At 29.9% G+C, this 221,745-nt stretch overlaps 16 protein-coding genes, 5 long non-coding RNA genes and 2 pseudogenes across 40 annotated transcripts; 6 read left to right on the top strand and 17 right to left on the bottom strand.

The window, feature by feature from the left end:
- The first annotated feature begins 5,547 nt into the window (after positions 1–5,547).
- On the top strand, positions 5,548–23,320 carry LOC145195664 (uncharacterized). Of its 2 annotated transcripts, none has more exons than XR_016449706.1 (18): positions 5,548–5,822; positions 9,128–9,368; positions 9,561–9,657; positions 10,318–10,485; positions 10,638–10,728; positions 13,383–14,263; positions 15,596–15,799; positions 16,163–16,301; positions 17,472–17,614; positions 18,228–18,445; positions 18,581–18,799; positions 18,902–19,135; positions 21,270–21,515; positions 21,594–21,759; positions 21,969–22,159; positions 22,467–22,596; positions 22,776–23,025; positions 23,099–23,320. XR_016449706.1 is itself a non-coding variant. In XM_090078203.1 (18 exons), the coding sequence occupies exons 1-18, from the start codon at positions 5,573–5,575 to the stop codon at positions 23,148–23,150; spliced, it is 3,903 nt and encodes a 1,300-aa protein (XP_089934329.1). In that variant the 5' UTR covers positions 5,548–5,572; the 3' UTR covers positions 23,151–23,320. The 2 variants fall into 2 exon arrangements, 1 of the variants encoding a protein (XP_089934329.1); XM_090078203.1 differs by having other exon boundaries at positions 21,611–21,759.
- Positions 23,321–24,507: 1,187 nt separating this feature from the next.
- On the bottom strand, positions 24,508–40,140 carry LOC145195700 (uncharacterized). Of its 4 annotated transcripts, none has more exons than XM_090078806.1 (16): positions 39,862–40,140; positions 33,731–33,902; positions 32,731–32,903; positions 31,862–31,988; positions 31,484–31,774; positions 31,077–31,261; positions 30,694–30,814; positions 30,300–30,533; positions 29,143–29,405; positions 28,832–28,929; positions 28,600–28,756; positions 28,416–28,485; positions 28,000–28,274; positions 27,715–27,886; positions 25,522–25,650; positions 24,508–24,980 (listed from the first exon to the last, which is right to left on the bottom strand). In XM_090078806.1, exons 1-16 carry the CDS (start codon positions 39,889–39,891, stop codon positions 24,790–24,792), a joined length of 2,688 nt encoding a protein of 895 aa, XP_089934932.1. In that variant the 5' UTR covers positions 39,892–40,140; the 3' UTR covers positions 24,508–24,789. The 4 variants fall into 4 exon arrangements, with proteins under 4 accessions (XP_089934932.1, XP_089934934.1, XP_089934933.1 ...); XM_090078808.1 differs by lacking the exon at positions 39,862–40,140 and adding an exon at positions 36,572–36,787; XM_090078807.1 differs by lacking the exon at positions 39,862–40,140 and adding an exon at positions 34,463–34,579.
- A 6,440-nt stretch (positions 40,141–46,580) lies between these two features.
- LOC145182824 (uncharacterized) lies at positions 46,581–51,309 on the top strand. 3 transcript variants are annotated; one of them, XM_080058085.2, is made up of 10 exons: positions 46,581–46,713; positions 46,836–46,915; positions 47,024–47,299; positions 47,760–48,122; positions 48,584–48,802; positions 48,907–49,016; positions 49,120–49,178; positions 50,004–50,069; positions 50,154–50,293; positions 50,458–51,309. In XM_080058085.2, the coding sequence occupies exons 2-10, from the start codon at positions 46,837–46,839 to the stop codon at positions 51,231–51,233; spliced, it is 2,088 nt and encodes a 695-aa protein (XP_079914211.2). In that variant the 5' UTR covers positions 46,581–46,713; position 46,836; the 3' UTR covers positions 51,234–51,309. The 3 variants fall into 3 exon arrangements, with proteins under 3 accessions (XP_079914211.2, XP_079914203.2, XP_079914219.2); XM_080058077.2 differs by having other exon boundaries at positions 47,757–48,122; XM_080058093.2 differs by lacking the exon at positions 47,760–48,122.
- A 1,469-nt stretch (positions 51,310–52,778) lies between these two features.
- On the bottom strand, positions 52,779–67,791 carry LOC145202568 (DNA-directed RNA polymerase III subunit RPC1-like). 6 transcript variants are annotated; one of them, XR_016450141.1, is made up of 33 exons: positions 67,424–67,791; positions 66,759–66,894; positions 66,002–66,151; positions 65,277–65,436; positions 64,521–64,729; positions 63,606–64,185; positions 63,371–63,522; positions 62,220–62,391; positions 61,750–61,916; positions 61,357–61,492; positions 61,102–61,214; positions 60,750–60,801; positions 60,348–60,432; positions 59,501–59,588; positions 58,899–59,010; positions 58,686–58,799; positions 58,392–58,549; positions 57,710–57,865; positions 57,460–57,581; positions 57,235–57,282; positions 55,884–55,903; positions 55,602–55,781; positions 55,058–55,209; positions 54,715–54,801; positions 54,565–54,633; positions 54,354–54,470; positions 54,157–54,274; positions 53,991–54,063; positions 53,796–53,911; positions 53,627–53,695; positions 53,325–53,388; positions 53,077–53,146; positions 52,779–52,961 (listed from the first exon to the last, which is right to left on the bottom strand). XR_016450141.1 is itself a non-coding variant. In XM_090079868.1 (33 exons), the coding sequence occupies exons 1-33, from the start codon at positions 67,465–67,467 to the stop codon at positions 52,883–52,885; spliced, it is 4,152 nt and encodes a 1,383-aa protein (XP_089935994.1). In that variant the 5' UTR covers positions 67,468–67,791; the 3' UTR covers positions 52,779–52,882. The 6 variants fall into 6 exon arrangements, 3 of the variants coding, with proteins under 3 accessions (XP_089935994.1, XP_089935995.1, XP_089935996.1); XM_090079868.1 differs by having other exon boundaries at positions 53,796–53,895; XR_016450143.1 differs by lacking the exon at positions 55,884–55,903 and having other exon boundaries at positions 55,602–55,800.
- Positions 67,792–67,800: 9 nt separating this feature from the next.
- Positions 67,801–71,851, top strand: LOC149891476 (uncharacterized). The gene is made up of 2 exons (XM_090079871.1): positions 67,801–68,244; positions 70,084–71,851. The coding sequence occupies exon 2, from the start codon at positions 70,125–70,127 to the stop codon at positions 70,590–70,592; it is 468 nt and encodes a 155-aa protein (XP_089935997.1). The 5' UTR covers positions 67,801–68,244; positions 70,084–70,124; the 3' UTR covers positions 70,593–71,851.
- Positions 71,852–72,862: 1,011 nt separating this feature from the next.
- Positions 72,863–73,600, bottom strand: LOC149891475 (uncharacterized). The gene is made up of 3 exons (XR_016450357.1): positions 73,436–73,600; positions 73,256–73,352; positions 72,863–73,155 (listed from the first exon to the last, which is right to left on the bottom strand). It is a non-coding gene; the product is annotated as an uncharacterized LOC149891475 (long non-coding RNA).
- A 7,128-nt stretch (positions 73,601–80,728) lies between these two features.
- LOC149891474 (zinc finger MYM-type protein 1-like) lies at positions 80,729–81,637 on the bottom strand. The gene has a single exon (XM_090077094.1). It carries the CDS (start codon positions 81,635–81,637, stop codon positions 80,729–80,731), a length of 909 nt encoding a protein of 302 aa, XP_089933220.1.
- Positions 81,638–81,703: 66 nt separating this feature from the next.
- LOC149891473 (zinc finger MYM-type protein 1-like) lies at positions 81,704–83,152 on the bottom strand. The gene has a single exon (XM_090077093.1). It carries the CDS (start codon positions 83,150–83,152, stop codon positions 81,704–81,706), a length of 1,449 nt encoding a protein of 482 aa, XP_089933219.1.
- A 2,134-nt stretch (positions 83,153–85,286) lies between these two features.
- Positions 85,287–87,341, bottom strand: LOC149891472 (uncharacterized; annotated as a pseudogene). The gene is made up of 2 exons (XR_016450077.1): positions 86,781–87,341; positions 85,287–86,525 (listed from the first exon to the last, which is right to left on the bottom strand). The product of XR_016450077.1 is annotated as an uncharacterized LOC149891472 (transcript).
- A 4,965-nt stretch (positions 87,342–92,306) lies between these two features.
- LOC149891470 (uncharacterized) lies at positions 92,307–96,142 on the bottom strand. The gene is made up of 2 exons (XR_016450203.1): positions 94,443–96,142; positions 92,307–93,768 (listed from the first exon to the last, which is right to left on the bottom strand). It is a non-coding gene; the product is annotated as an uncharacterized LOC149891470 (long non-coding RNA).
- LOC149891471 (uncharacterized) lies at positions 92,505–93,795 on the top strand. Its single transcript, XM_090080236.1, has 2 exons — positions 92,505–92,790; positions 92,963–93,795. The coding sequence occupies exons 1-2, from the start codon at positions 92,505–92,507 to the stop codon at positions 93,451–93,453; spliced, it is 777 nt and encodes a 258-aa protein (XP_089936362.1). The 3' UTR covers positions 93,454–93,795.
- Positions 96,143–97,747: 1,605 nt separating the features above from the next.
- On the bottom strand, positions 97,748–99,293 carry LOC149891469 (uncharacterized). Its single transcript, XM_090080384.1, has 2 exons — positions 98,753–99,293; positions 97,748–98,580 (listed from the first exon to the last, which is right to left on the bottom strand). Exons 1-2 carry the CDS (start codon positions 99,036–99,038, stop codon positions 98,090–98,092), a joined length of 777 nt encoding a protein of 258 aa, XP_089936510.1. The 5' UTR covers positions 99,039–99,293; the 3' UTR covers positions 97,748–98,089.
- A 7,344-nt stretch (positions 99,294–106,637) lies between these two features.
- Positions 106,638–120,660, top strand: LOC145202559 (cytoplasmic aconitate hydratase-like). Its single transcript, XM_090080577.1, has 20 exons — positions 106,638–106,853; positions 107,501–107,593; positions 108,344–108,512; positions 109,103–109,240; positions 109,377–109,446; positions 109,635–109,697; positions 110,684–110,804; positions 114,570–114,709; positions 114,795–114,966; positions 115,090–115,190; positions 115,285–115,492; positions 115,585–115,789; positions 115,873–115,948; positions 116,859–117,015; positions 117,235–117,299; positions 118,702–118,866; positions 119,040–119,330; positions 119,763–119,885; positions 119,984–120,169; positions 120,363–120,660. The coding sequence occupies exons 1-20, from the start codon at positions 106,841–106,843 to the stop codon at positions 120,477–120,479; spliced, it is 2,673 nt and encodes an 890-aa protein (XP_089936703.1). The 5' UTR covers positions 106,638–106,840; the 3' UTR covers positions 120,480–120,660.
- A 5,684-nt stretch (positions 120,661–126,344) lies between these two features.
- Positions 126,345–139,370, bottom strand: LOC145189000 (uncharacterized). The gene is made up of 12 exons (XM_090080576.1): positions 139,215–139,370; positions 138,618–138,814; positions 138,330–138,413; positions 138,122–138,172; positions 136,173–136,219; positions 136,011–136,083; positions 132,898–132,979; positions 132,672–132,788; positions 127,945–129,756; positions 127,756–127,796; positions 127,530–127,670; positions 126,345–127,089 (listed from the first exon to the last, which is right to left on the bottom strand). The coding sequence occupies exons 2-12, from the start codon at positions 138,801–138,803 to the stop codon at positions 126,778–126,780; spliced, it is 2,946 nt and encodes a 981-aa protein (XP_089936702.1). The 5' UTR covers positions 138,804–138,814; positions 139,215–139,370; the 3' UTR covers positions 126,345–126,777.
- A 6,882-nt stretch (positions 139,371–146,252) lies between these two features.
- Positions 146,253–147,730, bottom strand: LOC149891468 (uncharacterized). The gene is made up of 5 exons (XR_016449953.1): positions 147,489–147,730; positions 147,116–147,151; positions 146,858–146,892; positions 146,598–146,673; positions 146,253–146,487 (listed from the first exon to the last, which is right to left on the bottom strand). It is a non-coding gene; the product is annotated as an uncharacterized LOC149891468 (long non-coding RNA).
- Positions 147,731–160,580: 12,850 nt separating this feature from the next.
- On the bottom strand, positions 160,581–168,644 carry LOC145190338 (26S proteasome non-ATPase regulatory subunit 9-like). The gene is made up of 7 exons (XM_090078579.1): positions 168,490–168,644; positions 168,271–168,370; positions 168,044–168,172; positions 163,015–163,073; positions 162,599–162,700; positions 161,873–161,961; positions 160,581–160,926 (listed from the first exon to the last, which is right to left on the bottom strand). Exons 1-7 carry the CDS (start codon positions 168,568–168,570, stop codon positions 160,899–160,901), a joined length of 588 nt encoding a protein of 195 aa, XP_089934705.1. The 5' UTR covers positions 168,571–168,644; the 3' UTR covers positions 160,581–160,898.
- Positions 168,645–170,622: 1,978 nt separating this feature from the next.
- LOC145184178 (uncharacterized) lies at positions 170,623–172,046 on the bottom strand. Its single transcript, XM_080059798.2, has one exon. The coding sequence runs from the start codon at positions 171,780–171,782 to the stop codon at positions 170,928–170,930; it is 855 nt and encodes a 284-aa protein (XP_079915924.2). The 5' UTR covers positions 171,783–172,046; the 3' UTR covers positions 170,623–170,927.
- Positions 172,047–172,446: 400 nt separating this feature from the next.
- LOC149891466 (uncharacterized) lies at positions 172,447–178,403 on the top strand. The gene is made up of 2 exons (XR_016449776.1): positions 172,447–173,018; positions 173,161–178,403. It is a non-coding gene; the product is annotated as an uncharacterized LOC149891466 (long non-coding RNA).
- LOC149891467 (uncharacterized) lies at positions 172,864–173,622 on the bottom strand. Its single transcript, XR_016449777.1, has 2 exons — positions 173,591–173,622; positions 172,864–173,291 (listed from the first exon to the last, which is right to left on the bottom strand). It is a non-coding gene; the product is annotated as an uncharacterized LOC149891467 (long non-coding RNA).
- A 1,944-nt stretch (positions 178,404–180,347) lies between the features above and the next one.
- Positions 180,348–198,921, bottom strand: LOC145189231 (protein cereblon-like). 3 transcript variants are annotated; one of them, XR_016449816.1, is made up of 12 exons: positions 198,813–198,921; positions 198,568–198,704; positions 196,081–196,221; positions 195,849–195,910; positions 195,093–195,257; positions 192,388–192,586; positions 184,170–184,226; positions 183,099–183,179; positions 181,298–181,413; positions 181,148–181,218; positions 180,816–180,947; positions 180,348–180,691 (listed from the first exon to the last, which is right to left on the bottom strand). XR_016449816.1 is itself a non-coding variant. In XM_090078788.1 (12 exons), exons 1-12 carry the CDS (start codon positions 198,871–198,873, stop codon positions 180,463–180,465), a joined length of 1,455 nt encoding a protein of 484 aa, XP_089934914.1. In that variant the 5' UTR covers positions 198,874–198,921; the 3' UTR covers positions 180,348–180,462. The 3 variants fall into 3 exon arrangements, 2 of the variants coding, with proteins under 2 accessions (XP_089934914.1, XP_089934915.1); XM_090078788.1 differs by having other exon boundaries at positions 183,095–183,179; XM_090078789.1 differs by lacking the exons at positions 180,348–180,691; positions 180,816–180,947; positions 181,148–181,218 and adding an exon at positions 181,525–181,594.
- On the bottom strand, positions 187,029–189,595 carry LOC145202025 (uncharacterized; annotated as a pseudogene). The gene is made up of 2 exons (XR_016449815.1): positions 189,101–189,595; positions 187,029–188,990 (listed from the first exon to the last, which is right to left on the bottom strand). The product of XR_016449815.1 is annotated as an uncharacterized LOC145202025 (transcript).
- Positions 198,922–201,675: 2,754 nt separating the features above from the next.
- LOC149891465 (uncharacterized) lies at positions 201,676–204,088 on the bottom strand. Of its 2 annotated transcripts, none has more exons than XM_090079173.1 (2): positions 204,011–204,088; positions 201,676–203,344 (listed from the first exon to the last, which is right to left on the bottom strand). In XM_090079173.1, exon 2 carries the CDS (start codon positions 203,325–203,327, stop codon positions 202,776–202,778), a length of 552 nt encoding a protein of 183 aa, XP_089935299.1. In that variant the 5' UTR covers positions 203,328–203,344; positions 204,011–204,088; the 3' UTR covers positions 201,676–202,775. The 2 variants fall into 2 exon arrangements, with proteins under 2 accessions (XP_089935299.1, XP_089935298.1); XM_090079172.1 differs by having other exon boundaries at positions 203,949–204,069.
- Positions 204,089–210,992: 6,904 nt separating this feature from the next.
- On the bottom strand, positions 210,993–218,949 carry LOC145185600 (putative methyltransferase-like protein 25). 4 transcript variants are annotated; one of them, XR_016449928.1, is made up of 12 exons: positions 218,073–218,937; positions 217,217–217,474; positions 216,914–217,049; positions 216,578–216,651; positions 216,313–216,342; positions 216,189–216,227; positions 215,195–215,291; positions 215,018–215,046; positions 214,797–214,873; positions 211,571–211,645; positions 211,353–211,424; positions 210,993–211,153 (listed from the first exon to the last, which is right to left on the bottom strand). XR_016449928.1 is itself a non-coding variant. In XM_080061555.2 (11 exons), the coding sequence occupies exons 1-11, from the start codon at positions 218,478–218,480 to the stop codon at positions 211,076–211,078; spliced, it is 1,311 nt and encodes a 436-aa protein (XP_079917681.2). In that variant the 5' UTR covers positions 218,481–218,937; the 3' UTR covers positions 210,993–211,075. The 4 variants fall into 4 exon arrangements, 1 of the variants encoding a protein (XP_079917681.2); XR_016449927.1 differs by having other exon boundaries at positions 214,797–214,908; positions 218,073–218,879; XR_016449926.1 differs by lacking the exon at positions 215,195–215,291 and having other exon boundaries at positions 218,073–218,949.
- Between the last annotated feature and the right edge of the window lie 2,796 nt (positions 218,950–221,745).

Raw genomic sequence — 221,745 nt, 5'->3', positions numbered from 1 at the left:
TTTCCTTAAAAATATTATGTCGATGAAATTGAATTTATTATTTCAATGAAGTTGAAACGTTCAACCTGTATTTTGATTCTGGCACCAGTTAAAAAAATTCAGCTATAGCAAAAGAACCCACACGGAACCCTTCAAAAAGCTGCATACGGCTCGAAGAGCCGCATTTGGGCCGCGTTGATATATAGCAAGTAGGAATTAAATATAGGGGAACCTGTTGCACCATTGACCACGTTGTACCTTTAGTCACTTCGTTCTGTTGCCCCACTAATATCATTTTGAAAAAACATAAAGTGCTATTTGAAATATTAGTCTATGACGACGGCACAAAGTCTCTTTATAATACATTGCAAAACTATAATATGTTAAATAAATCCAAACAATCCATGATTGTTTAGTAATAACATAATGGCAAAAGGAACAACATGCCTCGGTCAAATGCACAACGTCCATGTTGTACAATTGACCATTTATCAATTTTTTTAAAACGCTAAAAAATGATACTTTTTGGTCAAATGAAAAAAGTCAAAAGTATAATTTTTGCACAAAATATGAAAGAGTAACACAAACTTTGAATGGTTTAAAATGATTCAATAGTATTAACAAAAAACACCCGAAAGCAAAAAGTGGTCAGAGGTACAACAGGTTCCCTACACCATCTATCAGGCTATAAAAATTTTATACACGATTATTGAATAATACATAATTACTGAATAATCATACATAAAATTTTACTAAGCAAGATAAGTTATTCAAACGAAAATTATGTAAATTAATCTTAATTTAGAACCGATATTATTTTAATTATTGTTTCTTTTTTAGGATCAATTTATACTATTATATTTTAGAAGTTTTTACGACTTTATTAACAAAATTATCTGTATCAAAGTCCACTATTAATAGTGGAATAAAAATCGAATATTATACAAAATGAATTCTGTATAATAAGGATATTCGGCATTTTTCTTGATGATTGGATCAACTTTGGCTACTACTGATTGGCTATTACTGACTGGATCAACTGTGAAATATTCTCCCTTTAAAAACAACAAAATTAGCATTTTTTTCTTCAACATACAAAGGTGCTATTTGGAACATTTCAGACTGAAAGCCTTTAGACGGTCAGTAAAAAGAAACTTTTTGGTTCTTGCCATTTAGATCTGGCACCAGGATCTGGCAACAGTGAGAAACATTGTCTTTTTGACAACCCTTCTTAATGTTGCTTTAGACACATTCAATTCTTTTGCCATTTTTCTTATTGATCTGATGGGGTTCTTGTCAATCTGACTTGTACTCTTTGGCCTGGGTGTAAACAACTGAAGGCTTCCCCCGGATCCTAGTTTGACATGTTTTTGTTCTTTAAAATTATTTTTGACTCTATAAATTGTACTCAGAGATGTTCCAATTTCTTTAAATTCTAGAGGGCATATGTTATCAATGGCCTCTATAAGTGGAAATATTTCAACTGTTAATCAAAATATCACCGCTTATAGAGACTCCTGATGATTGTGCCACTAGAATTTTCCAGACTTCGAGACAGGCCAGCACACTACTTTGTCAATTGTATAACAAAAAAGTTTACATCAAATTCTTCTTGAAATATATATTTACTTCTAAATTTACAGCTCAGATTTTCTGATGAAGCCTTGATCTCTTTTTATCCCTTGAACTCTTTTTAGATTAACGTGCCTGTACCTAGGAATTTATTAAACGAAGGCACAGTTAATAGCATCGATAATTGATATATTGAATTATGTGATATGACTGACCAACATGGACAATGATGAGAACGTCCAAATAATAAAACTTTTTCAGATTTTTAGTTTTGAGACATAAAATGGAAAGACGTTCTTAAGAATCAATAATACGTATAAGACTGCGCGCTTGAAGCATACAAGCAACGTGATATTAAAGTCTTTTTTACAATTAAATGTAATTTGCTATTACTTTGCACATTTTTTTGCCAGGAGTTGTTTCTGGAGAAAAGCTTTAAATAGACTTAGAGCTTGTTACAGTCAACAATTTGGCAAGAAGAATTGGACAAGAAAAATTGGACAAGAACGCTTAAATGATCAAGCCTTAATCTATATCAACAGAGGTTAAAAGATTTATTTTTCTTTACAAAGATTAAATTGTTATTAAATTGTAGTTTTATGATACTTTGTTCTTTTACAAAGACCTGGATCTGCCACCTGTTATTAACTTAAATTTTCAGGGAAACTTCTATTCCTCTGAGCTCTTTTATAAAAATGAATGTTTTATTGTTTTTTAAAAAACCAATGCATTTTCTATGAATATAAATATTGTGAGGTTGATATTACTTGTCATTGTTCAATTTGGGTTTTCTATAAAACATAAATTCAGTGTCGACGCAACTTTCCTCCGTGTATATGGTTGTTGTTTGTATTGTATATATTTATAGTTTGGTATAATTTACTAGCAAACTCTCATGTAAGAAAATCTGTGTACGGTTCATGTAATTGCTGTCATGTAATTGCTGTCATGTAATTGCTGTCATGTAATTGCTGTCATGTAATTGCTGTCATGTAATTGCTGTCATGTAATTGCTGTCATGTAATTGCTGTCATGTAATTGCTGTCATGTAATTGCTGTCATGTAATTGCTGTCATGTAATTGCTGTCATGTCATGTAATGATATAATATAATTGCAGTCTTGCAAACTTCTAAAATTTTAGATTAGGGTAAAATTAAGGGTAAATATAGGGTAAAATGAGGGTAAAAAAAGGGTAAAATGTATACAAAAAGTTCTTAATTGATTCCCTTCTCCTTTTACATTGCTCAATAAATATTTCATTTCTTTTACTCATTTTTTAAATACTTTTACCATAATGGTAGTGCACAATTAATATCTATTAAAAAATCTTATTTCAACATCTTCGGAAATCTTGCCCAAAATGTCTATTTATATTAGAAACTATTTCCAGAAAAGAAAAAAAAACGCTCTTTATCTCTCTATTTCTAAAAAAAACTCAAACCCTTTTTTACACTCGCAGATGTTTCTAAATTCAGGTGTTCTTCAAGGTTCTCTTAACAGGTTTTCCCTGTTATCTTTTGATCTATTTGAGAGTATATGTCTGTGATTTCTTTTTGTTAGTAAAAGTAAAAGTCGTAATTAGTGCAAGAATTGTAAATAATGGTCAAATCATCATAATTATGTAAGCCCTGAAGCAGATATATAGTACCTCGATTATCAGGAGCGTTTAACAAAACTTAATTCGCTTATATGTAGTTTTTGTACTCATAATTTTTGACAAGCTTTTGTGTCTGCTCCTATTTAATTAATGTTAAGTAGTGCAAAATGGTTTTAAGTTTGACAAATAAAACAGCATTCATAAATGTGATTCATTCATTGACAATTGTAATAGTTTTGTTATTTTTGCTAAAACCTTTTTTTGTTAGAAGGATTTCAACCACACGCATGGTTAAGAAGCTAAAACTAATCAGCTAATCTTCAGATAAAATTTAGTCGTCAAAATTGAGGTCATTTGCCCTCCAATGATAATCAGCAAAATGTGTCCTTTTTTAAATTTTAGTTAACCAAGTTTTTATCAAAACTTAGTAAATACCAAAAAAACATAGAAATTCATGCTAATTTTTCCATAAATCTGAAATAGAAGTCATTATTTTTCTCACAACCATTATTAATTTTATCCTATCTCATGTTATGATGACCAATGCAGCTCCCCCTTTTAGTTGGTATTTTTTAAAGTTCCCTTTTTGGTGGAGAAGAGATTTATGATTGCGACTAAACAAAGCTGCGTCAGTTTAATCGAGGAAAATTTTCCGAAAATCGAATAAATTTTTCAATCCCTTTTCGAAGCGTCAAACGGGAGGCATCAAAGAAGAAGTCTACGCCATGGAAAACCTGTTTGACCAACAGTTTAAAGGTTCATTTCTAAAAAGAGCAAAATTCCAGAAACAACATGAAAACTGGGGCTTGATCATCAGCAGGAAAAGGATGCATTAGTGAAAAAGATCAATGAAGTACGCATATCAACAAAAGCTTACAATGATCGCCTTGACAACAACAAGAGCGTCGCTAATGTTGAGCTACAAAACCCAGAAAAGGACATTAATGAAAGAATGTACTTGGATGAAATGGCTTTCCCGACTGGACCTGAAGATGAGGATCACGAAGAGAAAGGAAACACTGAGGTCTCAGATTAAAAGGAAGAGACAGATGATGAAAGTAGTAAAGAAGATATTGCTTCTTAAAACATCTCTCAGTCTCAGTTCTCAGCAACAGTGGAGCATGTCAGGACATCAGCAAGGAAGCAACTGAGAAGCCAAGACTGTCAAATGACAAGTTGTGAATATCGTTAGAAGACACACGTACAAAATAGTTTGAAATTTTTTACATAGTTTAAAATTCTAAACATTTTTGTGACAATTGCAATAAAAGTGAAAACTGTTCTAATGTATAAGTAATTTTATGAAAATTTAACGGATCAAAAGATCGAAATAAATTCAATCATGGTTAATTGAACCAATTACTCGTCGAATTTCAATGTTACAATTTTATTGATAACATTAATTGTTGGGTTAGTTTAATTTTATACGAATACATGTAATTTTAATTCTTTAATTGCCACGTTCGCAAAAACTTCGTCTTTTCTCCACTTTTTGGTTTTGCCTGCCTTTCAACGGTTTTTTAATAACAAAACGTTAACTCTTGATATTTAAAAATAACGGTTGGTGCACCTTTATTATTTTTCGGAAAAATGGCTTTATTTTCATTGGAAAAGCAAAAACTTTTATCAGGGCAAAATAAGTCGTTTATTGGATTATTCCGACATAATGATTCCCTTTAAATCACGAATTTATACAAAATACGAACTATTAGAATGCGTATGGTATTAAGGTAATAAAAATAAAGTATATTAGATACCTAGCACCTCTGACATAAGAAAGCTCTAGACAATGGAAGGTTTATCTAATCTATAAACTAATAATATATGCTATACTAATGATATAAACTAAGAAAAAATTATACAAATTTTCTTATATTTGATAATATAATAATATAACTTATATTTGATAATATAACAAATATATAATAAGTAGTATTTTATAAAATACTAATATTATTTAACAAAATAACGTTTCTACCTAAAAAGTTATATTCTTTACCTCTATAACATTTTTCTTTGTATATATGTACATATTAAAATTCTTTATTTGCATATATGTGCATGTATATGTAAATAGATTATATTAGTTGTTTGACCTATTATTTATCTCTTTTAAGTCTTTTTCTTGGTGTTATAAGTTTTTGTGAAATTCTTTTTTTATTATGTGAATAATTTATTTTTATTAATAATGTTTTATCCTTTCTTTATCTTGTTTAGTTTATTCAGTTTTAATAGTGAATTACTGTCTAATAAACTACCAAAGTGTGTGTGTATATGTGTATATGCATGTGTGTGTGTGTGTGTGTGTGTGTGTGTGTGTGTGTGTGTGTGTGTGTGTGTGTGTGTGTGTGTGATTAGCAGATGATAGTTTGATTGTTGTTATATACTTTATTATATTTAGATAACACATTATATAATTAAAGATGTCATCAATGATGTGGCAAGATTATGATAACCAAAATCAACAAATGGTGGATAAGTTTATAAAACTTGGAGTTATTTCTTTGAAAGATGTAGAAAATGCTTTTCGATGTGTTAATCGGGCTGCATTTGTCTCAAAGAGCTTACTAGGAGATGCATTTAATGATGCTCCTATTAGAGGATCATCTCATATTCACATGTCAGCTCCACTTATGTATGCTGCAATTTTGGAAGATCTAGAATTGGAACCAGGTTTTTTTGCTTAATTTTCAAAACTCTTAAAAGATCTTTTACATTTCTTTTAGTCATAAATGTATCTAAGAATGAGAAAATAAATTAGTTTTTATAGACAACAAAAAGATTTTAAAAAAAAAAAAAGCACTAAAATGATCACAATATTTTTCATCAAGGAGAAAATGTTGAATAAAAAAAAAAAGTGTTAAAACTAGTTTTCTTATAGTACTAGGTTTATGATTGTAGTAGTTTTAATTTTGTTAAGATAAATTTTATGAATCATTAAAAGATTAATTTCTGAAGAATTCATCTTTAAAAAATATTTTCTTACATTTTTATACTTAGTTAATAAAAACAATACATAAGTTTAGAAGCATCCAATTTATTTGTTCTGTTTTTCAGATGTTACTTATATATTAGATTATTTAAAATATAGCTACTAAAGGATATTATGCCCACACAAGTTTTTTATGGAATAAACTTTTAGCCAAATATGAAATTCCTTCAAAAGTTATTTCTTTCAAAAAAAAAAAAATTTTTTTAAATGCAGGTTTATAAGCAACAGATGTGATATTATCCAGGGCATACAAACCAAAGTGTCAGATTTTGCTGATTTTTCTCCCAAGATATCTAAGCTATTTAAGAATATTGGTCTCTCTGTATTACATAATACTCTAATTTTGAATTTAGCTAAAAAATATATAACTGCAATCTTTTTATTAGGAGAAATTTAAAAGTTTTTAAATTTATTTCCTCCAAAAAGTATATATTTGACAAAAATTATAAATTACAGAAAATTTAAATTTGCATGAGTAATTAAATGTGTGCTATCTAAACATAAAAGTTATGCACTAGAAGTCATGGAAATCATGTACATAGGTGTTAAAATTATATTTGTTTTTGAAATCACATATATTTTGTTACTTCTTTTTTAGTTTAATGTAATCAATAGAATTGGAGTAAAGTTAAATTTGTTTAATAAAATGGGGTCTTGTGGAATTGGAAAAGCTTTAGATGATAACTATCATTTAAACAGCTTCTGCACAGAAATAAGATTTAAAAGATTTTAGCAAGCTGGAGAAATATTTATAAAACATCAATATTTGGAGATCTGTCTTGTTTGAGGTTGTATCTGTCTTGCTTGAGGTTGTATCTGTCTTGTTTGAGGTTGTATCTGTCTTGTTTGAGGTTGTATCTGTCTTGTTTGAGGTTGTATCAAACAAAGACATTAAGGCTAATTACTATCATCATGAGCATGTGTTTCAACTTTTATTTATATTTATATTATTTGTATTATTTATATTATAATATTTACAATATTTATTTATATTAAAGAGCGATAAATGTTGTGAAGAGACAATAAAAGTGGATTAAAGTTTAATATTTCTTATCTAAAATTTGAACAATACAAAGTATAAATGGTATATGAATGACTTTTATAGTAGTTGAGAAGGATTATATAAAAAAAAATGTACTTCATTTAATATGTTTCAATATCTAAACAGAGTACAATGTTTAATTGAACACCCATTGGTTCTCTTTTATGTCAAATATCTACATCTTCTGAAAATACAAACAATAAAACAGAATGGGAATTTTATTGCTCTGTGTTCAGTGTCTGTCAAAATGGAAGCTTTTGACATTGAAATGGAGGTTGAAGTTGTTGGCTCTCTAATTTATAATGAAGGAGGATCTTCTAAACAAAAAACATTAGCAATCATGAAAACTTCATTGAACTGCACAGCATCACCAAGTAGCAACAGCAAAAAGAAAATAAAGGAGATAATAAAAATGAGAGAAAGAGTAGCAAGTGTAAGTATTCTTGGTGACAACCCATCAACTTCATCATGTTATTCATCCAATAAAAGAAATGCAAACATTTTTGGTTAATAAGAAGATTTAATGAAAGAAAAATTTAAAAAGTTAAAACATCAAAAGTCAAATTCAAATACTAACCCTTATACCTGAATCTTGGTCTTAAAAATATGCAGAATACTTCAAAGTTCCTAAACACCTTTTAAATTGTACCTGGTAAAATTAAAAGTAAAAATGGGTTTTCTTGTGATACCTGATAATAAATCCAGCAGAAAAACCCCCTGATTTTGTTATTGCTTTAGTTCAAAATTTTCTTCCAAGATAAGGAGTTTTTTCAAATAATAAAAGATTTTGTAGTGTTAAAGTTGTTTCTTCAACACAAAAATGATTATTGCAATGCAACCTTTATAAAAATTTAATATATAATGAAATGCAAAAGATTGCATCCTGTCATTTATTTGATTATATTGTTGTTCAGTTTTTAAAGTGATCACAGTAACCTTGATACATTCTGTATTTATAAATCACAAAAGAAAATTGTGGATTATCTAAAAGGAAACTGACCAGATATCAATAAAATATGTTGTTTCTTTGATGGAAAAAATAATTATACAAAAATTACAAATGTATGGTACCTTAAAAAAGATTTGAACAAGTCGTAGCGAGCCTCCTTGTAAAAGAACAAGTGGTATACTTAAAAAAAAAAACATGAATCAGTTTATAAAGACCATTGGACCAGCAGTTATTTACTGTTAATGCCATGCTTGATTTTTATATTGGTAAAATAAATACAGTTATATTACATAAGATGACTGAAGGCAGAGAAATTTTAATTCAATAACAACTGAAGAATAGTTTGATATGAGTAAAACTGTTTCAGACACAAGAAGTTATCATTACAAACCCATTTCAACTTTTAACATGTTTCAAACAAACAAGTGAGTATGATTTTATTGACAGGTTCATAATGTCTAAAGTAGCGGCAGTTGCAAAAATCCAATTTAATCTTTAGAACTGCTTAGAGTTTTAATAGGATTCATAATTTATAGGAATCTTCAAATAACACAAAAATCAGAAAAATCCGAGATTTAATTAAATGTAAAAGTTATTTAATAAATTGTTTGATATTGTATGTGTCTTAATATTTCATAATAGATTTTGTGCTTTCAAATCAAATGTTCTGTAACAAAATGTGTAGTTTGTTATTGTTTATGCATAACCTTTGTAAATAAAACAATAATAAAAAATCAAAAAGTGAAAAAGAATACTAAAAATAAGTATTTTAAATACAACTTAAATATAAAAAATCTAAAAAAATTCAAACAGAAGTAAAAATCCGTCATACAAATAATTCAAATTGAACCACCTAGAGTTTACTATGCATTAAAAGATTGATTAAAGGCTTGCAGTAGAAGAGCCAGTGCTTCAAAATCTTTATATAATAACTATAATTTTAACTATCCAAATTTTGTTTGCTTAGAATTTTTTTTTTTTTTTTTTCATTTTAGGAATGACATTTTTGAATATTGGTAGTGGCACAGGTTACTTTTCAACATTAGCTGGGTTTATGATAAAGCCTCATGGTGTGAACCATGGAATTGAAATTCACGAAACTCTAGTAGAGTTTGCACGAGAAAGAGTAAATGACTTTTTCAGACATAGAGTATTAGTTGCAAAAGAAATTTGTCCTCCAACATTCATAACAGGAAACTGTTTTTTATTAGACCCTTCTCAAATGAAATACGATAGGTTACTATTTAAAAGCTTTGCAACTATTTTCTATCTTTCAAGGATTTTTTTTTTTTTAATATATTTCTACTGTACTTAATCTTAGACACACTATAAATATTAAAAAGTTATAGAACTGCTTTATTATCAGAAGTTGGTTTTCTATAATTCTGAAAATGTAGAGAAAACAGTTTTTTAATTTTACATTTTCAGATTATACTGCGGTGGTTCATGTTCTCCTTCAAATATTACTTTTTTCCTTGAATTTTTAAAAGTTGGTGGTTTTTTAATAGCACCTCTGGGAAATAAGGTTTGTTCCTCTTTTATCTTAGCTTACAATTTTTTTTGGTTTTTAACATGACAACTATTGGAATTATTTAATTATATTATAAGAAATTAATTTATATAATAAGAGATTGTTAATGTAGGAAGTTGAAAGAAGTTATATCAAAATACTTTTTAATTGCAATTCGGAAAAATTAGTTCTATGTTTGACTTTTAAATCTGATAATCAAAAAATTTTCCAAATGGTAATTGCTACAAGCATTTGAAGATATTGCATTAGGAGGTCTAGCACTCAATGCCAAAATAACATGAAGAGTAATTCTATAATTAGCAAGAATCTTTTTCTTATATGCATGCTCAATCTTGTATAATCCTAAATACCATTTTACCTTAAGCAACAGTTTGAAAACCGTTGACTAGAATGCTGCTTCTAACACAACATTTCAACTTCAAATAGTTTGAATGCCAGGTAGACTTAAGCGTGGCTAAAGCAACCTTAAAATACCATAGTTATAGTAATTTATTTATAATATTTCCATTATGACCAAGTTCTGTCTGTAACAGAAATATTTTTTACTTTTAAGTACAATAAGTTACTCTTCATGTTTAATCTACTTTTATTTTAATTTCTTAAAACAAGTTATTATTCATTTTTGTCATGTATAATCTAAATAATTTTTTCTAGTTAATAAAATTGGAACGTGTTTCTTACAAGGAAGGTGTCAAAACTGTTTTAAGTGATGTGTGCTTTGCCCCATTAACACGTCTTGACTCAAAAGATCTTGCAAAGAAGCGTGATGGACTTTTGCCTCTCCTACAATTTCCTCCTTGTAGTAAAAGAGAAAAGCCTAAAGTACTTTTTCTGTTTTTTTTTATAGAGTAAGGTTTTTGATAAGTTTACAATCTTTGCATCATAAGAATATAAGTTTACACCTTGGTTTATTTTTTTTTTTAAATAAAGTACATTTTGTTAAAGTTCTAATTAAAAAAGGATATTTTTCTTAGAAAACAATCTTCATTGATGCTAATTTTCCAGTTTGCAAAAGTGTTGCTCGAAAGAAACTAGCAAGGCTTCGAGCTGTGCAAGATGCTCTTGGTAATTTTTCTAAGGGCGCAACAAAAATAAAATTCATTTCAGTGTGAATAATGTATTGCAAAGATCTTTTAAAAGATCAGTTCTTAGGTATATGCTCAAAAAGCTACTAAATTTCCAAAATATTCTGAAAAGAACATCAGTTTCTCATCTTTATTTTTAAAATCTTTAATTTGTTTTTCAGCACAAATCAGTTTAAATTTTCTCATTTAAATTTTTTTATGCTGAAGTTAAAACTTTTAAGTTCAACTACATGCATATATAAAAAACTGTCTGCATAGAGATGCACTCTTTTATTCTGTTTACTACAAAACCAAGTCAAACCTTTCTTAACCACTATTTAGTTTATTTCTTTTTGTTCTTTACAGTTTACAGTTTAAACTTTAAAAGAATATTAAAATAAAAAAAAGAAAATTTTGTTAAACATTGTTTTTTTTTTTTTCTTCTTGGAACAAAAAGTACTGGTACCAAAGTAGCCAAAAGTCTTAAATTTGATTATTTTGATATGGTTTCCACAGTCATAATCTTCCTAAGTAAAGCAATCGATTCATATAAGTCAAGAAAAAAAAATACATTTACAACAAATACATTCTCCTACTAAAAAATTTGTTTCTATTGAAGTTATCAACATTGACCCATTTTTCAATGTCTCCATAAGAACTAAACTGCTTATTTAAAAGGCTATGCTAGATTGATCAAAATAAATAGTAGTCTGATGAGGCAATGTCCAGTGAATATGATCAGGTGAGGTGACACATCCCACAAAAGTAGTTGTAGCTGTTCTTTATCCGCTTTAGTAATGTATCATCTAGCCATGTCTATTGACATTTTTCTTCAGGGCATTTTTGTTTCAATACTTGGTTTAAATTGACTAATTGTTCTTGATAATAAACAGCAGTGATATTTCATTACATTTAAGTAGTTCATAATGTATCACTCCTTTTTGATCCCACCATATATACATTATTCATGTTATCAAAACAAATCCATTTCTCATTTACTATTCTGTTCAAACAGGACTTCATTTTCCTTTGAAACAACAGTTTACACATTAATGTATGTAAACAAACTTCTCAAACAGTTTTTGCATTGATATGAGAGTCTTAGAACAAAACAGTTTCATTCAAAATTGTGATTTTTAACTTGTCCAAATGCCACTCTGACCTCTTAAAGTCAAATTTAATTTCTAGGTATAAATTCTTTCATTAAAGTACACCAGTAGTAGAGGGTTATATTTCTGTTTCTTTTGGAATAAGTTCTTTCATTTTTTCCACTTCATTTTCAGTTCCAGTTTGTAGTGTATCAGACTCAAACAGTTATTAAACAGGTTATGTTTCCTTTGTTGTTGTTGGGAAAAGTTTATTTTCTGACATCTCTTAGCATCTTCTTTTATAGAATTGTCTTTCATTGAGTAGTGACTCTGCTCAGGTTTTCAGTTATGAGATGCTTCTATTTCTTTTCTATTGATTGTTAATTACAAAAAAAAGAAAAAAGTTAACTACTTAATTTACTAACTAAAGAGTTTAATACTAACTAAAGAGTTTAATGACATCCATAATTGTGAACCCATTCCTAAATTAAATGAATAAATAAAAAATAAATGAAATGTTAGATACTCTTTAATCCTTTTTATTAAATTTATAAAGTTTTAAAAACTCTAGTTGTTCTAATATTTAAAAATCCATTATGAACAATGGCTCAACTTGGATTTGGAGGCCCCTGGGCAATTTATGAATGGGGCCTTACTCCTGAATACAAAATATATATGCAATTTTAATTTGTAATATTTTTATTTGTGAGCTGTTCTAATTAATTATAGCTAGCATTCACTCTCATATTTTTTAAACCATTATTTGTCTTTGTTAATGTATAAATTAAAATACTATGGCGAATCTTGCTATCAAATATTTATACAAGTATCCAAATTCCATGTAACAATATTTTTTTTTAAAAAAATAAGCTTAAACTCTTATGATCACATTTCTAATGATGTTTTGCTCAGTTTTGCCCACAATCATCTATGTTAACTGGTAAATCAATGAGAATCAATGTTATGAAGAAGGTCACTGATCTAAAGTATGTGAAAGATAAAAAAAAAATGGACTTAAAGATCATTTAGAAGATTTTACAACTTTCTGTTGCATTTAATGCAAAAAATTTTCATTATAAGCAATGAAACTTACTGTCGGGTTGATCCATCTCAGGTATTAGGTAGTGAATACTATAAAACGATTGAACAAGAAATGTGACACAGTTTTCAAATTTTAGAACACATTGAAAAAAATTTCAAACAGTGTTATTACTTCTTGTAGTTCTGATTTTATTTACTTTTGAACATAACAATTAAAACCTTGGCTACACTTTAAGACAAGTATGAGTTACTTGAGAAAAATTGCACTTAAGTACAAGTATTTTACCAAAGAAAATGTGTTTAAGCTCCAAAAGTACTGAGTGTGGCACCAAATTTTTAATATTATCACTGAAAGAAAAGATATGATATTAAGAATTAGAAAAAAGATGGTTGTAACATTTAAAATGATCTCTAAATGTTAATAATTGATATTTGTTGGGCCCTTTTTTGTATTAAAATTTTCTGATTTTCTGTTTTTTGTCAGAGAAAATACAATAATACACACTTTATTTTTTGTTTTTTCTAGATTGTTTACAGAAAAATTCTTCAGTACCCAAACCCTTTTGTTACTCACCTAACTTAGACCAAATAAATGCTTACAACCATTATAGAAAAATCTGTGATTCCAAGTTAAATGGACAATTGTTTAAAGCTAGCAGACCATTAAATCAATCAAAAAGATCTGAGTCATTAAATAATACATTGACTTCTTTTGTACCTGTTCAAGTTAATCAAAATAGACAATTGACAACATTTCAAGCTTCCGATAATCAGCCAGTTGTTGTGTTACAAAATAGTGCAACTACTAACTCTGACAATTATGCTAAGTCGGATCTAATTCCATCTGGTGAAAAAGATCCTTCAAATCACTTTTGTAATGACTCACTTGATATCTGGAATCATTTGTACTCAGATAAACTTTGGGAAAATGTAGTTGATTACTATTATTCAGTATGCTCCACAAGCAATGATAGAAAAGATCGATGCTTTCATCATAAGGGTATTATTAATACAAATTCTATGCGTGTGCAGAGAAAGTCTTTTAAAAACCCTTTATCGTGTTTTCCTTTACCGCCAAAAGAAAATGGCACCTCAGAATTGCAAATTAATGCAAAGGAAGATAAATTTATTATTGATATAAAAAAGACTTTAGAAAATGTTTTGCTAAAAGTCTGTAATTCACAAGATATCACACATAAATGTATATCTGGTGCAAACAAAGAAGATAGCAAGCAACTATCAGATATAGACAACAACAAAATAGAAAAATATTTTAACATTGAAATAGATAGTGAAATTTCATCAAATCTTTCAAGAGTGCTTCATTGTGATTGGTCTCACAAACACGATGTTGAGCTAATATCATTTTTAGTGGAAAATAAGAAAGAAAGTGAGAGTTTGATGTTGGTATGTAGTTTTCTGCTGTTTTCATTCTCAGTTAAAAAAATATTGCTAATTGTAAATTTATTAAGAGATAGACCTTCTAAAATTGAAAATTTAAACTGGATTTTTGTATATGTTTATTTGTTTACTAAATTTTTAATTTAAACATATTATTTCTTTGAGTGATTTTAAGTTTCTTTGATATCTTTGATATCTTATATTTCTTATATTTCTTATATATCTTATATTTCTTTGATATCTCTTTGATTTGGTTGTGAAGGTATAATTTTTTCAGTTGAAATTTTTTTTAGGTAAGTGTTCTTTGTCATTAAAAATACAAAGCCAGTCAGTTTTTAGTCAAAGATATTCATAGCTTCAAAACTTGCTCCATTATAATAAAAAAAAAAGTTTATCATAATGAAGTAAGTTTATTGTCGCCATCGTTAATCCCTATCATCATCATTCAAACAAACCTTGTTTCTATTAGTTTTGACTTTTCATTTTGTTATTTAACTTTCACCTTCAGTTTCTTAGAGAAGCATGCTTGAACAAAAATTGACTCAATATAGCAAAATTATTTAACAATTTCAAAAATGGAACCTCTTAAAAATGAGATCTTAAACATATGTATTCAAATGTTAGAAAGTTCAACAACTGATCATTTCAATTCATATGTGATATGACTGGATATATCATATGACAGTGAAAGAACTATAACATACTATATGTCCCTTCACTTCATGTCACTGAGCTGTATTTTGACTATTGAACCTTTTCATCCTCTACTTTGCATAAAGGAACTCTTACTCTTGTTATTATCATTATTCTTGTTGTTGTTGCTACAATCATTGTTGTTTTCATTATTATTGTTGTTATTATTATTATTACTTTTCAATTTTTATTGGTCATTACCATTTCCAAATTACTAAAATTCAAGAATCAAATTAATTACAATTACCCTGATTCTTAGAGAGCAACTGTTTTGCTTTAACCAACACCTTTAAACACCTTCCTATCATGAAAAATCATTTGAACTTCTTGAACAATCCACCAATGCTTTTATAAACGTTCTCTTAGTCCTTCTCTTAAATTCTTAATTAAATAATAAAAATAAAATAAAACTCTTAATTCTTCTTTTTCTTGTTGTGCTTGCTGCACTATCAATATTGAACTTATAAATTTATTCAGATAATATTTTGAACTTTTTTATTTTATTTATACTACATTTATAAAATGCTTTTTTTTAACAGTTCTTTAACTATTTGAAACTTTTTAAAAGTAATTTTGAATAAGCTTTGTTTTAATATTTTGAGTTTTTCATTCTGAACTTTGTAATTTTTTGATTGTTTGTCTCAGAAAGAAAATTTACCAAAAGTATTTCGGTCTGACATATTCGAAAGAAGCAGTTTTTTAAAATATCCTCTTCTCTCAAATGTAAATGCTACGTTGCTGACTTACAGAAGTATATCCTTGATAAGAATTGTGAGAATTATTGACTCAGTGCTTGATATTCTTGTTGGTCCATCATTAAAGCATGACCAGTTTCACAACCCATTTCAGGTATAAGCTGGTTAATTAAATTAAGAAAAGAAAATCTTAATTTCAGCTCTGCTGGCTTAACATAATTTATGGGTGAGTTTCTCACTTTAAGTTAACTGCTGTATAGCTGGGTGTTAAAAATTCACAGTTGACTAGGTCTTCAAAAATGTGCTGTCTTCTTAACAAGAAGCCCTAGTTGTTAAGCTAAAAGTAGAGCTTAACATAGCATTGGAGATTTTCACCACTGTAGTAATTTAGTTTTTTCTGTTATTTTTATTCTCACAACAACAAAAATTATCATTTTGTAATTATTATAGTTTTAATGTTAATGTTCTAAAGAATTGCAAATGTGTGCTATTAGTTTAAAACATGATTTCATGTTAGGAGAAATACCCTTTAGTTTCATTTACTGAAGATTCATTTAAATTATCTGGAAAAAGCTGCTACAAGTCACAGTTAAGCCAGACTTTTGAGTTAACTGAAAAAAATGTTTATAAAGATGCAAATACAGCTGAAGAAAAAGGTATTTTTATAATATAAAAATTTTTTCATAAATTTTAATTATTATGGTTTTTTTTAACTATTTTTTTTATGTAAAATATATATATATAATTGATTGCCATTTTCAAAAAACTTTAGATAAATATGTAGAGAAAAATAATTCTAGGATATCAGTTCTATATTAAGAAAAGTATTAAACGTAAAATCCTTTATTAAGAAAAGTATTAAAAGTAAAATCCTTTACAAAATCTTGTTTTTTCTGCTTAATTTAAGTTGATATGTTTAAATTTTATGGTGTTAAAGAGATATGATATTTAAATAAAATGGTGTTTTAATATGGCTGATCTTTTAAATATGGCTGTCTCTTAATCATTTAACTATTATTATCATTTATTGTAATTAAAGTTCACTTGAATTTTTCATAATTTCATAAAGCTTTATAGATTTTAGTTTAAAAAAGCAATAGATAAATAAATAAAATAAATGTTAATAAAAGAGAAAATGGAAAACCGTTAAAAAATAATGATCAACTGATAAAAAAGTAGCCACTTTATAAGCAATTGATAAAAAGTTCACGAACAAACAATGCTCCAAAATGCTTTCTTTATAAATAAAAGTATTGCTGTCATGAGTAATAAGTCTTTTTTTAAAATTTTTTGAGAAAGAAGAGAAAGAAGTGGAGAGAAGTTTTATGTCAGTTGTCGATTCAGAGAAACTAAAAATGAAATCAATAATGATACACAAATTTTGCTCAAATCATAACTTTTTTTGATAAGTTGAACTTTGAGTGTTCAAATTTGAAAAATCAGTTTTACCTATTCTTACTGAAGATGAAGCTGGTTACTAACAACGTTATAAAAGTTTCTATACAAAACAGGAGTTCAAAGTAAGTGGTTCTTAGTTAGTGAGAAAGTCTGTAAAAAGGTAGAAGGTTTTTTCTGGTAAAAACTTTTTTTTTTTCCTAGTTTTGAATAGATAGAACAATAGAGCGAACAATAGAACAAACAATAGAGCAAACAATAGATAGAACAAAACAAAAGTTTTAAAATTTTAAGTAGTTTTTTTTTTAAAATATTGAAAAAAACATTTCTGAGGTAAAAAATGCAAAAAAAAAGTATTAGTATGCTTTTTTATATAATTTTAAAATATTTGTTTTTAAAAAAATTGTCATTTTCTTTGTTGAATTTTCTAGAGCTGTTAAAGGAAGTAACTTCAATGATCTCTTGCGAAATTGAAAATGTGGAACAGCAGCAAATAATCTTAGGAAGAAAACTCGAACTGATTGATAGCATAGATGAACAATATAAAGAACAGATAAAACTTCTAAACCAACAGGTTCTTTTTTAATTATATAAAGTCTAATTTAACAAACACATCATTTACATTTCCCTATTTTAGTATTTGGTTGCATTGTATCAAAAAGTTACAATTAAAGTTATAGTTACAATAATCCCCGCATAAAGCTCTATGAACCCAAGTTTAATGAATTTATTTTCATAAATAGATTTCCTAAGTTTTATTTTTTTTAAATTATTTTCTATAAAGCATCTGTTAATAAGAGAACCAGTGATGAAAAGATGATTTTTGCTGTTAGAAATAAAAGTGCTATTGTCAACATTGTTGTTACTAATGCAACTTCCAAGTCTTTACTTATAAATGGCAAAGCATGCAAAGTACTCATTAAAAGATATTAAGAAAAGAAGAAATAGTTTATGCCTTTCTTAACCAAATTATGGCAAACATTTGATTTGACACTTCATAGCAAATGGCTCTGTTAAAAATGAAAATGGAAAAACTTTTGCTAAGTGTGTTCATTATCTTATGTTGGTGCAAACTCCTTCATGTTACAAGTAAAAGTCTCTAAAGCAAAACCTTCTACAGCTTCTTTTATGAAGTTTTGTGAATGTAAAGAATTTTTTTTTATTTTTTAATTATTAATCATTTATAGGTTGAACTGATTGAAGAACAGCAACATCTACTTGCAGATGTTTCTTTAGAAGATTCTCTGCAAGATTCAACATCACAGAATTTAATTGCAGATAAAAAGCAGCAGCGACAATCTCTCTTAGATAAACGAGATAAAATCAGTGCCAATCGAGTTTTTCAGAATTTTGAAAGAAAAGAATTGCTATCCATGCTAGAACAGCTTTTGTCTCTTAAAACCAAGTAAGTTTAATTCTGTATCTTTTTTAAAGTTTAGTCTTGTTTATTTAGAATAAAATGAGTTGATAAACTTAATAAAATCAGTAGGTTATTATTTAGTTATTATCAATCATATTTGTCAGATTTATTTCTCTCTAGACTTCATAGGGAGATGTCTTTATTAAAACTGAAAGGAATGGGGTATTTGCATGCTCAAGACTGTGGTTTGTCTAATTTTTCTCAATTTGTTCATAAAGCTGAAGAACTCATATCAAAACTTCGATCCAGTTCTTCTAAATTCACAGAGTTTGTTGAAAATAAGAAAGTATTTCACTTCAACTCTGAGAGTACAAATGATAACACGAGCACCAAGTTTCGGTAGGTTTAGAATTTATCTAATTCTATTGTGATTTAAATGTGGAAAAATGACCCTAACTTTAAAAAGTCATATGAGATTTACAAAAAATCTTTTGTTTGCAGTTATCAGCCAAATACTATTCTCCCTCGCTGTCGATTTCTTTTACCTCTTTCTAAAAAAAGACATACATTCATCAAAGAAATGCTCAGAAGCAGTGAAAGATCTGCACCTCAACAAATACCAGTAATCTCTGTTGACCGCAACATTCCTCTCTCTCAGAGAAAAACTGAAGGAGATTATTGTACAGTGTTTATGCAAGTATATCATGGAATACTGCATAAGGAGTTAAATTACAGGTTATACTAAATATATAATAAATTATGCATAATAAATATAAAAGCTAAATAGTTACATATATGGTGTATGTTCTGTTATGTTAATTTATATAAGACTTGTGGGAAAGAACTCATGTTTATATATTATGATGTTGAATTTGTATTAAGAAAAGGGGGGAAAAGGGTAATACGGGTTTAATTGATCAGTTATCATTATTGTAAGAATTTTTGAAAACACAAACTCCAATAGCTATTAAAATACTTTGCTATATTTATAAATAAGCTAAAGACCCTTTAAGAATGTATAGCTTTTATACGAAATGGAGGATCACTAAATGTACACTGCAGACCAAAAGTTTCCAGACACGTCTAATTTTTTAATTAAAACTCCCATAATTATTTCAAAAAAATTCAAATATCATCTTTATTTTGTAAAAGATACATATAGCTACTATTTAAAAAAAAAAAAAGACAAAAAATGAAATAAAAAAAATACTAACAACACTATTATTATTAAACCGTCTTTTCATCAAAAAATAACCCATGAGTTTTTATCACTTTTTTTGCGATCCTTGTCATCCTATTTATTAATTTATTTATTATTTCGGGTACAATTGGTAAACAGGATTCTTCTAATATCTGCCACAGGTGCTCTTTGGATGTTGGGCATTTTTGTCTGACCTTTCTGTCCAATTCTTCCTACAGTAACTCTATTGGGTTCATATCTGGTGATTGGGCCGGCCAGGTCATGTTTTTGAGGACATGATTATCCTCTTGTTCCTTTATATAGTTCTTACATAATTTTGAGGTGTGTTTAGAGTCATTGTCCTGCATAAAAACAAAACCATGGCCAATAGTTCTTAAGCCAGAAGGTATAGGATTGTTTTCTAGAATTGTTTTATATTGTTCTTTTTTCATAATACCCTCAGTTTTAAATAGGTCACCTACACCAGCTGAAGAAAAACATCCCCATTCCATAACTGACCCACCACCATGCTTGATTGTCGGCACTAAACACTCTGGGATCATTTTTTCTTTTGTTGTTCTTCTGATGTAAATTCTACGTCTTTGCCCAAACAGTTCAAATTTGGACTCATTGGTCCATAGTACTTTTCCCCAGTCTTCTTCTGTCTAATATTGGTGGTCTATAGCTCATTGTAACCTTTTCTTTTTATTCCCAATCCGTAGTAACCGTTTACTGATCGCTATATGGCCAGAAAGTCCTGCTTGTCTAAGACGTCGTTTCGTAGTAGTTAATGAAATAGATTTTGAATAACTCCTATTAAAGCCTGAAGTTATTTCCGGGGCTGTAAGTCTTCGATTTCTTTTACTCATCAATATTATACTATTATCTTCTGCTTTTGTTGTCTTCCGTGGTCTACCAGATCTTTTTTTGTCTTCAAAAATACCTGTTTTTTTCCATCGTTTGATGGTATCTTGTACAGTACTTCTAGCAATTTTTAATTTTTTGCAAAATTTAAGAACTGAATAACTTTCTTTATGTAATGTAATCATTTCAGAACGTTTTGCAACCATATTTTTAATGAAATAATCGAATTATGAAATTTTTAATTTTTTTTCAAGATTTTTTAATGCAACTAATTAATACCAAATGAAAACTAAACAAAACTAAATATTCTTAATCATTTTAGTCGGCTATCATTATATTATAAATATTTCCTTCATGTTTCAACAAATAAATAACTTTAACAAGACCAAACTCTTAAGAGTAATGAAACGCTATATATCAAGTTAAAACAAGCAATTAAAAAAACAAACTTATTTATGTAAGTTTGAGGCCAGTAATACCTAATTACTGACTTCAAACTTACAAAACACTTAAAATTAGTAAGTTTAAGTATTATAAATTAACATTATTGATTAATTTAATGATACAGGATAGATTTTAGCTTTTAAAATAAAAATATCAAGTGTCCAGAAACTTTTGGCCTGCAGTGTATGCATGCATGTATGTATGTATGTATGTATGTATGTATGTATGTATGTATGTATGTATGTATGTATGTATGTATGTATGTATGTATGTAATGGTAATTTTTTTTAATTCTTGACTATAAATTTTACTTGAAATATTTTAAACTAACACCTAGAGTTTTAAATATATAAACTTTAGTTTATATATTTAAAAATCTAGGTGGAATAAGAAATCTTTTGAACAATGGTGGGAGGTGAAGTTTACTGGAGAAGGTATTATTGATCAAGGAGGTGGCTTTAGAGATAGTCTTGCAGAGATATCTGAAGAACTCTGTCCACCTGATCCTGAAGTTCATTCTCCTCTTCCTTTTTTTATAAAAACCCCAAACCAAAAGTCTGGGTGTGGAAATCATTTGGACTGTTTTACACTAAATCCATCATGTGATGACTTCCCACTATTCTATTGGTGAGATTATATTTTTATATGAAATCAGATTTTCTGATTATTTGTTTATTTGCTTTATAACTTAAAATGAGTTTATAGATTGGTTTTAATTCTAGGATAGGGCAGTTAATGGGTGCATGTTTTCGAACTGATGAAACGCTACCTCTTCCACTTGCTCCTTACATTTGGAAAATTCTTGTTGGTGAGCAAGTTACATGGGAAAAAGATTATGTGACAGTCGATGAAGCTGCAGTTCGAAATATGGGTAAAATATTGTTGTGCGTTTTTACATTCTGCAAAAATATATTTGTTTTAATAAAATATATAAATTTTTAGAAAGAAAAAACATTTAGCCGTATTTTTTTTTTTTTTTTTTTTTTTTAAATATAAAAAAAGATATTTAGTTAAACATTTTATTTGATGTTCTTATTTATTTTAATGCTATAAAACAGTTTTTTTCTAAATTTTTATAAGAATGGCTTGAAGATTTTGATGAAGATGCTTATGCAGGACTACAAACTGAAGAAACTTTTACTACGCATCTAAGTAATCAAGTAGAGGTTGAACTTTGTCCAAATGGTTCGAACAAAGTTGTAAAGTGGAACGAGAGAAAAGAATTTTCGATGTTGGTTCGAAAGGCTCGCATGTTAGAAAACGTAAACCAGGTAATCGAGTAAACTCTACGGTTTACCTTGACTACTAGATGCTGTCAAAACATAGGCTCTCAAAATTGTATTAAAGAACTCTTCTCGTTTTAATGACAATCTGTCATTAAAACGAGAAGAGTTCTTATAAATCAATAAAAAAGTATCTAACTTAAACTTTATTGCGAAAATTAGAAGAAATCTAATTTTCGCAATAAAGTTTAAGTTAGATACTTTTTTATTGGTAAACTTTCCCTCGGGAGTCTTTTAATCCATAGCTTCCTTTTTACCTTATTTTTCTTAAAAGGGTTTTGTTTTTTTTTTTTAGTTAAAAGCATTACGCAGTGGTTTGACATCTGTTGTTCCTGAAGGAGTGCTATCGTGTTTAACATGGCAGAACTTAGAAAGAGGAGTGTGCGGTGATCCTTGCATATCGCTAGCTGATTTAAAAGCGAACTGTATGTGTGCTGTTTATCTTATTTTTCTTGTTTTTTTACGTAAAAGCTTGGGGGTGGTTGGGGGTGGGTGTAAGAAAGACAAGTTATTCTTATAAATTATTTCCTTCGCAAAAAGTTTTTTTTTTCTCAAAGTTTAAAATTTCTGTTTTCTTCATTACGACTCCATAATTTATGTACAGGTCGTTTTGGAGACGATTTAAAGGCAACCAGTCAAAGTATAATGTGTATGTGGAGTGCTCTGCAAAGTTTTACAGACTTAGAAAGAAGCCGTTTTATTCGGTTTATAACCGGTAGAAAGCGACTTCCAAGTCCTTTTATTGTTTCTCGCTCTTCCATGAGCATTGACAATTTACCGAGCGCTAGCACTTGTGGAAGTAACCTGTTTCTACCCGATTATTCGAACGCTGCTATTTGCACTGAAAAACTGAGGTAATTGTTATTCACAAGATTTCCAACATGGTTGCTGTAACGTTGTGATTGTGCGATGTTTTAATTTTTTTAGGTATGCAATATATAACTGTGTTGCTATTGATACTGACACAAGCCCGTGGTGAAGGCGTCTTTTCATTTTGAACGAGTAAATTTCATATTACTGGGACACGTTTATTAGATAATAGAAATCTGTATACAGTAATTTCTTTGTTTATTTTTATATTGCATTATTTGGACAATAGAGTGTAAAGGATTTCATATCGAAAAAAAATTAAATTTCAATAGTCGCCAAGATGAATTTTTTTTTTTTTTTTATTCTTGTGCAAAAAAAAAAAAAAGTATTAACAATAATTTATGCATGTTTGCATAAATTATTTGGGTGATTCCATATACAACGAAAGTGATATCTCTCTATTTTACTTTTAAAATTTTATATTTAATATCGTGTCCCATTGAATATGAAAATAAAAAAACAAAAAAAAAAAAAAAAAAAAAGTAAGCTACATAGACTCATTCCATTTAAAATGGTACAGGACAAGCAACCTACAGAGATGTCTAAATTTGAACTACTTTTTAAATGGGCACACAAATATTATAAGTTAAATGGCACATAAATGTAAGTTTTCAAAGCTTGAGCTTCTCGTAATGTTCTCAGCATCTCAACAAAAAGTTTTTTTTGGGAAGAAATTCAAAAATCGAACTTAAATTTTTCTTATATTGCAAGTTGATATAACTATCCTAAGTTATTTCAAAAGGGCGTATCTTTGGCGACCCATCTGGAAGGCGAGGTGTATATGAACGGTTAGATAAAAATACATTTCAAATAACTATAAAGTAACTCACTTCAGTCTTATTCTCTTTCATTTGTTTCAGATAACTATTTTAAGTTCATTATTTTTAAATGATTTTTTTTTACACTTGAACTTCTTCAGTTGGAAGTGTGGCGCTGTCCTTAATCAAAAAGTCGTACATTAAACTTTGGAACTCATGATTGATATCAGTTTAATATTCTTTAAAAATGAGGCTGGTTTGTTTGCTTTTCTTAGTGTTGTGTCGGTGAAAATGTTTGGTTAAAAATTGGAATCAATTTGAACATTTTCGCTGATTAAAAAAACTCTATATCTGTTTTCTTAAATATCTACCTTTAGCGTATATATGGATGTATATATACAAACACACGCATATGCAACATGTTTCATATTCATGAATATTATACCTTTCAGCTATTGAATGAATTAAAATAAAATTTGATTGGTTTATTAAATAAAAATTGATTGGTTAATTGGTTTCAGCTATTGAATGACTTAAAATGAAATTTAATTGTTAAAAATATCGTTCATAGGCCTTCCTTACGTCTCCAAAGCTTGTTTCGAGTGTCAAATAATGGAAGGAAAAAAATTCACATTAAGAAATACTTTTTGCAATACTTATAAATATATATATAAATACTTATAAATACTTATAAATAAAAACAAATAGTAAACACAAGAATAACATTTAAAATAAAAAATTTTGTTGACAAAATGAAAGTGAAAAATTTTAAAATTACTTCGTTTAAAATGCGTAGATTTTGGCATCTTTTAAGCTGAATATTTACAAGCAGCGTTATTTTTGAATTGCTATTATTGAGTTCATAAGGTTCGTTAGTTGTAAAAAATACTGATAAATAGTTTACCACAACTTGATATTCAAATGTGTTTTTGAGTTGTTTCAAATTAAGGGAAATATATTTCTTTTCATAAACGCAGAAAAAATGGCGAATTATAAAATGTCATAATTTTTGTGATGAAGAACTCGTGCTCCTTCTCGCAGTTTCGTCCACGAGTTGGGTTCTTTAGCTATCGAATCGGTTAAATCGAGGCACATCATTTCTTGATATTTCATTTGCTTTTTAAGAACCTCTTCGTCTACTGTTAGGTAACGTACCCAACTGTACAAGCCCAGCGAATAACCTAAAAATAAAAACATTCTTTTTTGCAAACATTTCGGCTGAAATAAATCTGTCGAATTTCTATCTTGTCTGCACACTGTTTTCACGCGTTAGCAAACTGTAAAATTAAAAACAAAATACTGGTTGATTATGGTTTTAAGAAACAAACGTCCGAATCTGTAGAAAAAAATACTAAACCGTTCACATAGGTTATTATTCTTATTGTAAATTTATTTACTTGGTACAAAACAATAGATGTTTTAAAAATGCTAAATTAAGTTTAGCTTGGTTAAAATATGAAATCTGGAATTACCTGTTTGTTATCTATAGAATAAATAAACAATACGAGTTGTTTCTTAAAAAAACATCTGTGCTACTTTGTTTTTATTAAAAGTTTTTCGAAAATTTACGCTGGCCCTTTGACATTACTTTTGAGCGTTTTTTAATTAGCACGCATGACCATGGATGGAGCCCTATGGAAAACATGCTGTTGCCGTAACCTTATAACAAGTTACAAATAAATTTTCATCAAAATAAGTAAATTTTCAGCTCATTTTCCTCACCTTTTCTTCGAAAGAATTCACTGATCTCATCCTCATCTTTCTGAATATGTAACTCAATATTAAGTCGTAGATAGTCACAAAATTTACGGACCATTTTCGACAACTTAATTTCCAGCGCTTCTTTTGCATCTATATTAAAATTTTTGCTATTAAACTTTATTACTAAATGTGTTTTAAAATATTTCAAGAGAGAAAAATTTGAAAACAAAGACTCTTAATAGATAAAGATTCCTTTGTGGTCTCGGAAAAAACTGTTGTCATAAAAAATACAGTTAGAGGTCGCCAAGCTTGATTTTACTTACTAAATGCACTAAGAGTTTATTTCAAACTATATAAAATTTGAGCGCTTTTTACCGGGAAATTTTTTAAATAAAAATCAGTCTAAAATTTCAGTTTATGTCTTAAATTAAAGCTGTGTCTCATTTACTAACTATATAACAAAAAATTACAATTGGAGGTTTCCTCGAAGGTATGCACGAATCTTTGTCTTGGTATTGCTCATCATCTTGCGCACAACAGATTCTGGAACTTTTTTACACTCTTTCTCCCATGTTTCAACATAGTTTTAATTCCCTGTGACTTCTTAGACATGTATCCCTTGATAATCGCCCAGAAATTCTCGATCGGTTGCCATTGAGGTGTAGTTTGGAGGATTCAGCTCTTTCAGGACAAAAAATAATTCTTTGGCATTCATCCAATCAATCGTGTGTTTGGCGTAATGACATAAAGCGAGGTCAGAAAGTAGTGGGACCATTAGGGAGTTGATAAAAGATAGCAGACATTTTTTGCAAGCGACGTAAAGTTACTTGGTAATTGTCTGAGAAGTGACAAACGCCTTTGACTTACGGCCACAGCTGCACATCGCTGGCCACATCATGAACTTTTTACAGAACTTGTTGCACTTTTGAAACTTAAACTTGTCGTGAAGACCAAATCGTTTGTTTGAAACATAAAATTGGTGACCTGGGGTTTGTTTTAAGTCAGTTTTGACATAAGTTTCATCGTCGATGATAAGGCAGCCATTTTGATTTATCATCACCGAATCAAATAATTTTCTAGCTTGCATTTCGGTAGCCAAATTCTGTTTCATATTGCGATTAGGTACTTTCATGACTTTAAAAGATTTCAAATTAAAAAATTTATGCGCTTTCATCACAGATGATCTTGAAGTTCCGTATCGTTGAGCTCGAATTCTGTCCAATAGGCTGGGATTTTGCTTGAATGATCGCTTTAAGTTTTCAACTAATTTCTTATCGAGGAATTCTTGTTTTCTTTCTGAACCTTTCTTCCGTTGAATAGTTCCAGACTTCCGAAATCTAGAAATCACGTGTTGATTAAGGTAAATCACTAATGATTGAGGTACTTTAGTTGCCTTTGCGATTGAAGAATGTGAAGCGCTTGAAATCGAAATATGTGCACAACTCATACGTAATATTTGACAAATTTTTGCATGAAACTTAATGCTAAATTAACACCACCTCTTTCAAAGTAAACACCAATTAATGCTTCAACAGAATCAGCTATTGACTTATCCTGTACACTTTGATAGGTGGTTTGCTTCATGAAACTTTGTCAAACTTTTTCGTGAACTTTTTCTTGTTTCGACAGCATTTTAAAAAATATGAAAAAATTTCTTTTACAATGTTTTATTTTTTCAATAACTAAGACACATAGCTTTAATTTAAGACATAAACCGAAATGTTAGACTGATGTTTTATTTTAAAAATTTCTTGTTAAAAAGTGCTCAAATATTACGTATCCGGTCTTTATTGTGATTTTAGATGAATTGGATAAATTAAATGAGATTGTCTCATCAACAGTTCCAAGAATGATTGTTGACTTGTGTTTGCTTCGTCCAGTACTGCAGAAACATTTGGAGTGATGACATGAAAACATTTTTACACATCACTGAGCTGATCACTTCTTTTTTGGCCTTAAGCTTTCTGTCAACTGAAACTATTGATCGAATGCATGTTGTTTTTTGCATTATGATACTGATAGCACAGAATGCCAGAGATTTGAACACTTTAGCAGCAATTTGAATTTAAAAAAAAAATTCTTGGATGAGATCAAATAATCAATTACAGTTAACATTCTTGGTAGACCTCTAATCCTTTTTATTGAATTTTAAACTTTTTTTCTTTGACATGATAAAAGGAAAAAAAAAAAAAAAGCTAAAATAAAAATATTTACTATATGGCTGCAGTTTCTGTTTTTTTGATCTTAAAATCCCAAACTCAACAACAAGTCCTATAACTATTGCACTTAATATGATGATAGATCCATACAATAATATTGCCCTAGAAATTTTTGATTTAGGGTCAATCAATCCAGTGTCAAGAACAGAGAGCACTTCTGCTTGTACCTAAATTTTAAACAATATCTGAAAATGTTAATTAGCATTTTAAGAATGTTAATTAGTATTTGAAACTAACAAATATACAAAAAAGTAGATAAAATAGAAAATCATAGAAAAACCTCTGGGATCATCTCAGTGAGATTATCAACAATTTTCTTTATATTCTCTGATTGTGCAAACACATAAGATCGTATGTCATTTTCCAGTTTAATCATATCAGAAGCAAGTATAACCCCCCAGCCATACTCCTCTGGTATTATCTTGGAAATCTTGAGCTTCCGTCTAGAAAAGTCGCTAGCCACAGAAGCAGCCTTTAGTGAATCTAATAGGATACCATCCAAAATCTTTTTTTCAAGTGCATCCAACAACTCTTCTACTTTAGAAAACGTCAAACCTATAACAAATTAGTTGTAAGGAATTAAAAAATATGTAAATCTAGTAACCCAAAATTTTATTCAGTTTAACAGAAACCTATTGCATTATTCTATAAACGGTTAGTAGATTGGTGTTTTTAAATTAATTAACTATTATTTACCTGAAGGGTTCATTACAGCATTTCTTCTTACGCCTAGAGCATACTCAAATGATTTATCAATAGCCCCTACCTAAAAAAACTTTTTTTCATTAAAAAACTGAAATCATTGAGGATTTAAGATGCAAGAGATGTTTAAAATTTTTTATAGAATAAAAAAAAGGAACAAAAAACGGGAATTAACCACCTTGCTACCATAGAGAATCGGATCCGGACTCAATTTTACAGAAGTTAAATTTGTTGTTATGGTACCAATAACGATAGCATTTGTGATGGGACCTGTTATCAACCAGATAACAGCAGCAATTTTCGCTGGAGTACTTCGAGGAGTTTTGTCACCATACCTAAGTTTAAATAACTCTCAAACCACTATTTTTGTATAAACATTTAATTATTCATCATAGAAATACTCTACCTACCCTATTGTAGTCATGCTGACAAATGCCCAATACATCCCATGGTAAACACCACGAAGAAAGCTTTCATTTGGAAACTCTAATTTATTAGCATTGCGATCCTAAAAAAGCAAAGTCTTGTATTTTCTGAAATAAAACTCCAACTCTTTAAAAATTAACACAAATTAATCTTACCAGAACCCACATAAACATTCCGCTGAAATAAAACTCCAACTCTTTAAAAATTAACACAAATTAATCTTATCAGAACCCACATAAACATTCCGCTAAAATAAAACTCCAACTCTTTAAAAATTAACACAAACTAATCTTACCAGAACCCACATAAACATTCCGCTGACAATAGAGAAAAGAAATATTATTATAACAGCAGGCCAACATTTGAAAATAGCATCTGCAACTGCTTGGGATTTGTTAAAGTCTGCTGATGCATCTCTGACAATGAATGCAATTCCAGGAGTAGACATGATAGTTACATATTTGAATTCTGATTGGAAAGTTTCAATTGATTTCCTACCACTAACCGGTAAGTGAAAATGCACGTTGTTTGCAACTTGTAATTTCAGATCATTTTCATCTAAATAATGAGTAATAAACTCTAAAGAAAATTAGTAATGGAAGAAATGACGCATGATAAGCTTTGTATATTAGAATCAGTCACAGAAATGTTAACAACTTTTAAGATGTTTTTTTTATTTTTATGTTAATCAGTTTTTCTAAAAATATCAAAACACAAAAAAGTAAAAGAAATGTTTTGCACAGCTACACAAAATGTCTTGAATTAATAGCACAAAAGCTTGCAAATTTAAGTGGTTGTAAAAAGAGAAATGTCTTGCATTTAGACCTAATTTAAATGTTACAGAAACTAGAAGCAATAAGTATAATTATCAGCTAGAACCATGGCAGGAGCAGAAAGACCCATCATGGTGGGAGCAGAAAGCCCTGGAAAACAATCCCAACAAGTTTAAGATTTTAATTAAGAAATTAAGCTCTAGCTGACAAAATATTTTTGATTGGACAAAAAAAATAAAATAATGTTAAAACGTTTAAATTGCAGTCACAAATTTTAATGTATGAAACCTTGTATATTTCTTGGTGTTGCAAAACTAAGTAATAATATTTTACACTTCATGTTCTTTGGATTAACTAAAAGACTTTATTGCTTTTTTACATCATTATCAAATAATTGCTTTTTTAAAACAATAACTTTTTTTTTTCTGATTTAAAGAAAGAAGGATAAAAAGAATCATTGTTTGAATCAAACTCAATGTTACAGGATAAAATTTGGTAACTACATACTTTTTTACATGCCATATTTATATATTTGGAAGATTTCATTTTACTCATAAAGCTGTAATATCTTACAAACCCCAGTAAGTTACTGTTACTTATGTTGTGCTGGTTGTTAAATGACTAATGGATTTTAAGTATTATCTATAAAATTTTCATTTAAAATTTTCAAACCACCCACCTGATCGCATTTGAGAATGGCCATCTTTTGTTCTATCCCAATAAAGAGTACTTGTTCTGTTCCCTTGTTTTAGGCCAGGACATTGAGAACATATTGTATCTATCATTTGTTGTAAAAAATCAAAAAATAATCCTCCGGTAGCTGTAGTATATCCATAAGCTCCTTTTGTGCCATAGATTAATTTTCCAGATTCATACCATGCAGTGTAAATATTAGTAGGACATTTGCATGACTCTAAATGTTTTAAAAACATTTTAGAAGAATTCAACATCAACAAAAAGACAACTCAAAATCTTTTACTTGAAAAAAAACTTTTTTTTAATTTCAAATATTAAACAAACACTTAAAAGAATAGTAATAGATTTTGAACTAATACTTGAAAACAAACAAATACCAATATATATTGAATTACTCTTGTTGCCTAAACCAATGATAGTTTCACCAGCAATGTATACTGTCAATTCTATATCAGTTGGCAAACTTTTTATGACAGCTCTGGTGGTATATTGGTCAACCTTGATATTGTGAAAAAATGAAAAACACAGAATTAGGCTACCACTGCAGGGCTTTAATCGTTTGAAAATGAGAATGTATCTAACATGTATTTTCAAAAAAATTTCTCAAATAAAGATTTCTATATTCATATTACTTCACTACTGATATTTTAGTAAAATTTCAGGAACATTTTTCAATGAAAAGTTAGCATTGAACTAAGTAATGTTGATACATTATTTTGAGAGAATGGTAAGCAGCTATAAAAATGTAATTAGTACATACCTTAAAAACTTTCATCTCAGGAGGTAGAGACTTCTTTCCTTCTCGAGATATTCCATAAAAAATATTGTAATATAACAGTTTTCCATTAGTACAATTATCAGGTATAGGGCTCCAGGTAATAATTGCCTCAGTTGGACGATATTGATCAAGTTCCCAATCTGTTATAAAAGGACCAACTGATGGAACTAAAAATTAACCACTTTATAGCAACAAAGATGAAAGAAATGAAAGACAGCTGCCAATAAACATGGCTGATATAAAAATGTGACATAAGGAACAATATATTTATAATAACTTTTATAAATCCTTGACAAAACTTGATAGCTTAACCTTGAGAAACTATATTCTTCTGTATATATAGTTTTTGTTCAAAATTTTAAACCATATTCATAAATAAAAAAAATTACCTCCTTCTGAGGTTTTAAACACACACCAGGCTTGAGGTCCTGATCCAGCACTGGTGTCGGCAGTAAAATATAACTCATATCTTGTGTTGGGTTTCAAATCAGAAATACTCCCTGATACTACAGTAGGATTAAAGGTCACTGTAGTGAAGTTTTCATTTGCAGTAAAAATTTTGTAAGTTGCAGTATAACTTTTTTTAAATCCTCTCCATTCCATAACTCGAGTCCAATACAGAAGAACACTTCTTGCTGAATCAACATTACAGACTAGATTTTTGGGTTCTTCAGGGGGGGCTAAATTAAAGATTACTGTCTATACAAACATTTCCTTGTAATAAAAAAAATTCAAATTAATTTGTAATAAAATTCTAAACTACTAACTGCCTTCAAATGTTTTGGCCACAGAATCTTGTGAAGAAATTCCATTTCCCATTGAATGAAAAGCTAGAACTCTTAATATATAAGTGGTATATGGCTCCAACCTTTCAATAACCAGAAATGATGTGTTCTAAGGTAAACAAGATGAGTGGAAATAAACAGGCGTTTTTAAAACTTTATTTCAAACTTTATTTCAAATTGTTTTAGACTTTTTTTTAAAAAAATTTTTATGGATTTTTGTATATCACCTCCATTTATTCAGAACTTCTCTTTTAGATTGCTGATCTAAGTAATCATGTTAGGATCTGGGTTTTGTGATGGTCACACCAACATACCATATAGTTTTTAGACTGATTTTATAGTTCATTTTTAGACAAATTGGTAAAATTTTTCAAACTTTAAGGTTTTAAAGGCAACTTAAAATATAAAACTAATTTAGTATTTTTTATCCAGTGATTTGTTCTTTATTTTAAAAAATCAGGATTCTATGTTAAAACACCATAATCATTGAACTAAAACCATAATGTTTTCAAAATGTTTTCAAAATTTTAACTTTAATTTTATATTACGGAAATTGCAGTTCCTAACAACTTTAAACTATAAATCTGATGGCAAATGTCCTTATGGCTGAATTATGTAAAGCTAAAAGAAGACTGAAATTTCATAGATATTTAAATAACAGTCATATGCAATTCAAGCATATCTACAATACACAATTTTTTGATGATTCTTAGATTCTGAAAGGTTGTATTCTGGCTTATTCTGATGAAAGATGTATGTAACTGTTTGTTTATAATTATTAGGCAGGTAACAAGAGACTTCTAAGTAAAAAAAATTAACAGAAAAAAAGTTGCTGAAGTAGATGTATTTACCTGACATGAAACCCATTCCCATTGAGAATTTGCATTTTGATATTTTCTGTAAAAAACTGTGTATCCCTCTACTGTCAGGTTTCCATCAATTGTGACATTTACAGGACTCCAGGTTGTATTTATTGAAGTAGGTGAAATTGCTGTTGCATTAAAATCAAATGGAGCAGGTGGAACTTAAATTTAATGAAAATATAAAAGTCAATTTTAATTTAAAGTTACTCTTTTAGAAACAAAATATTAAAACTGTTAAAGTATAATAATAATAATAATAATAATAATAATAATAATAATAATAATAATAATAATAATAATAATAATAATAATAATAATAATAATAATAATGATAATAATAATAACAATAACAATAATAATAATAATAATAATAATAATAATAATAATAATAATAATAATAATAATAATAATAATAATAATAATAATAATAATAATAATGATAATAATAATAACAATAACAATAATAATAATAATAATAATAATAATAATAATAATAATAATAATAATAATAATAATAATAATAATAATAATAATAATAATAGCAATAATAATAATAGCAATAATAATAATAATAATAATAATAATAACAATAATAATAATAATAATAATAATAATAATAATAATAATAATAATAATAATAATAATAATAATAATAACAATAATAATAATAATAATAATAATAATAATAATAATAATAATAATAATAATAATAATAATAATAATAATAATAATAATAATAATAATAATAATAATAATAGTAGAAGTAGTAGTAGTGGTAGTGGTAGTAATAATAATCTAAAAAAGAAATTTGTAATAAAAAATAAATATTATAATAATTACAGTTATGTTAACAATATTAATAATTGCAATAAACTATATCATAAAATAAAAATAATAACAATAATATTACATTTCAGAAGTGTATGATGTTTTTCTAAGATATTTAATATACGTATTAAAAACTTCTAAAACCAATATTAAATATTACCATCATTGGAAGTGATATTGAATGGTCCCACTGGCATGTCATAAATTTTTTGATCTTCTTGGATAGCATTTTGTAAAATTACTATCTCATCGGTGGCAACATAATCGTAAGTGATTGTCATATTGACCCAAGTGATCGAAAAACATGGTTGAAATATTAATTCCAATATTATCTAAAATTGTAACAATTACTCTAAATACAAATGCAGCTTTTGAGATAAAGTATATATACATATATATATATATATATATATATATATATATATATATATATATATATATATATATATATATATATATATATATATATATATATATATATATATATATATATATATATATATATATATATATATATATATATATATATTAGAGAGAGAAGGCCTTTTTTCATTATGACAGTTTTCAATAAATACATTAAAAAAATAAATTTTCAATAAATTCAATAAATACATTATTTTTATCTGGGTGATTTAAATCTGCAAAGTACAGGCTAGGATTGGTAATAAACAAATTCAAGTCTATAGACAGGGTCATCAAAGCCAATTTTGAAGTGAAGGGGCACTTTAGTCGTGGACAATGATCAGTGCCGCAGAAATAGCATTTTAGTTGTTTTTATGGGTGGAATTCTTTGATTAGTAGATAGGATGTTATGTTTTTTCTGATAATTAGTCATGAGATTAGCCCTAGGACAAGGAAACCACCGTATTAAATTTATAAGTAGAGAGCTTACGATATGAAAACTGCAACGGCAACGGAGACGACAAAGGTCTGGATCGAGCGGTTGCGACTTGCAGTTGCGGTATTCCAATAAAATTAGTTAAGAATTTCCGCTTCAAAAAAAAGAAAACACTTGAAATAAATAGAAAAAATTTAAAAATGGCTCCTTTAAGAAATGCTAGAAATGGTTTATTACTTGCATTAGAATCAAATATCATAGACGACGAAAAGTTTTTACAACTGTACAAATGAAATTTGCCTAAGAATCCAGATTTACCGTTTCGGAGTTAAGCAATTTTGTTTAGAAATCATGTCTGATGATGAATGCAAAAGTGAATTTAGATTTCTACGTAGTGATTTATATCGCTAACTCAATGTACTTCAACTACCTCAAGAGTTTGTATGTTATAACGGGTTAAAAGTTACTCCGGTGGAAGCATTGTATATTTTTTTAAAACGGTTTTCCTACCCATGAAGACTACTCGATATGATACTCGATATATATATATATATATATATATATATATATATATATATATATATATATACATATTCATATATATATATATATATATATATATATATATATATTTATACTTATGTATATATTCTAAATTTGTATCAGAAATTAAATAATTACTTTGTTACACTTTAAGAGCAAGTACTACTTTGATCTATTTATAAGCCGTTTTCAGAAAACGCGAATTTCAACGTTTTGACGTTCCGTAAAAAGTTTTAAAACGGCATTTCAGGGAATCCCATCCATTGCGCATGCCTAGTGTCAAATATTTATCATAAATTGTAGAAGTTGCCGTTGCAGTTTTCTTATCGTAAGCTCTCAAGTACCTTGCAAAATTCGGCACACCAACCCCAACCCCAATCCCCCCAACCCCCCCAACCCCCCTCAACCTAATTTTATTGCAGGATTATCAAAGGTTGTCGTCCAAAAATAAGAAAACATATAAGAAACAGTACTCTTAAAACGACTTAAACTTAATCTGAAAAAATTAAAAACTCATACGAAAAACTTATACGAAAACGCTAATTTTCGCCATTTTTTCAACGCGATGATTAATTTTAAAAAAACAACAAATATTACATTTATAGACCTGGTTTTTATGTTAAATAGCTCCCAAAATCCTCTTTATGAGTGTATGTAAGAGTTTTTATTTATTTGGTATTTTTACTTTCCTATACTGTTTTTTTCTCTTATCCCAGTAGCAATCATGTCCGTGGACTTCAACAATGACATCACCTAATAATAATAGTTTAATCATGCCTTCTAGTCAATCTTTCAAACATGCCTTTCCAGTACTCTCACAATCGTTACGGACTTCGTCCACAAGTCTGTTGCGAAGAGAAAAACATTTTGTAGCAGCAGTTCTCAAATAACAAGCCTTAGTTTAATTGTTTATTTAAGCAAAAAAAAAAATTTTATTTACGCCACTTTAATGCAGGATAAACCAAGGTCTGTTATACGCAGGACAGGCCCGTTGAGATGAATGAGGCCAAGGCCAACTTACTCTGATCGACTTCTTGAGCCCAGGAACTGGTGCAAGGGAAGGGAAGAGATTTTTCTAGGCCTAATTTTGTTTTTGCGTGTGGCTAAGAAAATGTTTAGAAAAATTTTTTTTCCAATTTAAATAAATTTATGGAAATTGAACTGTTTTGGAAGAAGATACTTTCTTATTGCAATTTAAGAAAATTGTTTAAGTTTTAGGACCAATCACAATGCAATAAAAAATTCCGAACGTGACCATGTCTTTTTGTCTGACATACCGCATTTGTTTGCAGCTAATTATCTACAATTCAACACTTATAAATAGTAGAACATCAATGCAAAAAACTTTTGTGCTGGTAATTTATGGATTTTATTTTACTTCTAGACATCAAGAAATATGCAGGTAGCAAATTGCCATCACTAAGTTACACTGAAGAGGGGAAGTTCAGAGTTACTTAATGATGCCAATTCCCATTCCATTTTAATAGATTGCCTCTGTTTTTTAATACTCTCTACAATAGTTAGCAATAGTTCTTTTGAGTAAATTCTAAATTGTATGATTGAACAACTAATGACCAATATACAAACTTTTTGTTAAATAAAAAATAGCTTCAGTCTTACGAGTCGTTGGTTGCTAATGAGAATAAATCCCCTATCCTTTGGTTGCCCCTCATTACTTCATAGCCTGGATCTGCTACTGGTAACAAATAATTTCCTATCAGTAGTGAGTCCATGAATTGTCATAAATTCTTTTAAATTATCATAATCCTTGAAAAAGGTTTCCATATTGTCTGTGCATGTTGAGGATATTATCAGAATTATATTTTGGTGCAGTTGCTGGTAAAAAAAAAAAAAAAAAAAAAAAATTCCTTTTACGCATCAGCGTTTCATTTATTCGTTAATAACGAATAATAACGAATAATAACGAATTATTAAGAAACTCTTTTACCAGTCTTTTATGTAAAAGGAGTGTGCTATCAACTTTTAAAACCTTAAAGTTTGTTTGCAGAAATCCTATCTTCTTTAAAAACATAATTTGAGAAATAAAGAAAAACTAATGCAGAATATTAATAATAAAATGTAACAATTAACAATATTTTTCGTTTTCAACCGAAATGTACTTACAGTTAGAGAGATAAGTATCTTAACAATAAATTTTATTGTGAAAAATAAAATTTGATGAGTTATTTTAGAAAAAAAATAAGTTTTTGATGAAAGCTTTTTTTGATTATTATGAAAGCAAATTTAATTATGATTTCAGGTAACAAAAAAAATCATGTTAATAAATTTTCTTTGCTCAAAACTAAACAAAACATTTAATAAATTTACAACGGTAAATAAAAAATTTTCAACGGTAATTAAAAATCTGAACAAAGTTTTTAAGATCAAAATTTTTTTCCAATTTACTTTTGCAACTTTTTAGCGTTGAGTTAGGTCACCATTCGCTTTAATGTATTCTGCAAGTCGGTTTTGCATTAATTTAACTCACTTCTTTGTTGCATCTGAATCAATTTGAGACTAAGCTTCTTGGAGCGAGATCTTCAACTCTTCTTTTTTTGAGACATCGTGCACCAGCTTTTTGATCCAGAGTAGCTCACAGGTATCCAATTGGATTGAAATCTGGACTATGATCATTCAAAAAATTCAACTGCTTCTGGATCAAAAATTCTTTTGCTATCTTTGACCCATGCTTGGGGTCACTGTCACTTGATGGAAGATAAATTTTTTCCTATTTGCAGCTTTTGAGTTGAGGTCAGAAGAGTTTTATTGAGAAAGTTCACATAAACCTTAAGTCCTTAATCCCATCAATAAACCTTAATTCCATCAACAAACTCCAGCTTTCCTGTTCCATCCCAAGTCATCATTCCTCACACCGTAGCATTGATTCCACTAAAGTTCGCTGTTGCTCGAATGCAACAGAGTTTGAATGTTTTGTCTTCCTTTCTCCGTACTTTTTGAGCTCCGTCAGACTTCACAAAATTAAATGTTGACTCGTTAGTCCATAAAACTTTATTCCAGAATGATAACGGCATGTTTACATATTTCTTAGCATATGCGAGTCTTTGCTTTCGATGGGTTTTTGAAAGGAATGGCTTCTTGAGTGGAACTCTTGCTTTAAATCCATTCTCTTTCAACCAATTTCAAATAGTAAACGGGTTGACTTGAGTTCCAAGTTCTTTTTCAAGAACGTTTGATGCTTTTTGTGATGTAAAAGTATTGATTTTCCTGTACTATCTTAACAACTTGTCGATCAATTCTGAGTGTTATATATCGCTTTGCTTCTGATTTTTCTGAATTTTCACATATATCTAAAACTTTTGTACTTTTTAATCAAGTCGCTGATGATTACTAGTGCCGTTCCAGTCGCTCTAGTATCAATCTGAATCTTTTACCTTGTTTGAACAAGTCAATAACTAAGTTGCGCTGAACTTGCGACTATTCCTTGGTGAGTTAAAACCAAGAAATGGGAGTTAAACAGTTTTTGGTGATTTCAATGACAAATCAAATAGCGTTGAAAAGTATCAGTCGGTTATTAGTGGTTATTCATTATTTGTTAAATAAATACCTTGATTTATTGTTTAAATACCTTGAATTATTGCTTAAAAGCTTTTTTTTTTTAATTATCACTGTAAAAACTTTGCTTATGTTTGGATAATTTTCTTTGGTCGAGATTTCAACACTGGTTTTGAGTAAAGAAAGTTAATTAACGTAACTTTTTTTTTTATTTTATGAAATATTGATTAAATTTGCTTTCAGAATAATTAAAAAAAAATTTTATCTGAACTTTTTTTTTTTTTCATGAAAAAGCTCACTGAAGTTTTTTTTTTCACAAAATTTCTTGTTCAGATTTTCTCTCTAACTGTATGTTAAACTATTTCTTTTGTGTAAGAATTAAGTCTTGTTTAAAAGGTTCTTAGTTTTGTTATTTGAAATAAGTTTGTTACCATTTACTACTTAAAACCGTAGACCACGTCAATGTCAAGTAGTTTAGAAGTTCGTTCGGCATATTATTTGCAGGTGAGTACTTAAAAAATGAAAAAGATACAGGTAAGTACTCAAATTTTAAATGATCTATCGGTTCAAGACTTCATTTTTTAGCAACAAGTTTATTTTAGGGATCAACACAAAAGATATGTATTATAATTTGCATAATTGGTTTTATAAATCAAACTCTGATGCTCATCGTTCAGTAATATTGGTTCATGGCAGTAATATTAATTTCGGTTCATAGCAGTAACATTAATTTTGAGTTCGTTAATAAATAATAATAAAAATACAGTTCTATATGCATATTAACACAAGGTCCATGTAACCAAGGGAAAGATTTTCAGCAACGTTAATGTGACCCGTAATATTTATCATGCCAAAAAAATCAAAGTGATTTTTTTTAGAAAAGAGCTAAAACTAAAAAAAAAAAACTAAAAAACCAAAAAAGTTTTCTTGAATAATTTTCTTCTCTTTTAAGAAAAAAGGGGGAAAAAAATCTTAAAATAACCTCTCTCACAAAAGTGGATAAAAGAAATGACGTTACTCGAACGATAAAAAAAAAATCTCAAGCATCGACATTGCATCAACATGGACTATGATAATCCTTAAACATGGTTCTGATGCAAAATGTTTATTGATCAGAAGCTTCCGTAAATAAGATTGAACTTGTAAAGAAAGTTAACGTTTTTGTTGGTCAAAAGCATTTGAGCTATCTTTATATTACTAAAACACAACAATATTGTCATCGTGACCTCATAGCATATATATCAGAGATTTTAATTTCATGGTTTTAAGAGCATTAATTGTTTGTGATAAAGATTATTGTTAAATCGATAAAATATGACACCGATGACACTTAAAATATTTCATTAAGAATCTTCTAAATGACATGGAATGAACTTGCATTTAAAAATAAAACTCACCAGCACTTTGCATGGATCCATCGTTCGCATTTCTACTTTGTAAACTTTTGTTGATTGTTAATATTTAAAATTATGTAATTTTGTATCTAAAGCGTCAGGGGGTTGATAGAGCTACCCAAGTATCCAAAATGTTAGGGGGGTCAATAAAACATTACTAGTTACTAAAGATTATCATCTCACGGGGTTTCATAAAACTGTTTGAAAGCATATTAAACCTGCATTTGTTGTCTAAATAAAACTCATCTTTTCTTCTATTTTCTTTCAAATTCAACTTTAGGAATCCTAAAGATTCAACGTTAAAAAGCTTAAATTGCATACATGTTGCTGTTGCTAATGCTCCACGTTCATTTATTATTTAAGTAAAAATGTATTTACCGTTTATCTTACGAAGCTGCAATAAATATTTAATAGGCAATAAAAAATTTATATCACTAATGTGAAATAAAACATCAAATTTATATGAAATATGTAAAACAACTTTTACACTTAAAATAAGTTAATGAGTTAAAATGGATCCATTTAAAGAAAAGCGTGAAAAAAAAAATCCTTTTGAATAAAAAAGATGAATTGAGGGTTTTTTTTTATTAAAACAAAAAGCGTTTTGAAAAATATTTTGTTAAATAATGTAAATGCCGCGACGGTTTTTTTAGACTTTTTTTGGAAACCAAATTACTAATAAATAATTTTGGAATTTCTAATGAATAATTCCAACATAACATACAAATAACTGGATTTCAGTTGCTTTAAAAAATATTAGCAACCTGATGAATTTTGGTTTTTTATTCTAAAACCACTTATAGAATAAATAGATGAAAAAACCAAATTATTCAACTACTTTTTGTTGTTATTTTTCTTACTCTTCTGTCGAACAGCAAAAAGTGAAATCTAAAAGAACTTTACTTAAGGTTATAGAATATTTACAAAGCAAGACATTAAAAACACAATTTTGCTTTCATTTTACTTTCATCGACATTGCTGAAAGTGATGGGTCTAAATTTTTTAAAAAAAATTTTTGAATAAAGAAATATCGTTCCAGATCGTTCAAATATTGTTCCAGATCGTTCAAATCTCGTTCTAGAATAAAATATTGTTCCAAAAGTTTTTCATCTGAAGTAAAATGCTCTCTGTTGAGTTTTTATGGGAAACTTCGGCGCTCGTAAATTTGAAAGTTTATATCAAAAAGAATGGGAAACAAATTCTAAAGCTCAAATCAGTTTTTCACTTATGGCTGTTATTGAAGCCTCCCCGCTGTTCAGTACAATAAGACCTATAAAAAGGTGAGGGGGAAAACCTTCAATAAGACCTACATGGGTGAGGGAAAAACCTCCAATAAGACCTACATGGGTGAGGGGCAAACAAAAAAGAACTATTTTACTGTCTACATAGTCTACATAGTCTACATAGTCTACATAGTCTACATAGTCTACATAGTCTACATAGTCTACATAGTCTACATAGTCTACATAGTCTACATAGTCTACATAGTCTACATAGTCTACATAGTCTACATAGTCTACATAGTCTACATAGTCTACATAGTCTACATAGTCTACATAGTCTACATAGTCTACATAGTCTACATAGTCTACATAGTCTACATAGTCTACATAGTCTACATAGTCTACATAGTCTACATAGTCTACATAGTCTACATAGTCTACATAGTCTACATAGTCTACATAGTCTACATAGTCTACATAGTCTACATAGTCTACATAGTCTACATAGTCTACATAGTCTACATAGTCTACATAGTCTACATAGTCTACATAGTCTACATAGTCTACATAGTCTACATAGTCTACATAGTCTACTAGTCTACATAGTCTACATAGTCTACATAGTCTACATAGTCTACATAGTCTACATAGTCTACATAGTCTAGTAGCTGAGAGGTCTTTTTTAAAGTAATCAAAAAAAAGGTTGACTGCTTTTCAAATCTCGTAGATGATTTTGCCAAGTTAATCTTAATATCAAGGTTTTTTTTATTTCTCACTTTAATAGTTAACTTTGCTGATGAGTCTTCTAAACCTTTTCGATAAAAAAGGTTTAGAAAACTCTTTACATAACAATCAACTGCCTCCAAGTCATTAAATGCCTCAGAGGTATTTGATTAGTTCGGAATATACTGAATAATGATCTTCCTTTCTCACGACCTTTCTTTTATTAAAAAGATTTCTTATCAATTTTTATACATATTTTAAGTATTTGAATTCAACTAATCCTATTTTTTTTCGCTCTTAAAAAAATTATTCATGACTCTTTTAATCTTGTTCTGGTCACACTTCCTTTGAAAAATCTTTTTACCATAATTCTTTGAAATTTACCATAATTTCAACCATGATCGTCAGAAACATCTCATAAATTTTTTTTTATTTCATGTTCGGCCACAATTACTAATCCAAATAAAAAGAGGTTGTTCGTCGTTTATTAAGAGGTTGTTAATACGAAAACTAAAGCTGAATTACTATATGATGAAATCATATATAACCAAATCCAGTTGTTTGTGCAGTTGAAATGAAAAAAAAATTTCAGAAAGAAGCATTGGTTTCAGGCAAAAACAACAAAGTCTTGAACAACATCTTCTTCTACTTCATCCAGCTTCGCCCTTTTTTGTTGCCAGTTGTGCCAATGGTGTTTTTTCATTTGGTAGCGTTTTTTTTTCTAACTAACATTTTTTGATTGAATCGGCTCTTTTCTTCCGGTAATCCAATTTTTTGAGCTTGGCATCATGTCGTTCACACGTTAACAACACATTTTCAAGCGATATCAAAACAGTGCACATCATCTGCTTTCTACCGTAATTTTTTGCTGGTGTTCCATCTTCAGCGGCCCGACTGATTTCAATGCATCACCTAGAGATGATGTTGAAGTGGCTAAATTCAGCATGCTACCCAATCTACTGGGTAATACAGATGACTCAGAGGTGGTAACTTCTTTATGCGCAGCAGTTGAGCTCACTATGATCACGTGATCTGTTAAAACAACAATACGGCGCTGGTCTTCTGGATCATCGTCTTTATTGCCAAATAGATTTTCGCCTTTAAATTCGTCAGCTACATAATCACTTTCGGAAAAAATATTTGAATTAAATGCTTAATAATACTCTTTGCTTGTTTGGGCATTTTTGTCCCATGAAGGTAAATATTTGATGCCAATCTTTATATCATATTTACATACCAAGACAATGAGTTCTTTAATGCTTAAATCATAATAAAGAGAGCTGGTACAAAGGTGGTTTTTCACCATTTCCTTTTCTCATTGAGTATTCAAAATCTGATTCACAAACATAAACAAAAAGAAATTAGCATTTCATATAAAGAACACTTAAAACAAGAAAAAGAATGAAAATATTGAAAAGAAATCAAAACTTAATGGTTTTGGACCGATCGCAGAAAAAGCAAGCAAAATAATCTTCACCTCAATATCAGTTTCTTTTGAAACATCAACATTTGCTTCGTCGATTTTACCAATATAGCGTCTCAATGTGGTTTCCTGAATTCCATTTGTTTTAGAAACAGACGCCTTGGAATTGCCATGAATTTTCACCATTTTAATTACCTCCAACATTTTGTCGAAGTCAATTGTTTTTTCTAATTTTGCTTTATGTGAAGACATCTAAAAAATTGATAGGAAAAAAACTAAAAAAATCTGCGAAAAAATCAATGCAAATGCCACAGAATATTTCATTTGCTAATGAGAAATACACTGCTGTACAAAAAAAAGATCCGCCACCATATCTTACAAAAATTCCGCCATCATACCTTACTAGTGTTGGAAACATGATGATGTCACTATCATGCTGTGAGAATTGAGAAAAATTTAAAATAACCAAAAAGGTTGAAGAAGGCCTAAATAATACTTTTCATACATTTACTTGACTTAATTTTTACAAAATCTTCACATTGGCACTGCAAACGTAGATGTCCAATAAAACTTTTTTGTTGTTTTTCTTCCACTACTTTTTATTCAAAATCACAAAAAATCGCAACGCACACATCCGCTGGGTACGGCCGCTGCATGTAAAATGTCAGCATAATTAAAGACATCAGCCATGAAGATATGGCGTGTCACAGCTGTCGTTATATGTGAGATTTAACAAGTCCGCCATACCTTACACGCCACCATGCCTTCATTCCTCTACATAAAAATGAATACATGAAGTTTTTTGTTTTGTTTTTTTAATTTGTTTTTTGTATTAGGGATAAAAAGTAAAACAGTGATTTGTGAAATTGAAAAAAAAAAAAATGTTGTTAAAAAAATTGTTAATTTATTTCGTATCACACATAAGTTACTAATTAACGTTCAAAAAACATGAAAAATTACTACAGTTCCTTAAAAAGTAAAACTTCAACGAGTTTGTTTTATATAATAATTTCTTAATTATTCTAGCTTTTAATAACAGAATTCTACCTTTTATGTTAATTTATTCGAAGATTCGGTTTTTTATACTTTTTGTAAGAATTCCCAAACAAACCTTCGAAGTATTACTTCTACCAATGCTTGCTAGATAGAAGCTTTAAGTCCTTAATTGTATCATGTTGTCAGGAACGTTAATAGACAGTTTGTGCCAATGTTCTCCATAAAATTTCAATGGATTTTATCTTGGATAAACATGCTAGGGAATCCAAAACTCATACTTTTTTCTTGGGACAATTGTTTTACACTTTAAGCCGCATCATTTTGTTGGCAAATCCATATCTCAGTAGGTAAACCATCATTAAACTCGATTAAAATGTTTTAGGATGTTTTTTCTAAAAGAACTTTTCAGTTTCTTGAAATCATTTTTGTTTTAAAAAAAGCACATCTGAGTTTATCCATGGAAACAAAATGTACCCCAAACAACCCGAAGTTACGTCTCATTGCGATGGCATCTTTTTTTCTAATAAAAATTTTTTTCTATAAAAATTTTTAACCATTAGGACAATCAAAAATAAACTTTTTCTGTTTTAAAAAATAACGCTTTCCTATTCTGCATCCTATGTCACGTGGTCCTTGGCCAACTTATATCTTTTGTCAATGTTGATTTTGTGATCATTTTTTTCCAATGGAACTGTCTAAATTCTAACAAAACTTGGTCTTATCATTCTCGCTGTTCTTACTCCTAACAATACCTAATGCAAATTAATTCTTAACTTGTTACCTGTAGTTGGGAAAGTAAAACCTTTTCGTTTGCATGAAAACGAGAGCCAACTGCCCAATTTCAATGTTATATATTTGAATTTAAAATTCATCAAAAAATGACGCATTTCAATGTTTTATTGTCATCGTAATTCAATTAAACGTTCTAAAATCATGACTTTATGCGATCATAAAAACAAAGGTCAGAGAGAAGTTGTTAAAATATGTGGAGTTACGTGGTCTACCGTTAACAAAACTGATCGAGCAAGAGATGATTGCTTTCTACTGCAAAAGAGGTTCAGCGATCTCAAGAAAACAAGTATGCAGTTAAAATGTGATCTTGCTATACATCAGGTTGCTGTGAGCTCGAGGACGTTTAGACAACGCCTGCTCGACGCTGGAAGGCTAACCAAAAAGCCACTAAACAAGCAGTTGTGAAGAAGAAACGTTTTAGGCTTAACAACACAGACACAAACTTTTCTTTCCAGTTAAAGCCTGATCTGCAGATCAGATGGTATTTTCGATAGCCTTTGTCTTTTTAAGATCTTCTAAGTTATCAATAAAAAGCTTTCCTCTAGTACACAGAGAAAAACATTCCGTTTTTATATTTTTTTTATAAAGTTTACACTCATGGAAATGTTTATCAAGCGTGATAATACAGTGTTGAAATGATCGGGCCGGAAATCTGGAGTTTTTCCAAAACGGCTGAGTTTTGGAAAAATCCCACCACTTACCAGATGAATTGTGTGGCAATAAAAAACTTTCAGGGGATTTAGTAATAAGATTTGACACATTTTGTTACGTTTTATCTAATAAAAAAAAGGCTTTAGTAACATTTGATAATTAGCATATCAAATTCAAAAAACTTAAGATGTTAGTGAGAACTTAAGTTGAGTTTTAATATAACGTTAATGCAATGTTGCGTTTTAATATAACGTTAATGTAATGTTGCGTTTTAATTTAACGTTAATGTTGCGTTGATGTAAAACCAACAATTTGTTATTTATGCGGGAAAAGTTTTAAAACTCAGGATTTTAATATAAGACTACAAGTCTTTAATTGTGGAACTAATTAGTAAATCTAAAATTTTACACGATTAAAAACTAAATCGTGATTTTATCCTGTATTCCACATCCCTGCCATTATGCTGCATGGTTGATGCGATGCTTCTTGTAATTATTCGTATAAATAAAGTAATAAATCACTGTCAGCAATCTGTAGCTTATGAAAACAACTTGACCTAATCTTATCTTGGTTCATTAGTATTTTTAATTAATTTTTGGATTCGGCCATGAATAGATTTTGACTGAAATGTCTTTTTGTTTAATAACCTTTTTTTGAAAGTAGGAGTAATTTTCAATGGCATTACTGCCTCTTTTCCAGTCTTTTGTTGATGACTTGAGTTTCACTCTGAGTTTTGAAATTATAGCTCTCTCAGGCTGCAAGGACATTAAAACAGCCGTCGATTCGTTTAGTCCTGTGGTTATATTGTTTTTGCTCACCTAAGTAAGTTTGCATATAAAAAATTAGACGCACAATGCGCACAATTACAGAAATTTGCGGCGCGTTTAAGTAATGAAAAGGCAGCTTGTTCATTTATTATTCATAAAACGGCGTTCTATGCGCTTCCAAGCAGAAACTAACCGTAAATAATTTAATTAAACATCCGCACTACGAATTTCTAACTGAAATTATAAGCTGTGAAATATCTCTCGGAAGATTTTACCTAAGGTAAGTATTTTCTTATGATTTCAATTTTTAAATAGAAAATTTAAATTCAATATTTTATATATACCTTTTTCTAAGTTTAAAAATATCGCAAAGAAGCATTTTTCAGTTTTTCGGTCGTTTAGAATGAAGATTAATTGTTGTTTTGTCGCCTTGGTTTGCTTAGGGATAGTTTGCACCAAACCATTAGATGATGACAACCAAGGTGTGTCAATTTTGTCAATTATGACAAGTTATAAAAATTAAAAACACATACAAATAGAGAAACCTAAGTTTACCCATACTTCTTTCATCCAATCATTTTTTTTTTTAGCGCAAGAAGGTGATGACAAGAGAGATACAATAAGAAAATTACCGGACGATAATAAAGCCAACAATACTGTTGGTTCAGAAGAAATAGCTGGATCCAATAATGTAGATATAGCTGCAGATGCGGGTGAATCATCTCCAGATCAAAAATCAAGCATTGGTTACAGCGCTACGGAAACGACACTTTTATCTTCGCCGGCTTCTCCTACTGCTGCCCCACCCACGGAAACACCTTCCACAATTGCACCATTAACTACTTTGCCTACAAATGTCCCTAAAGGTAACTTTAATTTTAGTTCTAGTAGAATGGGAACTAGTTTTGAAAAGTAACTAGTTTAATAAGAACGGAAGATTTTTTAGAGAAATATTTTTTACATAAAATTGATAGTTACAATATGCTTCTACAATACATACAATATACTTACATCCTTCAAAATTATTCATACACCTTGGAACTAATGGTTTTCAGAGGATGGTATGTATCTCAAAAGCAGAGTATTTTATCTAAAAAGCACATTTCCAGGTTTATAACCCTTATATCTTTGGAATCCTTATATTTGGAATCATTATCTTTGGAAAATACACTCAGATAAATTCCTTCATTTTTCCGAATAATGTATAAAAGAAAAAATTCAACGCGCGTATCGAAACACTTAAAACACACCGCGTATCGCAACACTTACAACACACAATCTATTGATATGTTGACTATTTTTAAAGACGTTCTTTGTATTAAGTAGGATCAACAGTTGCTGGTACGGTGGCCCATGTAACCGTACCAGCAACTACCACGTTCAGTCAAATCGTTGACCTTGAAAACGAAGATGGAAAAATCACAAATCTTATTTCTTCAAGAGATCATCCCATAACTGCAAAATACGTGAAAAGTGAAGATACCCTGCTTACTACTATTCGTCCAATATCAACCAATCGCGTTACTACAACAAGCCATATATCAACAATATCCACTCGTAAATCAACAACTATTCGTTTAACAACACCGAAGAAAACAACGCATTCTCCCACCAAAGCTCATCAAACTTCTTCGTCAACCAGACAATCAACCTCCACTCACTCAAGTAAAACAATAATCGAAAAGAAAGGTAACATCGGAACTCTGTTCAAGTATTGTTGATCCTATAGTTTTTTGGCGTATTTTTTTTTAGCTCTTTCACTTTGCATTTTCTATCGTCTATTCTAAGATTATATCAGCTAAAAATTCGCGAAAAAAAATATATTTATGTAAGTGAAGAAAAAGTAAAACATTTTTTTTTTATGTTTCTAAAAATTTAAGCTCCAAATAACGTTTCCATCGGATTTTTTAAGCTACAAAAAAAAAAAAAAAAAGAAAAAAATCAAGTGACATTTTCTTTCTCACACAAAAGTTTTTCTCGGAAAGATATTTTTTTTTTGAGCTCGTGGTTTTCATGGTTGCAATTATTTATTTCGACCATCGAGCACTAAAGGGGTAATTAGAGAATTCATGAAAAAGAGGATTTAAAAAGCTGGTGTTAATTACATCATAAAAGCTTAAATTGTTTTTTGTTTTTTTTTAATTGATTAGTGGTGACAACAGCTAAACTTACTATTCCACCAGCCACTACAAAGATGCAAACTACAAAGATGCATACTACAAAGCTGCAAACTACAAAAGCCCAAACGCCTGCTCCGACAACGCGGCCAGTAGTTTCGACAACACATCCTGTAGCAACAACCCCAAAAACTACACCTTCAACGTCGCAAACAGTTGAAAATTCGAAAAACAACACATACACGATGAGTGGTGAGATCTATAGTTTGTTCTATATTTGTTAAAATCTCAATAATCACATTGTCTCTTAACAAAAAGCAATGTATAAATCCTTTAAATTTATTTGTATATACAAGCAACGACTTTTCACGTTGCGGTCCGCCTTCTTGGAGAAAAATATGTGGAAGATTTTGGTTTTGTTACTAGCCCGGTTTACCAAAGTTTGAAGAAACATTTTATGCAAACGGTATGGACTTGATAAATAAAAACGTAATTTTACAACAACAAATTATCCCCCTTATTTCAGTCGTTTTTCCCTTAGAAAATGAAATAACATATTTTAATTTCAGGTTGCGGCAGTTTACTCCAATTATCCTGAATTTAAACAAGTTGTAGTGATCAAATTCTCGTAAGTTGGCATCTTGATAAACTGTATTACGAAAAAAAGTTTTTTTTATTTTTAGCTCTGATAACTATTAAGTTGCATGATGTTTTTTGATGTATAAAGCATATTACTAGGACTTTAATTTCTAATTTTACTTTGCGACCATAAACTTTCATCGTCCTATTTTTTAAATTGAAATACGCGTTGGCTGTGTGTTAAGCACTCAGTTTTAACAGTGAAGATAAAAACTAACATTTGCTTATCATTATCGGCGATATTTACCCATTTCTATTATATACGAAACAGACATCTGTCCTGACATTTTTAGACAAATTTTAGACATGTTTAAAAAAAAAACAATAAAATGTCATAAAAAATTGACAACTTTAAAAATAATGAAAAATTTTATATTTTTTGTTTTATGTTTAAATATCAAGTACATTTTGTGTAAAACTTATAACCCCCTCCTCTTCTCCCTTTAAAAAGACTAGTTAGGCCCCTTATTATATTACGTACTTGAAAACATAATTTAAAACAGATTTATTTAAATCAATAAGTATTCTTTATATTCACACGTATAAGTGTTCATTAAAGTCCCATTCAACATCCTATTTTTAAATCACTGCGACTGTGAGAACCATGTCAGTCTGTAATATTTTGCTTAAGTAACAAAACTAACCTTGAAAATGGCGACCGTCACCATTTTCGTAGGCTTTTTACATTTCTTCAATTTTGAAATAAATGAACTTTGAAATGAAACAATTTTCTTTTGTAACGATCAAGATTCTCTAGAATAAAGAAAAAATTTGGCGAAAAATAAATTTTTTCTAGTTTTCATATTTTTTACAGAAACTCTAAAGGTTCAGCTATAACTGCCGCTCTAACACGTGATTTGAATGACGACAAAAGAGATACGTAAGATCAAAGATTTTTCTTGTTAAAATCATAAAGTAAAAATGTATAAAGTGAAAATGTTTTACGGCGAGATTTTTCTTTTAGTGTTAGTCAACCCGAAGGAGTTATTTGCGACTTTTATCTCCGCTTCTACTCATCTGGGAGACATTTAATACCTCTAACAAAACAAGTTGTTAATGGGAAAATTGGCACTGTTCCTGTTTCCCCACAGTTTGTCCGTGCCTGTAAGTATAGTTGTTTAAAATTATATTGATCTTACCCTGGTGTCCACTCAGTAAAACGTACTTAAGCTGGATTATACAAGTTTGTTTTGGCTGAAAAAAAAGCAATAAAATGTAATTTTACTTTAATGAAACTCGATTTCTTTACATGTATATATACTGTTTAGATTCGGCGGAACCCAAAGGCCGTGTTTGTACTCCCGATTGCAGGATACAATGCTATTCGTACTGCGACTCTGGATGTTGCCACATTAATGTTGTCCAACACCTTGAACCTCCAACTCAATCCCCAGTTGACGCTTTAATTCTACAACAACATGATGAGTTACGAAATCCTCAACAGCTTCTTTGCCAAGGACAATCTTGCGACACTCAACTTTTGCAGCAACCCTGTCAGGGCCAGTTGTGCGTAAACTCTTTACCTCAACCGTGTCAAGGTCCAACCTGCACCTCTCCAATAGCATCTCAACAGCCTTGTCAAGGTCAATCGTGCGCCCCTGTAATGCCAATGCAGCAACCTTGTCAAGGTCAAAGTTGCATGCCATTGATGAGTATGCCCCAACCATGCCTAGGTCAAACATGTCAACCATCTCCAATTCAGCAGCAGCCTTGTCAAGGTCAATTTTGTGGTCAATCAATGCCAATGCAACAACCTTGTCAAGGGCAAAGCTGTGGACAGGTATTGCAAAACCCATGCATTGGAGCACAATGCTCTAATCCTGTGCCCCCTTGCCAAGGCTCAACTTGCAGTCAATCTCCCCAATTTCAAATGCCACCTCAATTCGTAAATCAATTTTTTGGATTACCTCAAATGAATCCTTCTTCGTGTCCGCCGTTATGTTCTCAAACATGTGGGCCTATGTGCCCTACTCAGTGCTGCAGTAATAGACAGCAGCAAATGCCCATATTTCCTCAGCTGAGATGTGGTCCCCAAGGGTGCTAAATTTCTCTTTAATTATACACAAAACTTACATTGTATATAAAAATCATTCTGTATACATAATATATCTAAAAACAAATTTAATAAGCTCGTTAAATATTTTACTCAAAATAAACATGATAAGCTTATGTACAACCATCGCACTTCCTTAAACAGATAATCGCTAAGCGATAAGTTGTTGAATATTCATGCTCGCATGGAGCTTCTAATTACCAGAGAATTGACAAACAGGGCCTGAGAAGAGTTTTTTTAAAATTTAAAAAGCAACACTTTTCTTTGCTAAGCAACAAGTTACTTATTGGGAAAATATTAAATATTTGCAAACATTTCCTATAAATAATTTGAGAAGTTCTTAAATTTTATCCTTAATCTGTAGATCAAAACGGATATGGCATATTGATATATGCATTATTCAAGATTGTATTGACATTAAAAAGGTAGTCGCTAATATTGTGGCAAGTTTTTTTCATGACAATTTATTTTACATAGCTATTTAAATTAAGTTTTTCTTTCTTTTTTTAAAAGCAAACATTTTAATTTGATTTGATTACTATACACAACTTTGAGAGAAAAATTTCATAGAGGAGTTGACTGAGTTTTTAACGTTACGATAGAGACTTCTTTCAAAGATTGATATCTCTACTATAGAGAGGGATGCCTGCAACATGTAATTCATCATCACGCTTGCGAAAGAAATAAACTGATTCTCGTCGCAAACAAACCTTTCCACTGTAAAAGGAATTGTAAAAATGATAAACGTAAAGCAATGCAATACTCCAAAAAAATTTAGGTTTTCAAGAGGCTGCACCTCACTTTGAATACTGCAATCTTCTGATTGTTCAAGTTGTTTGCGAATCGATTTTACAGTTGTTCTTAAAATAAATGCGTAAGTAAAAACGATTAAAACGCAGCTGAAGATAAATACAACACACATTATCTTTATCAACACAAACGGCAGAGTAACGAAATAGCAAAGAAACGAGCAAAGGATGGTAGAAATCCAAATGACAAGGACATAAAATAAGCTCTCGTCTTTAGATGGGTGTACGCCATATGCTTTTTCAAAATCATTGATCATAATGACAAAAATATGCAGCATGTTGTTAAAGATTGATATCGAAAGTAAATATGTCTCTAAAACTGTCAGATAAACGGTGCGAAAGTCTTTCTCCACAAAGAAAGTGAACGTTCCAGATGTAAGAAAGCAGATACCAGGGAGTAAATGCGATAAACAATGGCTGGTATTAAATATTCCACCACTTCTTGCATTCACTTTAAATATCAACCATGTATTTATGTGCTTGTACAACCAAACGATGGTGATAATAATATCTAAAGTACTGAGAACCAGTTGCAAGACGATCCACTCAGGTGTCATTTTCACAATTATCGGTGATGAATGGTTTTTTCACTTTTATGAGCATTCACTTAAAATTATAGAGAAAATGCAGAGCAAAACTTTTGTCTGCGTATGAAACTATTTTTGCATTAAAAAAAAAAAAAACGCGCAAAGGATTCACAGCAGATGGCTCACAAAATAACAAAACGTTTCAAACGAGAACAGTATTCTAAACGTGTTTTTATATTTCAAAGAAAAATATGTCGCTAAAAAGTTCTATTCTATTTTCTCAACATCGTCAATACTACAGTTGTCAACGCGTCTCAGCGAGATGAAACTCTGGAACGTCAAATATAAGCGGCCTAGGAGTAGCGAGCACATCGTGTTGATGCGTGAACAAACAAATGTTAATGGAAAATATTGCGAATAAAACTATAAATTCATAAACTTTCTTTCTATTGGTTTAATATATGCCTACTCATTAAATATTTAACATTGAAAAGATATTGTTGAATCAACTTAAACATGCCAGTGCCCAGGTTCATCGGTATTCCCATTATTATACATTCGCTTACACCTAAGTAAATTTTATCAATCTTAAAAAAATGCAAAAAAAAAATTTTTCCATAAATACTTAAGCCCTTAAATATCTAGCTCAATGGTTCGAATTCCGGTTATAAAGTAAAATAAACATATTGAACCCATTTTTTATGTTAACAATTATAAACTTTAGTATTACTTAACATGTCACTTACCGTTAATGGCATCTTTCTTTCCATAATACGAAGCATCAAATAAATGATCCGCTGTTCTTTCAAACTATGACAAAAAGCGTCAAAAAGCTTTTGGAAAAAGATTACACAGGAATTTTTTAAGTTTGCAATTTAAAATACGTGATTTGATTTTTTCTAAACCAAAAACTATTTTCCATTAAATAATCAATTATATATATATATATATATATATATATATATATATATATATATATATATATATATATATATATATATATATATATATATATATATATATATATATATATATATAAAGTTCTTACCGAGGCTAGCATCAGCACACTTTCTTTCATTTTCGCAAGTCCAAATCGTGTTATACCGAGAACTTCACCCTAAAAAAACAGAAATTAAAAACAATCCCTAAAAATAAGAGAAAAGAAAAAAAAACTGAAACATTCCAGAAAAAAAAAGTTGAACAATAAAATTAAAAACCCTAAACGTCATAAGATCTGCGAGTAACATGACGTGTCGGCTATCGATACTCATCCCGTGACTTTTCATTGTATATGTAATCTCGTCCATAATGGTGACTCTATTGAAAGATTCAACTGATACAATAAATAAACTAATAAATAAATAAAAACAAAAACAATTTAAAAAAACACAAATAAAATGCAACTAAAAAACCTGGCAGCTTCAATGCCCAATGTTTTTTCAACTTCGATTGTATTATTTGAAGTACACTCAGTGGCTTTTACACCTGGAAAATATAGTTGTGGTAACTTGACAATATTACTTAAGAATTAGATATCAGCATATTCATGGATATCATACTATTTAAGAGTTAATTTACCTCTAGTAGCCATTACAGATCTCAAATCATCACCTTCAACCAATAGCTTATAGCTACTTTTTGTATTTTTCTTCTCTTCGTCGAGGTGGATTATTGCACGAGTGACGGTAGGATAACCCTGTTAGAAACAATAATGCATCTGATTTTTGCACAAAAAAAACACACAAAAAAAAGTCATAAAAATCAAAAGAAAATACTTTAACAAGAACATGCTGAAGTTGACATTTAAGATTTTGCATAATGTAATACATTGAACTCTTGGCGGTTTCTTGGGGATGTACCGTTAAAACACTTTTACCGTGGATAGAAACGTGCTGAAAATAATTTCAATATAAAATTAAATCAACTTTACAGTATTAAAAGACGTTTAGAAAGATTTTTACACCATCTTTTTAATCTATAACTTACTTGTGGCTTTAACTTGAGTTTAGGTGCAATGCATAGCGCATACTTAATTGAATTAGCGTCAATTTCTAACTACAACAGGAATAAAAATATTAAGAAATTCATTTCGTATTTAATTCAAAAAATTTCTATTTTGTGAATTAAAATCCCAACCTTTAACAAGTTAATTCTGTGAGAATCTATCTTAATCAGAAGGTAGCATGCATCTGGAGTAAAAACCTCTTCTATATACTCACAAATCTACAAGATGATACATAAACACTTCATATGATACTGGACAAAAAATACATGATGTTGAATATAATTATTGTTGTAATGCTAAAGTGTTAATAAAGAAACTGTGTTTAAAAATGTTTGAAGAAGCAAACCAAAAAATGTTTGAAGAAGCTAACTAAAAAATGTTTGAAAAACCAGGCCAAAATGTTTGACAAACCCAAAGAAAACTCTTTTTATAGTATAAAGAATAGCATAAAAAAGTTGCAACATTATGAATGACCTCTCCTAATGTTGTTTTTTCCACACGGCCTTTCACTCTGCGAGCATACTCAATATCGTTATCAATCTCGAGGGGAGCTGATATGATTGGCGTACTTATTTTTTTTGAAGCATTTATTATTTCTTTGATACGCGGAACCCCAAGTGTAATATCTCATAAAGAGTTAAGGAAGATAATTTCGATTTCTAATAAAATATTATTTAACTAACTTATGATAAAAAATTTTTAACTGACATTTTTGTTGCGCTTTGATATGATCTTTTGTTGTGCTTTGATATGATCACTCATCTTTAGAGAATATCTAATATACTATGATATCTAATATATATATCTAATATATAATATCTAATATATATAGAGAATATCTAATATACTACTTTGTTTCAATTTCAATTTCTGCAATATTTTTTGAAATTTTTTATAGTATAAACCTGAAGTGAAAAAATTAAGCATATTATGATAGCTATGATTAAAATTGTAATTATTCTGCAATCAAAATTTTGCTTATTATACAATTCTGCAATTAAAAATAGGAAAAAGATACTCATGGTAGCTACTCCAGCAAAATGAAAAGTTTTCAAAGTCATCTGTGTACCTGGTTCACCAATACTCTGAGCACACAAAGCACCTACAGCAGTACCTGGTTCACACTTAGCATGCAAATACCGCCTTGCACATTCATTAATTGTGCTTATAACATGTGTTGCTGCTACATGGGATGTTCCTGAACATGTAGATTTATGCTATTAGTACATCCAAACACAAAGATAAATATACACTCCATAGGCTCATATACACTACATATAAATATTCAACATAAGCATACCTTTGACATTTGATAGCAACCTAAACAAGCCAAAAAAACAGAATTAAGAGAATTATGAGAAATATATAAAATATAAAAATGTTTGGAATATAAAAAAGTAGATTTAATAAAAATTAACCTTAAAAACGCCTTCCCTCCTAATATTGGTTGAACACAATGAAATTCAGCCACCCTTTAATTGTTAACTACTCAAAAATTTAACAGGTTTTTCTAATTTTTTTGCAGAAGGAAGCTAACTAAATTATTTATTAATTTCAATCATTTTTTACATTTTTAATTGGACGCTTACATAGAAACCAAATACTTTTGTAAGTACTTGATGTCATTTCCTGGATCTTGCTTTGAGTTACTTTTTGAAGTTGCTGCCCACTTTATCTTTTTGCTAACCACTTCTGCTTTTAATAGGATTTCTTTTATAATTGACCAATAACTTTCAATAACTTGCTGCTCAGGACAATTTGGAGGATGTTCTTCCTTAGGTACCAATTTGACACCATTTTGTTCATACCATTGTAGAGACTTAGGCCAAAAATTTGTAAGCATATCATTTTTAATGAATGACAAAAGGCGTTTCTTTAAGCATTCTTCTATATACAAATTCGAGCTCAAAGTCTTACAAGGAATGTACGATGTACTTTTCAAACCAGTGGAGCAGATTGCTTGCCATACAAGGAACTTGGAAGTAAATTTTTCAGTTTGAAGATACATGAACTTGTTGGCAACATATCTACTTTTTGACTGATAAAAAAAATTGCTGGGCTGGCAATTGTGAAAAGGTCTTTTCTTGCAATAGGTTTCATAATCTTTAATTATGCACAAGCTTTCTAGGCTTAAAAGTTTATACAGCCTGTTTGAACAATGAATTGCTTTAATTTCTCCATCAATGTATTGCTTTGGTGTTATATTCTTCAGATTTATGTACTTTTCCTATCAGAGCTTGGCTGCATTTAAATTTTCTAGCAAATAAATCTCTACGATTGACATAAATTTGCCTTTATGGAGAGAATGATTTTATTTTTATGTTTAAATCCTTTCTTTTTTCCACTTCCTACTACAACAAAGGATTTTGAAGAAAATATTCTCTCAATAAAAAACTTTTTCTCAATTTAACATTTATTTACTCATTCTAACCCAACAACAATGATAAGCAACACTTAACACCAATAGAATCTTATTCAAAAAATATTATACAATATTTATACAAAAAAATTAGAAAAATGTGTTAAGTAGTGTTTAAATAAATAGTGATTAAAGGTTGCTGAATTTCATCATGTTCAACTAATAAAATGATAAAACAACAATAAAATAAAAATCCAGGTATGTAACTTACAACAAAACAAACTTAACTTACAGAGTTTCTGAAATTTTTAAGTTCTTCACAAGTCTTTTAAAGAACTCCCTTAGAACAAGTAAAATATTTTAAAAAAAAGGGCTTTAAACTGAAACTTGATAATATTTTGCATAAAAAATTTAAATAATTTGAAAACATAAAAAACATTTAGAGAATTTAAACACATGTTTACGGAAAAGAGGTTGACTGTTGCTGGTGGTAACCAACAAGAAATATAAATTTTACCTTAAGTCATTTATTAACAATTCACCACATTTTTTCACACATTCTGACTCATAAGTTTTTTCAGATAGTTGAATTATTTCTGCTGAGCTTAATGACTTTTCATTGTTACAAGGAGATGCACACTAAAACATGATAAAGTAGAACTGACATTATTTTGACCTATTAAAGATTATCATTTATTCAATCTCAAATACTTAACTCAATATTTAAAAACAGCAAAAAGGATACAAAAAGAAAAATATTGCTTTACTCTTAAATAATGGAACAATCGCTCAATATCTAATGGTTTTTCTTTTCCTTCCATGCAAGCAGGATCAAGACCATCTTCCCCATAAGTAAACTGCACAACATCATTCATGGATGAACGAACAGTATAATCATACTGTAATGATAAATCCTCCAGTGACTAAACCAAAAACAAAGCAACACTTCAATTTGTTTCTATCATGAAAAATTGTTTTGGTAAAACTTTGTAATAAACTATCATTTCATATTATAGATCAATAATATATGAATAATAAATTTCTATATAACATAAATAAACAAAATGTTTCAACGGCAAAGAAGCTTTTTTATTTCCATTACAGAGAAAGATGAGTTTAAAACTTCTCATTGATAAATCAATGAGTTATCCAGCCATTTCTATTGTAGTCAATGTTATATTGTTATTCATAATCATTATTTAATTTACTTGGAGAAGTGGCCACATGTGCTCTTGGCCAATATAGTACTGGTTATATTGCAAACTCAACTTGGAAACAAAATTTGTAAATACATCGAATGTTTCTTAAAAACAAACAAATAATGAGATGGCTTAAAATTTATGCAATAATGTGAAATCATATTTGTTAGATAAACAACTTTGTTATTATTTTTCTAACAGAGTTGATTATCAAAAAAAGAGAAAACTTTTCTGGGGAAAAAAAAAATACCTTAACAAGCCTACGTTGCATGTAGCCTGTTTCAGCAGTTTTAACAGCAGTATCCACTAAGCCTTCACGGCCAGCCATGGTGTGGAAAAAAAATTCTGTTGGAGTCATACCAGAGAAGAAGCTATTACCAACAAAACCTTTTGCAGCAGGTATCTTTGCTAAAAATTAAAAAGTGAAACTAACATCATTTTACCTTTGTCATCACAATCATAATGTCATCATGATTACATTAAAATAACTTCTATTAGCAATTTGAAAGTTAAAGATAAAAGTCTAAAAACTGTGTTTTTTTACAGTGCTTTTTAAAGTGAGGTAACGATCTTCCTTCAAACCCATCAGGTGTTCGATGTCCAGAGATAGCTTGTTGGCCGACACAAGCAATCATTTGAGAGATGTTGATAAAAGAACCTTAAAATGTTTAAAAAAAACCACTCAACAAAATAAAATAAAAAGAAAAAAAGAAAAAGGAATAATAGAAATAATTAGCATGACAAAGCAACAATTTACCTTTGGACCCACATAAAGCCATGATAAGAGGACTATTACTCCTGTGAAGTTCTTGCAGACAAGCTTTACCACAATGCTCTCTGATCACTGATAACTCTCTCAGAATAATAGCCTAAATATGAAATTATAACAAAGATTGTGCAATAAGAAACTTTAAAAGTGAAAAATTAAGAATCACAATTATAACTTGGAGGGGAATTTAGAAATTTTTCTACTTTCATTCATTTTATGATAAATAAAAGACTTCATTTATGATTTTTAAAAAAAGAATCAAATTCTTTTTAAAAATCATAAATGTAATGTGTTAACAAGTTTTACTATCTATGAGATAATCAAAGATATAATAGATAAAAAAAGCTGAGTGATCAAGAATAAGAGCAGCAATTTTTAAAGAAGATGAGGAATTTCTAATTTTTTGAACACACTGATGAGTGTCTTTGAGATGAACAAGCTACAGTGGCTTTTTTTATTGAAAGGATGAGTAAAACTAACGCATGAGAGGGATGATGAAAGTAGATTTAAAAAAAAATTGATGAAATGATAATTAAGGTTTGTAATAATAAAAACAACTACTTTTAGAACTTTTTATGCAATATTTTAACCTCCAGTGTCTCTTCAGGTGAGCAACCAGGTTGAGTCTGTAACATGCCATTCTGATATTCTTCAATGAACTTGTCACATTTATTGTATCTATAGTAAAAAAATATTTCAAATCATTCAGTCTGTCTAAATTAATTAATTTATCTAAGTAAGTGATATTCAACCTCTTTTAGTTGCAGTTCACAAACATATTTTTGCTGGATCATAATGAACAATTCTTTGGTAATGAAACATTTTTATACCAAAGAGGTATGCCTAATGTATTAATATTTCTCAATATATTATTTTTATAAAAAGAAAACACCAGGAATTTTTATGGAATCAGAAATTTTTAACTTTCTGCAGAGTTCCAAAAGGCATAATTTGTTATTATTATTTTTTTACCAAATTTTGCAACAAAGTTAATATATTTCATATTAACTTACAAAACTATCCTGTTTGCATGATGATGTCATCATGCAGATGGCCAGAAGAATTTATTATTAGGTACTCAATTATGAAAGGAGTATTTTTCTTAAGCACTGGACTTACTTTGCTATATAACTACTACTGTGGGCTTTGTTGGCCAAGAGTTATTCTTTGGATTATGTCAGTAATTACCAAAAGGGCATTGTTCCCTATAGGATTAATTTTTCAAAATTTCTAAGTTCTCTTTCTTCAAACCTTCATTTTGAGAATATTTTAAAACAACTGATAAAAAAAACAACCATATTTTACAATAAATTAAACTTGCCACAGACTTTTTTCCATCTACTTAAAGCTTAGCAACACATAAGCAGGTCACAGGTTGAATATTGCTGATGTAAGTTTATATTAGACTTCTAACATAAATTACAAATATCTTTTTACCCAGCCTTTAACAAGGTTTCTTTTGCAGTAATCAATCCTTGTCCTGGTGTAACATCACCAATACCAATAGAGAAACCAAAATTGGCTAATCAACCATAAAACACATTTGAAAACAAAAAGCATAAAAATTAGAATGGAAAAATAATGCAAAACATAAAATTAAAATTAAATAAAAGAACATTAATACAAAAATACAAAACATAGATAAAACAAATGCTTATCCTCGAATAAAATAATAAAAATGTATTTATAAAACTAACAACTTAAATTTTGAAATACTTCTTAAAACATTTTTTAAAGGATTATGTTGTATTGTTTTATTTTCATCACTATTTTTACTTTTTTACTTGACTTAAAATAAACTTTAGATTAGTTATAAAAATCCAAAAATTCTTAACATACTTAAAAACCATGGTGTAATTCTTGCAAGCCTCCACATAGAATCAGCAGCAGCCTGATAAAATTTAAAATACAAAAACTAAAAATATTATCCAGAGAATAACATCACAAATAAGATTTATCATCATTTTCTGTTATTTCTTAAAAGATACTTGATTACTTACAGCAAGATTACTAGCATTCAACCAACTAACTATTGCAGGAACATTTTATCAATCATATATTTGCTTATTCAGATATGTCATACATGTAAGAGTTAAATATGTTAAAGAAGCCAATCTTCAACTTTTTTGGTTACTTAAAAAAATATTGTTTAAAGTAAACTTTTAAAAAATTATTTTAAAAATCATTTTACTTGTTCACCAAAGTCTCGCAACAAGACATAAAAAATGGTATCTTTTGAGCCTGATCCAATGATATTTTTATCTAATGTACCTGCTAGCAAATCACTGTTATGTATCACTACATCTAAACATAAATAGATATATAGCTAGGATAACATTTTATGTTACTGAAAATATAAATCAATGATTGTTTGTTCTGGATTAAACAAATGTAAATTTAAAAAAAGTATTAAGTTTTATTATCAGCAACAAAGAAAAACTCTTACAAGAATCATTAATACACAATTCTTCATCTTTAGAATAGTTCTTTCCTTTAGTTCTTAAGTTAACAAGTGTTGAAGAAGACTTGTTTGGCCGAAGCATAACACTTATTACTTGCTTTCCAGTCCATAATGCTACAGGCTAAAGAAAGCAAAGAGAATCTTTTAAACGTGTATTATATAAAACATCTCAAGTGGTGAATCACAATACAAAAATTCTGTAATATCAGTACCATATATTACCAGTGTATAAGAAGAACTCAATGTATACACCATTATTTAGTTTCTAATTATACTTTTTAATTAAAAACAACATAATAAAATTAATCAAAGATTAATACTACTACATTATTTTTAACTAAAAAGTATTATTATTTATTACATTATTCAGATTAATACCTTCAGAATGGCAGGACGAGGAATATCGATTTTCATATTGACATCTTTACCCGCAAGTATCATGGAAGTTAGCTGACAAAATTGAAATCTGTTGAAAAAAATATCTTTTTGAGATACAAGATAGCCACCAGTTATAAAATCTTGAGTCGCAGCAATCAGTGGTTCCCCTGAACAAAACAGTATTTAGATTAAATTTTATTAGAATTCTGCAAAAATATGACTTTTTTAACTTATAAACAGATTATTAATGAACTAGATCTGTCTGGTTTCATAATCCTTGATTAATAACAAAATATAATTCTTGATTAACATTCAATTGTTTTCAACAAGTATAAACAAAAAGGACTGTTAGTAGTTCTACAACTTTACTTCTTAACATTAGTTACCATGTCCTCAATACCTTAACTTCATTTCAAACAAATTATTATTTTTTTAACCATTTTTTGAAAGTTAAACTTTGTACCACCAACCATTTCTTGGAGTTATTAGATTTGATTTTGTTCCCATCAATGTAAGTGCTTCTGCTTTTGCTTCTTCTGTTTGTGGAAGATGCAAGTTCATTTCATCTCCATCAAAATCAGCATTGTATGGTGTGCATACACACTCATTGAATCTAAATGTACGATGAGGACGCACAGTTGCCTAAGGTTTATTAGAGAAAAAAATGCATTATTTGATAGTGTATGGAAAGTCCATTTAAAAGCAAAAGGACCTATTTAAAATCTTCCATAGCATATTGAATTGCAAATAAATAAAATTAAGTCCCAAGTGAAACAGTCTGGTGCTCTATTACTTTTTTGAAGAGAAGTTCAGAAAAAATTTTATTGTGTGTGAAAAAAATTATTCTTGCAAAAAATGCAAGGAAAGTTCATAACCTCATAACCAGCGATGATCATAAAACTCAGACTTCCTGTACAATTTGCAATGCCACTTTAATGCAAAAAACGCATTAGATTACAGTAATAATTTATGCTATGGAAGATAACTAATTGTGAGCAAAAAGGGTTCTATTAAAAGTAAAGGAGTCTGTTTATAACCACAGAGATCCATACAACCAAAATTCAGAAATGGCTTTAAATTGGAGAAGAAAAGGAGATAATTTGCTGTTTTTGTGGATTCCAAATGTTATTTAAACACCCTTTTGAAGATCAAGAAAAAAGATGATAAATTACAAGGAAAATCCAAATACCAAAATGGTATGTATAAATCTACTTATTTCCCAAGGGTAGAAAATGTTAGTACCGAAAATCTATGTAGCAATTTACAGGGGAGGAAAACATAAGAACCTTAATTTGTTGTATATGCTAATGAGATTGTGAAAAATATTTAACTTTTCCATACTTTTGTGATTCACCCATGAGGACTCAAATTTGATTTTTCCATTTTTTGCAGTACTAATGATTTCAAACTTGCATTTTGAGTGGTGTTGATTATTTTACCAAAAAATTTACAAATAATTTAAAAATGGTTACTGGATACTTTTAATATAGATTGTTATTAAGAAATATTTGCAACATTTATGTTATGTTTTTATTAAAAGATAATCAGTAAATAAATTGGGCTAATCCTACCCCAAAACCCCCTTTTTAAAAGAAAGAAAAAAGTTTAAGGTTAATCATACATAGTGAGCCATAATGCTGAGCCTGTGTAAAGATGGCTGACGATTAAAAAGTACAACATCATTATCCATTAAATGACGTTCAACAATATCTCCAAACCGCAGCTCATTTGCAATCAATGCACGGTTACCATATTTCAAGTATCTTTTAATGCCTTAAAAATAAAAAAAAAAAGAGAAATGAAAAATTAAAAAATGAAGCTACTTTTTGTAGAAAAAACCTACAAAAAAAAACTACCTGTGTTTTTACTAATAACAAAATTGGCTCCAGGATGAATATCAGATCCATTTTTCACAAGCTCTTTCATTAGTTTTATGTTGAATTTATTTACCGGTTCAGGAAAAGTCAATATTTTAGCCACATGAATGGGTACTGCAACTTGATCAATTCTCAAGTTAGGATCTGGTGAAATTACAGTTCTACCAGAAAAATCAACACGTTTTCCTGATAAGTTTCCACGAAAACGTCCTTGTTTACCATTTAGTCTTTGAACAAAGCCTCGAGTTGCTTTTTTTGGTTGCATATTCATCGGGATACCAGACATCTCTCCATTAATATAAAGAGCACATTGCAATTGCAAAAAGTCCCAATCTTCCATTATTATTTGCACTTTGGCACCTGTAGATCTATGTTTACGAATAACATCATTTAAAAAAATCATTTCTGTTAGCTTCATAGTAAGATCATCTTCATTACTACCAGCTTGAAGTTCAGAGATAACAGATGGTCGTATACATGCTGGCGGTACAGGAATTCTAGTAATAATTAGATCTTCAGGTCGACCATTAGCAGGAACCATTCCAAGTAAACAGCAATCCTAAACCATAACAGTTTAAATAAACTTGAAATGAAGATAAAAATTCCAAGATTTGCTCTTCAAAGTTCTTAAACCTACAAATCTTATTTTTATTATTCAAGAAAATTTACATTAGCTTATGCTAATATGATAAAATTCATGTTAAATAATAAAGTTTTTTTTATTGCTAAACCACCTAAATTTCAAAAAACATAAATATTAGTATGTAACATATAAAGTTACATTAATTAAATATTTTTAAAAACTAATAACATGCTCCCAATCCCTTAACTTAATTAACCTCTCAAAAATTGGGGAACCTTAAATTGTGGAATAACTTAATAAAAATAACTTGCCTCATCAGAAATATTTTGGAATATTTGAAACACTTGGAGTGGATTTAGTACAAGATTTGTTTTAGAAGTGATTCCGCCAAGCTCTTTGTTGTATAATATTGCCTCATTGAAAGAATTTTTAAAATCTGTAATAACATCATCATCAACCTTTCGAATACTTTTGTATTTTTCGTGTAGGATCTTCATCATTCCAAGCTTTTTAACATTACCTAAAGATTTAAAACGAAAAACTTCTTTAAAAATTTGTCAGCTAAAATGTCATTTTTTGAAATTAAGTTTAATTTTGCTTCTTGATAACATATCCTTAACATTATAATTAAACACAGAATCGATGCCTGTGTTCATTCATTCTTTAAAAAATTAAAAAATATTATTATCTGAATTATAAATTTACAAATGATGTATTTAGTTGATAAATATCTAGATTTGAACGTACAGTTCCATAAAAAGTACACATGAAGTTCAATGATCTAATGTAGTTTTATATTTTAATTAATAATTAGAGTTGCTTTATAGAACCATAATTAATTTCTTAAGAGAAAATCCATCAACAGAAGTCCTTTTTGTTTTAATTTTATTGTCATTAAGAATAAGTTAAAATAGCAGTTGATTAATCAATTATATTGTTGATTTAAAAAAATCAAACAACAAATGTTATTTTTTATTTGGTTATTTGAAAGACTATCAATCTGTGTGCCTAAAATGATTCTAGACTGAATATGAGATTAATGAAATGAAGACATTTTTAAAACTTACCATTCCTGTCATTACAATAGAAACAAGTTGACACTTTCTTGCATTTCATAATAATCTTTTTATGGAGAGTTTTTCTTTGAAGGCTTGTAAGCCCCGGACGTCTCAGAGCTTTAATGTATAATAACCTGTCTTCTTCAGAGAGTAAAACACGACTGCAATTCTAGATATAAACAGACTACATCTTTGAAAAGCAGCAGTGAAACTTTATAACTTATTTGAACTTAGAAACAACTACAGAAAGCTTGTAAAACTTTATAAAAGATGCTACTACAATTTAAACAATATGAAAGTTAGAATGCAGATGTGTTCCCAATAGTTTTGATTATGCAGACTCCCAGCCAAAGGCTAAACATTTAGTTTAAAGAACTAACTTACAAAATAATTCTTAGTTACATAATCTTTTTGTTTCATACTTTAAATATTTCTTTACTTTATGAAATAAAAATATATATATACTTTACAAAGATGGTTTTAAAATTAAAAATCAATTTATAGAATCTAATTCTTTTTTACCCTTTTTCTGCAAAATTTTAAAAGGAACTAAAACATTATTTCAAAACTTTGATTAAATGCCAATGCCATTCTTTTTGTGAAAAAAATGTATTTCTCAGGTGTTGTGTATTCATACCAACTTAATATAATTTTGTTTGTAAAAAAAAGACTTTGTTATCATCCTAAGATTAATCAAAGTCAAAATATAGCATCTTCCACTTTAAAATTATTACTTTACAAATCTGTTGAAGGATAACAATTGTGGAGCGAAAATAACCAATATGGAAGACAGGGAGTTCCAAATCAATATAACCATAATGACCAACACAATCAACAAGAGTTTTTCCACAAGTATCGCAAGTTTTATCTTTACCACTGATACCCTAAAAGTAAATTTTTACATCTTGTTTTACAAATTTTAAATTTTCACAACCTGCACTATTTTTAAAATAATAATAAAAATATTTTTGCAAATTAAAAGTAAAAATGAGATTACTTTTTCAACTATTATAATTAAAATGCTTTGTTTAGAACCACCTTGGATTGAAAAAAAGAATATAAATTGCATCTTGAATACCTTAAAACAGTCAAATACTACAAAGTAATTTAACTGCTACAAATGTCAGAGAGTTGAGTTATCAGGCTTTAACTTTCACATAGCTTAGAGAAATTAAATAATTTAGTAATTTAACCCTGGTACAGCATAAATGTATTTTCAAAAGACTGTAAATAAATGTTAGACAACTTAACTTTTAAGCATTATAACTCAGGAAAGTAACATCTTCTTTTTCTCTAAATTCCATGCCCTGTCCCTTTTTATTATAACAATGACCAAAACTTTTGATGAAGCTTATAATTTTATAAAATATATATTCAAAATATAAATTTAAAATTTGCAAATGAGTGGGAATTATTTCAGTGTCTTAATGAAACAATTGGTAAAAAAAAAAAAAGATGTTTTAAAAGAGATGTAGAAAAAACAAGACTTACAAGTTTCTTATCAAGGACACCAAAAGGAACTGGTGTTCTTGCAGCATCTTGAGAATAAAGTGTTTTCGTAACGCATTGCACAGTTGATAACTGTTGAATTTGATTAGCAGAGAACAAACCAAAACTGATGCTACCTCTAAAAAAAAGTATTTATGTTTATAACAGAAGCTTTATAAATATTTATTAATTCAATAATAAAAAAAACCATGTTGGCTGTTTTAAAATATCCAAATGCAATGAATGCACCAAAAGAGCCAGTGCTTAGAAGATCTTTTTAAAGAATGCTAAAAAGTTGAATACCTCAAAAATCTTTTTAGCTCACTTTTTACAAAAATATGTCAAGTTGGTGTAAATATACAACATCTGAGCAATATGTTTTTTCACAAATAGAATAAAAAATATTTTAATTAAAATAATGCTTTAATTTTTTCTAAAATTTGCAGAAAAATGTCAAAAAAGAAAATTAAAATCTATAAATTGATGTACAACCTTTAAATTTAATGCTCTCAAGGAGCTTTTAAAATATATATTATGTAAAGATGGTTAAAATTAGATTAGGTAACCAGCAAACATTTTGTAAATTAGTTTTTTAATTATACTTTAACCTCCATAATTTCTTTGACTATTTTAGCAACTTTTTGTGTGATCAAAATAGACATACATACATTGTTTTACCAACAGCTGCCTCTCTATACTGTTCTTTTACCATGACGCAATATGTAGCATCTTCACACCATGTACAAGTACAAAACTAAATCTATTTATATAAGTTCAAAAGATGTCTGTTGTTTATGTTTACAGGTTTTTTATCTTTGTCAATGTGATTAAATTTTGATATTTGAGATCGCCGAATACAACTTGATGGATAAAATTCCTAGAATTTGGGTCAGAAAAGGTTAACTTTTTCTGAAGAAGAAAATTAAAGAGCATGTGAACCAAGAAATATTTAACACGATGTTACTATAAAGAGTAACAACCTCGAGAAAACCACGGAGGTTTGAAACGGTGACCTCGAGAACACTCGGAAGACTATAAGAAAACCCTTTTCTGTTCGCTTTTCATGTTTAAAAGGACGTTTTTGTAACTTTAAAAAAACTTACTTGAAAAGTATCTTAATAAATGAATATCGTCATCAAATATTTCTGATTTAATACTGATGGAAAAAATATTTCTATTATTTTTAGTTTTTCTATAACGTGATGCTGGTCCAACAAACATCGATTTAGACTTTGCTTTACATCCCATGAAAGATTTTTAGAATCAATACGCAGTGGTTGAATCGAGGGAGAGGGAAGGCTGGGCTTTCCACCCATATATTGAAGAAAAAGAGAAAATTGTAATAACCTAATCAAGAGGTTTTTCTCAGAAAGACTCGTTCAACCCTCCGATCTTCCCAAATTACTTTGTTTTTAATGTAGAAACCTTTCGAGCTTTGAGAATGAACATTCTTACAGCTTCATATTCATAGTCCGACTTAATTATGATAGTAAGTAATTCAGAATAAGTTTTTTTAATTATCAATATACATTAGTGTTTTTTTTTTTTTTGAATGATATATAATTTTTAATGATATAAGGCCTGAACACCAGAGCTACTTGTGGTGAAAGATTTTAATGCTTCTTTGTGCAAATGTGTCCAATTTGTATAGATGAGTGGATTTAAAATTTTCTTGTCTTTGCAAAGCTTTGGTTCATGAATGAAAGCTGTGTAACTAAAAGCCTATTTGTTACACAATGTGTTTCATATATGATCAAGTACACAATAATAAACAAATGCCAAAGATCAAAATAAACAACATGGGAACGATAAATAATTTCAAATAAACGGCGATGAATTTTTTTCAAAAAACAGCAAATATATAATTTAAATTGATATTTGGAATGTAGATATGGTCAACTTCCCTAATCAAAAAGTAGGTTATATGGGGGAGGAAATGAGATCTTCAGCGATGTTCTAGGAAACAACGATAAGAAATCTAGTCAAATAATCTGAACCAATTCCTACACACCTTATGTACTAATATACATACCTACCTTAGGTACTAAATGTTTACATGTTAAGTGGAATTCAAATACACAAGTTTTACATTTTTGAAACTTGTCTTATTTTGAAAATACAATCAAAACATTTTAAACTTGTAGAATGTTTTGTAAGCATCAAGTCAAGGCATCAAGTCATACAAGTCATGTAAGCATACCAAAATGCAATCGTCTGAAATGGTACAAATTGAGCATCTTCCCGGTTTTTAATTTAGTCAATATATCAATAAAACAGTGCAAAACGCATGAGTATTTAACAAAATATGACATTTTTGAGCGTTATAAAATTAATTGTGATTTTGCAGAATTTCAAAGAAGAACATTTATAATAGTTGTTAAATAAAACTTTATTTAGTGGTTCAATAGTAAATCTAAGTTTTTCATCCTTGTTGACAGTAGCTATAAGCCAGGGGTAAATGTTGATTAGTTTTGCATACCTGCATAATTAAACAGACCTGAAAATTTTTAAGTACCATCAGTAGCTATCCTAAAGGGAATTTATTTTCGCGGCAAATTTTTCTGTTGAATTTATTTTCTCGATTAAGACTCGCAAAAGTCACTTTTTCAAAAATTGATAAATATACAAAAATCACAAAAAAAAATCTTTAGGTAAAAAAAAAAAAAAAAAAAAAAAAAAACTTCCTTGAGTTTTTCACATTTATTTAAAAAAAAAATCGTCTTCAAAAAGAGTTTAACACTAGAACTACTGATGGAATCATTTTGACTCCTTTCGTTTTTTATTTCTCTTCTGTGACTACATTTTTCAGAATTCCGGCTTGAAACTCGGTGACTTTTCCTCAAATGTGAAAAAAGATTTTGTGAGAATAAATAATTTTGGTGAAAAATTTGCGCGTTTTTTTCAAAATTTACCAAGAACTACTGAAGGGAGTCATTTTGACTCCCTACTATATTTTGAGTTCCTTTTGTCACTAAATGTTGCTATAAAATTTTGTGCATAATTTTTTCACTCTGTCTTATTTACCCTGATGTTCTTATAGATGTAGTTCAATTTACATGCCAACTTTTCACATTTTCCTTGTGTTTTACCTGCTTATATTACTGTGTAATGCTGAACAATTCAGCATCACCGCTCCGTCCCAGACAGCGGCTCCAGCCCGGGGTTCGGAGCGGAGCTTCAGATGTCAAACTCCGCTCTGTACCTGAGCGGGCAGGTACGGGCCGGATTGTGGTGAGAATATCCGTTCGGATATTCCGCCGCTAATCCAGCCAGTGTGCACGGACCCTTACAAAACAAAAATTCTAAATATTTATCAAATTTTTTCCAGATATTCCAAGCACATCAACTGGGGATCGGGCTCATGCAGTTATGTTGCCTCGTGACCATCCTCCTGGTCGTGGACATAAAAAATCAGCAAAACGTCCCAGAAATGAAAGAACAACAGATAACGATGGCGGCGAAGGTAATGCAACAACAAACACCAGAGAAGGCGAATCTGAAGGAATACTAGTTTCAGCGAATGGTATTCAATGGAAACCTGTTGAAATTGGAGAACACTTGCCTGGTAGGCGTGACAGCCAAAATATTCTTCGAGAAGCACCTGGCCCTACAGGATACGCCAGAAGAATTATCATTATCGATAGTCCTTTGAGCGAATGGCGTTTATTTTTTGATTCATATATATTGACATATATAAAGAAATGTACGCTTGCAGAAGCATGCAGGAACAATAACTTACAGTTTACTCTATCTGATGAGGAGCTAGATGCATTCATTGCGATATTCTATGCTCGTGGAATATCTGGCACGAACCGTCACTCAATTAGCAGTATTTAGTGTAATGACTGGGGAATACCGTTTTGCAAAGCAACAATGTCTAGGGACCGCTTTGTTGAAATAATGAGGTTTCTCAGATTTGATGAGAAATCTACTCGATCGGAGAGACTGCAAACGGACAAGTTTGCTCTATTTTCTACTGTGTGGGACAGGCTTTTGCTTTTCCCAAGCAAAACTAGGTGTCCATTCACGCAGTACATGCCTTCCAAACCAGATAAATATGGCCACAAATATTGGCTATCTGTTGATTAGGATAGCAAATATCTGGCAAATGGCTTCCCTTATCTAGGCAAAGATGACACACGCCGTGCTGAGGACCGTTTAGCTGACCATGTGGTAATGAAGTTATTGGACCCGTTTTTGAAAAAAGGTTGCAATGTTACAACCGATAATTATTTTACTTCAGTAAAATTAGCTAAACAGCTAAAAAGCAAAGGAACAACCATCGTGGGAACACTGAAGAAGATAAGGCGAGAAGTGCCTAAAGAAATAAAATCCATGAAAGAGGAATTGTACAACACTAAAGTGTTTAGAAATGAAGACAATTTTACACTTACAGTATATCAAGGAAAGGTCAACAAAAATGTTGTCATTTTGAGTTCCGTCCATCCAGATGTTGTTGTTGCGTCTGATTCCGCTAAAAAAACTCCAGAAACGGTAAAGTTTTACAATGAAACAAAATATGGAGTTGATGTAGTGGATCAGATGGTACGAAAATATACCACACGAATATGCACAAGGAGATGGCCTGTTCATGGATTTTAAAATGCCTTAGACTTTGCGGTATAAATGCATGGATAATATTCAAGGAGATTACTCACAAAAAAATGTCACGCAAGGCATTTTTGCAAACGCTTGTGAGAGAGTTGAGTGGTCCTTATGTCACAGATAGGGAAAAGGGTTTCACGTCCCAAGTTTTTACATGCTCAGAAGTGATGGTTCAAACAAAATTTTGCCAAATCAAAGAAAAGTGCAAGAAAAATAGATCTGTCGGAAATTATAAGACTTGTGGTAAGTCTTTGTGTGGGCAATGTACTGCCATAAATCAAAGGCAATGCCTAAAATGCGAAACACCAATGTTTAGAAGGTGAATTCTGCGCCATATTTTCATTTTTATGCTCCTCCACCTATATTTTCTCTGCTTTTTGTTCTTCAGTTCTGGTTTATATGTGTGCACTTGAATAAAAAAAAATGTTTGAAAAACGTCAATTATAATTATTGTTATTTTCTGTAGAAAAATAAGAAAAGCATAAAAAAAACAATCAAAAGCATTACTGTTGTATCTCACAATAATAATACATTACAAAAAAAAATAATTATTAATAAATAACCACAAATGAAACTCTAAAAATAAACGAAAACAAGCAAGGAGTCAAAATGACTCCTTTCAGTAGTTCTAGGCGGGGTCACGAGTCCAGTAGTCCTAGTGTTAAATGGAGTATAAAGATATATAACAGCAAATCAGTATTAAAATGTGATTTTAAATCACATTATAATACTGATTGGAGAGGGGAAAAACAATGCAGTTGGAGGGGGAAAAAACAATGCAGCTGGAGGGGGGAAAAACAACTAAAAGCTCTCCGAGATTTAGTTTCCGAGATTCGGAAATAAAATCGAAATATTTCAGTAAAATCGAGGATTCATTACAACACAAAACAAAAATTACTTAAAATAATATATTACAAGAAAACTGCGTATTCGCTGCACATGCATCGTTAAATATGACTCACATCTTCAGCTTTTAGATTTGACAAATCTGCAAATTCATTAATCAAAAAAAAAGTTCACCAAATAGTAAAGCGGGCAAAACCACAAATGGGTTTAGAGATGGGTGTTGTACTCGTTGATATTGAAATATAAAAACTAACATATCAATTCTTAAACCTCTGCTTGTGAAATCTTTTATTGATTTTTTTATAACCAATGACAAGAAGTCATTAACAACAGAAACTTGCCGGCTTAAAAAAATGCTGTAATTTAGGGTGTTAATGATTCCAATCACTCAGGCAACTATGTTTATATTTCTTTTCTCTTTGCGTTTCATGGCTTTGCATCAATAATTGTGATTTTGGACGCTTCTTTTTTTATTGAGCGCGAAAATTTATTCCACGCAAATGTCTTATTTATAGTTAAATTCCGCTAAGAACTTTATAAAGGCGACATTTTAGCTCCAAGATATATTTTTCTGATGTGTTTATAGCGAAAAAGAAAAAAAAAAAGGAAGCTAAGTATTTAAATCAGAATGTTGCTTTTAAAATGAAAACAAATAATTCGCGATTAAGGACCATGTTTATAAAACTCAATAAAATAATGAAAGAAAAAAATTCTACGTAAAATATTATTATACAAATGAAATGGTTCGTAGCAATATTAGCCATTGTTTACACAAAATCATCATAGTCATCGTAATCTAAATCCTTTGTGCGTTTCCTCAAGGCTCGTTTTCGACCACTATCCCCTTGGCAAAATATTGGCTCAATAACGCCAGCATTGCACACTACGCATTTGGTACCAGACGTGTCGTACTTTACAATACCAACACCTGTGTCCCGTAAAAATCTTCCTACATGTAAAAAAAAACAAAAAAAAAAAAACTATGTTTAAAAAAACCGTTTAAACTAACTGATGCGGAAACATTTTGCAAAAGAAAATAGACAAATTACCATAAGAAGACGCAGCTGAACAATCGCGCCCTGCTATAGCGGAACTTGTGAAGCTCAAAACAAGAGCCAGGATAAAAATAGTATGTCGCTTCATGATCTAATTAAATACAGAATAGTTCATAATCTTGTGTTAACAAGTAAAAAAAAATTACTAAAAGATTAAAGTTTGTAAAAAAAAACCTGGATTCGCTGAACCCTATCTTTTAAAATGCTGTATATACTTGCGTAAGTACAGTGTGAGTGGGATGACCTATATAAGCTGTGTTCTTATAGAGGTTTTCACCGGATGCTTGTTAGCACATTTTCAATGGCTCATAACAACCAAATTGCTCATCCAATTTGAACATTTTCAATCTATTTCATATTTTGTCATTGTTAGGATTTGATTTTAACATTTAATTATAAAAAGTCAAAAAGGTATTGAAATACTTCGTGGCAAACAAAATAGATTTTATTGAAAACTTGCTACACCAATATAAAGAAAAAAATAAAAACACAAAATAAAAAATCTTTACCAATGAAATACATCAATTGAATGATATCAATAAAATATATTGATAAAATTAAAATTACATTTTTCTCGAAAAGGAGTTTCATAAATATCAAATCAGCAAACAGCTTTTTTCATTTTTTCATTTTTTTTTTTTTTTTTTTAATTTGATTAGTGCGAACATCTATTATTATTAAAATTTGTTGAAGGTGCTATTTATTTATTAATTTTTTTTTTTAATTATTAATTTTATTTTTGAAAAGGTTTCTCTTTTTTTCATTTTTTTATTTTTTCTTCTTTTTTTTTTTAGATTTTTTTTTCTCATTTAAATTATACATGAAGTGGTAAACACTTAATCAGCAAACTTTTATTCGACACGTAACATTTATTCGACGCGTAACTTTTGGTTAGGTGTAACTTTACGATTGAGCAGCGTTCGCAAATTTACGGTTTAAACCGGTTTAAAAATTTAACTTGGGTAAACAGGTTTTGAGTACGTTAATGCAACGCATTTTAAAAAATTGATTTGTTTACCTTAAAGTCAGCCGAATTTACAATTTAGAAGACTTTAGTATTAACAGGTTTTATCAGGGAACTTTTTTTTAAAAAGAGCGAGTGAGTAGAGAAGGCACACCAAAAAAGGTTTCTTAAAACAAGTTGGGTATATAAATGATAAAACAGACAAAAAGGTTCTTGCAAATATATTCAAATTGGCAACGTGATTTCAATTTAAGAAAAATCGTTCAATAGTCTTTTAGGATTCTTAAATTTAAAAATAAATCTTCATAAAAGTTTGAAATGCTGCACGGACGTAAAAGTAAAAACCGGACCGTAAATGACCGTCTTTAAGGTGGTACCAGGGTAAAAAAATAGGTATTTTTGATAAAGTTTTGAAAAATACCAATATTAATGTTTTGAATTGTTACATTTACCTATTTTAATGTGCGTTTTGCAAAAAGTCAAAAATCTTCTTAATTTTAATCAAATTTGCCCTTTTTTTAAAGAGCAGTTTGGTTCTTGCTTCATAGCAACGACCTTAGCAACGCTTTTTCTCCAACATCTCCTTAACCAAAAAACCAAATAACTTTAAATTTTTGCTAAACAATGCTCAAGACGTTTGGCTTCTCCTTAAATATTATTTAAAGCTTTAAGCTGTACGTTGAAACTACTAAAATTGTTCTCAAAGTAGAGCTCCTGAAGGACGGTAGTTACTTTTTTGTCAGTCTTCCTTCAGTTTAAATTGAGTTATAATTAAAGATTTTTTAGTGTTTTTATTTAAAAATGGGTTCTGTAAGCAGATATAAGTCCTCTAAAGGTAAAAAAAGAAAAATTTTTAGAGGAAAAGTTACAAGAAATAACGGTAATACAGCATTGAATACAGCACTGAGGGAAGTCAAAATAAAGATATTGATCGTGTTAAACAATCGGACCATATTACAGAAGACTGTGTTAAGACGTAAAAAGCTCAGAGCCATGAGAAAAGGGTATAATGATAAAGATAAATTAGAAGAGGGAGAGACATATGGTTATGGTCATTATTAAATAGTTTGTGTTACTATATAATTAGAATAAATAACTTTTTAAAACTTATTTTAGCTTTTCTGCGACTTTTTTTCTCTCGCAAAATCTCAATTTTTCAGAGAAAAAAACTTTTTATAGAAAATAGATAATGGGCTGAAAATGTGCAGGTTTAAAGATGAACATATTAGGAATGTTGTCTGTGAAGCAAAATTTTTTTATTTTTTTTTTAAAACTCATTTTTATCATGCTTTGGGTCCCAAACTTCCCTTAATTTTTACATTTTAAGGTGGTAGGCCTATGAAAAAATTTTTTCAAGTATTAAAGATATATTTACAATAAAACTAATCAGTTGTTAACAATAATTATGAAATTAAACATAAAATCAATAAAATATATAAAAAAGTGCCTCGCTTGCCTCGAAATTATATTAAAAAGTGTGAAAAAAACGAAAACTTCAAAACACAATTTCTCAAAAACGACAATAAATCAAAACTTCAAATTTGGTATGGTAGTTCTACATATGTATAAAATTCATTTGTCATAGGATTTTTAAATTTACCTTCCTAGTTCAGATTATATTGACTTTTAAACTTGAATATATATTTTTATAAAAAAACTCTGGCAGATAAAACCACATTGTAGCGCCCCAAAAAAAGAAATTTTAAAAATCTTATGACAAATGAATTCTACATGTATGAAGAACATATCCTGAAAATTTCAGCTTAATTGCTTACTTTAAACTGGAGATATCATGTTTTAAAATTTAAAAAAAAACTAAAAATCTCAAAATGAGAAAAATTGAGTCAAAAATTTAAAATCAAAAAATTACGTCTAAAAACACTCCTTAAAAGCTACCAGTGCTATATGAATCAGTTTTTTCAGTATCTAAGTATCCTTTATGAAGAGATCTAAGTTTTTTTCTTTGCCTTTTGCATATTGAAGTTGATTTACGACGCTTGTTTACAATTCGCTTTTGGTCCTTTAAAATCAGTTTTGGAATAGTCAATGATCCTAACAATCCGAAGTGACTTAAAACAGATTTTACCCCATCTCCACCGTCATTATAATGAACTATTGCAGAGTTTATACAAAGTTCAAATGTTCTTCTACTTACAAAAATGTTTTTAGGACATCGAGTCCATAAAATTGAATGAAATGCTTCATTTGAATTTTGGGTTTGACCATGTAAACATTTACTTAGCAAATCGTCATCAGATAAATCTTTAAAAATAGGTTTTATTATATTATGAATAAAGATAGGCAAGTTAATTTTGTTTGTGTGAGTACTTGTACCTTTAAGCTTATCTAGTTGCCACTTGCACCATGAATATTCATCCCTAGGACACATAGAATGACGAATGCTATTATGCTATTATTACTGCTCTTGCATTTGCTTCGTAGATTTTAGGACCTTGACCATGGTTTTGTTTAATGCATTCTTTTGATGTATAAACAGATTTAAACCATTCGCATGACTCACATAACAGTTCTAAATTATGGGCAAATCCCTTTCTCTTCTTTCTGTTATCAATGAGAGTTATTTTTTTATGGCCACATTCAGGACATACTAACAAAGGTTGAAATAAACTCTTAAGTATAGAGAAATTAACAAATAAAAAGTAATCATCTTCCTGCCTTATTACTTCAATCTTGGTATTGAGATTAGTTTGATCTATAATTAGCCTCTTTTTACTTATGCAAGATGAAACTTTTTCTGATGAAATATTTGAAAGATTTATTCTTGAATATTTGCTTAAAGGAGGCTTTTTCTTTCTTTTTCGTGAAAAATTTTGCTTGTTGCTTTTTCCAGAAGACATTACAATTATACACCAGTACAACTTGTTTGATTTAAATCAAGAGTTGAAAAATTCATAAATAATGATTTTATTCCACAACCAATATACAGTTCAATACGACAATTATTATAAAATGTGATTTTAAAGCATGACCAAAAACAGCGCAGATCTATATTAAATTGGAAAAAGAAGCTTCACAAGATTTGTCATTTTGACCATCAAATTTGGGTAAAATAAAGGTTTTAATCTTTCGTTGCTATGGCGTTGCTAAGGTAAATAAACAAACTAGCTGATAATATAAGTTATTTTAAACCCTTTTAGTTTGATCAAACCTAAACAAGTTATATATCAGAAGATAGAGGATAAATTTTTACATAAATACAATATATTACCTACTTTTTCAATTTTTGATCAAAAATCTCTATTTTTCATAGGCCTACCACCTTAAAGTTCAAATGTCAACCTGGTAAAATTAAAAATGTTTTAAAAAATTCTATTTCATAGACAAATTATAAGTATATTAAAGAATTCATGTTCAAAATTTCAAACAGTTTTGACACTTTTTGAGTTTGTTATATTAGATGAAAGAATAGGCAGTTTTGGGGGTAAAAATAACACTAATTATGCGCATAATTAATGGCGTCATCACAAAAAATTTTTTTTTGGTACTGTTTCAATTTTTTTTTTGATTATTAATAGAAAAAAGCTAAAGCCTATTAATAGTTTTCAATTTTTTGTTAAAAAGTTGCCTTTACCCTGGAACAACCTTAAGAAAAGTGTTATTAAAAACTTTTGCATCGAAAATTTTTGGACCGAAAATTTTTTTGCTTCAGTTTTGGCAGTTAAAATTTACGTACGTCAGGAGAAGGGGTTAAGGGGGTGGGAGCCTGGGGTCAGGGGTCGGAGGTTGGAGGTCGGGGTGGGGGGTTGTTTGAAGAAGTGTAAAACATGAAAAATACGTGAAGCTGCCTTAACTAAAGACGTTTTTGAAAAAGAAAATGTTTTAATGATAAAAAATACAAAAGTTTTTTATAACACTTTTCTCTATGACGGTCATTTACGGTCCAGTTTTTACTTTTAAACAACTGGAAATGGATTATATTATGACATTTTCGTAAAATTAGGTTAGACACAGCTGGATATCATTAGATAAGTTGCTAAAAACGGCTTATTTTCATGATAACAATGTGCTTGTTTGAAGTAACGTTTTTGTCAGTTACATAAATTTAGTTACCAAAAACTCAAAAAACTGTTATATACTGCAATCATTTTCCAACTATACTGAGCATATTTTTTATCAATACATCATGCATATTTTTTTTAGAAAATAGACGAAAATTTAGGGAAATTTTGAGCTTTTTCAATTTCATAAATAATCTTGATATTAAAATATATTTGGGCCTTGCAAATGTGTATGTAATAATCTTGATATTAAAATATAATTGGGCCCTGCAAATGTGCATGCATCCTTAAAAATTTTATCATATAAAGGTCAATTTACAAAGATTAAGCATGATCGAGTAAGATATTTAAAAAATTTATCTTTTATCTGATTGGCTGTATTTTTGTAAAAAATCGTTGTTGTTTTTTTTTGCTATCCCGACGTGCGTATGCTGTTTAAAAAATTTGTTAATTAGTAAAACTTCGTAAAAGTTGACCATCCTTAAGAAAAATATATTTACAGAGAGGCAAAGGTAAATCAGTAAGAACTTTGTTATCTAATATATTAAGTATATTGAGATCTGTATGTAACATGGATTAAATACATATTACATTTTAAATCTACACGCTGTGCGAACGAAAATCAATTTAATACAAGCATCGATTAGAATAACCGTCTAAATTAAGCGAACGGGACATCCTTTAATACTTAAAATAATTCTAAACAAGGAGGCTTCTAAGTACAGTAGCCGAAAATAAAAAAAAATTACAAAACAGGTTTGAAAGATACGAAATGTTTTGTTGTGTCTCTTTAGCTGGCCTTGCTTTACATAAAGTTTAAGTAAAGCAAGGCCAGCTAAAAAGCTGATATGATAAACTAATTTTTGAAAAAAATATTTCAAAGTGAGCGCTTTTTCTTGCCATTTTAAAGTTAAAAGACCCTTTGATCACCATTAGCAGCTATTTCTGATGTTGTTAAATACAAAAAGATATAGAATATATATACATATATTCTGCTGTATATTCTGTTTATACTAGGGGAGACCGGGGCTAGTTGGCTACAGTTTTAAACTTTGAGCTCTTTGCATTTCTGGGTGACATTTTTTGAGGATATCAAATTGCACTTCAAAAGAATATGAACTTGGCCAACATCTTCAAGTGTCAAACATTAAAAAAAAAAAGTTGGTGTCCAAAAAAGAAAAGCATATGTGCCAACATACCCCGGCCCAGGGTAAGTTGCCTATACACTCATTGTAAGCACCATACAAAAAAAGACAAGTTTAGCCGCATTAAGCATCAATTTCAAGCGCATCTTGTTTATGAAAACTCTTGATAACTTTAATCCAAAAATATTTTCTGATATTAACTTTAATTGCGCTTAAGTCGATCGAATAGACTTTTCTTCATGTGAGTTTTGGGAACTTCTGGTGCAAAATTCCAAAGCTGAACGCAGTGTATCATCTTACCCCTGTAGCCAACTAGCCCTAGTCTCCCTTACTACATAAACGGTTTCATTACATTATACTACTTTTTACACTAATACATTACATTTATACCACTATATATTTTAAATGACGACATCTTGTATGAGAGTTGAATAAATTTAATATATGAACTTCAATAAATACGAATTCTCTCAATACTAATTTTTTATTTTATCTAAGAAATTTTCGCTAGATTATTGATACTAGCATCTTCAGCTTTAATTACAAATATTTATTAAATTAAATTACAAACAAACATTAACGGTAATGTCACTTTTTAATGGCTTCTTTAAACTTCGCTTTAGTTGGGCTTCTTTAATATTTCGTAGGTATAAAAAGTATGGCGTCCAGAATTGCGTTTTTACATATTGACCGTCATCTAAATTCATACCTCCATTTTTAGGTCCGCATTTGTTGAACTGAATTTCGATTGCCTCTCGAACTTTTCTTTCAAATTTTTTGGGTTCTACTTTAAGCGTCTTTACTTGATCCCATTTTATATTACCTGAACATTTAATTTTATGATGGCCAATTGCATATTGTTCTAATTTTTCTTCAAAAACATTTTTTTGGTGTTGTCATCTAAATTTACCACTATACCACTATATATATATATATATATATATATATATATATATATATATATATATATATATATATATATATATATATATAGTGGTATAGTGGCACTAATAACAATATAAATAAACCACTATATATATATATATATATATATATATATATATATATATATATATATATATATATATATATATATATATATATATGTATGTATGTATATATATGTATGTATATATATATTTATTTATATATAAAACGAAGAAACAACAACTATGTATGGTACTTAAAGTCAGGGCCGGATTAGGACATTTTTAGGCCTGGGGCTGTAAGTATAGGAGGGCCTAATGTGGCGGTAAGGTAGTATAAAAAAAACAATAAATATAAATTGTAGCATAATTTATGTACTATTTAGTTAATCAATTAACTTTAAAATAGTTTTTTATATATTGACTTTTCTGGCCTTTTTTGAAGCAAACTTCTTGATCACTACTGTGAAATCTCTTGATCTAACTATGTCACTTTCAATGCACAATAAAGCCAAATCATTTAAGCGAGGTTGTCCCATTGTTGATCTAAGTTCATTCTTAACTCTTTTAAGGACTGAAAAAGATCTTTCTCCAGTACAGTTTGTGACCATAAGAGACAAATAAATTCTCAACACAGTGTAGACATTCACAAAGGTATCAGTCAAACTATTCTTAACTAGAAAGGTGTACATTTGCAGTTCAACACAATCAATTTCATTGGGCGGTGACAATTTGGCAAACAGAGAAGTGAAGTGAATAAATTCACCATGACAGTTAGGTTCAACCTCTTCAAAATATGTTTCACATACAAATGAAACATGATCTCTCATACCATCATTGGACAAAGATTGTAGATTTTTAAGAAAACCAAACCTTTTGCTGACTGTATCATATGCATTAGCCCTCTGTTTAAGAGCAACTAACAATTGATCAACTATAGGCAAAAAACACTGAACTTTAAACTTATCAGAAGGGGATAACTCTAGATCTTCTGAGTCACCATAATCCCATCCTTGGTTCCTCTTGCGCTTTCGCCTTGATTCACCTTTGTTCGAATTGGTAACCAGATCCTTTCCATCCTTTTCAAATGCTGTGAACTGGCTCCGAAGAGAATGAACAAAATCACCCAAAGAACGAAGCAGTTCCGTAGCGGTGTTGAGATCCATGTCTGCCCCTTGTAAGTAATTGCTAGTGAAATTGAACCTATTCAGAATTTTTGACCACAATTGAACTAGGATACCTGTTTCATGATGACTCATTATATCTTTCAATCCTGCGGCTTCAAGTCGTGTTTCTGGCTTTTGGGACATATCTTGACACATGATATCCAGTGTAGACTTCACTTGCGTATAGCCAACCTGGAGGAAGTGTACAGCATCATAATGTGCTTACCATCTGGTATCAGATAACCTTTTTAAGGTAGGCATATTAAGTGGCTTTAAAACTGTCATCAAACGATTCCAACGAGAGGTGGAGGCAGAAAAAAATACAAACAGCTTATTTACAAAGTCAAAAAACGTTACAGCCTCAGAACAACATCCTACAGCATTTTGACCAACAAGGTTAAGCGAATGAGCACAACATGGTATATATTCAGCTAAGTTATTATGTTCTTTTATTTTTGCTTGCATGCCATTGAAACGGCCACTCATGTTGGCAGCATTATCGTAGGATTGACCTCGGGAGTCTTTAATTGAAATGCCAGTATTTTCCATAAAATCAAGTAACTTTGTTGCTAATCCTTCCCCAGTGTGCTCTTCTATAGGGATAAATGTCACAAAACGTTCAACTGGTCCTTTAGAAGTCATGTAACGGAATATAATGGTAAGCTGATCTACATGTGAAATATCTGGTGTTGAGTCAACACTAACTGCAAAGTATTTTGCTTCTTTAATCTCAGTTAAAATGTGGTCCAAAACGTCACGACTTAACACATGAATAAATTCATCACATATAGTTGATGACAGATATGACACATGACCTCGGCCTTTGTTCGCTCTTTTCTGAATATGTTCTGCAAGCAATGGGTCAAACTCAGCCACTAGCTCTAAGCAACCTAAATAATTGCCATTGTGGACAGAACCCACAATTTCGTTACTGCCACGGAATGACAACCCACGCGATGCTAACATTTTGATTACGGTAAGAATACGCAACAGTATGTCATTCCAGTACTTTTTCTCTGATTCAAATTGCTCTGTGAGCCTCTTACTAATGTGCTCTGCAGCTTTCCTACGTGTTAAAAGGGTTTCAATTGATTGAATGTGGGTTTCACTTGTTTCATGGCGAGCTAAGTCTCTTGCAGCGTGTTTCCAATCATCATATCCTGATGACATCAAAGCAGATGCTCCAATTCCACATTTTGAATTAAATAATTTACAATGGGCGCAGAAAACCTTACCAGTTGATGGGGAATAGCAAATCCAGTCTCTCTTAATTTTCTCACCATTCACTTTTTCCCGGAAAAAAAGGGACTTTGTACACTGTCGTTTAAACTTAAAAGTGTCACCAGGCAGTACTTTAGTAGATAATTTAAAATCGCTATCCATATGTTGGCATGATAAAAACCCATCTGCACTTTTGCTGAAATACTCACGCAGGTCGTCGGTTATAATCCACTCAGCCACATCGGTGTTGACAGTGTGGGTCGTCAGAGCCAGGGGTAACACTGCTGAGATAGTTGAGACGCTTGAACTTGCTGTAGCTGAGTCTGCAGGGACACTATTAGCACTACCTGGAACTGGTGCTGACATTATTGACATAGTTAGTGAATTTGAACTCGCTCTCGCTGTAGCTGATACCGAGACACTACTTGCAGTATTACAAAACTCAGTCATTTTTTTATTTTTGTTCAATAATTCATTTAATTGAATCTCATTCTTCTTCTTTTTTTGCATTTTGTCCCAACCGCTCAGGCCGCTCCTTTTCATTTTTTATTTTAATTTTGTAAACGAATGAGCAATGCTGTAATTTTCTGCGGTAACGGAAGTGATCATAAAATAAAATAAAATAAATTTTTTTTTGATGTTTTAATGTTTGAGAACATTCAAGTTTATTTATGTTTCCATCTATGTCCGCACAACTATTAGTTTTTTAAATACACGCTAAAAAATTAACTTCGTGACATAAATTTCCTAATCAAATAGGTTTTATAAGAGAGTGCTTTAAAATCATTCACTAATATAATTGTTTTTCCTTTAAAAGGTTTTTACATCAACGAATGTTTTAAAAGCATTCTCTTATAAAACCTATTTAATTAAAAAATTTATGTCACGAAGTTAATTTTTTTAGCGTGTTTTTTAAAAACTGATAGTTGTGCGGACATAGATGGAAACATAAATAACTTGAATGTTCTCAAAACATCTTTATGCGGAAAGATAATTTAAAAAATATTTGCGAATACCAAAATTCCGCCAAATATACGAAGATAGAGATATAGGATATCTCTATTCATTTATTTATTCACAACGCCTCCGCAGCTCCCAATAAATTGATTTAAAAAAACTGAGAAACATAGGAATATTTATCTGGTTTCCTATAAAAAAAAAAAAAAAAAAAGTAAAAAAAAAAAAAAAAAGTCACGGGCCTTAGGGCCTATTTTTTTTATAAGGGCCTGGGGCTGCAGCCCCATCCGCCCCCGCCTTAATACGGCCATGCTTAAAGTTTCATGCCTAGCGGCAATCATCAGCCATGAAATACAAATCAAAAATCTATAAAAACCGTTACAAATTGCAAAAATTACTGTATCGTGTGCTCTGACGTCATATTAGGAAAAAGAGGAGGAAAAGAAAGAAAGAAAGAAAGAAAGCAATAAAGAAGTAAAGAAATGAAAGAAAGCAATAGAGAAATAAAGAAATAAAGAAAAGAAAAGAAAGAAAAGAAAAGAAAAGAAAAGAAAAGAAAAGAAAAGAAAAGAAAAGAAAAGAAAAGAAAAGAAAAGAAAAGAAAAGAAAAGAAAAGAATAGAAAAGAAAGGAAGAAAGAAAGAAAGAAAGAAAGAAAAGAAAGAAAGAAAGAAAAGAAAGAAAAGAAAGGAAAGAAAGAAAAGAAAGGAAAGAAAGAAAAGAACGAAAAGAAAGAAAAGAAAAGAAAAGAAAAGAAAAGAAAAGAAAAGAAAAGAAAAGAAAAGAAAAGAAAGAAAAGAAAATAAAGAAATAATATAGGCCTAGTCACCAGTATCAAATTTCGAAAGAAGAAATTTATTTCTATGCCTGCATTTTGAAACCAATTCGTTCTTCTTATTCAATAAGGTACCTTCATTAAACATAATAATCATGTACTTCTCATGCAGGCATAGCATGCAACATTTTGTGGCCGGGTTGTACGATTTGCAATGTTTGATTATCTTCCACTTAACAATAGGTGTGAAATTTTCTTCTTTCATTTTCCATATTTCCTTCGATAGTTCTGTGTCGTTCTTATATTTTTCAATGTTAAAGGATTTTTGGTGGTTTGCATACCTTAGTTTGAAAGGTGTTTCGCTGATGCCGTAATATATTTTTTCTTTCATTATTGGGTTGCTGGAAGAGATGGTGGCTTGGTAGACTATGTTTTTTGTAAGACAATTTTGATGTAAAGGACACTTAGTTTTATTGATGCAATTACAGGTTTTTTCTGTAATGTTATATATATATATATATATATATGTTAGAGATAAAACAATCGAGGTCGATGTGTTTCGAAGTCGAAGTCGAAGCTTCGACGTCGCAAAAAGTCGTGTGTGAACGTGTTTCGAAATCGTTAAAAGTTGTATGAAATTTATTTAAACGGTTTATTCAAAATCGTATTACTTCAAATAAAATATATTTTCGCGGTTTTCAAAACCGTAAAAAGTTGTATAAAATTTAATTTGACGGTTTTCAAAATCGTATTAGTTCAAATAAAGTATATTTTCGCGGTTTTTAAAATCGTAAAAAGTTGTGTAAATTCGAAAATGGCGTGTTTTAAAACTGTATAAAATTTCTAACGGCTTTCAAATTCACTTCCAAAAATTTAACTGTCTTCGAAATCGTTTAAGTAAACGAAACGAGTGCATACAAAAAGTAAACAAACGAACGTCGCGTGACTTCGTTCAGGTTTTAAGCTCAATGACTTCAAGTTCAAGTTTAATGACTTCAACTTCAAGGTCTATTAGCAAAAATTTTAAAGTGAAGTGAACTGATAAGCCATATTTTAAGCTGAACTTGTATGTGGCTGTACTAGTACTGTTATGCTCTTCCCTTCTATTCTCCTAGACTCCTACTCTATCCCTTAGATTTGGAAAAAATCACAATCGATGAGAAGCTAACTATGTTCAGGTTCAAAGACATCGGTATAAAGTAAAGTGAAGTGATAACTGGTTTGGTATATGCTAGCAATCTCTGCCCTTCTATTTCTTAATAATAAAAATTTGAAGTATACACTACAGTAACATTACAGAAATACAGAATATACAAAAGATATGCTAAAACCCTTTCATTTAATAATCATTCTAGATTTCATAAATCCAATTTCTTAAACATGTGAAAAAATTATTTGCATATTATCGATTACTTAATCTAAAATAATCCTAGCATGCTTCCCTAGTAAAGAATATTTAGTTGTCCGCTTCCAGTCTTTCATTCTCATTTTTTTTGTGCAAGTTCCTGGCCTTGGGAGCCTAAATGATGTCTGTCTCACCTTTCCAGTTCAACAATACTGGAGTTTACATTTTTTTATCATCATCATCATCATCATCATCATCATCATCATCATCATCATCATCATCATCATCATCATCATCATCATCATCATCATCATCATCATCATCATCATCATCATCATCATCGTCATCATCATCATTTTGATTTCTGTCTGGAGCAGATCTTGCTGCCATTTGCTCTTCCATGGAGTGGTATTCCCAAATTGGTACAAAGGAGTTTAAGAGATCGAAGTTCTCGTTGATGAAGACCAACTTCTCAGTGGTTTTTGGAGACAACCTGCATCTCTTTTCGTGGACCACCTGTCCAGCTTAACTAAAGGCCCGCTCACTTGAGGCACTTGAGGCTGGCAGGCAATATTACTCCCGTGCAAGTCCTGCCAAGATGGGCATCTCTTTGCGATGTGTCCTCCACCAGTCAAGGACATTAACCTTCGAATCTATCACAGTTGTTTCTCTGAATTTTGCCCACTCAACGGAAATCGGAGGACCCTCAGCTGTAGCATTTGTCTGCCTGAATTGGCTGGACACAGTCTAAAAGAAAGGAAGGAAGTTAAACGTTTAGTAAACTTCGTATAACTTTGCTTTCTTTAATCTAAAATTGTTTAAATTCAAATAATTTTTAAAAAGTTCGTTTAACTTTGAACCGCCCCCCCTCTCCCCCGTATGGCATCTATCCTCAAATTAAAATTTTTATGACTTTGTTTGTTCGATTGCATTAAGATTAGTAGATGTATATTTAACTAGTTTTAAAGAAATTTATTTTATATTATACTTAATAGCTATTACCTTTGCTGCTGCCTTCCAGAATTCAGTCTCACCATCATCTTCAAGAAACTCATCGGTGATCTCATCTGAGACATTGATTGTACCTTGCAGGTTTGACACCCAGTCTGCTGTTGTAGGATAACTGGTTTTCAACTTGTCAAAAATCTCATCCTTGACACCATAAGCGTGCAGTTGTTGGCCTTTCAAGAAGGGGTGCAACAGGCAGCCTACAGCATAAGGCATGATGTCACATCCTCCTCTTGGGAATCGTTTCTCAAGTTCTACAATGAGCTCAACCATGAAAGGACCTACTCCAGTGACACTGTTCTTTCTTATTTCTTTGACCCTCAGAGAAGCACACCTATCCACAAGATGAACAATGGCTGTCAGTGCTCTATCCATTATAATTTTCTTATCACTCGGCATTGACTCAGAGATGACTCGGCATGTGGTCAGGAGTGGCAGAATGATTGCAATCAGCTCAAATTGTTCATCCATAGGAATGGGTGTGGTCCATTCCTTTTTGTCAGCCCGGAGAGCACACAGCACACTTTGAAGATGGTTGATGTCTAGGAGCATCATCTGGACAGAGTTCCATCTGGTTGCACAAGAAGCAGTGATCTTTCTGTAGGGTACTGAAACAAAAACTAAAATAAAATTTCGCAAAAAACTTCGCATGAAATCGTAAACTCTTAGAAAACTTTGTTTGAAACTAAAAAATATTTGTAAAAATTTGACATTAAGTTGTAAAACTTCGTATTCGTATCTACTTAAAAAGTTAAAAATATTACCATTCATCTCGAGGCACTTCTTTTTCAACACCCCTTCAGCAAGAGGAGAGTGATGAACTCGGGCGGAGATTGTCCTGCATGCATCGATAGCAGCCTTGATATCAGGCTGTTTGTTGACAGTCCTTTCCAGGGCCATGTTAAGCTTGTGGTCAATGCACGTGATTGAACCACTTTCAAGATCAGCAGTAGTCTCTGACTTCCTCAGTGCAGCTTTTATATTTGAAGCTTGATCACACACAACAACCCGCTTCTTGACCATTTTGAGTGACTCAAAACGTTTAACCAAGTTGTCCAACTGAGTAGCAATGTTCTGACCAGTTTGCTACCTGGGAATGGAACAACTCCAACAGTTACCTTTCGTAGAACAAACTCTTTGGTGATGAAATGAAGAGTCACCGCCATGAATGGGTCGTTGTTGCGTGAGGTCCAGATGTCAGTGCTGATTGCAACTCGGTCGCAATGAGGAAGCTCCTTGTCAAACATGCTCTTCATGGTCATCTGCAGATTCCTATAGAGGAGAGGTAACTTGAAGCGAGCCATGTAGGCACCACTTTTAACCTTAAACCTTGAGTCAAAGTGGGCAAGCAGTCTTTGGAACGGGATAGAGTCACATATGGAGAAAGGCTGATTGTCAGTTGCAAGGTAAATCATGAGCTCCATGTCACCACGAAGTTGAGTGGTGCTCTGTGTTGGATAGCACAGATTCTTTCTGGCTTTTAGAACCCTTTTTCTTTTCCTGTGACCTAAAAAAAATTGTATACATTTGTTAACATTGAATTAACCCCGGATTTCGTTGTTTACATAAAAAAAAAGTTGTATAACTTCGCTACATCGCATCGTAAGATCCATTATGTAACATAAACTTACCAGTGCCAACTGTTTCCATTTCATCTTCTACCTCTTCAATTTTGTCCTCCTTGGCAGCTTCTGCCTCATTCTGTATCTTTTGATTCTGACACATTTCGATGTACTCATCCTTATGGTAGGTCCTTCTTGCAGATATTGCACACACCATAGGCCTTATCTCCTCTGTATTCCTTCAGGAAGTACTGCCAAACCAACGAGCGATGGGTCTTTGGCATATTTGTTTAATGTTTTACAATGTTTAAATCTTGTTAAATAACATAAACAAAGTTATAAGGTTTTCAAATTCGTTAAATATAATGTAAACAAATTTATACGATTTTCATAACGGTAAAATTTTGATTTACAACATTTTGCGGCCTCTCAACATCGTTTTAATTAAGTTTTAACAACTTTTAAAGGTTTTCAAAGTCAATTAAATTTAAAGTTACGGCTTGTAAACGGCTTTCAACATCGCACAGTGGTCCAGAATTGTCACATTAGAGGCAAAAATCATATCTTCACCATTTTTGAAGCTAAAACGCTAAAATTTTTGGTGAATATTCATTATACCCTGACCCACAAAAGCAGCTATTATAATGTCCCTCATCATACCTCTGAAGGACACGCCAACGACACGAAGCCAAGGACAAATGACACAACGAACAATAAACATGTGACACATATTTCATACTTAATTTTCAATGAACTATTGACTATAAATTAATAGAACATTGAATTGATTCTATTGATTAGTAACCGGCATGTATGATAAGTTTTTGCTCGATTGGATAAATATCATACAAGTGCAGAACACCAAGAACACATAACATAAAACTTACATTTAACAGACTTATTTTAACACTTATTTTACGGAAGAACTTTTAACTTAATATTCTCTGGAGAACATGTTTCATTTCAACATAGTGGTAGATTTAGTGTATAGCATAAATAAATTCTAAAATACCACACCAAGGACACATGACATAACATGTGACATGCTTTTTGTAATTACACCTATATTTTTAGATCTATAAGTTAAATTTTATTTCCATAACACATTTGACTTCCTGGTCGATTAAACAACAAAATCTTCAAGGAGACTAGACCAAGCACACATATTTTATAATTACCTAGACATGAATATTCTGTGCATATGGTTGCACAGCAAGAACATACGACAATTTAAAAAGTTTGTGTAATGTTGGTTTTATTCCAAGATTATAAATAACAATAAAGTTTCTTAAATATTTCTATATTTAAACCATTTTTACTAAACTGAGCTAAAAAATGTAATTATAAAGGTTTTGAGTTTTTAAAAAATAGCAATTAAACATGTGTCACATCCCTACTGTAAAAAAAAAGTACATATACCCCTATTTTAAGCATGCAGCTTTTTACAGATTTCTTCAAATAAAGTAAATAGGACCCATACTATCAATACATCAATTAGATATGAAGAATATAATATTTTTATGAAAATTACAAAAGAAGGTCTAAACATTCTTCTGGAAGAGCAAGCTCCTTCTTTGATTCAGAACTTCCCCTCATAGAAGTGATAAAGGGGTCTGATGAGTAGAGCAATCTTCTCATTACATCTTCATTTGTAACTTTTCGAGAATATTTTCTTGTAAAATGTTTCGAAAGTTTTTAACATCTTTATTTTTACTTTCCTGAGCTTCTTCAGATAAGAGTCCAATTGGAACCGGCTTGTCTCTTACAACCTGATGTGAATGTACAATCATCTTGTGAACTCCAGCAGGCATAGGATACCATTTAAAATGTGTTACATATGTTTTAAATGTATATTTGCAATATATTTCAAGTTTATCTGGGTCAATTGGGTGCTTACAGGACAGCACACAAAGGATAATAAAGAATCTTTTAACAAGACCTTTATCAACTCCAAGTATTTCAGCAAAGGTTTCATGGCTTCTAAATGCCCTTCTTGCTGTGTTTCCATCGGTTTGTGCTTCCTTACTAATTAAACTTACATATTTATTCTCACATTTTCCTTTAAACAAGTAATCAAAAATGTCTTTGTTCTTCATATAAAAACTTGGTTTCACCACTTATTAGTTACTTGATTTTTTGTGAATGTTATTTGTTTTGATTGTTTTGTTTATCCGTTTTTTCCGCTTTTATTTTGGAATATTCCGCTATTCGTTTTCACGGTTGAAACTAGAAAAAACAATATTTCAAAACATTGGGAGTCAGAGGGGAGATGCATTTTAGTCTAAATACATCATGTTTGGACTAACCCTACAGGTACAAAAGCAAACAAAAGCAGCCAAAACTTTTTCTGCATTTTTCTAAACACGCTATTTTTTCAAAAGCAAAAAATTTCAAAGTGGGCAAACCTGGGCGAAAATTTTCCTGGTCGATCAAAGTTTTATTTTTTAACAATTTATTTTAAAAAGTGTTTAACAAGCGGTAAATTGTATCTTTTGTAAGCTTTTTTACATTTCTAAATTATTTTATTTTGACCTTCTACATTTCCTAAGAATATTCAAAACAATTTTCATAGCTTTGATATCTGTAGGAGTCAGCATGTATAAAAGTTTGTAGACAGATTTTTGCCCGAAAAAATGTAATTTTCTTCAGTCTTTGAACTTCAAACCCTCCTTAAGCTTGGTTTCCAATAGTTGTAGGAATGTCGTACAACAGTTGCACAACAACTTTGTTTTATAATGGAAACATTTTCTAGTGTAAGTTGCACAACTTAAAGTCGGTTGTACAACAAATTTTATGTTGTACAACTGCGGTTGTGAGTTTTGAAAAAAATCTATTTCTGCAACAGTTTTTTGTTTTTTGTGCAAAACGCGCAGCTTATTTTTTTAATGGAAACCACACAAAAACTGTTGTACAACAATAAAGTTTACAAAACATCGCCATTGTGAGGAATTATTTTAACCTTCCCTGAGACACTAATGAGTCATTGCTTTCTTTATGAACTTGACAATATTTTTCCCATCTAACTGTGAATCATACAATTTACAAACTCAACTCCCCTTTTGCACAGCAGTACAACCGCCTCATTTTAACACATTGAATGCATTAAGACAAATTTGAAAATCCGATTAATGACAAAAGGTGTTCAAGTCTGTCAGGAGACATTCTTAAGTATCGATAAAAAAAAATTCCCTATCAAATAGCATCATTTCTTGCACCAAAGAACTAAACGCACCTTGCTTAACGACTTTTTAAAATAGTTCTCTGACCCAAAACATATGCTTTCTTTTCTTTACGCTTTTTCGACGTCTTAAAATTAAAAGTGTAACAAAAAGTCGATAATTTAGAGTGATATTTTTTTTTATGACGGCCATTTTTTGTTTGTTTACACTTTTTTTTTGAAAGATTTTTGCGCTAATTCAATCTAATGGAAACATTGCGTTGCACAACAATTTACCGCACAACTGATCAAACGAACGTTGCACGATTTTGGTACGACATTTCTACAACCATTGGAAACCAAGCTTTAGACAAATTTTTAAAAAAATTACGGACCTTAAAAATTGAAATATGGTCTTCACATAACATATATAATTCAATTTTAAGATAGTTTTTATTATAAAACAATATATATTTTTTTATTTATGGCATGGTCCTGGACCACTGTGCATCGTTTTAACCCTGTTTAGTCTTGCCGAGCGTTAAACATTCACTGCAACAAATAATGCTCACTGAAATCGTTTAGAACAGAAATTCCATTTCGCAACCTTAGTGCACAGTTAATCGTAGTCGATATGCTTTTTAAGAGAACTAGGAAGGAGAGTGAAATTAATGAAATATACGGAAAATTCCAGAGCGTTGTTGAAAAGAGCCGTAGAAAGTTCTGTTTTATTTTTTTTTTTTTACGCGTAATTATATAGCTGTTGGAAAACAACGAAGGAGAGAAAGTCTAGAAAGATAAGGAGATCTCTAGATGATTTTTTTGTAAACAACAGAAAGTTCTTTTTTCTTTTACAAAAACTAAATAAAAACACCGACGCAATTCGACGATGCAGAAATAAAGTTCAATCAGAAAGTCTGCTCGATCAGAGTCTGTCTTGCAAAGCATTTTGCTAGAAGTTAGTTTGCTCTAATTGTACGTTACGACAAACCGATAAGAATGTCACTGTGGCACATACCTGTTCACGAATTAGTACCAAGAGATCCGTTCTTGAACGATATGCTGGAAGTCACCTTTCCTCCCTTGAGATATTATCCTCTGCTCGATGATAGATCGAGTGCTCGAGGGATCAGCAGAGAGTTGGATCGATTATACAAAGACGTGCTGGAGCCTCTCTCATACATATCTCGTCTGAAGGGGAACACTGCTGCTAAACAAGAAGGCTTCGTTGTCAATCTTGATGTTAAACATTACAAACCAGAAGAGGTCTCTCTAAAAGTTGAAGGTATGCTTTGATGTTGAGTTTCTGTTAGGTTTGAGTTTCTGTTAAGTTTAACTTTGATGTTGAGTTTCCCTTTGATGTTGAGTTTCCCTTTGATGTTGAGTTTCCCTTTGATGTTGAGTTTCTCTTAAGACTGTACGCTTGCTAAAACTATGTGATTTTTTTGACTTTTTAGGTCATGTTCTTGAGGTGAGCGGCAAACATCGTAACGAAAACGAGAACGGTTTTGAGTCGAGCGAGTTTAATCGAAAGTACACAATTCCAGACGACGTAGATCCGACAGCCCTTACTTCAAACATCAGCCAAGACGGTGTTTTGCATATTGAAGCTCCTAAGAAGCGTCCCTTAAACTCAGCTTCTGAAGGAGAGTCGAGCAAGGACACTTTTAAGTACACTTTAGATGTACAAGGTTTTAAACCAGAAGAGATTTCGATTCAAGTAAAGGGTAGAGACTTGATAATTCACGGTCAAACAAAAAGCGAAAACAAAGGTGAGCACGGATCGAGTTTACACCAGAAGCAGTTTACAAGAAACATTGTCTTACCTGATGACGTCGATCCATCTCAGCTGAGCTCTCGTTATACCAAAGACTCAAAGTTATCTGTTGAAGCTCCTCGCGCTCTTCCTCAAGCTCCATTCAATCTTGAAATCAAGATGGAGGAATAAAGACAGAACTTTAAAAAACGGCTTTATTTATTGTAATTATGCATATACACATATATATTTATATATCCATCTATCCAATATTTTATAAAAAATGAAAAGAAAACTAGTTTATTTTTTCACCGTGTTTGGAAATATGGTTTCAGGGCTCAGTGCTCTTCTCTTAGTACTTGTTTTTTAATCAGCTTTTAAATGTTCAGCGTATTTGGTTTTTTTCTTTTGCAAAGCTATTATGTTTTCGAAATTTTTGTTTATGTCTTTATCTGTGCTTGCATCTTCACTTTTGTAATGTTTTGAGTATCTTTTGATTGTATATAGCTTAAAAAGAAAAGTTTCTTAAACAAATATATTGTCGTTTGTAAGCTACTTCCCCAATACCCAAAAGTAAAGAACAGACTTTATATCATAAATATCGTTAGGCACTTTTGGGCAAATGCAAAATATTTATTTAATCTTACTTCTACTATAACAGACCGCATTAAATGATTGATTAGGACAATTTCTAAACTGAAATCCTAGAAATGGCGTTCAAATTATCCCTAATTCTTTAAAGCCTATGGAAGCGGTTGTTTGTTATTATTCTTACATCAATTTTAATCTTATGGTAACAAATAAACTCTGGTAAAATTCATGTTGCCGTTGCTTTCTTTTTAGTAAATTTTTTAATAAATATATCACCAAAAATGTATATTTCATTTTTAAGTTTTAGGCTAATTAGTTACGGTGAGTTAGTTGATGCATCAGTTTATTATTCACCATAGTCATAGCTTTAACAGAAATTATTCTTATTACGATATATTGCATTTTCCATTTTGAAACAAGATGGCATTGAAACGCTTAAGTATCATGTTACGTGATTTCAATAGATAAAAATGGAAGGTGGATGGGGTTTAAAGAAATGCCTTCTAGTGCTTCTCTTTATCTTTATCAGGTCCTGTATAGATGTTGAATATGTTATAAAAAGCCTTTATACTTTTATTTAAAAAACTTACCTGACGGGGAAGTAAACCTGATCAACATGGGGCTAGCCTGCCATAATAGGTCTTCAGGTTACTGAACCGGACGACGGTGGGTCTTTGTCTACTTCCCGAAGGGGTAGCAAACTCTGGGACGACGCTCACAGAGTCTCCTTTGGACGGAGTAGGCATGTGTCTGCAAGGCAACTAGCCGGAGGACATAAAACTATAATACGTGATTTATTTAAAAAAAGTTTGTTACTTTGTATCTTGTGCATCAATTCTTATCATCACTGTGCTTATGGTGATACTCTTATCGTTGCTGTGTTTATTTTTACTTTTTATCGAATTTATTTCTCTTCAGTTTTGTTTTTATTTTTATAAGTTTTTATTTTTGCGTTTTTTTTTTTGTTGTCTAAAAAAAATCATTCCCTTTGTTAACCAGAATAATCCAAACCATGGCATACTTTATAACAGAGGTATTAACCATTTCGATGACGTCATAAACGGGAGGCGAGCTTTTTATCCTAGGCATCAGAGAAAAATATCTTTTTCTTGACTGGCCTTTATTATTAAATACTGAGTTTCAAAATTTTTTGATATGGTTTGTTTTTAGATCTTGGAGAATGCAAGTTGTAACAGTTTTTAAAGAATATATTTGAAAGCATAACCCCGTGGTTTTTGTTCATATTTAGTTGGTATGATTTAGAAATAAGCATTATTAGAATGCACAAAGAAGAAATGCACGTATTATCAGCTACTTCACGAAACATTATATAGCAATATATTACCCATTGATATAGCAAATCACCGGGCACTGTTAAAATCCCCCACGCTTGATTTTATCAGTAAAATCTCTGCATTTCTCATAATAAAAGTACGAGTCATCTGAATCTTTATCATTTCTGACAATATATCCGGCAATGTAAATCAGAGTCATTTTGACATCTATAGATAATATTTTTTATAATTCTGTTAAGTTATTAAATATCAAACATTTTTCTTCATTTAAGTAAATACCACATCTGTCACAAGAATGCCCTGGTGTAATAAAATCAAGACTAACACCATTATTGTCTAACTGCAAATGTAGTTTTGCTTTTATAATGCCAACTATCTCAGGTATTTGTTGTACAGTAATAAAATATGTACCACCTGGTCCTTGTCTGAGTTTTCTAAATCTCTAAAGGATTATTTGTAAATGTTCCAAGCAAAACATATTTATAACTTGTGTACAAGAGGAACCTTGACAACTCCACAAGACCATGATAAAGACTATTTGAAGTATCTTTTTAGAAATATTTAAAACGAACTTTTTGAGAAGAGCACAGTTATTTAGCCATGTTTCCAAGTTCTAACAGTTTTTGAAGATAAAATCACCAAAAAAGAAAATAGCAGCTCAATTTGGATCACGTATACGTACATCTGCATAAGGGCTATGAATATTAATAATTCTCCAAAATTCAATTATCATTGAAAGAAAATAAATAGTATCAGTAGCATCATTTAATTCTGGATAACATTTTAAGGCACACACTGTTTCTTCACAAAATACTCTCAGACAACTTTTTGCCTTTCAATTGGTTTGGGAAACTCAGCAACGTCAGTAGGTTTAGTCATTTTAGTCATTTAATTTTATTCTAATTTATGTAATGCTATAATTATTTATGTAATGCTATGATATGAGATCATTAGAGAACTTTTTACCTTATTAACAAAAAACTCATGTTCTTGAGTTTTTTCAGTTATCCAATTATTGCGAAGATTTTTTAAAGGTGTACATAATCATATTAAAGATATATATTATCTTTTGTTCGCCAAGGTACACCATCTGTCTCAATTTTTTGAAAAATGCCTTATTTACCCTGTTACCATCACAAACAATAGATAAAACATGACCACCTGCTGTTAAAAACTATAAATACAACATGACCACCTGCTTTTTTTATGGCAGATAAAAAAAAAGCTAGTTTGTTCAAAAAGAAAGATTTCTTTTTACTACTTATAAAAAAATTATATATTTTTAATTTTTAAATACTTATCTCATAAGTATTTAAAAATTGAACAGCTTTTACAATATGGGACCATCTATTCAATATGGTAATTCTGTTTTGTCAGAATTTTTATAATACAAATAACTTTTTTTTTATCTGCCATAATTTTTATAATACAAATAACTCCACAATGAAATAATTGATAATGAAAATGACTATTTACTTTCAGAACAAACATTAGCACACCTGTGTTATGAAAGAACTCTAATGATTGAATCAAGACATGATTCTCTGTTTTACTATTAAACTGTATATCAACTTCATTGAAGTTGTAGTTTTCTATGTTTGTTGTCAAATCAATAAACGATTTTATAACATCTTTTAAATTGAAATCAAACAACTCATCAGGTAGAAAATTTTTAGTTTCTGAATGAGTTCTTAAAGTAGTTTTGGGAAAAGCAGATGGCTTCAGAATTAAACTTGGTTTTACACACCTAAACACAGATGGAGGATCACGAGGTCTTTCTTTACAATAATCTTTTGTTAAAACGTATCAAACAGACCAGTGTCTTTTACAAACAACGGCGTCTTTCTTACCAAATATATTGTCTCTTGGTATAACAGCCATCCACTTTTTTCTTTCTTCTGGTGTTCGAGGAAGGCGAAAAAATTTTTCTTTTGAACTTTAATTTTTCCGTTGCTATTTGTGACACAACAGTTACGACTCATGTTTATAATGAATATTATTGAAAACTTAAAAATTTTGACAAAATAATTTAGCAAGACCTTCAACGCTTCACAAGTATCAAAATTTAGAAATACAAAATGTTCGCCTCCAGTTTTTTACGTCATTCGCACGGTAAATAGGCCTGTTTTAATGTACGCCAGGATCCAAACAAAAAAATATAAAGACGAAAAATATAAAAACGAAATGTAAAAACGAAACATTTTGCTTCTTCGTTTACGATGAGCATTAAAATTTTAAATTGTTTTATAAAGTAATACGTTTTAAGTGCAACTCCACTCTGTTACACACATTTTGTTTTTGTCTTCTAAAAGTAATCCTCTCAATAAACAATTAAATGCATTATCGGAAGCGTCAAAACCACATTAACCAATGCTATAGTTAATTAATAAACGTCGGAAGAAAAATGCTCATGTAATGTTTGTTCCCTATAAAAACCATAACAAAAATTGAATTTTAGTGCAATAAACCATGAGTGTTTCTAATAAGTAAAAAAAAAGAACCACGCCACCTCTGCAAAAATGACGTTACAGTTTAATTCTAACTTAAAGTCTGTTCTTTACTTTTGGGTATTGGGGAAGTAGCTTACAAACGACAATATATTTGTTTAAGAAACTTTTCTTTTTAAGCTATATACAATCAAAAGATACTCAAAACATTACAAAAGTGAAGATGCAAGCACAGATAAAGACATAAACAAAAATTTCGAAAACATAATAGCTTTGCAAAAGAAAAAAACCAAATACGCTGAACATTTAAAAGCTGATTAAAAAACAAGTACTAAGAGAAGAGCACTGAGCCCTGAAACCATATTTCCAAACACGGTGAAAAAATAAACTAGTTTTCTTTTCATTTTTTATAAAATATTGGATAGATGGATATATAAATATATATGTGTATATGCATAATTACAATAAATAAAGCCGTTTTTTAAAGTTCTGTCTTTATTCCTCCATCTTGATTTCAAGATTGAATGGAGCTTGAGGAAGAGCGCGAGGAGCTTCAACAGATAACTTTGAGTCTTTGGTATAACGAGAGCTCAGCTGAGATGGATCGACGTCATCAGGTAAGACAATGTTTCTTGTAAACTGCTTCTGGTGTAAACTCGATCCGTGCTCACCTTTGTTTTCGCTTTTTGTTTGACCGTGAATTATCAAGTCTCTACCCTTTACTTGAATCGAAATCTCTTCTGGTTTAAAACCTTGTACATCTAAAGTGTACTTAAAAGTGTCCTTGCTCGACTCTCCTTCAGAAGCTGAGTTTAAGGGACGCTTCTTAGGAGCTTCAATATGCAAAACACCGTCTTGGCTGATGTTTGAAGTAAGGGCTGTCGGATCTACGTCGTCTGGAATTGTGTACTTTCGATTAAACTCGCTCGACTCAAAACCGTTCTCGTTTTCGTTACGATGTTTGCCGCTCACCTCAAGAACATGACCTAAAAAGTCAAAAAAATCACATAGTTTTAGCAAGCGTACAGTCTTAAGAGAAACTCAACATCAAAGGGAAACTCAACATCAAAGGGAAACTCAACATCAAAGGGAAACTCAACATCAAAGTTAAACTTAACAGAAACTCAAACCTAACAGAAACTCAACATCAAAGCATACCTTCAACTTTTAGAGAGACCTCTTCTGGTTTGTAATGTTTAACATCAAGATTGACAACGAAGCCTTCTTGTTTAGCAGCAGTGTTCCCCTTCAGACGAGATATGTATGAGAGAGGCTCCAGCACGTCTTTGTATAATCGATCCAACTCTCTGCTGATCCCTCGAGCACTCGATCTATCATCGAGCAGAGGATAATATCTCAAGGGAGGAAAGGTGACTTCCAGCATATCGTTCAAGAACGGATCTCTTGGTACTAATTCGTGAACAGGTATGTGCCACAGTGACATTCTTATCGGTTTGTCGTAACGTACAATTAGAGCAAACTAACTTCTAGCAAAATGCTTTGCAAGACAGACTCTGATCGAGCAGACTTTCTGATTGAACTTTATTTCTGCATCGTCGAATTGCGTCGGTGTTTTTATTTAGTTTTTGTAAAAGAAAAAAGAACTTTCTGTTGTTTACAAAAAAATCATCTAGAGATCTCCTTATCTTTCTAGACTTTCTCTCCTTCGTTGTTTTCCAACAGCTATATAATTACGCGTAAAAAAAAAAAAATAAAACAGAACTTTCTACGGCTCTTTTCAACAACGCTCTGGAATTTTCCGTATATTTCATTAATTTCACTCTCCTTCCTAGTTCTCTTAAAAAGCATATCGACTACGATTAACTGTGCACTAAGGTTGCGAAATGGAATTTCTGTTCTAAACGATTTCAGTGAGCATTATTTGTTGCGGTGAATGTTTAACGCTCGACAAGACTAAACAGGGTTAATTTCCGTCAAGAGTTTGCTACAGAGGTAAGATGATACACTGCGTTCAGCTTTCGAATATTGCACCAGAAGTTTCCAAAACTCACATGAAGAAAAGTCTATTCGATCGACTTAAGCGCAATTAAAGTTAATATCAGAAAATATTTTTGGATTAAAGTTATCAAGAGTTTTCATAAACAAGATGCGCTTGAAATTGATGCTTAATGCGGCTAAACTTGTCTTTTTTTACATGCTGTGCCAACTTACCCTGAGTGTATAGGCATTTTCCCCTGGGCCGGGGTACGTTGGCACATATGTTTTTCTTTTTTGGAGGCCCTTTTTGGGCCACCAACTTTTTTTTATTTTTTTAGTGTTTGACACTTGAAGATGTTTGCCAAGTTCATATTCTTTTGAAGTGCAATTTGATATCCTCAAAAAATGTCACCCAGAAATGCAAAGAGCTCAAAGTTTAAAACTGTAGCCAACTAGCCCCGGTCTCCCCTAGTGTAAACAGTATATATAGCAGAATATATGTATATATATTCTATATCGTTTTGTATTTAACAACATCAGAAATGGCTGCTATTGGTGACAAAGAGTCTTTTAACTTTAAAATCGCAAGAAAAAGCGCTCACTTTTAAAGGTTTTTTTCAAAAATTAGTTTATATAAACCAAGGCCATCTAAAGAGACACAACAAAACATTTCGTATCTTTCAAACCTGTCTTGTAATTTTTTTATTTTCGGCCACTGTGCTTAGAAGCCTCCTTGTTTAGAATTATTTTAAGTATTAAACGATGTCCCGTTTGCTTATTTTAGACGGTTATTCTATATCGATGCTTGTATTAAAATTGATTTTCGTTCTCACATCTTTTCGTCCCTCGCAGTCCTACGATGTTATGATTTTAGAGGCTGTTCACTTTTGTTTGCGTTTGAAATTATATTTTGATCTTCTTTAGGTGTTTTCTAGTTAACACATTAGTGACATTCTAGTTAACACATTAATACGATTAGTATTCAATACCTGCTGAATTGTTCTCTATATACATCGTTCATCTTCAATGTGTTCGATTGTTGGCATTCAATCTTAATTTTTGTTTGTGTTCTCCTTGAACTTTTCAAAGTGAGCTTCAAGAACATGGTCTTTTACAACGATTTTGCTTCCCATTTCAGCGTAATCTTGGGAGAGTCTAATCCAGTTGCTCAAAATGTTCAGCCTTGTGTTTTGTCCGAAAGCCCATGAAACACGATTATTAAAAAAGGAACAATTTGCGCAATTTAAACAGGGAAGTTTTTTGGTGTGACAACTTTGTTTTGAGGCGTAAAGTTGCAAATCAATTGATACCGTCAACTTTTCACTAGAAGCTTACAAGTTTGAATGCCTAAGTGCAAAGCATTTTTAAACTCGATTTATTTCAAATAATTAATATAGAAACTTGCACTTTTGTTCTCTATTGTTCGGTGTTAACAGAAAGACAAAACACCGATTCTTAAGTGCAAGAAATTACATGTACTAACATTAAAAAGACTATTTGATGCCATAAACGCATCGAATTATCATACTCAATAAACCTGACGCTAATTCTGCAGTTGAAAACTAAATATTGTTTGTGTGGGCGAGAAATGTTTAACAAACTCTCATCAAAACTCTAAAAGTTGATTGGTTCAAAATGATGGTACGACGTTGCAAACCCGAATATGTTTTGTTATCAAGCTTACTATTTTTCTTTTAATGTTGCTCTGCAAATGTTCCAAACCAGAAAGATGAATATTTTGAGCAACAGGTTTAGAGTTTTATAAAAATTTCGCTCAATGGGAAGCAAATTTCTTTTGTAAAAGTCCATGTTCTTGATGCTCACCTGGAAAAACTCAAGGAGAACACAAACAATAATTGAGATTGAATGCCAACAATCGAACATATTGAAGATGAATGCTGAATATAGAGAACAATTCAGCAAGTATTGAGACATTATAGTATTGCCTGTGTTAACTGGTAAACACCTGAAGAGTATCATGATGTAATTTGCAACCCAAACAATAGTGAACAGCCTGTAAAATTAAAACTTCGTAGGACTGCGAAGGACGAAAAGACGTGAGAAGGAAAATCAATTTGAAAACAACATCGATCAGAATGACCATCTAAACTATGCAAACAGGACAGTCGTTTAATGCTTAAAATAATTCTAAACGTGGGGGCTTGCTTTTAAACACAGTGGCCGAAAAAAAAAAGCAAAGCAGGTTTACTTTGAAAGGTTAGAAATATTTTGTAATGTGTGTTTAGATGGTCTTGACTAATATAAACTGGTCAGTAGAGGATTGGTCTAAGGTCATTTTTAGTAATGAATCAAATTTTGAGATGTTTAATAGTAAATCAAGATTTATTGTTAAAAGATTAGCTTCAGAGGATTATAAGGAAAGATTTTATGTAGGAAGAGTACAAAGCGGTAGCAGCAATGTAGGTATATGGGGATGCATTTCTCATCAGGAGATAGGATTTCAAAATATTTACTTAGGAAAATTAACCAGTAGAACTACAAAGAGACCTTGGAAGATAAGCTTTTGCATACTGCTAGATCATTTCTTAGAAGGCGTAAAAATTGGATTTTCCAACAGGACGGCGCAACGCCACATACTGCCAATTCGGTGAAAGAGTGATTTCAAAGGCAACATATTACTCTTCTACCATGGCCAGCATGATCTCCAGATCTGAACCCAATCGAAAATATTTGGTCATGGATGGACAAGAAATTATCAAGAGAGAATGTGAAAAGCGTTGCGTAACTGAAAGCTGCTTTGGAAAAAATTTGGAACAAATTTCCAAAGAATTTATGAATGCATCTGATTGAATCTATGGCAAAACGCATTTGAGCCTCAGTAAAAGCACCTGGTGGTTATGCATAATACTGAATTAAAGCGTGACCTAATATTTTTCACACAATTTTTTTATTATTTGTTTATTGACCAGATTCTCTTTCTTTAATTGATTTTGGTACGAAAACAACATTTTTCATTTTTTATTTATTTCGGTTATACAATCTGTTCCAAATAAAGATTTTTAAAAAAATCTCTCTTTTTTTTTTATTTTTTTATATTTTTGTAAAAAGCATAGAAATAATTTAGGTAATCGCTAAAAAATCTAAGTGATTTTATATTTTTGAAAGCCACTGTAATTAACAGTTCTATTTTCAAGCAATTATGATTTATGACGTGACAAGGTTTAAGCAAGGGTTAACATAAATTGTCTAAATTTAAGTGTAAACTGATAAGAATAATTGGTAGAATAATAAGTAAAGAGTACTTTAAAAAAAATTGACGATCAACTAAAAATCCCCTTGATGAGCAGCAAAATGTTTTAAAAGCACCGCTGAAGATTATTTACTTATAAAGCCCATTTCCACCTATAAGTTTATCTTCTTGATGCAGCTTATTGGTATAGAATTAGCGATTTTAACAAGTTCAGTATTACACAAACTTCGGTTTATTCAAACTTCACTTAGACTTTAAAAACACTTAATATCCTTGCCACACTTTTTTTTTTATAAAGATTAGTTAATGCATATGTTTATGATTGGTCACAGTAATATTTTTGAAATAAATTATTATTCCCAGGATTCATTGTATTTAAGATATTGCCTTAGGATAGAATTGAAATGCTTTACTTTTGTTGTTGTGTTTCTTAAAAAAACAAAACGGAGAAAGGCTTCATAAGTGAAATAGGCTGGGCCTCTCTTTATTTAAAAGAATCTCACAACATAAAATCTCTCTGTTGCAAATCATTCTTTGTTTTTTGATATTCAAATAATAATTCATGTCATTTATGAAATGTGGTAGTGAATAGTTCTTCGAAACGTAAAGAAATGGCTGTCGAACGGTGAAAACTTATAATACATTGATAACGAAACCAAATCATTCAAATTTATCGTTTAACGTTTCTGAAGAACTACGATGTACTGTTCAAAATGATAACGAAAAGATGTGAGAACGAAAATCATTTTCAAAAAACAAGCATAAATCGGAATGACCATCTAAATTAAGCGAATGGGACAATCGTTTTATACTTAAAATAATTCTAAACACAGGGGCCTGCTTATACACGTGCTTAACGATGTCGATAGAAATGCTGAACTTAAAATTAATTATTTTAAAAGTGCTATTCGTGATTTCCATCGTCAATAAATAACAAAATTGTTGGCGAATGTAAAGTTTAGCACTATGCACCACGGTTTCTTCGGAGCTGCGAGAGAGAAGGGGGGGGGGGGATCCGAAGGATCTGTAATACCGCACTCCGCTAAATCCACTATGTATAGCACACGCATATTTTATATACTTACATATTTGGATTAGAAAAAAGAAAGAGTGTCTGAAAAAAAAAAAGATTTATTATTTAAGGCTCTGAATCTATATATACACGAGTTAAAAAAGATGGAAGAAGATCTTGACAAAGATTATGAAAGCTTAATTACTGAAAATTTAAAAGGAGGGAGAATTAAATTAAAAAGAATGATCGGAAAAGATGAACACAAGATGACTCGTCAACTCTTTATATAAATAAATGATAAAGCGAAAAGAGTTAAGTTAAAAGCAACAACTGAGAAAAGACGCACAGAGGCTCATTCAGCCTGCCATAAAAATAAACGATAAAGAGAAAAGAAGTAAAGTTAAAAAAAACAACTGTATACAATCTCTCTAATTCGAATTAAGGAGATTCGAATTAGAGAGATTGTACTGTATTTGTATTTTATAAACGTAATGAATGTAAGAGTGCTAACCATTGCACACTAACGGAACGTTTATTGAGTTTTATTGTATAACAAAATATACTGAGGACGGCAAACACAACCTTACTCTTTAACAATTAAACCTTGCTCATTCCTAACCAAACTATTCCCAAACCTCGCCCTTTCCTAACCAAGTAATCCCTAGACCCTCAACCTTGTTCACAACCTCCGCATTTACTTTCCACAAAACTCTACAACCCATACCTCCCTAATCCCTTACCTCACACTCACACTACAAGCAAACATTAAAATAATAAATAATTTGGTAAAAAATGCCGCCCTCACAATATAATAAAATTACACGTTTGTTTTAATAAACAGAAAATATTAATTTTCTGTTAATTTTATTTCACAAAAAATGACTTAATTTTTCTTTAGTACTTGACTCGTTTAAACAATTATTTAAGTACTTAAATACTTTGGTAACTTAATGCTAATCGAAACTTAAATTAACAATTAAGATTTGAGCTAGACGGATATAAAGCTAACTACTAATATCTTAAAACATGGAAAATTAAAAATTTCGTTAAAATTTAGTCATTTTTTAATCAACATTAGAACAACATTCAACATTTGTTTTTGATCAACAACACGGTCTCTTTCCTACCAGTTATTTCATAACTTCTTTAATTCTAGAACAACGTGTGAACATAACCTATGACCTCTTTAACCTCTTTTTTAACAACTTAACGATCCCACTAAAACAAACAACTAAGCATGGAATAAATTCCATTACATACCAGTGTATCCTTTCTTGGAACACCCTTCCGTACACCTTAAAAACAGATTTTTTCCTTAGATCCAAGAATCTATTCTTAAAGTCACTCCAGTAATTCTACCTTAAAAGTTATGCTTAAATTCATTCTTTATCTTGAGAACTTTTTTCTTTATATATACTTTTTTTTAATTTTTTATTTGTGTATGCTTATATGTACATGTGAATAGATTAATCATTTGACATATTTTTTTATCTCTTTTAAAAAATCTGTTTATGGGTGTTATTCACATTGTAAAAGTAGAATTTTGTTGTAAAATTCTACTTTTATAATGTGATTAATTTATTTCCAATATTTTCCTTTTGTCTTTTCTTTGTCTTATTTAGGTCATTGTGTTTTTTAGTAAATAACTATTTGGAATGACCTGTATTTTTGTAACATTCTTGTTAACACGAAATATGTATTAATACATTGATACCGATACTTTGATATTTTAAATCTTCTTTTAACAAGCGCCATGTTTTGCGCGTTTGATAGAAACAATCTTTCAAAGGAATACTGTTTGAAAACTCATTTTTTTTAAAAATGGAATGTTATCAAAAATTCGAAAATGCAAAAATCTTGTCCAGAACTTCTGAAAGTTTGGAGAAAATTTTCTTAAAGTTTTTAATAGGGCTCTTCGGTTCATATGAGTATTTGAATCTTGTCTGCTCTTGTCTCAAAAGTCTAGGCAGCACTATAATAAAGGAATGTAGAGAAGTGTTTGTTTATGTTAATAGCGTACTTGTGATGATGATAATGAAATGAAACTGCGAAAATCTTCTCCTCATTTGACCAATATAGTACCAACATACATGGCCGCCGAGAGAGGGGGGTTGGTGGACGGGGAAGATTCCCGGGGCCCCGTGTGTGTACAAACAAATTTTTTAAAATAGTTTTCAAAAGAAAAGATCAGTTTTGACTTTTAAAAGATTTAACTAACTTTTTTTTTAATTTTCAATGCCCAGAGCACGCTTCTTTTCTAATGAGGGCTCCTTAAGAAAACTTCCCCGGGGCCAGAAATTTCTCTCGGGTGCTATGCCAACATATTAGAAACTTGAGCTCAATGCCTCAAAGTTACCTATCTTGAGCAACAAAATTCCTAAAATACGTGTTTCTTCCCAGCCCCCAGCCCCCCCCCCCTCCCCCAGCAAAAATAGTTGTTTTTGAAATTTTTGTAATTAGGAAATGTTTTCTGATCATAATCAAAAAAGATCTCAGAATATGTTCCTATGCACCTTGTCCCAATTCGAGGTCACTTTGAGACTAAATCTTTTCGAAAATCGCACTTGACGTCATTCTTGCAACTGTTTGCGTCAGTTATTTCTGCAGAACCTAATTCGATTTTATACTTCCGGAAAGTGATTTGTTAATTACAATGTTAATGGACAGTGCAAAGAAAATCTCGAATAACGGTTTAAAAAATTTAAAATAAAAGATTTCATGCAGAAATGCATACTAAAGCAGTAAGAGGTATACTATAGGTATCTTCAGTTGTTCTTTCAATTGAGAATGTTAGAAATAAAAAAAAAAGAAAAAATTATATTGGCGAGCATCACTGATGCAATAATCAAAAATTAAACTGTCACATGATTAGACGAAAAAGAGGCTACATTTTTTTAAAAAAAAATTTAGCTTAGAATGCTTCTTTATAAAAACAAATGGAAGATCTTTCCGATTCAAATGGAGTCATTACTTTCGATAGATAGCAGGATTCTAGTATATCTATTTATTTAGCTTAATAAGTTTAAAGAATCGGATAGTCTAAAGAAACCTCACTTAAAATTTTTTAGGACATTTTACTGGTTTTATGATGAAAAAAGGTAGTGACTATTAACAAAGACTTTTCAAAATTATTTTCCTCTAAATTTAATGTTAGACCATTATATTACATAATATTTTTTATATTTGATTGCAAGTGATACTAACTGTTAGATAAATACTTAGTTTTCAAATGCCTTATTTAAAAATTGGAATTTTATCAGCGTGAAAGCAAGGCCCAGTGTTTTGGCTGTTATAGATTTTAACATGTTGGAAGATTTTTCAGCATTGCTTTATACTCCTTGCTTTTGCATATTTTATAAATAACTTTGGAAAGGGTTTTAAGATTTGTTTGTATCTACTGTTAGTCTTAAATTTATTTCACAAGAAAATAACATGTGTTGATATTTTGATGGTGCATTAACTAATGTTGCTGATACAACAGCAAAGTAGGGCATTTCAAAATAAACATTAGGAATGTTTTATGATTAAGATGTCCATTTTGTAAACAAAGTTAAAAACACTAATTTGGAAGTATTTGGCAATAACTTAAAGTTTTAGAGTTTTATTCCTATATGGTTACCCAAATTTTCTAGCTAGCTAGAGTACTGAGATTTTAGATAATAATAAAAACTAATCATAGGATATTGTATATGCTGTTGTGTATACTCTAACTAAAAAATAAATATGTATTTTTCTTGTAATATAGATCATGACTATGGTTGGACATTATCAGATTTAAATATAGATGGAGAGAAGTTTGCATACTTTGATTTGAAAAAATTAAATGATCAAAGAATTGGTATGATTTATTTTTTAAAAAATACTCTCGTTTACATTTACTTTCTTTAAAATCTAAATATGGTTTATCAGTAAGAAATAAAGTTATTTACAAACTTTTGTATTTATCTAATTATTAAGAGATGAAAAACTTCACTTACAAATATAACCCCTTTTTTTTACTTAGATATTCAGGATTATTTTTGAATAAACATGTTATAATCTAATGTGTAATAACAGTGTCTAACAACAAATGTTGATTAACTCCAAAAATGGCTATTCAGATTAATTCTGCTAATCTATTAAAAAATTTTAACCACACTTTTTGATATTTGTTCTAAACCAATGTATAAATTTAGTCAATGCCTGAGACTTGCTTTTCAATTTTGTATAGTCTTGCATTCGTCAAACAGTACCAGAGAATCTTATCTTCATAAGAAAGTACAGAATTAAAAATTTACACTTTAATTTTCTGATTTTGCTTCTTAATGATGGAATAGTTGAAGTCAGATACCATTCTTATATTCGTCTGTGTAAGAAATAAGAGATTATTAAATGATCATTAAATTTTAACAATACATGCTTAAAAAAAAAATTCAATAAAAAAATAGTTGTATTTGCACTTTTCCACACTAAAACAACATTAAGAGATGCTTATTATGAATGTATAGACATGGACACGGTTGGATGATTTTGTTTTTAAAGCTAAACAAAAATAAGAGTTTCACTTTTTTTAAGAAAAATTTATATTGTTCTTAAATTATTATTCTAGATTCTCTCCCTTTCTCTATTCGTGTGCTGTTAGAATCAGTTATACGCAATTGTGATGGCATTCAAATCCATAAGAATGATGTTGAGAATATTATGAACTGGAACATTACCCAGCATAAAAATGTTGAATTTCCTTTTCGTCCTGCAAGAGCTGTTCTGCAAGATTTAAGGTATAAATTTCTGCTGGCTGTAGCTAAATTCATTTTAGCATTTCAAAAATTTCTAGTTGAGCATTTTTAAAAATGTTGACAATATGTACAAATAGTTTTAGAACTATTACATTAATTTTCTATATCAATAGTTAGGAGCTTCCAAGCTCATAAGTTTTGGAAAGATCTCAAAAATTTTTCAATTAGGAGCTTTTAAGTCTATGTTTTTTTATTTATTCAGTGTTAAAAGTTTCTTTTTCATTATGGTTAGATTAGATCAAGCAAGCATAATGATTTTCATATATATCCATGACTGGAAACTAATGTCTGCCTAAATTAGATGTTTTTCTGACTGAAGTATGTTTCTGTCTGAAAGCTCATCTAAAAGTTTTATAATCAACATAAAGTTAAAAATGTAGTTTTGAGTATTGTTTTTCAGTTTAACTGAACAATTTCTTTTGAATCAAGTTTTTGAAGTATTTTGTAAACAAACTTAACTGAACCTATCAATAAAGCAATCTAAGAATCCAAAACCTCTATAAAAATTTGCCTAAAAATAACTTATGACTTAAAATTTTTTTATTATCTACATCTTAATGTTTTTTAATTAGTGCTGTGCCAGCTGTTGTAGATTTTGCCTCTATAAGAGATGCTGTAGCTCGACTAGGTGGTGACCCATTAAAAGTGAATCCAATAACACCTGCTGATCTCATTATTGATTACCCAGTTCAAGTGGAGTACTTTCAAAGGTTTTTTCTTTATTTTGAAAAGTTTTTTGCACCAATCAAATAAAATAAAAACTTTCTCTTTTTGTATTTTACACAATTTATTTTTGTATGCTGTTTTATTTTTAAACATAAAATATTTTAACATTCATGAATTTAGCTCTGAGACTTTAAAGAAGAATCAAGAGGTTGAATTTGAAAGAAACAAAGAATTATTTCAGTTTTTAAAGGTATAATAAATTGCTGAAATCTTAACTGAAAGACATTGAGAATGTATAGATATTTTGCAAATGTTTTATTATGTTTATTCTCAAAAATCTTGGCTATAATTTGTATGAAGTGTTTTTAAAAAATATCAGATTAAAAAACATCATCATAAAATATTAAGTTTTTGTTTAAAGAAAAAACTTTATTTTAGTGGGGTTCTAAAGTGTTTAAAAATGTGCGCATTATTCCCCCTGGTTCTGGATTTGTACATCAGGTATAAAAACATTTTTTCTAAAATGTTTTCTTTTTTCTTTTCATTTTCTATTTTCACATTACAGTATATCTCCATATTCTTTTATACCTCCATATTACTTTATACCTCCATATTACTTTATACCTCCATATTACTTTATACCTCCATATTTCTTTCATAGTGTTTTTTGAGAATATTTAGTAACAACCATTTAATGTTCACTTTTATGCCTCCAAATACAAATGATATAGAATTAGCAGGATAATATTAGTCAAGCAGACATAATAAATTCCTAACTATAGTATTGTAAAGTAAGAATTAGTAGAATGTAATGTTATGTAGTATTGCAAGAAATATTACATAACATTACATTCTACTAATTATTACTTTATTCTACTAATTATTAGTTTACCTTGTTTACTTAAATTTTCAAGTACATAACATTGTGTACTTTAATTCTTTTGAGAAGCAGTGTTTAGAATGTGAAACTTGATAAGAGTTGGGGAAACAGAGTCCATCACCTTAAGATTATTCCAGCTAATTCATCCAGGGGAGACATTTTGTCAACAGTTTGACATTTTTAAGAACATTGAGTTGTCCCTTCACCTTTAAGAATGGACTTCATAAAACTGTTACTCATCATTAGTTATAATAATTCATAACAATCATTCTTATGTAAATTTTAAAAATTTGTATGAAGGTAATGAAGTAATTATTTGGATGAGTATATTTAACTCGAGTTAATGATGATTTTTAAGAATATAGAAAATAGTAATAAAAGGTTTACAGATGTTTAAAATGCTTGAAATTCACTTACATCACAAATGTTTTGGCCCAACAAAAATTTCCATCTCATTTCATTTATAAAAAAAAAAAAATGTAAATTGCAATAAAATAATTACACCTGTTAAGTTTTAATCTACGTAACACACAGCCTGATTAGCTAAACAAAATTTTTCAATTAAGTCTCATTAAATGTTGATAGCTCTGTTCTTAATGTTTGTAAGGTAAATTTGGAGTATCTTGCAAAGATGGTATTTAATGACAATGAATTGCTATATCCTGATTCTTTGGTGGGTGTTGACTCGCATACAATGATGATCAATGGGCTTGGAATATTAGGATGGGGTATTTTTTAGTTTTTTTTATCTATTTTATTTGCTTTTTTTTTTTACTCATTTAGATGTCTTTTTTCCTTTTTTTTATATCAGTTTGTCAAATTAAATGCAAAACATAGCACCATATTTCATTTATGTAAAGTAACTCCTGTAAATTATGTATTAGATGATAAATTTAGAGCTTTGTAACGCAAAGCTTGGGAAGCTTTTATCAGTGTCCAGACCCTATAAGAAACCAATAATTGAATGCCCAAAAGGTTCTGTTGTCAGGTTTTAGTTCCCAGGTTTCTGTTGTACAGAAACCTGGGAGTTAAAAGTTAGGTTTCAAACTTCTAAGAGTCTGAGTCAAGTCAAAAAAAAGTTTTTTTCCTTTTGTTGTATCAACTGGTGCATAACTAAAAAGAGTTGGTAGTTGGATTTCCAAACCAAATCAGGAAGTGTTTTTGTTCATCTAAGTCTCCATACCTGTAGAAAGCAAAAGATATTTTTAAAAGTGTGTTTACAAAGATGATTTCATTTGGTAATGACACCAACTAACGCAATTAGGATCAACAAATGATCCTGTTTAAATGCCCATGTTGGAAATATATTAAAGATTTGGAAAATCTCTATCCAATCTCAATTTAGATACTGAGTCACTTGATGAAGTTCTAAGAGTTAGATTTGGTTTCAAAACTGTAAATTTGCTTTATTTTTAAAGTTCAAAAAACAATACGCTGACTGAAATGGTGACTCTTCATAACTTAACCAACATAACTCCATAATGTGGATTTGAGCAGCAATAAATTTTATCTCCAAAAGCACTGGTTATTTAAAAATCACTATTATGAAATACTCTAAATATACATTTGGGAATAATCTAGTTTTTATTTTCACAAATAGAACATTTTGTAAAAATATTATTTATTCATTCTCATAGACCATATAAGAATCCTGATGTTTTATTCGAAGAAACCAAAGTTGTTCACATTCTGAGTCTTCTATAAAATGTTTGCTGTTATAATCAACAATCCAGTTCAAAAGCTGATTTCCATAGTCAGGATGAGTAGAAGTTCTTTTTTATCTTTGCCAGTTCATGCTAAAATCTGCATGTGTAGCTTCCAGTTTCTGCTCATCTTCTACTCCAACTGGACTATTTTTTAACAAAAGAAAATTGTTTTACATGAAAAAAGATGGCATGCACTTTGGGTGTAACTGATGTGCGATGACAGATAAGGTGATATGAACAATTCTATTTTTGTTCCAAGTCTTCCTCAAGTACAGTTCCAAAACATGCAGACAGAACATTTCTAAAATTTAACTCTGTTTAATGTAGAAGCCAGCTGTCTCATTTTTGTATTTGATATACCTGTCCTAATCTTGACAAGGTTTTCTGTTTTCTGAATATTCAAGTTTTCATGCAGCTCATGGATCTAAATTGAATAAAATCTATTACATAAGAAGTTAAAATTGCAAGATTTGTTTATATTAGCACTTTTTAAGAAAAAACAGAAAGAGAAATGTAAAAAGAGAATGTTGAAAAATTTTATTGGCTTTTGTAACTGGTAGTAACTTCCTTTCAGAACACTGACTTAGTCTCACAGTCCGATGTGGAGAAGTTTCTTTGTTCATTATCACAGATGATGTAATTTGCTCAGCTCCCATCTCATCTTCATATCCAAGTTTTCTGAGATAAAACCTAACCCTGGAGTGCAATAATGTCTTTCCACAAGCTATTACAAAGAGACACAAGGTGCATCTTTTTTCAGATATTTTTCCATCACTTTCACACTGTGGGGCATCCTTTATGTGATTTCTCCTCTTTGGTCAGACATTCACAAGTGTTGCTGGTTCTGGTTAGTGGTTTGATTTAAATTGATCCATAATTTTAATGAATTGATCCCCTGATCAATTCTTTGTAACTCTTTGCGACAAGCATCACAAATGCCTCTCGGTATTCTTTGTTGTTTGAAATCAAGGTTTGAACACACAAGAGAATGCACTATGCCTATCATGAATTTAGTCTGTTCATGTTCAGCTTTCTGCATGCATTAGAAACACACAGATATTCAACAGTCTTCATGTGTTTTATACGTGTTTGACATGTTTAGTGGAAAATGTTATATTTTTTACAAATGTTAACAAAAATGAACTCAACTTCAACAAGTATAATTAATTTTTTCGGAACTAATTATGCTTCTGTTAAGTTATTGGTAACGAAATTCCTTTGTGTATGCCTGTACAATATAAAATTTTTCACCAGTAATTTTCATCACGTAATTTTATTTATTTCCCAAACATTAACTATATTCATTATAATATGGAATACCATTTACAATATATGACAATATTTATTCATTTTTGCCCCCTAAACATTAATAGACATATATCAATAATGTATGTATTAACAAATTAACTACATTATATCACAGTATAGTTTCTGAATTTTATCTTTTGGGAGTAATGAGGGCCAGTTTTGTCATTACTGCCCAGCCTAACTAAAAAATGTAATATCTTTTACAAACAACAATCAGTGATTTCAAACTTTCAGAAATTAAACCTTTTACCATATACATTATTTCCACCAAAGGCTTTCTCCCGGACAAGAAGTTAATATTAGTACCTCAATTCGGCAGCCCCAGTTGATATTTACCAATTCTGTCATTATTTGGATCTAGGTCCTGAAAAAGATAAAGAATTGCCTGTAAGGTGACCAAATGGGATCCAACAGCATTCCTTAGTAATAACATATTTACAAAAATATTTAGTGTTTATTGAGAAAAAAACAATTTTGTAAGAAAAATATTTTCATTCAAAACTTGTAAACTTATTTTAGGAAGCCTTAGTTTTCTTCAACATTTATTTATATTTTGTGTCGAATTATATTCAGCGTGATAAATAGGTAGTAGATTTTATTCCTCATTATAAACCAAATGAGCAATTAAAATAAAACAATTTACTGTTTAATGAGATAAATTAATTGTAAAAGAAGAATTTTCAAAAAATATTTTTCATGTAAAAGAGGGATTTCTGAATAATATTTACCAAGTGTAATTATTCACATATTGCAAGAATTGAAAAACATTTTACAGTATATATCAAATCTTAAGAAACTTCTCTATGATTGATATCTAATAAGGATTTGTTCCTGCCTGGTCTCTGCTAATTAAGATCAGGGTGTTAACTAGCCTGATGGCACCGCGTATAACGCGGAATTCCCAATTTTTCAAAATTTCCCAAAAGTACAAAAAATCATTTTAAAAAAATGACCTTTAATTAACAGACTTAGATTTTAAGTGTTATGCAAGAAACGTAGAAATACTTAGTAAACGAAGAAAATAATTTAGTTGATCGAAAACAATTACTTTCTTTACAAAAGAAAAAGCGTAGCAAATCATTCAGTTCAAAGCCATTTAAAAAGCGTAGCAATTTATTCAAAAATAAAGAAAATGCGTTATTTTTTAATTGACGTCAGTTGTTCTTTAGATTTTTCATTTCGCTTGTTTTTTTATTTGTATTTTTTTATTTTAGACTTTTTATTTTCACTAAAAAATTTTTAAAAGAATTAGAAAGAATTTTGTATTTACAGCCATATACGGTTATTGTAAATAATTGTTTAAGCTAAAAAACTTTTGCAATGAACGACCTTTTTTTTTTTTTTTTTTTTTTTCTCGTCAGCCGAAAGAAAATTCCCAATATTATGATAGCGCTGTATAAATTTTATTCCTGGGTAACACACTGAAGATGTGTATCTTTTAAATTTTTTCAAACTTATCTTGTTGTTTTTTTTGTTTAGGAGTTGGTGGTATTGAAGCTGAATCTGTGATGCTGGGACAAGCTGTTGATATGGTTATACCCAAAGTAATAGGTTATAAAATAAGTGGAGTTTTGAATCAATATGCCACATCTACTGATGTTGTGATTGCTGTTACAAAGGTTAGCCTTCTCTTCTTATGCCTTCTATCTTTATATTTTTGTTTGAACTTTACACAGTAATCATTTAATTTCTAACTTAATCAAGCATCTTCGTCAAGTTGGAGTTGCTGGGAAATTTGTTGAGTTCTTTGGCCCAGGTGTTGCATCTCTATCTATTGGTGACCGAGCAACAATAGCTAATATGTGTCCTGAATATGGTGCAACTGTTGGTTTTTTTCCTGCTGATAATGTTAGTCTGTTGTATCTGCAACAATCAGGTTGGTAGTTTCCCTAAAGATCTTTTATTATTTTGTTTGCACATCATGTGACATTTTTTGTGTGTATTTTTATAGAGCTTATTAAATTTTTTTTCATAAGACATTCAAAGTATTTTTTCATAGGACATTCAAAAGAAAAGTTGAAGTATATAGAATCCTATTTAAAAGCCAACAATTTGTTTCGTGATTATAATGATGAAAAACAAAACCCTCATTTTACAGAGGTAAAAATCTTTTTCTCTTTGATATTCTTTTCATTTTGTTTTTATGTCATAATTAGTTTACATTTTTTTATTTTTATAACTTTTTAATGAACAGGTTTTAGAGTTAGACCTTGCGAACATTGTACCTACATTTTCTGGACCAAAACGCCCAAATGATAGAGTGGAGGTGCATGACATAAAAAATGACTTTAAAAGATGTCTTAATGAGACGATTGGTTTCAAAGGATTTGGTGTTCCTATAAACAAACAAAACACTTCTGCTACGTTTATTTATGAGGGCGCAGAGTTTACAATAAAGCATGGTAAGAGTAACTAACTAAAAACCTGAAATTTCAAAAAATTTCAGCATTTTATTATTTTTTATTTTTTTTTTTTTGCACTTTTTTATGGTTAGGTTCTGTTGTTATGTCATCTATTACCAGCTGTACTAATACAAGTTGTCCTTCTGTTATACTTGGTGCTGGCTTGTTAGCTAAAAATGCAGTAGAGGCGGGCCTCTCTTTCAAACCTTATATTAAAGCAAGTATTAATCCAGGGTCAGCTGTTGTCAGTTGTTATCTTCAAGAAAGTGGAGTTGAAAAGTATCTTAAAGATTTAGGGTAAGCTGAAATTCATGAAGATGTTTTTTTTTTATCTTTTTTGCTTGTTTATTTTTCTGTTGCAGTTTTTATTTCTTTCTCAGATTTGATATTAATGCATATGGATCAAATGAAAAAATGGAACCTCTTCCTAGAGAAGTATCTCTAGCCATCAAAGCAGTAAGATATTTTTAAAATTGGAAATCATCTTTATGTTCTATTATTATTTTGAGACTCTTTCAACGCTTGATCAACACTTATCAAATACTTTCAAGCTGAATAATTTTTTTCAAACTACTGTTGTTTTGTTGAATTCTGATTTATATTGATTATTGAGTTCATTTCTTTTTCTTTTTTTTTAAATAAATACTAAAATTGAAGCTTAATGATTTATAACATTTTTTATTAGTTTTTTTCCACAGGTGTTAATTTCTTATGGAATGCAACAGCGTATGCTGTTTTGAAATTTCTATATTGGGGTGGTTGTCAAAAAAAAAAATTGTCCTTTTATAGTAAGCTCTAGTTGGGTGACATTGTTAATTACATATAATTATGAAGTTTGAGCTTGAATTTTTGATATCTGGAGGCTCAATGAATTTCACTTCCACATTTATGGCTCTTAATATCAAAGTTGCTCTTAATAAACAAATAATGTTCATCAGAATGCATTAAAGCATTAAACAGAAATATTGCTAGTAAAAATATGCCTTGTATTTATTCAACACTTAATTGTATACTTGGAGGATTTATTAAATTATTTATAAGCAATATTAAGCACATTTATTGCTATGCAACAACATGGGTGAAACAGGAAGTGATCTAATATCAAAATAATGTAAGTTAAAATAAAAAAGTAGCAAAAAATAGTGAAAATTCAAAAAATCATCAATATATTAAAAATTTTTACATTGAGTAATCTCTATATTTTATCCAATTACACTGAAACTTTGCAGGATTTAGTTTTCCATCGAAAAGCACAGGATGAAAACCATCTTCAACTTTAGAAGAAATAAAAAGAACCATCTTACTGTATATGCTTATTTCTTTAGTGCTTCAAATGGGTTCAAATTCCTTTTTTTAATTGTTTAAGGGTGATTTGGTGACTTGTGGTCTACTATCAGGTAATCGAAATTTTGAGGCTCGTGTACATCCACTCATACGTGCTAACTATCTTGGCTCCCCATTGTTAGTAATTGCACACACCCTTGCTGGAACTATTGACATTGACTTGGAAAAGGAACCAATAGGTAAAAGATTTTTATTTCACATATCAAATCTTAAATATTTTTATTGGTTTTATTGCTTTTACTATTTTTATTAGTAACAAGTTTTTTAAAACAAAATGTTTTAAGTTTTTTTGGGTTTCGCCATATTTTATTCTATAAAACCATTCTTTAATTTGAAATAGATTGTAGTTGTTGAGATTGTAATTTTGTTTGGTTGAGAGGTTCATTTCTTAAATTTAGGTTATAAAAAAAGTGGTGAACCTGTCTTCTTAAGTCAAATATGGCCGAAGAGAGAAGAAATACAAGTAAGTTATAATATTTTTACTTGCCTTGATCTTTGTCAACAGAAATTAATGCAAGTGTCAAGTTTTTTTATATATGTAAAGTTATACAGTTGTGTTCAAATCAAAAACATTTTTTTTTAATTTCTTTTTTTAAAAAATTATTTCACATTTCAAAGCTAACATAACTCATTGTTTTTTCATTTCCATTTTTCAAACCATTGACAAGTTCTATCAAGTCATTGCTACTCTTAGGCCTCTGTCTAAAAACATTCTGAAATTAAATTTTTTATATTTTGTATTTTGGTTAAGAGCGGGGATTGAGCTGGTCATTTTGTCATGTTTTTTATCTTAAACCAAGATGATGTTTTCTTGCATAATTGAGCTTGTTTTCTTCTTGACACATTGTTTCAAGCATATTTTCTTTTTGCATACAGCAGGATAATTTTTGGTTTATTTAAATTTTACTGATAAGCAGTAAGAAGGCTCAATGCCATTCAGTTTCATTGTATAAAAATATCACTCTACCATGATTTTTATGACATCTTCACTGTGTATTTGGTTTAATTTTGTACCAAGGATACTAAAACTGAGTCATTACATAGGTTATACTCCCATTGAGTCATTACAGGTCAATCATTGCATTACATTACATAGGTTATACTTTAATGTCTACCGTCACATGAAAAGTATAACTCTTATCAATATGCAATACTTTGTATTAATCAAAACTTTGTATCAAGTTCTTTGGTCAATTTTAATAGATTTTGCAAATTCCATTTTTTCAACAAAGATACTGTATTGGGGATTACCTTATATCAATGTCTTCTGACCGTTCTTTCTTTCTGACCGTTTTTTTTTTCTGACCTTTCTTTTTGACCTTTCTTTCTGACCATTTTTTCAGGTAAGTCATCTTTAATTATCCTGAATATAATGAATTGCTACATCTTATTCATTTGAATTTGTTTTTATTGCAATTTTAAAGCATTTTAGGTCATTTTAGCTAAACATTCTATGATTTGCTGGTTTTTATTAAATGTTTTTCTCCTAATTTACAGTATAAGATTGTTCTAAACAATATTTAGTTTTTATTAAAAAAAACTCAGGAGTATTTTATCATAGCATCTACAGCAATCTGAACTTTACCAGACTGAATCTATTGCTTAGAACAAGCATCAGCTTTTTAAATATTTTGTTCTTGATGTTTTAAACCTTGGTGTTGTTCCATTAAATTGTTACATCAATAACTGAATTATTTACTGTGCAGAGATCACAACGGCTAACACCAGTTTGTGTTGCTCATGTAAACTTGATAATTTTTTTGTTACAAAAGAAGATAAAATTTTATATTTGAATTATGAATTATTATTAAAAAAATATAGCTTTAAAATTCTAAAAGGTTTGATATTTAATTTTAAATTTCCAGGAGGCTGAACTAAAATATGTCATACCAGCTTTATTCCGTCAAGTATGCTCATCGGTTAGAAATGGGAATACTGCATGGAATAATCTTAAGACTGCTGATTCTTTATTTTATCCATGGGATCCCAGTTCCACTTACATAAGAAATGTTCCTTTCTTTGACCATATGGTATGTTATTTTTCTCTTTTTGTACAGATGCTGGCTTTTTTTTAAGTAGCTTTATTTCTTATGAATTATTTTGGTGTTTTTTTTTTTTGTAAATTGAATTTTACATTTATGTTTTATGATAGCTTTAACATAACTGAGTTATGAGGTTATAATCAAATAAATGTTTTAATTAGAGTTTAGACTTGCCTTCCATTAAAAGCATTGAAAATGCTTTTGTTTTGCTTAAACTTGGAGACTCAATCACAACAGATCATATATCACCAGCTGGAATGATTGCACGAAATTGCCCTGCAGCCAAATATTTGGCAAACCATGGTTTATCTCCAAAGCAATTTAATTCATATGGGTCACGAAGAGGTAACGTCGAAGTGATGGCAAGAGGAACATTTGCAAGTATTCGAATTTTCAACAAAATCATTGGGAAAGTTGGTCCCAAAACTAAATATTGGCCATCAGGGGAAGAGGTAAAACATTTTTTCATCTCAAGCAATAGCTTCCTTCTGAATTATCTTTTTGTTTGATTAGCTAGATTTTAAAAATGCTAGACTTTTCATTTTGTAAATGTAGCGAAATCAGTGTTATTTTTTCTAAAATGTTTTTATAAATATTTTCATACCCGCTCTATTGTTATGTTGATGAGTTTAGTTTTCATGCTTCATATTATTAGATTTTCAGAAATTTAATTTGTTCTTCGAAATTTTTTGTCATCATTTTTACCCTCATCCTTCATGCTGTTTGTTCAATTAGGAAAAAAATATTGATGTATTATTTATTATAATTATGTATTATTTATTTAAATATTAATGTATTATGTATTTTAAATAATCTTCAATAAAAATTTTCTTAAAGATATTTTGATGATATTCTTTGTAATCTTTTTTGTAATCTTTTTTGAGATGGATATTTACGAAGCTGTTGAACGTTATAAGAGAGAAAATAAAAGCCTAATTATTTTGGCCGGCAAAGAATATGGTTCTGGATCTTCTAGAGACTGGGCTGCAAAAGGACCCTGGATCCAGGTTTAGTTTCGTTATTTCATTTTTTTTATTGCAAGATGTTTACTCTAAGAAAATATTTCTTATTAATTTTGTCTTACTTGCATTATAATTCTTTTCAGGGAATTAAAGCTGTCATTGCGGAAAGCTATGAACCAACACATAAGAACAATCTGATAGGTATGGGAATTGCCCCTTTAGAGCACTTAGAAGGGCAGTCCGCTGATACCCTTGGATTAACAGGAAAAGAAGTTTACAATATAGAAATCCCCAAAGAACTGACTCCAAATCAGTTTTTCAATGTTAAGGTAGTTTTTTAAAATTTTATTTCTCTTTTGAGCAACATTTCTAATTTATTGAGCATCAATTTTAATCAAGCATCATTATATTCAATGGAAATGGTATTCATCTATTCATCTAAAACCTTTTTTTTTTTTAAAACATAAGATTTTTTAAAAATGCTTAAATTAAGTTTGTTTTTTTTTTGCGTTTTTCGCATAGCTCGATAATGGTCGCACATTTCAAGTGAAATCTCGATTTGATACAGAACTGGACATTTTGTATTACCGACATGGGGGAATATTAAGCTACATTGTTCGCAGACTTTGTAATGAATAAGTATCGTTATTTTTTACTTGTGTTATTGCCACAGCCACAGGGTCGCCGTCTGAAACGCTAACAAGCTCTTCATTTTGGAGAAGTTATAGATAAAATCTAAATAAATGGAAAATTTCACTTTGTCTTCACTTTGGATTCACTTTGTCTAATTTTTGTACTTAAATAAAATTTTGCATTTTCATTGTCGTCTTTTAAATATTTGCTCAAACTTTTTTTTCAAATCCCTCCTCCCCCCTCCCTCCCCCTTGCTCAATCTTGTTTGTAGTTGGTCTAAAAAACTACAAATCAATTAGTTGTATTCGTTGTATTGGAGTAAACAAGTCAAAAAAAAAGTATTAGAACAATTTTTGTTTTATATGGAAATCAGTTTTACATCGTACGCTACATTAATTTAGGGTAATTTTCGATGTAAAAAAATTTCTTTTTCAAGACGGCGACAAAAAAAAAAGGAAAAAATTTCCTCGTCTTTGATTATAAAGACTAAGCGTCGGCATTTAGTCGTATTTGATTATAAAGGAATTAGCGTCGGCGTTTAGCTTTTTCGGATAATACCGAATATTCCTGATTTTCTATAGATAATCAATAGAAATTTTTATGCGTTTAAAAAAGCAAAGGTTTTTAGTGTTTTAAAAGTGCATTTTTTCAAAAAGTTCAATGCAACAAGTTTATGTTCATTTTTTTACAACCTCATAACTTTGCATGTCTAAATATAAAAACCATTTTAAACTTGATTTATTTCAAATGACTGAGATAGAAATGTGTACTTAGTTCGTTATTATTTTATACGCTTTAAATGGAAAAACTTAATGCCAATCCTTAATAGAGTCTCATATACACGATGCTACTATCAACGATTCTTCGAAGTTGGTATCAGAAAAATCCGTCATTCCGAGACCGATGCCAGTTCTGTATCGGTGGACGGGTGTCGTAAAAAAAATGACCGATCTAATGGCCACACGATACTTTCCGCCCCGAAACTCTGATGCTTACACATCTAAGTCTCGGAAGTCTCGTATGTACGAAACGACCATCAACAATACTTCTAAGTTGGTATCGGTAAAATTCGTCCGAGACCGACACTTCTTTTCATTTCCAAGTTGTCATTCAAACTGTGATAAAATTTAAAAATAAGTATTAAGAGAATTTCAACTAAATTATTATTTAATATTTAACTAAATATCATAGTGTTTAACAAAAAGTAAACACTTAAAATAGTTGTTGTAAAATTTACAAATAAGTATTTACATACTTTCAATAACTGTCCCCCGTTTATTTTTTTTTTAAGACTAAAGTTTTTTCACTAACTGGAAATTTTAACCGCTGTGTTTTTTGGTGTTGAATTTTATTTACAAACCCTAGGTATTCGATTAATAAATTAAGATGCTAACGTTTTAAGCAAATTTTTTTTTTATCACCAACCTGATAAATTTATTACTAACGTGTTTGTAAAATGTTATTTCAAAAAAAAAAAAGAGACCTTGAGAAATGATTTTGAAAAAATTAAAGTCCGGAGGTTATTTATATTTTAAATTTCTTTTAATTTTTACAAAAAAATCCCTTTTTAAATAGTTTGCTCTACGCGACAAAATACCATCATCCAGGTCTGTGCTGGGGCGGGTTTGGTCACTTACCAAGGGGGGGGGGGGCTAAAGTTTAAAAATTTACCTTGTCGTATTTTACGTCTATTTAGTCGTATTTGTCTCTAACATTTTAATTCACATAAAGGGTCGTCTTTAAACTACGGATCTTGTTACAAAAGCATTACGATGGGGGTAAAATTGGTCAAAGTTGGTTGACGTAAATTATGGACTACTCTTAATGGTTCTACTCATTCTCTCGCGTGCTTAATATAGGGGAGAACCTAATGCTTACCCACGCCAAGCTTTTTAAAACCGCTTGTTTATTAATTTCTTATTTGTTACCAACAAAAGTTTAATTGATGCCCTCTAAAAAGGAATGTTTTGTCTAGCTAAAAAAATTATTGACTCAATAATAGGAGTAATTCTTTCTCTATTTTCAACTATTTGCCTCTTTCTTTCACTGTCAATCAAATTAAGAACTTCTCTTTCTGGCTGCTCATAACGGATTAAAAACTCATTAGCTTGTAAAATTGCATCTTTGTGACATAAATTATTTTGGTGGGATTCTAGATCGCCATCTTTTCCTAATAGTTTAGCAAATGTATTTAATAGTACAGTGACTAATTTTTTTAAAGGTTCAGTATTTCTTAATCCTCCAGTATTGTTAACAAGGAAAAGTACACAAAATTTACAGAATAACCCAGATTTTAATGATGAATATACTAACTAAAGGAATTTCATTAAGTGAGATTGATTTAAGTATCGCTTTACTTCTTTGCCTTTTTTAACATGTGTTGAAAAAGGATAAATAAAATCAGATCCAGGCAACCAATTTTTTTTAACTAATCTATATCTTGTATTCTGATTTAAAGACTTTGAGTTTATATAATATCCAATATCCTCAATAAAAGTTAAAGGTTCTAAAGTATCTTTTTCGATACTGCAAGCAGTGTTTTTTTCATTTTCAGATAATTGAGAAGTGCACGTAATCGGAATGGTTAAGTTCTCTGTTTTATTAACTTGTTCTGATAAAATGTGTTTCTTGTTAAAATATGTAGAAATATTGACTTGTTTTTTTTTTTGCATTAACTGGGTTTTTACCATTTCCATTGGCATTGCTCATTTGTTAAAAGTTTTGTATAAAACTTTAAAATAACACTTGACATACAACACATAAAACTTAAAAATATCCCTTAAAATTTAAAAAATTAAATTTAAAACTAAAAAATAAAAATAAAAAACATGGTTATAAACAAATACAGAAGAATAAACTACAATGCAAACTATATGACACCGCTTTATAATAACAATCTAAGTTGCGATTCATTATGGTTTAGAAACTTATTAACTTAAAAATGCAAGAAGCATTCAAGCGTTTTTCCAATAAAACTAAAACTGAGTTATGTTGCATAACTTATGTATATGCATTTATGCATAACTTATGCATATAAAGATCATTGATATATTTTATTACTCGCTTTAAAAAAAAAAACATTGCCCCAAGGGGGGGGGCTACTACCCCCTTAGCCCCCCCCCCCCCCTTAAACCCGCCCCTGGGTCTGTGATGATACAATAGATTAAAAATTAATTGTCAAATTTTCGAAACAAAAATCATTAACTCAATTTGGTTTGAAAGCAAAAAATTTCAAAAAAATATGGGTGCATAAGAAAGAAAAAAAAAGTCATTGCAAAAAAGATGTAAACCTAAGAGTTGGTGTTAATGTGCACTTTGAGGCGCTCTCGGTAAAGTTGGTGAAACTTTCTAAGAAAAAGTTGGTGAAACTTTCTAAGAAAAAGAAACTTTTAAAGTCCAACTTGAAGCCTGTTGCAAAAAGTCACATGATAAATTTCTTTTGCGAAAATGTGTCTCAAAAGTGAACAGTTCAAAGGATGCAAAATATATTAAAGTGTGTGCAGCGTTTTACAAATTGTAGCTGTTTTTAATACTGGTTTTTAGTTTTTCATACATGAATTTTAAAAAATTGCTACAGCAAGATTTCATACATGAATTAAAAAAAATTACTCCACCAAGATTAAGCAAAATTTGAAAGCGTAATTTGGAAAAAAGATTTGAATAAAAAAAAAATAAATCTGTTTACATATCTGTTACACAAATCAACAAAAAACTAATTTTATTAGGTTCTTACATAAATATTTTACACGGAATTCAATCTGGCATCAGATTTTTATGGCAATTCACAGATTTTTCTTATCGTCAGCTTTTACACGTTTTTTTTTTTTTTTTAATAGAAATTAAGCAAATGAGCTAGTACTAGAAAGTTTCTTATTTTAAGGGAACTTTTTTACAACTCTAGTACTAAAGTTTTCTTAAGAGTTCTTAATTTTGGATTATCAGAAGAAAGAAAAAAAAGTAAATTAAATGCAATTTGAAAGCGTGTCAACAAGTAAGATAAAATGTTTTACAGCCAACTAAATTTATTTGTACTCCATCAAAACATCAATGCAATGTATTCCTTAGATTTATTCTTCATAAAAACACAAATTTGGAAATTTGGAAATTTTTCTCGAACTATAAATAAGTTTCTTATCGAAAAGTAACTTTTTACTAACAGTTCCTTATGATTTTGGGGCTTCAAGTTTCTTAACGCGTATTTTGAAAAATTTAGGTAATTAAAAAATTTTTTCTAAGGTTTTTATTTGAAAAGTAGATTTAAAACTCCTTTGGAAATGCTAAGGGTTTACAAAATTAAAAGAAAATTAGATAACAGATGAAATTGTCAATTATTTGTTTTAAGCAAACATTTTAAAGTGATAACATCGTCCCATTAAACGTCGTCCCATTAGACGTCGTCCAATTAAACGTCGTCCCATTGAATGTCGTCCCATTAATAAACGTCGTCCCATTAAAGTCTCAAAACTTTAAATAGTTTTATAAAAAAATTATGCAAACTTTAGAGTTGAAAAGGATAACAGACAAGATCGTTTACTCTAAGATTACAAAATACTTTCAACAATCTAATAACTAAATATGGTAAATTTTCTGCTTTTTTATTTCAAAGAAATTTTTAAAACAGACAAGCTGGAAAAACAAACTGGTCTCTCTTTGCTATCCATTTTTTTATGACTTTTTTTATCATTAATAAGATGGAGAATTTATGGTTCATCAAAAACTTCTTCTTTTCCTGTGTACTAAAAGCAAACACTATCAGTTTTCAATGCTTTAACAATTTTTTCATACAGCCAAGTTTAACAAAGAGTGATGGAAAAACTTTTTTTTCTGTTAACAATGGATTCATTCACAATATTGCTCACATGCCAATGCGAGTATTGTAAATTGGCCCATTCTTTTTGTATCCAGCGATTTTTTGATCGATTGTCCCACATGCAAAAAACATGGAAATTTAGTACGACCGCTGACTATGGAGAAAATTAACTATTTTTAGATTTACACTAGCATTGTTATTGACTTCGACTAAATTGACTAAAAGTCGACAAGTCGAAATTAGTCGACTTTGAAAAATCGAATAGTCGATTTAATTGACTATGGGTTTCTTACTAATCGACTAAAAGTCGATTTAATCGGGTAATCATCCTGATATCCATATTTCTAATTTTTCAATTGATTTAATTTTTTAAACCTTTAATATTGTTATGATGCTGACCAATTAACAAAGAGATATCTTTATTAGTAGTTTATCCTGTAAAGATAAATTATTTACAAATATCATTCATAACGGTTTTTTTAATTCAACCAAGATATCTGAACACTGAACCTTATTTGCTGTATCATATAAACTTAACTCTTAACTTACTGTATGTGCCACCACTTCATTAACGATTTCTTTTTCTCATTAAAGTAACCAGTTGATACTTTTTAAAACAAAATGTTAAGTAATGTGTTATGGTACTCAGTTAAGGATGCGAAAAGTTTTTATAAATCTCCCACCCCAAAAATTTTTAGCCACCCCATCTGCTCCCACCTATCTGCGCCACTGTTTTTATATAATTAAATTTTTTGTTAATTTTTTTGCTTTAGTTGTTGTGAAAAATGATGTAAAATGCCCATCTGTCGTTTTCTTTACTTAGTGACTGTAATTTCTGTTTTATTTTGTTCGTTTATTCGATTTTAATTCATCTAATAGATTAGATGAATTAAAATTGAACAAAGAAAATGCTCTTGATATAACAACAGCATGTGTTATTATAACAGTATTACTTACCACCTAGTTCCGTTTTCGGGTGTCGGTTTATCTGATTTGTTGATAAAGAAACAAATGTTACAATTATAGCCAATACAAAAAAAAAATAAAAATAAAGAGAACGGTTTTTATCAATGTTTCATTTTGTTTCCAATATCAGTTTGATTCTTAAAACTAAAAACAATAGAATCGTTTTGAAATTAAATACGTCACTGCGACATCAACTCTTTTTAATACTTAAAAGCGCACGCTGAGCTAAGAAAACGAAGTTGCGAAACTTCTAACTTTAAAGTCCTAGATAAATATCTTGCCGCCAAATTACTATTTTGAAAACAAACAAAAAATGTTTTAACAATGAAAAACATTTAAAAAGTCAAACGGTAACCTAGCAATCGCCGTTTAAAAATAATTTGTACGAATAAAGACACTTCCTCTAAAAATTTTTTCGACTAAAATTTTTCATTCGAAATGAACGCAATTTTTTTTTCATCCGCTAAAAAAAAAATGTTTAAAAAGACTCCGTTGATAAGAATGAAAATTTTTTTACAGATTCTTCTTTTAATAAGTGTGAAAGTTCATTCCTTGCGGAGGGATTCCCTTCTGAATGTCTATTCTAGCTCTAGAGACATGTTCTACAATACCGTTTCGTTGATTGTAATACCTTGGCTGCACATATCTGCTGTTTTGTTGACGAGGGAATGGGACACGCCTCATACGTGGAGGTAGCTCGTATTGTTCATAAGTGTTAGGAGGAACGAAGAATACTTGATGTTGATGATCTAACTGAGATTGGATTAACGTTTGTTGCTGCTGTATATCGTTTAGAGGCTCATTTGGTTTTTTCAGATAAGAATCGTGCGATTGACTTGGCTAGAAGCAATAAGATGTAACTTTCAAAGTGAAAGTGCAAAGCAAAATACAGTAAATTAAATACCAGTTAGACAATTGGTACGAAAAATGTTTGAAATAGCGGTGACTTTGTAATTAAAGTTTACAAATAGCGAATAATGCACTTAGATTTTTCAACAATAACATGTAGGTTTGATCGGAAACTAAATGAAAACCAGAAGAGAGAAAAAAAAAGGATATTTTTTCAGCTTTTGATTTGTTTTGTTTATTGTTTTCTCATAAACCAAAAGAAACTAAAAATTTGGTGACTGTTTTTTCACTTGGTTGGCAAAAATAAAACGAAGAAAAATGTTTTGCCAAATTTTTGTGTTTTATTTAAAAAAAAAAAGATTTTTAATCTTATAAGCATAAGAAAAGACGTCAAAAATATTTTATAATTAAAAAACTGTTTTTAAAATTACCATATTTACATCACCAGTCAATAAAATATGTCTTATTTGTACTTGAGGCTGAGCAGGTAGTGGAAGAATGCCAGATTGGTTCATTAAACCAGGTTGGTTAACTAAACCATTTTGCTGCTGTTGAATCATCATACAGTACCACTGATTTAAAAAATAAAATGAAAAAAGTATAGAACAATGTGACACAACCCAAGAAGTTTGTACAACATAAAAAAACTGTACTTACTTGTAGACCAAGATTGAAGAAATGCCTGATCGTTGTAATATCTAAATCACAGTTGATTTAGAGTATAAGCATCAACATCGGAAAATTTCTTTTTATAAAACAGCCATAAATTGTTTAATTCATAAAATTAGAATGGTTAATTATAAAAATAGTTAGTAATATTTAGTGTTAAAACAAATCTAGTAGTACCTTCAGGTAAATCTTTACCCTCTGAGTCATGTGAAAAAGCAACAGGTGCAAGAACTTGATCAGCATTTTGATAATAGATTGGTAACACACCAGGTATAGGTAACTGTGGAATAATGGGTACTCCATTATGATTGTAGGTTGCTTGTAATAGGTTTTGCTGACGCATGTCTGGTGCCTGAGAAAATTCATTAATATGTTTTTCAATGTGCTCAGGTGGTAATTTTATTTTTCCAGGTTCACAATTTGGAGTTTGATTGTTTAAAGCCGGAGAATGTGAAATACTAGAGTTGCCACTGTTAATAATTTGTGCATCAGTAGCAAAGCTGACTTTCTTTTTCTTTTTACGATCTTTAGTACTTTCATCAGTACTCACTGATTCCTCACTGTTATCTGTTGTGTTATCAACATCATCACGAATATCAGATATAATTTCATCTTGACTAATAAGCGGTAACTCTTTTGCTAAGTGAAGTATATTCTCACTCTGTAAATTTTCGGTGCTTGATGTCTTTAAAAAGGGTTTATTAGATTCAACAGAGTTCAACATTGTAACATTGGAAGATAAATTTACTGTATTAGTTACATCTATGACTTTTGAAGAGAGAGATTCAGAAGATAGACTGGAAAGAGATTCAGAAGATGAACTCGGAGTTAAACACTTGTCTATTACTTTTTCTCTAACTTCGCTCAATTTTGTACTTTCTGGGATGGATGATTTTAAAGAATGAGAATTCATATTTGGTGTCTGAGAACCTTGAGTTTGAGGATTTGATTGCAGTTGAGTTTCTTTAACTAGAAGTGTATTAGTAACATTTTTAGGAGGTAACTTACTCAGAGGTGAAGATTTGATTGCAGGTTTAGCTATATTAGATGCAGCATTTAAAATAGTAGATTTATCTTCGCTTCTGCTACTAACAACATTTTGTATTGAATTTTGATTTTCTGCATTTTCATAAGTATTTTTATCTAAATGTCTATTAGCATCAATTGGAGAAATATCAACTTTAGTTGATATTATGGGTTTATTTTCTGTTTTATCAATTTTTTGTGGACTATTATTGCTATTACCTTCTAAACGATTAAATGATTCATGTATCAGATTAGGTGAGTGAGGAGATATAGTAAGGGATGGCTTAACTCGCATTCTTCCCCAAAAAGCAGCTGATGATTCTGCAGGATGAGCTACTTTGACTTCAATTTCACAAGAAGGAGTGCTTGGGGTTAAGGGTTGATTGGTATCTTTTACATCAAGTAGATCAAGTTTTAGTTTTATTTCCTCTGGTTCTTTCTTTTTAGATTCTTCTTTGCGCATCCCACGACGAATGTTTTTAATTTCTTTTTCATGTCGCTTGTTTTGTTCTCCATTTCGAGGACGGTTTCTATCATCATCATGTCTCTCTCTACGACTCTTAACTCGACGTTTAGGTTGAAGAAAGTCTGAATCATTTTCATGTTTATTATAATAACCTGGTAAATTCTTATAATATTCATCATTTTCATTTGTAATAAGCTTTATGTCCTCTAAACGCACAAAATATCTATGTTTTAAGTTTTCAGTTAATACAATACATTTATCTGATTGAATCTCATGAAATCGTACACGTATTGTTTTACTAACATCTTCTGATTCTTTAATAGTAGCTAAACACAGATCTCCAGGTTTAAAGTGCATTGAAATAGCAAGTGATCGGTCACTTTGTTGAAGCTTTGTCTTGTTTTCTTCCCAGACTTCAACTTCAATATTCCTATATATATTTGGATCAAGGGAACGCTTGATTTGCCAATAAGATTTATCTGCTGTGTTTTCAGAAGCTGAAAAAATTAAATATTAAAACATTAGAAGAGCTCTCTTTATCTTTTACTTGTACTTGTAACATAATAAATGTAACAGACAGAGCTGCAACTAAGTTTACAGCTTCCAATTATCAATTAATTTATTGACATTTATTTATAAATTAAAACCAAACCATTGAAATAAATGATGTAGCAACTATATGCAGTTAAAGTGAAAACTAAAACTACTCTACTAATATAAATTGCTCAAAACAACTAGTGGAAAGTATTTTTTTTTGTTAGATATTTATAAATTTCTGCTAATAATCACTTTCAATGTATATAGTACATTTCATTTACACAAAGTTCTTTTTGTTAATAGAATGTGTGGTTTCTGTTAACAAAAAGACATGGGTAAGATGATCAAACTGTTTCTGTGGAATAGTTCCCCACTCCTCTATTAGAGCGATTTTGAGTTCTTAACACGCTCGCTGCCGAGCTATTTTAAACTATGCGTTATTTCTTTGTCGTATCATAATGTCTACAATCATTAATTTTTGCCAAGGCTGTAATATGTGGTTTCATTCTCATTGCCAAGGCTAAATATCAACATTTCAATAAAAAAAATATTTTTTATCTGAAATAGTTCTATAGTATTTTTTATTCTGAATATAACTGACAAAAAAAAAGCACTACGAGTATACTCATAGTTTGGCAATGGTGAAGAAATTTTTTTCTCCAGTGCCGAAGTAATGAGTATAACTTATTGCGGTGACTACATCTTTTCAAGATGTAATTGAGAACTTGAAAGTTGTAATTAAGAAATGTAAGATGTAATTGAGAAATACAACATGTAAATAAGAAATCGCAATATGTAATTTGAAACATATATTATAAGCTTTTCTCAATTACAACTTTCATCTTCTCAGTTACATCTTACGTTTCTTAATTACAACTTTCATCTTCTAAATTACATCTTTCGTTTCTTAATTACATCTTCCATGTTCTAAATTACATATTGCGACCTTTAAATTACATTTTGTATTTCTCAATTACATCTTACGTTTCTTAACTACAACTTTCAAGTTCTCACTTACATCTTGAAAAGGTGTAGTAATGTAGCTTATTTTATGCATTATTATTATAAATAGTGTTTCAATTTTTTTGCACATGCACATTGGCAGTTATCATGAGTAAAAAAGGTAATTTATATTTTGTTTTCTTAATTCTAAATTGTTGTGTTTTTTAGACTAGAAGCTAAAATATGTTTGATAACTACATTATACTGTATGTTATTGAAAATGTGAAAAAAAATTTGAAGTACACAATAAGATGTTTTTTAATACATTAAAAAACATTTTAGTGTGCACTTTGAATTTTTTACACAGTATACTAATTAATGTGTTTTATAGATGAGTAATTTCTTTTTTACAAATAGATAATTTATAAATTTATCTATCTCCAATTAGCTCAACACAGATATTCCACAATTAATATGATATTCCACAATTAATTGGATAAACACATATGATTATGGAAGATTGTGAAGATAGTGAAGATGATGATATTGAAGATTTGGATTCATTTTTCGCTTATACTACTACATCTTCGAGCTTGACTTCATCAGAGTCAGGTTCTAAAGGTGATTAGCAACTCGCATTCGTTGCAAATGATTGAAGCGACAAACAGAAGAAGAGAGAAGAAATTGAAACCCAACATTATTAAAGATTACAATCAATATATGTCAGGAGTAGATAGGGCGGAACAAATGGTATCATATTATGATTGCCTAAGAAAGACAATCAGATGGTATAAAAAAGTAGCACTTCATCAATTTATCACCAATAATAGCTTCCACTACTTGTCTTCAATACCACCGAATGAAAAGAAAAAATTCCCAACCAAACCATGTCGAGTCTGCTCTAAAATAAAACGTAAAGAAACACGATATGAATGTGCTGTTTGTAAAAATAGACCTCCGTTATGTATTGGCAAATGTTTCAGAATGTATCATTCAACAGAATAGGTTTACACTTAAATTTTCATGAAATAAAGTTAAATAAGTATCAATGTTTTATTTTTATCTGTTTTAAGCTATTTCTGTATTTATCTGCATTTAAATTAGGTTCCCTGGATTTTTAAAACAAAAACTTGAATGTAATATTTTCTGATACCAAATGTGAAGCTAAGAAAAAAAAAAAAAAAGAACAGACAAAGCCAGTCATGCATAAATATTACTTGAAATAAGTTAGTATTACTACGAGTTTACTCATAGTTGGCAAACTCATGACGCCGGCCTACTACGAGTATTCTCGTAGTTGGCAAATAAATGACGCCAACTCACTATGAGTATACTCGTAGTTGGCAAATAAGTGACGCCAACTTACTACAAGTATACTCGTAGTTGGCAGCGAAAGTGTTAAAGTGATTGTGCTGACAAAAGTTGAGCAACAATTTGTCTACCTAAAGCATCCCAGGTTCAATTGAATTAAAACCCAGTGAACAAGCAGGCCAGTATGTTCATTCAATGTATTCTTTTTAAAATCATTGTTCTACCATATTAGCACAACGTGGACAAGCATAAATATAAATTTGGAGACAATTATATTAGCATATATACAAGTGATAGGTTTTAAAATCCCACCACAATACCTTTGGGCTGTTAATTAACCAGTTCTAATAAAAATGGATACCAATATGACCACCATTACTTATTTCAGCCATTTAACTCCCACCAGTGATCTGTGTGTGTATCTGTCTGTGTGTCTGTGTTTGTGTCTGTCTGTATGAGATATTTGCTACCAGAAAATGGTAGAAGTAAAACTCAAACCAGTAAAAATTTGATCTTTTGTTTGACAGAAATACTCAGTAGAAAATTGAAAATAGAAGTAAACATAGAGAGGTAGAAGCATGGAAAAAAGTTTTTTAAATAAAAATTTTGACACTTCACTTACTTTTAATTTTATTAGCATTAACCTGAGTCCATGAAGATGTTTCTACAGCTGGATTCTTTTCCTCAAGTTGGTCAATTTTAGGATAAACTGTATTTATCAATAGGTCATAAAGAAGAGCTGAAAAAATAAACCATAAAAGAATTAATAACTTTTTTCCTCTATATAGTAGCAATAAAGTTACCAATCTCAAAAAATAATCAAAATCTCAAAAAGAGTTCACACTCACATTGAACAATGGCAGCATTTGATTTAAATTGTATAGGGTAGAGTGCATCGTAATGGTTGCCATTGGAAAATGAAAGCAAGATCTAAAAGAAACATTTGATCAAAAACTTTGACATTGAAAAACTTTTAACATCTATTTCAATACCTATATTTTCAAAAGAGAAATGTGTAGAAATGAATTTTACAAAATATACCGAATAATTTATTAACATCCAATCATATGGATCTGTAATTTTTATAGCCAAAACTTCAATGAAATTCTGGGCAATTTTTTTTAGGATAAAGCGGATCCTTTTATTACTTGCTTTGTAAAAAATAGATTACTTCAAGGCATCAATAATTCACAATTGACTAAGTTATTACTAAATGTATTAAGAATCAGGGATGATAGGAATAAATATTTGAGAGGTAGCAGAAAATATCAAGCATTTTCAGGCAGAGCAATATTGGCATTAATCTGAACCTCTATGAAAACACCCCAAAAAACTTTTTGTGTAATTCTTTTACATATATATACTAGTTATAAAAATTATAAAAATGAAAAACATTTGTTGGAAAATTTATGAGAAATGGCCCTTTAAAACTCGCAAAAATAAAAAAAGCCATAAAAACAGGATAAAAACTTTTTCTTATCTAGAGTGTTAAATTTTAAAAATAAATTTTTTCCCCTCCATTTTATTGTATTTTTTAAGAAATTTACTTCCTTTAATTTATTGCTATAGCCGTGAGTTTCAATAACAGAGCATTTTAAGCCCTAAATAGCAAAAAATGAGCTATTATTTAATAGTTTGATTTTAAATATATATATACTTTTAATTAAAACATCTAAACAATTAATTAAATATATAAAATATTATTAGGTTAGTAAATATAACTAAAAAATATTAAGGAATGAAATATTAAGGAATTAATAATATTAAGGAATGTTAATATTAAAGAATGAAAAGTGACATTAAATCAATTTTTTTATTTTACTTTTTGATTCAATAACAATTATTAGATCAAAGTTGCATATATATCAACCAGAGTCAATAGCAGCCTTAACATCAGATTGTTTTTCCTTGATTCATAGCCTTGTCACCTTTCCTGATATGTACTGGAAAGAAACATTTGAGCACAAAACATAATAAACAAACTTAATGAAAAGAGTATAAACCTTGACAAGATTACAGGTTTGAAGACTATAAGAAAAGTGTTCTTCAATAAAAGTGAAAGATATCAGTTTAGTTAAAGGCATAAATATAACAAAAGATTATTGAAAAATAGAAGCCTTACAAAAGAAAGAGCAAGAAAGGGATGTTTTTGTAAAATGTAAAGAGAAATGCTCTCAAAAGTTATGTAAAACACTTGAATTAAAGAAACATTCTGTCTATCAGTCATTGTCAATATATTGGTTACTTGGAATAAACCAACTATAATTTTTCCAGTTTCACTAACAGAAAAACATTCAGAAAGCTGCCTTTTGAATTCCTGAGAGTAATAATAGTAATGAAATGAAAATGAAAATAATGATAATAAAAATGGCAATGTATGCACTTTTGATGCTTTTTGAAAGATACACCACAAAAGCTATGCCTATTTGTAGTTAGGCGAATCATTTTTAACAAAGTCATTTTTGGTGGCATTATGTATCTATTTTAAAAAGTAGTAGAATTTTTTTTCGTAACAGAAGACAAAAAATGTTCTACTGGCACCAAAAACATATACCTTTATAAACTTAGTCTTATGTTAAATATTAGTTATTGAAAAATTACAAATAAAATGTGCATAACTTTGACATGCAGTCCTAGAACCACAAATTGATTATTTTTTTAATTAACATGTTTTATCAGTTGTTAAGACATTGGCAAAATAAGAATCCCACTATGCCAGACTTCATTATTTCTTAATCAAAGACCAAAAAGTATGAAGTTTAAGTTTTAAGGTGCCATTGTTTTTGCAGGGCACCTGCCTGTATATAGTTTAAAATTGTTGTGTTGGTTGATACAATTTTTTTCCTTTTTTTTTTATACTTTTTTCTGTTTCTATTTCATTCTGTTTGTTTCTTTATTATATTCGTTTTTAACTTTTATTTTTTGTTTTTCTTTGTCTGTTTAAAACTATTTAATGAACAATTCAAATAAATATAAAAATAAAAACATATATATATATATATATATATATATATATATATATATATATATATATATATATATATATATATATATATATATGTAACAATTTGTTTTAACTTGACAAGTGTTCTAGTGTTTAAAACTTTTAACTAAATTTTTAAGCTAGGATTTTGACTTTCTGCTAAAATTCTTTATGTAAAAGGTGATAGCAGTAAGATACCAACCCACATGTTAATGCTAGCAGTATAATACATATCCTAAATGTAAGATTGGAATTGTTTTATTAAGTCTGATATTGAAACTGCTACATCAATATATAACTAAGCATAGATAATAGCAGTTTAATACATGCCCAGGATAATATGAAAATGGTATTTAATAAATAACATTTATGTAAAAAAAAAATTTTAATGCTTTAAATATAAAGCAAATGCTGCAATATGATGAATTGGATGTTGGTTGTATAGAATTGGTTAAAGCTAACACAGGGTTGCTTGTTTTACAAACCCTGAAATGTTGCATCTTTTTTTTTTTTTTTAAGGCTGACAAAAAATATCAAATCTTTTTGTGGTGATCACTGATAACCATGATTATTTTCAATCATAAACAAAAAGCCCAGGTGAATGTTTAAAAAATTTCAACATTTAACTTAAGAGAAAATAAAGTTGTGCATAAAGTTTTAACTTTGTAATTATTTAGATTTACATACATCTACCTGATACTTGAATATAATTACATTTGAAATCAATTACAACTGTTGTTAACTATGGTTCAGTTTAATTTTCACTAAAATATTTAGAAAATAGATTAATAAATTAATTGAAAGAGAAAATGTTCATGTCAAAAAGTTTATATAAAGATCTTTTTCAAAATTTAATATGCACATAAATGATGTGATGCAGTTTAAGATTATTGATTCCAAAGGTGAAGAGTATAATCACTACAAACTACAATCAGATTAAAAAATCTTCAGAACCTGTAAAATATCTTATTAACTCACTTTCCTATCATATCCATTACAAGTGACAGGGCATGGTTCAGGATTAACACCTTGAAATACAATGAAATCGCATCTAAAAGAAGAAAATGTCAAGGAGATATTACTAAAGAAAACCATCCATTAATAATTAAAAAAACAACTCATGACACATTAAAACGTTACTTGTAAAGTTGAGATAGAGCAGAGATTTCAACTTGACCACCCCATTCCTATGAGATATGAAGGTTACACTTAAACGGCGAACAAGTCATTTTTGGCCAACATTTTGCTTTTTTTGTTTGTTTGAATATTGGATTAACAATAGTGCAGCACCTTAATTTCTCTTAATTTACTACCTTTGAAATATTTACTGAACGATGGTAAATAAAAGTACGCTCAGGCTTCAGACTTAGTATAGGCATAGTAATAAACATTTTCTTTAATGATACAAACAACAACAAAAATGTCAAATTAAAAAATTGCAATGTGCTTTAGAACAATGATATATAGTCTATATCAAAACTTATATAATTTGGCTTGAATCTTTTGAAAGTTTTTATTTTAAGTTGTGGAGCTGAATGTTGTGCAGCTAACAGAAAAACCTTTTAATAGTTTTGATATTAAAACTATCTCCATAAAAAAAGCTTTCAAAAATTTTAAATCTTTATATCACAAAGTGCAATGTTTGTTTGGTTTAACTTTGCCTGTTTACTTTTTTTTTTTTTTAAGTAAAGAGTGCATGCAATATCTAACAATCAAGTTCAAGCATACTACTTGCAGCCTGCATGGCAAAATTTTTTTAGCAGTGCTTTTAATATTTTGTTTCCTAACAATTTTTTAAAAAATGGCTTTAAAAAATGAATTTTGTGCAGTAAAGTTCTTAAAAGTGGACAAAAGATAGGTTTTGAGAATGAGAAAAGTGCTTAAAAAGTCTGAAGCCATAGCTAAGAGATCAACTCATAAGCAATAGCCTGATTGTATCATAACTCCTGAATTCATAGCTAAAGTCCAATAAATAATTGATACTTACCCTGGTAAGTTAATAAGGTCGATTGCTCAAGATTTGGGAAGATCTGAGTCAAAGATTAATACCTGTGTGGCAGAGGAATTAAGCTATAAGTCATACAAGATGAGAATGGGCCAGCTGCTAACCAAAAAGGCTAAAGAAAAGTGGCTAAAGAACTCTTTTAATCTGCTCAATAAGTTGAAGACCCCTTGCAGCTGGGCATAATCTATTACTTCTTTGATGAAAAGAGTTTCTGCTAGGACCAAAGAAATAACAACCAGAACAACCGTTGGCTTGTTATGTGCCACAAAGATGTACCCAAGGTCATGCAAACAAAGTTTCAAGTCACTGTCATGGTCTTTGGAGTCATCTCCTCAAAAGATAACTTCATGCCACTCTATTTCTTTCCTAAGGGCTTGAGAGTGAATACAAACGAGTAATTGAAGGTCCTCAAAAAACATAGATTGCCTTGGATATAAAAAGTTGGTGCTGGATAGACATGTGTGGTAGCAAGACTCAGCACCATGCTATACATCAAGATAATCGCAAAAAATGGCTGAATGAGAAATTATGTTGGTCCTGATGACTTTTTTGTGTGGGTTACAATTGAAAGATAGATCAACAAGTCCTCATGCAACACCAAGATGCAGTTGGTCACCAGTATCAAGAAAGAATTCAAGGCTTTGTCAAAGGAAGCAATTATCAATAGTAGTAATTGATGTGCAAGGTGATTTTATTGAGTAAAAGGTAAGAAGCTTAATTCAGTTTTAAAATACAGTTGGTTTTATTCAAATCTGATCTACTGATCATGATTTACTGAAAAAATTACACATTTCCAAAGCCATTATTTAATTGTTAAATATTGTGTGCACCCTGTAACATTAAGGCAGATTTACAATTTTTCGTAAATATTCAAGATAGTTATTTTTATTTTTAAGACCTAAACCACTTTTTTTGTTTGTGTGGCAGGTAATTTCAAAATGCTGAGTTCACTGAATGAATTAATTTGTGCATTTTTTTATATTAATCAAAAGCATTAACTGTTGAATATTTGCAAAAATGAAAATATGTTAGACAATAAAAGAAAAGAGAAAAAAAAAAACAGAAATACTCTCTAGCTGCTTACTTCAGGATTTTTTAACAAAAACAGATGATGTTCAAATGATCCCTCAATAAACTAAAAAAATAACCATTATTTTTACATAAAATTAAAGTATTGAAGAAGTCTTGTGTAGAGAGTAATGTGGAAGACAGAGTAAAAAAAAATAAAAAACACTTTTAACATTTGAAAAAATTAAAATGTATATAGAAATTCTAGTTTTAATAGCACTTACAGATTCAAAATAGTCTCTATGTAGATGCATAAAATTGATGCATTCAAGTCGCACTTGATAATGTTTTGCTTGAGTATGGTAAATCTTTTTAAAAAAATATGTTATATTATTTACTGTTAATTGTTTGATTGCATAAAGTTAAAGATACAAAAGCTTATCAAAGATATTGCAGTACACACACACACACACACACATGTGTGTGTGTGTGTGTGTGTGTGTGTGTGTGTGTGTGTGTGTGTGCATGTATGTATGAAAAAAAATGCTAATGTATATGTATATATATACAACCTGCTCAGCAACAACACGAAATAAACAAGAACCATCTTTAGCAATTGATTTACGATACAAGTTTAACTTAGTGAAGCACTCATCCATAGCAGATTCAGAATTATGAGAAGGTGCTTTGGAACCTGCCAAGGATTTCTCTTTTTCATTTGTGCTACATTTTCCTCTACTAACTTTGCCAGCCATCATACTCGCTAACTCTAAGGAAAAGTAGAAGTTGTTCTATTATTAAATTCTACATTTTAATTTATAGTGTATGTATTTATGTATGTATGAATGTATGTATGTATGTATGTATGTATGTATGTATGTATGTATGTATGTATGTATGTATGTATGTATGTATGTATGTATGTATGTATGTATGTATATATGTATGTATGTATGTATGTATGTATGTATGTATGTATGTATGTATGTATGTATGTATGTATGTATGTATGTATGTATGTATGTATGTATGTATCTATGTTTGTATATATGTATGTAAATATATATGTATGTATATATGTTTATATGTTTGCATGTATTTATAAATTTACCAAGGCTAGTTTTTAAAATAATTATTTTATATATAACTAAATATATATTTACAGATACCTGAATAGTATTTGTTTAAAAAGCTAGATATTAACTAAAGAAACATCCACATTCCAAGATTAATTTGATAATCAACTTTTTCAATACCTATCAAATATATATTTTTTTGAAGTAACATAAAATATCAATAACTTTGATTGGAACTAAAATCATACTAACAGTGTTTTATTTATACACAAATGAATATATTAATATAATTATAAAAATTACAAAACAAATATTGTACACACACATACACACACACACACACACACACATATATATATACATATATATACATATATATATATATATATATACATATATATACATATATATATATATATATATATATATATATATATATATATATATATATATATATATATATATATATATATATATATATATATATATATTGTCTTACGACAATTCAAGATTAAACTTTAAAAATCTTTTCATTTCAGATGATATATTCAAAACGATTACAAATCGAAATTTAATACAATTAATGTAATTATTTAAGATTACGAAGTTGAGAAGAATTTTGTTGTTAAAATATTTTAGCTACTTATGCCGCCATTATAAAGGAATCTTTTCCATAATTATAGTATCACGTGTATTTTTGGTAGGGTGCCTTATTTTACAAACATTTTGTCTGAGAAGCGTGGTTGTTAAAGACAAAATTCTATTAGGCGTAAATTGTCGCTAGGCCAAAACTTTTCATTATAATGAATTTAATATTAAAGCAAAATTTCGGTATTCAATACCCCTTAGAAGTAATCAGCTATCCAAAAAAATTCTTATTTATTAGTAATAAATAAATGATTAAATTCTTAAATAAAATTTCTCAAGTATATGTAGTCAAATAGTAATTACAAACTGTGACAAAAGTTAGCAGTCTTATTTTATCTTTACTTCCATTTTTTCTATTTCATATTTTCTCTTTGATAACTGCTTCACATAGTTTAAGCAAATTTCAAAAATTTTAAAAATTTAGAAATCTTCCTCTTAGTTTTGGTACGAGTACTTTTTTGAGTTGTCTCTACAAATGCTTTTTAAGAGCACACTTTTCTCACCGTTCTGTCCAATTCATTCCAAAACAGCTCGATTAGTTTCAGATCGCGGTTCTATGGTGACTACACCAAAACTTTTATTACTGCAGAGCTTGAAAGTGTGTTTAAGATCATTATCCAGCTGGAACACAATACCCCATCCAAAAATATCCAGTTCAGATAGTAATTTTTTTACTTTCCAATATATCTTGGTATTGGTCTTTTTTCATTGTTCCATTCCAATTTTTTAACTATCACCAATTATATTGCTACAAAAACAGCCCCAAACCGTCTTAGAACCACCCCCATCTTTCAAAGTAAGCAGATCGGTCAGATTTTTGATACCTTTAGTGAAACACTACAATGATCTGCAGACTAAATCTCTTCATCGTAGATCAACCATCGTAGTGTTTCAAAGTCTCTTCGATGGAAATCAAAAACTTCTTAAATTTGAATCACTCCATAAGAAGGTCCACTGAAAATGTATGGTTCATCGTAAGTATACATTATTATTAACTTGTCAACAATCAGAAATTTAAAATTGGCTTTGGTTTACTCAATTGATTGGATGAATTATTTAATTTACTTAAATTTTTTTTTTCAACTTTTCAAGTTAATACCCATAAGAAGTCATGAGTTAGGGTAAGTCACGGTAGAGAAAGTCAATAGTTTCTTAAAGGCTAATCTATTATATGGTTTAAAATTATGAGTTCTCTCTCCAACAAGTTGTTAACTGGCCAACTATATTTGGACCAATTAACTTGCAAACTATATATATATATATATATATATATATATATATATATATATATATATATATATTCAGTTTTGTAAACTGATAAAATGTAAAATGTAGTTGTAAAATTCAATGTAGTTGTTTTATCTCAACAAGGTTTTAGTAGTTTTAGTAATTTTAGTAGTTTATGATTTTTATTCTAAATGTAGCGGCCTCTGAAGCAATGGTCAGTGACGTTGCAAGGTCGTTGGGGGTCCGGGTTTAGGTTTTTGATAGAGGTCTAATGGGCAAATTTTGAATATAATATGCAGGGTGCGTTGAATGAGGGACTTCAGACTTCAGTAACCCGCTAAAGTCATGGTAAAGTCTTGCTAGGTCAATGCATGCTTAAAAAAGTATAATTATGTACTTAAGGGAGCCGAGTTCATTGAACCTCCGATTGCTACGTCAAAATGTATTTTTTTCAACGAGCTTTCCTCGTAATAGTAGCAAAACTTAGTAGTTGATCTAATTTACATAAAGTGATAAAATATATCAGCAATAAAGAATACATGTGCTGACAATACACTAAGATTTTTTTTAAGTAAGTTGAAAACCACTTTCATAAATTTTGTCGACAATTTGACAATAATACTCCTATCCTAATTTTCACGCTTTATTCCCTCATTTTACCCGTTGTTAGTTTCAGCATTCTGTATTTCCGCATTTTATCCGTGACCGTTACAGTACTATAAAACAGGAATCTGTTTTATGGCTTCGGTATTTAGATGTATACGGATATATTATATGGATACGGTTATTATCCATCCATCGCCGTATATTTTTCTTAATTCTCGTTAAATTGGCTCAAGTTTTTTTTATTATTAATATTAGTATTATTAAGGTGCTCTAAGAAGTCCTAACACTCTTTTCACAGACCACCGCCCCATATAGAATAGCATTTAATAGATTAGCTCTCCATTTCCAACCTCACCGAATAAGTTTTTGTGCCAGACTTTTGTTACTCTTTAATCTGGATTCCATTAAATGCGAGTTAGTACGGTAGATGTGCTAAAATCATAACAGACATCTGAACATATTGATGAACAACCTTATGTCTAATAACTTTAAAGTTTTCAACTGAACTGCTTTCTTTCGTTTCAATTATTCCAATTTAAATCAGAAAATTTACTTCTGATTAGAAAAAAAGATAGTGGAAGTCATAATGACCTTTACAGATGTTTATGCATGAAATGTTGGAGAATATAATATTAGCAGATTGAAGATTTAGTTGATCTGGAAGAGATTTTTTAATTTTAATGGATAATGGCACTTTACCATTTAAAACTATTAGTCTCCACATGCCATTTGATTGGTGATAACTATTGATTTTAACTATTACAAAATAATTTTTCTTATTTTCATTGTAACAGTCAAAACCATGTTTTGATGCAAATGCTTTTAACTGTTGAATACTTATCACATGTACTTTTTTATTTCCTCCAACTCTTGTGAGTGTGTTACATACATAACAAGTTTCTGTGTGTTCAGAAAAAGTGAAGAACTTATCATTCCTCTCAACTTCAAAGCCTTTTTTTGATTTTAAATCTAACCTGTATAAGACCATATAACATGATTTGCATAAATATTCAGAATGAACTTTTTGATAGTCTGAGGTTATATCCAGCTTGTCAAAACTAAGAGTTGCTTGTTTAAAGATAACAACAGGTTTTATTTGACTATCCTGTTTTATTATGCAGCCACACTTTCTACATAACATTTTTTTTTCTCATTATTTATCCAGTAATGAGATGATAGATAGGAATATCAGATGACTTCTTTTGATATATCTAAAAAAGGTTAAAAATAAGGTTGTACATCACTTGTAGAAGGCTCAAGAATATGCAACGAAAGGAATGATCTTATCATTTTTATTATCATATGTTGTTACTATTAGTAACAACAATAATAAAAATAATAAGATCATTATAAGTTAAAGTAGCTTTACATGACTGACTGTTTAAAAATCCTCTATCAAAAATGCTTGTTAAAAATACATACTTAATATTTCTTTCCAATTTCTAAAATCAACAGTTTTTTATGAACTTCAACCCTTTCATGCTCTAATTATTTTCCCATAACTAACATAACTCACAAAAAATTATCTACAAAATGATAGTGGTACTATGAAATGTTAAAGTAGACTTTTTCTACAGCCTTTTTCAACTCTCCTTTATAAAATATTGTTTTCAATCGGTTAGAATGCACTATTTGAATTGGGGAAGCTTAGTTTAATTTGTTGTTATAAAACAACCCAGCGCATGAAAGAGTTAAGATGCTTTTAGTTATAATACATTTAGACGAAATGCGATTTAGGTACCGAAAGTAAGAAATTTTTTAACTAGGTCGTTCACGAAAAAAAAAATAAGAAAAAAAAATAAGAAAATTTATATCTAGGACGAAAAAAAAAAAAAATCACATATTCAAGAGAAAAAAAAAGCGAGGCAAATAAGTTCGACATTTCCGACAAAAATAAGAAATACTCTCTGATTTAAACCTTAAAGTGGGAGGCATAATTTGAGAGTGGGGTAAAAAGAACACTAAAAATATCTTTTTCGACCTTTAAACTATATCATAGCAGTTTCAATTTAATAAGGAAAATTAGTTTCACTTTACTCTATCCATTCTAGTAAACCATACATAGCCTTTTTGCATAAGCCTAGCTTTAGACGTCAAAGTTTAAACAGAGTTAAATTTTTATTAAGCAAAGTTCATCGCTCAAATCAACCTTTTTCAGATTTGTGAACTATTCTTGATTAATTTTTTTGTCTTTTATAAACATAAGCTTCAGTAAATGCATAATTATAATGGGTTTACTGAGGGAGGTTTTTTGACGTAAGTTTGACGGGTAGAAGTTGGAATATCTGTATCATGAATTTAAAAAATTGACGATAACACGCATAGTTTTAGGCTAATTGGCGGCACCTTTGATCTATAACAATTGAGTTGAACGTCCATCTATAAATACGTCCTTGGTTGTTTTAAGCATCTGCGTCACGTTATTTTTTTAATTGAGAAGAGACGAGACGAAGATATCCGGGACACAATTTTTAAATTCCGAGATAACATTATTGTCTCAATTTACAACTTTATTCCGGGACAGTTTTTTCTTTTGTCTAGTTTTTTTTTTCCGGGACATTTCTCGTCTCGTTATGCTTGTCCCGGTTCATTTCGAGAAAACGATTCTGAGACGCAGACCCTTAAGTTGTTATCTGAATAATATTAACAAATAAATGGCAACAATCGTGACTTGTTACCGTCTTTTATATACGTGGTTCTACTGATTTAATAACCGGATAGCTTGGTTAAGGCCCTAGTTACACCTCTTGGACTAGGGCGATCCATACCAAAACTTTGTTCGTAAGTAAAATATGGTATTTCATTCTAATAAAATAAGAAAAGCAACCTGTGAGGAAAATTTTAGTTACAATCTCAGTGATTCTCAAAGATGTTATTTCTGTAAAATTTGCTATATGCTAATAAATTCCTTCTATCCTCTTTTGATACTGAAGACTAAACGGTTACGCCTTTTATTCATTACGTCAGACTTCGTTCTACCATAAATTTGATTTGTTTTTTTAAACGGTTTTCTACGTTTTTAATTTGTAATTAATAGCTAATGATTGCCGAAAGGCACAAAACTTTAAGTACTATTAAAGCTAAAAATTAAGCTTAAAATTTGCCTCTATTGCTTTTATCTTGAATAACTAAAAGTAAGTTGATGTGACTGGTTAGACGAGACCAAAACTTTTCGACGAATCCGACAGACTTTAATATAAATTAATTTCAATTGTTTAAAAAAAAAGATTTGTAACAATACGCAACGAGCGTGGTTCTCAAAAAAAAACAATAACATTTTCGTTGCACGTCCACCTCACTGATCTCTATAATAACTGGATAGCGCATCTCTAATTTCAAAATTGACGCCAAAATCGCCATATTGGAAAGCCCTAGAACGCTGAAATCTGATACTGTGTGTTTAAAGCGATTAGTCGAAAAACAGAACTTAAAGCGTACGGGATTTAAATTTTTGGGGTATTCCAATATGGAGATTTTGGCGTCAAAAAATTAGAAGTTTTGCTCGGAGTTGCGCTATCCAGTTATTATAGAGATCAGTGGTCCACCTCTTATACGCCCATGGTCGATGGTAACATCTGAAGGCTTCATTCCCGCGGAAATCAGCTCTCTGATAGCATTTTTATCGATCATTTTTGACACATCTAGATAGGTTTTACGTAAAAAGCAAAAAACAGAGAGCGGTAATTGAACCCACTGCTTTCCAATTTTCGAAAACTCATCTCTAAGATTTATCACGATAGGTATTTTAAACAATCTATTATGAGTTTCGACGCACTCTGTACATTTGTAAAAGAAATATTACCTCCATCACCTTGAACTAAGCATGGCGAAGCTTGTATCTCTGTACCAGAGGAGAATTTTTAAATTGCTTCAGCTACTTCAATACAACCTGTTGACCTAGAATGGTTAATTTGACAGTTATGTTTCATATTCCACTCATCATTGGTTTCAGCAAAGTGTTTGTTACTTCCATAGCAGCACATTTCATACTGCAAATTGCAGGTTTCTTATATGAATTGTACAAGTTATAGAATTCCGGTATTAGTTTTTTCAATTACTACTCAGACAGATGATAACTTAATAAAGCCATATCTGGAGCATGACAAATTAAAACATGGGTCGAACTTTTCGCATTATAAACAAAAGGATGTAGGAAACTCAAGCACGACTAACACGAAAACGAAATCAGTTTCTGAAACGATTCTTACTTTACGCTGACAGCTTAAGTTTAAAAAATTAGCAAAAATAATTTCACAAGAGAGATTTTTTATATCTCACAAGATATAAAAAATTTATCTTAAAAAATTTGAACGCTTATAAAACTTAAATTTGAACGTGTTACAATTAAAATTTAACAGTGTTAACTTTCACAAACTTAGGGTTTGTAAAAATAAATGTTAGTTAACAAAAACTGAAGTATTCCTAAAAACTCTTTTAATACTTTCAAAACTCACTAAGAGAAAAGAAAAGTTTTTTATTTTACTATTGCTGAAATTCAAGGGTTGTCATAATGAACCATTATTAGGTTTAAGAAACATGATGTGCAGAAGTAAGATTTAGCGCCCAATTATCTAAGAAGACTGCAAATGTTAAATAACCTGACCTCAATTTCTTTGTAGGGAACACAATTCATGCAAAAAAAAATTCTCCTAATCGAACAATATTTTTCTTACTTGTCAGATTTACAAAAATATTCAGATAAAATAGATACAAAATTTCCCTATAAAATCTTCATAAGTAAATCATACATAGTAATAAAACAATAATTGAAAAAAGGAAACATCTATAACTCTTCAGTTGGTGGTGGTACATTTCTTTTAGAGAAACCATGTGACTCAACAAGCCTGATAATGTCCTCAGTGCTCATCTCAGATATATCTACCCTCTATGAAAAGTTCATACTTTTAACTGATTTCTTTAAATTAAGAAGTAAATCTGAGATGCAAAAAAATGGTTGCAATAGTAAGATGAATAAGAATAATTTAAACAATTTACCTCCTCTGTACCATCAGTTTTCAAGAAAACTAAGGTTGGATCAGCACCACCAATATATTTTACATCAAAATTAGAACTTTGATTACGTTAAGTAGGATTGAATTTAGTTTTAACTTCTTACACAAATAAAGTTTTCATTCTGTGCATAAATTTTACATAACATTTGTAAATTTTATTATAACTAATTATTGAGATTTTTTTCATTAAAAAAAAAAGAAAACAAAAACAAAAACATTAAGAAAAACATAGTGAAAAGATACTAAAGGTGTGCATGATCATTTATAAAAGCCTTCACCTATACATAAGAAAAATACATCAAGTTTTTAGAAAAATGAATTTATTTGTTATTTTTAATATGTAATCCAGGAATGTATTCACCTCCATCAAGTTGGAACATTCTTTTCCCACTGAGCTGGGAATTATAATTTTTGCTCCACTGATTGTGTTTACCACAAATCAGTGCAGCAAATATCTTAAAAATTGCTTATGTAAAACTGCTTAAAGATTTTTATACTCACATTTGGAAGGCGATTCAAGCGTCATCCACCACATGTCTAAAAGGAATGTGTATATACATATATATACACACACACATACATACGCACATATACATACAAATATTAACATAATAATATACTGTACACAATATAATTTATATAAAATTGTATGTACATATGATTAATGCATATATACATGCAATTTTATATAATATATTAGTGTAACATTTATGTATTATTATATATTAGTGTAATAGTTATGTATGTATGTATGTATGTATGTATGTATGTATGTATGTATGTATGTATGTATGTATGTATGTATGTATGTATGTACAGATTTTTATAAATATATATTCTATATTAGATTTATGTAATAATGATATTTTAATACTTCGAGTCGAGCGTTTTGACTTCTGACAATAACTTGCAGACTGAATAACAAAAGTATCAGGTACGTCACTCTAAGTACCATTTTTTATCTATTTGACTATTTGTAAAAAAGAACGATAAAATCATACAAAGATTTTTTATAGAATAGTCTCTACGTGGCAAAGGTGACGAAGTTGATATTTACTTATTGATGCAATAAAATAAAGATAAGCATCCCGTTGGAAATTTTCATATATTCGTGTCGGAATTTTACGTCGTTAAATCGTAGAGATAAACTTCGTTGAAACGAACTTTGATTTTAATCGACTTGACTGTTTAACCGACAAACATAAACGTACTTTTGTCTAGTATCTTTTTGTTTTTTGAAATATTAAAGGAAACAATATACACTTTTCAACAAAGATGACGTGCTATATAAACTTAAAATACAAAAAAAATCATGCCGTTGGAATTTGAGAACTTTCTGCAATATGGCGCGCTGTTTCTTTTAATCTATAAATTAGAGTTTTCCTTTTAAAAACTTGGATTTAAATGAGCAAAACAAGATTTTAAATACACAGTTTTTTCTTTTTTATCTTCCATCCTTCAAAATAAAAAATCTCTAAGGATTTTGATATACCCTCGAAAAGATATTTTATTTTTAATTAAGTTAAAGAATTCTAAAAAGGAAAAATGCTAGAGGCTGAAAGTTTAGCAGCTTGTCCCTTCTTAGTTTTATTAACAATTGAACCAGATTTGTTGGGAATCCGGTACAATAACTAATTTCACTATGTATTCATTTTTTAAATAGTTTTATAATTTTCCTTAATAGACTTCTGTATTCGATCTGACGAAATTGAAATTTTAATTAAAAAAAAAACAGATTATTCCTCTTCCGAGAAGCAATTACACAAACACTCTGAGACATGAGTTCAGGAAAATGAAGATCTAATTTAAGCGGAGATATTTTTTATTGATAAGGAAGAAGAATTTTAAAACAAAAAAAAAAAAAAAAATACTCAATGCAGCTTAAGGATCATTTAGATTGAGATATGAGTGTCATGAAACTAAATCATATATATATATATATATATATATATATATATATATATATATATATATATATATATATATATATATATATATATATACATATATATATATATATATATATATATATATATATATATATATCTGTTATTTAAATAGAGAAAAACAACATTTTAAGCTTAATAGTTAGACATTCTTCATATTTTAAGAAGTAACGCTGATGATGATATAGAAATTGAGATCATTTACTTTACTACTTTAGTACATGTATAACTAGAGATATAATAAATAATACAAAATATCAGCTAGTTTTGTAGCTACCTTGAGTACAATGGTTTCATGTCTAGGGAACTACTCCATCTGTTATATTACTGTAGACTTCCAGTTTATGAGTATTATAGAATTTTCTATTTTTATGTTTAACAACAGAAATATATACAGTTAAGGATAAATATACATGAAATGAATGTAAATACAATAAAGAAAAAAATAATTTGCCACAGTTTTAAAGAATTCACCGAAGCTAATTTATGGTAAACCGCAAAAATAACAAAGTATTTAACATTAACATAATATGGTTTACCAGCTATATATACACTAAGTTTTATTTGATAAAAACAAATGGGTTATTATGTGCTTTTTATGACAAATGAAATAATATATGAAATATGAAAAACGAAAACATGAAATATCTGGCCGCATTATGCAAGATAATTATAAATTTGAATAACTTTTTAAAAGGTTTAGATTTATCAAATGAATTATAAAAAAGTCCATTAGAAAATACACCTACTAAAAAATAATGCATAGTGGAATATATATTATGGAGCTTATAGAGTAGCCGAGGCAAAAAATGGCGACATATCGGAAAAAATACACAAATTTAAGGCTGGTGAATGAAGGACGAAGGAATTGAATGAAAGCAGATTTTGACAAAAAATTTTATTTAAACTTTTTTTATATTTTGCTATACTTTTTTAAGTCATTTTAAAATTAGCTTTACAGGTCTATTTTATCATTTACTGGCTTTGTTTACACGAAAAAAGTTTCCAAATTTACAAATGTTCATCTTGAAAAAATGATGAAAATCTGTTCGTGCCGACAACTAATTTCCTTTGCCTTGGTGTAATTTGTTTAGTAATTTGTCAACGCGTTAAGTAGTTACTTTATCCTAAACGGTCTTATTAAACAGATGCTTTAAAAGTTTAAACTAATAACATGTGATAAGAATTTAAAACTCTAGGCAGTCATTTTAAGAGATTTTTTTGTTGACGGATGAAAATTTATAGTTTGTCAAAAACTCACATGGCTCGCTGATTTCTGCCGCCTCTTTGATGTAAAACAATGAGTTGCAAATCCATCTCTTATACGTCCGTGATGTTACAAATGTTTTAGGCTACAGCTTAACGTCTATTCATTGACTGGAAAATGAGTCAGATGACAAGTGTAAGGCCGCAGAAGGATGATCTTGGACCTTGGAGGATGCTCGCGAACATTCAGAGCTCCTGCTTTGATTAAAGTTGTCAAGTCAAAAATAAAATAAAATCCCTTAAGATTTAAGAGAAAAATGTAAGTAAGAGTACCATCAGGAAGATCATCAAGGATAACTTTAAGCAAAGTCAAGGCCAAGAACAAGATGTCACCTGATCATGGACTCGATAAAAGCTTCAAGACAGTTTCAAGTTTTGTGCCACCTCTCATCCAAAATTGAAATCTCTGAAAGTTGCCCAAAAATGAAAGAGCCCCAAGAGTTTACTCGAGGTTCAGATGTCGCCTGAAAAGCTGCCAAAGAAGGACAATTGAATAATCGTCTTGCTAAAAGATAAATAAGGGTATTTATACACCTTTCCATTTGTAATATGTTTTTGAGCAGTAAATTGATTTATAAAAAATCATTTTTATAAGTTTCTACGCACCTTATAGTAAAAACTTGGCACCTTATGGTAGAAACTTTGGTTTTTTGATTTTTTTACGATATTTGATTTTTTTACGATATTTTTTACTAAAATAGAATACTATATGCGTTTAAAAAAAACAGCCAGGCTTTTTTTCTGGGTTTTCGGTGTGACATGTTTACATTCATACTTAAAATTGTCAATTAAAATTTATTTTAATCGGATTAAATCGGTTTTAATCGAAAAGCAGCTCTGCTCAATGTCTTGAAACAAAATAACATAAGATTTGTATTTTGTAATCTTATTTCTGAAATCCTGTAAATTTGCATATCTAAATATTTTAAATTAGAGTTATTTTAAACAACTTATACAGAAATTTTTCATTTTCATCGTTATTAATCAAGAAAAATCGAAAAACCGGTTTCTGGTAGAAACCATATGGAGATGCTCTGATTCCAGGAGTATTAGAATGTGTTGGTCATTGCTAAAAGCGAACAGGTAATGGATGTCACCAATTGATGAAAGAATTAAAAATAAGATTTTATCTGATGGTGAAAGAATCTGAGGAAAAGGAGGATTGAATGATAAAGCCATCATGCATTACTTAGTTTTTGCATTATTTAGTTTATGCATTACACAGTGTATTCACTTCAGAATTATGTTGGCATGACAATTAGGAAAAATACCTCAAATCTCGTCGTGATTTAAAATCAAAATTGAAGTGGCAGTAACGAGCAAATTAAATGAAATATTCAAGACTTGTTAATTGTAGAAAATCTTAAAAGTGTTCTCGTGGTTTTACTTAAAACTGTTCGCGTGGTTTTACTTAAAATTCCAATGAGCATTAACAAAAATGACATTACCCACCCAACAACAAGTCGTCTTAAAGACAAATTGAAGACGTCTTGAAATTGGTCTTAACACGTTCGCTGCCAACTACGAGTATACTCGTAGTAAGTTGGCGTCATTTATTTGCCAACTACGAGAATACTCGTAGTAAGCTGGCGTCATGAGCTTGCCAACTACGAGTAAACTCGTAGTTATACTAACTTATTTCAAACAACATTTGTGCATGACTGGCTTTGTCTGTTCTTTTTTTTTTTTTTTTTTCTTAGCTTCACATTTGATTTCAGAAAATATTACATTCAAGTTTTAGAGTGGCGTACCTAGGGTAAATAGCGCCTGGGGCAAACACCGATCACGCGCCCCTCCTCCCCCACATAAAGTACTTAATTACAATTTTTTTAATAAATGATGACACAAACTTTATTTTATATAATATATTTATTTTATATAATATATTATTTCTTAATTTATTTTATATAATTCTCGCTTATTGTATTGCAACCAAGCCTCTTTTGCGCCCCTTTCAGGTTGGCGCCCATGGCACGTGCCCTGCCTGCCATACCCTAGATACGCCACTGAATAAAACATTGATATTGATTTAATTTTATTTCATGAAAATTCAAGTGTAAACCTATTCTGTTGAATGATACATTCTGAAACATTCGCCAATACATAACGGAGGTCTATTTTCACAAACAGCACATTCATATCGTGTTTCTTTACGTTTTATTTTAGAGCAGACTCGACATGGTTTGGTTGGGAATTTTTTCTTTTCATTCGGTGGTATTGAAGACAAGTAGTGGAAGCTATTATTGGTGATTCGAGGCACAATTTCATTCAAACGTTCACCCAATAAGTCCGTAACAACTAATTCTCTAAACTTAAGCAAGGAAATTGTGTGATCTACCCCATATTTGCTGTTTAGACAGTAAGCATTAAACAAAAAAGTATCAAAGAGATGAACTGCTACTTTTTTATACCATCTGATTGTCTTTCTTAGGCAATCATAATATGATACCATTTGTTCTGCCCTATCTACTTCTGAGATATATTGATTGTAATCTTTAATAATGTTGGGTTTCATTTTCTTCTCTCCTCTCCTCTCCTGTCTGTCACTTCAATCATTTGCAACGAATGCAAGTTGCTAATCATTAGCACGTCTCTTTTGTCTTTCCATTTAGCAACCACTAGACCCTCTCTGCTTCTGCTTATAACGTCTCCCTGTTTCAGTTTTGCTTTTGTACACTCTTTTGGATTTGATTTTCGATCAGTTCTTAAAGTACCACAAATATGTGTTTTTTGATTTATCATGTGCTTTGTTAATTCAAAGGAATTGTAAAAGCTATCGGTGTACAGGTGATAACCTTTTCCCAGAAAATTTTCCATTAAATCTAAAACAATAGCTCCCGTTTGACCCAACAAATGTTTATCGAGAGTTGTCTTGCCAGAGTAGATTTTTACTTTTAGTACAATACCATCTGATTCGCAAAGCTCATAGAACTTGATACCATACTTCTGTCTTTTATTTTTCACATACTGCCTGAATACAAGACGTCCCTTCCAAAGCATCATTGACTCATCGATTGATATATTTTTATTAGGACAGTAGATGTTATCCATTGCATTATTTAAGTGATCGAGAAGTCCAATAATTTTACACAACCGTCCACTACCCGAATCTTCATTGTTAATAAAATGCCAAAACCGTAATATTAGTTGGAATTTATTTCGTGACATTATTCTAGAAAATAAGGGAAATCTATAGAGACTGTTCTTAGACCAATAGTGTTCTAAAGATGGCATTTTGACACACCCCATATGAAGAAGAACTCCGAGGAACTGCCGCATATCTTCTGAATTTATTGGTTTCCAATCTTTAAAACGTGAGCTTCTTCTGAGGGGACGCTGCTATAAATAAGCAGCGTTGCGTAGCGATTAGTTTCAACTACCATAGTATTTATAAGCTCTTCTGTAACAAATAGTCTAAAGAAATCTAATGATTTCTTGCTCTCCATGTTTATCTTCAAACCAGGATCCGCAGAAAATTGAATTTGCTTTACAATATTCGGCTCATCTTTCCATTAGTTTGAATTTCTAGATGGACCACCCGTTGTTCTAGCTCTTTTCGGCGGCATTAAAAAATCCTCTGCAGTGGCTGCTAGATGAACGTCTGTGTACTGATTGTCATCACTTTCTTCAGCGTTATTATCTTCAGAACCTGATTCTAATGCAGTCAAGCTCGAAGACGTAGTAGTATAAGCGAAAAATGAATCCGAATCTTCAATATCATCATCTTCACTATCCTCACAGTCTTCCATAATCATATGTGCTGATCCAATAGTGGAATATCTGTGTTGAGCTAATAGGAGATAGATAAATTTATAATTATCAGTTTATAAAAAAGAAATTACTCATCTATAAAACACATTAATTAGTATACTGTGTAAAAAATTTGAAGTGCACACTAAAATGTTTTTTAATGTATTAAAAAACATCTTATTGTGTACTTCAAATTTTTTTTCACATTTTCAATAACATACAGTATAATGTAGTTATCAAACATATTTTAGCTTCTAGTCTAAAAAACACAACAATTTAGAATTAAGAAAACAAAATATAAATTACCTTTTTTACTCATGATATCTGCCAATGTGCATGTGCAAAAAAATTGAAACACTATTTATAATAATAATGCATAAAATAAGCTACATTACTACACCTTTTCAAGATGTAAGTGAGAACTTGAAAGTTGTAGTTAAGAAACGTAGGATGTAATTGAGAAATACAAAATGTAATTTAAAAGTCGCAATATGTAATTTAGAACATGGAAGTTGTAATTAAGAAACGTAAGATGTAATTGAGAAGATGAAAGTTGTAATTAAGAAACGTAAGATGTAACTGAGAAGATGAAAGTTGTAATTGAGAAAAGCTTATAATATATGTTTCAAATTACATATTGCGATTACTTATTTACATGTTGGGTTTCTCAGTTACATTTTAAAACTTCTTAACTACATGTTGTGTTTCTTAATTACATTTTGCGACTTCTAAATTACCTGTTGTATTTTTCAATTACATCTTACGTTTCTTAATTACAACTTTCAAGTTCTCAATTACATCTTGAAAAGATGCAGTCACCACAATGAGTTATACTCATTACGGTGTTACGAGTACTTTGGCACTGGAGAAAAAAATTCCTTCGCCATTGCCAAACTACGAGTATACTCGTAGTGCTTTTTTTTTTGTCAGTTATATTCAGAATAAAAAATACTATAAAATTTTTTCAGATTAAAAACATTTTTTATATTGGAATGTTGATATCTAGCTTTGGCAATGAGAATGAAACCACGCAAAACAGCCTTGGCAAAAATTAATCATTGTAGACATTATGGCTCGGCAAAGAAATAACGCATAGTTTAAAATAGCTCGGCAGCGAACGTGTTAAAGATGTCTTAAACTGGTCTCAAATGAAACAGTAAGTCGTCTTAACTAAAACGTCTTAATATTATCTTATTTAACACGTATTAATGACGGCTTAAAAAGACGTGTGTATATATATATATATATATATATATATATATATATATATATATATATATATATATATATATATATATATATATATATATATATATATATATATATATATATATATATATATATTACCTTTCAGTCTCCTGCCAATACAACATAAATATATATATTTATATTGTATTAGAAGGAGACTGGAAGGTGGTGACAGAAAATAGAAAGGTGTGAATATATGAACTATCCAAATGCAATAACTGAAAAAAGAGACATGATTTAGAAAAATATACTATTATAGAAAAATACTTCACAGCATCCACAAAAAAAGAGTACATGATTATAAAATTTTATTAATATTTTCGTGATTCTGGTGCGTTTTTTAACACACCCTGAATAAGTTTATGGACTGTCTTCTCCGATTCCTTTGGATGTCTTTTGGAAAGCCGCCAAAAAGAGAAAATTAATGAAGCAATAATAGGTCAAGAAAATCATTGTTTTTTTGGAAAGCAGCATTAGAAGACACTTACCAATTATACATTTATAAAGGTGGGTTTCTTTAAAATATCTCTATCCGCCTCTCTGTCTACCCATGTTGAAATTTATCATCAGCGAACAATTTGATTTCTAAATTCGATCAGCTTCTCAGAAATCTGTAAAATATGTGCTTGTAATAACCTAGCCATTGGGCCTTTACGGAAATAGTTCAAAATTCTTTTGAATTATTAGTTGGTCTTTTGCATATAGTCAACGCAGAAATCTGGAAACATATATAATACCAGTAGCTATAAGAGGAGACTATATTTTTGATGTTACTTATACGATTGGCAACTAAAATCGTCATCTGTTCGCTTACGAAATTCTTGTTTTTCATTAAACTGTTTAAAACATCATTACTACTCTTCCAAGAACCTTTGGTAACGCACCCTTTCACAAGAATAATATCCAGTATAAACAACAGTCCATTTTAAAAATGATCTTGCTAAAGTATCACAGAGAAAAGTTCTAACCTGAACAGTGTGTTCAACTGATTTTATTGTCAGACCGGATAACTTTAAACCACACAATTCTTGTCATTCTTCCGTAAATGGATATAAAGACGTAATTAAAAACGCAATTAAGGAAGGAATTAAAGCATGGACGTATAAGAGTGGACGTGTTACTTATTACGTGTAAACAAGTGGACGTGTTACTTTTTTCGTGTAAACAAAGTCTGTGAATGATAAAATAGACCTGTAAGGATAAATCTAAAATTAATAAAAAAATAGTATAGCTAAATATAAAAAAGCTTAAATATACTTTTTTTTTATCAAGATCTGATTTCATTCAATTCTTTCGTCCTTCATTCGCCAGCTTAGTCCTTCATTCACCAAGCTATTTTATAATTCATTTGATAATGCATAACCTTTTCAAAAATGATTTAAATTTATAATTATCTTACAAAATGCGGCAGATATTTCATATTTTTGTTTTTCATATTTCATATATTTTTTCATTTATCAAAAAAAGCACATAATAACCCATTAGTTTTTGTCAAATAAAATTAAGGTTATATATAGCTGGTAAATCATATTATGTTAATATTAAATTCTTCGTTATTCTTGCGGTTTGCCATAAATTGGCTTTGCTAAATTCTTTAAAACTGTGACAAAATATTTTTGCTTTCTTGTATTCATTTTATGTATAAGTTATTTAACCATAACTGTATATATTTCTGTTGTTGAACATATACATATATATATATATATATATATATATATATATATATATATATATATATATATATATATATATATTACACATGTCTTTTTAAGCCGTCGTTAATATATTAACAACGGCTTAAAAACGTTAATATATTAACGTCTTAAAGTGGTCATATTTAACACCTATAGGTGTTAAATATACTTAGTGTTATTCCGAAAGACGTCTTGTTCAGATGTCTTACGAACGTCTTAAACTGGCTGTACCGATAGACGTCTTGTTAAGATAAGTTAAAGACGTCTTAAACTGGTTATTCTGAAAGATATCTTAAGCTAGTTATTCGGAAAGACGTCTTAAACTGATTGTTCCGACAACCGTGTCGTTAAGATGTCTTACGGACGTCTTAAACTGGTTATTCTGACAGATTTCTCGTTAAGATAAGTTAAAGACGTCTTAAACTGGTTATTGTGAAAGACATCTTAAACTGATTATTCCAAAAGACGTCATAAACTGGTTGTTGCAACAGATGTCTTGTTAAGATGTGTTAAAGACGTCTTAAAATGGTTATTCCGAAAGACGTCTTGTTAAGATATCTTACGGACATCTTAAACGGTTGTTCCGACAGACGTCTTGTTCAGATGTCTTACGGAAGTCTTAATTTGATTATTCTGTAAAATGTCTTGTTAAGATGTCTTGCGGACGTCTTAAACAGGTTATTTAGTAAGATGTCTTGTTAAGATGCCTTGCGGACGTCTTAAACTGGTTATTCTGTAAGACGTGTTGTTAAGATGTCTTGCGGACGTCTTAAACTGGTTGTCGGAAGACGTCTTAATGAGGTGTGGAAAAGCCGTCATAAACACGTCTTTAACTAGTTGCAGACGTCTAGACGAGTTAAAGATAAGTTACATACGTCTTAAAGTCGTCTCATGTTGGGTGGGTATGTTCAAACGATTCCAAATGAGTTGTTCAATCAACTCATTTGGAATCATTAACAACTTAACTTCTTCAAGTGTTCTCAATAAGTATTCCACGGATTTCCTAAGATCTGAAAGTTGCAATTTAGGATCAGAACACCAAGCGCATGGAAAGCATGAACTGTGCGACCGCCAACAACACATCATGCTTAAAAGTTTAGGATTTAAAGCATGGTTGAACTGTGAGTGTAATGTATGGAATTGAAGAAGATCGAGTATTGCTTTAGCATTCTCATAGGTCTCAGAGACCCCTGGAGCAATAGCTGTGAACAAAAGTTTCACTTAAACTCAAATATTCAGCAATAGCTGAAAATTTTGATGCTCAAAATGAGTTCTTAATGTCCAGCATCAAATAAATAATGCAACGCATTCCTTGAACCCAGTCCTCGCCCCAACATTTCATTTTTCAGATTTGTTCTCTAATGTGTTTTTACAAGATTTGTCTAGGTTCAAATAATCAGTTTGAATAATAATTTGAATAATTTGAATAATAATTTGAATAATTTGAATAATAATTTGAATAATAATTTGAATAATAATTTGAATAATAATTTGAATAATTTTAATAGTAATTTGAATAATTTTAAAGCTATTTGAATAAATTTTTTAACTTTTGATTCTACAGATGACAACAGTTTCTCTTATAAATGGAAACATTTTTCTTATCATCCATTTATTTGTGGTCTTTATAGTCTAAGCATTATCAATCTTTTAGACTTTTCTAGTGGTTGTATACGGATGTTTGGATGACGCATTACAGAGACGTACTTAAATGCAAACTATTAAACTCGAGGATAATAATTGGCATGAAAGCAAACCAATTTTGTCCTAAATTTGTTTATGTAAGCTTACATATGATATTCTAAACATCTACACACAACATCTTTCTTGACAATTTTAGAAAATTATACATTTTTTTATCTTAATGTCCTGGTATTTATCTGTGTCGTTTAAACGTCAACTTGATGTTCTACTTGAAATAGTGTCTTCTCTGCATGAATTTTAAGTATAAAAAAAAAGATAGAAAGAAAAAAAATTCGCCCATTCTAATACCTCAATATTTCCTAGAAAGTTAAAGTATGTTTTTTGAAATTTTGTATAAAAAGGGCCTCTCCCCTTTCCCTTACTAATAGAAAATCCTTAATGGAAAAAAAAGATCTAAGTAAGTTTTTTCAGGAATAACTCTCGAGAAAAAGCAATCGTTATTTTATCATGACGTAGTTGTGACAGCTACGTACTTTCTTAAATACAAAGTTTATAACTCGTTGATTTGTAAATCTTTCAAAACAATACAGTGTGTAATTTCAACAATCCAGCAGGAAAATAATTATCAAAGCTTTTATAAACAACGTTTTACTATATTCTAAAATTATTCTTGGTATATAGTGTCTAAGACATTCATAGAGGAAATTGGAGGGAAAGAGGATTTATTTTGGTGGCGAGGTAATCGACTAGGAGGGATTAGAATATATAGGTTATAATATAAGGGAGGTAAGTATATCATTCTGCGCTACGCTGTGTCATAGCACAGAACTTTTGTCGAAAAAAGGAAAAAATTTTATGCTGTTTTTTTTTTTTTTTTTTGCTAACAGGTGAAAAGTTGAAATTTTGATGCGTTTTTGTAAAAAAAAAAACAAACTTAATAATTAATCTCTAGGGATTTACCGCTATTGAGTAGTGTTTGTAAAATGTTTATAATATTTTCGTCTATATTCATCGTCATATTATCATCATATTATTCATCGCCTATTTTCATCGTCGGAAGACATTTTAGAATCTCAAGAGGAACTGAAAGTTTCTATTATATTTTCTTCTCCACTAGCATAATCCAGTAAATTAAATTTTTTAAATTAAATACTTCGGGACTTAATTTTCTATGGGAAGTTCTAGGTTTTCTATGGGATGGTTTCTATGCAAGTTTGGCATGCAAACTTGATGCATAAGGGTTTGATATGATAAGGTAATCGATGAAGCAAATTAGAATTTGTATCAATTCGGGAAGTTTTTTAAGTAAATAGCTCTCAGTATTATTATGCTTACATCTTTACTCCAAGGGTTTCTCAGGAAATTGGCTAATCTAGAATAACTACAATTATTCGAGAGGACTCTTCGGCATTTGTAAAGATGTTTCTGGCCGTATTTCCGTTATTTGGTTTACAGACATCAATCAACAGACTCAGCCGACTGAACTCATCTTACATCTGTTTCTCTTTGTCTGCCAGTTTTTCTTCATTATCTTTTTCCCTAACTTGCCATATTTTTATTTATTGATTAACTTATTCATTACAGATGATACTCCAAAGAGAACTAACTTGAGTGCCTGGATGGACCAATTAAGTAGTTGTAATAAAAAATCTTCGGCTCCTAAATATTTCGTTTTTTTTCTATAAATAGATTTTTTACCAAAAATTTTATCATAGCTGAGAGTGATGATTCTCACTACTCAGTAAAATTATTGAGCGGCAGTTGAAAGAAAATGACATCTAATAAATTGGTTTCAGTCGTTCTTTCGGTTGTTTTCGGGCCACTTAAAGCATACTTCCACATCTCTTAGAAGTAAATAATTATCCAGAAATTATAGTGGATAAATCTATTTTTTGATCCTTCTAAAAGCATGACTTCCAAAATCATCCATTGACCGCCGTTTAATCCCTGCTATTGCTACTGATGTTTACTCAAAAACCATCCATTGACCGCCGTTTAATCCCTGCTATTGCTACTGATGTTTACTCCAAATGAAGACCGTAACTTTAATGAGATGAATTTACAACAGTGAAATTTCTAATAGCAAATAAATGAAACCGTTGTGAAATGTTGTCGACTAATTAATTGATCACGATTAATTGATCACGATTAATTGATCACGATTAATTGATCACGATTAATTGAACACGATTAATTGATCACGATTAATTGAATTAGTCGTTTAATTAATCGGCTGTTAACTCTGCAAACGATGAAAAGATATTTACCAACATCTTTCTATGTTCTACTATAGAAATTTGCGGCTCGTATTTGGTCAATTTGCCCAATATAAAATATGTACAATACTTTTAAAAGTATGAAAGTTACATTTAAAAGTATAAAAGTTACAATTTTTAAATGAAATAAAGAGCAAGCAACTGTACGCAAATTTTCATTTTTCTAATTTTTTACTTTTGGTAAAATAATAAAAGAAATATTCCCTTTTGAACACTGCATAAAATGTTCGTTAAATTATTCAGATAAAAAAAAAGGAAAAAAATTACTACCCATAACCGTTTTAGATGGTACGAGTGCTTCTAACTGGTCGGAAGTCAAAGCATTTAGCACATGTACCGAATAATCAAATTCATTAAGTAATCATTTTTTAGTGAATTTAGTTATTCGGTAACATAATGGAGAACCCAAGCGAAATGTTTTCTAAAACGTTTCTTGTGTTTATTTTATTACCCAGCTTCGTTATTGCTTCACTGGCAGTACATTACATCTAAATAAAAAGAATGTTTGACAATTAAATCTAGAAAAAGAGACCATTTTAAGTATGATAAAAAAATATAGTGTTCTGAACAAATGTTACGAAAAGTTTGAAATTCTTTTGTAATATTCTACGCGAGATCTCCAAACTTTGAAAGAGGTAGAATTTATTTATAGTTGTGACGCCCTCAATTCAATCAGTTAATTTTGACAAAATTACACTCGGTCCCGAAGATTGATCTCAATTATCGTGGCTAATTTAATCAAACAGAAACTCGATCGATCTCTCTAAGATTCATTTTACAACTACAGTCATAATTCTACCAAGTTACAGTTTAAACTTAAATTTATTTAAGAATTCTCTCACACTTAAATCCATTCAAGAACCAGGGTATTGAAAAGATTAATTATAAGGCAAACATACACCACCAGGGTATTGAAAGATAAACGTACACCACCAGGGTATTAAAAGGTAAACGTACACCACTACGTAATTGCTTCAGTACTTTTCAGTTGGTGTGCTGTGCAAGTACCTTTTAGTTGGTGTGCAAGCAGAAAGCCTTTCTTTTTTTCTCATTTTTTATATTTACTATGATCATATTTCCATAGATACTCCCATGGGGTCAAAATGGGTCAAAAATAGTAATTTTACTCGTAAAGTAGGCATATTTACTAGGAGGAAAACAAGTAATAACCAAGAAAAACGTCTTTGGATTCAGCACCCAAAATTGCCTAAATTTCAGTGCTGAATAAACTGCTGAACAATTTTTGGTTTTCAACATTGTCTGCAACAAAATATGTTGGGCCTGTGTCATTTTAACAATAGAAAAAAAGTAAAAAAAGCATTTGAGATTGCTATTGTTACATAAAACGCTAAACTATATTTTCATATTTGATTTTCAATTTTAATCTTGAAAGTTTAAGGTTTATTTAGTAGATTAGTTTTAAAAAAGTCTTACCCAAGAAGACCTTTCCCACTCCATACAGCTGGTATTACAGTGAGCTTTAATGGTACATTCATTCTATCGATGCAGACAATAATTTCTTTCTAAATTTTTAATTCTAATATTTTAATATTTTAAAATCAAGAAAATAAAACTAAGAAAAAACTTAGAAAACAAACTTATTTTAATTCAGTTTATTTAATATTTTTGTCTATGCAGAACTAAATGTGTCATTAATTTGATTATCATATCATTAGCGATTTTTTGTAGTTATCTAATTTTATACTGTGTTAACCCTTTCGCGACTGAGTTAAAAACATCTATATGACTGCGCGTAAAATAATGAATTTGGATCATGAACAATTGAAAGGCCATAAAATAAAAACTACTTGTCAGAAACAAACGAGACCTTGTTTTTTTTTGTTAGAGAATAGACTCTCATATTTTTTTCACCTCTGGTTCTCACACCCTTCTGGGGCTGTGAAACATTATAAGATAGGTGTTGAGTTTCATAACATTCTTTTTCAACATCAGATTCTATACTTGTATCACTAGATGATTTCTCATAAATTTCTTCTTCAGTTTCAAATGTTCAGGAATAATTTAAAATTATTGATGAACCGCCAGGCGGTTCACACGTCATTTTGAAACAGATTTTATGCACCGTGGTGCGGGTCACGCGTCAGGAAAGGGTTGAAAACAAGAAGACTTAATAACTTTTAGTTTATTTAGTAAACTTACCTGCTCGCTATTTTGAACAAGCGAGGCAATATCTTGAAGCCCAGAAAAGTTTCTTCTGGTAATTGAACCAAACTGTGTAATCAAGTCATTCACTTTGAGTCCCTGAGATAGAAATTATAAATTTTAAATTAAAAACAAAAACAAATTATATCAATCAGAATACACTATCAAAGATATACTATCACTGAGTCAGTAAAATGAGTTATTGGTAATTGATAATTGTTATCAATAATCTAGAAGCTACGTATATCAGCCATTTGCTTAAAATACATACTTACATATTTAAAGCATGTTTCTTTAAAATTAATGTACCTCATTAATGAGTTTGTGTTCATTTGTGAATTTTGTCAGTGCAATGTTTTGAATGATGAAAAAAGTGTAGATTTTTAAATTGATAATCTAAAAATAAAACTCACTGCAGACTCAGCTGGAGATCTCACTTCTACTCTATCAACAACCAAGAATGCCTCCTGTTCTAAAAAATGAGTTACAAATTATCTTTACTAGAATTAGAACATGCAACCATGATTTTGCTCTTACAATGATAGATTGGTGAATTAAGATAATAAAGGGAAGCAAATTAAGAGGGTTTGGGTTGAAGTTGAAGGCACCTGAGTTTGTTTTGCACTTTGTTTATAGGATTTTTAAGCAGATGTAGTCAAGCAATTCTAATATTAATGTATATGTTGCAACAAATAAGAAAATATGTTTTTGAAAAAAAACTATAGAATGGTGCAATACTTGAATCAAAGAAAAAATCACTCAGTGTGTTAGAAGGATAGATGCTTAGGATTCTGCAACAAGAATAAACAAACAATTGAGCACACACAGACAACAAAAACATTCCTAAGAAGTTTTAGCATCAGAATTGGGATTTTGTGTCTTCGTGGATTCAGTGTCTCAAAGTTGAACCCTTATCATGGAAAAAGAGGCAAAAATAACTACTACAATTTAATAAAAATTTCGTTATTTCACACACTTGTTTATTCTATTGTATTATTTGTTTATATATTGTATTATTTACCTGTTTTAATATTTGTTTATCTATTGTATTACTTTTTTATCTATTGCATTATTTGTTCATGTAATATATTACTTGTTTATTTATTGCATTATTCGCTATTCTAAAGGTTTTATGCTTTAAATAAAAGAACAAAACTTGTATTTTACATTTTTAACTTTTTAATAATATTTTGATAAAAACTGATTATATTTCTAATAAAAACCAAAGGTATTTTCTACTCAAATTTTTACAACACTCTTTGATTTAAAGAAAATCTAAATAGGTCTAAAAAAGTTAAAAAAAGTTAATAAATTTCAAGCAACCATTTTTAAACAGATGTATGATTGAACATTAAAAATTAGAAAATTCAACTACTGCACCCACTTGATAAACCTACAAACAAAAAATTATATTGCTCCTTCAACCTTAATCTTTTTTTTTTTTTTTTTTTTAAGAGCAGTGAAGTATATTTAAAACTTTGTTGTTTTAAATTCTGAAAAGATGTTGTTTATTTTCATGACTGAATATTTAGGTATCTAATGTGTTTCAATGCCAATTTGAAGGTTTTTTACAGTGAAGTAAAATTCTTATAAAATTGATATGAAATATAAATATGTAAATCTTTTAAATGGAAATAAGTAGAAAGATAAATATTATTTTAACAAAAGATGTGAATTCTTATATATATTATTAAAGATTAGGGGGGATTAAAAAAAGCAAATTTTTTATCATGCCTTTGGGGTAGAGCGGAAAAGTTGACTCTATACAAAAGTAACTTCTGTTCAAAGTTTCACCACCCCAGAATAATGTCTTCTGTTCTGGCATGGGACATGAAATTTCAAAAAATTTAGTAAAATAGCCAAGAATTTTTTTTTTTTGCAATTTTTTAAATGTCACAGCATTTTGTGGTAGTGTGCAAAAGTTACACTTATTTATGGTTAATTACTGTTCAAAATTTGACGCTCCACAGACAATCTGTTGTGGTAAGGAGTTTGAAATTTCTCAATTACTTATTAAACATAAACCAAGAGTTTCAAATACAAAATATGTAAGAATTAAGAAATAAGTATTCAAAACTAAAAGTAAAAAATTTGTGTTTTGTCAGGTCTTAAGGTTTTGTACTGTCTCTTGCACCTAAACTCAGGCATGACCTTTCTCAATTTCAGAGTAGAGCAAATAAATCTGTCCCATTTGTTATGACAACACACTTTCTTTGAGGCTTTTGTAACTAATTTTACTGCTCTTTCCACAGCTTGCGTGTGGCATAAGAATTTTGTAAAAGCCCAGTTAACTAATATTGATTCTTCAAGCATACTTTTTAAATCTTCAGTAGTCACATCATTCAAATTTATTCAGTAATAACGCTTTGTTCTCTGAGCAGCAAGAAATGTCTGTTCCTTAAAGGGGACCTTTGGAATCCTTTGGGCAGTTGCAGTCTGTAAACATGGAGCACATACAAGCTGCTATTTCAAAAAGAAAGCATGATTCTTCTTTAAACTTCTCCACCCTTGCTCATTTGCCATGCTTTTCTCAATTCTTTTATAAACAGATTTGATATTGATATAGTTCTTGTAATATGCATGAATCATGTTAATGACACATTTCTTTGGAACTGTTGGAATGGAAGCATCAGAATACAGCATTTGCAGCTTTACGCAAACTTGCTCTGCAATGGAAGAAAATGAGGGTTCCTTGTTATCAGTGGTTTCAGACCTAAGATGTCACCTTTTAAAAATACAGCATTTAACATCTTTTGTTAGAAACATTCTAGCAAAATCTGTCAGTGATCTGAAAATTGGGCAGTCTTTGCTATGTAGCTTATTTCTAGCTAAGTTTACAATCTGTAACAAAAAAAGACTAATAATTGATAATCATTCATTAGTGCTAAAAAGTGGTTAATAATAATGATGATCTGCTGCTAAAGTAATTGTTAATACCATATATGGTTGCATATAAGTCAAGCAATTTGTGTCAAATTTTCAAGTCAAATTACCCATTTCAACTTATGCATAAGTCATAAAAATACAAACTTTTTTTTTTAAAACTATAATTTTATATTGTTTATGAACCATATATGCTTGTGTGTAAGTCAAAAATTTATTGTGTTAAATGATTAAAAGTATTAGAAAAGAATTCGAAAAAAGGATGTAAACAGCTGCACTTATTCCAATATCTAAAAGTATAATGAAAAAACAGTATTTGTCAATTTTTGGTTAATTTCAAACTCCTAGCTAGAACTGAACATAATGTCTGTGGGGCATCAAACTTTGAACAGTAATTCACCACACATAGGTGCAACCTTTGCACACTACTGTGAAGTGCAGTAACATTTAAAATTTTTTTAGCTACATTACTAAACTTTTTAAATTCCAGAACAAAAGACATTATCCATTGTTAAAAGACATGTGGTAAAACTTTGAACAAAAGTTACTTATGTATGTCTTATTGACAAGTAAAACTCATTAAGTGACACTGCCACTAATTTGAGATAATCAAGTTTTAGTTAGTTTACTTTATTAAAATTCCTTTTATTGAGATATCAATGTGATATTTTGGATTAATAAAATAAATAAGTTTAGTTATGTATTACTAACAATATTTATTTCATAAATGTTGTTAATATTTGGGCATCATAGTGTATAAAAGTCAATTTCCCATAAAACTGTACTTAATGAGTTTTACTTGTCAACCGATGGTATAGAGACAAATTTTCTGCTCTATCCCAAAAGCATCATGAAAAATTAGCTTTTTTCGATCGATGTTAAACATGTATACATAAGATAAATCACATTTTAATTTTTGATTATTTCTCAAAAAAAACTGGCTAAACGAATAGTTTTTTTTATTAAAACGGAAGTTTGCTATACAAACAATATAATTTGATTTGAAACAACTTTCAGTTGTTTATATAAAACAGATATTTTCTCAAGTTCAATAAAATCTAAAAACAAATAACTTGTACTTTTGCAATTTAACTTTAATTATACAGAGATAACTTTCAACATGAAAGGTCAATGCATAAGTCTGAAAACTTTTATTATATAAAAGTTTTGTCATAATAACTATTGCTCTTAATTGAACTGCAGTCCATTCATGTTAGCTTCTATCAAACAACAAACAAAAGCTGTTTGTGACTTACATAACATTATTTACTAAAGTGAAATATAATTGACTTGTTTTTATATATCTTAACCATAAAAAATAGAAATATTATGGTTTGAATTTTTCAATAAAAGTAGAACAGAAAGTTTTTTTTTTTTTTTTTTTTGTTATAAGTAAAGATAAAAAACTTTAAGGTTTGTTTAGTTAATATCTCATTATTATAGTTAAAACCACATTAGTTATTCATAGTATATTTCATTTTACATTCATTTGCATACTAAACAAAGCCTATTCAAAATACACCCAACCTGTAAATAGATTTATGCACCTTTTAATTCAATAACTTATAATAAATTTGTTGTTTTCAAGTTTTATTCAACTTAATTTTAATTCATAATATATTTAACACACAGCAATTTAGAATTTTAATGTCTTTCATATAGAATAAAATCTTTTTTTAAAATAACAATGTAAACTTCAAAAAAAAAAGTATTGCTTGATTTTTAAATAACACAAATTTGAATGGAAATATACTATACCAATAAAATCTTTATAGTTTATTTTTAAACAAGAAGTGTTATTTAGCCTCAGATTTCAAAATCGGTTTTTAAAATTTAATATATTTTTCAGTAGCTGCTTTTTTTAAACAAATTTATAACAAATTTGTAACAAATGCTTTTTAAATTGTAAATATCAAAAAAAAAAAAAAAAAAAATGAATGTTTGTAAAACCAAATTTGCTAAAGGAGAATTCCTAAGAAATTTTTTCCCAGTTTATTTTTCTTAGTCATATGTTTACAATAACTGAGTAAAAAATTTTAAAATAAATCATCACATCAACAATGTAAACCTTTGCAGACCAGTTAGCTCTTAAAAAACTTATCAAAACTTTTTTTTTAAGGTAAGATAAATGAGAGATGCAAAAGAATCTGTTGAACTTTACCATTTTGATTTGAACAACATGTGGTATTATCTACGTTATGTAAAAAAAAGTTCCTCCAATTGTCAATTGATGTATTTTTGTTGAACAAAACTTACTAAAACTTATTAAGGACAAAGTCTTGATAAAAATAATATTGTTTATGCAACCCTTTTAGACATTCTTATCAAATAAAATCAATTATTCAACATAAAATTCATTCAATATTCCATACTTTTAAAGATTTTTCTTTCAAGATTTTGTTGTATTTTTGAAGAAGTCTTTTGAAAAAACACAAAATTGAATATGAAATCTTCAAAGATTCCTTCAAATCTTACAAGAACTTCTAAATTTTTGTTAAAGATCTTGATTAGGATTTTTTACAGTGCAGATAAAAACTCAGCAGAGGAAAAAAAAATTACTTGGAGCAGCAGGAGCATTTAATTTGGAATTCTCTTGAACTGTATCTTTGTTAATTATGTAACTCTTGTGTATTTCATGAAGTTTATCCTTAATTTGCTCCATCACATTTTTCAAATCATTTTGAAGATCTAAAGATGTTTACTTTATACAGACTACCCAATAGTTTTTATTTGTATTATTTCATAAGATAACTTGATCTTTTGCCATTACAAATTTTAAAACTTACAAATTATTCTCACTCTAGCATGACGAATTGCACCAATATCTAAATCAGCTCTTGGAAAACCTTCAGGATCAACCAAATCTTCAGACATCCCAACTCCATTCTTAAAAGTATGAAAGAAAAATTCTTATTGAACAAACTTCGTTTTTATTGGAACAAATTTAAACAAATTCGTTTTTCCTTAGAGGCATCATTTAGAGTTTGACTTTGCAAAAAGTTTACTTTTAAAAGTATATCGCTGTTTAATCGAATTTCGCTTTCGATTTCTTTTTTTTTTGCTATCAGCTGTTCAATAGTTGCCATTTTCTTTCAGATTTTGAAAAATGATGAAGCACATTGCGTTGCTTGTTTTTTTAAGAATTTATTTTTTAAACCAATTTCTAAAGCGAGCTTTTTCAAAAGAGCTGATTATGCCCGTAAGTAATTTCTTGAACTTTTGCGATTTTTCAATTCAAAAATGTTTCTCTTTGATTTCGTTTTTCTTCAAGAAAAAAATATTTATTCTACTGGAGTATTTTAAGGTTTTTAGAATGTTTTATTACAGTTATCACTTGTTTAGTTATCACTTGTTTAGAAAGTACTCAAGATTCGAAGAATTACAATAATGACTTTCTTCTTTTTATAATTCTACATTTACATCATATAATACAATATAATGTGAAACAAACATAACAAAAGTCCTTAATTGAAAATTTTACTTAGTTAGTCGGTTGGAACCAGTTTAGGGGAAAGGGGTTTCAGAAATAAAAGCTACAAAACTAGCATAAGAAATGATGATAGATAAAAATTGGGAAAAATTTATGAAGAACATAAATTCAGTTTTATTTCTTTTCAAAAACGTTTAGAAAGTGTTGTTTTATTTGATTTTGCTGCTGTATGCTCCAAAACAATACGCATGCCTAAATTATTTCAAAAAGATAACCAGTTTACCATCTACATACTATTTTACATTATAAAGTTCATAAATGGACAAAATATTGCAGGAAGAAGAAAAGAAAAAATCATTTTCAATATAGCAAAAGGTTGTCTTTGTTTTTTAAAAAATATTCAAATTCATTAACATCCCACATTCCATTACAAAACTTTTAAAAGCAGATAAATTGATGACGAAAAAATCTTGAAACAAAAATAGGATAGAGGGGCGCGTTATATTTATAAACCTTTAAATTTGTTTTTATTTTTTTGTTCACTTTTTTTAAACATGAAAAAAATTCACGAATTACAAATATAATTATCAAAACAAAGAAAAAAAAAAAAAACATACAAAAAATGTTTTGTAAAAGCTGCATAACTTTTGTAATATCATTTCTGTTTTTAATTCATCCAATAAAAATATTTATCCAATTGATTTTGATATTTAGGTGTTAACTAGAAGAGGTAAATCATTTTTAAAAACTTAGCCCTTTAATAACGTAGCTATCATTATATTTTATCTAGGAAAAAAATATTGCTGTTTACCTTGAATAATGAAAAAAAAATAGAAGCCATTTTAATTTATTTGTAATGGTGGTTATTGTCAAGAAAGTGATTTTTATATGAAAATATTTACATGAAATTATTAAGTCAAACTTTTTACCACAAAAAAATGCAAGTTTACGAACTTTATGCGAATGGATAAATTTTTAAATGACATATTCAAAGCATTTCCAGATGAAAAATTTGAGCAATTTTTCATCCGGAAAAGTTCGGTTTTATAGATCGGTTTTACATGGTGCTACATAACATGTTTGTGTGAGTGAATCGGGTAGTGGGAAATGGAGATTGAGGGAGATCTACCCCACAAGCGAAAATAATCAGGGCTGTAATAATTGATTCTTTAATGCCATATTATAAAAATGCTTTTTTTTATTTCAACAAAATTTATTTTTTGATAGCCATGGAATTCAGTGTGCTAAGATTTCAAATCTGGAAGTGCATTACTAAAATTCGTTACAGTATACGAACAATTTTGCTTTAAAATAATATATCACAAAGTTATAACGCCCGTTATCTGTCTTAGAAACTCTTTACGTTTTAAAATTGCCACTAGTGTTATGAAGTAAACAGCTATTGCTTTTCGGAAACGCGTAGTTTGTAACTTCGGATGTTCCCTGCTCCTATTCCCTGCTTTGTACACAGGAATTGAAACTTTCCATTATTGCAGCTTTAACTTTTTTTGTTGAGCTATTTTTTTTTTTTTTTTTTGATTGTAAAAAAAAAATTTTAAATTTAAAAAAAAAACGTTAAAACTTCGTATTCAAGCACACGAGTAAAAAAATTTTAAACCGTGGTTTAAAGCTGTCAAGTAAAAATCAGTATTTCTAATTTAAGTTTTCATTAAATGTCATTTATTGAAAAAAAAAAAAAAAAACGACAAAACGAACTAATAACTTTCTTCTGCGTCTGAATGTATTATCTAAGTTATACCTCCGAATGCGTCGTAAAACAACAAGAAGTAGCAGCACCTCAAAAAGCACGATTAACACACGAAAGCAACAAAAAAAATTCCAAAACGAATAAATAATCTTCTCTTTTTATGTACAACGGTAAAATTTATAAAATAATTTTAAAATATATTAAAGATAGATAAGATTTCCATTACATTGCGAAACAAAGTCATTCGGTTGTCTGCTTGTAACAGTAACTACATTGGCGACAAAAAAAATATTTAAACCTGCATGTTAAAACGTGGGACACTTAGGGCAAGAGCACGTTAGTTCGGATACATAGGTTGTGTTTTGATTGCTAGCGTGCTTTGGAATACACTCTTCTTGAGAGTAGTTTATTTTAGGAATGCGTGGGCTATACGTGTGATGAATATAATTTGGATTTGCACGTAAAAAACCTTCGTTGTACGAAGCACCTAGGAGGTAAAGTGGAACTCGATGCTTCCCGTGTTCGGGGGAAAGAATGCTTTCCATAGTGAAGCTGGCTTTCTTTGATAAAAAAGTTTTGTTATGTTCTAAGATATATTGATTATATTGGTAAGAGCAATTTACGAAACTGGGTCCAAAACTTCTTTGACGATGGCTCGCTCTTCGCTTCCTGTAATCGCCGAGAGAGAAGTTTTTTATATATCTAGGATGTATACCCCAGTAATTCCCACGCCCATTACGGGCTCTACCTGCTTTTACAAAGCATTCACTTAGTGATAGGTTATGACGCACACAATTTCTCCATCCTTGTCCTTTTTTGAGAAAGTCAGGGAAGTTTTCTGCAATATATTCATAGACATCACCCAAGGGTAGTTTTTTCTCTTTAGAACTCAAAATCGCTTGCGCAATTATTGCTGTGTAGGACGGCGTGTTTCTGCTCTCCTTTTTTTCAATTGATTCTTCATTTTTCACACGCTCGTTAAACTTTACAGTTGTATCGTTCAAGTCAATATCGCCTTCCCCGTTTTTACGCGCTTCCATAAGGTCCTCATCATTCTTTTTACTCAGTATTTGATCAATAGAAAAATAAGCAATTTTCTTTTCGTTCTTGTTTTCAATCACTATTTTTTCTTTTTCTTCCATTGATATAGTCATTTGCATCTACTGGAATGCTGACATCTGATTGTAGAATTTTGTTTTGATAAAGTGATAAAAATCCCATCATTCCGCATTTTATACACACTCACTGCGGGGCATTTGAAAAAGCTTTGTATAAACTTTATATAAACAAGCTCAGTGTAGCCTACTTCGTAAAACAATGCAAAATGAAAACGTTTTTAAAAGGTTTCAATCGTTCTAAATTGAATACATTCAATTTATATTAATCTTTTTTAATTGTTAAAACAGATGATCGACAACTAACGACCACATTACTTTTAAGAGAATAAAGTTTACAGCAACTTTTATCGCGTATGCCGTTATTAAACTGTGTTTAAAACATACAATGAAGTGTAATTTTTAATGACGTTATAGCATTCAATTGCATTAAGATGCACAAGTTAGTCCACAATATATAATATGCTACTACAACGCCAACAACACTTATGTTGCTGATCCTATAGCTTTATGTATAGCTGGTCGCAAAAAAGGAAACTTAAGAGGGATGCTAGGAAGCACAACATCAACAAATATTGCAAAATAAACTATAAAAGATACATGACTTGAAAATTCCTCATTGCACGTTTCGTTTTTTTCGCTTTTTTTTTTTTTCGTTTTTTTTTTTTTTAAATGAAAAAGCCTTATATTTATTTCTAATGAATAACTTCCCAATTTTCGATCCCAGCATGCAGCTCGTGTTGTTTATAGCGGTTCCTAATGTCCCTCGCTAACACTCCGTTAATTAATTTATTATTTAGCGATTGCTTGCTCCTAGAAAAATTGAGAAATTGAGGATAAAGAAATTGAGTTTATATACAAAAATTTTTATTGTAGTTTTGAAATACTCTCAATTTATAAGTCATTAAAATTAAATGTAAAAGTGAGCTGATGAACATCAAAATGGTAGGGAGGCTACCGGATACACGTTTCGTTTTGTTATAGTTTTTGGTTTTCTATGCAATTAAACAGAGCGCTATTTTTTGAACGCAATTTTGTTTTGATTAATAAAAAAGTTAATACCGCTGCTTCTTTTAAATTTTGTTTTATTGTGAGAATCCAGTGAAATGCAAATAAGACCCAAAAGTTAAAGCATCACTCATTATTCACTACCAACAGTAAAAAGAGATCCCATTTTAATGGGATTAAATGTCCCATTTTAAAAAAAACAATCTTATGAATATTGATGATGTTGAATCGTTTCTGAAGAAGTTTCATTTCTGAAGAAAAACAATTCATCAGGTAATAAGTTACTGTTCGGTAGTTAATTCCGTTCGATAGCAAAATTGTTTCGGTTACCTCATTTATTAATATTTCCAATATTCCATATTCTAAAGAATTTTTTGTAACGAAAGTGTTCTGAGTCATTCCTTCCTTTTTACAGCCACATACAGGCATTGAATAGCATTCAAATATTTTTGGTGTTAGATGTAAAACTTGGTAATGGTAAACGGAAGAAAAGCACACTTGACAATAAGCGGATTACATCAATCATTTCAGTAAGCAAACGTGCGTCTGGAAAAGAAACGGAAAATGTACAAAAGAGCGATTAACTTAATTTATTAATCAAAAGGCTTATCTTTTATAAATACAGAAAGTTTGAAGTTTTAATCACTTGTTTGTACAATTCATTTTATAAACATGCAAGTGCATTGCACGCAGTTATGTAGAAAATACCGTGGAAACGGGAAAAACACTCATCCGCTTATCTGCGTGAAAATTTCCGATAGCCTTTTAATTAATGACTATTATAAGTATTTGTATTTAAAATTTTGATTTTTTAAAACAGTTTGAAATGAAAAAGATTTATATACCTGAAGCGAAGAGAAGTTTCTAGGTTATCTATAAAAATTTCAATAGATTCCTAAAACAAAAAGCAAGGCAGGAAACTTTAAAGGTAAACAATGAATTACGTCAATTTATTTCCATTGTCTTATAACATATAACATCCATACTGTAAGCATACAAAATTGTTTGCTTACTTTGTGATATGGATGTTATATCTAGGAGAAGGGACCTAGCCTCTACTTCCATTAAAATTAAACAACATGCATTTTCACTTTAGTACCGAACGGCATTAGACCAGCCTTTGTGTATTTTATCTGATTTTTTGTTTCTCTTTTCTTTTTTTCTATTTAAGGCAATAAATGGTACTACCTGGAGCGGAAAAATCCTGAACTAAAAGTCCTTAATTTACACAAAGAACTGCTATGATGTAATTCTTCAAAACTAGGAACACCCGTTATCATTTAACAATACGCATTTAAAAAGATAACAAGGTTTGAGGGTAATAAAGTTGCAGACATACCAATCTTAATTCAGTTGCAAAAAACCAATAGCATTTAAAAGAGTGTGCCACGTTTTTTGTATTATCTACATATATACGTTATCTGCATCACCTAAATATAAGCGTGTAGCTACTAACTGTAGTATATTTGATTTAAGCTACTAAAGTAAACCTTACAGACTTTTTTAAAAGGCTTTTCTTTTTACACCTATTTTTGCAAAAATTGCATTCATTGCAATATTTTTTCTTTTTAGCAAAATCTAAATGATTCGATATTTTAAATCTTTGTTTGATGCATTTGTATTTCTTAGTTTAGCTTTTCAATTTTTGTTTTCGTAATTAATTGCAATGTGTTTGCAAAGCTGAAATTTGGTTTGCATAATTTGTGATTCATTTTCAACACTCAATAAAAGCAATTAAAAGCAGAAACATCTTTTATACAACTTCATCAACCTCCATCCATCCAACATGAATTGCAACTCTTTTTAGATAATAGAACTTCTGATATTTTATCAAGTTCTTCCTCTTGTTCTTCATTTGTTCGGAAGGTTTATCATCGTTCTGTCCTTTTTAAAATTTAAATCTGCTTAATTAACTTTGTTGTGTTGATGTTTTCGTTTATGCTGACAACAATATTTTTCAACACTTATTTTTGAATTCATTTAGTTATTGTGTTTTATCAGTCGTTTGCCTTTTTCTTTTTTTAAATTCTTTTCTGCAATTTATATACAGTGCACTCTACAAAAGGATTGCTTTCCGCAAAAACTTTGTTTAAAATAGAAAACGTGTTTAAGAAATTATCAATGATCAAAGTGCCTTTAAAAAGACACCTTTACGTAAGACAACGACCCGAAGAACTTTAATATAGCTGGAAAAAAATTAGTATCAATCAAATAAGATTTATGCTATGGACTGGCCTGCCCAGTCACCAGACCCGAGTTCTATAGAAAAATTTATCAATTCATATTTAAGAAGCAGTTCATAAGGAGAAACTCATCTTGTTAACTGTTTTGTTGGAGGTTGTGAAATAGGTTTGGTATGCTATATCATCTTAATGGCATGCACCGCTTGACTCGTTATTCAGCTATTATTAAAAATAAAGGTAGAAAATACAAACATGTTCTTTACTTTTTTATACATCTGATTCACATTCTTTAAGGTTTGACGGAGCACCTCAACATTTTTTAAATAAAATTAAATCTCTCATTGAGCAAGGCTTTAATTTTTTCCAAATGTTTTTTATTTAAACTTTTGTATTTCCTTATTTTAACAAAGCTCATGCATCTTTTACTTTGCAACTTGCAACATTGGATTAAACTTTCATTCTGACTTTTAACTTTTGCATTTGGAATATTTTTTTTTTGCTCACGTGTAAACCTTTTTGTTCACGACCTAAAAATACAAACAATTAATATTTTTTGGTTTTGTTAAAGCAAACTTATGAGGTTTTAAAGCAAGTAGCAACATAATTCTTTAACTTTACTAAAACATTTTACAGTTTTTTGCTTTAGCCTTTTGGGGGCCTAGTTTAATAGGATTGTTGGTTTGGACTTTGTTTCATAGCATCGTTTCAAATACTAAAACTATTTAAGAAAAACTTAAAGGCTATTTATTTTAACAACCAGCATTTCCATGTAGTTGGTTGAAGAAGATTTAAAAAATCTGAAATATTTATTTTGTAAGACCCAATGAATATCGAAAAAACTAAAAGTTTTTTTTAAAAATTAATAAATATCGAAAATAGCTTTTTTTACAAAAACTATCACTATGCACTCTTTTTTAGAATGCTTCAAAAATTTTTGCATTTGAATCCTTTTTTTGCTGTATGTATGTATGTATGTATGTATGTATGTATGTATGTATGTATGTATGTATGTATGTATGTATGTATGTATGTATGTATGTATGTATGTATGTATGTATGTATGTATGTATGTATGTATGTATGTATGTATGTATGTATGTATGTATGTATGTATGTATGTATGTATGTATGTATGTATGTGTGTGTGTGTGTGTGTGTGTGTGTGTGTGTGTGTGTGTGTGTGTGTGTGTATGTGTGTGTATGTATGTATGTATGTATGTATGTATGTATGTATGTATGTATGTATGTATGTATGTATGTATGTATGTATGTATGTATGTATGTATGTATGTATGTATGTATGTATGTATGTATGTATGTATGTATGTATGTATGTATGTATGTATGTATGTATGTATGTATGTATGTATGTATGTATGTATGTATGTATGCATGTGTGTATGTATATATGTGTTTAAATGCTGAAGAATTAGTTAAATGTTTAATGAATAATTTACTTGATAAAGATGCTGCACATCATCTGGGATCTTCCATTTATTGAAATCAGGATTTTAGTTTTATTATCAAATGTAATGGTCTAAAAAAATTTGTGTGGTTTTAGTTGTTTGATATTTTGGATTTAAAGTCGAAATAAAATTAAACTGAAATAAACAAGTTGAATAATTTACTTTTTTTTATTCTGAGTAGATTTTTGAAACAAGTTATCACCCTATCAGCGCTGAGATTTTTGAAGAAATTCTTGCGTTGTAATGTTAACATCCTGTGATAAATGATAAAATGAGGTCAATTCAAACAAAAAATATAAACAACCAAAATAAGAATAAATTTTACGCTAAAAAAAAATATGAAATTCTTTTAATTTTAAAACTTCCTCTTTCCGAAATTAGAATGTAAAAACATTGTTTGTAATTGATATTTTTTTCTCTTTTTATTTATGTTTTTTGAAGGCAAGTCTATCTGATCCATCGAGTCAACTCTATCTGGCCGATCAAGTTAACTCTATCTGATCGAAATACTTGCAAAAAAAAAAAGAAGAGATTTTTAGAGATGCTTGTTGTATTATGTTGAGAAGGAAAAACCATACAAATGAAAATGTTCTTACTAAAAAAGCAACGTGTTCTTTTGTGGAAACTTTAAAGAAAAATCTTTAGAAAAATATCAAAAAAAAAAAAAAAAAAAAGTGACCAGGAAAATTCTTTTGGTTTTTTTCCTTTGAATTTAATGATCACGTTTTGCCTCGTTCCTTCTTCTCACGCCAAGTACTCATTTGCTTCTATTCTCCTCTTCATTGATTATGTAATAAACAACTCTGGTGGTTTTTTAAACAAAAGACATGATAGATTGCAAAAATAAATCCGATGAGATTCTTATAAACAAACAATTGTGAACCTCCATACCCCGTGGCTCTGCGCTATAACAGTTCATCTTTGCCAAAACAACAAATAAATCGAGCCAAGGAGTTAAGTAACACTTACAAGGAGTGAAGGAAACACAGTTTTTACTGAACCAATTGCCTTGAACTCCACTTATCTCTTACGATGGCAAACATTATCTTTGTTTTAGAAAATCCAATTCAAAGCAATGTTACCAAGGGAACTTCCATAACGCAATTTTGCATTGAAAACATTCTCCACTCGAGAGAAGAATTGGAAGCCACATACCGAAGACAAAAAAAAACATTTTTAAAGGGGTTAAAAGAAGAAGACAAACTTCCCAGATCTTATACCGCTATTATTGCTCAAGCCATTCTTAGTTCAAAAGAGAAAAAGCTTCCTCTTGGTTGTATATATGATTATATTATTGAAAAATTCCCTCAGTTCCTTAAGAAAGGACAAGGATGGAAAAACTGTGTGCGTCATAACTTATCACTGAGCGAATGTTTTGTAAAAGTTGGAAGAGCCCGGAATGTACGTGGAAATTATTGGGGTATACATCCAAGATATTTAAAAAACTTTTCTAGAGGTGATTATCGTAAACGAAGGGCAAATCACAGGCCGAAAAGCCGGGAATTTTTTACTATCAACGACGCTTCATCGAATTCACATGCTGTGAAATTAACAATACCTTATTTGCCTGAAAAGCTTCTTTACAGAGGCAAAAACCAAATCAAAACGGAAATGGAAATGTCATCGTGCTCTTGTGGATGTTAAAATTTAATCTAATTCATGTGGATAACAAACAGTTGTCATCTTATGATGAAAAAATAAGTAAAATAAAGATCGCAAAATTCTGTAAAAATCAATTACAGTACAAGTAGCAAACTACAAAAAAATTGTTTTATTTTTACGGAAAAAAATGTCAATTTTTTAGTGTGGAACATTTCTTTAAAACATGCTTTGTTTTCGTAACTTATTTGAAATTTTTTTTCTTACAGATAATTTGTGATGAAAGCTTGTTATTCCCACCGTTTCAAATTACGTTACTATTTTTTTTTTTTTTTGCCTATTAATTTATTAATTTATGAAAAATAACACAAACACATTTCATTTATGAAGAACAACACAAACACATTTCATTGCTTTTTTTTTTTTTTTATATGAAGTTTAATTCTTCGTACTCTTTTATTATTCTTTGAGCTTAGGACTCTGATGATTGCAGCAAACGCCCCTCCTACTACTATTTTTAAAAACGCAAATAAATTCACATGAAACCTTTAATTTGGTTAAGAAAAAATATTAACATTTGATCAATAATTGAAGTCTAAATTACAGAAACAGTATACTCCTCCCAGCACTCTTTAGACGTTTGGAGTGCGTTTCAATGTCTTCTTTCTCTCTCAATATTTGTATTAAAAATGACGAAATGTGTTTTGAAATAAACGGTGTATTATATTTAACTTAAGAAACAAAACAAAAGCTGTACAATATAGAGTATATAAAAAACGCTATTTTCCATGCTGAGTTTTAAATAATTGACAAATGATCGAAAATCGTAATCGAAACTTTATGATTTTTTTAAACAACTATCGTAACGTTAGTAACCGATTGAAAGCGACGTTCTTTTTTAAAATGTCGCTCAATTTCCTGGATTAGTTGTTTGAGTGCGTTTTTATTTCTTTTTAAAATGCCTTCGAGCTCTCGTTTCTTAAAGTGAACGTTTTTAAAGTTACAGCAGCTAAAAAACATAAACGTATTTCTGAGGCGGAGTTTCCATTGTTGTTTTGTAAAATATCTCATAAAAGCTTCGGAAGTAATTTTCCGTCAGATTGTTTACAAAACAATGAAGTTATTTTCAACTTAAGCTATCAACAAAGATATCATTTTACACCCTTTCCGATGTTTCGTTACTACTTTTTGTTGCATATATAGCTCTGGAAGGAAACCAGGCGATGAATGTTAGGTTTATTATAATTTGCAACTAAAGTTTATAAAACGCACCAGGTGTCGAATGTAAGAAAATATTTGAAAAAATATAAACGACATTTAAGTCAAAAAAGTAAACACTAAGGACATAAAAATTTAGTTAATTTTATCTTTTAAAACTATGAAAAGTACAAAACATTTTCTGTTTTTGCAATATGACTTTATTTTTAGAAAAAGGTGTATTCAGTTGTTTTGCAAACATTTAATATTAATTTTTCTTGTTTCAAGTGTATATAAATCTTACTAAATTTCAAAAAATATGGCTACCAAAAATGTAATTAACATAATTTATTTACTCTACTTGTTTTTTTTTAATTCTTTTGGTAGAAGAAAAGAAAGTAGAAAGCATAACTTTGTTATCAAATTTGAAAGAACATCTAGCGTTTTAAAAATAAAGTTGAAACAACACCAAATGCTTCAAGAAATGTTTAGATTGCCAAAATGTTTTGTACATAAAGTATTCCGGGAAGTTTTAAAGAAAGTATTTTAAACAAAATAGTTTTTGGAGAAAATATTACATTGAAAAATTGCATAGAAATATTGTCACCTTTTAAAAATCCAATAACTGAAGACAAAAAAAAAAAAAAAAAAAAATGATTGACTTTTTGGTATAATGACGGGTGGCAAATAGAATTTGTCAGTTAAGTTAGTTGTGCAACTCAATTTTTTAAATATTGATGTTAAATTTTTTTTTAAAAAAAATTGAATTTAGAAAATTTTAGTAAAAAAAAAAAAAATTTTTTTTTTGATGATTGTACAAAATTTATTAAAATTTCGATATAAAAGATGGTTTGTACAAATTTTGTTAAAATAGCATTTATCTATAAAGGAAATTTGTGACCATTTTTGTTGGATAAAATGAAAGGTCTGTTTTCCAATAGATTCTATGAGAAAAAGGTGATCTTAAGTGGAAATCTAGCTCATATTTTTCCCATCTAGCTCATACTTTTCGTAAAGTATTCTTAAACCAAATCACCAAGATATGGCTAGATTCAACTTTTTTTATTATTGAAAGTTTTTTTCATAGGCTTAACTTTAGCACAGCGTGATGGGATTGATACTTTATTGATGGGATTGATTATTGAAAACTTCAAAAATTTTCATAATATAATTTTAAAAGAATCAGCTTTTAAAAAATCATTATCATACATAAATATATCGCTATAAACAGACACCAAGAAAAAAAAGCGTTACAAACACGAAGCATAATGATCAAAGATCAGAATCCAACTGGACTTGATTTATGCTTGCAATATTTAAAGCGCCATACACGTTTGTCTCGCTCGGTTCGGATGACATTGTATCATCTTTAAATATCGGTCTGAGACTCTTGCGAGTCAAACCCCAGAATTTTGAAGGTATCGATCCTTTATGAACCGCAGTAAATTTCCAGCCTAAATGCGTATGGCAACGTTTGCATGATGCTATCGTCCACGCGTAGCTGAAAATAAAGTCAATATCGAATTTTAAACTTTTTACAGGAAAATTTCCTAAATCAAAGTTGAGCTGATGTAGATTACCAACAATGCAACATCAACAACACAAAACAACAAGAATATCCTAACCCAGGAAACCAGCTGTATTGTGTCGAAGATCTGCCCGTCAGTAAAACATTTTGTGCTTTGTAAAATGTCGCTGTTTCGTGAACGTGTCCATTTGGATTAACGTAAGCAGCCATAGGACTTCGTTTCGACAAACTAAACAAAATATATTCTTTATATTTAAAGTCTTTTAGGATGTTAAAAGTAATAATTTGGCGTTGAACCCTCGGAGGTCGAACTGATCTACTGATATTGGCAGCAAAATTTTCTAAATTTTCTAAAATTTAGTTTCCGTTAAATACTTTTTCTTAAATATTAGACTTCGCACATTGATAAAGATATTACGCATACTTTACCTAAATAACTCTTTTTTATCAGTAATAATCGTGACTTGCTCACACGAAGCACATGCCAAAGACGAACCACACTTAAGGGGAAAAGACGGAATTTATCTTGCTCAGCACTATAAAAATCAAAACAATGACAAACAAAAAATTGATTTAAACCTTGCTCATAATCCTTATTAGCTTTTGCATACGCATAGGAGCCGATGAGATCGTAAGAAGATCAATCTTCATGTCCGTAGTCAGAGGAAGATTAGCGGTCATCCAATGAGAAAACTCTATATACAAAAATTTAAACTATAGCGAATAACAGTAAAAACTCCCACAAGGTTTCTAACCAAAAGGCGATAACTTTTAAAAGAATTACTTTTAAGTTAAAGATGGCTAACCTTTAGCAAAAAAACTCATAATAAACTTGTATAAATATGTTAACAGCTAACGGTTTCTTTTGCTGCAGAACTTGAAGAAATTCAATAAAACATTAAAATTTAACAAAACATGTGATTGCACCGATTGATCGATTAGGACGGAGAGGGACGAACAATTTAAAAAGTCTTAACGTGGATTCAGCCTACTTATCGTGAAGATTTAGAAATAAAGACATAAGAAAGGATTCATTATGTTACTTGCTATTTGATATGCTAAAGTAGCAATAGAAACTTTTAAAAAGCTTAGATTTATTTTAAGTGATATTGGTCTGTTTAAACATTCTATTGAAAGGACCTGGATGCTAATAAACAGAAAATTCCTTAAATAAAATTAATTGGTAAATATCGGCGAGATCTGAAAAAATTCAAATTGTGTTTTTTTTAAAATACATGACATGATTGTATGTAAAGGTCTAGGCAAGGTTCTATCTATGTAAAAGATGAAAACTTATATAAAAAATCTTTATTGTTTAAACACTTTACACCAGCATCTGTACCTTAATTGGTAGCCATTTTGATTGAAAAGTTTAGCACAAAGTTTATAAAAATTGTAATCCTGTCAATCATTTTATGATATTCAACAGATTTAAAACAATGTTTTTTAAAGAATTAATAGACTTTTTTAAATTGAAATAACAATCCCCAAATATCTAATAATTTCAAAAAAATCAGCTTTTGCAACAAAGTAATACTTTTCTCATCAAAGTAAAAAAAGCTTAAATATAACGTGATCATAAAAAGAGATCAAAGTGATATTCAGCTATGAAAGGAATCAGATTCTTCTTGATAAATTTTGAAAAAAGTAAAAACTTTGATCAATTGTAAAATCACTTATAATAAACAATTGAAACTCTTGTTGGAAAATGGAAACTTTTTCTGGTAGAGTCAAATGTCTTCCATACCAAAACTTTATCAATATGTAATCGGGATCAATTCAGAATAAATCATTATATTCAAAGATTGGTTTTAGGCCCTTAACATTTTTCTTGTCCGTTATTTTGGTTACATAAACACTTGTTTAAGCTTTCTGGCCCTCAGATTCATTCGGACCATTTTATGGTGTTTTGATAACCTTTTCCTGCAATAGTCAAAATTTATAAATTTTCTTTTTTGTGCCTCCTATTTTGATGAGATTTTCGAATCATCTGATAGAAACATAAAGACATAATGAACATTTTTTTTTAGAGAAATAAATTTGGCACTTTCTACGAAAAGGTAGAAAGAGACTAGAAAGGAACAAAAATCAAATTAAAACTATTTTTTCCAGTTGATTTTTTTGTTGTTTGTTTTTGTAAAAACAACAAAATGAACATCAAGAAGTCACTGGATCAAATAAAAAAATGAAAAACTTTTAAATTCAAAATTTGTTCAAAAGCCTAAGCTCTTTGAAAATTTAGGATTTAAAAAAATAAAATAGTTAACCTTCATAATTTAAAAGTTATTTTGTATCTTGTCATGAAAAATTACATAATACTTCATACAGTAGAGGAACACATGAGCTACAGTGGTTTTTACAAAAAGAACAACATACCTACAGGATTTGTAGGTAAGATTTCCAAATCCAAATTATCATTCCAACTTCGAATCTCTCGTACTAAGCAATCCATCAGGAAATACTGAATTAAAATTATAGTTTTTTTTTATTAATAACTTTGCTAAAAAAGTATTCACATAATTGATATTAGGTTAAAATTTCTATTATATATAAATACCATAATTATTACAGTGCAAAAGTGAGACAGAATAGATATGTTTTAAAAGATATTAAGAAGCTATAATATACACAACATGTGTCCTTAAAATCCACACCAAAATTAGCACCCTTTTTAAATTTTTTTTTTTTGCAGAAATGATTGCTTTGATTTATGGTTTTGGAATCTTTGACTTGTAAGTAAACAAGTAATAAAATGAAAAACTTGATTTCTTTATGATGACTGCCACCTCTTGCGTGTCACACTCAAGAGATTATAACAAGATGGCTAAACAAACTGGGATGGTAAAACAAACTGTGTATGATAATTAAAGTCGATTTAAAAAGTTTGGTCCCATAGAAAAGAAAACCAGAAAGTTGTAAGACAAAGACCGAGAGCCTTAAGGCTTATTAGAGCTGCTAAAGGCCAAATTCAGCACAACCCAGTCTGATCAATCAAGACTGATTTTTATTAGCACCTCAAAGCTAGAAGATGTTAAATTAGCACCTCAAAGCTAGAAGATGTTCAACAGCCTATAAGGTTCAAGTTTGGAGTTGTGGCTTCCATTCATCTAAAGATGCCTTCCATTTTTATTGATCCAAGGGTCAAAATCAATGCAGACACATACATTAAAATCTTGAAAGACCATGTCTAGCTAGGGATCACCTCTAATTTCAAACCTGATGCCAAAATTGTGTACCAGCAGGATGGGGCTCCACCTCATACAACCAGAAAGGATTGGCTCAGAAAAAACATGCCAGATTTTTGGGAGAAAGTTTTGTAGCTACCAAGACAAATTGAGCATAAAAGACAAAAAAAGACAAAAAAACACCATTCTATTTGGGACACCTGTTTATATATAAAGGATATTGGAAATCTATACAAAATATTATAATTGAAAAAAAAAATACTTACTGGGTTGTAGAACTTATAAACCCATCCAGGGAGATGGGTAACACTTGAGAATAATCCCTAAAAACAGAAATCTTTTTTTAGCAATACCTTTAAAATTTTATTTGTAAAAATTTTTTTCAAAACTGATAAAACTAAGATAAGATATTTTTAAAAAAAAAATTTTAAAAAAAGTTGTTCTAAAGAGTTTTTAAACTTTTCTTTTTTTATCTAAATACTTTTGTGTTACACAGTTATGTTGGGACTAAAGTTTAGCACAAGATCCTGGCAACTTGATTATATGAATAAAAACCTCAAGAAAACCTTCAGAAATTATAGCTCAAAAATTTCATTTTCTTTAGGATTATAACTCTGTTAAAATTGCATAAAAAACATCCAAAAGGCGATGGCTCTTATTCAAATTCAAATCTTGATGTATTCAGATACATGGCCTACTAAATTCACGGCCGTATATCTTACATTTTTGAGAGGGAAATTAAGAGGCCAGTTTTTAATGTTTTTGACACAAAAAATTGCTTAAGTATTATTTTAAAATCTATTCTTTTTGAAGAATTTACTAGTTTAAAGAAATTATATTTAAAATGGTGCTAACAAATGTGCTGTACTAAAATGTTCATCCAGATATTTAAGCAACAAAAATAAGCAGATTGCATCATTTCATTTTCCATCAGACCAAAACTTAAATCAACTTTGGATATGATTTGTTAATAGTTCAAATTGGATTCCAACAAAACATTCTGTTTTATGTGACTTTCATTTTAAAGATAAATATATAGCTAGAGATGATAAATGCACCCTGAATTGGCTAACGAAACCTGTTCCTTCCAAATATTCATGTGAATTTTTGCAACAAAAAAAATCATCTATATCAGTTTCAAAGTCTTTTCAAAATCCTCCTTAAAAGAGAATATTCCAAGAAGATCAGTTAGATGCATTCAAGGAAAATGCATTTACAAGTTTACATGACTTGAATAAAGCAGTAACACCACCTGGTTTGGTGATTTGGTGAAAGGTGTTGTATTTTATAATATAGTATTTAATGAGCAGACATACTTTCCAACTATATAAGAATCAATAACAGTTGATGCAGACATTAATGTGCATTTGCACTGCAAGGGGACACCACTTCCATTACCAAGTGGGTTTGTTAAAGGATATAATGTAAAACTTGATAAAATTAGTATGCTAGAAAATTTTCCTTCTTATATTAGAAACATAACATTAGAAAATTGCAACACTATTTTAGATGAGATTAAAAATACAGAGCTTTATAAGCCACAAGGTAGGCCGCCATATTCTGCAAAGATGATTTGGTATTTGGTATTTCTTTGCAGGCGTACAAACTATTACTTAAAAAGATCCCTTTACCATTAATATCTTTGTTAAATAAAGTTCAACAAGGAGGTGTTGATTCTTTAAAGGCTTTAAAACTTCTACAGGGAGGAGAAAATGTTGCATTCATGATAATAGGACTAAAAGAATCAATTTCTAACATTGTTCAAGCAATTCCAAAAGTCAGATTTTCTGGAAAATGCCTATCACAAAAAATAGCTGAAAACCTAATAGCTGCTGGATTCACTGTGTGTGGTATAGTGGCAGACAATCATTCCACTAATATTAATGCATTCTCATCATTAGTTACAATCTTCAGTTCTGAATCAAAATATTTTATAAATCACTCACAGAATTATGGAAAGAAGACTTATTTGTTTAATGATAGTGTGCATTTAGTCAAATTGTTTTTCCAGAATTTAAATCATAATGTGAATATCAATATTGATTGTCCATCAGGATATATTAGTTGGGATGATTTATGCAAGATTTACAGTAATGATAATGGACTAAAAGGTAAACTTAGAAAAGCTCCTAAACTTACATTTGAAGTATTACATCCTGGAAGTAAACAAAATGTGCCACTTGCATTAGCACTTATAAATGAAACTACAATTGCAGCTTCAAAAAGCTATTATCCAAATCGAAAAGATGTTTCTAATTTTTTAACTATTTTAAACACTTGGTGGACAATTGCTAATTCTAAACAAAGATTTTCACCTAATATTATTGGCAATGCTATTGTATCAGGAGACATGAAAATGACATTTTACCAAGCTCTGGCTGATTGGATCGATCAGTGGTCTCTTTCACCTTGCATTCACCCTCACAAATCAAACTGCATCAGCATTTGTAGTCACTCTATTTGCTTAAGCAGTGCTTGTTGAGGAGCTCCTGAATGATGGATATGATTATTAGGGGTATTCAAAAAAAGTAAACTTTCAAATCTAAAAAACCATACCCCTAAATTTGGGGCAAATGTATAAAAAATGAGCCTCAAAAAGTTTGAGCGCTATCGGATCACTTTTGACCCCCCCTCAAGCTAATAATTTATGGGAAAAATGACCGAAAAGTGGTCGTTTTCGGGCGTCTTGAGGGAGGGGCTATTTTTTTTTTTCAAACTTTTTTTTCTTCTGCTATATGTATATAGGCCTATATTTTTGTTTAAAAATATATGGTTTTTTTCCTACCACTCAAAAATCTATGTTTGGTGGTATTGAAAATCATGAAATTGGTATTTTTGTGGAAGGTTAGGTTTATATATATATATATGTGTGTGTGTGTGTGTGTGTGTGTGTGTGTGTGTGTGTGTGTATATATATATATATAACCAAATAAATAAGCCCTGTGTGTATATATATATACACACACAGGGCCTCTCTGACTATTCCCAAGACATGCTGGAGGGGGCAACCAACTTCACTTTGCCAGAAAGAATGAACAGTGGTTGGTTGTGACCTTAGCAATGTCGTTTATCTATATTGAAAAAACTACTATTTATCTATATTGAAAAATCAAAATGAGCAAGAATAAATAAAAAGATAAATTTCTATTCAAGTTTTATAACAGAAAAAACATTTGAAAATCTAATAATAATCAAGTTTAAATCTTTATCTTTTTCCGCATCACACCAAGCCCATCATTAAACTTAGTCTTCGAAATTGTACTGGATTTTTGTTCTGGTGATCTGAATACAGATCGAACTTTGTCCACAGTGAGCAATCTGTTGTGCTTTTCAGTTTCATCAGAATATCTATGAATATACTGCCCCATCATACCTATTGACCGTTCTGAATGGTCATTTACAAAAATCAAAGTTTCAGCATATTTTTAAAAACTTTTGAAGCATGACTGAGTATGCCAATAGTTTGGTGGAAGTGAGAGCCAGTCTTGAACTCGTTGCTTATCAAACCCAATCATGTCAAAAATCAGGTAAGAAAAGACATCAACCAAGGCAGACAAGGATGGTGGTTTTTTCCCAATATTTGTATTCATTTTATAAATTTCCTTGATATCTTGCTTAACTTTATTCTCAGGTTTATAATAGTCAGAGCTAGGCATATCAAATGACAGGATTGCTGATGCAATTTTTGCCTTCTCATCTGATGCTAACTCGTCATCTAGCAAAGCTAGAGGTATCATTGTTGAATCCAAATACCAGCAATGTTTATACTGAGACTCTAATACAGCATCGACAGCTAATGGGTTTGTACATACTTTTTTGTACAGATGCATTTGATGTATGGCTGTAATGTTAAGAAAAGGAGCTTTGATGACATCCTCAGATTGTAGATACCATTTTGCATAAAAGCAAAAAATAAATTCTGTAATAAGCTTAATTTCAATTTTCAGATAATCATTTTCCTGAACAAATGTAAGTTGATTGGATAAAAGCTGAAGCTTTAGATAATAAATTGCTTTTCCTAAAAATCTTGCATGATGAATAGCACCAGTTTTTCTTACTTTATATGTTATAGGGGATAAGTAAGTGACAACTAATTCTGCAAGCTCACTTCTATCATCTCTTACAATACCTGGTTTACCAACGTATGCTTTGCAAAATCTTAATGACTTCATAGCTGCCTTCTTTAAAAGACTGCTTTTAACCTTATTCTAATCAAACCGTAACAGTAGAACTGAATCATAGTTAAAATTAGGTTCTTCAAAAATATTTTTTAGCTTTTTGAAAAGAGGATTATCAGGTCCATTAGTTTCTTCATTGGTCACTAATTTCCAAAAGTGAAGCATTCTTAATTCAGTCACGTGATGCCTACATGCTATTTGGAGGAGATATTTATCCAGTTCTTTAGATATTCTGGAAACTGATCCTTTATTCGTCCCAGTGTTGGATGATGTTGTATCAAAGCATATTCCTCTAGTTTTTGACGTAAGTTGATACTCCTTAATTAAGTCCATTACACCAAAGAACTGATCTTCACCAGTGGATGACGCTAGTGGTGGGACTCCAAGTAGGTAAGTCTCTCCATTAATGTTAACTAAAACAGCCATTCTATCCCTCTTTAATATTTTTCCTTTGTTTAGCTCAAACAAGGTCTTGCCATCAAAATGAATTATACATGGATATGGAGATGCGTCTATGGCTGCTTTAACATCTTCTTTTGAAATGGTTGCCATGTTCTCATTTTCTTTTTTCATTTTTCTATATGCGGTAGACTGACTGCTTTTAATTCCTTTAAGATCAACACCTGATTGATATAGAATTGCATTTGTTACCTTCTGTAAAACATTTGGTTATATATCACAGGCTGTAGCAGTAAGCAAAACATTACCAGCAAAAATATCTTTTGGAATTTTTGCAATTACTGTGTCTGGGTTTTCCGAGACTTCTATATGATACCAATCACCTGGATCAAAATCAGACTCAATTGAAGAATCATCGCTTAGAATTATGTCTATAAGTTCAACGTTGGGTACATCATCTCTCAAACTCTTAGGCTGTGAACGATTTTTCTTCCTGATGCTTTCTTTTGCCTAATTTACATAACAATTGTAGTTTTAGCTTTTAATTTTAGAATTAGTGGAAAAGAGAATTAATAGAAGTTGAACCAGAGATAAAGAAGTTAATTAAAAGCAATGAATACCTTTTTTCTATACTTAATATCCTCTGAACCAATAACAAACTTCCTTTCACCTTCCTGATCTTCAAGAAATTTTAGATCTTCAATCTTGTCTTTTAGTGATCTTTTTTTATCTTTACTGATCATGTTTTTGAGATTAGAATTGCCAGCCCAAAAAGTTTTTTTTATTTCTATCTCAAAATCGTTTTGTTTAGCCAAATCACCACTAGTTCCCCTTTTTGCGTTTTTTTTCAAGTTGGAATAGGACTTATGCAAATTAAAAAGTTTTTTAACTAAACTTAAATCAGTTAACACATCAAATCCAGCTTTAATCCAGGGTCTCTTGATTTTAGACAAAATACATACACAACAATCTGAACATCTAGAAAAATTTTTTTTAGGGGGACAAGCAATAATATTTGATATTGGTGAAGATCGACATTGTTGGTTATATATTAAATGTTGAAGAATATCCAAGCCTGTTGGGAGTTGTATATCTAAATAGAAAAATTTAGGCATTCTTTAATAAATATTTTAGCAACTAATGACTCATTATAGATCCAGTATTAATAAAAATGTTTCTACCTGATATAGCTGGTTTTGCCTCTTATAATAAAAAGTTCCTTTTTCATCGACCTAAGTTGTGCTTCACTCATTTTTAATGTTTATTGTATGTACTATTCTGTATTTATTAGAAAAATTTAAAGTTATAAACTATCAAAATTTGCACGAAAATATAAGTATATAACATTAGACGCAACAGAAAATACATTTAAAAAATACCAATTTTCATGATTTTCAATACCACCAAACATAGATTTTTGAGTGGTAGGAAAAAAACCATATATTTTTAAACAAAAATATAGGCCTATATACATATAGCAGAAGAAAAAAAATTTGAAAAAAAAAAAAAACAGCCCCTCCCTCAAGACGCCCGAAAATGGCCACTTTTCGGTCATTTTCCCCCTAAATTATTAACTTGAGGGGGGGTCAAAAGTGATCCGATAGCGCTCAAACTTTTTGAGGCTCATTTTTTATACATTTGGTATGGTTTTTTAGATTTGAAAATTTACTTTTTTTGAATACCCCTAATGATTATGTGATGACAGCTTGTTTACAAAGTGACCCAATTGAGAGACGTTTCTCACAATATAGGCAAATAAGTGGTGGGAGATTTCTTGCAAGTTTAAGAGAAGTTTTAAATTCAGAAAGAATTTTGTCATGTCATTCCTTAATTAAAGAGCATATAAACTTTTGGGAAGAAAATCTACTACCAGATATTCATCCTTCCTTAACTGTACTTGATGAACTGTTTAAAAATCGAAGTGAGGAGATTATGGAAAGTTCTTTTGATTATAATAGTCAAGAAGTTGCAACAACTAATGCAGGGTTTGTTGCAAAAAAATTATCAAAAAGGTCTAAATGTGAAAAAGCTGGAGACTGCGATCTTGAAAATAACTCATCTCTGTTATCTTATCTCTGCTATCACGTGGTGAACTATTTGTTCTATCCAAACAGCTTGCAGAATTTGTTTGTAGTGTATTTGCCATTGAATCATGTTTTCAACAAAAATTCTTGTCAATGTTTTTTTTAACAACAAACATAAAATATCAAAGGATTTCCTTTCCAATTATAACTTAAAAACATTTAACCCTTTAGCGCCCGTGTAGCAGATCTGCTACATAACTTCAGAAACCTTTTATGGCCATCCTGTCAACACAGTGATCTCAAAAACACCTTTTGTAGCATATTTACAACATATTTTTGTTGATCTGATTTAGCTAGGTTAATATAATTAGATAATCAAGACTTAAAAACACATCAAAATTGTCTTTTTAAAAATCGGATGATTGCTGTCAGACAAGGTATTTTCAAAGAGAGTTTTTTCCTGTTTTTTTACGAATATTAAAGCTTATTTGTTTATTTTATTTTAAATTAATAACACATGTAAGTTTTAGAAGTATTTAAGAGAGTTTCCTCTTTTTGAAACTATCACAAAATGCTATCTGAATTTATATGTATCACATATGCTACAATGACAAAATTGGGTTTGCTAGTGAAATTTTAAAATTTTATTTTTTAATTCATAATCTAGGCCCTAAAACAATTGCTTTTTGAAGTTTTTGGAGTTTTTTGAAAATTTTAAGCCCTGGTGGGCGCTAAAGGGTTAAAAAGAGACAAAGAAAAAAATAAAGTTAAAATTGGAAATACAAGTTGTATGTTATGCAAATTGTATAGCATTTGTTTATATACTTTATTAAAATTTACCTTCTATTTGAGTTCTTTGAATTATTTCTTGACATTTTTCTTATAGTTTAAGAATAAACATGAATATAGATATATATTATAGATAAATATATTATACATAGATATAAATGTATTTTGATTTGAATAATTTTTGTGACAATCAGTTAACTTTGGTATTTTAGCAATGACTACAAATCTCCAACAAATATTGCACAAATGTCTTCAAATCTTTGATAACTAATATATCTTGAATAAATATATAGTAATAAACAGCAATTGCCACTTTTATATTGAAGAAATATAAGTAAATAATTAAGGTTTGAGCTGCTTTTTAAAAATTAAATATTTAGTACAGCCATTTCAAACAGTAATCGGCCTCCTCATTTCCTCCTCAAAAATGTAAGATATATGGCTGTGAATATAGTAGGCCATGTCAGTAAATGGTAAATACAGAAAAATGAATTTTTCTGTAAAATGGACTTAGAGTTGACTTCGTTACAATGATTTTAACCAGTTGCAAACTTTTTTTACAAAGTATAAAAGTTACACTCTTTTTTTTTTAGCCTTCTATATTATATCTGATAAACTCTGAACTTTTAATATTTAATGATAAATTATTAATATCATCTTTTAGGCCAACAAAATTAACACATAAATTTACAACCCTTCAAAATAAAAAATTAAGATATCTGTAAAAAGGTTCTTAAATACTCGAAGAGCTTAAATCCTAAAACAGTTTATGCTGTTTATTTGTTAGTTTTAGCAATATTAACTAAACAAGAAGCCTATCAGATTTGAGCAATAGATAATGAATCTACACTTATCTGTATAGTACAATAAGGTGTGCATGTAAAAATGATGCTTAATAATGATGCTTAAGTACAATGAATTACACTTATACTAATGAAATATAATTGCATGGCTAATTTAAACTGATTTCTTGTAAAAACAAACTTTAAACCAAATACACATCTCATTCCATTTCTAAGGATAAAAGCAATCATAAGGAGCTTTTAAAAAACTTAACTAAAAAAAACTAATAATATCTATAAGATTTTTCTTACTCCAGCTGTCTTTTGGCTGAAACCTGCCATATATCTTTGTTCGTTATTTTTCCAAGGGCTCTTCTCTAAATAACAGCGATTAGCAAGCACCTGGCTTCTTATTGAATTAGGTTGTTGATGGAGAGTATAAATTAATGATGAAGCAGGATGCGAATAAATAGGTGTTTCAGGAAGGATTTCAACTTTACCCATTATAACCCTAGAAGTTTTAAAGAAGAAAAAAATCTCTGTATATTCACTATTTATATCTCCATTAGGGATTGCAATCCCGCATAGCGGGATCCCACATTAATTTAGCGCATGCGAGATCCCGCAAAAACTACTGTGGGATCCGCGGGATTTGCGGGATTTTGAAACTATTGCTTTTAAACAAAAAAAGTCAATTCTTTTAAACTAAAAAGACAAAAAAAATATCAAATTAAAACTGTTTAATGTATTTGCGAAACAAAGCCATTTAAAAATTTATCTTCAGCTATTAAAATATTTTTCTTAGCTATAAATATAAAAAAATCATTCAAAAATAAACAAATATTTAGCAAAACATTAGTCGAACTCGTTTAAATTTTTTTTGTTTAGTTAATGATTATGTTGAAATTTTCGCTAACGAGTATGTTGAAATTTTTGTTAATGAGTATGTTGAAAACGTGAAATTGAAAACGTGCGTGCATAATTATAAAAAATATACTTTTAAAAACTACTTTTTAAAAAGTCTTTAAAAATTATTTACATCAACATTTTAAAACAAAAGTACTAAGTATGTCGCAAATTAAAACTATATGGAATTATTTTAAAAAAAGTGATAAAGGAGAAAATGCGAAGTGCATGTTATGTTCGTCTATTTTAAAAATTAGTCAAAGATCAATTAAAGGGTTATTAATCCATTTAAAAACTAAACATGGCACCGATTTAAAATCAAACGTTTTACAACAAGACAGAGCTTCAACTTCAAAACAGTATGAATCAGTTGAACTAGAGCCTAAAATATACATTGACTGCTAAGACGAAGAAGTAATTCCATTGAAAAAGGTCAGAACAATTGACACGTTTTTTGTAAAGGAAATTTCTATGGAAAAAATGGTATCGCGCATGGTTGCAAAAGATGGCTTTACATTTAATAGTTTTTGCACATCTTCAGATTTACGGTACTTGTTTTCAAAGAGTGGTTTCCGGCTCCCTGCTTCATCTAATACTATAAGATCGATGGTAGTTAAATTCTCAGATTCTGTAAAAGCTGATATAATGCAAAAATTCACATCACTAAAAAAGCAAAATCAAAAGTTTTCAATAACGTTTGACGAATGGACATCACAAAATAGTCAGAGATACTTAAACTTAAGTTTACATATTGAGGCGAAACACTTTAATCTTGGATTGATTCGAATCCATGGACGGTGTAATGCAGAATATTGCGTCAAGTTAGTTTCAGAAAGGCTAAATAGCTTCGATATTGACCTCCAAAAAGACATTATCGCCATGACCACTGATGGAGCAAGTGTGATGGTGAAAGTCGGTAAAATGATGTCTTGCTAAAAACAACTTTGTTATACTCATGGAACACAACTTGCAGTTATTGATATCTTATACAAGAAAAACAACGGAGAAGTCGAAGAATTGTTTACTACATATGAAAATTGTGAAGAAGAAGATGAATATGGTAAAACTGAGGATGATGAAGTTATAAATAAAGAATATGGTTTGACAATTATTTTGGATCGACCATCTGCTGAATTGGTTAGAAATTACAAAGATCTCATGAAAAAAGTGAGAAAGGTTGTAAAAATATTTAAAAAATATTTACAGAAGTATATCCAACAAGAACACGGGAAAAAGCTTAAGTTAAATCTTGATTGTAAAACTAGGTGGGAGAGCATGTTCGATATGTTAGAAAGATTTCTTAGACTAAAAGTGTGTATTGAAAAAGCCTTAATTGATGTTGGGTCAGAAATTCGTTTCACCCAAGAAGAGTGCTCCCAAATAAATGACTTATTTGCCTGGCACCACTAAAACTTGGTCTCGAACTATTATGCAGGAGAGAATCGAACCTTGTCACTGCAGAAACAACTTTTCAGTTTATGTTAGATAAATTACAAAAGCAATCATCACTTTTGAGCATAGATTTAGCTGCGGCACTTCGTGAGAGGTTTACACAATGTTGTAATAAGAGTTTAAATGGACTACTAGTTTACTTAAAAAATCCTAAAAAGTATGAACAGGAAATTAAAAAAAATGAAAATACTTTTACAAGAAATAAAAAAAAATATTGATAAGAGTTTATACAATTGAAAGGAATGAAGTAGAAGAAAATGAATTCGAAGAAAAAGAAATTGTAGATTCTATTAACAATTCCCAAATACTTACTCCTACAATTCTATCACTGAAAAAAGATGTCCTATGTATTTTGGCTCATCTATTTGTTAATTAAATGTTAAGAATTATATTGATTTACAAATGAATTGTGTTTTTTGGCTTTATTTACCTTATCTTATCAATTTAATAAGTTGAGTATATTTTTTCTGAAATACTTGAAAGAGAAATACAATTGTCATTTAGCCTTTTATAATGTGCATAAGAAACCTACTAATCCCGCACAAAAATTAAATAATTCCGCGCGGATCCCGCGGGATTGAAAAGTGTGCGGGATTGCAATCCCTAATCTCCATTAAAAATGTAGAATAGCAATAAAACATAATGCAGAAACAATTTACCCATCAAGCTGAGAATGCTTGCTTAAAATTTTAAACCGTTGACGCCCTTCTGCTTTTAAACTTACTTTTGTGTACCCATATTCTTCATACTCTCGGAAAGAAAATATTTCACATGTTACTCCAACTGAAGCCAAAAACACACTTTCATCACCACCAGTGTGGGTTCTAGAAAGAAGTCAATTTTAAAAAAAACATCTTTGCAATCATATTAGAAGTTCATTGTAAATTGGTCTTTTGAACAGCAATCTTAGCATATTTGTCATGTTTGCTTTTTTATGTAACTTACATCATTTTTTTTTTTAAATATCAGCCACAAGGGCTGGCTAATTGTTAAAAAAGAAAACATGGTGTAAATTACAGAAAAAAAAACTTCACTAAAACATTTTTCAAAATTATGTATCAGTCAAACAAAGTATTATTAGAAGATTTTTTTAAAAACATTATTGACTGATTGGTAACTCCAAAATTTGAAACAAACTTAGGAAAAACAACATCTTTCATCCACATTTGATCCTAGAACATTAAGTAAAATTACGAGAGATAGTGTCAATTATCGGACACTAAATGTCCTAATTTAAGACCAAAACGCCTTAAGATTTGTTATTATAAAACTAAAATGTCATAAATGGCATAAAAAAATGATGTAGATCTCAGGGTGAACCCCAAAAGATAGATACAGCTCTTTCTCTATATACATACTACCTACAAAAATCACATCTTATGGGTATATATTGTAAAAGATTTATGAAGAAAAACCTCTTTATCACAAGTCCAAATGTTTTATCCGCAGCAACTACTTTTTTCATCATATCAATAGGCTAAAAAATGTAAAAATCATTAATGCAGATAAATGGGACATCTCAAAAATTTCAAAGTGTTTAAAATAAAATTTTTTATAGGATGTACATTTATATTAAAAACTTTCAAAATACTTATGGGATTTACATTTTTATTAAACGTTAAAAAGAAAAATAAACATGAAATCAACCTGAGGATGAAACAAGTTAAGAGGTAGAATCTGTCCAGGAACAATGATAACTCCAGATTGATAGAACAATGGTAGTATTACTATTGCTCCATCTTCATGAATTTGGCGACCACTAAGTTCATTCATTTCGCTCCCCATATACTAAAATTAATTCAAAACATTTTTATTCATTGTAAAGATTTACATGCAAAAAGTTAGTACACTCTAATTAAATTCTTTTTTTTGCAAGCATTCATTCAAAAATAACAACTAGCATATGTACAATAAAATATTGAATAAGATAAAAAATCAATTTTTTAAAACAAACTTTATTTAATGAAATTTTGGATAATAAAAAAGAAATAGTTAAAAAAAAAATTATTTGACACCATATCTTCTTATGGGATTGATTCTTTTGATAAACTTTGTATTTTGCTCTCCAGCAATCTTCGCATTCATTTCTTTTTAATATTGACTAAAAACCTTAATTGGACATTCTTCTGGTAAGTTGGTAGGATTGTCCTTTTTTTTGAACAAAAGGTTTTTTTGTTTCCAAAGCCAATCTTGGACCATTTTTGAATTGTGAGAAGAAGCTAAATCCAGCCAAAATACATATTTACCACTTCTATAATGATTTCTAACAAATGGAAAAATATTCCTTAAACATTTTTCTTTATAAACATGTTCATTGACCCCTTAACTGCTGAGCATTATAAAAGCAGGTCTCATTCCTTTTGGTGAAATTGCTATCCATATCAATACTTTTTTAACACTTTTTGCTTTGTTATAATATTTTACACCATCTGACATTTTAGAAACATCATTGGAATAGAAGCTATTATTGTCAGTTAGCATAGAATTAGCTTAAGTAAAATATCCATTATAAAATTATGGTTACAATATTTGTAATATAGTCTTAGACATTTTTGACAAGCTAAAAGACATTGGAAAGATGTTCTGTCCATTTTTTTTTCTTTTTATAATTTATTAAAAGCTTTTTTGAATCTTTTTAAATATTTGTTCAGCATCATTGATATATTTACAAGCAGTTAATTTTTAAAATTCTTCTATATGAAAGTGCTTCTAAATAGAGATTTTATTTTGATTTCTATGCAAATTATAAAATTCTTACACAAGCTTTTTCAACTCAAGTTGGTTTGATATTTTGAAAATCAATTAAAATAAGGAAAAATAAAGGAATATTTATACTTGTTTTATAAAGAGAGAGTAAATTTTAACAATTGATAAAGAACATTTTTGAACTTTAGAAATACTTACTTGACACAAGCGAAACAAAAAAATGTAAAAAACTTTTTTCATTTGGATAAAATAAATAAATAAAAAAACTTTTTTATGTTTTTTAAAATGGAAATGAAAATGAAAATTATGGTATCACAATTTAGTTGGGGATTTTTTTAGTTGGGGTCACAATTTAGTTGGGGATTTACATATAAAACTTTGAATTATTTTTATATCTAAATTATAGTATAACAGTATCAAATTGCATATCCATGTTTTTACAACTATTCATGAATAATGTCCTGGAAAAAAAAAAGAATGAATTATTTGTTATATAATTTGAATCTAAAAATTTATAATTCTAGCAACCTGCCATGCTTGCCTAACCTGCCATGAAGCATGCTTTCTGACAAATATCTTCAATCTGGCAACCCTTCGAATGACAAAGAAAAAAATTATCATAAAAAAGGTGGAAGAATCAATAAAGCAGACCTCAAGCTTCTTTATTTCTGTTCTTATTGATAACTAGCTTAAACTTAGCTTCATGGTACCTTCATACCATAAGAAACCAAGTTTCCAGACATGGTTGGACCTGAGAGATTTCTTTTCCACATTGTTAGAATAGAGAAAAAGGATATAGGACCACAGTAAACAGAAATTGCAGCCAATTGATATGATTGATATTTTTGTGCATAAAATTGAAGATATAAAAAAAAAAAAAGGCTCAGAGCAAAGCATTAAACTAATGCAAATAATTGTAATGTCATCTACTAAAGTGGGTTAGAGGCAGAGCTTGTGTTGATTATAAGAAATAGCCATAAGAGTCAGAAACTAGACTAAGAGTTTGATTATGCAACAGACAATTTAGAAAAGAATTTTTTTTTAACAAACTTCTGTAATCCTTTTAAAAGTTTAAAAATTTATAGTAATGATAAAATTTGGACAATTAAAATTCATCATTTACCATGTTTTACATAAATCATTTCCAATAACCCATAGCTTAATCTTTTTGGTGAATTGTCTTTTCTCTCTCTCTCTTTCTTTTTTTATACCCATAGAAGAGGGGGAAAAAATATTATTTTAATCTTTCTTTATTGGTATACAATATTTATTATTATTTTATTTACTTAAAAGCTTTTCTTTAGCTCACACTTTTTAATATTCAAACTACATGCTTGTAAAAAAGGCTTGTACACATGGTGAATTTCAGACATGATAAAAAGGAATTTTTGTTCTTAGTCACAATATAATTTTTTTTGTTTAACTTACAGAATGCAAACCAGTCTCAAGTGGAACTCCTTCATTCTCTGCTCCACTATTAGATTCAGAATCAACTTCACTAGCTTCATCACCAGAATCATTAACTAATGGAAGATCAAAGTCTGATCCCATTGAATCTTCTGAGCCTAACATTAAAAATATTTATACATACAATTAACTTTATTTAAAATGTTCATTATGTGTTATTCAATATATTTTAACTGTTTCACTTAGGAAGTAAATAATGAGCTAACTGGAATGTGACAAAGTTCCATCATCATCTTCCTCTCCCTCTTCTTCATACCTGCCCTCCATTCAAACACAGTATTTAATTTATAGTACACATATAGCTATATATATATAATATATATATATATATATATATATATATATATATATATATATATATATATATATATATATATATATATATATATATATTCATTTAGCAGTTATTACCAAATAAAAAATAACAATATTGAATATCTTTATCAAATATCAAAGAGCGAACTAAATGTAGTAAAAATCTTTCATAATAAACTTAAAAACTAAATTAAACAAAACAGCATGAGTTCTCCCCCTCTGTCACTCCCTTCACGATAATTAGTATTTCGATTGAAGTTTTTTTTTCGATTGAAGTCTTTTTTTCGATTGAGGTTTTTTGATTCTTTCACGATAATTAGTATTTCGATTGAAATTTTTGTGCTGTGTTTTCAGTTGCAATTACTGCCACAGATTGCGAAATGTAGACCCGATTGGAAAAACGGAACTTGAAATTCGTGTGAAAAAGCAGTGCCTTAGTGGATTTTAAAAATTTCTCAGCATTTTTAAAAAGAATTACAGTAAAGAGCGCACTGAAATAACGTCGTATTTCAAAATTTTTGATTTATCACCCTTTACAATAAGATTAATGCAATTAATTTGTCTTGAAAAGCAATTGAAGATTACATTTGAGAAAAATGGAATTTTGTGTTGAGATTTTCTGGTTTCATTTCCTTTTTTTTTTTTTTTTTATTCTTTTCTGATACATGATATAATCACAAATTTGCTTGTCATTCTTTTAAGATTCTGGTTGTCATTCTTTTAAGATTCTGATTGTCATTCTTTTAAGATTCTGATTGTCATTCTTTTAAGACTCTGATTGTCATTCTTTTAAGATTCTGATTGTCATTCTTTTAAGATTCTGATTGTCATTCTTTTAAGATTCTGATTGTCATTCTTTTAAGATTCTGGTTGTTTTAACTCGCAGTCTGAAATTTGCTCTTATTCTGATTTCTGGCCGTAGATGTTGTCTTGAGGCAGTTGTTCAAAGAACGGCTTATTTCGCTGACTCAAAAAATCTTACAACTTAAACATGTCTTTACATTTTTCACTGAAGAGGGACAAAGGAGCTACGTAGGCTCGCTTTAGACTATCAGACGAAACGGGCACAAGGATAGCTTGGTTCTAATTTCTACCTCTTGCCATTTTAATGAAGTTGTTTGGTTCTGATTTGGTAATTTAATTCTGTAGAACGTTCCTCTAGTCTGCTGGAAACGTTTTATCCAGAAGAACTGGTCATGTCTCTATCACATTCCATATAGGAACTGGAACTGGAAATGACACTGCGATGCTGTTAAATAGCTCTGTTTTGTGAACTAGATAGTACAAGAAAAGACCTGTTTTTATTTTTCCAAAACATCAATCACAAAATAACTTAATCTGTTTTAGCAGCTGGCTCGTAAAATAACAATTGAGCATTGAGCACACATCGTCCAAACTTTTCTTGCCCACGCTTTAAATGAAAAGACATGAATGCTGAAGGATTGGAATGAGACCTGTCTGGAGTAGTACACATCCTGCATTAAAATGTTTGGGCATGGGACATTTTTATGGAAATCAAAGCAGATTGCCTCACAGTCTTTGGAGCACTGCGCTTCTAATCGCGCAGATCTTCTAATCGCGCAGATCTTTGATAGAACACTTAACTTTACTTTATGTTTTTTTCTTAAACTATTTTGTTATTAATTTTTCTTTTATACTCCAGATTAAAAAAAAGAAAATAAATGCTATGAGTAATTTACTCTAAATATTTTAAACTTTAAAGGATGAGTTAAAATTGCTCTGTAACACGATTTTTTTTTGTTGTAGAAGGTCTTTACATACTTTCCATCAATCAAAAAAAAAAGGTTTGTTTTAAAATAACGAATATTTTTAGTCTACCAAGCTGCAAGGCTTTCCCTGATTCTTCTGGTACGGTTTTTTGTCATATCGTATATAGATGTGAGCCTCTTGACGCACGCATCAATTTTAGTAGAACTATAATCTCTAAGAATATTCATTTGATATCTTTAATAATGATAGTGAAATTTTGTTTTTGCAGAATCTCCTTTTCTGCTCAGAAGACGTCGAACTCGATGAACAGAAAATTAGAAAGGCAAGATATACATTTTGTTCATCTTTCATTTTTAACGAATTGAAATGGGAAATTTTTCCCTTTCATCTTTGGTATTAACTTAAAAACAACTTCCCTAGATTTTCATTGTTTTTTACAGAAATAAAAAGGACAGTTGTGACTTATTCCCTGTAAGCATTGGGTAGCGGTTGTTATTCCAATATGACCTATTTTTAAACGCAAACGCGAAAACTTGTGTAATTGTTCAACTTTTTTTCTTTTTTTTTTTTGGTTCGGTTTTTCTATTGTAGTCTTCATTTTAATTTTAAGTGCATTGAAGAAGCCAAAAAGGAAAATACAAAACTTGTTCAAGCGTTTTAAGTTATCCATACGTCTCTAACAGAAGATAAAAAGAACTATACTTTTGGGTTGTAGATGCCGAAGGCATTAAGTATAATCTTAGGATTTTTCGAAAGACAGCTTTTCTTTAAAGAGGAATTTCAGCCTCCTTTATTAATATTAACATCTCGAGCGATTAATATTGGTATCTTGAGATAATAATAAAATCTCGAGCGCACATTATATTGTGCTCTCAAGAAGGGATGTATTGGATACATAGAATTCGTTTTTTAACTTTCTACTATTTTAACATCTTTTTTTTTCCTTCTACTTTATTATATCTAGTATATATTTAACCGCTGCGTCGTTGATGGTATCTATTCCTCCATTCATAAGGTATTATATTTCTTTTGTATCACAGTTGGTACAATTTTAATGCAAAAAATTTTATGTGTTAAAATTTTTGTATTATAAATTTTTTTTTCAGAAAACCTCGAGAAAATAATTATAAAAGAATCCACATTATTTGCATACATTTCGCAAATGTTTTACATTCTTAACTCTTTCTTTGGCTGGAATCGGTATGGCCATACCATATTTAAACCCTTTCTTTGGCTGGCATGGGTCGGCTTTTAACTGAATTCGATACAGCGAGAGTATTCTTAACCATTACTTTAGCTGTGGTCGCAATATTTTGCCTCGTTTAAATTTTCAATAATGCAACCAAATTTTTTTGGTTGCATTATTGAAAATTTAAACGAGGCAAAATAGGGATTTGTTTATAATTTTTGTGTGTTAAAATTATAAATACTCCTCTGATTAAGTTTAATTGTTTATTGTTTTTCGATGGTCAAATATTTACATCTTATCAACCTTTCATTATTTTTGCAGATAGTCTATTTATTTTGGGCAGACAAAAATTGAAATGATGGTAGAAAAATCCAGATAAATATCAAATGATCACAATATATTTTTTTAACAGAATGATTAATCTTACTACGTGTGGACATAATTATCTTCCAGCATCCGCATTCACATCTCAGCGACCTTTGACCTTCGTCTAACAAGAAAACGGTAAGTCTTACCAGTTTTAATATTTTGTATTCTTATGTTCTCCGATATTTTATCGCAATGCCTAACTCTTAGAGCAAACGTCAAAATTAACTCAGCGACTTGTTGTAGCAATAACCATATGAAGAAAGTAGGGAAACGAGCAAGCAAAAAACCCTGACTTAAAGGATTTGCTGCTAACCCATGGGTTTGCCATTTTTGTTGAAGTTGAAGTTGAAGCTAAAATCCTTAAAAGTTGCAATACTTAAATAAATAGAAAGTTAGCTTAAATTCCACAGCATGCTGCTAATCAATATGATTGATTATAGCTACTTTTTTTCTTAAAAGACAATAAATTTTTATAAATAAAAAAATTAACCTGATGATTTTTTTCTCAAATCAGTCAAAATGAAATCATACACAACAAAAACATGAACAAAAACAAATTTTATCTTCAAAGAGAGGTAAGGAATAACATGAGGCTTGATTTAGCATCAGTAGAACTGTTTACTTGCTTAGTTTGATGAGAGAGCCTGAATGAATTCATTCTAGCCTTCTTCTTGGCTGATTTTGATAAATTTAAAGGAGTCTGAGAAGCTAAGGGAGTTGATGTAGCTGAGGGAGTTGTGTTTAACTGATATAGCAATTGTTGAGAAGTTTTCAGCTTTTTTGAAGGTGTACTAAGCGTTGAGATACTTTTTGGTTTGATAGTTTTTGGGCGTAAGCAAGGTATAAATGAACTACTGAAACAATTTGTACAGGTTATGCGTATTGTTGGAATGGCACTTAGAGTTTTTTTATTCTTTTTCCTAGATATTATTCGAAATTTTGAATTCCCAGGTCCAAAGACTAAACCACATTCAGAACAGAGCTTTGGATCAGTTTCACATTTATCCCCTCCTGACTCTTCATTCAATAAATATTTAGTGTAATATCCTTTCATGACAGGATATTGATTTGATACAATACGATCTGCAATACATAGGAAACCACTCTTTTGTGTCATTGTAAAAAATCTAGGTCCTAAAAATAAAGTTACATTTTAAGATGTTTAAAAAAACAGTACAGGAAAAAAAGCATAATTATCTCTTCATACATTAGCCTTTCATTCATATAAATATTTTGAGTCTTCGTGTGTAATGTTTAAATATACAAATGATAAGCCTTAAAAGATAAATTAAACACCATAACAATTGATTTCTTATTACTCAACTTCTGCATTTATTTTTTGACATTACAAAATATATTTTACTATACTAATTACACTTTAGACTATATGAATGCACACACTTTTTGCTTAGTTTGACATTAAGATTTAGGAATTGGTTCAGGCAAGTAAGTAGACTTGGACAAATAAGTGTTCTAAGTTAAATTTCAGGTCTTCACTGATGTAATAGCTTTTAAATTTAAACCTTTAACTATTCAACAAGCTTTCCAAGCTCAGTTACATGTAAATCTATGTAGAGAGTAGCTCAAATCTAATTATAAAAACTGTTTGACAGCTGTATTAAAACTAAAGGCTTTGCTAATGAGTATTTTGAATGATTAAAATCGTATAATACTTTTTGAAAAATTGGAAAAAACTTTTTTAAACTCTGTAGCAAGAAGTTGTGATAACGAATCTCACCACAAAGGAAAATTAACTTTGTGTATGAATTATTTCATGCTCAACTGTATAAACTTGCACACCTAAGGGAAACCGGACTTAGGAGAAGCCGCTCGAAACTTTTGCCAATCCAACCGTTGCGTTGTCGCGTTAAATAAAAAACTTATAAAATAAATACGCGAGCTACACGTGCGTAATATTACAATTACTTATTTGACTATTATACGCGTTAAATGTTGTTCGTTAAAAAACTGAACAATCTGCCAAGCAGCCATTTATCATGCTAAGTTTGAACTTTGCATGCGATATTTCTCGTTATTAGAAGCCATCATTTGATGTTTTAATTTTTAAGCTAATATTTTTAATTCGGGTTATCCATTAAACTTAGCTCTTTCTTCTTCGATAAATTTTACGAACTTATCTTAAATTCCTTAGCATCAGGTTTTCCAACTACAAACAGTTTTTGCATAGGAATTAAATTAAAATTGGTATATTTATTGTGAATTATATCTTAAATGAATAAAAAATAAAAAAATAAAAAATGGGAACTTAAAATTTAGGCATGGTATTAACAATTTTGTGTAGAACTTTTTTTTCTGATATTTTTTCTTCAGGAGCAGTTCAAGGAGAAATATAATTAATTCATTTACTTTTCAGAAAACCGAACTTTGTAAGACATACGGGGTTCACTCGATAGCAGTATCACCTTAACAACGCATGCTAAAAAAACTGTAAGCTAAATTCAGATTACTGTTTCTTTCTGTGTAAAATGCTTCAAGTTAAAACGAAGTCAAAAAAAAGCGACACATTTCATACTAAACTAAACTTGATTTCAAAAATCAAATCAAAACCACCTTACATAATAAAAGCAAAATAAAATAAGTCTTTTATGATAAAATTTTTTTATGGGTTTAAAACAGCAAAAAATTTTGGTGTGACCAGGTTATACTCGTACATAATTTTTTTTAAAAAATTTGTTTTATTTGAAGTTTTAAAGTTTTAACTAATTTAATCGAAAAGGATTATTGAGCGGTGTTTTGAATGGTTGCTACATAAGGTACGTGAGGTATCGCAAACTTTTTTCCTATTAAACTATTTGAATTCAATTAATTTCTAAAGACTTTCCGGAATGATAATGGGCCAATAAATTTTTTAAATATTTTGAGAACCACTGATTGAGTTTTTATAATTTTTAAAAATTGTTTTAAAGCAAATTTGTCTACAAATACAGCAATGCATTTAGAAAACATTATCTTCGAGCTGATCACAATATTTTCTCAGCTTAATGCGGACACTTCGCATGAGCCTTCAGACAACAGTTCCATAAAGTTTCGTGATGTCACACCCCAAATTCGGGGAAATTGATATCTGCCCCAAATTTGCCCTTCTTACTCAGCTCACGCTTCATAATTGGACGAAATTTTGGCACGTTTGCTGGATTCCTGTTTTTTGAAACAAAATTAGCGCCATAATATTGGTGTCATTTGATTACACTTCTTGAGTAATAGGAAGAAGAAAGATCAGGCCAGAAGACGGACAGATCATTGTGCTCTTGGATCATAGGCATAAGTCGCTTTTTTAAACATTCAAGTTAACCTCAAGTTTCAAGTTTGTGAAAAAGTTTTATTTTGAGTTTTAAACTCACACGAATAAATGGCTTGCCAAACCTTAACTTTGTTGCCAAACTTTTCAGTTTAACTACTTTTAGTAAAAACTTAGACTTCTTTTCTTTAGGGATTGTATAAAATCTCTGGCATGGGATCAAACAGTAGGTTTCATCATTCTTTACAAAGCACTTTTTATTTCCTTGAAATCTCGTAGCGATTTTTGGCCTTTGCAAGCAGAAGTTCTAAGGAATTTTATGCTTCCTGTATGTAACGGTGATGCTTAATCAATTCGATTGTGAAAAAAGCTTAATTTTAGTAGTCAAGTTTTAACCGAATTAACAAGTTTTAACCGAATTAACAAGATTTAACTGAATTAACAAGTTAATTTGTCAAGCTTTAAGATGTTTTCTTCTGAAATTTTTGTTATAATAAAAATCGAGGAAAAAACATCAACGTACAAACCTCAATACTCAGAGTTCATTTATAATTTTATACTTTGAGCACTTACTTTAATGTCTTTTTTTCAGGTAGTAGTAGGGTTAGACCGGTTTGGGGCCCCTTTTTTTTTAGGCCTGAATAAGTTTGTTATCGATCCTATCGATAAACTTAATGCACGGCCGCAGAAGGCGCCACCACAAAACGACTAGATGGATTTGTCGAAACCAGCCGACTTTACAAAGAATTTATGAATTTATGAATTATTTTGTTCTATCTCCAAGTTTAAACGTTGGGAGAAAATTTTGATTTTTTTCTTAAAGTAAAAATTATTTAAAATTTTAGCTTTAATTTTTAAAGAAATAATAACTTACACTTTACGTAATTTATGTTTAAACAAACTATTTAGAAAAAAATTTATAAAATAGAGCGTATTTTAAAAGTAATCATTACTAACTAAAATTAATAACTCATTTTCTCCCAACTTTTAAAATGGGAGATCGAATAATTCTAACGTCACGGTATGTTATTAGAGATTTGACAGGCTCTGTCAGGAACATGAATAATGTCCGAAACCACTATGATATTTCTGGAAAATCCTGAGATGCCGCACATTATGAGTGCATCTTTAAGCTATTCATTCATCCGTATAAAACTAAGATGCAAGTGGTCTTTTACAACTTTTAAAGCTGTAACAAATATCTAATTATGTTATACTGTGAAATCAGGATAAGCATTTCTAAATCGCATCATTTCTAACATCTTTTGGTCTTCTGATACGAATTTATTTTAAACGTTTTGAAGAAGTCCATGTAACCACTGAGTTAGAGTTAGGTAAGTTTTTATTGCATGTAAAACTACAGATAAAATGCTAAGACTTTATATTGACAGCAATTGTCCCATTGGTCTTTTAAGGCCTAAATGAAGCAACATCATTGAATTTTCTTTAAAATATCTTGAGATCACATTTGGCCCTTATCAATTATTTTTCGCTGAACCTAATGAATTGTTATCGAAGCCCACCGTAGAAACGAAGCCGATAAAACGTGTATTTTATTATTCGACACCAACCAATAGTTGAATTGGTTTATTTTAAAGGGTGTAAATCAATAGTTAATGAATACAGCAAGTAATTTAACATGAAGGGGCACCCCTCAAGCAAATACAATTAGAATTTAACATGAAGGGGCACCCCTCATGCAAATACAATTAGAAAATTGTATGTACAATTAGAAAATTGTATGTACAATTAGATAATTGTATTTGCATTTGAAAGGTCATATCGTCGGTTGACAAGTAAAACTTTTTAAGTACAGTTTTATGGAAAAAATTGACTTTTATACACTATGATGCCCAAATATTAACAAAATGTTGCAAGAAAAATTCACTAAGTGCGTAAATCAATCCGAAATAGTAGTGTTTTATCTAGAGATATTACATTGATATCTCGATAAATGGAATTTTAATCAAGTAAACTAAAACTTGATTATCTCAAATTAGCTGCAGTGTCACTTAATGAGTTTTACTTGTCAGTAAGACGATATGTCAGTTAAACTTTAACTAAAAAATTTAAGCACTTTTAAAATTAAGCATTGCTAACTTAAAGTCTTTTAAAAGAAACCAATTCATTTCGCTTACAAGTTTATGTGCTAGAAAATGTTGTTTAGTTTACTAAATTTACGTGTTCGATAGGGATTGCAATCCCGCACACTTTTCAATCCCGCGGGATCCGCGCGGATTTTTTTAATTTTTGTGCGGATCCCGCGGGATCCCGCGCGGGATTAGTAGGTTTCTTATGCACATTATAAAAGGCAAAATGACAATTGTATTTTTCTTTCAAGTATTTTAGAAAAAATATACTCAACTTATTAGATTGATAAGATAAGGTAAATAAAGCCAAAAAATGCAATTCATTTGTAAATCAATATAATTCTTAACATTTAATGAACAAAAAGATAAGCCAAAGTACATAGAACATCTTTTAGCTTTACGTAGAACTATTAGCTTTATTTGTTTTTTGAAATATCAAATTGAGAAAATGATTGTAAGAAATGGGCTCTTAAGAAACAGACCCTACTTAAAGTATCATCACTTAATCTACTCCTCAAAGGACTGCATATGTAACCAGCAGCTGAAAAAGCTTGCTCGGCCTCTACGCTTATTGGTGGTATGGTCATCAAGTAACTATGCGCTATATCTAGAAACGTGCCTCTTACTCCATTACTTTCATAGGCAGACATTTCCGGCTTCAATAATTTATCAAAGTCTAAAGAATCTAAATTTGGTCTCTCCTTTACATTTTCTGTCCAGCTGTTCTTGTCTTTCTGTGCTTGATTTTCCAATTCTTTTTTCAGCGATAGAATTGTAGGAATAAGTATTTGGGAATTGTTAATAAAATCTACTGCTTCTTTTTCTTCGAGTTCATTTTCTTCGTCGGATTTTTTAAGTAAACTAGTAGTCCATTTAAATTCTTATTACGACGTTGTGTAAACCTCTCACGAAGTGCCGCGGCTAAATCTTTGCTCAAAAGTGATGATTGCTTTCGCAATTTATTTAGCATAAATTGAAAAGTTGTTTCCACCGTGACAAGGTTCGATTCTCTTCTGCATTAAAGTTCGAGACCAAGTTTTAGTGGTGCCAGGCAAATAATTAAGTCATTGATTTGGGACCACTCTTCTTGGGTGAAACGAATTTCTGACCCAACATTAATTAAGGCTTTTTCAATACACACTTTTAGTCTATGAAATCTTTCTAACATATCGAACATACTGTCCCACCTAGTGTTACAATCAAGAATCAACTGAAGCTTTTTCCCGTGTTCTTGTAGGATATCTTTCTGTAAATATTTCCTTTTTGACAGGAGAGTTTTTAAATATTTTTACAACCTTTCTCACTTTTTTCATGAGATCTTTGTAATTGCTAACCAATTCAGCTGATGCTCGGTCCAAAATCATTGTCAAACCATATTCTTTATTTATAGCTTCATCATCCTCAGTTTTACTACATTCATCTTCTTCTTCACAATTTTCATATGTAATAAACGATTCTTCGACTTCTCCGCTGTTTTTCTTGTATAAGATATCAATAACTGCAAGTTGTATTCCATGAGCATAACATAGCTGTTGATAGCAAGACATCATTTTACCGACTTTTACCATCACACTTGCTCTATCAGTGGTCATGGCAATAATGTCTTCTTGGAGGTCAATATCGAAGCTATTTAGCCTTTCTGAAACTAACTTGACGCAATATTCTGCATTACACGATCCATGGATTCGAATCAATCCAAGATTAAAGTGTTTCGCCTCTATATGTACATTTAAGTTTAAGTATCTCTGACTATTTTGTGATGCCCATTCGTCAAACGTTATCTAAAACTTTTGATTTTGCTTTTTTAGTGATGTGAGTTTTTGCATTATATCGGTTTTTACAGAATCTGAGAATTTAACTACCATCAATCTTATAGTATTAGGTGAAGTAGGGAGCCGGAAACCACTCTTTGAAAACAAGTACCGTAAATCTGAAGATGTGCAAAAACTATTAAATGTAAAGCCATCTTTTGCAACCATGCGCGATACCATTTTTTTCCATAGAAATTTCCTTTACGAAAAACATGTCAATTGTTCTGACTTTTTTCGATGGAATTACTTCTTCGTCTTCGCAGTCGATGTATATTTTAGGCTCTAGTTCAACTGATTCATGCTGTTTTGAAGTTGAAGCTCCGTCTTGTTGTAAAACGTTTGATTTTAAATCGGTGCCACGTTTAGTTTTTAAATGGATTAATAACCCTTTAGTTGATCTTTGATTAATTTTTAAAATAGCCGAACATAACATGCACTTCGCATTTTCTTCATTATCACTTTTTTTAAAATAATTCCATATAGTTTTAATTTGCGACATGCTTAGTCCATTTGTTTTAAAATCTTGATGTAAATAATTTTTAAAGACTTTTTAAAAAGTAGTTTTTAAAAGTATATTTTTTACAATTATACACGCACGTTTTCAATTTCACGTTTTCAACATACTCATTAACAAAAATTTGAACATACTCATTAGCGAAAATTTCAACATAATCATTAATTAAACAAAAAAAAATTTGAACGAGTTCGACTTAAGCATGGGAATTTCGGCCTTCGAAATCGACGAAATTAAACGAAATTCGTGTTTCAATTTCGTATCGAAATTTATATTGAATTTCGAAAGACGAAATTTTTAAACATTACAAATTCACGAATTTCGAAATTAAAACTTATGTTTAATTTCGTGTCAATTTCGTTATTTTCAATGACCCGAAATTATACGAAATTTTTTCGCGAAATTAAACAATCCAAAAAATCGAAATTTCGTTCTCAATTTCGATACGAAATTGAAACACGAATTTCGTTTAATTTCGTCGATTTCGAAGGCCGAAATTCCCATGCTTAGTTCGACTAATGTTTTGCTAAATAATTGCTTATTTTTGAATGATTTTTTTATATTTATAGCTAAGAAAAATATTTTAATAGCTGAAGATAAATTTTTAAATTGATTTGTTTCACAAATACAATAAACACTTTTAATTTGATATCTTTTTTGTCTTTTTTGTTTAAAAGAATTGACCTTTTTTGTTTAAAAGCAATTGTTTCAAAATCCCGCAAATCCCGCGGATCCCGCAGTAGTTTTTGCGGGATCTTGCATGCGCTAAATTAATGCGGGATCCCGCGGGATTGCGGGATCCCGCAATGCGGGATTGCAATCCCTAGTGTTCGAAAATTTTGTTTAGAGAAAACTTGCCATTTTACCGGTTGAACTTTTTGCATCAAACTATGAGACTACTTTAATTAGTCGTTGAGAAAAATTCCAGGTTTGCACCACTAAAGAATCTCTCCTTATTAACTTATAGTACTATAGCTTAAGCTGCCTACAGATGGAATATTCGCACACCACAGTTTACAAGGCTGATTCTGAGACGAAATTTTCAATTGTTAAAGATTGTTATATAAAAATACTAAAAGGAACAAAGCGCAAAAAGAAAAAACAAAAATCGAGTGGAGGCTATTTACATTAGCGTCAAATTACTAAAAAACATAAACATCATCCCCTTCCCCCATCCTCCCCTTCTCAGAGTTACATTGAGATAATGGCATAGCACCGGGGAGAGATAACTGGAGAAAACAGACGAACGATACCGCTATTCGTGTGGCCCTAAAGCATGAGGATTGCAAGTTTTAATAGGTACAGAAAATATAAATGATTTACTTGTATCTAAAGATACTGGAAACTAAAATTCAAATTTAAAAATGTTTCCGGCTTCAAGATGACACTTAAGTCAGATTTATTTTAGCCAAAGTAAAATATAACTTAATATAGTTTCAAGGTTAAACAAAATCTGAAAAAAACCCACCTTTTCAAAAAGATACAGCAGTCTATCAAGAAGAATTAGTTTTTCAATGCTCGAGGAAAGTTGCATTCGTAGCTAAGCAACATAAAAAAGGGAAATTAAAGAATAGAAGGAAAAGTTATTTCCTTAAATGAAAAAATTTTCTTTAAGTATGATGTAAAAATATTAACAATATGTGATTGCAGTGTATTGCACTATGAAACTTTGATAAATTCATGTACCATGTGATACTCTTGCATTCCGTCCCATTCTCCTTCGTACTTGTCCCAATAACTTTGAACTTGATCTTCTTCAACCTTAAAACAAAAACAAAAAAATGTGTCATTGACTTGGTGTATATTAAATTATAGAATAATTTTAATTTTCCCTTTATAAAAATTTCTGTTTTTAGAACTACTTTTGTAAGAAAATATGAAAAACGCATAAGACAAATGTACCAGTAATTGACCTTTTAATTCCATACGACTGCCATATATCTTTAAGATTGTTTGCCAATTGTATAGTCTTAATAGTTCTAACAACTTACCATACTATCTTCTAGCATATTTTACAAAGTACTATCTTCTAGCATATTTTACAAAGTACTATCTTTTGGCAACTATTTCTTTAAGCATAATTTTTATGCTAGTAATTGACCGTCAAAAAATATTTTTGTTTTATTTCAGTGAATAACATCACAAAGACATTTTATTTTTGAAATGATGCAACACAAATACAACATTTTATTACAAATGAAATGATGAATAAGCATTCATTGAGATTTTCTTCCTTATCTGGCAACCAATAAGAAGAAACGCCACTCTGAACTAGGGATGCGCCGAACCAAATTTTTCGCCGAACACCGATTCCGAACGTTCGGCCATGTAACTTTGCCGAATACCGAACGGTTCGGCAACCGAACTATTGCTATTTTTAAATAAAAACATTAGTTTTGAAAAAGTTGTGTTATTAAACATTTAACGTGTTTGTCAAAACATTAGTAAGGGTTTATAAATTTTGTTTGAAAAATTATATAGTAACTTTGAAAAGTTAATTTATTATTGGATGATTGTTTGTGGTGTAAAGAAAATAAATGCTAACATTTCTATTTGTAGTGTAAATAAAAACTTTAACAATTTTTTATTGAAAAAGTAGTTAATACAATTGTTAAAGTTAGGTAATATAAATAAATGTATAACGTATACCATAATATGTAACATTATTTTAAAATATATTTACACAGTTTAAATTTAAAATCCTTTATGTTATTTTTGGTTGAACTTCATTTTTATAATTTAGTAATAACATTTTAATCTTGTAAAAGTATAAAACAATGTCTTCTGAAAAAAAATCTTATAAAAGTATCTTGTGGAAATACTTTGAAGCTTCTAAAAAAGACGTTCGTTTTTGTATTTGCCTACTATGCAAAGTAATACTCTCTAGAGGTGGGAATTGTCCAAAAACATTTACCACTAGTGCAATTAGGCGCCATTTACAAAAAAAGCACCTTGTAGAGTATATATAGGCTGAAAAAGAGTCTGATAAAAAAGAAATATTGAAACATCGACCGTTTCTACATCAAGTGATTCAGAAATAGAAAACAATTAACATTAGTAGAGAGTATTAGTAAACAAAGGTTGTGGGATATTAATGACCTTAGAGCAATCAAGATTCACAATCGCATTGGAGAAATGATGGCGTTGGATATTCAACCATACACAAGAAGATCTTGGTCTTAGAAAATTAATTGAAGAGATGTGCCCTAATTACCAAATACCCAGTAATTCTACTTTAGTGAAAATATTGTTCTACAAATTTATGGTAACCTGTTTAATTCAATCAAGAGTAATATATCTACAGTAATATATCTGCTTCCAGCAAATGATCAACATAGAGATTGAAGAGTATTTAAAACTCCCACTAGTTATGGAAAAAGAAAGCCCTCTTTTATGGTGGAAAAATTGTGGAAACTCTTTAAAAAACTTAAAGAAAATAGCCCATAGGTTTCTTTCAGCACCACCTCCATTGCCATTCTTCAGAATCTGCTGCACAGCAATATCATTTTTGTGTCCTGCAACCCTAGGTAAGGTTGGGTCCCAGGAATAGAGTCCACACTTGCGGAAACCGTTGGCCAACACAGAATGAGTGACATGCTTATCCACTACTTCTTTCAGAAGTTTAGCAAAATTTTTTGCAACATCCATAGGCTGTAGAATGTGCATAGCATTAGCATATAAAGCTACCAAAGCAATCCCATTTTGGTTGCAGAACTGACTTTTTTTCAGACTTAAATGGGAAACATGTCAATCAACAAATAAAATACAAAAGGGATTTTATCAGCAAAGGGATTGTCTCTCCTAAGGTCAGTCATCAACCGTTGTACACTATCTTGAAGCTATTTTGCAGGTATAGAGAACCCTGCTTCTGCCATTTTTAGAACCCAGTTAGCAATAACTGTTTCCTCTTCATTGCTTAGGATGATTTGAAGTCCCATTTTTCTTTACATGGGTGACTTTCTTTCCACTTTATATTTTAGAGTAATTCTTGGTACACCATATTTTTTAGCTGCTGTCTGGACTGGTGTATTATTGGTTCTTACATCTTGGATGGCTTCCTTCATCGCCTTCTCTGAGTAATTCCGAAATTGGCCTTTTATGGCAGGTATACTGACTCTGAAACAATACAAAAAAAATGGATTGAGAAGTTGACACATCATTGTTCTAGTATTTGACCACCTTGTCATCTATAAAAAAAAAACCTAATCTATTATGTGAAGAATACAAAAAACATTGTAGCTTGCTATAAAAATGTGAAACATGCATATTACGATGAATTAAGATAAACAAAGGAATTACTGATTAATTGACCACCCTGGTCAATTACTAAATTTTTTAAAATTTCTGATTCAATACTTGACCACCCTCATAGCTAACTATAGATGGACTGTAAATAGACAAGAAATAACTTTTAATTAGTATCAAATATACCTATTTTCAAAAATTAAAAAAACCGCACTTACCTTTTAAAATTAACCTTATTTGCAACATCTTCTTAGCAAATTGTGGAAGAAAACTTGAAAAATTAGACAAGAGTGTCAGTCATCCTTTTTCAATGTTGCCAAATGTTTGCCACATTTACGTATATACAGCCAAATGGCAAGAGAGTATTTTCCGGCTGTTTTTAAAATCATTCTACCTAAGTAGGGCTTATTTTAACAATTTTCCTTCTAAATGGTCAACTACTGGCACATGGTCAATCACTCCCTCATTTACCTTATAATGTATTACATATAAGGTAAATGAGGGAGTGATTGAGGTTAGATAAGAGCTTTACAAAGGAAATAAAAATCAACACTGCAACAGCTTGGTATGATAAAGGCTTTTTTTAAAATTTAGTTCATGGTAAAATGATCTCAAGATTTAGAAATCAAATTTTTGAAACAAAATAAATACCAGAGATGAACCTTACCTTAAAGTTGACGCCACTCGCATTAAATTTTTCATTAGCCAAAAGTATATATTCATGAAAAGAAGATGCTTTTAGGCCTAAATTACGAAACCGAACGGCACTTAAACTGAATCTGAGAGAAAATGGAACAAGTGTTAACAAATATTTCTGTTTCATGATTTTTAATTTGAAAATGTAAATTTGAAATTGAAGAAAAAACAAAAAAAACAAACAACTATTACTTGTCCAGATGATTTTCTTGGAATATTTTCTAATGAAAAAATAAAAAAATAAATATTGGAATATTTTCTAATGAAAAATTAATCAAAATAATAATAATATTGGATTATTTCTAACAGAAAATTAATTTAAAACATCTTAGAATATTTTATAAACTTTAGTAAAATAGGGAATCTTACATTTTTGATGTTTGCACGCAGGGGGAGAGATGGGTTAAGAAAATTCACTTCAATTTGCAGACAATTTCAGATAATCAAAGAAGAGGTGAATGATTTTCTGTCAAAAACAATTAAAAAGTTCTTTTAAAAATTCACAATCTTCAAGCAATTGTGGATTCTTCAAAGGAAAATAGCAGTTTTCACATCTTCTAAAGCACTGTTAGATCCAATTTTGCAGCTGCAATGCTTACAATTATAATAGATATTTTAGTAGTATGGCACATCAGCTAGGTAATAACTGCTTATAACCACAAAAAAAATTCAAATAAGCTCAATTAAGCATCATTACAATATCAGCTGACACAAATATTTGGCTTTAAATAAACCTCAGAAAACTAGTTTGTTAAAAATAACCATTTTTTCATCAAACTATAGACCACTTATAAATGGCCTTAAAAACATATGGCTGTGTAATAAAATACAATATGATTTTAATATTTGGTAACCTCTCTCTCCCCTTAAGAAAAAAATGTTTTCAGGGCCTCTCCATAATATAACTGCTTCCTGGCACAGTGGATGGCTGCACTGTGTGGAAGAACATTTTAATTCTATATCATATATACTTAAAACACATTTCATGGTTCTTCTGTGCAATAAAGATAAAGGCTGCATTCACAGAAAAGACTAGAGAACATACATCAAAAATGTAAACATTGATGCAATTACTGATCAGTTTTTAGTTGATCACTAGTGGTATTTATCAATCTTTTTCAACACTCTTTTAAACTCGTTTAAGACATCAATTTTTTATGTGACTCCCATATATCTGCTAATGTGGAAGAAGTATACATTTCAGAAAGAAAAAAAATTGCCTTGTGTAATAATAGTTTACAAAAATTGTCAAAAAACAATTCCTTAGAGCTAATACTTGGGATACTTATTAATTCATTATTTGGTTGCTTAACAAAGATTAAATAAAAAGTAAGTAAAAAAGCATGAACCAAATTTTTTTTACCTCCAAGATGGCTCTATACAGTATTGACTTTGACAATGTCTGAAAATAAATTCAAAATCAGAAAATAAAAACCGAATTGTATGTAACAGTCATTATTTAGATAGAAGAATTGAGAAAAATATACCTGTTTTTCTGAATCCCATCTGACTGGACACTAAAAAAATCATTTTTACTCTTAAAAGATATTTACAAAAATATTTGAAAATAGTTAAATAGTAAAATTCTAAATAGAAAAATAAAACATGACATAATTAATATTAACATTAGATACAAAAATAGCAACAAATTTTATTCATGGTAAAATAATCAAAACAATATTTACAATCATAATTATTATTATTATTACTATTATAATCAAAACAATATTATTTATTACAAACATTTAGAACCTGACAAGCTAGCATAAGTGCATTTCGTTCCAAAGATATATGACACTCTTTCAAATAGCCACTCATAGGAAAATCTGTAAAAATGTCTTTCAAATTATTATTTGCAGTATAAATTTTAATTTTTAATTGATTTGAAAAAATTTTCGTGACTAGAACTTTTTTATTAATAGTGGAATTAAGTTCCAAGTGACTACTTTGATGTTTTCTAATTTTTAAGCAAAACCTTAAATTTGTTGATCAAATGTAGATATCAAAATATATTACACAAATATGACTTATAATTTGATCTTTAGTTAATAAAAAAAGTTTAAGTATTTTATTTTAAACAATACATACCTCTTTTATCTTCAAGTAGATTGTGACAGCAACCTAGCATTATAACACCTTGAAAGTATGTTTCTTTTGAAAATAATTTAAGTGCAGTGCATGTCAAATTTCCACATGCATGCAAACCAACAAGAATGGATTCACTCTGTATTATGTTTTAAAAAAATTAAATAATATACAAGTACTAAATATATATAGGAATTTGTTATAACTTAAAAATTTCTTTATCCCAAACATATTCAAGAACTGAGAGATTTTATATATAAAAGATTTTATATGCTTTATATTGACAGCAATAAAAAATTATTTTACCTTCAAATCAGACGAAAAATTACTTTTCAATTCTTGAACAAACGATTCAGAAGCATCTACTAAGTTGGGTTCAATATTATATGCAATACTTTTTAAAACTTTATTTTCATTTTGAAGCTCCAGGTTTTGTAGCTTTTTTGTTCTTCTCTCAGATGCTGCAACATTCTTAATACAACTTTCAATCCCTACAACATTTAAACCATAACTGTGTACAAGATCATATCCAAGATAACCTTTTCCAGATCCCAAGTCAACAACCTAAAATATCATTGTTTATTTTTTGGAGTTTTAATGACTAGAAGTTATTTATAGATTGACATTTAATATCCAGCTTCCTATAAAATTTAATAAAACGGAAAAACATAAATGATTATATTATTGGCTTAAAGATAAAATTACCTAAATACCAATTTTGTATTTCAGAAAAAATAGTGAATTTATATTGTACATAATAAAATTTAAAAATTGTTAGAATGCTTTAAACACTATTAAAGGCACTTACAAGTTTTTCATATTGCAGAATCTCAAAAAATACTTTGCAATGTTTAACTCAACTAAAACCGTGCTTAGTGACTTTTACATCTAAACCAATAATATATATGCTGCTTGTTTTTTTATAGTTGTCAATGCAACTAAAATGTTCCTCAGTGCATGTTTTTAAGTCTCTTATCAAATTATCTTTATGTTTGAATATCAATCTTAGACAAATACTCATCTATATCTATACTATATATAAAATTTAAAAATTTATTGAAAGATTTTGAAAGGTCTTGCAAAGCCAAACCTCATAAGTTCTTTATAGGCAACTTTAAAAAAGTTTTTAGGATAGCAAGGATTCAATAAAAGTATTTCTTACATTCTCACATTTGGTTTCAACTGCAAGCTGACTAACAATTTTAGCTAAAATAGACACTTCGTACTGTTTCTTTTCGCTAGAGAATTTATTTTGGTTAGTTTTTTGTAAATGTAAGCTTTCAGTCTTTAATTTTTTCTCACAGCAAAATTGCATGCAGTTGACACTAGCATTAAAACAGCAACCAATATCGCCAACAGTTTTACATCTTTCAATGTAAGCATCTCTAGAAAAAGAACTAATATGTTCAATTTTTGAGCCTAAATTTCCAATAATATACTCGTTTAAGTGACTATTCATAATATCATGATAAGTTTGTAGTAAATCTACTACTTCGTTAATTGCACTCTTAGTTTTTGCAATAAAGCAACTCTCAACGTTCTTTTGATTTAAATCTTTTAAAGAATCCATCACGCTAAGTTCTGAACAGGTTTTTGTAACACAGATTATTTATCATAAATTTAATAACTTAATTTGATTGTCATTTATAATTAGGCTACTGTTTTATCAAGGATAACAACTGTATCATAATCATCGAAACAGGAGGGGAGTGAAGGCACTCGTCCGCCCTCTCCACACTTTTGTCAAAGTATTTTTAAAGCTGCTGAGTTATCAATCGATGAAAAATATTTCTTATAACGATAAGAAATTTGTTTAATGTGACTTTAAGTCAGAGTTTGGTCTCATTCTCTTATATCCATGATACTCGATATGTATGTATCGTTCATCTTATCGCTAAATATCGTTATGGGAGAACTTAAAGAACTAAATTTTTTAACCTTTAATCATCGGTGGACAATTCAGTTATACAAACAGAAAAAGGGATTTTGATTTCTGATTCAGATTTGTTCTTTTCTAATTGGAGCTTAAAATTTGGTTTGGGGGATGAGGAGGGAGAAGAGGGGGATGGGGAGGGAGGAGAGGGGGAGGAGGAGGGAGGAGAGGGGGTGAGGAGGGAGGAGAGGGGGTGAGATGCGATGAACGAAAAAGTTCTGTCTGTAGTATTTTGATTGATAATTTTTCTGATTTGAATTTCTTAATTTTGATTTAAATTTTTAAATCTAGCAGAATGCCATAATAAATGTAACGTTTATTGCTGTTCCTTGAATTATGATTCAAAGTCAAGCTAAATGATTTTTTGTTTAAATCCGAAGATCATTTGTTATAAACTAGAAAACTCCCAAATAAAAAAATCATGCTTACGAACAATAAACGAAATTTTGCTCAACACTGGCAAAAATTCCTATGAAACGTGGCAGTACCGAACCTATTCATCAACCTTCTGTCTTTAAACGTATACCTTAATTAAGTATGCCAACAGTGACCAGAAAACAAAATATCACTGTGATATTTTGTGCTGAACAAAACAATTGAGTAAGAAAAATTTAATATCAGATAGTTGACCAACACCAAAGTTCTTAATTTACTAACTTAGAAAATTCTAGCAGAATTTTCTAAGTTAATAAATTAAGAATCTAGCAGAACATAGAAGATTCTAGCAAGAGTTTATGTACTAGGTACAGTTAATGCTTAAAAATTAAAACTTTGTTTTTAAACAAAGGAAATACTAAGTATTATTCTCAGTTAGAAATTGTTATAAAACGTTTGTAATGTTTTAAACGTCGAAGCAGATTAGGGGACGTCCATAAAGTACGTATGCAGTAAAACGAATGCTTTTGGACCCCCTCCCCCCTTATACGCACTTGTGCGCTTTTAACCACCCCCTCCCCCTCTGCGTACGTACGCGTTATTTATTAAAAAAGTATGACCCCCCCCCCCTACAAAAAAAAAAAGTTTTCAAAACATTAAATTCAAAAAACATCAACATTTTTAGTTAGAGATTTTTCTGTACTTAAATAAAAAACGGACAGTTATAAACAAAAGGAAAGAAAAATGATTTAGAACGGATTCTTGTTGCGAGTATTTTATATTTAGCCTTTTATATTTCCACAAATGGTGACTTAAATAAACTAAATGTTATGGAAGACAGGGATGAACTCTGCTTCTAATCTTTCATTTGTAATCTCCTCACTGACTTATTCACTTTCACTTAAATCACTCTCCATATCAATCTTTATTTTTTGTTTTTTGTATGCTTTCTTGTGCCGTTTCATTGCAGCCTCGTTCGGCCAGTATTTGTTGCATTTGTCGCAAATTCCTTTTAAAAGCTTTTTTTTGCAATGAAGGACAATACAGATCAAAATTTTGTACTTTAACCCTTCTGTAGGTATATCTTGTAGCAAAAGCCTATGCGCTAGAGGTGCAAAGTTTGAATGATTTGATACGTTTTTAAAATATTGAGACGGTTCTATCGCTTTGTAATCATTCTCGCAGTACTCGTAGATGGCCGGAAATGGAATGAAACGTCGGGTGATGGTATTTAGCCAATTTGTTTCAAACGATGAACAACATAACTTGTCCTGGCATTTCACAATTTGCATGTGTAAAAGCATTCGATGTATCGTGTTTCCCACTTCTTATGCGTATGAAAGTGTCTCCACTGTAGGATACATTTCCATTATTGTTAACTTCGCATATGTCATATATAGATGGGATTAATTTGTGCTGTGGGCCGACAGCAACGTCATGATCCATAAGTTCGACCTTGTATTCCATATATCCATTGAAGACTTGCAGCAGTAAGGCCCAACAGTACCCTTGCTTTATCATCATAGGACATGAAAAGCACAGCTTTTGGTCCAAACAATTAGCAAACTTCAAACATGTCATCAATAAAAGATTTGGCAAACATTCTATCATCATTTCTTTTTCGCAGTGAATTTCCTGGACGTAGAAGCTTCACTGGAACTGTGTTAACATGCTTTTTTCCTTCAGAAGTGTTTCCACGTCGTGGAAAAAGACGAAGATACAAACAACTTCTACTCAAGTTGAAGCCTATCTTCGTCAGCTCTTTCTGAAAATCATCCAAAGTGGAGACACTACGAAGACATTCTGTTCTTCGATGCTCGTCTGCTGCTGATGAATTTTGCACAATTTTTATGATTGTTGATAAAAGTTCTGGTTGATCAATTTCGAGGCATGGTCGTCCAGGATGGTTTCGCATAAACTGTTTCAAAGCACTTGATACTTCAGGGTTGTTTTGACAAACTGTTTCGATGCCCTCTTTAAGTTTTTGTCTCCGTTTTCTTTGTCGTACCGATTCACGAATCAATCTGAAAACAAAATAATACACAAGTCTTTAATTCCGTTATAAAACCTTCTACACTTAAGGTTTCCAGGATTCTGCGAACTTTGTAAATCCTCAATTAGAAATTCTTATTGACAATAAAGTTTTGAAAATTTCTGCCTGTTTAAAAGCTTGGTTTTTATGGCCAAGACATCTTTCTATAATCTTAAATAAGCTCTATTCGATATATCTCTTAACATTTACCTGTCCAAGTTGGTTTTTTCTTTTCTTATGCTTCTTTCAAATTGTCTAATTGTTTTCTCGTTACAGTAAACAAAACAGAATCGCGTACGATTATCAAGGATGAAAGCTGTGATTCAAGATCTGAGATTTTCTTCCGGCATTTCACTTGCGCCGGATTTGCTCCTTCCTTCTCATTTGATGTTAAATCTAAATTAGGAAATACCCAAAAATGAACTATTATAAATTCTTGGCAGTTATAGAGATTGGATAAAGAGAAACTGGTCGAGTTGTCCAATTATGAAGACG

Source organism: Hydra viridissima, unplaced genomic scaffold, assembly GCF_058129835.1.
Source record: "Hydra viridissima isolate aposymbiotic clone 2 unplaced genomic scaffold, HvirCarnegie_v1 scaffold_2, whole genome shotgun sequence".
Taxonomy (NCBI): Eukaryota; Metazoa; Cnidaria; class Hydrozoa; order Anthoathecata; family Hydridae; genus Hydra; species Hydra viridissima.
This window is presented reverse-complemented; position numbering and strand designations above follow the sequence as displayed.

Excerpts from the sequence above, each read along its gene's own strand:
- LOC145185600 (XM_080061555.2), bottom strand. The coding sequence starts at position 218,480 with ATGGATTCTTTAAAAGATTTAAATCAAAAGAACGTTGAGAGTTGCTTT. Across the intron at positions 216,652-216,913 it reads TCTACTTGAAGATAAAAGAG|ATTTTCCTATGAGTGGCTAT; the intron begins GTATGTATTGTT and ends ACATTTTTACAG. Across the intron at positions 211,646-214,796 it reads CGAGTGGCGTCAACTTTAAG|GTTGAAGAAGATCAAGTTCA; the intron begins GTAAGGTTCATC and ends TTTTGTTTTAAG.
- LOC145189231 (XM_090078788.1), bottom strand. The coding sequence starts at position 198,873 with ATGGAGGGCAGGTATGAAGAAGAGGGAGAGGAAGATGATGATGGAACT. Across the intron at positions 196,222-198,567 it reads TTGAGACTGGTTTGCATTCT|TATATGGGGAGCGAAATGAA; the intron begins GTAAGTTAAACA and ends AATTAATTTTAG. Across the intron at positions 192,587-195,092 it reads AAGCATTCTCAGCTTGATGG|GGTTATAATGGGTAAAGTTG; the intron begins GTAAATTGTTTC and ends TAAAACTTCTAG.
- LOC149891476 (XM_090079871.1), top strand. The coding sequence starts at position 70,125 with ATGTTGCCTCGTGACCATCCTCCTGGTCGTGGACATAAAAAATCAGCA.
- LOC145182824 (XM_080058077.2), top strand. The coding sequence starts at position 46,837 with ATGAAGATTAATTGTTGTTTTGTCGCCTTGGTTTGCTTAGGGATAGTT. Across the intron at positions 47,300-47,756 it reads GCCTACAAATGTCCCTAAAG|TAGGATCAACAGTTGCTGGT; the intron begins GTAACTTTAATT and ends CTTTGTATTAAG. Across the intron at positions 50,294-50,457 it reads CCCACAGTTTGTCCGTGCCT|ATTCGGCGGAACCCAAAGGC; the intron begins GTAAGTATAGTT and ends TATACTGTTTAG.
- LOC145195664 (XM_090078203.1), top strand. The coding sequence starts at position 5,573 with ATGTCATCAATGATGTGGCAAGATTATGATAACCAAAATCAACAAATG. Across the intron at positions 18,800-18,901 it reads AACACGAGCACCAAGTTTCG|TTATCAGCCAAATACTATTC; the intron begins GTAGGTTTAGAA and ends TTTTGTTTGCAG. Across the intron at positions 22,597-22,775 it reads AGCTGATTTAAAAGCGAACT|GTCGTTTTGGAGACGATTTA; the intron begins GTATGTGTGCTG and ends ATTTATGTACAG.
- LOC145184178 (XM_080059798.2), bottom strand. The coding sequence starts at position 171,782 with ATGCAAATGACTATATCAATGGAAGAAAAAGAAAAAATAGTGATTGAA.
- LOC145202559 (XM_090080577.1), top strand. Across the intron at positions 114,710-114,794 it reads TTGTGATTGCTGTTACAAAG|CATCTTCGTCAAGTTGGAGT; the intron begins GTTAGCCTTCTC and ends AACTTAATCAAG. Across the intron at positions 115,790-115,872 it reads AAGTATCTTAAAGATTTAGG|ATTTGATATTAATGCATATG; the intron begins GTAAGCTGAAAT and ends TTTCTTTCTCAG.
- LOC149891474 (XM_090077094.1), bottom strand. The coding sequence starts at position 81,637 with ATGTGTCAAGATATGTCCCAAAAGCCAGAAACACGACTTGAAGCCGCA.
- LOC149891469 (XM_090080384.1), bottom strand. The coding sequence starts at position 99,038 with ATGTCACTGTGGCACATACCTGTTCACGAATTAGTACCAAGAGATCCG. Across the intron at positions 98,581-98,752 it reads GGTCTCTCTAAAAGTTGAAG|GTCATGTTCTTGAGGTGAGC; the intron begins GTATGCTTTGAT and ends TTGACTTTTTAG.
- LOC145202568 (XM_090079868.1), bottom strand. The coding sequence starts at position 67,467 with ATGGTAAAAGAACAGTATAGAGAGGCAGCTGTTGGTAAAACAAT. Across the intron at positions 55,782-55,883 it reads GTTGCTATCAAATGTCAAAG|GAACATCCCATGTAGCAGCA; the intron begins GTATGCTTATGT and ends CTACATGTTCAG. Across the intron at positions 53,147-53,324 it reads AAAGAAAGATGCCATTAACG|GTGTAAGCGAATGTATAATA; the intron begins GTAAGTGACATG and ends AAATTTACTTAG.
- LOC149891471 (XM_090080236.1), top strand. The coding sequence starts at position 92,505 with ATGTCACTGTGGCACATACCTGTTCACGAATTAGTACCAAGAGATCCG. Across the intron at positions 92,791-92,962 it reads GGTCTCTCTAAAAGTTGAAG|GTCATGTTCTTGAGGTGAGC; the intron begins GTATGCTTTGAT and ends TTGACTTTTTAG.
- LOC145189000 (XM_090080576.1), bottom strand. The coding sequence starts at position 138,803 with ATGATGGCTGGCAAAGTTAGTAGAGGAAAATGTAGCACAAATGAAAAA. Across the intron at positions 138,414-138,617 it reads TTCGTGTTGTTGCTGAGCAG|ATTTACCATACTCAAGCAAA; the intron begins GTTGTATATATA and ends TTTTTTAAAAAG. Across the intron at positions 127,090-127,529 it reads TGACTGGTGATGTAAATATG|CCAAGTCAATCGCACGATTC; the intron begins GTAATTTTAAAA and ends TATTGCTTCTAG.
- LOC145190338 (XM_090078579.1), bottom strand. The coding sequence starts at position 168,570 with ATGGCAACTATTGAACAGCTGATAGCAAAAAAAAAAGAAATCGAAAGC. Across the intron at positions 168,173-168,270 it reads TGCTAGAGTGAGAATAATTT|ATCTTCAAAATGATTTGAAA; the intron begins GTAAGTTTTAAA and ends AAACATCTTTAG. Across the intron at positions 162,701-163,014 it reads GATCTCCAGCTGAGTCTGCA|GGACTCAAAGTGAATGACTT; the intron begins GTGAGTTTTATT and ends TTTCTATCTCAG.
- LOC145195700 (XM_090078805.1), bottom strand. The coding sequence starts at position 34,266 with ATGACCCTGTCTATAGACTTGAATTTGTTTATTACCAATCCTAGCCTG. Across the intron at positions 31,989-32,730 it reads GGGAATGGGTTTCATGTCAG|AACACATCATTTCTGGTTAT; the intron begins GTAAATACATCT and ends TGTTTACCTTAG. Across the intron at positions 30,534-30,693 it reads GAGTAATTCAATATATATTG|AGTCATGCAAATGTCCTACT; the intron begins GTATTTGTTTGT and ends TAAAACATTTAG.
- LOC149891465 (XM_090079173.1), bottom strand. The coding sequence starts at position 203,327 with ATGACACAAAAGAGTGGTTTCCTATGTATTGCAGATCGTATTGTATCA.
- LOC149891473 (XM_090077093.1), bottom strand. The coding sequence starts at position 83,152 with ATGACTGAGTTTTGTAATACTGCAAGTAGTGTCTCGGTATCAGCTACA.